The 247,864-nt window shown below is 40.7% G+C and overlaps 7 protein-coding genes and 1 pseudogene across 12 annotated transcripts; 1 reads left to right on the top strand and 7 right to left on the bottom strand.

Moving 5' to 3' along the window:
• Nucleotides 1-13,530: 13,530 nt before the first annotated feature.
• On the bottom strand, nt 13,531-25,624 carry LOC127648438 (ADP-ribosylation factor-like protein 6-interacting protein 1). Its single transcript, XM_052133113.1, has 6 exons — nt 25,457-25,624; nt 22,114-22,247; nt 21,642-21,761; nt 17,108-17,225; nt 15,883-15,967; nt 13,531-14,390 (listed from the first exon to the last, which is right to left on the bottom strand). Exons 1-6 carry the CDS (start codon nt 25,490-25,492, stop codon nt 14,272-14,274), a joined length of 612 nt encoding a protein of 203 aa, XP_051989073.1. The 5' UTR covers nt 25,493-25,624; the 3' UTR covers nt 13,531-14,271.
• Nucleotides 25,625-31,060: 5,436 nt separating this feature from the next.
• Nucleotides 31,061-98,813, bottom strand: smg1 (SMG1 nonsense mediated mRNA decay associated PI3K related kinase). Of its 3 annotated transcripts, none has more exons than XM_052131556.1 (62): nt 98,632-98,813; nt 93,518-93,675; nt 92,931-93,083; nt 92,226-92,362; nt 92,064-92,122; nt 91,586-91,799; nt 91,366-91,491; nt 91,021-91,093; nt 90,844-90,941; nt 90,591-90,761; nt 89,937-90,158; nt 88,039-88,140; nt 87,682-87,951; nt 86,997-87,127; nt 86,461-86,622; nt 86,095-86,213; nt 83,611-83,698; nt 83,377-83,478; nt 83,110-83,253; nt 82,428-82,627; nt 82,049-82,245; nt 81,702-81,863; nt 75,158-75,312; nt 70,108-70,244; nt 69,325-69,526; nt 69,120-69,229; nt 68,874-69,018; nt 68,614-68,773; nt 68,156-68,276; nt 67,818-68,060; nt 64,415-64,684; nt 64,015-64,159; nt 63,694-63,832; nt 57,426-57,647; nt 57,126-57,306; nt 56,578-56,739; nt 56,190-56,410; nt 53,870-54,024; nt 53,512-53,734; nt 51,689-51,935; nt 50,647-50,876; nt 49,882-50,130; nt 49,659-49,797; nt 49,466-49,575; nt 49,132-49,350; nt 48,750-48,943; nt 46,505-46,677; nt 46,139-46,418; nt 45,381-45,653; nt 43,651-43,885; nt 43,336-43,562; nt 43,083-43,239; nt 42,090-42,279; nt 41,430-41,902; nt 41,154-41,291; nt 36,284-36,616; nt 35,886-36,113; nt 35,553-35,764; nt 35,229-35,329; nt 33,411-33,587; nt 32,482-32,588; nt 31,061-32,383 (listed from the first exon to the last, which is right to left on the bottom strand). In XM_052131556.1, the coding sequence occupies exons 1-62, from the start codon at nt 98,706-98,708 to the stop codon at nt 32,306-32,308; spliced, it is 10,926 nt and encodes a 3,641-aa protein (XP_051987516.1). In that variant the 5' UTR covers nt 98,709-98,813; the 3' UTR covers nt 31,061-32,305. The 3 variants fall into 3 exon arrangements, with proteins under 3 accessions (XP_051987516.1, XP_051987517.1, XP_051987518.1); XM_052131557.1 differs by having other exon boundaries at nt 83,110-83,250; XM_052131558.1 differs by lacking the exons at nt 93,518-93,675; nt 98,632-98,813 and having other exon boundaries at nt 92,226-92,358; nt 92,931-93,003.
• A 16,570-nt stretch (nt 98,814-115,383) lies between these two features.
• clec19a (C-type lectin domain containing 19A) lies at nt 115,384-122,446 on the top strand. The gene is made up of 5 exons (XM_052131562.1): nt 115,384-115,535; nt 118,265-118,442; nt 118,574-118,667; nt 119,398-119,530; nt 120,413-122,446. Exons 1-5 carry the CDS (start codon nt 115,451-115,453, stop codon nt 120,487-120,489), a joined length of 567 nt encoding a protein of 188 aa, XP_051987522.1. The 5' UTR covers nt 115,384-115,450; the 3' UTR covers nt 120,490-122,446.
• Nucleotides 122,447-123,187: 741 nt separating this feature from the next.
• Nucleotides 123,188-154,156, bottom strand: syt17 (synaptotagmin XVII). Of its 2 annotated transcripts, none has more exons than XM_052131560.1 (8): nt 153,761-154,156; nt 138,056-138,078; nt 137,147-137,295; nt 132,957-133,108; nt 131,686-132,302; nt 130,929-131,049; nt 130,638-130,793; nt 123,188-125,456 (listed from the first exon to the last, which is right to left on the bottom strand). In XM_052131560.1, exons 4-8 carry the CDS (start codon nt 133,063-133,065, stop codon nt 125,260-125,262), a joined length of 1,200 nt encoding a protein of 399 aa, XP_051987520.1. In that variant the 5' UTR covers nt 133,066-133,108; nt 137,147-137,295; nt 138,056-138,078; nt 153,761-154,156; the 3' UTR covers nt 123,188-125,259. The 2 variants fall into 2 exon arrangements, with proteins under 2 accessions (XP_051987520.1, XP_051987519.1); XM_052131559.1 differs by having other exon boundaries at nt 138,056-138,073.
• A 6,834-nt stretch (nt 154,157-160,990) lies between these two features.
• On the bottom strand, nt 160,991-171,742 carry LOC127648129 (inositol 1,4,5-trisphosphate receptor-interacting protein-like 2; annotated as a pseudogene).
• An 8,371-nt stretch (nt 171,743-180,113) lies between these two features.
• Nucleotides 180,114-199,967, bottom strand: LOC127647368 (5-demethoxyubiquinone hydroxylase, mitochondrial-like). Its single transcript, XM_052131561.1, has 6 exons — nt 199,805-199,967; nt 192,727-192,902; nt 184,631-184,745; nt 183,551-183,690; nt 182,439-182,507; nt 180,114-180,320 (listed from the first exon to the last, which is right to left on the bottom strand). The coding sequence occupies exons 1-6, from the start codon at nt 199,935-199,937 to the stop codon at nt 180,243-180,245; spliced, it is 711 nt and encodes a 236-aa protein (XP_051987521.1). The 5' UTR covers nt 199,938-199,967; the 3' UTR covers nt 180,114-180,242.
• Nucleotides 199,968-206,739: 6,772 nt separating this feature from the next.
• Nucleotides 206,740-210,469, bottom strand: apnl (actinoporin-like protein). Its single transcript, XM_052131563.1, is given in 3 exon segments — nt 206,740-209,014; nt 209,497-209,617; nt 210,377-210,469. Coding segments are annotated over 2 exon segments (555 nt in total). The 5' UTR covers nt 209,601-209,617; nt 210,377-210,469; the 3' UTR covers nt 206,740-208,563.
• Nucleotides 210,470-219,237: 8,768 nt separating this feature from the next.
• Nucleotides 219,238-222,326, bottom strand: LOC127647883 (uncharacterized). 3 transcript variants are annotated; one of them, XM_052132400.1, is made up of 3 exons: nt 222,180-222,326; nt 221,019-221,126; nt 219,238-220,543 (listed from the first exon to the last, which is right to left on the bottom strand). In XM_052132400.1, exons 2-3 carry the CDS (start codon nt 221,117-221,119, stop codon nt 220,114-220,116), a joined length of 531 nt encoding a protein of 176 aa, XP_051988360.1. In that variant the 5' UTR covers nt 221,120-221,126; nt 222,180-222,326; the 3' UTR covers nt 219,238-220,113. The 3 variants fall into 3 exon arrangements, with proteins under 3 accessions (XP_051988360.1, XP_051988361.1, XP_051988359.1); XM_052132401.1 differs by having other exon boundaries at nt 221,019-221,129; nt 222,180-222,313; XM_052132399.1 differs by lacking the exon at nt 222,180-222,326 and having other exon boundaries at nt 221,019-222,147.
• Between the last annotated feature and the right edge of the window lie 25,538 nt (nt 222,327-247,864).

Here is a 247,864-nt window from a genome sequence, read left to right as displayed (position 1 = left end):
TTTTTGAATCTAACTGTCTCTGTTGAATTTGATTGCCAAAGGTTCAAATGTTGAGTGTGTTGTGTGCTGATTGCACGTCAAGAAATGTCCTGAAATGCAAAGAAACAAAAATCTTGTCTGTATTCATTAAATGGCTCAGTAAAAGTTTTGTTTCAAAATTGTACTCAAACATGAATCTCAATTCTGATAATAAACGGTTCTTTCAAGAATTGCACCAGATCTTTTTTAATTTATTTTTAAATGTCATCTCATAATCTTGACTTTGTGACTGACAAATGGTTTTTTTTTCCAAGTCATATCTGCATCCTGCCTCTAACAGTAGAGTACCAAATCATTTCCAAAATAAAACAAAGCTTCAAAGCCTTTTGCAGAAGATAATTTTCTAGGTTATCTAACGTGTATATGTTTACAAGAGCCAGTCTAGATGGTACTGCCCTTTACTGTACATGTGGAAAAACTGGCCACATTCCAAAGCGTTATCCAAGATCTCGTCCAAGATCTCTTTGTGTGTGTCATGCATGGGGAAACTAAGGACACATAGCAAGACCATGTTTGGAGAATAGAATGGCAACTCAGTTGTTTTCTATGCATGTGTAAAGAGCAAGACAGTATATCTCAACTCACAAAAGAAAGATGGGCTATCAGGATTTGCTTTAGAAAGTGAGCAGTGTAGAAGAACAATTGTCACCGTTGAAGGAAAAGAAAGCCATTAACATTTTACCTGCCCCTCGGTGACGCCAATATGATTGAATATTGTCAATGCTTGATTATTCGCACATTATAAATCTAACACACCCCTTATCAATTTTATTAGTTGTAGCTGTGTTGCTTACAACATACCAATGTCTGCCTGGCATGATTTTACCCTTCTTTGGTTTTAATTGTAACAGTAGCACACCTATATTTACCCAATCTTGTTGTCCCTCTGTTACCACTTTTGTGGACTTCCTAGAGAATAATTTGCAGCAGAAGCTGTAGACTGCATCATTTCTTTTTGAATAAGTGAGCCAGCTCCACTTAAATATTTTCCCCATTCATTAATTTTCTGTTGGTGTAGTGGAAGCTTCGGCCATCAGGTTTTTCAGGGAATGTGAAGTTTTCCTTTATAGGCAGTGGCCCTCTGCTTACCAGATCAGTCCTTTCTGAGTCGGACAGGATAGATAACCGGTCAACTGGAGAAGCTGCCGATCGATGGTGTAGGCTGGAAGTTGCTAAGGGGGTAGATGTGACATCGATCCCAATGACCACAGAAGTAGAAGGACCTATAAGGAAATTACATTAATAATTATAATTATAAATATAAATATTAATCTCAGGATATTCTACAGTAAACTGAGCAAATATAAATAAGGCTGCTGTGCTATTAACTTGCCACATCCGCTGAGGTTGAAACAGACATGGAAGGAACAGCAGGATCAGTGGATGCATGTGCTGGGAAGTCTCCTCGCCTGCAGAGGATGGACCTGATGAAAGATGAAAATAATAATAATAAAAGCTAGCCATGTTAGATGTCATATTAGAAGGTAATGCAACTGTCTGTCAAAAACAAAAAAGGTCTCACAAAAGGCATGGTTTATCCATATAAATATATTGATCTGGGATTGTTGAAAAATCATCATCAGCTGTGGCACTGGCACTTGGGTCAGGTGGCGTTGGTTGTGCCCCACCTCCAAAATATTTCAACAGTGCTCCTAGGGAAGTTTCATAAGAGTACATATTTGACAGAACAGAATGTTATTTTCTCAACACAAATTATTATACACAGCAGCAAGCCATCTGTAGTCCTAAAACAACAACTCTTAATCTATAACTTGCTAATTGAGGCATAATGATATTGGAATATAATAGCAAAGACCCCAAAATTGTAGACTAATGTAAATAATGTTAAGTTGTTATCACTACCAAGTTTATGGAACAGAAGCTTATTTTTATTACAAAAAATATATACCCAGGAAAGTAATTTTTACACAGAAGACAAAAACTTTAATCTAAATCTAGCTGAGTAATATGGTGTACTATAATATATTAAGATGCAAGGCTATTTACAGATGTTTAATCAGACTTTCCTAAAAAAGAAGATATGCTACATAGGCATGTTAACGAACTAGCCAGCTAATGTTAGCTCGTAACATAGCCTAGCTACTTAACATACCTTTATCGTGCTGTTTTTTCTCTTCCTCTGTTTTCTTCTTTTTCCTTCTCTCTGCACCAGAGGATTATGGAGGCCCAAACCTGCATAGATAATAAATGAATAAATGTAATAATAAAAAAATAAATAAAGGAATAAATGTCTTGATAAAACAAAGAAAATTAGTTTTTAATTAAATTAATTCCTGAATTTATTATTGTATGACTTTTTTCCTTTATTATTTTCTATATTTATTTTTAACTTTATTTTTATTATTTTTAGCTTTTAATTATTTATTCATTTATTTGGCATATTTTTTAATTTGTGTTAATTTATTTTTTATATTTATTTATTCCCACATATATTTATTTCCATATTTATATATTCCCATATATATTTATTTATTTATACATGTGTTTATTTTTACTTTTCTGTGTGCAACATGGAATGTATTGCAGATGTATACATACATAAACGATCAGGGAAATGAAGCATGGTTGTATCTTTTACAATGAACAATCATAACAACAGAAAACAATATTATGGATTTGCAGACATCAAAATATGACGTTATATACACAGAAAAAAAAGAAAAGGACAAGGTTAAATCATATAATTTATGAAACTTGCTCATTTTGTGGTTTTGTTGAAGAAACAGCTCCCCATTTATTTTGTGATTAGTATAACCAATAAATCTTGGATTAATTTAAGCTCTTGTGTTTATAGCCCCACAAATAGCTTTAGTTTACACGCGATATGGCTACGACCTAACGTCACATCAAAACAAGTCAAGAGTAATCGAGCACACGCTTCAATCTACAATAAACCAATGGTAAGCAGGACCAGCCCACATCATTATCATACAAGAGACAGAAATGTAAGAATAAATACAAATATAAATAAATGTGGGAATATTTAAATATATAAATAAATACATGTGGTAATAAATGCATATAAAAATAAATGAATGCATAAATAAATAATAAAAAAAACAAAAACAAATGAAAGAATAAAAAAAGTTTTAAAGAATAAAAATAAAAAGAGACAATTAAAAATAAAGGAAAAAAAAAAGTCATTCAAAAATAAATTCAGGAATAACTTTCATTAAAAACTAATTATATAAGACATTTATTCCTTTATTTATTTTCTTATTATTACATTTATTTATTTATGTATTATTTTAGCATGTTTTGTCCTCCATAGAGGATATGCACTTTTTTGTAACATTGCCTTTTTGCTATCTGAATGTGCTTGCATCTTGCAGCCCGTTAACATAATATTGCGTTTAATATTGCGTTTTTGTATAATTACCATTGTCCATTGACATAATATATCACAAAAAATATAAAAATAAATCAAGCTGTCATTTCGTGTGCTCTTGGGGGCCCCCTGGTGGCCACAGGTTCGCTTATGCCTCTGAGTAAACATGAAATAAATTGTTAATTGATGAAATGACCAAACATAAATACATATTTGAAGCACAGGTGGAAGCGTGGACAAAGCCTTGTGATATAATTACGTGGGCTCTTCTTGAATTTTACACTGCAGTCAACAGTGTACAGTCAACACCCTCTCTATAACTGATTCTTTCAGAGAAGTCCTATTTGTTTACATGTTGCCATGAGCACCAATAACCAAAAACACATAAGGTCTGAAATAGGAAGTTTCCACTGACCTCAGTTATCAGAATGGAAAGCCAAGAGGAATACAAGTCATAGCGGATATTGCAGGTTCATTTTTATAGTGTCAACTCAGTCTGAGGTGGAGAACTGCAGGGATTTGCAATAACCACAGATGACTTCCATCGAAGAGCATTCTACATTCACACCTAATACAGTAAGGTGTTAACGGCCAATGCATCAACGCACATTGATTCTTGGCGATCAAACCTAACTCATTTACACGACAAGAATGACAACACACTCACTAAAGGTGCAGACATTCGAATTTAGTGTGTTGTGATATTTTGACGTTTTCTAATAATATAGAAAGGGTTTAAATTATGTTATTTCTTCATAGTTTTAAGAAATGTAATTTATTTTATTTATTTTTTTTTTTTATAATGGGGGAAACCATTCGGTAATAGAGTTGCACACAAAATGTTATACACAGATAAATATTAAGTTTACATTTTGTTTTCATCATTAAAGATCCTTAAGTTTTCTTAATGAGATGTTACATTTTAATTGTTTGTCACAGTCAAAAAGGTTAAAACCTCTGAGGTGGGAAATGCCAAATCACAATTTTTTAAGTTTTATAGAAATTGCACCGTTGAATTGGCACATCTGATGCTTAGCAACATAAATGGGGCAATAACGTTTGTGTGCCAGCTACAGTTTCAAACCTGTTTTATTCAATCGACCTGGATTGGTCAATCGCTGATCTTTCTGTCCCATGATTCACATTGTCCCTGTCAGAATAATGGACTGCTGGACCATAATAACATCCATAGAACACCAGCACAGACACACTCAAGAGATGCACATGGACCGAAGGAAATCATACCGGTAAGGCTAGAGTTCTTATTTGTTGACTGTATTTACTGTAAGTGTATTTATTTATTTATTTATTTACCACCACCATGCTTCACCGTTGGAATGTATTGCGCAGGTGATGAGTGGTGCCTGGTTTCCTCCAGACATGATGCTTGGAATTGAGGCCAAACAGTTCAATCTTCATTTCATCAGACCAGAGAATCTTGTTTCTCACATTCTGAGTCCTTTAGGTGCTTTTTTTACTAATTCCAAGCAGGCTGTCATGTGTCTTGCACTGAGGAGAGGCTTCTGTCAAGCCACTCTGCCATTCTGCCACTCTGCCCCAGATCGGTGGAGTGATGTTTGTCCTTCTGCACACATAATCTCTGGAGCTCTAGGAAGAGTCCTGGTTGATCCAAACGTCTTTCATTTAAGAATTATAGAGGCCACTGTGCTCTTGGGAACCTTCAATGCAGCCAAAATTATGTTGTAGCCTTACCCAGATCTGTGCCTCAACACAATCCTGTCTCTGAGCTCTGCAGACAGTCCCTTAACCTCATGGCTTGGTTTTTTTCTCTGATATGCATTTTCAGCTGTGAGACCTTATATAGACAGGTGTGTGCCTTTCCAAATTATGTCCAATCAATTGAATTTGCCACAGTTGGACTCCAATCAAAGTGTAGAAACATCTCAAAGATGATCCAGAAAAATGGGATGCACTTGAGCTAAATTTCAAGTGTCATAGCAAAGGGTCTGAATACTTATGTCAATGTGATATTTCAGTTTTTTCTTTTTAATACATTTGCAAAGTTATCAAACATCTGTTTTTTGCTTTGTCATTATGGCTCATGGAGTGTAGATTGATGTGTAAAAAATATTTAAAGTATTATAGCATAAGGCTGTAACATAACAAAATGTGAAAAAATGAAGGGGTCTGAATGCACTGTATGTCAACTGAACAGATTTTGTTTTTCTGATTATTGGAGGCATCTTATTATGTGCACAGTATTTTATCCTGCATAGTGTGGGGGTACAGAACAGGACACAGAACCGTGAGGGTCTTGTTATGAAAGAGGTCACCAACCCTCCTGAGGCCACATGGTACCAGACCACATATCACACAGAGCACTGCAGCACATCCAGCAGATATCAAGCCAAAGAATCAAGCGGACAACCAGTCCCCTGGCACAGGCATGATATTCTCACAGGTACTTCAGGCTACTGCATATAAAGGTACTCATTTATTTAGCATAGACCAAACCACAGGGCTCTCAGCAAAACTCATTGATCCAGAGTAATGTTTGTGTTGCAGTTTAGAATTTATCCTCATAAATGGCCTTGTAAACAGCCATATTGCTTTGTATTTTATTTTTATTTTTTTTACTATAGGAGAGCATAAAAATCCATCTGGGCCAGGACGACCCAGCAGACAGTCTAGAGAGCGGGTTCTGTGGGCAGCTCGTCATTGGGAGACACACTGTGACTCTTTCCGTCTTTATTGAACCACTCGATTGAGAAACATCAAAGAACGGCTAATAAAATATTCTCAAAAAAGACTGTAACGCTTAATTTTGTTGATTACAATAAAATGTTGAGGAGTCGTTGCTCCACGATCCACTCTTTGTTTAATAGAAATGTCAAAATATGCAACAGGGTGCACCCCTGTTTCTGCCATCCACTGATATGTAGATGTATTTATGCTTGGTAAGAAGGCAGTGGAGGATTGCTGGGAGTATGAGTAAACTGAATTAGTTAGGTTTGGATGGACTTCAAATAAAGAGGCTGAACACATATGAATATTTAACATTGATATTAGCCCAACTCTGGACATGCCAGTTTCACCCCCATGAGACATTTCCCAATGTCATCAGTTGATCTCCAGCTGCAGAAGAATATTAAAGATAAACAAATGTGTGTTCCAAAGGAAATGGTCATGCGACAGTATTTGAACAAGAAATATTTTTTCTTCTGCAAGTAGACCTATAGCCTACACTTGTAAGCCCGTTTATCGGTCCAATGGCGGTCTCCAATAATACGGGTGAAGGTCTCTGCGCGTTACTGTCTTTCTTGTTACGCCACACAACAAGATTACATGAAATACATTTTCTCGTATGTATTACCTCGTTATTTCATCTGACTCCATAAATGAAAAAGGTTTTAATGATATCTGAGCATCATTAAAAGTGAGCGAATGTTTGATTATTCCTTTAACTCTTTAATTATATTTTACCCGTTCAGATTAGGAAATGTCGCTTTGAGGTCCTCGCGTGTTTTCTCTACACCGCGGGTCTCATGATCACAAGGGGCCAGTATTGGATCATCAGACAAACAGAGGTAATTGCTATACCTGAGATCGGTCACGTTCACGTTCACACAATCAAAGATACTTGCATACACTTGAATGTAACTTGACGTGTTCTTCAGTAGAGGTCACGGCCACTATTACAGATGTAAGTTCACCAACATAACTTCTCTTGTAATAGCTTTGGATTGGCCATGCGTGGTTTCCCACGTACACTTATCTGGAGAAACATCAAATTAAAACAGAGGTAAGACACACCCGAATTTAGATTGGTCAAGCAGCATTTGCTGTTCTAAACGGAAATTCCCTTTTTGTCTTTGCAAACCAAGTACACTTGAATTGATGCCAAATATTAGTCGTCACTAATCTGACGCAGACTTGCGGTAACATACGAATCGTTTAATCTGTTTGGGAAAAACAATGTCTGAGTCAGTCAGAATAAAATCAAATGTTTACAATTTATTGACCAGGTAACATAATTAATTCATCAATTCCAATTAGACAGTGATAAGTCAAATTTAGACATTTTATCAAAACATAAGAAATTCGAATTGCAATCACCTGATATAAATTACACACAGTAAACTGTTTGGGATGGTCTGATTACAGAGAGCCATGAGTAATGTGTCACATCTCCTTAAATACCCAGTGTGGCAGCGGGGGCGTGGTCAAGCGCCCGTCCGGGAGAGGAAAGCGGTAAGGGCGCCTACACCTGAGCTAAATTATGCCTAACACCTGTCTCTAATTCCAGTGAGCACGAGGAGAGCCTCCAGTGAGGGAGAGCCCCGACAAGCCAACTCAGTGCGCTTGTATTGTATTGTATTGTATTGTATTGTATTGTATTGTATTGTATTGTATTGTATTGTATTGTATTGTATTGTATTGTTATAAGAAAGACGGCTTTGGTTGAAGACTCGTTTCATGTCCTCCTTCCCGTAAGGGTCGTTACACCCAGATAATTCAATATGCTTACCAAATGGTGGTGTCTGTCATTATAATTAGATTTTGGTCCCCTATTGAGGGGGTTCCTGTAGATTTACATACAGGAGGTATGGAGGATCTGGGGGAGGGCACACCTTTAAGGGGCACACCACAGTTCTCATATTTTTTAGTGAGCTTTAAGTGAGGAGGAGGAGTAAGATGAAGATACTTTAGAAGGGAGGTGTTAGCTGCACAGTTTGTTGCATCTCGGATGTTGCTGTTACATATGCAAGAGAGAGTTCAGATGTTAATTCTCATGAGAGCCTTTTGTTTTCTCGAGGAGTAGCCCAGACTCACTGGCACCCTCCTTACACGCTGATGGTTCAAAAGATCCTGATTCAGGGCATACAGCTGCAGCAGTGTTCATTCCTCATTTTAAATATAAAATTGCCCAAAGGACATTACATAATTAATCAGTTTACACAACAGAGATGATAGCTATTTAGTTCTGAATCCTATTCAGCACTTACAAGTTAAATCTAAGAGGTAAATCTTCCTCTAGGTAGGAGATTCCATAGGAAATCATTCAGAGTTTATTCAGAATACATCAGCTAAAAATAATAATATGTTTTTTATGGGTACCTGCTCATGTAAGGGCTGTCTGGTAACGAGGCGCTAGATAATATGGCTAAGCAGGCTTTGAAACATTAAAAAATTGACATCAATACACCATTGAGTAAATCAGAAGTTAAAGGATTCATTAAAGGGGCTGTTAAAGGGGATGTGGAAGAGAGGAGGGAATGCGGTTTGGTTATTGAATGCGGTTGTATTAAGCACTCAAAACAGAACTGACAACCGTATACTGCTGCTGTGTGAACGTGGCCCAAGTTTTCCCTTGGCACACCCAGAGCCTTCTTTTTGACTATGCCACTGTATGACAGAAAAAGCTCACAGAAAAATTACATTTAATTTTCAGAATTAAAGAAATATTCTGGGTTTAATACATGTTAAACTCAATCTACATCATTTGTAGCATATTACTGATTACCACAAAAAAAAAGGCTGTCTCAGATTACATACGCACACTCACATGAGAAAGTGTGCTCTTTAAATTAAGAATACCCTTGAAACCTTGATTTTTGCTTCTTTTTTTTAAAGAAAAGGAGGGACAAGTCAAAATTAATTTTTGTGATAATCAATATTATGCCACAAATGCTGTCGATTGATCTTAACTTGTATTGAAACCGGAATAATCCTTTAACTGTCTGTCCTAACAGAACATTAAAAAAATTATTCAAAGGTATTTAATTTTTAAATAACTAAAGGTAACAGATCTTTATAAAATAATTTTCTTTTTTCCCTTCTACATCAACCATTCACACTCCATCCCAGTAGGTGGAAATGTACTAAAAACTGGTTAGCCATCTGCCATATATTCAAAGAGAAAGCAGCTTTTTTTTGTTGATGTTTTTTTGTACTTTTTATGCTGCAAATTCCAAATTCAGTTTTACACATGGCGTTAATGTTCTCATCACCCTAAACATTATGAAGACACAAGGTTTGATCATTACACAATCTTTGGCTGCATCTGGAATGGTCTCTCTATACTTTATTGATGATGTGATGAAAATGGCAGCAGCAGAATGATTTCAAAAGTGTACAGAAACATCTTGGCTGCCAATGTACAAGGAAATACCACCAGAATAATTTGGTGACATTTCACATTGCAACAGGACAATGACCAAAAACTGTTAACACAACTAAGGAGTTCATCTGAGAAAATGTGGAGCATTTTAGAACTGGCCAAGTCAATCACTTGATTTCAATCCAATTGAATGTGCATTTCACATGCTAAAGAGGAGACTGAAGGCAGAAACTCCCCAAAGCAGACAACATCTAAAAATGGCTGCTGTAAAGGCTTGGCAAGGCATCTTAAAGGAGATTGGAGGTGTCAGTTGGTCACAGACTTAATGGTGTTATTGCATGCAAGGGATTTGTGACTAATGATTATTAGCTTTTATATATTTTATTTAGGAGGAATTGTCACAATACTTACATAAAATGGGGAATGGAACTCTGAAGTGCTGTTATGTGTTGAAATAAAAGGTGACATTCTGTAGATTTGCCAAATATGAATCTTTTCATCAAATTTTCAGGTGCTTTGAGAGCACAAAGCAATTCTGTCTTTACTGTCCCAATACTTATGAATGGTACAATCTATTGTAGTACAAGAGCACTGTATAATTATTGCAGAGCAAAAGGTGTTGGGAAGTGGCTAGAGGTTTAGAATATTATTACCAAAGTTCAGCCATGCAACTCTTTGTGGCGCAAGCTGAAACCTTATCCGTTAGCCATTTGGCTCGCACATGACATATTAAGCCAATCGGCTCGCATGGTCTGTAAACTGATTGGTCCTTTGATATGTAATCATGTAGTCAATCAACTTGCATGTCACTCTTTGTTTAACATTTAAATTGTTCAGTTTTGCAGATATGCTGGTTTTACTGCAGCAGGCTGCACAATGTTTCTCTCTGAAACCCATCTTCTCCCCAGCCCCACATGTCTAGATCTGTTACATGGGGATTGTTTGTAATGTCTATTTATGCAGCAGCTTATCCAACATGATCGATGCAGAATGCCTCGCATTTGGTCTTATTATGCTGCAGCCTGTCCACATGCTAACTCAGTATATGTGTATTTTCTAGCAGTAGCAAGTCTTCGTATTTGCTTTGCTGCTGTGTAGCAGATCTAGTCCACCAAGACACATTTCTTATCAATCACATTAACATGCTAAATCTTTCCGAGAGTTGTCATGAATGAAATTAGGTCCACACAGCACTAGTAGGGGTTGGCAACCTATGGCATGTAAAGGGTAATCACTGGCATGCACAAGAGTAGAGTATGTTTACTAAACGTCAATCTACATTTTGAAGTCCCTCGCACCTGCATGCCAGTATACCTCTTGAGACCATCCTTCCTTTTAGCCATTCAGTCCATTTTATTTAGTTATGAAATGTGACGAAAATGTGCAAGTCAACAGAATTGCGTCATGCACGCAAACCATGATGAAACATTGCTCACAGAATGAAGACAATGCCAAAAAGGATTTAATCTATCAAACTAACTTTACCACACTTACAAACACAAATACAAATATGTGATTTGGATTTGAGGCTTGAAGTTACTGCCAATGATCAAACTGTCAATATATATATATATATATATATAAACATGACAGCAACAGTAAGAAACATGCACCGAGCGAGCACAAACGAACAAATCAGAAAATTAGTGCATTGGATAAGATGGGGTAAATGCATGACTGATGTCACAGAACCGGGGGATAATTTTGTTATTTCTTTGTAATGGAATTAGTTAGATTGTTACTTTCAACATCACAAACCAGCACAAATCGAGCCCAAACGAATGCCACCGGTTTGGATCAATATGGACGACATGGTGTGGAAAGTGATGTCACAGCCCTGAATCATATTTGTTATTTCTAAGGAATGGAAATAGATAAAGTGTTCATTTTAACGGCACAAATCGAGCACAAACGAATGACAACAGTTTGGGGTGACAACAGACAACATGGGGTGGAGTGTGACATCACTGTTTTTAAGTTTTTTGTTATATTTAAAAAGTGATCACAGTTAAAGGTTTTTTTTTTCAACAGCACAAACAATGACACCGGTTTGGAGTGATTTGGATGACATGGGGTGGAAAGTGGGGGCTGACATAAGATCACACGACCAGCCGAGTACTACTCACTGTTTCTTTGTAATTACACTTTTGGTTGCACAATAAATTCATAATTTATAATATTTCTCTACAATGGCATCAGTAACCAAAAAAGAATGCTTTGGCATGATGCTGCATTTACGCTAATACTCTATTAAGACCACTGTTGTATCACCCAGGACAAAATACAAATAAAGCCATGTACACCTCTGCAGATCATACAAGTTTTACATGATGCAGAAATTATGTATTAAAGTGTGTGGTCAATGAACTATCACTATATAATGTAACCACAACTACCTTAAACATCTTTTGACTATAGATAATTATAGAAAAATATAGAAAAGATACTATAGAAAAAGACTACATATTGTAGAATATCTGCCATCGGTGTTACAGAACAATCACAAGAAGACATTAACCTATGTATCCACTACAAATCATCAGTGATGGTCGATGTCCAGGACTGTCTGTTGAGCAGCAGATTAAACTTTTAAATAAACAATCCTCCTAAGATTTCAATGTGAATCTGACAATATCTCATGCAATAATACATTTGTATAATAACAAGGAAAGTTGACAAAATGGCCAACAGCAATTATGTCTGTAAACAGTTAATAAATAGGCCTACTTCTGCAATATTAGCAACACGCACGGACACACACACACACACACACACGCTGTAGTAAGTGAATACCAATTTGCGAATTAAAGATAGAAAATAGGGTATTGGTTAGCAAATATCCAGCTTAGTTAGACAAAAGTCGGCTGCAGTCATTTAATGTGTGTTTACATTGTGAAACAAAGGTTCTTGTTGCCGAATCCACCGACTTGCCGTAGATCCCTCAAACGCGATAGAGTTATGTACAAGAGCAAATGAATGGGCTAATTAAGTTATGTGAGGCGGTAAAATAACATGTGTTAACTTAACGCATGACGACATTTACTTAACACCTATCGGCATTTCAAAGCTTAATACTGCACTACAAAACAAGTGAATTTGGACACTTATGGCGTTCCGTACATATGGCTTTCCATAGTGAAGAAGATTTCAGCTGCATGTGTGCAGAAAATAACGTGTGTTCAGATCTGCGTGACTTGCGGTTTTGTTATTTCTGCTCGCGACTTGTTAATTTGTCTGCACAATCATATCCATACAGATAGAATACACAAGCCATAGAATGCCTTGTGTAATGTTTGTGGAAAGAGTATTTTATGGCATTCACATTTTCAAGTTCACCAGAAAAGACATCCGGGTGTTAAAACAAGTGCATTAAGAGTGGGAATGCCTACAGCTCTTTGAAACAGGAGATTGGATGATTATTCACACAAAATAATCCATATAAGAGAAAACCTTACAAGTGCTCACTTTGTGAAAAACATTTCACCCAGTCAGGAAATCTGAAAGATCCTGAAAGAGTGCATACTGGAGGAAAGCCTTTCATCTGCCCAGCATGTGGAATGAGTTACAGCTCACCAAAAGGTCTACAGCATCATAAAATATTTGTATTTGTCTAAGCACATTCATGTGCAGTTGGAAAGTAAATTTTAATAAAAGGTTTTAAAAAGTTTATTTCAATGGCCATTTCTCTCATAATCTTGACTGTGACTGACAAATACATTACATTGATTGGAGTCTGGCTCATGTCATTTCCCGATAGTATTATATTGGAAGCACTGGTTGAACCATATATCATGGATTCAAAGCAGTGCAAATTTGACATGCTCTCTTTGATTTTTACATTTTAAAATGGATACTGTACGTTCACATCTGTAATTGCCAACAATATTTTTTGTTTTAAAATGAAGGCCTCTAAAAGAGAAACCCGAAGTGATGTCAAACTTTAGAGTACAAAGCCGTAACATTACATAATTTTCACCTTAATTTTTATGGTGTCATCTGTTGAGGCAGTGATGACTGGTCAGCAGGATCAAAAATTTTAAATAAACACCAACAACCGAAATTTGGCTTGAATAATAGTTTATTGTTGTGAACACAAACATAAAATGACAGTTAAAAGCATGAAAAAAGACATACACAAGCTACTAGAAACAGAGAAATACAAAGAGTGAAAATGAAAATGTATATTTACAGCCCAGCACCAGATGTTGGATTGGGAAATGGCTAGAGCTATGAGGTCTACACTAGTACAGCAGTATGGGTCTAAATTGCCCCACACAAACAAGCTTTCACTCCAGTTACTTCGGTTTTTCCAGTGCAATTTTCAGAACAGTGTGCAAATACATGTTTCCAAGTCATCCCAAGGAAAAACAGGCTACATTTGAAGATTTTATGATAATGTGTTCTATGCCTGATTGAATTAAATGTTGTTCAGTGGTTGCCTTGCTGGCATGCAAATGGACTGCACGCAATAAAGCAGTCTTCATACGCACAGACTTAACACATTTACTATGACATGCAAATACATGGATGAAAGATCTGAAATTAATGCATCAGTGTTTTATTTATTTAAAGAGATGGAAAAATTCTCATTTAAACTGAATTTTTTTGGGGGAAAAACCCCCAAACAAAATGGTTTGAAGTGATATATGCATATATTTTTATGGATATTTTCACTTTATCAGCTATCAGTTTCTGCAACAGCTTGAAGTTGGTCTTCAGGTCGGTTGCTGATAAGCAGGGGAGATGTTTAAAAGGTCTAATTCTTTCAACTTTTCACTCTAATATTTCAAAGCATTTTCTTTTAATCATTCTTCTTCTCCTTCTGTTTGAGTAGCTTGTTGATCTCCCTCTTTGCCATGCCAGCATATTTGGTGATGATACCATGCTGGTTGAGTCCAGGGAGAAGCAGAAGGAAGCTCACTGTGAAATACAAAACAGGAAAAATGTACAGACAATTAATCCATTTCTTAAGAAATGCCTCAAAGAGATTACATTACTCTGCTAATACTGGGGTGGCAACTTGTCACAGTGGAGAAATACAGCCATCTGATAATCTAACAGTAGGCTCAATATCAGTGACTTTGGATCTTTGTGCCATTTAGACAATGTGAATGTGACCTAAACAACCTTTGAGCTAAGTGTTTGTTGCAAGCAGACAAGATCACAGTGAATTGCTATAAACACATTTAAAAGGATAATTTTCACATTTGTTGAACTATCTCGTTTACTCACCCTCGTGCCATCTCACATGTGCATGACTTTCTGAACTGCAGAACACAAGTGAAGATTTTTAGAAGAATATCTCAGCTCTGTAGGTCCATACAATGCAAGTGAATGGTGATCAGACCTTTGTAGCTCCAAAAATCAAATAAAAGAAACATGGTAAGTAATCCATAGACTTCAGTGGTTAAATCCATATCTTCAGATGCGATCTGATTGGTGTGGGTGAGAACCAATCAAAATTTAAGTCCTTTTTACTCTAAATCTCTACTTTCACTTTTACACCTGAAAGTCACATGTGGTTCCAGTTTAGTTTCACTTTCACATCTGTGGAGATTTAGAGTAAAAAAGGACTTTTACTGTTCGGTTTCTCACCCACACATATTATATTGCTTCTGAAGATATGGATTTAGCACTGGAGTCTTATGGATTACTCCTAAGTTTCCTCTTTGGGATTTTTGAAACTATAAATGGTGTGGTCACCATTCACTTGCATTGTATGGACCTACAGATCTGAAATGTGTTTCTAAAAGTTAGTTTGTGTTCTACAGAAAACAAAAGTCACATCTGGGATGGCATGAGGGTGAGTAAATGATGAGAATTTTCATTTTTGGCTGAACCATCTCTAACAATCTTGTGCACATGGAGTAAGTGGTAGCATATTTAATGACCTAAATACAATGTCCTCTTTTTTTGTGCCCTTCCATCTGCACATTTAAAATGTATGTTATTTACAAAAGTAAATGTATAGCATGTAATGGATTTCAAGAATTAAATCTGCACTCTGCAAACAACAACAAAAATCAGCAAGTAATCTATGCTGACGCTGTGAATCATGGCCATGTTTGCCTGAAACAGCAAACTGTTCAGTGATAGGGACTGCTACAGCAATTCAGTTGAGCACACGAATTAACAATATCTATGATAACCTGGTTACATGAAGCCTTCGTAGAAAACACTTCACACCTAGTTTCAAAATGAAATATGCAGTAGTCACTTCCATGAAAGGCAAATTTCAGGTACCAGACTTTTAAAATCAGAGATTTTAAAAATCAACATCGATTTGTGATTTTGTAACAGTGCATTGCATAATGTTATCCCAGGGGCCTTTTCAGCACATGGGATTTCTTCATGATGTTACAAGTTTGCTTAACTCTGTAAACCTCTAGCCCAACATAAACAGTGTACATACCGATCAAGTAAGTGAGGAAGAGGTTATGCACTTGTTGTCCAATCCAGGCCACAGCCACAAGACTGCTGATCACAGAGAGGAAATACTGTAGAGAAGTAAAACAAATGTGTTATATAGAGGCATATTGTGTTTGCAGATTTTTGCAGAAGTTACATGATGTAAATGGAAACGCAAGGGTGAGGCTCACGTTTGTTCCAACTGCTGAGTAACAGTAATAAGAAAGTCTACTCAGTGGTGCGAGTTGTGATTGGTTTGCTAGAAAACATCTCACGTGACACTTGTGAGTTGCTCAGACGTGTAACAATTAGGGGTGGGTAAAAATAGTTTTCCAGATTAATTGCAATCTCCATTTGAACGATCTCAATATTGATTCTTAAATCCCAAGATTGAGATTTCACTCAATGCACAGCCCTCCACTACGATGAGACGAAATCACTCGCATTTGCAACCAAAATTCCCGCTATGCGACTAAACTGAATATATTTTTGGCAAATGTTTACATTTCACTCACCAGTATTTGTGAAGTGTTCAGTAGCGAGATTCTTTCACAGTGTTGAGAGTAAATGTTGTTCCGTGTAATGTGTCAGACAAGATCCACGCAACCCATTTGTCATTGAATACTGTCTCTTTTAATACCCTTTCTGTTTTTAGAGTCAGTTGTTGATCAAAAACTACAAAAAACCATTTAATTATAATCATGCAAAACACAGATGAGGTAAAGCAATTCGAGTCCTCTCTAGTTAACATGCGCTCATTTAAAGGCACCGCTTACAGAAATGCCGTTTTTTTTTAAAGCGACCGTACCGGTATTAGCACGTGTTCAACAAATGTAAATACTTATAAATTGTACAAATTATGCAATTTAACAATAAATATGCAACAAATTAAATATAATCTTATTGACTGAATACATTTGTTTCTTTTTAAAAAGGCAAAATGTGACCAAAATGATGAATAAGTAATAAAATGTAATTAGTAAAACTAATACTTTCCTAATGAACCTAGTTAAATGGTTGCCTGTATAATTAACAGCATTAGCTGGGAGAGAATTTCTTTTATATGCAAGCAATGAGACATAACTGAAATAAACCAATATTAATCGATATTGAATTGAGAATCAAAATCAAATTGAATCTGGAAATACCCAGCCCTATCAATACCCAGCCCTAGTAACAATGAAGATGCTGTTGAAGTCATGAAATATGTGAAATATAATGCCATGTACCATTTTAGGCTTTTCTTCCTTCAGGGCAAACAGACGTTTCCACCAGCTGAGCACCCGGTGCTGGGTCTTCACAAGGTTCCCACAGATCTCATGGAAACGTTGCTGCTGTTCTGTGGTCCTGTGCAGGAACAATATAACACTCCTCAGAAAACATGTTAAACATTGGCTTTCTGACATATGCAGGGTTGGGGAGTAACGGAACACATGTAATGGGATTACGTATTTAACGTAGAAGTAACTGTATTCCACTAGTTACAATTTAAATAATTGGTAATTAGAATACAGTTACATTCAAAACGTATTTTGATTACTGAAGAGATTACTTTGCATTTTATTGTCATTTGTTTCATTTAGTAAATAGTCCTTTCAGATGGAAAACATTTATACATATAAATTATGCGATCCAAAGTGCATTTGAATAGAGGTGAAACACTTTATGATGAGTTACATTCATACGAGCAGACAGAGAAGTACGTTTGAAGTAATTTTGGAGCAGAAGAAGTGGAAATAAACCTTGTGTAAATTGTCAGCTTTATGTTAAGCTAAAATGCTAATTCTAGCCATTTTACATGCACGTTACCAGACACGATCATATTTTTTTTTATCAAGAAAATTCACGTTGGAACAATCTAACGGAATAAGTTACAAATTAAATTTTACAGCATGTATTCTGTAATCTGTATTGGAATAAATTTAAAAGTAACCCTCCCAACCCTGCATATATGCCAGTAATAATGAACAGTCAGCAGGCCATTATCATAAAATCAACACAGACAGGGGGTGTTGCAACACCTTGTCAGGGTTTATTTTGCAATAAGCCGACAGCATGTTATACTGCATATTGTAACCATTTATTAAATAAATGGTCAAGAAATACTGATCTTAAATTATTCTAATATGGGCGAAGAGTGAAACAAGAAAGATGAAAGTAGCACAGCTTTGAAATTATTCAGTTTAGTGGTCATGTCATTATACATAAATATTTGCACAGAATGCCACGATTGACCAATCATAATCAAGAATTTCAGACACATAAATTCAGAATTGTAAAAAGGATAGTAAAAACTCTAAATTCTGATTGAATGCACAACAAAACTGTTATAAAATGACTATAAAACGCACACCTCTGACCACACATTCAATCCACTTTTTTCCTGAATGCTAAAGTGCCCCAAGATTCTTACCAGAAGCCTGTTTTTGTTTTCTGGTCTCCAGTGTTTTCACTTGCATTGGTGCATTTTCTTGGCAGATAATATGCTGTTTACTATTGCTGTTTAAATATGTACAAATTGCCAAAAAAGCATGTGGCTCCATAGTGCTGTATATAGACTTTACAGAATGAATGTCTTTTAACAGCACCTCACCCATTTAAGTTTAAGGAACAGGTAAAGTAAGCGATGGCCTGAGGTGAATTACGTTGATATGATTAACTATTTTGAGTTATGACAGCCAGTGGTTAAGATGGTTCCTGCTCTCCATCTGGATTGCTCACTTTGGTTGTTCTAACATTGCTTCCGGAACCAAAATACAGTCCAGTGGCAATCAGAATCATAATGACACCACCCAATGATTGGTCAGGAAAGCTGAATGATTATCTTGCTGCATAATCCAGTTGCGCTTGAGCTTCAACTCAGACTGATGACCAGACGTTCTCCTTTAGGATTTTCTGGTAGAGTCCATAATTCATGTTTCTTTCAATTATTGCAAGTCGCCCTGGCCCTGAAGCAGCAAAGCATCCAGTCACCATCACACTACCACCACCATGCTTGACCCGTAGATATGATGTTCTTTTTGTGAAATTCTGTGTTTGAATTTCCTCTCATCAGTCCACAGAACATTTTTCCAAAAGGTTCGAGGATCATCAAGGTGTGTTTTGGCATAATTCAGACAAGCCTTAATGCTCATCTGGGTTAGCAGTGGTTTTCTCCTAGCCACACTTCCATGGATGGCATTTTTGATCAGTGTCTTTCTGATAGTAGAGTCATGAATGGTGACCTTTATTGATGCAAGAGAGGCCTGCGGTTCCTTGGATGCAGTCCACTTCTGGGAAGGTTCACTACTGTGCCAAGTTCTCTTCATTTGGATATAATGGCTCTCACTGTGCTTCTTTGGAGTTCCAGAGCCTTTGAAATAGCTTTTTAACCATTCCCAGACTGAAGCATTTCAATCGACTTTTTCCACTCATAATTTCTGGAATTTCTTTCGACCTTGTCATAGTTTGCTACCAGGTGAGACCTTTTAGCCAACTTCATGCTGCTGAAAAAGTTCTATTTAGGTGTTGATTTGATTGAACAGGGGTGGCAGTAATCAGGCCTGGGTGTGTCTAGTCCAGTTGGACCCCATTTTCATAGATTTGGGGATTTAGAAACTAAGGGAGCAAATCATTTTTCATTCAGGCCCAGCTGGTATTGGATAACTTTTTTGCATCAATAAATAACATTACAATTTAAAAACTGTATTTTGGGTTTACTCAGATTGCCTTTGTTTTATGTTAGATTGTGTTTGAATTTTCAAAACAATGTAGTATTAGAGATACATAAAAACAGAATAAATCAGAAATGGGGCAAATACCAATCCACAACCAATGTACAAAATCAAATTAAGGCCCAACCTTTTTTTCTTGTTCGATAAGCCGTTTCATTTGACTTTCGCAAAACTTATGCACAACCATGCAATGCACTGAAAAACAAAATCATTTATTTATCCAGTCCACAGATTCAGAGGCAATATGCATCCATTTGTGCTTAGGCACTGCATTTTATTTCTGGCCATAAAACATGACCATATTCAAAGTTAAGCCCAATGTCCACAGGACACTGCCAGACTCTAAAATAAACACCCAGCTCTGATCTAGACTTGCTCTGCAGAACATGAGGTGCATAGCAAGACCTCTTGGTGTTGCCGTGTCTCTGCAGAGAGTACAGCTTGGATCAGCACAGCGGATATCTGAGTCAAACCAGCACCGTGCTGACACTGAACACCCAGCAGCAACTGCAACCTGTCACTCAAAGACACTCAAGACTCTGGATCGCAAACTAGAGCAACAGAAATTGCCAGGGGAGATGGACTAAAAAGAAACCAGGAAGGGCAAGAATGTACATACTGTGCAAGTACCTATACATGTTCTTAGGGGATCTGAAGTGTTGAAATGTCTTTCAGTATAATACATTTAAATTCTTAAGACAAAAGTGCCACTCGAGGTTAAACTCACAAGCAGACCCTTCTCAAAGGCAACTTAAAGGCAACACAAAAAGGCTTCATTATTTACTCACCCTCATGTTGTTCCAAACATTAATTTATTTCGTGGAACATGCCAAGGCATTAAGCAGAATGAGTCATCATTCACTTTAACTTAACTGAATTAAAAATAATTAAATAAAAATGAATTGTGACTGAATGTAACAGTCTGCCAAACGTCTCTTTTTGTGTTCCATGGAAGAAAGAAATTCATACAAGTTTATAACAATATGAGGGCGTGCACAAACTGTATTTGAGTGAACAATCACTTTAAAGAGCAACATGCAGGTTGGACACCCCTATATAGCATAGTGTATGTTGATGATAAAACAACTAGATTTTCTGAACTGGAGTACTATATATTTAGCCATTAACGATATTTTGAGATAAATTGTGATAAAATAACTTCCGCGTCTATAAAGCACTAACCGGAAGTGACGATGGGCGAGGGAGTCTGGTCAAGTTCAAGCTCAGGTTACAATGAATGCGAATGAAGAAACCGAGTTCTCCGGTGTGGACGAACATGCCTATGATGGCCCACAGGCCTATGATTATGAGCAAATTAAGAGTTAAAATAATTAAAAGTAAGACTTACTCTGCTAAGTCCTCGTTTTCGTTGCACAGAATGTCTGCTAACGTTAGCAATTTGTCCTCCAGTCCAGCCCGCGCCAAAATCCGGTGTAAACTTTGACGGTGGACTTGATTCCATCGAGTGCACCGAGGGAACAGCATCAGTAATCAGCCGCACGTGGTCCTTACTCCGAAATCCCATCCGAGACTCCAACAAATCTCCAGGTCGATAATTCTCCGGAGTGAAATGTGCGCCACAAACGACCGAGTGTGTGGTAACAGACGCGGCAGTGAAGTCTGCTCTCTTCACCTGCACAAAACGCACTCAAGACCGAAAAGCCTTGTTTTTTCTAGAAGGAAAATGATGGACACGATGTCCTGACAGGCTGGAAAACACAATAATTTACCATTATGGCTTCTCTAAAACGTTCTGTACTGCTCTAACTACATCAACACCCACAATGAGAGCTGACCGCGAGCTCTTTTGTTTGCCTCGCCCTACGTCATATGACGCGTTGATAGCGGGAAAGGCGTATTCCAGAGCCTAGCACATTTTCATCAAAATCTCTACATCAAATGAGATTTAATTAGTAATTTCTACATATGTGTTTTTAAAAGACCTCTGCAGACAATATAAAGTATTAATTCAGTTATAAATTCAACCTGCATGTTGCTCTTTAAGCCCAGCTTTAAAACAACAGGATTGTATTCGTTTACTTTTACCCACCATTTGTTGGAACCAAAGACACGGGGGGCAAGAGTGGGTACCAGGTAATCAGCCAGACACAGAATCATTACAGTGCAGGACAGACTGGTAAGCACAGAGGGGTCCAAATAGTAGATCAGCCTGCCAAAAACAGAAGACAAAACACATCCATCTAATAATGTGTAGTCAACAAATAATGTTACAATGGAAACCTGTTTGCAAACAATGAATTTTGCATTTAATTTAATGATGCTAGTGGCACAGAAATGACAGTTCATCTTGTAAGAATTTGTTTAGCACTTTTAGATGAAAGGTTCCCTATAGATTATGTGAGAAACTTGGTGAGAACACACCAAATAGGTTACATTATAGATGTGACTGGAGAATAGGAATTTGTGATGTGTAATTATCTAGAAATTGAAACATTACAGACCCAAGTGAGGAAACAAAGATCATGGTAAAGATCATCTGGGATTATGAACTGTAGACTCACGTGAAGAGGACTGTGGAGACGCCCACTAATGCTCCAGGGTACCATGGCCTCTCCCACCGAAGAAAATGATCTCCAGCCAGAATAATCTCTCCCCATCCTTGCAATTGTTCTTCCAGCTGACTCGTTTCTTGAGCCTACAGGAATGTTTCAGTCAATAACACAATAAGAATAATTAATTTTAATTCAACTGATGCCATAACATTATCTAAAATAGGAGTGTATTGGGATGGGTATTGAACACTTTCTACTGGAATGTCAGCAATGTTAAATCGATGCGGACACAAAATGTAGTTTATGATGTAAACTGGTGGCCAAAAGTTTGGAGGACAGAAATTGGTACTTTTATTCACCAAATTGGCATTCAACTGATCACAATGTATAATCAGGACATTAACATAAACATTTACCATTACAATTTGAAAAAAAAAAAATTCAGATTGAACTTAAAAGTGTTCTCATCAAAACAATCCTCCACTTGCAGCAATGACCGCTTTGCAGATGATTGGCATTCCAGCTGTCACTTCTCATGCACCTTACAGTCTAGCTGATCCCACAAAAGTTCAATGGGGTTAAGATCCATAACACTCTTTCCCAATTATATGTTGTCCAAGTTCTTTCAACTGATGTACTTATCCTCTTGTTTAGTTGTACATCTGGCCTTCCACATCTCTTTCTGTCCTTGTTAGAGCCAGTTGTCCTTTGTCTTTGAAGACTATAGTGTACTGTACACCTTTGCCAAAAAACTGAAGACTTCATACAATTTAAATCTTTGTATAGCCTTCATGCCTCAAATAATAATTGAATAATTTATATACATATATATAATTTATTAGAGGTGTGAATCTTCACTGGCCTCATGATTCGATTATGATTCAAAGGGTAACCTTTCAATTATAAATTGATTCGATGCATCATGATCCATCTTGTCCTTCAGTAGCTTTCTTTTTTAAATTTCTTCAACAACGTTAAAAAAAAAAAATCTGAATGAGTCACATTACATAAACTGGCCATTTACATTCAGTATGAGCTGTGAACAAAACATGGAACATCCACAAGATTAAATAAATGGTTCTATAGTTTAAAAAGAGTATCTCAGTTTTTTCAGTTTCTTTCTTTAGAACCTTATAAAAAAAAAAAACTCTTAAAAAGCACAACAAAATATTGATTCTCCATCAAATCACACTGAATACTATTACTTCAACTGATTATATTATTATTTTTGTTTAAGCATTGTAAATTATTTCATAGTATCTAATTATTAAAAATGTATCTATGCCATGATATTCATTAAAATGAAATAGCATAGTTGTTGCTTCATAAATACATTAAGCGTCCCGTATGCACTGTTCTATCCGTTTACTCGGCGAGTAGAAGATAAAACTTTATCATCAGTTGTGTGCACTGTCCTGACAAACGAGTGACCGTCGATAACAAAAGCCAATGAAATGGATTGTGCAAGTGTAAAAAAAAATATTATTGTGTAGGTCCCCCTCGTGCTGCCAAAACAGTGCCAAACCACATCTCAGAATATAATTCATCTCACATCAGTGGTTATCGGAGTTACCATAGATTGTCAGTTCGAACCAGTCTGAAAAGTTTGGAATAAATGTACAGATTTTGCGGTTTCGAAAATCTGTACTTTAATTCACCAGATCACAAAGTATAGTCAGGCATTACTGATGCAAAAAACTGCACCATCACTATTTGAAAAAAGTCATTTTTGATCATATCTATAGAGGCCCCATTTCCAGCAGCCATCACTCCAACACCTCTTCCTTGAGTAATCATGCTAAATTGCTAATTTGGTACTAGAAAATAACTTGCCATTATATCAAACACAGCTGAAAGCTATTTGATTCATAAAATTAAGTGTAACATTGTCCTTCTGTTTGTTTTTAAGTTGCCACAGTATGCAATAGGCTGGCAGGTCAATACTAGGTCAAAAATGGCAAAAGATGTCTTTGTGAGGATGCATGAATCAAACCACGTAACAAGATTATACTGGAAAACTTGCTTCCTTCTGTTCTGACAATGTTCCCCAACTCTGTGGGTTGTCTCTTCCAGTATGACAATGCTCCATACCACACAGCCAGGTCAATCAAGGTGTGGATTGGAGACCACTGGATAAAGACCCTGTCATGGCAAGCCCAATATCCAGACCTTAACCCCATTAAAAACCTCTGGAATGTGATCAAGAGGAAGATGGATGGGCACAAGCCAAAAAAAAAAAAAAAAGACAATCCGAGCTGCTTGAATTTTTGCACCATGAGTGACAGTCACCCAACAGCAATGTGAAGGACTAGTAGAGAGCATGCCAAGATACATGCAAGCTGTGACTAAAAATCAAGGTTATTCCATCAAATACTGATTTCTGAACTCTTCCTAAATTAAAACATTAGTATTAACTTGTTTTCTTTACATTACCTGAGGTCTGAAAACACTGCATCTTTTTTGTTATTTTGACCAGTTTTCAATTTCTGCAAATAAATGCTCTAAAATGACAATATTTTTATTTGGAAGAAATGTTGCAAGTGGTTTATAGAATAAGACAAATTTGTATTTTACTCAAACACATATCTAGAAATATTAATTACAGAGAAACTGGTAATTTTGCAGTGGTCGTTTAATTTTTTCCAGAGCTCTGCGTGTAATATATATAAACTAAAAAAGAACACATATGACTTTAGTGACATAAAACATCCAACTGCGAAACGAAATCTTGTTCGTGCTAAAAACAGAAGGCCAGCTCAGACACTTCCTTTATCAGCGACTTTATAAGATCACATCCTTCATAAGACAGGCTACAACGTAAACATAGACGTATTATAGATTTTAAAAAGCATGAAACTCGATTCGAGCTCTTGGTAGCTTAACACGTCATTTCTTTGAACTCTTACATCAAAAGACGTTTAAAGGGGAGTTTTATTAAAAAAAATATTTTCCAAGGATGTTTCGTCTCGCTGGCCTCCAGCAAAGCTATTTTACAAGTTCAAGTATTTATCCAAGAATCTTAAAAATCTAAACAAATCGATCCATGGTTTGCGTCGGAAAACCATTTGTAAGGCACGACCACGAGAGCAATCCGTAACGTAGCACAGGGTTAGCTTGCTAACATTTACGTCATATCACGCAGTTCAATTGTCGAATGATCGTCAATTAGTAGCAATCACACCTTTGTCGTTAACAAATAATTGACTTCTCAAGCTATAATTAACGAGTCTTGACTTTTAGAAATGTGGTCATAAGCAGCACAAGTCTGTATTTATTGCTAAAGGAACCAGTTTCATGCACACACCCGGTATGATTAAACGTTTATTTCGACATATGTTAACGGACCACTTACCAACAAATTTGCACTGGTGTTATCGCCTTCAGACATAGTTGGGGTTTTATTTCTTCAGTATTTGTGCTGTTCGGATATCACGGTTAAATGTATGCGTCTCTCCTCAGTTGCGGCGGTGTGGCAACTGACCGTGTGCCGTTATGTTTTTATAGTTAACTCTCAATGCATGGGAAGAATGGCCGTGGGAATCAGACGTGCTGCAGCACCCCCTGGTGTCAAGAACGTTAATTTTTTTTATTTATGACGTATAAACAAACATTAAAACATTTTGGATATGCTTTCCTAAAACCTGTATGCTTGAGGAAGTCTTGACTCTTGAGAAATAAATTTACAACACTAAACAGTGTCATAATTAATTATTATTTATACATCATGAGGACATTCATTTCAACAACCACTGAACGCAAAGCCACGTTTGGCCTATTTTAACTATTAGAGCATCATCTCATGGTAAAGCTTTAGGTTTATTATAAGATGCCATGGTTCTCAAATTTACACGCCCCCCTTTGAAACAACAAGTGCCTAAACACTTTCAAACAACACAAAAACTGAAGGAAAAATAAATAAAGTGACTGCAGTAGGAACCCCTTGACATGAACACATTGCAAACAGAATAATCTTTTCATCTGCATAAACATCAGAATGTTTATAAAAATTGGATAGTTTTTATTTAAGATACCAATTGCAAGTATTCGTACCTGTGAACGTTAATCTCTCTTTTAATAGCATCTATAAAAGCATTAACTCCAGTTAATTTCCCGTAAGAATAAACGACTGTGATTGGCCCATCCTGGCCAGCGATGAGAAAAGTCACAGGTACTACGTGTCAGCGTCAAGACTGAGGGATGAGAGGATGGTGATAGGCTGTTCAAGTTCCAAAAGCACCATAAACGTCGTCCTTAACTATTGTGCCATATATATATATATATATTAAGCTATTCTATAGTGTTGTGTGAAGGGAGCGACCGAAATAGCAATATTAATTAATCGTGTACTCCATTTGTTTACATAAGCGCAGCTGAGCGCACCCAACACGTGACTTCAATTGTAGGGTGAAGCATAGTGCAATTTCATTCAAATTTTCAACTGAAGGGAAGAGTGCATCTTTCTAACCCTTAACAGTGAGAAATCAATAGTACCGCCAGGAAGAGATGACTCAAATCAAACAATTTATCTACCGCGGTAAAGGTTGAAATTCAAACTTCGATTGGCTACAATCCCGCTATGCGCTGAATAATGTTGCATGTGATTCATGATTTGTGAATTCGGATGACATCATCCTCCGCTTCGCAGTCGGACATTTAATTTTACGACTCTTCATTTTCTAATCCAAATAGCTTCAAAAGTTGAACAGCTCAGTCTGAAACCACTCATCCTTACCAGTCTGATTGTGAATATTGTAATTGTTATTTAATTACTTGCAATTGTCAGAACATAGCTATAGGCCTACATATTTAAAAAAAAAAAAAAACACACAACACACAACACACCCCACACACAATTTCAAAAGACGGTTTACTTTATTAAACATAATCAGATTAATAAATCCAGGCTGCAATACAAATACTGGGATGGTAGCAGCAGAAAGTCTGCGATGCACAGCACACGTTATAAGAGCACACCAGTGAACTGTAGTCCCACTCAACTCAATCACGATTTACCCAATTCACCACAACACGATAATCACTGCACACCCATTGGACGCAACCCCCTCTCCCCTGTTCCCTTTCCCAATACAGCCACCGCACTGCAGGGGACAGAGACAGAAAATAGGCCTACATCCATACAGCATTACATACAATACTTTAAAACACTTCCCTTGGCGGCAAGACCCCTCCCTGGGGTAGGCCTATGAAGTGCAGGAGAGGGTGATTCTCAGCGGTCACGAAGTCACACCAGGATAATATTCAGTCCATGTCCTTTGGCTGTGTCTGATACCAAAAAAAGGCCACGGTCATGCACAATAGCCCGATTACAGCAGGTAACGTAATGACATTGGTCTGATGTTTTCTTTTCGGAGATTCCGGTGACACTAAAATAACGACGACCCTAACTCAGCTTCCTCACGCACATCCCACGCCTAACTTTCTATCTTCGTCTCCGGAGGGCTTATTGCCCCCGAGAGCACTCAGGTAACATTCCCCACATAAGTCACCAGCTCCTCTCGCTCTCCTTTTCCCGTGTTCCTTCTTAAACACTTCCTTTCCGCAACAAAACCCAGGTGGAGGCAATCAAGTCTCTCTCATAGCCAATCTTGCATTCGCTCATTTCTTGCAATTAGAGACAACATTCCACATGTCACAATATTTTCAAAGTAATTTGTTTTCCCGTCAACTCTTTATAAGTCCATGAGTCGGGATTGTGAAAATAAGCGCTCTTCACTTTTAATATCAGTAAACACGCAATCTGGGTTCATGCAAATTCACTTGTATTAGATAGAGCCTGATTTGTCAAAACTTTAACAATCACATTTGGTCGTTGCTCCTTACTGCTCTATCCCCATCGCATTGTGTAATATAACAATAAAGGCTGTGTCAATTAATAAAGCCTTCAGAGAAATCAGCTCTAATGGTGAAATAATTTTTTTTTCACTGATCAGGTTTTGGCTCTCAAAACTTTTGAGATCTTGAGTCAACAGTTTACCAGAGAAATCCGTGTTATAATCTTAGTGTTATAACTGCTCTGTGTTTTAGTCTTTCCCATTAATTTTCTATGGCGGGTCAAAATGACCCGCGCAACGAGCGTTACTTTTTGTCACGGGGGCTAAACTCATCAAATCCAGTCCAGTGTTTTTTGTGAGTTCAGATGGCAAATGAAAAAAAGCATTGGCCCACTGAGATGAATGAAACAAAGTCAAAAATGTCCCGAACACTGCACAAGGTTAAAATGACATAGGCCCTATCATCCTTATTAAATTATATGTCAACAACAAACAAAAGCCATCAAACTTATTCCAATCAATCTCTTAAAATTTTTACAAATCCAGTTGTGTAAAACGATTGTTTTTCCATCGTAATTATCATGTCTTTCATGAATGTGACCTCAATGCTTACAACACTGATTATTCTGGTATGTTGACTCAAGAACTCAAAACTGTACTGTGAAATAATTCACAAAATCAAGATGGTCTTATTAAGTCTATAGTGACCCACAGATGGTAATTTTGTAGAATTACAAAAAGTTGATTGGTTTTTTATGGCTTATTTTATTAATATTTCACAATGCCAATATGCATGAAGCAATGACGATCAAATAGATCTGTGAAAGTTTTCACAAATCCAGTTGAGGCAGTTGTGTTTTTCCTACATTATTATCATGTCTTTCAAGAATGTGACCTCTCAATGTTTATAACACTGATTTCTCAGGTGAACTTTTGACTCAAGTCAGGATGGTATATTTAAGCTATAGGCTACTGCGACCCATATAGGTGCACATTTTGTAGAATTATAAGATGCAAAAAAGGGCTAAGAGACAAAAACTGATCTGTGAAAATTCACAAATCATGAAGTTCTTTTTGAGCTTAGCCTACTGTGACACTTCTAGGTTGTCAGTTTTTAGACTTATATTTTGATTTCTCTGGTGAACTGTTGACTCAAGATCTCAAAGTTTTGAGAGCCAAAACCTGATTCACCATTAGAGCTGATTTCTCTGAAGGCTTTATTAATTGACACAGCCTTTATTGTTATATTACACAATGCGATGGGGATAGAGCAGTAAGGAGCAACGACCAAATGTGATTGTTAAAGTTTTGACAAATCAGGCTCTAATAAGTGAATTTGCATGAACCCAGATTGCGTGTTTACTGGAAATTGCCGATAAAAGTGAAGAGCGCTTATTTTCACAATCCCGACTCATGGACTTTTAAAGAGTTGACGGGAAAACAAACTGCTTTGAAAATATTCACAATCAGACTGGTAAGGAAGAGTGGTTTCAGACTGAGCTGTTCAACTTTTAAAGCTATTTGGATTAGTAAATGAAGAGTCGTAAAATGAGGAAACAAAAATAAATCGGCCAAGATCTCAATATTTTTTTATTTTTTTTTTTGGATCTCCACGAGTCTGGTTCAAACTTGGGGGCAATTTCTAATTTACTGAAGGGACCACGTTCATCTTTTCAAACAATATTATGCAAGAATAAACACCATGGGACCAGGCAGCCATCATACCGCTCAGGAAGGTGATGCATTCTGTCTCTAGAGAGGGACATAGTTTGGTGCAAAAAGTGCAAATCAATCCCAGAACAACAACAAAAGGACCTTGTGAAGATGCTGGAGGAAATGGGTAGACAAGAATCTAGATCCACAGTAAAATGAGTCCTATATCGACATAACCTGAAAGGTTGCTCGGCAAGGAAGAAGCCTCTGCTCCAAAATCGCCATAATAAAGCCAGACTAGTTTACAATTGCACATGGGGACAAAGATTGTACTTTTTGGAAAAAGGTTCACTGGTCTAATTAACAAAAATGTAACGATTTGGCCATAATGACCATTGTTACGTTTGGAAGAAAAAGAGTGAGGCTTGCAAGGCGAAGAACACCATCCCAACCATGAAGCATGGTGGTGGCAGTATGTTGTGGGGGTGCTTTGCTGAAGGAGGGGCTGGTGCACTTCACAAAATAGATAGCATCATGAGGAAGGAAAATTATGTGGATCCAGCGTGGAAGGCTACTTGGGTGTTTGATCCAAGTTAAATAATTTAAAAGGTATTGCAACCAAATACTAACAAAGTTTATGTAAACTTCTGACCCACTGGGAATGTGATGAAATAATAGCTGAAATAAATTATTCTCTCTACTATTATTGACTTTTCACGTCACAAGTAGTGATCCTAAGTGACCTAAGACAGGTAATGTTTTCTACGTTTAAGTGTCAGGAATTTTGAAAAACTGAACTTCAATTTAGTTGGATAAGGTGCATGTAAACGGCTGACTTCAACTCTATATGCTCGCGCGTGGACCAATTGCCTATAAATTGGGGTGATTTTAAAAGGGTTTCAGAGACATCACTCCTGGGCAAAGCTTCCCATAGTGTTCCTGCCTTTCAGGGAACCATGGTTACAGTCTTAACCATACAGTTTACAGTAAGGTACTTACAATGGAATTGAATGGGTCCAATTTTTTGGAGAGTTTGTAGGCATAAATGTGAAGCTTGTTTTTATAAAAGCAGATACACTCATTCTTTTGTTAAATCTTAAATTACTTGAGCTGTCAAGTTTAAATCATTGTTTTGACAATGGCTTACCATGTTACATCATCATGGCAACAAAGTTGTAAAATTTGATTTAACTGCATAAAAAAAGGTTAAGCGATTTCACACTAAAATCATGTAAACACATTGTTTACATCTTGTGGCAACTTTTCAAACAGTATTTGGACATTAATGGATTCCCCCATTAAGATCAATTTTAAGTGCCTCCCTTTAACCCAGGTTTTTCAGTTTTTTTTCTTTCTTTAAAACAAGTATAAAGGACATGCTTTATTTTTGTAATAATCAACATGACACAAATGCTATAGTATTTAACCATGGGTTATAAAGGTCCAAGCCTTGCTTCAGTTTGAATTATTGGTTAAGTATGAACAGTGTTAAACAAAGAACATAAGATAACCCAGGAATACTTCAAAATGTAAATGAATCAGGCAATAAATACATGAACAAAAAGACAGAAATCAAAGCAAATGTTCTCCTGAACACCATTAAGTTTTAATTATAGGTTTATTTGACCAACAAAATGGAGTAAAACCATTAAGAGACAATAATTTCCACCATCACCACATCACTAATCCAATACTTATTTCTCCTACTAAAAATGTAAAACTAGGTCAAGATTAGTAAAACGCAAGTTTTAATGGGGACATGTATCACAAACGATACACTTCCACAGGCAAGTAAAAAAAAAAAATCTAGACTTAATCCATAGCAAAGAAGGAAAGGGAGAAATAATCTACAATACACAAACAAGATTAGAGATGCATAGTAAGAGGGAAAAAAAAACATTTAGAAACTGATTTGCACATCTCACCAAATCAAGCCTGGGCCTAATTTCTCCTTTCTCAAGGACCAAATCAAAGAGACCTCAGACGGAGCACTTACCAACTCAAAGCACATCATTCATTGTGCCAAACATTCATAAACATGACAGTGAATATTCCCAAAGCAACTCAGTAATTTGCCTTTTACTTATTAAATGTGTGCAGTACATTAGTGAAGGTGTAAGATAAGTTTCAGCTTTTTCCTATATATAGCTGTGGGGAAAAGGTCTTTTGCCTTCTGACTTTGAATGGAGTCCCGTGAGCCTTCTTTTTGCACAGCCCATCACATCTGCTCCATTAGTATATAGCTCAGCCGCAATTCGGTGCCTGACCTTGAACCATCCAAAAACAGAGGCCAATCATTCCACGATGACCAGATCACCCTTTCCTTCACTCTCTCAAAAGTGTAGTCTAAAAACCTCCTATTTAATGCAGACCTCTGCTCTAAGAGTTGATTAAACTGTCCCCTGCAAATTTCCCTGTGGAAAAATTATTTATTTTTATAGTTCACAGACATTTATTGTTGTTGATACAGGGGTTGATGGGTGGGGGTAGTTCAAGCTGTGTGCCTTGCTCCCCCCACCCCATCTTGGTAAGCTCCCCACACATTTTGAGGAGACAGATGCAGACCCATTTCTTTATGTAAGCTGGATCGCCGGATGCAGCTGTGCTACTGGGATCCGGTGTGGGCCCAAGGGGGGGGGGGGGTCTCTACACCCCCCCATTCCCGCATGGTGCTCTGTGGCTCCATTGCCCCAGACCCAGTGGATTTTGGTGGATTTCTACCCTCGCAGAACCAAAATGATCTCCAAGGATCCCGTTCACACCCATGCTGTCCATCCTTCGTACAACTGCGCCAGGTTATCCACATTTGTAGCCTCCTTGATGACATTATCCACCTAAGAGAGTGAGACAACAAATAAGCATTAAGAAACACACACAACAATAGCCATTAAAGTTATACATCTAAAGAGGGAATTCTTTGTGGATCAAGTACCTGCTCAGTAACACTCATTCTCCTGTTAGGGTCCACATCTCTCCCTTCCAGTTTGGCTTTCACCCTTTTCCACACACTAACAGCATAAGAGTTCCTCTCTTGCACAGCTGAAGGAAAATTGTTGGTAAGTGATCTCCATTGTTACAAACAGCAAAGCTAAATCAAACATCAAGTTAAAGGTGCTGCAATTTTAGCCATTCTGGAACTTCCTTGAGACTGAAAAGTTTAAATAGATAGGTCTCCTCTTCCCTAAACCCAGCCCTCCAAAGATAGTAGTGCATTTTCTTAGGGTTGTCAAACACAACAGTACAAAAAAGTAACCTCACCTGACCAGTTATGAATATGCCATTAAACCGGAATGATCCCTTCAACTGCTACACTATGAGAATGCGCAAAATGTTTGACAGGCAGAAAGCAAACATCTTCTGATTGGATCATCAAAAATAATGTCACATTTTTAAAAACATTTGTTTGCACAGTATAATGCGGTCACATATGCTGGTGAGGTATTTTAGGACACTTAATTCAGTGATAGCTTTCAGGGAGTAGGAATATTTTCTTCATACCATTCCATAAAAAGTAAAGCATTCAATTGCCACAAACTAAGATGTTCTGATAAAGCCACTACTGTTGTAAAGATTAGAAGTTAGTGCTTGTATATTATCCAAACTATCAATTGTCATGAGTACCGATTCTAAATTATTGCAGACTATTAATATTAATCACCAAAAGTTGTTAGTTAATGTTAAAAACTTGAGCACAGTTGACAAATATGAGAAATAACTTTCACTTATGCCCTGTCAGTTGATATGCATGCAAATGAGACATTTTTGGGCAAACACAGCTTATCTAATAATGAAGATCCCACATTTGACAGCTTTCAACTGAAATGTTTGATATGAGATCAGAGCATTTGCATTAAGACTAACCTCTCCCAGTTTTAGGATCTCGCACAGCTCTTTTGGGGCTCGGGGCCAGTCCTTTGCTAGTGATCATGAGGGTGCTGGGGGGCGTGTCCACCGGGGTCCCAAAATTACGAGGAAGAGCTTTGCGTGTGTTCTGAGACATACTATCAGGCTGAGTTTTCACACCACTGCAGCGCACTGCTATAGTAAGAGATGTAATCAGAGTTCAATTAAAGTGCACAGAATGCAACTACAGTTGAAGTCAGAAGTTTACATACACCTTAGCCAAATACATTTAAACTCAGTTTTTCACTATTCCTGATATTTAATTATAGAAAACATTCCCCGTTTTCTGTTCCCTGCACTACTTTATTTTAAGAAGGTGAAATGTCAGAATAACACTAGATAGAATTATTTCAGCTTTTATTTCTTTCATCACATTCCCAGTGGGTCAGAAGTTTACATACACTGTTATTATATGGTAGCATTGCTTTTAAATTGTTTAATTTTGTTTAACATTTTGGGGAGCCTTTCACAAGCTTCTCACAATAAGTTGCTGGAATTTTGGCCCATTCGTCCAGGCAGAACTGGTGTAACTGTGTCAGGTTTGTAGGCCTCCTTGCTCGCACATTCTTTTTCAGTTCTGCCCACAAATGTTCTATTAGATTGAGGTCAGGGCTTTGTGATAGCCACTCCAATACCTTGACTTTGTTGTACTCAAAAAACCTTAAACCATTTTACCACAAATTTGGAGGAATGCTTGTGGTCATTGTCCATCTGGAAGACCCATTTGCGACCAAGCTTTCACTTCCTGTCTGATGTCTTAATATGACACTTGAATATATCCACATAATTTTCCTTCCTTATGATGCCATCTATTTTGTGAAGTGCACCAGTCCCTCCTGCAGCAAAGCGCCGCCACCACCACCACCACCATGCACCATTCACGGTTGGGATGGTGTTCTTCGGCTTGGAAGCCTCACCCTTTTTCCTCCAAATATAATGATGGTCATTTTGACCAAACAGTTACATTTTTGTTTCATCAGAAGATACATAAAAAAAAAAAATTAAAAAAAAAAAGGAAGCTCTTCGCATCCATGCGTACTTGCAAACTGTAGTCTGGCTTTTTTAATGGTGGTTTTGGAACAATGGCTTCTTCCTTGCAGAGCAGACTTTTAGATTATCTTGATATAGGACTCGTTTTACTGTGGACATTGATAATGGTCAACCGGTTTCCTCCAGCATCTTCACAAGGTGCTTTGCAGTTGATCTGGGATTGATTTGAACTTTTTGCACCAAACTACATTCATCTCTAGGAGACATAATCTCTTTAGAAGTTGCTCCCAAGGATGAACCAGACTTGTGGAGGTCCACAAATGTTTTTATTCGGAGGTATTGGCTGATTTTTGATTTTCCCCTAATGTCAAGCAAAGATGCACTGAGTTTGAAGGTAGGCCTTATATTATATCCAGAGGTACACCTCCAATTCAGTACACCTCCTATCAGAAGCAAATTGCCAAAAGGCTTGATATAATTTTCTGGAATTTTCTAAGCTGCTTAAAGCCACAGTTAACTTAGTGTATGTATGTAAACTTCTGACCCATTGAATTGCGATGTAGTCAATTAAAAGTGAAACAAATCTGTCTGTAAACAATTGTTGGTTGTTTTTACTCAATACACATGCACAAAGTAGTTGTTCTAAATTACTTGCCAAAACTATAGTTTGCCAATATTAAATCTATGAAGTGGCTACAAATTTTTTTTTTAATGACATCAACCTAAGTGTAAGTAAACTTCTGACTTAAACTGTACAGGAAAAAAAACAAAACATCTCAAACTCACCAGCAGCAAAGCTGTTCTGGACTGTAGAAGTGGGACTCGCACAGTCACTTCCTCTCTCAGTAACAAGCGGAGAGGCGAAGCCCACCAACCCATTGTAGACACTAGAGAAAAATGAAAAGACATTATTCAAATTGTCCAAACCGGTTATAGTACCAAAATATTAATATAATAAAAAGCAGCATTTGTCAAGTCATATTGGTTTGTTATTGAAATATAGAAAGTGTACTGGAGATATCCACTAAAAAATTTTTTCCCAGGTAACCATATATTTTGAAAGTTAACAATATAATTATTTATTCTAGAGAGCTGTGGGAAAACGCTTACCTCTGGCTCTGGACCATAAGTTCCTTCAATGTGGCAGGGACTTCCTGTAGCAACTCAACCTGCTCTTGGCTGCGGGGTTGACCTGTGGCTTGCACAACAGTGAATAACACTATCTGCACATTGTCCTGCCAAGCCTTGTATTCTAAGAGGAACTGACGCACACTGCCATCATAAGTCACTTCCTCTCCCTCCACAAGGGCACTTTCTTCATCCTGCCAAATTTAAAAACAGATAAAATTGGAGCCTTCACAAAAAAGCCATTTTAAGAAATGTTTTATTTCTTCAGGAGCCCTGAGGCAATTCCTAGATATTGAGCATATGAACCATAAATACCTTTGCCATTGCACGCAGTAGGTGCTTAACATCGGCAAGCAGGCGATTGTGATTGGACAGGATGCCTTTTATACTGTCGACCAGAAGCTGTAGCGTCTCCGTCACACTCTCCTGCTGTTGCTCCCTCTCCTCTTGCATGGCTTTCTGATTGGACATCTCCTGGGTGAGGTGATTCTGGGCATACACCAGCCACTCAGGACCACCAATGGACATATCCATGGCAGAACTCTGCAAAGACAATGTTTATGAATTAAAGAGGTAGATTGACAGTTCTAGTAATTGAATCATGTGCTCTAAATATGCACAAAGAGAGGAATATTGAAAGTTGAACTGTCAATATCACTGGCAATAAGTTTTAGACATCAAAACTTGTGAGTAAAAATGGAAGCAACACCAACCAGCCTGTGCAGCAGCTGAAGCTCCAAAGGGGAAACGGTGGTGCTGAACTGGGCAGCGTAGGAGCAGGTGGATTGGCATAGTTTAGCAAGCTCAAAAAGTGTGGCATCCATGTTCAAGGCTTCTGGGGTCCGGGTACGCAGGCCTTCAAAGTTGAGGATGGTGTTGCAGAGAAAAGTGACCTGGTTGGCACGCTGACTCTCCTTCATCACCAAGGCACGGCGCTCTGCTATAGTGGCCTCAAAATCCTGTAGCACTGGAGCCAGGGCTGGGTTTGCACCACCGGCCCACTTAAGCCTCTGCTCTATGCTGCCCTCTAAAGCTGCCAGTTTGTCCTACAAAATTACAAGGAATATTCTAGGTTTATACTTTAGCTCTGTTGATGGCATCAGTGTTATTCCAAATACCACAAAAATTAATTTAAAAGTTATAAATATTTTAAGTTCTCCTTCAGTTTGAAAAATAAAAATTAAAAAGTGAGTCTGGTTTCTCCCAAGGTCATTTTTCTCCATTAATCAACATCTTATGTTCCTTGCCACAGTCGCTTTCAGCTTGCAAACTGGGGTTATTAATACAATTATTATTTAATAATTTATTTTTAAACACTATTAACAATCGTATTTTATCTAATTACACACGTTACTGTTTTATCGTCTGTTAATGCCTGATCTTCTGTAAAGCTGCTTTGAAACTATGTGTGTTGTGAAAGTCGCTATACAAAAAGAAGAAATATATATAAAATCTAATGTTAATTATTGATTGAATACATTTATGTGTTAATTTAAAAAAAAAAAAAAAAAAAAGTTACCAAAATTATGAAAAAGTAATAATATAATTAGTAAAACTAATATTTTCCTAAAGTACCTATAAAAGTAACCCATAAAGTACCTATATAAAATAAATTCTCTCCCAGCTAATACTTTTAATTATACAGGGGACCTTTTAACAAGCAAAAGTGACATTATAACTGAAAAAAATCCATATGAATCAATACTGAATCTAAAGCTTCGGAATCGGGAAATCTGCATCAATACCCTACCCTAATAAAATGTTTATTTGGCCAGTAAATTTAAAAAGGGTGGGGATCAGCTTCTCTAGGTTAATGCACTTCTGTTTATGCATTTCTATTGTAATTCCTCTGGGTGTTGCCTCCAGTTTTTTTTAATGGATTCTTACTAGGGCTGTCGATTTAACTCTAAGTGTTATTGATTGACGCAAAAAATTTTAACGCAATGAAATCGCAATGCCCCCGGATTGTAATGAGGCTGATTCCTTGTAGTGCAAGCTTGTAGTACCACCTGTTTACTCCAGAGGGCAGTAATTGAAATTTCAGCTGTGTGGCAACGCACTGTTTATACATTGAAGAAAACAACCACCCAGCAGACACACAACACAAACATTCGTCACATTCTTGTGTTCAAAACATTTGATGGAGCGCAAATTCGAACTAAGGGATCTCAAGATGTGTTCTAAGTATTAAACTATATTTAACCCTCTGGGGTCTGAGGGTGTTTTGGGCCCTGGAGTTTGTAGCCAAACTGGGCTACAATAAAATGTGAGCAACATGTGTACATGTTTGTATTTTTGAGATTTTACTAATTTAACCTGAACACATATTTGCCCACATCGGTCAAACCTTTTATTAAGGAGTCAAAATGAACTACATTTGCTGGGAATAAAATACCTAAATATTTAATGCCGTGGCTGAAAAGCCGTTACTGGGCAGTACGCAGTTAGAGCAATCCTTTGGATTTAGACCAATATTTTTAAAAGATCCCCAATAGACTTCCTAGATATTGAATAGCGGCTGTGGCTCAGGTGGTTCGATTCCCAGCCTTGGGCAAGACACTGAACCCCAAGTTTCTCCCAATGGCAGGCTAGCGCCTTGCATGGCAGCTCTGCCGCCATTGGTGTATGAGTTTGTGTGAATGGGTGATTGGGACACAGTGTAAAGCGCTTTGGTAACCTCCAAGGTTAAAAAAAGGACACACACACACACACACACACATATACATACACATATATATATATATATATATACATACACACACACACATATACACACACTCACCTAAAGGATTATTAGGAACACCATACTAATACTGTGTTTGACCCCCTTTCGCCTTCAGAACTGCCTTAATTCTACGTGGCATTGATTCAACAAGGTGCTGAAAGCATTCTTTAGAAATGTTGGCCCATATTGATAGGATAGCATCTTGCAGTTGATGGAGATTTGTGGGATGCACATCCAGAGCAAGAAGCTCCCGTTCCACCACATCCCAAAGATGCTCTATTGGGTTGAGATCTGGTGACTGTGGGGGCCATTTTAGTACAGTGAACTCATTGTCATGTTCAAGAAACCAATTTGAAATGATTCGAGCTTTGTGACATGGTGCATTATCCTGCTGGAAGTAGCCATCAGAGGATGGGTACATGGTGGCCATAAAGGGTCAGAAACAATGCTCAGGTAGGCCGTGGCATTTAAACGATGCCCAATTGGCACTAAGGGGCCTAAAGTGTGCCAAGAAAACATCCCCCACACCATTACACCACCACCACCAGCCTGCACAGTGGTAACAAGGCATGATGGATCCATGTTCTCATTCTGTTTACGCCAAATTCTGACTCTACCATCTGAATGTCTCAACAGAAATCAAGACTCATCAGACCAGGCAACATTTTTCCAGTCTTCAACTGTCCAATTTTGGTGAGCTCTTGCAAATTGTAGCCTCTTTTTCCTATTTGTAGTGGAGATGAGTGGTACCCAGTGGGGTCTTCTGCTGTTGTAGCCCATCCGCCTCAAGGTTGTGCATGTTGTGGCTTCACAAATGCTTTGCTGCATACCTCGGTTGTAACGAGTGGTTATTTCAGTCAAAGTTGCTCTTCTATCAACTTGAATCAGTCAGCCCATTCTCCTCTGACCTCTAGCATCAACAAGGCATTTTTGCCCACAGGACTGCCGCATACTGGATGTTTTTCCCTTTTCACACCATTCTTTGTAAACCCTAGAAATGGTTGTGTGTGAAAATCCCAGTAACTGAGCAGATTGTGAAATACTCAGACCGCCCGCCTGGCACCAACAACCATGCCACGCTCAAAATTGCTTAAATCACCTTTCTTTCCCATTCTGACATTCAGTTTGGAGTTCAGCAGATTGTCTTGACCAGGACCACACCCCTAAATGCATTGAAGCAACTGCCATGTGATTGGTTGATTAGATAATTGCATTAATGAGAAATTGAACAGGTGTTCCTAATAATCCTTTAGGTGAGTGTGTAATATATATATATATATATATATATATATATATATATATATATATATATATATATATATATATATATATATATATATATATATAAAAGTGTAGGCCAATTAAAGGCTTCTTTCAAATTGAGATATTTTTAAATGGTTAGTTATCCCAAAAATGAAAATTCTCTCATAATTTACTCACTCGTGGCATCTAAAATTTGGATGACTGTCTTCTGCAGAACACAGATTTTAAGAAGAATATCTAAGCTTGGTAGGTCCATCCAATGCAAGTGGCCAGGCCTTTGAAGCTCCAAAAAGCAGACCAAGTCAGCATAAACATCCTTTAAACTGCAGCGGTTTAATCAATATCTTCTGAAGAGATCCAGTTGGTTGGGTGAGGAGAGACCAAAATGTAACTCCTTTTTCCACTGTACATCTTGACAGCAATCTCTCCTTGGTGATCATGATTTCAAGCTTGATTACACTTCCAATAGCACCAGAGGGATGCGTTCAAATTAAAATTTTTTGCCCTTCCCTCACCAACTTCCCTCTGTCTCACAGACTCAGATGTACGTCACTGCTTATTTTGCGTGAGTGCCCACTACTGGTGAACCTGTGATGTGTGTTTAACTGGGACACCCTGAAACCTTGATCACATGGAGCTCTTTGAGGGCAATTTTTCAGTTATTTTGCACCTGAGAAAAGGTGTTTGGAGATGGATGCAAACACAGATTTCAAAGTTTAGTTGTAATTTCAGAGGCTTATGCATAAATATTATACATTTAAAAAAAATACTTTTTATTAGAATTAATTGTTAGAAAGCTTTACAAAAGCTTTTACAAAAACAAGCTTTACAAAAACAAATGACAACATGATGAACATGGGCTACAACTGTGTGAACAACAGCTGGTTTAAGGTAGCTACAAGTATCTCAATACAATGTTTAACACTGCTTAATTGACCTAACTTCACTTTCATCATACTGTACATTAGAGGTTTGTGGGGATGGGGTAGATGAAGCACGATCTGCTGTCACATCACAATCGAGAGGCATTGTGGGATATGGAGCTTTCTGAAGCGTACATCTCAGTAGTATCGCTCCGTCTGACAAAATCGAGGGGTTGAGGGTCTGTCAACAGACACTTCCTTGCTCACATAACGAAGTGGAACGGACTTCCAAAATGGGGCTGGGAAGTGCTTAGGGAAGTTAGGAAGTGGATGTGTAAAGTGAAGTGAAATGCAGCTTAAGTCTTTGTGAATGCATCAAGCACTGAAGTGTAATCAAGCTGGAAATCACGTTCATGCTGAGAGACTGTAATGACAAGATGTACTGTAAAAAAGTAGTTATATTTTGGTCGGTTCTCACCCAAAACCAACTGGATCACTTGAGAAGACATTGATTAAACCGCTGGGGTCTTATGGATTATGCTGGTTTACTTTATCTCCAATTTTGAAGCTTTAAAGTTCTGGCTATCATTCGCTTGCCTTTAATGGGTATTCAGAGCAGATTTAATCTTCTAAAAATCTTCATCTGAGTTCTGGAGAAGAAAGTCATTCACATCTGTGATGGTATGAGGGGTGAGTAAATTACGATCCCTTTAAAACAAGTGAAGGCTTTACCTGGACACCAGCAACAGAAGCTTCATCCTGACTGAGTTTGTAGAGCTGCTTCTTCATGTTGGCGAGGATAATGGAGCGAGGCGGGGGGCTTACCGTCATAGGTTGTGCTCTTGCACCAAGAATGTCCTCATGTTGCCACTAATGAGACAAATCAAGGGGTTACTGGGTTACAAAAGATGTAAAAATGCTATGGACTAGCCTGAGTGAAAAAAAATATTAATCTTCTGTCAAAATCTCCAAACAATATTTTCAAAAGTCATACACACAGGCTCTTACCTGGAACATAGCAATGTGCAGCTGAGTTCTCTGCAGGCTGACCTTACAGGCTTCGATGTTGACCTCCAGTCGCCGTACATGGTCCAGTTTTTTCCAGGCCGTGTCATAGGAGCTGGCCAACACTGTAGCTCTGTTGAGCAGCAGTTGGGACAAGCGCCCTGCCTGCACCCCCTGCTCTACAGCTTTCTTACAGAGGTCATCCAGAGAGACTTTTCCCTCAGCACCAAAGTCCTTGGCCTCTACCTGGGCAATGAGATCCATGCCAAGGGCACTGAGAGTGCTGCAGATGGCCAGGCCCAGAGCCTGGGTAGGCAGGCCCATCAGCATCTGCCTCACAAAGTCTGCTGTGAAGGCTTTGATTGGTCGTGTCATCTGGTCCTCGGTGACCACGGTGGAGCCTCGGTACAAAGGCTTCACTATGGGGACTGGACCGTTAGAGGATGGAGGCTTGTCAGTGGGTGTAGGGCAAGTTCCTGTTAGACAATGTGTGAAGGGTCAATATCCAATCAAGAGCATCATATTAAACTAAACATGCTAGTTGTCAATGCGATAAATGTTAAAACAATGTTATGTTATCCATATGTGCTGATGCATTTTTAATTGTGGTAATTTCAAGTTACTTAAATATCTTATTAAAAAGGAAGTCCATTAGTAATTTACCAGAGAGTGTCTGTGCAAATGAGCCGCAGAGACAAAAGAAGTCTCTGATGGTTTGGAGTCTCTTCAGGAAGAAAATCTCCTCCAAGACCTGTCTGGTCTGCACATTATCAAAGAAATGGACCTGTGTAGCTCTGGCCTCCCGGATCACATCCACCTTTCTCCAGGCAGCGGGGACATCCATAGAGTTAAGCTACAGGACAGAACAGGAATCATTATATACACTTCAATAATATTTGGATTTTTTATAAAAAAGTGCCGGTTTACAGGATATCTGAACTGCACAAGCAGGCTTAGCTAGAAAGATATTAGAGATCATATTAAACCTCCATCCTCCCCAAAAAATGAATTTAAAGGGATAGTTCACCCCCAAATAAAAATGATCATCATTTACTCACCATCATGCCATCCCAGATGTGTATGAGTTTCTTTCTTCTGCAGAACACAGATTTTTCGATGAATATTTCAGCTCTGTAGGTCCATACAATATAGGTGAATGGTGATCAGACCTTAGCACCTCCAGAAATCACAAAGGAAACAGAAGTAATCCATAAGCCTCAAGTGGTAAAATCCATATGTTCAGAAGCAATATAATAGGTGTGGGTGAGAAACAGATCAAAATATAAGTTCTTTTTACTCTAAATCTCTACTTTCACATCTGAAAGTTAAAAATAGTAAAAAAAAAAATCATAAGTATTGTTCTGTTTCTCACCCACACCTATTATATTGCTTCTGAACATATGGATTTAAACACTGGAGTCTCATGGATTACTTTTTATGTTTCCTCAAATGGTCTGATCACCATTGATTTGCATTTTATGGCCCAACACAGTGGAGATATTTTTCAAAAAACTTTTGTTTGTGTTCTGCTGAATAAGTCATTCACATCTGCAATGGCATGAGGGTGAGTAAATGGTGAGAGAATTTACATTTTTGGGTGAACCCTCCCATTAATTGATCTTATTAGCTGGTAGATTCGGAAAGACAGCTTTTTACCTTGTCTATCAGAAGTCCAAAGGCAGTCTCCAGCTGTGCAAACATGCCATCAAAAGCCACCAACAACATCTGACCGGCACTCATCTTAGGCGTTTCCTGAACTGAGGTTTCCATGCTGCAAGGCTGGATCAGTTCTGAGTACTGGGACCGCAGTACCCTGACCAACACATATAATCACACAGTTAAGACAATAGGAAAGCAATGCAGCTTAAACCTGGACAGTACAGCAAATAAAGTCTATTGTTCATGTTACCTGGTGACATCCAGGCAGTGGCCATCTGCATCCTCCTCCAGACCCATGGCCGAGTTACGAAGGTGGGCCTGCAAAACCTCACCTAATCCCTGCAGTGAAACCCCATCTGCACACTGATCAATGAGTGCATCCAGCTCCGCTAACATGGTCTCTAGAGTGCTCTCTCCCTTGAGCATGCAGCGCAGAGCCTCTGGGAAGATAATCTGACGAAAGTTTGTGTTGAGCTCCTGCAAATGGGGGGGGAGGGGGATAAGAAAGTGAAAAAGATGAACACACAATAATCACTGACAAAAATAATGCTATTAAATGATTTACCTGAAGGCAGGTATAGACTCCGTTTGCCAGGTAGACAACTTGTGAGGTTTCAGCTGGACTGAGGATGTCCAGGTCATGTGATAGGAGCTGGCATTGCTGCAAGAGTTGCACGAGACATGTGATGTTCCCACTCATACTGCAGAGCTCCTCCAGGAACCAGGCACCATCACGGGATGTCAGCTCCACCAGTTGCTCTCCTGCACTCGCTGCAGCTCCCTCCATCACCAGGTTACGCCTGTGAAAGCACAGAAACAATGGAGGATCGAGAAAATGTTAAGAACCTTTCTAATGACAAATTCAGGGTTTCCAAATCCTGTGACATCCTTAATTTCCATTACTTTTCCAGGCCTGAAAATGAATATCATCATTTTGATATGTTCACGAACAAAATCTGCCAAGAGACTTTAGTATTTAAGCATTATAAGAAGAAAGCAGATCTATAATTTCCATTAATTTTGTGAACAGGTGAGCATGACTTCTGATTCAAGAAGACAACAATAACAGTCTAAAAATAATAATGCGTTTCAATAACGTCCTTACAGTCTCTTTTATTTCAATTTGCAGGTCAAATCTAATGAATTCAGTAGAATGTTTAAGCATTATAAGAACACAGCAGATCTACTTTTTTCCTACAGCATTTAAACTGCCAAGCATGACTTATCAGAAAAGACAACAATAATAGCCTAATAACAATAATAATTTCGAGTTTCAATAAAGTACTTTGGTCACTGTAAAGCACATTTCACATGAGTTGATTCCAGGCATCAACGCTGCGTTCAACGCCAGCATGAAGCGGCACTTCACACTCCACATGACAAGCATTGCAGTAGGCATCACAGAGAGGCGAATTTACGACCTTGCCATGCAAGAAAGCGGGAGATGTGCACAATAAACATTGGAAACATTTATTTGGAAGAGATGTTATGTTAACGTCTTAGATTTAAATTTTAACAGTTTTAAATATTTTTTTGAAGTTTTGTACTCTCAAAGATGTCATGTGTGAGGCAAAAACGTGTGTGAAAAACACTTTGGTGAGAAGTTGGAGCTGAGGTTGCACTGACGCATCACTTCATTGACTGCAATGTATTCAGCAGTGCTGACACAAGTCATGTGAAAGACTCTCAAAGTGTATAAACATCAGTCACTTTTACACATTAATAGCTCTTCTGCACTTTACTCTGTGATGAACAAGATAGACACATGCAGATGCTAAAGTAAACAAACAACATGCCCCTCTCGTCGGTTGGTCGGTACATGTACCAGGTCATTCATTCCGTTTATGAATGAGAAGTTTCAAGAATGCTGCTTCTCACTGTGCATGTGCTGCTGTAGTCAAGCACACGACTGGCTGTAGCTGTATCAAATCAAGCGATCTGCCTCGGTTGAAACGTGATGGCTAAGGACACGGTTGGTTGCTGCTGTAATCAAATCAAAAGGATCCAAGCGCCCTTAAGTGTTAATGTTGTTTCACAATCTGCAGCCGCCTGCAGTTTGTGTATATGACTCCTATTCCGAGTCCTGATTGTTACCATGTTTTTGTACATGTAATGAAAACCTTGCTAGCAACAGTCAACCCATTTTATTATACTAAAATATTTTCCAGGACAAATAATTACTTTCCAGGATATTTAGGTATTTTTCTAACTTTCCATGACTGGAAAACTGCATTGCAAAACACCAGGTTTTCCAGGATGCGTAGAAACCCTGATTTTAAAGCCACAGATACAGACCTTGTGAGAGCACATAGGGCAGAGACGATGATGCCAGCCAAACTGAAGGAGCCAAGCTCAGCATCCTCGTGCAGGAAGACTTTGATGCAGCGTTCAATCTCCTGCAGCTGCTCCTCACACACAGGCACACTGGTGCCCTCTGCCTTAAGACGCTCCACCTGTCGCAAGAGACGAGTGTTGGTCTCTGCTGCATGGTGTTGCAGCGCCATCTCAATGCTGGACAGAAACTGACACGTGGCAGGAAGGGGCTGAGGGGCAAACTGCATTTCATACCTGAAGGGTAAAAGAGCCTTTTCTATAACTTAAATCCATTTCTCCCACATTATAATTTTTTTACTGGCACTTTCACAAAAGGTTTCCTCAGTTTCCTCAACTGCAAACTTAGGAGGTTAGGAGAGGACAACCATTTTCTGTAATCAATTATAAACAGGCAAAGGTTTGTACACACTTGACTGAATTTGATTAAAATTAACTTAAAAACCTTAGCTAAAAATGGCTTATGCTTGAAGGATTAAATGTTTTATTGATTTTAGATATAATCAGACTGGAGAGAAGGAAAAGCAGATAGATTTTTTTTTTTTTAAACATTTCCCATGTATGTATTATTTAGTATTTTTGATGACTTAACTATTATTCTAACATGTGGAGAATATTTTATTTATTATTTTAGTAATAATAAAAGGACAATTAAGGTTGTCAAAGCTTTTGACTGGTAGTATACTTCTCTAACTAGAAGTGCAAGCAGTAGTTGCACTCACTGGTGATAGATCGTCTGGCAATGCTCCACGGTCATGTCACACATCAGCTCCTCCATCCACTGTTTCCACGCATTGACTCTGTGTCTGTGTAACACTGCACGGGGGTACAGCAAGGCCACGGTGGCATAGCTGTGTAGATGCTCGAGACAACCGCACAGTTGCGAACGTCGTTGCTGTAAAAGAACGCTCACCTCCGCATCCATAGCCTCACACTGGCAGATCAGGTGTGACTGGCCTGCGTTCTGCAGGAAGGACGTAGCTGGCACATAGCTGGGAGGACCTGCAGTTTAAAAGGAACACAACAACATATTAGGTCACAATACAATTGTTAGAATTATGATGCATAATCCATTCATAATTAAGTACCTAGATCAATAGGGCTACTGATCTCCTGCAGTAAGCTGGCGAGTTGGGTGGCCTCTAGACTTGCAAAGGCAGCCTGGTACTGAGAGATCCACTGATCAAGATCAGACAACTTCCCCTGAATGGCATCATGTACCGTCCTCTGCCTGGACTGCAACTGAGTGTGCTCTGAGTACCTGTGAAGGGAAAGAATAAAAACCCTGTAATGCATTGCATATACAGTGCATCCAGAAAGTATTCACAGCACTTCACTTTTTCAACATTTTGTTATGTTGCAGCCTTATTCCAAAATGGATTATATTCATTATTCTCCTCAATAATCTACAAACAATACCCCATAATGACAATGTGAAATAAGTTTGTTTGAAATCTTTGCAAATTTACAAACAAATAATAAAAAATACCAACAACAAAAAAACATGTACATAAGTATTCACAGCCTTTGCCATGACACTCAAAATTGAGCTCAGGTGCATCCTGTTTCCACTGATAATCCTTGAGATGTTTCTACAAATTGATTGGAGTCCCCCTGTGGTAAATTCAGTTGATTGGACATGATTTGGAAAGGCACACACCTGTCTATATAAGCTCCCACAGTTAACAGTGCATGTCAGAGCACAAACCAAGCCATGAAGTCCAAGGAATTGTCTGAAGACCTCAGAGACAGGATTGTATTGAGGCACAGAAACAGTTCTGCTGCACTGAAGGTCCCAATGAGCACAGTGACCTCCATCATCCGTAAATGGAATTTTGGAACCACCAGGACTCTTCCTAGAGCTGGCCGCCCGTATAAACAAATTTCTCTGGTCTGATGAAACAAAGATCGATCTCTTTGGCCTGAATGGCAAGCGTCATGTCTGGAGGAAACCTCATCACCTGGCCAATACCATCCCTAAAGTGAAGCATGGTGGTGGCAGCATCATGCTGTGGGGATGTTTTTCAGCGGCAGGTATTGGGAGACTAGTCAGGATCGAGGGAAAGATGAATGCAGCAATGTACAGAGACATCCTTGATGAAAACCTGCTCCAGAGCGCTCTGGACCTCAGACTGGGGTGAAGGTTCATCTTCAAACAGGACAACGACCCCAAGCACACAGCCAAGATAACAAAGGAATGTCTATGGGACAACTCTGTGAATGTCCTTGAGTGGCCCAGCCAGAGCCCAGACTTGAACCCGATTGAACATCTCTTGAGAGATCTGAAAATGGCTGTGCACCGACGCTCCCCATCCAACCTGATGGAGCTTGAGAGGTCCTGAAAAGAAGAATGGGAGAAACTGCCCAAAAATAGGTGTGCCAAGCTTGTAGCATCATACACAAAAAGGCTGTAATTGGTGCCAAAGGTGCTTCAACAAAGTATTGAGCAAAGGCTGTGAATACTTCTGTACATGTGATTTTTTTGGTTTATTTTTTATGAATTTGCAAAGATTTCTTCTTTCACGTTGTCATTATGGGGTAATGTTTGTAGATTTGAGGAAAATAATGAATTTAATCCATTTTTGAATAAGGCTGTAACATAACAAAATGTAGAAAAGGTAAAGCACTGTGCATACTACCAGGATGCATTGTATGTACATAATACAGGGACCTAAATGGGATCTAATCGAATCTGGTCAAAAACGCATTTGACCGCATAGCGTGAGGTGTAAACGGTAATTGTTCCTGTATGCATCCCGGCAGCAGTGAAGTGCCAGCCGCCGCCTGTCAATCAAAATAAAACAAGATTAAACATTGCTGTTACGAGCGGCTTTAAAAAACAACAACAACAAAAAAACGTCAGATCGGACAAATTGGAAAAAGCAGAAACAACCACAAGCATGAGAAATTTGAGGTTTCTTCAGTGTGTCTGATATCAACATGTAGGGACACTTATGAGAAGCACGACATCTGAAGCTCAGGTTATTACAGTTAATTCACTAAAGGATAATTATGCTTGAAATGTTGGTTTTGTGCTTTGATTAAACTTCAGCTGCATCTGGGAAAAACAGCAAGCAGTTTTCTTTGCGCTGTCTTGGTCTTTTATGATTTTGTTACACTTTAATGTCATGCAGTAACACTGACATAGTGATTGATGTGTGTCATCATGAGTCCCTCCCCTCCAAATCTGATCACAAGTAATCACAAAATATGCATTTATGTGACCAGCAGTAAACAGCGATGTGTCACCTGACCACATGTGATCGGATCACCCGAGACACATCTTAACACCAGGTGTAAATGGGGTCTAACAAGTCTCAATATTTTGCCAACCTGTGCTCCAGGGTGTGGATCGAATGATCTGCTCTGGTGTCAGCTCCCTCTAGGAACAACATCTCCTCCAGCAGCTTGCCCTGTACTTTCTCAACTTGTGTGAGCTGCTCCTGCAGGTTCAGATACACATCCACCGCCTCCTCTACCTGTGGCAGTACACCAGTCACCTCATCACAGTTTTTAAACCAGTTCACCTGGAAAACATGAAAACAATTTGGTTTTCCAAACTTGTATACAAAAATGTAGTTACAAATTTTCTGATGATGCTATCGTATGACATTTTGTACATTAAAGGCAATACTATGTTTCATGCAGTCATCATTAAGTTAATAGACATTTTTTAAGTTAAAATATCTGCACTATATGCACAAGTATTTCTCACCTTAATCTCAGCTACACGGGAGGAGAAGAGGCTACGGGTGATATCTCTCTCCATCTCCCTCTTGCTTTGCTTGTTCTCTGCCTGCTGTCCTCCTCCTCCATACACAGCCCCTGCAAAACCCACCTCCCCACCTGCTGTCCAGTCCACCAAGGGGTCATACACAAATGCCTCTAATAGAGTCAAGAGCGTCTCTCTACCACGACGCATTATCTGGATCACCTGAAATACACATGAAGAGAAAGAAGGACACCCATTTAATTTGCATGTATTTTCTAAACTGACTGATTGGTAGAGCACTGAATCAATAGGACAAGACTTAAATGGCAATCGTCACCTGTTCACATGACAGTCTAAAAATGCCCTCCACTCCTGTGACCCCCAAAGCGGTCTCAATATTCTGAGTCATACGGAAAGGAACCTTCTCTGGTACTCTCAAGCTTTTTCCTGTGAAAATAATGTAGTATTTAAATGCCTATGCAAATGAATCAAAGTGCTTAAAACATATTTTGAACAAGCTCCCAACTGACCCTTCTCAAAACAAACATTGTAGTCAATGTGCACCACTTCGCCTGTTGTCATATCAATCAGCACGTTGTCAAGATGACGATCGCCCAATCCAATGATGTATCCCACCATTGACATCACAGCAGTGGATCTGGCATAAGACTAAACAGACACAACCAAGTTTTGGTTAATTACAGTACAATGCTTAAATGACACTGAATTTTGTCTAACAATCTTTTCTCTCACCTGCGTGACACTCCACCACTCACTAGGAGTGGTACATGAGCACCAGAGCTCTTTTGCTAGCAGATTAGGGGGCGTGGCTTCCATCAGCTCCTGCAGCACATCTCTCATGACGCTGAGTGGCCAATCACGGCGTGACGCATCCAAACTGAGACCAACAGCCTTTAAAGCAGGGCCGATCTTACTGTAGTACAGTTCACTGGGACGGGGGACCATGGGAAGGTTCTGGGGCTGCTGGAAGGAGTCCTGTGCCTAAAGTCAAAAAAGAAAATAATTTTTTTTTTTTATGTTTATTCCAATCTTCTTTGAAAATTCTTTATTTTCAGAAAACACCAATAATGTGCCTAAACGATTACTGAGCTAGTTCACCCGAAAATTGTTTTTCATATACTCTAGTGTTCCAAACCTATATGATTATCTTCAGTGGAACACAAATTGAAAACATTAGGTAGAATTACAGCCTCAGTCGCCATTCACTTGATTGTACGGAAAAGAGATACTATAAAAGTCAATGGTGACTGAGCCTAATCTATTTTTATGTTCCAATAGCAAAGTCATGCAAGTTTAGAATAACGCAATGATGAATTTTTATTTATGGGTAAACCATCCTTTTTACAAAACTTTTGTTCACATTTTACAAAGTTGACCATAACCTAATAGATAGTGAATAGGACAAGGTGACCATATAACAACCTTGTATCTTTCAAGACACCAATTATTTTTTTTATGAGCATGATCCCTTATAACATTTTTAATTTTCTCCCTCACCTTCTGAGATTGAAGCACAGCCTCACGCTGCTGCCAGCGTTTGTACAGTCCAAACAGAGGAGTGGCACCATCTACCCACTGGATGAGTCCTGATCTGGTACCTAGTGGTGTGACGGAGTAGTGACGGGCATGGAACCGTGGGCTTTCCTGCTGATTTACCTTTGTAAACATGGTGTTGACTATGGACAAGAACTGCATGATCCTCTCATCCAAATGCAAGTCCTCCAGTCCTTAAAAAAAAAGTAATAAAAAAAAAAAAAAAAAGTAATTTTCACTGCTTTGCAAAGGCCAAAACACAGTAACTACATGCAGCCACTTGTTTGCAAGGGTTTGCATGCACAAAGTGATGTTATCGTGCTATCGCCTAGTCTTCGCATGGCTCCATTTTATGCAGTTGTGCACGTGCACATTTTTGAGGAAAGGTGCAGGTCAGATGTACCTGTGCTTGAGGTGGAGTAAAACTACTCCAAATAGCATGAAAAAGACAATATTTTCCCTGTACAATTATGTTGCAGCTCCTGTTCTTGTTCAGAAAGTATGGTAGGCCAATTTGTCCACTGCCTTTTGAATAAAAAGGTCTAAACAATACACTTAAGTTTGTTTTATAGTTTATACTGTATAAAATAAAAACATTTAATTAACAAGACGCTCTGCGATGCCAGATGAATGTATAAACAAGGCTTCAGACTACTTGTCCTGTGACAGATAGGTTTGGCTTAACTATGCTCAGATCCAGAAAAAAAAAACTAGATGTGAAAATTCCAGTGACTACAAAATACACAGTAAAATAACAGCAATCCAAAGTTACAGTGAACAAAGTATCTGCATTTTTTTTTGGTAATGTGTCAAATCATTATTCATGGCTTTTTAAAGCACAATATTTTTGCATGTACATATCAAATTGGTGCAATATCTAACATAAGGCTGGACGTTCAAAACACTTTAAAGCTAATTTTCTCAGATTCAGTGCTGTGCCTTTGTAGGGCTGCACAGTCCTCAGGTATGTAATGTCTTGGAAACATGACCTTAAACTATGTCCTACCTTTGAAAAGGTAAGGATAGTTTCTGCCATCAGAGCCTAAGAAGTGGAGTTTTTTGGGTTTGGTTTTAGTGGGCAGAATGGTGATGGTGTTGCCCACACTCTGAATGTTGACTGCATCAGTAGCAGAAACCTCCCCTGGCAGCGCCATCTCAGTGTTGGTCATGGAAGTGAGGCGGGGGCTGATCTCATCCAGCTGCAGAAGGTAACTGGCACGTTTCTGGGCCCTCTGCTGCAAGCTCAGCATGATCTGTAAACGGACCGGCTACAATTACAAAATGCACAGAGTATGTGAGCTGTCCTCAATAAGGATGGGTCACCAAGGTCAACTACATGGCCAACAACCGTCTAGGTAATTAGCAAGGTCAACGATTTGATCTAGTTCTTATGATATTTTCAGAGGTGGTGTTGTAATCATCGTGTTTTAGCTGTTATACAGTTTGCATGGTAAAACACTCTATAAAAGTTGTCTTTAAATGTATTCCCTTTAAATCATCGCTGCTGCAGACAGATGTGAAAAGGATGGTTCATGAAAATTATCTAAATTTACTCACCCTCATGCCATCAAAGATATGTATGACTTTTTTCTTTCTTCAAACAAAGATATTTAGAAGAATATTTCAGCATTGTAGGTCCTCACAATGCAAGTGAATAGGTACCAACATTTTTAATCTCAAGAAAGCAAATAACAGCAGCATAAAAGTGTCCAAGACTCCAGTGGTCAAATCGATGTCTTCAGAAGTGATATGATAGGTGTGGGTGAGAACAGATCAATATTTAAGTCCTTTTTTTCTATAAATTCTCCTCCCTGTTCAGTAGGTGGCGATTTGCACAAATAAAATGAATAGTCAAAAACACAAGAATGTGAAAGTGTAGATTTATTGTAAAAAAAGGACTTAATATAGTTGTAGGTGAGAAACAGATCAATATTTATCACTTCTGAAGACATGGATTTAACCACTGGAGTTGTACAAATGACTTTTATACTGCCTTGGTGGATTTTGAAGCTTCAAAGTTTTGATACCCATTCACTTGCATCAAATAGGCCAACAGAGCTGAATTTGTTTTTTTTATATACCCTTTCCTCCCCAATTTGGAATGCCCAATTCCCACTACTTCATAGGTCCTTGTGGTGGCACGGTTACTCACCTCAATCTGGGTGGTGGAGGACAAGTCTCAGTTGCCTCCGCTTCTGTCAATCCGCATATCTTATCACATGGCTCGTTGTGAATGACACCGCAGAGACTCCCAGCATGTGGAGGCTCATGCTCGTCTCCACGATAAATTACCATGTGCCCCATTTAAAGCGAGAACCACTAATCGCAACCATGAGGAGGTTACCCCATTTGACTCTACCCTCCCTAGCAACCAGGCCAATTTGGTTGCTTAGGAGACCTGGCTGGAGCCACTCCGCACACACTGGATTCAAACTCACGACTCCAGGGTTGGTAGTCAGAGTCAATACTCGCTGAGCTACCTAGAGGCCCCCGAGCTGAAATGCTCCTATACATTTTTTTTTAAATTTGTGTTCAGCAGAAGACATACCCATCTGAGATGGCATGAGAGTGAGAAAATTATTATAACATCCCGCCACAAGCATTTTAAGATGCCATGCCATCTAATACTCAAACATTGTTGTGCTTCATCCAGCTGTTTTTGAACACAACAACATGTCTTGGAAACACCCCAAAATTTATCTGATCAGGGTTGGATCAACCCAAAACCAACCCAACTATAAAGAGCTTCATTTAGTCGACTACTTGTTCTGGCAACCCACGACTAGTCGATTCTGAGAATTTGAAGATTTGCTCATCCCTAGTCCTGACCTGTTTGAAGGGTACCCAACTGCTGGCAGGATTGGCTGGATTGTGAGGGTTTCTCAGCCTTTCTAGTGCATTGTGGATGGCATCTCCATAAGTCTCCTGAAACCATGCTTCATTAGGCGTCTCTGCCGGAGCAGCTGTTATGCTGCGAACGTGATCCAGTGCAAAAACCACAGGCTTCATCAGAGCAGAGTGCTTCTCTCTCATGATAGCCAACTTCTCATCTCTAATTAACAACAAATGAGAGAACAAGGCAAAGAGAATATAAATGATTGTTGAGAAGCATAATGAGTCAGCTCTCCAATGATGTTTGTATCTGCCTTGTCATAGCATTGGTTCGCCTGGCAGGCTTGTGACTCACTTGCGCAGAGTGTTGTTGTTCTGGACTCTCTTCACCTCGTCCTCCAGCTGTTGAATTCTGCGCAAGACGTGCATGTGCTGCTGTTGCAAGACTCCCAGCCAGAGCTCATCCCAGAGCAGAGTGACCCTCCTCAGCTCACCCACCAACATCTGCACCTGCATAAACACAAGAATCAACATACCAATTAATTCAATTCTTTGTTTAGGCTTTTTTAAAACAAGCATCAAAAACCAGATTTTTGGTGATTTGAACAAAAATGTGTTAAGTTGTTTATAGTCTTAACAGCTAAAAAAAATCATGTAAACTAATTTTTACAAACCCGAATCACACCACATTATTATGTGGTTGAGAATGCACTAATATAATCTTTGCACTTATATAACTATTTTGACACTTCCTATGTAGTGAATTATTAAACAGCATTTGGATTAAAGTCTAAATACAGTAACACTACAGTAATGGCAAGATGCTAGGGTTGGAGAGGGGAAAAAAACAAACAAAAAAACAATTAGATTCTGTTAAAAATTGCGATTCTTGAGCCAAACAATTTAAAAATAGTCTCCTTGATGGAAAAAAACATTTTTATTTAATAAAATGTATTAGGTTCATCTTAATGCTACAATGATTAATAGATAATCATTGTACACTGCTGATACAGCAATCAAAGCACCGTTTGTTCACTGTTGGACTCAAAACCTCTGCAGTGATCAATGTTCCTGTTATCATGCATAATTCAAATGTTTATTTGAGGTGTTGTGGATTTGACCGAAGTTATTATACAGATTCTGCTTGACACTACTTTAATAGTTTAGTTGTAAAAAGGCTTATCAAACTGGTGGATGGTGTAAACTACATGTCGCATCCCCACTATATTTATAATCTAACAGCCAGGTTATTCATGCACAGTGGCGGGTAATTTTGCACATTTCCCCGACAAAGTCAACAAGAAATGCACTAGACACATAGATGCGTGCTTGAGGAAACACACCAGATTAAATTTTGAAGAACAGAAGAAATGCTGGTGATTCGCATAATTTGCTTTTTGTTCAGAAGTTTTAGCCCAAGTGCACTGTTATCGTGTCTTACGGAACATGTGCAAATGGTTCTCACTTTTATTTCCTCTGTCAGTCATTTGGGAGCAGTTTGTAAGAATATTGTTGTCAATGAGAATGCTGCATAGGAGCTCAGACTATTCTCAGGATGCATATGCAAATAACAACGACATTGACACTACAGGTGAATCATCATGTGTGTTACAATTTAGTACAGCCCCAGAAATGGTTCTTGAACAAGTTAACTCTTTAGCCTCCATTTGCCCAAACATACTCTACATAAGCACATAAACGAAGAGGAATCTTGCTACACAACCTCGATTTCACACGTTGTGAAACGTGTCAGAGCAAAATTCATAACCTAAAGCAGGTACACACTGTATTCTCAGAGTTGCCGCAAGGGGTGCTACAGCAGATTTTCTTTTTCAATCAACAACTGTCATGGCGGAGCAGCAGTTTGAGGAGAGTCTTGCCGAACAAGTTAGATTAAATGGTTGTCGTCCTTTTCGCAAATGCAAAAGCACACTCCTCTACTGTCAACGTGTTGACTCTACCACAAACTCTTTCGCCCCCTTGTGGTCCACGGTTTGTAACCGGCAGAGCAATGCATGTGCACATTTAATGTATGTAAAACAGAAACACTCATGTATGTGTACTTGCATGAAGTATGTTTGGGCCCTTAGCCTATGGTAATGCATTTTATATTCATAAATAACTAAATTAGTTTGACATGTTAAAATTTTATATTGTATTTATTTATTTGTTGAATACAAAGGGACATAATGCAGCCTTATATACATTGGTTTCTTTGCACTAACTAGTCGCCTAGCTCAGACAACGCACTGACTGATCAATTGGTAGTTTTAAATTGGTAGGTTTGCACATCCGTATGATTAACCTGCAAATGATATATTATGGAATAAAACAATTGTAATTTTTGCAATTCCTAGCCCTATAAGATTCCATGATAGACATGAGCAGAGGCAAAGTTTCCAGTTTTCCATCCACTTTTTCCTATGCTGACATTTAATTTCAGCTGTCATATGAGAATTCTATTGCCATCTTTCTGACGATTATATCATTACTATGCCAGTCGATATACAGTAGATAAAACGGATACACTACTATCTGAACAAACATAATCACTTAAATTACAGTACGAACAGTCAGTCCTAATGAGCGTATTAGAAAAACGGATGCGTAGTGTAAACAATCTTAAACAATAGGATTCATAAAGTGCCAGAACAGTAGAGCCCATTCTGCAATACCTGAAGCACCATGGTGGGGTTTGCGGAAGAGAGCTTGTCTACAATCTTGGTGTAGCAGTCCTGCATCATTGCTTGGTCCTCACTAGAATACATCACCATCTCCTCCACACGGCTGATCTCCTGAGAAGTTTGACCACTACCCATCTCGCTCTCATCTCCACAAAGAACCTCTCCCTGCATGTTGCCCAGCAGGGTGGGTAGGGCTGATGGCAGCTTATTACCTGACACGGGTGAATAGGCTATTAAGTAAGGGTTTCCAGTACTTTATACAGAAAGCCTACTGTGTCAGATCATTAAAACACAATGTGCTCAATCTATAACACAAACTACCACTCAAGTATCATTTAGGGCTTGTGTATTTAGGATGCTGTCAAAGCACTGCAAGTACCTGCAGCCTGAGCCTCTCCTCCGAGAGAGATGGAGCCCACAATGGCTGGGTAGAGGATGAGGTGGGGTGAGTCTTGGGCCACCCTGCACAGCAGGCTGCAGATGCTCTGGCGAATGTAGGCCTCGGGATGATTCAACCTGGAGAATAACTGAGGGATGATACCTAGAGAGAAAACCGATAGATCAAGCCACCTGACACACAACACTCACTTCAATCATGTGATACATACAGGGCTGCAATTACCACAGACACTTAGGGGGACATGTCCTGGATCCTAAGAATAGTGGTCAATCAATATGTATTGTTCAATGACCAATTCTTCAAATTTGACATTTTACAATTTAACAAGAGTGAGAAAACTAAAATACACAGTAAAACAAGGTGAAACACAGGATTTTCAAGTAATTTTTTCTCAGTTTCAGTGTTGGCATAGTTACCGCTTTGCCTTTGTAGAGTACAATATACATCTGTGCTAATACAAGCCATTTTCACTTATAAGACGTGAAGAGATTGGGGTTCGTCATGGTTTCAGATGTTCCTGTTATTACCTCTCCAGGGTGCAGTGGGGGTGGATGCCAGACCATGCTCCAGACTCTCTCTCAACTCCCCAGCATGCTTCACCAGCAAACGCAGCAGGCGAAGGGTTGCCATGACGATTACATCATCGCTGCTTTGTTTGCTGCTCTGGTTGTTCAGTAGAAGCTTGGGATCATCTTCATCAATGGGCACCTGATGATCAGAATACCATGTCACTAAGTCACAAAAATGACTTAAAATTAGCAATTTTAGCAACAGTTATCAATTCTGGACTATGAATGGACAAATTTCTCTAGGAAGGATTCTCTGACCTGTCCAGCATTGAGCTTAAGGAAGGTGAAGTATGCCCTGCAGGAGACCCGGTACAGGCTGAAGAGCCGATTAACCACTCGCCTCCACACCCTAATCAGCCCGTCATTTACACGGTCCTCTACTTCAGACAGCCATGGACAGGCATTTAGCAGCTGTCTGCCAATAACATCCACCATATCGTCCTCCTCATTATCTTCATTCTGTAAGGCCATGTCTTCATCCTGCAGGAAGACAAATATGACATAAATTAATATCCATACACAGAAAGACAACACAAACAAGCCAGCAAGCATACACATCAATAGATAATCTGTTAATACGGAAATGCAGGAATAATCAATTAGACCAAAGGTTTTCAATTAGGGCTGTCGATTTAAAAAGCTAATTTGCAATTATTCAAGTCCCCGGACCTCAATAGGATGAATTACTACCATCAGAGAAATTCAAGCTTGAAGTACCACCTGTTTTCAGCAGAGGGCTGCAAGCAAACCTCCAGCAGTATAGGCAGCACACAGCTTTACAGAGAATAAACCACATTCAGGCTTGTTTGACACAGCAAAATCACGAGAACGTGAAGATAATCTCAAAATGAAAACATGTACTATTGTTCAAACACAGCTGGACAAAGCACAATTCAGAATGCAGGAATCTCGAGACGAGGTTTGAAACATTTAACTTAACACAGAAACCTAAAAACACTGTGTTTGATGCGACACAACCAAAATGCTTTACAAGCGTTCGTCTGCAGCCACAGCCATGGCCAAAAGTATTGGCAGTGACAAATTTAATGTTTCCGCAAAGTTTTCTGCTTCAGTTGTTGTGGTGTTGATTCAAATTGTTTCTAGATTATTGTGCAGAGTGATCAGATGCATTTTAAATAATTGCAAAAATCTTCATTGTCCCAAAAAAATTAACCATCACAAAAACCCAAATTTCACAGATTTTTGGCCCTGGCACAAAATGACGAGCCAACATCATTTCTCTAATCATATCAGCATCACCTGTTAAATTGTGAATGAGTACTAGTCAGGTGAAATCACTCTATCATTCTGATTGGATTATAAGAGCAGACTGATTGCTATAAAAGGAGGGAAGAAGTGCTTACAATCATAGTGTTCTTGTTTAGCAATGGTTGCCTCTAAAGAAAGACGTGCAGCCATCATTGCTTTGCACCAAAATGGACTCACATGCAAGAAAATTGCTGCAAAGAATATTGCACCTGAAAGAACCATTTACCAGATCATCAAGAGCTTCAAATGCAGTGAAGGCTTCAGGACATCCCAGGGTGTCTAGCAAGCACCAGGATAGTCTCCTCCTAAGGAGTCAGCTACGGAATTGTGTCACCACCTATGCAAAGCTTGCTAAATATTGGCAGCAGGTTGGTGTGAGTGCATCTGCATGGACAGTGAGGTGAAGACTTTGACAATAGCCTTGTGTCAAGAAGGGCAGCAAAGGAGCCACTTCTCTCCAAGAAAAACATCAAGGACAGACTGAAATTCTGCAGGAAGTACAAGGATTGGACAGCAGAAGACTGGTGCAAAGTTATTTTTTCTGATGAAGCCCCCTTCCGACTGTTTGGGACATCTGGAAAATCGATAGTCCGGAGAAGAAAAGGTGAACGCTATCATGAGTCCTGTGTCATGCCAACAGTGAAGCATCCTAAGATCATCCATGTGTGGGGTTGTTTTTCATCCAAAGGAGTGGCTCTCTCACAATTCTGCCCAAAATCACTGCCATGAATAAAGAATGGTATCAAAACGTCCTGCAAGAGCAACTTCTCCCAATGATCCAGGAGCAATTTGGCGATAATCCGTGCATTTTCCAGCATGATGGAGCACCGTGTCACAAGGCAAGAGAGATAATGAAGTGGCTCAGTGATCATTACATTTAAATTTTGGATCGGTGGCCAGGCAACTCCCCAGACCTTAATCCCATAGAGAACCTGTGGTCAATCCTCAAAAGGCAAGTGGACAAGCAGAAGCCCACAAATTGTGATCAACTACAAGCACCAATAAGGCAAGAATGGATCACCATCAGTCACATACACCTATTCAATTTCTCATTAATGCAATTATCTAATCAACCAATCACATGGCAGTTGCTTCAATGCATTTAGGGGTGTGGTCCTGGTCAAGACAATCTCCTGAACTCCAAACTGAATGTCAGAATGGGAAAGAAAGGTGATTTAAGCAATTTTGAACGTGGCATGGTTGTTGGTGCCAGACGGGCCGGTCTGAGCATTTCACAATCTGCTCAGTTACTGGGATTTTCACGCACAACCATTTTTAGGGTTTACAAAGAATGGTGTGAAAAGGGAAAAACATCCAGTATGCGGCAGTCCTGTGGGCGAAAATGCCTTGTTGATGCTAGAGGTCAGAGGAGAATGGGCCGACTGATTCAAGCTGATAGAAGTGCAACTTTGCCTGAAATAACCACTCGTTACAACCGAGGTATGCAGCAAAGCATTTGTGAAGCCACAACACGCACAACCTTGAGGCGGATGGGCTACAACAGCAGAAGACCCCACCGGGTACCACTCATCTCCACTACAAATAGGAAAAAGAGGCTACAATTTGCAAGAGCTCACCAAAATTGGACAGTTGAAGACTGGAAAAATGTTGCCTGGTCTGATGAGTCTCGATTTCTGTTGAGACATTCAGATGGTAGAGTCAGAATTTGGCGTAAACAGAATGAGAACATGGATCCACCATGCCTTGTTACCACTGTGCAGGCTGGTGGTGTAATGGTGTGGGGGATGATTTCTTGGCACACTTTAGGCCCCATAGTGCCAATTGGGCATCGTTTAAATGCCACGGCCTACCTGAGCATTGTTTCTGACCATGTCCATCCCTTTATGGCCACCATGTACCCATCCTCTGATGGCTACTTCCAGCAGGATAATGCAGCATGTCACAAAGCTCGAATCATTTCAAATTGGTTTCTTGAACATGACAATGAGTTCACTGTACTAAAAAGGATGTGGTGGTGGCGTAGTGGCTAAAGCACAGGGCTGTTAATCAGAAGGTTGCAGGTTCTAACCCCACGACCACCACCATTGTGTCCTTGAGCAAGGCACTTAACTCCAGGTTGCTCCGGGGGGGATTGTCCCTGTAATAAGTGCACTGTAAGTCGCTTTGGATAAAAGCGTTTGCCAAATGCATAAATGTAAAAATGGCCCCCACAGTCACCAGATCTCAACCCAATAGAGCATCTTTGGGATGTGGTGGAACGGGGGCTCCGTGCCCTGGATGTCCCACAAATCTCCATCAACTGCAAGATGCTATCCTATCAATATGGGCCAACATTTCTAAAGAATGCTTTCAGCACCTTGTTGAATCAATGCCACGTAGAATTAAGGCAGTTCTGAAGGCGAAAAGGGGTCAAACACAGTATTAGTATGGTGTTCCTAATAATCTTTTAGGTGAGTGTGTATCTGACACATTGATAAATTCAATAGCAAAATTAATTGCTGTGGACTGCAGACAAATGACAGGCTTATTTTCAATAATATGGAAACAAAAATATTGCCATCTAAAGCTACTTGTCTTATCAATAATTTACTCATCTGCAACAATAATGTAATGCATTTTAGTTTTAGTCTGAATTATTTTTAAAATATATATCATTTATAATTATTTAAATATAACTACTTATAATTATTTGATTATTATATTTTACATTTACTATTTGAGGGGCTTTCTCAGCAAATATTTATAAAATGCGATTCAGTATTTGCCAGAAGTAATTAATTTTATAAAAAAAAAAACATTATAGATTGACAGCCCTATTTTCAACCCATGAACACCTGGGCATTCATGATCAGTGGAGAAGATATAAAATAACTTGAATTTCCTAACATTTTCATGACATTTCTTTTTGAATGAATATCAAACATTTGAATAACATTACAGTTGAAGTCAGAAGTTTACATACACCTTAGCCATATACATTTAAACAAAGTTTTTTTTACAATTCCTGACATTTACGTAGAAAACATTCCCTGTCTTAGGTCAGTTAGGATGCCTACTTTATTTTAAGAATGTGAAATGTCAGAATAACACTAGACAGAATAAATTATTTCAGCTTTTATTTCATGCATCACATTCCCAGTGGGTCAGAAGTTTACATACACTGTTATTATTTGATAGCATTGCCTTTAAATTGTTTAACGTTTTGGTTAGCCTTTCACAAGCTTCTCACAATAAGTTGCTGGAATTTTGGCCCATTTATCTAGACTGAACTGGTGTAACTGAGACTGGTTTGTAGGCCTGCTTGCTCGTACATACTTTTTCAGTTCTGCCCACAAATCATATTGAGGTCAGGGCATTGTGATGGCCACTCCAATACCTTGAATTTTTTGTCTTAAGCCATTTTGCCACAACTTTGGAGATGAGGTCATTGTCCATTTGGAAGACCCATTTGCAACCAAGCTTTAACTTCCTGTCTGATGTCTTAAGATGAAGGTGTCGCATGAATATATCCACATAATGTTCCTTCCTTATGATGCCATCTATTTTGTGAAGTGCACCAGTCCCTCCTGCAGCAAAGCACCCCCACAACATAACTGTTAATCAGAAGGTCACTGGTTCGATCCCCACAGCCACCACCATTGTGTCCTTGAGCAAAACGTTGAACTCCGGGGGGATTGTCCCTGTAATAAGTGCACTGTAAGTCGCTTTGGATAAAAGCGTCTGCCAAATGCATAAATGTAAATGTAAATTCAGTTGATTGGACATGATTTGGGAAGGCACACACCTGTTTATATAAAGGTCCCACAGTTAACAGTGCATGAAATCATGCCATGAAGTCCAAGGAATGTCTGTAGAAGGTCTGGGGAAGGGTTCAGAAAAATGTCTGCAGCATTGAAGGTCCCAATGAGCACAGTGGCCGTAAATGGAAGTTTGGAACCACCAGGACTCTTCCTTGAGAGTCCGGAGCGATCGGGGGAGATGAGCCTTAGTCAGGGAGGTGACCAAGAACCCGATGGGTGGCCAGACGGAAACCACTCCTCAGTAAAAAGGCACATGACAGCCCGCCTGGAGTTTGCATGAGAAACAAAAGATTGAACGTTTTGGCCTGAATAGCAAGCTTCATGTCTGGAAGAAACCAGGCACCGCTCATCACCTGGCCAATACCATCCCTACAGTGAACCATGGTGGTTGCAGCATCATGCCGTGGGGATGTTTTTCAGCGGCAGGAACTGGGAGACTAGTCAGGATCGAGGGAAAGATGAATGCAGCAATGTAAAGAGACATCCTTGATTAAAACCTGCTGCAGTGCGCTCTGGACCTCAGACTGGGGCGAAGTTTCATCTTCCAACAGGACAACGACCCTATGCACACAGCAAAGATAACAAAGGAGTGGCTACGGGACAACTCTGTGAATGTCCTTGAGTGGCCCACCCAGAGCCCAGACTTGAACCCGATTGAACATCTCTTGAGAGATCTGAAAATTGCTGTGCACTGATGCTCCCCATCCAACCTGATGGAGCTTGAGAGGTCCTGCAAAGAAGAATTGGAGATACCGCCCAAAACTAGGTGTGCCAAACTTGTAGCATCATACACAAAAAGGCTTGAGGCTGTAATTGGTGCCAAAGGTGCTTTAAAGTATTGAGCAAAGGCTGTGAATACTTATGTACATGTGATTCTTTTTTTTATTTCTAATACATTTGCAAAGATTTCAAACAAACATCTTTCATGTTGTCATTATGGGGTATTGTTTGTAGAATTTTGAGAAAAATAATGAATTAAATCCATTTTGGAATAAGGCTGAAACATAACAAAATGTGGAAAAAGTGAAGCACTGTGAATACTTCCCGGATGCACTGTATGTGAACTTCTGACCCATTGGAATTGTGATAGTCAATTAAATGTGAAACAATTGTAGGAAAAATGTCTCATGTCATGCACAAAGTAGATGTACTAAAAGACGTGCCAAAACTATAGTTTGCTAATATGATATCTGTGGAGTGGTTACAAAATGAGGTTTAATGACTTCAACCTAAGTGTATGTAAACTTTTGACTTCAACTGTATATATGCAATATTGATCAAAAGTAAATCACTAAATGTTAACAACAATCCAGCATTTTATATTGTGGGTCTCTGGGTTGTTTGAGTGTTAGGATGGAGGGGCCCTGGGTCTGTAAAGGTTGAAAACCTCTGCTCTAGATCCATTTAGAAGAATGAAAAAGACCCCCCCCCCCACACTGATATTATGTAGCAAACTTAAAATGAGAGACCCTCCATCAAACTGCAAACTCTCTGACCTGGATTCCTGCTGGGTGACACATAGCTTGACCCAAAATTCTGAAAATGGTTTCCTTGTCCTCATCACTGGTGCCTGCTGGGAGTAACTCCTCTATTTCTTTCTTCTCTCCGAGGAGCAGAGGGACCCCCTCTCCTTGACTATTAACACACAGAAAAAACACAGCAGAGTGTAAGAGCACACAATGCTAGATTGAATAATTTTAGTTTCAAATGTAGTGCTTACGCAGACAAAACAATTGTACCTTTTCTATTCAACTTTAATTTTACATTTAAACAATTAATTTGTTTTTACTGACTAAAGTAATTTGAGGAATAAATACCTTGCATTGTCCACGACCTTCCTGCCCCATCTGTATGCCCAGCTGGCCAGAGCAGCCCACGATTTTGCCACTTCAGGTGCCTGAGTAGTTGAAAGCTGGTACAGCTGCCCCAGGACAAAGTCTGGCTCCCCAACACCTACACTGACTGCAGACAAAAACAAACAATAAATACTCTTCAGATCATGACAAACACAACACTAAAAGAAACCTTGTGGTACTTAAAAGGAATTATTTATCTTATTTATTTTCAACAGTAAAAAAACACCTGATATGGACTTTGCAGTATTTGCTTAAAACAGTGCAAGTTATTCAAAGGGTGCAAGCAAAATGCAATCAACTAAATAAAATAAAGAACAAAGACATGCTGGTCATTAAAGGGACTAAGCCAGGCCTCTTTTACCTGTGGTCTCTGTAGTAACGTGTGGCATTCCCTGATCCTCCAGCAGCATCTCCAAAAGACCAGAGATGTTCTTGGAGAGGGTGGAGAGGCTGGGAGACCCAGAATTTCTCTTCACCACCATTTTGAGTTGTGGTGTTAAATCCTTCCAGTCAGCCAAAAGCCACTTGCACAGAGTCAGCACTGAGCGACAAGCTGCATACTCGCACTTCCCAGAGTGACAGAACGATAGTGCACAGGAGCTGAGCATTTCCATAGCTGTTATGGACTGACCTAAAGACAGCATGTGGAATTGTTTACACATGGCCATAAATTATATTATGTAAACATTCCAATAAGCTTTACACTCTGACTTGTTTCTTTTTAATCAGATCAAAGCTAAAAAAAAAAAAAAAAAAAAAAAGATTTGGTTGAGACCAACTCTAGATAAGAAAACAAGAAAAGTAAATTGTTTATTCAATGAATAAACAATTCAGAAAAGCAGACACTTCGACACCTTAAAAAGCACACTCAGTATTTTTTGTTTATTTCTTGGATATGTATCCAAGCTGCATGCCACTATGCAAAAACAGCAAGTTTTCAGTTAGGGGTGGGTAAAAATAAGATTTTCTGATGCTTTGCGATCTTCATTTGAATGATCTCAATATTGATTCTTAAATCCCAGATCGATGATCTATGAGCAAACCGCCACAAAATGCGAGGAAATCACTTGCATTTGCAAACAAATATCGCACTATGCAACAAATATATATATACAGTGGGTACGGAAAGTATTCAGACCCCCTTACATTTTTCACTCTTTGTTATATTGCAGCCAGTTGCTAAAATCATTTAAGTTCATTTTTTTCCCTCATTATTGTACACACAGCACCCCATATTGACAGAAAAACACAGAATTGTTGACATTTTTGCACATTTATTAAAAAAGAAAAACTGAAATATCACATGGTCCTAAGTATTCAGACCCTTTGCTGTGACACTCATATATTTAACTCAGGTGCTGTCCATTTCTTCTGATCATCCTTGAGATGATTCTACACCTTCAATTGAGTCCAGCTGTGTTTGATTATACTGATTGGACTTGATTAGGAAAGTCACACACCTGTCTATATAAGACCTTACAGCTCACAGTGCATGTCAAAGCAAATGAGAATCATGAGGTCAAAGGAACTGCCTGAAGAGCTCAGAGACAGAGTTGTGGTAAGGCACAGATCTGGCCAAGGTTACAAAAAAAATTTCTGCTGCCCTTAAGGTTCATAAGAGCACAGTGGCCTCCATAATCCTTAAATGGAAGACGTTTGGGATGACCAGAACCCTTCCTAGAGCTGGCCGTCCGGCCAAACTGAGCTATCGGGGGAGAAGAGCCTTGGTGAGAGAGGTAAAGAAGAACCCAAAGATCACTGTGGCTGAGCTCCAGAGATGCAGTCGGGAGATGGGAGAAAGTTGTAGTAAGTCAACCATCACTGCAGCCATCCACCAGTCGGGGCTTTATGGCAGAGTGGCCCGACGGAAGCCTCTCCTCAGTGCAAGACACATGAAAGCCTGCATGGAGTTTGCTAAAAACACCTGAAGGACTCCAAGATGGTGATAAATAAGATTCTCTGGTCTGATGAGACCAAGATAGAACTTTTGGCCTTAATTCTAAGCGGTATGTGTGGAGAAAACCAGGCACTGCTCATCACCTGTCCAATACAGTCTCAACAGTGAAGCATGGTGGTGGCAGCATCATGCTGTGGGGGTGTTTTTCAGCTGCAGGGACAGGACTGACCGGTTGCAATCGAGGGAAAGATGAATGCGGCCAAGTACAGGGATATCCTGGATCTAAAACCTTCTCCAGAGTGCTCTGGACCTCAGACTGGGCCGAAGGTTCACCTTCCAACAAGACAATGACCCTAAGCACACCGCTAAAATAACGGAGTGGCTTCACAACAACTCCGTGACTGTTCTTGAATGGCCCAGCCAGAGCCCTGACTTAAACCCAATTGAGCATCTCTGGAGAAACCTGAAAATGGCTGTCCACCAACGTTTACCATCCAACCTGACAGAACTGGAGAGGATCTGCAAGGAGGAATGGCAGAGGATACCCAAATCCAGATGTGAAAAACTTGTTGCATCTTTCCCAAAAAGACTCATGGCTGTATTAGTTCAAAAGGGTGCTTCCACTAAATACTGACAAAGGGTCTGAATACTTAGGACCATGTGATATTTCAGTTTTTCTTTTTTAATAAATGTGCAAAAATGTGAACAATTCTGTGTTTTTCTGTCAATATGGGGTGCTGTGTGTACAATAATGAGGGAAAAAAATGAACTTAAATGATTTTAGCAAATGGCTGCAATATAACAAAGAGTGAAAAATTTAAGGGGGTCTGAATACTTTCCGTACCCACTGTATATATCATCTGATTAGTAAATGTTTATATTTAACTCACCAGTCATTGTATAATATATTCTTAAAGTATTCAGCAGAGATCCTTTCACTGCGTTTTGAGATTAAAATTTGTTTCGTGTGAATCCAAAGACAAGATCCGCATAAAAAACAAGATTTGTCATAAAAAAAAAAGTCTCTTAATTCCTTTTCTGTTCTTTACAGACAGTTGTTGATCAAAAACAACAAAAAATAAACCTTTAATTCTTAATCATGCATAGAACAGTTGAGATAAAGCAGTTTGAATCCTCTCTCATTAATATGTGCTCATTTATAGATGCACTTTACAGAAATGCCAGTTTTGTTAAAGAGACAGTACCGGTTTTAGCAAGTGTTAAAAAAAAAATCAATTTAAATACACGTCTTCATAAAAAAAATGAAATTTAGAAACAATAAATTAAATTGAATATGTTATTTATTGATTGAATACATGGATTTGTTAATTTTTAAAAAGCCAAAATGTGACCAAAAATATGATCTGTAAACTAATAAAGTATTAACAGCAAAATTGATATTTTCGTAATGTACAGAGTTAGAAAGACCCCTGTATAATTAACAGCATTAACTGGAAAATAATTTCTTTCATATGCAAGTAAAAGGAACATTATAACTGAAATAAACCCATATGAATCAATATCGATTGAAATCAGAATAGAATCTGGAAATCTGTATCAATACCCAGCCCTATTTTCAGTGCTTGACCCATTTGTAGTAACAAAAAAATCAATCATAGCTGACTGTTAATTGTCTAAGTGTCCAATAATAACAGGGTTACCACGATAAATTAGTTGTATTCAGCAGGTCATGTGATCTCAAAATGGCTGCTCAGCTCCATGTAAAATAAATCAGATTTAATTTGGATATGTTGCTGGATTCTTCGCCTCTAGTGAATGCACATGACTTAAAACATATTTCTTTAAGAGTAAAATTTAGGAAAAAAAAATTACCAAATGCACCTTTAAGACTGATATTTTCACTCACCAGCAGCAAACAGAACTTTAGCCTTCTCAATCTCCAGCTCTGGTCCCCACTTCTCCCCCACATTGCCCTCTAGAGACAGCTGCTTGAAGCTTTGCACCAGGTCCTGACCTTCAGAGTTGTATGATGGCTTGCTGCACTGGCCCAGCAGACGTGTGGCCAGGGCGATATTACCTTGCTTGCGGGCAAACTTCACTGCAGTCAGACAAAGCTCCATCAGATGAGAGTCCACTGGAGCAAAGCAACCTGTTGGAATCATAAGAGGTCATGCAGACTTTCTAGAACACCTTCGCACTATGTAAGGCACACTATATACAGTACATAGAGGAAGGAGAGCTTACCTTTGAGTTTTTGGAAGAGCTGGCGCTGGAAAGTGGTGTATCGGAGAGCATGTAGCCATGGCTGAACATCCTGCTGCTTGCAAGTACTCAAGGTTACACTGAAGAGTGGAATAAGACAGTCCTACAGATTGCAAGAAATGAGTAAGACCAAGTGAAAATGTCTTGAACATAATTTATTTGTATATAATATTTATAAGGATGAATGAACTGTGGAGCGACTGGTTATATATCACAGTGTGTTGTTAATCTATGATACAAGTGTGCGAGTGTTCATGGGATTAATGAGGCAAATGTTACTCATTTTGGTAGAGCATGGCACTAATAATGCCATCGGTCAAGTGCTCGATTCTCAGGGAGCACACATACTTATAAAATGTACAGCTTGAATGTACTGTAGTCACTTTGGATAAATGTCTATCAAAAGGATAAATGCAAGTGCAAAATGTGGCGACTCAGACCTCAGAGCGGTGCTGGCAGCAAAGGGAGTTCTCCAGAGAGTTGGCACAGTGCATCTGCAAGGTGCTGAGACTAGGGAGGGAGTCAGACAGGTTGAGAGTGGAGAGACGCAGTGGACCCAAAGAGATGCGACCCGTCTGCTTCAGGTACTTCACCAGCATGCTGAAAGTCAAGGCAATAAGGACAACCACCAATAGCTCACAATAGCTACAAACATTACTGACTTCACATATGAAAGACAATGCAGGCAGTATTTACTTACTCAGACGAGGTGAGAACCTTCTGCTCTTGTTCGTGATTGGTTAAGGTGATAGCTCCCACAGCGCTTCTGAGCAGCTGCACCTCAATGGCCTTCTGCATCTCTGAGGGCTCTGGACTCAACACAGCAGGCAGGAGCCTCTTCAGATCTGTCAACAAAAGAGACCAAATTTACTCAGCATAGAATCACCACTGATCAGAAAAGTATGTTCACATATTTTGATTTTGTTAACATGGCCTGTGATAATACCAATCTTGTCTTTGGTTGTAGAGTTGAGAAGGCCGTAATCCTCCCCAGGCAACAGCTCCAGCTGAGCACGACACTCTGCAAAATCCCCTTCCTCAAACCTGCTCAGAGCTCTGGAGCACAGAGATCAAAACAAACAATCATTCAAAAGAACAATTTACCAATCTAGAATCAAGCGAAGTTCAGACACGGACTGTTAGCTGCACACCTCACGTAGTTGAAGTCTGTCTTGAGGTTGACAATGGAGCTGTTGCTGTTCTTTTTAAGGTTCATCATGCTGGCCTGCCAGTCCTGCACAGACTCCCAATCACTCAAAGCCATGTAACACTCACTTGCCTTATTAGCCAGGAAGTTCAGCACCTCTGAAGAACAATCACTGGACTTTAACAGGACAGTCTTTCTTCCATCTCCTATCAAAACAAGCATGAAAATCAGCAACACATTTAATGGTACATAGTAATGTAGAGAGAATAACCTCATGGGAGGAATTAAAAGTACCGTTCACCTAAAAATGAAATAAACAATCATCTGCTCACCCTATTTAAGTCACTATTCACCGTATAATCACATAATTATTAAGCATTAATAAAGTGCTTAAAAAACATAGCAGCTTCATCAACAACATCAAAGTGTAGCACATTTGATCACAAGACGTGATGAGAACCATTGAGGTTTGATGTTTTCGACGTAGCCGCCATATCTGATTAAAGCAATTTATAAATTATTTGATTTCAGAGTGCCCAACTTAAATTTAATTTCGTTCAACACACAAAGAGATTATATTATCTTAGATCATCTGAAATAGTGTTTGAGTTGGGGTTAATTTTACGTTTGTTGCTTTTTTGGTTTTTGAAGTCAATATTTACTTACAATGTGGCAAAAAAACCTGTAAAGACTTTGTTTTAATTCAAGGAATTACAAGGAAGACATTAGGTTAAGTAATTTTGGGTATTCCTATTCCTTCAAAGTGTGGTACTTGTAGACTCCTCACCGCTCACAGTGTGTTTTGGGCTGGAGGTGTTGATGCCAGCGAGTTTCAGTAGGGAGTGATCAAAGCCTCTGATGGAGCAGTCAATACCTGTGATGGCACACAACTGATCTTGGTACTCCAAAGCTGCCCTCTCAAACCTGGTTTTGAACACACAAACATTCTCTTCTTCAGGATAAAGATTATATACACATGTCTGACATGCATTATGTCTCCAGGTGTTTGCACTCTCAGCCTCTAATATTCTCTCTTTTGGTCAGCATGAGAAATTCTACAAAGATGACACAAAGAGATCAAGAGAGTTTTGGAGAAGTGTTAACATCAACCTTTCACAGAAGAGTCCTCAGTAAGAGCAGAATGCAAATAAATCTGAATTAAGTTAATAACAGATTAGGAAAAAGAGGTGGATTATTGTAGACTTGACCTGTTGTTTTTGGTTTGCATTAACAAAATATTTAGAGCTTTACATATGATTACGTGCAATAATCAATATCATTAGATAACTTCAGGTGTTTTCAGCATATGAGCGGCTTCACACGTTCATTTTGAAGGGTGCGTCACTTGCAGATTTTATATTTATTCAATTAAATCACAGACATTTGCAGTTTAACCATCACACATGGACATAACACAATTTTAATCGTGATTAAATAATTGTGCATTCATTTTGTCCAAATATGCAATATTTCACGATATTCCGGGTTTCATAGCTTATGCCAATTTTATGACAAGATTCCACGATTCTATCCATATTTTCTGCATACTACATGTGGCAACCACTGTATAAGCAGACTCCGATTGTAGAATTATAGAAAATTATTTCAAATCCCAAAGTGTGAATGTGAAGTGTTAACATGATCTGCACATTAAATATTCACCACGGACAAGACGTCAGTCAGCAGGTGAGTCAAGTTATTTTTGGAGGTGCTTTATAATACCCTTTGCTACTGGGCAGTCACTCGCAGCTTCCTCCTCCAACACCACCACCAGAGAAACCCAGTATGCCCTTAACCGCCCTATCCAATGACAGCCAGTGTGTAGCCAATGGTTGGTTTAGACTCCACATATCATGTTCTTCCATTTCGTTTTGGAGTTCATTTAATATGAGTGTTCGAATGGGGGAATACTTGTAGTATGTTTATATGTTATTAATAGTGGTGACGTATGCACTTAATTCACGCACCGCTTTGGAGGAATCACGGGCAGCCAGTGCCTTTGTGTGTGCACCACAGTGAATGTTTATGAGGTAGGGACAGTCATTCTGATGCAGCTGTTGTGTAACTCCGGCCTTTCGACACACCATCACACTCCAGTCCAACTACCTGAGCCATAGCTACACCACAGCCCATCAACACATCTTTTATTTTTGCTGTGATGCTTTCGGCAGTGCCAGAGGGTATTACATGAATTCAAATGAACACAGTTTCTGGCTCCCCTCTCAGCTGAAGTGTCAGGTATGTGATCAGCATTTTCTCAACTGTGATATTAGTAGTTTCATCTATTATCCTGACGTATCTGCTGTAGGTGAGGCGGTCATCCACAGCGCTCGTTATGGTCAATGCTATAGCCTCCTCTATCTGACTGACAGTGTCATGGTGGGTGCAAGTGGGTGCACTGTTCAGGGTTGGACACCCAGCAGACTCTATGAAGTGTATTAGGTTAGGATATAGGTGGCTCGGGGTGTTTGTATTTGCCATACGCAACAACCTTAAACTGTGATTTTAATGTCTCGTTACAGGCAGCCTGTGATTTCTCTACATGCTTGACTATTGCCACACTCTGGTTGACCACCCGTGAAGATTCAATGTGGCTATGACTACGTTTGTGATCATTTAAAGCTGATTTCTGCATCGTCGTGCACCCTCTGACAAATCCGTTACACATGTTAGCTTTTATGCAGAGGTCACAGAACATTTTGCCACCTTCACTCCTCAGCCACGTGAACACCAGTTTCCACGGAACCCAGTACTTCCTCCTGACCTCCTTGCTGCCAATTGCTTGCCTCGTAACATTAACTGCCAGTGACTGATAAATGTTGTCTGTTGTTTGTCCTTCATCCTCCACCACATCTGCCCCTCTTTTTCACCTCTTATCAACATCACAACTATTTGTCAATTAAAAAAAAAAAAAGGTCAGCTGCTGTGCTATTTTTACAATTGTATGTAGCGGTGACTAAAGCTACACAGGACAAAGACGTCATGCACAGAGATCAAAGACGAGACAATACTAGATAACAGCTAATTAATGAAAAAGACTCTTTCTGCTTTATACATCTAGCCAAAAGTTTCCCTGTTTGGTCCCGTGACTCAAAATTGCCCTGAATAGCCAAAACTCCACCTTCCGCAACAAATTTCAATCGGGCCAATTATCGAGGCTATCAGACAACATTTGGCTATTCCGCTCTGCCTCTGCACTTTTAATATTCCCTTCCAACTCAGAGTTCTTGTGGGTTGGATTTTTTGATGCATGAGGCACACTATATGATCCAGCCCCTAACAACCGCCTTAAGTGCCTACCAAGCCATACCCACAGAGGATACTGAAGACCAGTTAGTCTCCATATAAACATTGATTTCAGTCTTTAACATTTGTTGGAATTCAGGATTTTGCAAAAAGGCCAACTAAAGGATTTATTTTTCTCCGTACATGGCAACACCTCTAACATAGCTAACATCAGGGCGTGATCTGTGACTGAGATGTTTCCAATTGAGCAAATCAACAACAGATGAAATGAGGGACTAGGTGTGTGTGTGTGTGTGTGTGTGTGTGTGTGTGTGTGTATATATATATATATATATATATATATATATATATATATATATATATATATATATAATCTATTCTAGAATAAATCTTATGGACTGATGAAAAAAATGTATAGTCCCTACCAGATGGGTTCAGAAGTCTTCAAATATCTGTAAGACCAAGATTTTTTTACACATCCTATGAAGCGTCACTGTTGCTATAGGGGGCTGAGTCCATTAAAAGATTAAAGTTTCCACCCAATATTATACCATGAGAGGAGCCAGTGGCTTGCAACATCCCTTCAAGATCTATAAAAAAAAAAAGCCCTGCTCATCAACGTTAGTTGCATAAATATTAGCCAAAATCAACCTTTGCTCCTGAATTTCAGCTAAAACAATGATGACTCTTCCTAATTTATCATTAATCTGTTTGAGACATTTGAATTGTAGATGTTTACTTATCAATGTAATGGCTCCCCTGCTCTTACTTGAGCCAGTACTAAAGAAAACATGTCAACCCCATATCTTCCCAAATGTTTCAGCTTCCGGCAGGGAAAGATGCGTGTCTTGAAGAAACACTATAATATTTGTTATGTTTAAGAAAATAAATAACCTTCCATTTTATGGGGTGACCCAACCCATTCACATTCCACGTGGAGAGAGACAATCCGCTCATATTAACATTTGACATCAACATGTTTGAAAATAATAATTGTCAAAAATTTAATTATAGACCACATTCCAACATTAGAGCAACAATCAAACCTCAAACTCCCCCAGAAAAAAAAAAAAAAAACGTGCTCATTAACGCGCGAAAGCGTCCATCCCTTTAAACTCAAACAGTCCATGTATGCCTACGAGAGCCCCCGCGACAACTTTGCGGTCAGATTACTCAAGTCCAGTACTTCTATACAAATTCTGTGAGACGGAATTGCGAAACAGAAAATAATCTGTAAAACAATCTCCAGCCAAAAGGTGGGATAACACAAAAGACATGTAGATTCCTCCTGTTCTGAAGGAGTGTTATTCCACAAAACAAACTCCAGCCGCTAGCCACACAAAAGAAACAAAGGCAGCGCTCAGTTACTCGGACAAATAAGTGAATGTTCAGTGAGTCAGGTCCACTTGGCTGCATCCCACAATAACTTAGTCCATTGACATTATGAAGGACAATGCTTGCAGTGGTCATGTAAATATTTTGCGGCCATCCTTAGTTTCTATTCTCAATTTGTCCAGGAACATCAGTGAAAAAATAAATACATAAAAAAAAACACCTTTCGTTGATGTAAGAGTTTCTTGCATTTTTGTGAATCGATCATGATTCTCGCTCGTCGAATTTTCAAAGTCTGGGAACAAGAAAATGTTGTGGTTCTTCCAAGAAAGCCTTCCTTTACTCCTCGCAAAAGAGAAATTTGACTAGAATTGATCGGGGCCTGTCTCCCTCAGTGGATATCCGAGCCAGGACTCTGTGAGCTCACTCGATTTGCAGCTTCTGGTCTGTTATGTAGAGCAGACTCGGAAAGAGCTCATCTAGCAATTTCACCATATCTCAACCTTCTTCCTTCTCGGTCCAACCCTCGCATGGTGCCACGTGACTCTCCCGAATTTGATAGCCTTAAAAAAAAAAACAGTAGTAACGAAATCGCCTCCAAGTAAGGATGACAAGGCGTATTGCGCTTCTTTGTAAAAAGCAGCAAGCGCAGGTGTCCCACTGATTAAATACACAATGTCATGGCTAGTGAGACCAGGTTTTTAAAGCAACTCTTCCTTTTCCTCTTTCAATTGACTTGTTTTACATGTAAAATACACAGCATACTTTATTACAACCTACTTTAAGTTCTCCTGTTCAAAGTAGGCTATATTGTTAAGAAACATTTTGATCATTTGTTTATATAATAAGGACGTGTCCCACACCTGTCCATTTAGGGCCCAAGTTCCAAAAAGGTTGAGAACGACTGATCTATATATATATTTCTCTTATTTAATCATTTTAATTTGATACATTGCTTCATCTAGGCCGAAACCTATTGAGAGTGTAAGGAATGACTGGCTCTACAAATCACAAAAGATTTATAGTAAAAAATAAAAAGGAATTGCAGTGGCAAATCATGTGGCATTGTTTTTTTTATCAAGGTCTAAATAAACAAATAGAATCTACCTCAAATTACTGCATTTTCTCATCCTACCTGCCCACTCACACGCTCCGCCCCAGGGCACAAACAAAGAAAAAAATTATAAAATACTTTTGACAAACTAGACAAATTTGCTGTGAAAACTGAGTTTCTTTTTTTTGGGAAACAAATAACTTACTTTCCCTCGGCCTGCAATGCCACTGAACTCAGCCAGCCCAGGCTCTTTCCAGTGTTGGCAAGACTCCAGACTGCCAGACCTTGTATGGCCTCAGGACATCGCAGCTCACACAATGCCTCACCCAGCATGGTGACTGGCACCTCCATTTCTGGACCCTACAGGGCAAAGGACAGATTAACTTTACTTGTGATAAAGCAATATGTTAGGTTATTCCAAATGGTTTAGTGGTAGACAGATGCAGGGCTCCAGACTAGGGATGCACTGATACCACTTTTTTCCCTTCCAATCCTATATCTGAAATCTCAGTATTGGCCGATCCCATACCAGTGTTATTGTTTTTTTGCATAATCAGTTTAGAATATCTTTACTTTATTGTGTGGAACTAATTGGGGGTACTCTGTAGTATGTAAAGAAACAACCCTCTAACTACACATTATTTCAATATAAATGTATAGCTTATTAAGAAAAACTATAACTAGTCTACTGGATAGTGTTGCAGCAAAATTAATACATTCCATTGTAAATGTTCAGTAGAAAAGGCAGTTTTTTTTTTTTTTGCAAAATGTTTTCAATTTTGTATCTGGATTTTAAAGGATTCAGATCTATTTTTTGTTCATTTTATTTGTAAGATATCGGTTCACTTTTTATTCAGTTATTTTTTGGAACCCATTCAACTTAGTTATAATTTGTAAACAAATAATAATAAATTATTATCATCATCATCATCATCATTAATTACTATAATAATTTACTTTTAGAATTTTAAATACATCAGTAATATCTCTCAATCGTGCACCTTTAACTTTAAAACCCTCTGGTTTTTATTTTGACATTCTGAAATCTCCAGGAATTCCTGTATGTGTCAGTTTGTAGGCAAGTTCACAGAAGTTGAATTCGCTTATTCAAATTCTGGAAAAATGCACCTCCAGTAATGTTCATGCACTCACACAGTACTCTGTTGTCTCCATGTGACAGGGAAGTGGAGAGAAAGTCAAAATGAGCCAGTGCGTGTGAGTGCATGCGTGTCTGTGTGTGTCTATGACAGAGCTTCGGTTGAAGAGAACAAGATCTCAAACACAACATTCAGTAGCTTTGTGATATCCTTGGCGAAAATTACGTTGTTTTGAACTGACTAGTGTCACTCCGGCTTTAATATACTGTTGTGAGAAGGATTTTAGACCCATTTTTGACTGGGCTGCCTGGCGCAACGTTGCAGAAAATAGAAACCATTCCAAAAATAGAATGCCCCGTCACGGCTGGTTAGAACTAGAGCCCGACCAATATGAGATTATTGAGACAGATACAGATTTTGGTGGGGGCAAATTCACCGATTATAGATATGGTGACTGATATAATACATTTTTGAGCTGGAATGAAAACAGACCTTTTCTATGTGGATTGTGCACTGATATGACTATGCAAAGGCACTCAGAACGCTGCCATTTTTATCAAAGAATATTTTACATTATTATTATACATTATTATTATTATACATTAACAAATTCAAAAAATTATCAGAGAAAATAAAGAATAAATATACAATAAATAGCTAAATAAACATCAGCACTGTTTAGTATCATTCAATTGCTGATCATTTAAATAATACAAATAAATAAATAAATAAATAGCTAAATAAACATCAGTAGCACAGTTTAGTATCAGTAAAATACCATTTAATTTTTTATATTTTAATACTGCCAGGTAATTATGGGCAGGTTGTAAAACAAGAAGCATTTACACCTGCCGAATCAATAGATAAATAGCAGCAGCTGTGTTACACAATATTCTGCAATACAAGTTCAGACTTTCACAAACATTCAACAGTGGAAAACCAGACTTTAAAATATTACATTTTGTAAATGCAATTACTGGAATTGTTTGGTTGAAGGGGGTACTAAACTGTGAATCCTGAACAAAACAGTTGGTGAATACATGTTTACAAATTTGCTTCCACTTAGCTGACAAGTAATGAAAGTAGCTATGTAGTTAGCTATAAGATCGTTGTCACGGAGTATAAAAAATGGATCTTGTATATTTACTTTCCAACATTACGTCTCACCAACTAGGTAACAAAGTAGCATGAAATCAACACTCAGACGCAATCCACCACCACACCGTTGTTTGCTGAGCAGCAAAAAGATACTCTGATGTTTACGTTTTAAACTGCTACGCACTGACATACTATAGCTGGCTAACAAGGCAAACAGATGTGATAAACATGAGTGACATGGTTGTCAGGGACAGGGTAAACGTTATATTAGTTATACAGAAAAGGGAAAATGATGGGGTCAATGTTTATTAACTTTCCAGTATGTACTTCACAAATTAGTTAGCAACTTGACGTGAATCCACTGCTTAACTCCGCACAGTCAGCAGAACCACAGTCCGCTCAGCTCTGTAAACAATGGAGTTGGAGCACGGTCTGCTGGACAAACTATGCATATCGGAAAACATATATGCGGATACCAATATACAGGTGAAACTCGAAAAATTAGAATATCGTGCAAAAGTTCATTAATTTCAGTAATTCAACTTAAAAGGTGAAACTAATATATTATATAGACTCATTACAAGCAAAGTAAGATATTTCAAGCCTTTATTTGATATAATTTTGATGATTATGGCTTACAGCTTATGAAAACCCCAAATTCAGAATCTCAGAAAATTAGAATATTGTGAAAAGGTTCAGTATTGTAGGCTCAAAGTGTCACACTCTAATCAGCTAAACACCTGCAAAGGGTTCCTGAGCCTTTAAATGGTCTCTCAGTCTGGTTCAGTTGAATTCACAATCATGGGGAAGACTGCTGACCTGACAGTTGTGCAGAAAACCATCATTGACACCCTCCACAAGGAGGGAAAGCCTCAAAAGGTAATTGCAAAAGAAGTTGGATGTTCTCAAAGTGCTGTATCAAAGCACATTAATAGAAAGTTAAGTGGAAGGGAAAAGTGTGGAAGAAAAAGGTGCACAAGCAGCAGGGATGACCGTAGCCTGGAGAGGATTGTCAGGAAAAGGCCATTCAAATGTGTGGGGAGCTTCACAAGGAGTGGACTGAGGCTGGAGTTACTGCATCAAGAGCCACCACACACAGACGGGTCCTGGACATGGGCTTCAAATGTCAAATGTCTTACCTGGGCTAAAGAAAAAAAGAACTGGTCTGTTGCTCAGTGGTCCAAAGTCCTCTTTTCTGATGAGAGAAAATTTTGCATCTCATTTGGAAACCAAGGTCCCAGAGTCTGGAGGAAGAATGGAGAGGAACACAATCCAAGATGCTTGAAGTCCAGTGTGAAGTTTCCACAGTCTGTGTTGGTTTGGAGAGCCATGTCATTGGCTGGTGTTGGTCCACCGTGCTTTATTAAGTCCAGAGTCAACGCAGCCGTCTACCGGGACATTTTAGAGCACTTAATGCTTCCTTCAGCAGACAAGCTTTATGGAGATGCTGACTTCATTTTCCAGCAGGACTTGGCACCTGCCCACACTGCCAAAAGTACCAAAACCTGGTTCAATGACCATAGTATTACTGTGCTTGATTGGCCAGCAAACTCGCCTGACCTGAACCCCATAGAGAATCTATGGGGCATTGCCAAGAGAAAGATGAGAGACATGAGACCAAACAATGCAGAAGAGCTGAAGGCCGCTATTGAAGCATCTTGGTCTTCCATAACACCTCAGCAGTGCCACAGGCTGATAGCATCCATGCCACGCCGCATTGAGGCAGTAATTAATGCAAAAGGGGCCCAAACCAAGTACTGAGTACATATGCATGATTATACTTTTCAGAGGGCCGACATTTCTGTATTTAAAATCCTTTTTTTTTTTTATTGATTTCACGTAATATTCTAATTTTCTGAGATTCTGAATTTGGGGTTTTCATAAGCTGTAAGCCATAATCATCAAAATTATATCAAATAAAGGCTTGAAATAGCTTTCTTTGCTTGTAATGAGTCTATATAATATAATAGTTTCACCTTTTAAGTTGAATTACTGAAATTAATGAACTTTTGCATGATATTCTAATTTTCCGAGTTTCACCTGTATCTGTGAAAGGCTAAAATCGCTCGGGCACTAGTTAGGACAAAAACTCTGATTAACATGGAAAAGATACTAGGGATGCACCGAAATTCCGTTTTTTTGTTTTGGCCGAAAGAGAAAAGGCCGAAAATATATGCCACCCCAACCCTCAGTGCTCAGGTTTCACTCTCCATCGATCTAGCCATTATCACAGCGCTACCAAGCAAAGGCTGATGTCAGCTGTGTGGAAATATTTCAAAGCAGTACCGCCACTCCCTACACGCATACTACACAGTCTGCGTAGGACACCAACTCCATTGGAGGGCACCAGAAAAACCACCGGGTGCCCTTCGTCGCATGTTATTCAAGGATCCGAAAGCAGTTGCGGAACACAGACGATGAACATGACAATCCTCTTGACTACTGGTACATGAACAAAGATCTTTCTATTGCTTGAGCGGACTGCACGCAGGTATTTATCTGCCCCAAGCACCAGCACAGACAGACAGACAAAGACTATTCAGTGCAGCATCTAATGTTCTTGATGAGAAGAGGAAACATCTCTCCTGCCAGAAAGCAATTTCATTAAAATGAACAAAATTCACTCATTAAAATAAAAAAATAAAAACTTTGTTCTTCACTTGAGGCTACAGCTTTCATTTTACAGTTTGAGGTTGGTTTTAGTTCTATTACTATTGTTTTGCACAGTAATTTTACTAAATACATTCACATAAACAAAATATAGGCACTCTGCTGTTCTGCGTTTTGCCTGTTGTTTTCATTAAAATGACTGTGTAGCATATTTAAACTTTTTGTATTTGCAAGATGCTAGCCAAGAGCTGCTAAGTTCAATACAATAATATATATAAACCATTTTAAAATGTGTAAAAAAACCAAGTAATTTTCAGTTTTCGGCCTGAATTTTTGGTTTTGGCCCAGAATTTTCATTTCGGTGCATCACTAAAAGATACCTTTTATCACGTGTCGCATCATTGTGTCTGGTTAGGACACGGTAAATACATTTTCTTTTATAGTTTATTTTTATCAGGATCTTGCAGATTAAAATTGTCATCTGAATACAAATCAAGTCTTTTCTACAATCAGAGAGCATTAGTTCCATTGTATCCATAGTTTTAACTGTGGTACTTGCAATAAGATAATAACCAAAGGTAAAAGGAAAATCATGATCCATGACCCAGCCCACGCTTCTTGAAGCGCTATTTATGGTTATCTGCAAGTTAGGGCTGGCCAATATGTCTTAAATTATAACTCAATATTTTTCTCAATATTATGATATTCGATATATCTTGATAGTGAATTTGCTCTGAAATGGCTCAAATGCGTTTTGTTTGTTTGTTTTTAATCAGAGGAACCATCCTTTCATCCAAACCACTGCCATTGTAGCCAAGTAGATTCAATATTTTAAAGACATTAAATAAAAAAATAATTAATTTTTCATAATTTTCATTGATATGCACTTTATATTTATATTTCATATACAATGACACATAGTATCTTAATAAAAAACATGATTTACATTTTTGTGAATTAACAAGGTGTGCAAAGCTCCTTCACTTATTTATAAAACCCCAGTTTAACATTGCAGAACACAAAATTATTACTGGGACACATCAGGTTTATTATTACAATATAATGCTGAATTATCATTATTATTCTGATTATTAAATTTGCGGTATATAAAAGTAATATATTTCTGTCCTGTTTACCTTACCTCCACCTGGGGCTTTTATTTCGACACCGAAAGTGCTGTCGTATTTTCTTCAACTTCACAAGGAGCTTTAATTGTGACACAGAAAAAGCAATGTGTATTTGACAGTTTGCAATGTCCCGCATTTCCTGAAATGCTGTAATTTCCTCCTTTTCTGTTATTCTGTGCCGCATTTGTAGATTTGTATAATAACTTGTAGTGGTTACTAATGTTTGGAATTGTGTGACAGATCAGCGCATCACAGGTTTGTTCTGAATCACACACAGAACTTTAAATTTCAGCTTTTTGTGAATTAATAATCACAACTTGCCATTTTTATGTTATTTTGATTAGTTGTGCAGCCCTGAAGGATCGTGAAAATATTCTACTGATGCGCTCTTTACGAAACTTAATGGCCAAATGAAAACACATTAAAATCGTCGCGATATTGGTACATTTTACGTCGTCAGCAAAAAAACAACAACTCTCAATTCATTAATATTAGATATATCGGCCAGCTCTACAGTGCATCTCAAGACTGGTCCACGTGTAAATTCATGCCTCTGCGGATCTGTCCATTCAGACTTGAGCCACGTTGACTGAACCAGGTAGAACAGTTTCTATTCGCTATTTTAAAGTTTACCATTTCTCACGCACAACAAAAAGTGACAGCACACAGAGTTGGCCAACTTTGTAATCGCACCAGTAACTCTTGCAGAGAGTTAAAGGGCACTGTTAGGAATAATACTAAAAGCCATTTAGTCAGTCTGGAGCCCTGTGATGTAATGTTGGTATAAGAGATACACAGGTGAATCATTAGATATTACCTGTGTATTGCTGTTCTTAATCTCAGTGAGCAAGTCAAAGCCATGACGGACTGTGACGGCCGGTTGGCCAGAGAGAAGGCCTACCCTCATCAGAGCCAAACGAATTCTGGTGAGCCAGTCCTGGCACGTCTGTCGGTTTGTGTGGAAAAACGTTCTAATGCCCTACATAAGGAAAGTTAAAAGTTAAACAAAGCCTTGTGATGAAAGACACTCAGACAATGACTCTTTTAGTCATTGAAAATAAACAAAAATGTTGATGGCAATCACCTAAAAAGCCATGAAAAGGATCAAGTTGGCACTCCACAGTTTTAACGTCAATGCTAGCTGTGTATATACAGAGGACAGACCTTTGGCGGAGCAGTGAGAGCGCTAGCGCAGCCTTCATAAGCATTGTACATGAGTTTCTCCAGGTTCTCCAGGAACTGCAGTAGCAGAACTAGGCGGATCTGATTGGTGTGGTGACCCTCATCACTTTCTCCTCCACTCCACTGACTCAACTCCTGCTCGGTGTTCAGACTGTGAGCCGCCAGGCTGCGGATGATACCTACCCCAGCACAGGATACAGTTACTACATTTTTGCAAACACTATACTGACGATGTACAATTTTTCACGAACCAAAAAATGAAATCAAGCTTAAGATCACTAACTAATTAGCTCTTCTACTAAAAACAGTACCCCAAATTAATACAACAAAATTCCTACACTGAAAACAACAGATAACAAACCCTCTATGGTCTGGAAAGTGTCCTGGGCTCGCCCCAAAGGGGTGCGAAGCTTGGAGAGTACAGTAAACTGAGCAGCCTCCCACACTGCCCAGTGCCACAGCACTGCTTCAGTTTTCAGCAGGTCACGAGGCACCATTGCAGAGTCTTTCTTCTCCAGCCGCTGACAGCTGTGGTACAGCCTCTCCAACCACGGCTCCTTACTGCAGAACCCATAAATCAAACAATACAATTACAATTCAGGACAATACAACTCACAAAATTGATAAATAATTTTGCATGCAGATTACAGTTTGACATATTGTGAATTATGTAAATGTAATCATAATCAAGGTACACAAGCAGCCCAATTTTTCTAACTATTCGTACTTTGTAAGCATAGTCAGAAAACACATCTTTATGGGTCTAAACTCCTGAAAAGAAACAATCCAGTATCGCACAGCAGACATAGCGTGCATGCGACGACCGCCTGTGTATGCATTGATGGGCTAGAGTTCCATTGTACGAATAGACTAGTGAATGCGTAAAAACTAAAGTATACTGCACCTTGGGCTTAATGAGATCATATTCTAAAACAAGTGAAAGGCAAAACAACACACATTTGTTTTTAACCAAGACGAGAATAAAGGAATGGAATGGTGCCAATCAGATTGACTGTACCCCGATGTCCCGGCTGCCTACTCACCCCCCACGGTGGACAGTTCCATACAGAATAAACCCAATGAGGTCAGAGAAGTCCTGTGGGTGAAAGGTGTTGCTAGGCACTTTGCTCATGTGTCGCCGGATGGCCAGAGAAATCTCCTTAATCTCTGAGTGACTATGAGCGCTGCTGGGAGACAAGCTTACAATTACAATCAAATCAACTTCAGCTGGAGGTATAACTAGGATATAGGTTTTCCCCCATGGTTTCTATTGTGTGGATTCTAGGCAGATGGAGAGAATCCTGGCTAACCTAAGTGCGACATGCATGGGAACGGATCTCAGCAATTTCCCAAAGGCCTGCCGCACTCTGACTCCTGAGTGGACTAGCTGAACTCGGCACAAGTCCACACATCTGCAGAGAGAGGGGACAGAACCAGTGCTGATTAGATAAGATGTTCCTCCCCAAAAGCAAGAGGAAGTTAATTTGCAACTCTAATGTTCCTGCAGGAAGAAGTGTCGAAGAGGAGAAAATGTGTGTGATAACCTCTTGAGAAGATCTGTGGATAAGGAGGAAGACAGAACCTGGAGACTGTTGCAGGCCTGCAGACATATTGTTGGGTCCTCATTCAAAGCTTAAAAACATGAACAGCACATGTTAATGTCTATTCACCGAATCCATCAGTTTATTCTCATGACGCTACAAATACATAGCATTTTTCAACCTCTACTTATGTTGACAATACTTTTATAATCCTTATAAAAATTATAATCCTATCATCATTTACTCACCCGTATGTCTTCTTAAATTTGTATGACTTTCTTCCACAGAACACATTATTACTAACAGACAAAAATATTTTAATGGAGATATGATGTCTGTTGGTCCTCACAATGCAAGTGAATGGTGACTAATTTTTTAAGCTCCAAAAAGCTCAAAGGAAGCATTAAATAATCCAAAAGACTTCTGTGGTTTAATCCATATCTTCAGAAGCAATCAAATCGATTTTGGGTGAGGACAGACCAAAATATTACTCCTTTTTCACAACAGGGCTCAATGCAAGTATTTTTTCTACCGGCCCTGTCGGACAAGTGCTCCAGATTTTTAGTTGCCATGACAATTGTCACTGGCCCCAAAACAAAAATTAAAAACAGCTGTTTTTACCATCATAGCTTTTTTTTTTTTATTTGTCCGAAGCTAACATTTTTATAAATGGCTAAATATAAAGTAAAAAAAAGTAAAATGTCTGAAACTTCAGCAGGATTGCCCTAAAAAGCTTGCTATTTGTCATGGATTTACCTTAATTGTCAGTGAAGTACAGCACAATAGCCTGACTAACAACAACTACTTAGTCCAGAATCACAGCAAAACCACAGCAAACAAACAAACTGCAGTGGTTGTTACCCTCTGACAAACCAAATGCAAATGCTTTTACACCAATTTGTATAAAAACAATGTGGGAATTTTGCACACTGCGAACAAGGAAAGTGCGGGGAATGGGGATAATTAAAATGTGGCACAAATTGTTTAGAAGACATTATTACCTCCATGTAATTTTTGTGCTCCATCTCTCTCGCTTGTAGTGGTGCACTGTTCAGGAAGTTTGAGGTCGATAACAATCTCAGATTTTTTTAACATTAAGATTGGCCAATACATTTTTTTTTTTTTAAGTGCCCTTTGCCACACTTTTTAAAGTTATATTGTGCAGATATATGTAAATTACAGTAAGACTTTATAAAAAGGTTCCATTTGTTAACATTAACAACATTACTGTAGTTAAACTAATTAACTTAATGTTAGTTACAACATATACTACTACATTTTGTAATCAATTTAAATCAAATGATGTATGTTAACAATAATGCACTGTGAACTAACAAACAATGAACTATTGTAAATTGATTAAATAACATTATAAAAAAAGGCTTTAAATATAAATTAAGATTGGTGCACCCCTAGCTTTTTGTCTGCTTGCACTATAGTTATGCAGCACTGACCCAATCAGGCAAGTGACAGTTTTAGCAACTGACCCGAATCTCTCTCACACTGGACCAGGGTAATTGGGCAGTCCTTATTGTCGAGCCCTGCACTACAAGGCTTGACATCAGCAGTCTCCTTGGCAATCATGATTTAAAGCATGATAACTGTTCCTAGCACCTTCTAGCACTCAGCACATGCATCAAGTGCTAGAAAAGTTAATCAAGCTTGAAATTATGGTTGTGCCTAAAGGCTGCAATGTCAAAGTGTACAGTGAAAAAGGAGAAAAATTTGTTCTGTTCACACCCAAAATTTTAATCACATTAGAAGACATGGATTAAACCACTGGAGTCTTATTGATTACTTTTATGCTGCCTTTGTCTTTTTTTGAAGTTTGAAAGTTTGGACATCATTCACTTGCATTGTATGGACAAACAGACTTCATATCTTCATTAAAATTCCTTTGTATTCCGTGGAAAAAAGTCATACAAGTTTGAGACAACATATGGGTGAGTAAATGAGAGAATTACTATTTTAGGGTGAATTATTCCTTTAAAGACATAGTTCAAAACATTTCAAAATGAATCATGTTCTTTCTTCAATGGAGCACAAAAGAGGTTATTTAAAGCAGAATTCCAAGCTGCTCTTTCCATAAAATGAAAAGGTAATGGTGACCACAGCTGTCAAGCAAGAAGTTGAAGGCAAATGGCTTTAGATGACTTGGTATATCAGGCACAAGCGGTATGACTATTAAACTTTAAGGTGATCTTTAATGCTTTTTGTAACTTGACAGCCCCTGGTCCCCATTCACTTCCACTGTTCGGAAGAGAGCTGCTCCGACATTCTGCTAAACTTCTCCTTTGGTGTTCGTTGAAATAAAGAAAGTCACATGGGTTTAAAACAAAATGAAGTAGAGAAATGCTGACAGAATTTTCAATTTAGGAGGGGGTGGGGTGACTATCCCTTTACTATTTTCATCTCCAAATCAACATAGTTTTGCCTTCATACACTCAATTGGACCAAAAATATTTTAAAACAGGGATATTCACTCACAATTGGCAAGTAACCCTTTGCAGAATTTGTGGAAGGATGGGAGTGAGAACAGGGGGGAGTACGTTTCAGATTTTTTCATCATGAGAGACACCTCTAAGGACCAAGTTAATAACAGCCTCCTAAAAAGGGGTGGAAAAAGATAGAAAAAAAAAATACATTTTAAAGCCTTACTGTATGCTAATTGCATATTTTGCCTTACTTGCTTAAAACCTGTTACCATATGCAAACAAGACAATTAAGGAATCTAACAGAAATATGTAATTACACTCAACATTGTATAAATTATTATAGCAACTGAAAGGGCCACTGTACAGATAAATCAATCACATTAGGCCTCATTATAAAGAGGCAGTGAGAGCTCTGTACCTCGCTTCAGGGTTGAGATGATCCTTGCTCAGCAGCATACCCAGCAAATTAAGGAGTGTGCTGAAATGCCTTTTGGTTGCCGTGGTAACAGTGCTGATGACAGCACAGTCAAAAAGCGACGGGGACGAGGAGCTCAGGCTGCTTGAGATAAAGTGATCGTGTCTTTGGTGACAGAGAAAGAAGTATATTAGTTATCACACTTGGAGTGAGTGAAACTAAATTCAAGCTTGTCATGTGCGAAGTGAATGACCAAGTGTTGTTTGACAGTTTTATGTATGGTGGGCAACAAAACAAAATGACACTTACAATCTATGATATAATTGTACAGCACTGCATAATTCAATTAAATATACTGTGAATCTGTAAAAGGCATTGCAGTTTAGGAGTGATGCAATTATATAATGCATCAGCAGTTATTAAAATGTTGTAAAACTGGTCAATCTTTTTTATTATATTTACAGACCATTATTGGATCTTGCTTCATGTAAAATATTTCACAGAGCATTTTATCATGATGTCAATTGATGTGATGTTACCTGGTGCAATGAGAGTAAAGAGTGTAGAGAACAGCATACTGGACAGCAGGGTAATGGACTGCCAAATCAGAGTGAACAACAACCAGATTCTGACTGAGCAGGGCAAACACAGTAGGAGACAATGCCCACATCTGCAACACGCATCCAAAAAACATTTCCCATGGTTATGCTTTGCTTAGACCACTTTTACAGCTTCGAAAGAGCTGCACGACTGAAAAACTGCTTTCACAGAAATGATAGAAAATGGGTAAACATTTCCAACTGTGAAAGCAAAAAACAATCCTTTCAGAATTACTTTTCAAAAACAACTTAACAAGCCACTTGCTTACCAAATATATCTAAAAGAAAAAGTTTGGCATTTAGTCACTTCATGTTTGTAAAACCTGTATGAACTTCTTCCAAGGAACACTAAATGAGATGTTCGGCAGAATGTTGGGAACTAACAGCCTTAGTCCCCACCCACTTATATTGTATTGGGGAGAAAAAAATAAAAAATCAGCAATGAAAATGATTACTGAGCAAGACTGTCAGTTCCAAACATTCTGCCTAACAGCTCCTTTTGTGTTCATGGAAGAAAGTCATATGGTATAGAACAACATGAGGGTGAGTAAATTATTTTCTATTTAATTTAAATTTTTGGTTGAACTATCACTTTTAATGCATTAGAGTATAGGTTAGTGCTGACCCCGATGAGGGAGTTCTTGGTGTTTCCGATGGTGGTGAGAGCACTGAGGTTGAAGATGAGAATAAACTCTGCTCTCTCTGGGCTGAACTGAAGCTGGCTGAAGGCAGGGTGTTGTATATGTGGACAGGCATCAGGCAGACCAAGAGGACTCAGCAAACTGTTCAACGCACAACCCATTTCACCCAACACCAGTTTATAAGCTGCCTCCAGTATGGGGATGTTCTTCAGGCTCAGCACAGCATGATACACTCCATGTGTGGCTGCCATAACCTGTTACACAAACCAATTCAAAAAGAGTTAACTTAAAAAAAAATGATTTGTCACTCTGTGAGTTGAACTTGCGGTTAGTGATCATACTTCTCTCTCTCTGTGGAACCGCAGCTCCAACAGTTGGGAATTTGGAGCCAATAACTTTTCCACAAATGCAGCTGGGAGTTTGGTGCTTATTTGGTCAACAGTCTACAAACAAAGCAACATTAATAAATGTGAAAAGGAACATAAACAGCACATGATTCAAGGATCCAACACCATTTAAAAGATACATTTCTATGACATTTTGAAGACTTTTCCAGTAGTTTATTATTGCTATCTCTGCATGAGTATTTCTAAAAATTGCATTTAAAAAATAGCAAAGAGCTTGAAAATACATAAAACATTTTCAGGCCTGGAAGTCATAATTTTAAATATCCCTGATATTTCCAAGTATTCCATGATGGTGGGAGCCATTACAGCTTACGGGATTTCTGCAGGTTTTATGAAGCTAAATTTAAGACTTAAAGAACTTTTTAAGACCAACTAAAGAAAATGTAAGGAATCCATGTGTGTGTTCTTAACTTCTTGTTAAGAAGTTTACATTCCCATGGTTTCTAATATGGTGTGTTGCTTTCTCGATTATCAATGACGGTTTGTGTAATAATAGTTCATGAATCCCTGCTTTGTCCTGAGCAGTGAAATTGTCCAATTTTTTTAAGATTTTTTTTTTTTGGGGTTTCTCTGCATTTTCTGCACATTTGAGTTCTTCCCAACAATGGCTATATATGAGGTACAGATTTTAACAATTGAGGGACTACTACACAACTTTTTACAAAAGGTGCAGACAATTATTGATGCTCAAGAAGGCAACATAAGAACCAAGAGTTGCAAACTTTTGAACCGCATGTGTAAATAAGAGTAAATGTTGTCTTATGTAGCTTTTGAAGGGCAGTACTACATAAAAAAATATAAATTTCTAATAGGAATTTTGTATACATTCTGAAAGGTGTGTGGAAACTTATTAAAACAAAAGGGTTATACAAACTTCTGCACTTAACAGTATAGGCTATATAGTTTATTTTATTTTTCGTTTTTCCACAATTTAACCACATTTTAGCTTTTTTTTTTTTTTTTTTTTTTTTTAAACGTACAATTTCCATGTAGCCTATCCTATCCATATGATGTCATATTGAATGTGTAATTATGAAATGACTGCACGAAAATTCACAACATTGTGACCAAAAATTCAAAATACAACTCCCACATCTGAACATAAGTGCCTGTACTATGTAAAAAGTGCAGTGCATCTGTCTAAATGTGACATTGTCTGATTTACCTCCGTGCTCGTGGGGTAATGAACATTACAGAAAAATACTTGCTTACATATTCTGCTGCACGAAGAAATAGATCGGCTTCTTTCAGCTCGTTGAATACAAATGTTTTATTGGTGCATTTCAACTTGTGCTGATTGACAGGATGACAAAGAGTGCACACCAAGCATATGACGTAATTGCCATGGTATAGATACATTTCAGCAGATTTGCAGAAAGACTAATGAAAGTATCGTCAAATCAACGTGCAACGCTTCGAAATTGCTTCTCTGCATATGGTAACCAAAGACAATAGCAAGAAGGAAAATTAGTACATCAAATGCAAGTAGAAAAAAAATCAGTGAGCCTACCAGCTGAAACCAGGACATAATTACAATGTTTAGAGAATTGTCGGGACACCCCTCTTCAAAACGGGACGTCCGTCACCCTACTTAAACGCAACAAGAAAACAATCCCTCATACATCATTTAATGCCATGACCTTATGAATTAAAGACTTGTTGCCAAAAACCTTTTTAAGGCCTTATTTTGCGGAAGGCCGAATTAAGACCTTTTTAAGACCCGCTGAAACCCTGCCTTTAAAGAGGCTGTCTACTCTTGCGTGTATGCAAGACAAATATCACACATTCTGGACTGGTCTGTCAATTAGTGGTTTAATATAGTCCAGTCTTACCAGTGTTAGCAGGGTGAGGACAGACATGCTGTATTCTGGTCCACAGCATTGGCAACTGTCCAGCTGGTCTAGGCCATAGGAGATTACAGCATCAATCAGTTGGCTGCCTAAATCCATGCTCACCAGCAGAACGCACACACACTCGTTTCCAGCTGTCAGTACTGCCTCTGAGAAGAACACCTGCTTTGCTGTGGTGACGCAAGCCAAGACACGGTTCAAAACCTGCCGCAAACGGAGCAAGAAAATACAAAAAAAAGCTTTACATTAGTTTCCTAAAGGATTGCATGTGTGTATTCTCAAAATGCAGGACCAACTTTTTTTTTGAACCGCTGACATCTCTACAGGATTCCCACTTATTTTGACCAAAGAACTTCAATGACTTCCAGTTGTTTGTGATTACAGGATGATGCCTTTTCCAAATCATTTTATACAGATTTCCCTGACAAAGAGTAATTTATAGTTAAATATTTTAGAGCAGAGCATATCTAAAAATATAGAAATGTCCATGCCACACAATTTAAACCACCCTGATATTTCCTGGTTTTCCATGACTGTGGAAACCCTGTAGCTATAATGACACTGGTTTAACAGACTATTTGTAATCAGTTCCACAGGTAATTGAAATTGCTGCAGCAATGCATGGAGGATACTAACATCAGTGACGTATGACTCAGTGATTGGGGGTCCTCGGACAGGGTTGAATCGTTCTCCGATGCTGTGCACAACAGTGCTAAAGACTCTTAACAGGGCTGCCAGCTTTGGCAGGGATACTGTGGGAGGGGGAATGTCCTCATCGCCTGATTCTCCAGATACATGACTCAAATCCTATGAACAAAGAGTAGTAGAACCTAAGTAACTCAAAATTTCTCAAAATTATGGGAAAACATTCTATAGCAACACATTTTACCTCAGCATATGCTTCCATATCTTCCAAAAACTGACCCAATAATGTGGTTGAGAAGGCCAAATCCGCCACCCAAAACTGCTCCAGACTCTGCAACCAACCTAAAACAGATAGACAGTTTAGCCTCATCAAATTAGTCCAAGACAACAAAACTCAAACTAAAAATCAAACAAATCTTACCAGACACCTGTTGAGTAAGATTCTGTCTCTGTGTATGATCTATATGCCAACCCACTAAAATATCCACTGTATCCTAGAAAACAGAGGCATCATTTATATTTGTTATTTCTAGAAATATTACACTGGTTGAATTAACAGCAGATAGCATAAGAAAATTGTCAAGTATTAGGCTTCAGGTCCTAAAAAGAATATTGCTTCTGGGCAGTGCACACAAATTCAAATACGGTGCAAATACTTTTTTCATATAGTGCCAATTAAGCAGCAGCGCTAGATGCACATCATATAGATCAGTTTGATTTCAGGACTGAAATTAATACTGCTCTTTAGTAGAGCTGTTCCGCTTACTCTGAAGTTGGTGCTGAAGATGTGTGGATAACAACGGGACACCAACAAAATACACTTCACACTTTGGCACAACAGTTCTGGCGTGTCCAAGTTCTCCAAGATAGACTGAAGGTTGCTCATCACCAACTGAATGACAAAAGTCAAACATCTCAGCACGAAGGCCACAGAAATAGATTATAAGTAAGCTTTAATTATTTAAACCAAGCAGCTGAATTAATACCTGCATTACAGTAGAAAAAGCTGCCTTCTCCCCTGCAGTTTCAAGTGCTTTGTGCACTGCCACAAGGTAGAGAAGCTTCACCTCATCCTTTGTGGACACACTGAACTTGAGGAACATCCACTTGAAGATCCTCTCCGCTTCATAACTGAGGGAGGCACAGAGTAGTCCCAGACAGCATGCAGCCTCCTGCCTTAGCTCATTTAGGAGCTGACTACTGCAATGCCAAAAAGACAATGTATGCCATTTTTTTTTAATGGGCATACATTTGATCAGGCTTTTACATTTGAGCACAAGCTGACATTTGCTCTTCATCGTTAGCCTCAAGAACACAGTTGCCAGATAATGGCCAGTTAAATGGTATATGACTAGGATCCAGCAGGGTGTTCGTAAGGCTTCATGACAATAATATGCTAAATATACTCTTAAGAGAGTGAGCTCCAATAACACCCATTGTGTTAAAAATAGTGCACAGTCATACCTCTCATTCAATATGTCATTCAGGGTGCTCAAAATGGAATCCAACTGTTTCACTAGGACCTGTAATTTATGCATACAAACAATACAGATTAAATCTATTTATTTCAAGAGCCCTTTAGCTTCTAGGTAATGAAATAAATCCTTTTTTGATAGCAGATCGTACCACTTTATTTTCAGAGTTCACAATGAACTCCCTCATTTGTTTAATGGTGCCCAGCCTGCGTTCCCGGTCATCTTCCCGTGACGCTCTCCGCAGAAGATTGGCCAAACGAGACTCCTCAGAGTGAGCCAACGGTCTGTCTATTAGATAAAAGACAATTGACACTGTATTAATAAATGAATGCCAGAACCAAGCAACACAGCTTCTCTCTTTTCTACCATTGTGTCCTAGAATTTTAATTATGTTGGCTTGACAACCAAGACCAAAAAGATCAATTGTCACTTTCAAGCTACATCCACCAAACTCGGCAAAGACCTTCAGACTGTTCTGACTCACATTGCTATATCTTTTCTAATGGATTCAAATAAATGTTTTTATTTTTATTTGAGTATCGACTTGTACAGAAGTACCCGTAATTTTATCAAACACGTAAACATTTAGAAGTTGCCATCTCGGGATTATTGTAATTCTGAATAACTTCATGACATGAACGCACCATAAGGTTACAGTACAAAATCTATCCATATATTTATCTTTCTGAAGGTTTTATCTAAAGGTCTCCTATTCTATCATTCTATCTGTCAGTCTGTCTAACTTTTAGGCTAAGGCTTCGTCAAGCAAACATAAAAGGTTACTTAGGAAACTTTACCTATCTAGTTCAAAACATACAATACATAATTGACTTTCTTGCAATTTCTCAATACCTACCCTGTGATTTCCTCATGTCCTTTGTAGCTAAAGCACAGTTTCCATGCTGAAAAGTGGTTATATCAGTGGTCACATCATTGATTCTCAACTCTTGCCCCATCGACTTCCAACCATAAGTATTTTCAGAGAGGCCTCCATCAGCGTCATATACACCTGCAAAACAAGTATACAGTCAAGTTTCCTCTGAAATACTAGCCTTTTTTTTTTTTTTTTTTTACATTTATAAACAGTAAATAAAAAAAGAAAAAAAGAAACTTAAAACTATAAAACTTTTAATGTTAGAAAAATTTGGTTTACGCTTCCTAGCAGGCCACTGGAAAGTTTACATGACACAATTTGCAAAAAGTAACAAGCTTACAAATGCTTAGGTTTGCACAGCCCAGTTTATACAAGGAAACATTGAGATTTTCAAAACAAGCATTCCCCAAGTTTATTTTCTCTTTCTATTTCTTATAAACAAACCTGAATCAGAGAGACATTCAAAAGATAAATCAAACCCTCAGGTACTGGTCCAACAGACTGACACATGACATGGCAGTTGACGTTGATAATCACAATAATTCAGGTGACAGACAGGCAGCACACACCTCCTTTTTTGAGTATGACTGCGGCAGTGAAGGCATCATTGTGCAGTGGTGGGGTGCCAGGCCGATCAGAGGGCAGATTTTTGAAAAGAACTTCTGACCCGTTGTCTCTAGAGACACGGCACTTCACACCGTCCTGGCTGGCTGATACACTGTCGCCTCTGAAAACCATTCGATACATCAGTGACACAGAGAATCACAGAATAACCTAATGTTAATGTTAGCATGATAAAACTTCACTTTGAGAAGAAACCGGCACAACAAGAGCAGACTTTTTATTTGTTCTGGAATTTGACTGAAATGGGTTGGAGGATAGTCAAAATGTATGACATCACATGTATTCAACACCATCAAGGAACTGGTTTACATATCCATTGTTTTTTTGCATGAGCAATTTATGTAGGTAAGAATAACAAACTATGGCTGAGCAAATTAAAATATTTAGTTGGCTTGTTTGGATGCCAGTCCACTAAAGGGATAGTTCACGCAAAAATTAAAATTCTCCCATTTCACCCTCAAGCCATACCCGATGTGTATGACTTTCTTCTGCAGAGCACAAAGAGTTTTAGAAGAATATCTCAGCTCGTTAGGTTAATTCAATGCAAGTGAATACTCTGAACTTTGAAGGACCAAAAGCACAAAGGCATTATTAAAATATCCATACATTTCCAGTGGTTTAATCAATGTCTTTAGATTTCTTCAGAATATTAAAATCATTTTTTACTATAAATCTCCACATTCACATTCTTCATGCATATCGCCACCTACTGGGCAGGGAGAAGAATTTATAGTAAAAAAGGACTTAAGTTTCTCACCCACAATTATCAGATTACTTCAGAAGATATGGATTTAACAACTGGAGTCATACGGAATACTTTTATGCTGCCTCGATGTCCCTTCTGGAGCTTCAAGGATCTGGCCACCATTCTTCATTTGTGTTCTGCAGAAGAGAGACAACATGCACACCTTGGATGGCATGAGGGTAGAGGTCGACCGATTAATCGGCTGATTTTTGTGCAATTTTTAACATAATCGGTATCGGCCAATATCCAAGTATATCAAGCCGATTATTAGGCAGGCGCATCTGTGTGGGCAGCCTAGTGTTGTTGTGGAACACGTGTTCGAAGCACCCTGCTCCTAGAGCCATTTTCCCCTAGAGTGAGCAGACCTCATCCAGTGCCTAAGGAAGGAGCTAAGTTCCTTGGAGAAAATGGTAAGGATTAAATTTGAATAACTTCTTTATACTTAATTAAAAACTTTTGATATGTTACAGCCAACTTCAAGAAAAAACGCGACAAACACGATAGGCGACATGACATTCGGCTACTTTGGATATTGATAGCGTAGTTGAAGTTGCATTATCACAGCAGAAGGGTTGCTATCATGTCACAATAAGCAAGCAAGAATTTTGCAATTACAGACAGTAAATCTGAGACTTTTATTTGTTCTGTTTGTGTGTCTTATATTTGAGAGGGTTGTCACTCAATGCAGAGAAATAAGTAATAAAAAAAAGATACCAACGCACTATACGCTATTGAAGGACTGGCTTTGGTAAGCTCAGACGTTATTGGTTCTGCTGTCGGTACTGGAGAAATTAAGAAAATACATTTATTATTGCTATAAAGAGAAAGTTATTTTATCTCGCCAGCCATTTCTATGTATAATAACATGAAACCATTTGTCTGTGATGCAATTTAGCTAGTCGCAGTCAGAGAGAGAGAGAGAGAGAGAGAGAGAGAGAGATCTCGCTCAAGCAGTGCCACAGCGAGCACAAAACGAGCCCTGCTTAATGAGTGACGACAGAACTAAACATTCAAACATAGCCTGGTTTAGATCTGTGATATTAGTCTGATTTTATTTTAATTTCACCTTCCAAAGATTATAAAAATAATATTTATACATAAGCCGCATTCTGTCTAGCACAACTTCCTTCCCTTCACAGCGGTGCACTGACATTTCTCCCTAAAACTCAAACTTAACATCAGAATCAGCACGAACAGTGATTGTTGTAAAATGCAGTCTAGCTACTGTTGCTAAATTGCGGGACACAAAAATATGTCAAAACGACTGGCTTGGAGATTCACTTAAACACAATTTATGTCTTAAATGGACGTAGTTATGGAAATAGTTGGGAGAAAATATGCTGCATCAGGAGCCTATTAGACTCGGTCTTAAAGGGGAAGCAGTCTAATAAACATGCTGACGATTGAGCCATTACTGCGAATCAAACAACAAAAGGCAAAGAGAAAATCACTTACAGCTCTTGAATGAATAACTTCTGCATTAATAAGCATTCATCTATCTATGATAAACTATGCAGTGTTATTTTACAATTGATTATTTTATTAGATTTCTTTTTAGACCACACCTGAACAGTAATGTTAGTAGACCTTCCTGAAATTAAATCACTGTGCCTATATAACGTTTATCTTTGTGTAATTGTTTAATAATATATATATATATATATAAAAAACAAAAAGAACCGTTAAAGTACCGGATCGATAAGCACTATCGGTAAGAGTATTAATACCATTAACACCTTAACGATACCCATCCCTAGTTATGCCTGTGCTTCTCTTGGATGCTCTGAATATTGGATTACGTGTCTGGATTGCCCCTTAATTAAAGCTGCATTTGGATCTCAACCTTTGTGTCTCGGAGCAGTTCGTAACACCTGCTTTGGTTATTTAATATATTTGTAATAAATTAAAAATGTATAATGTAAAAACATAATGTAAGTGTACAAGTGCAGATTGGTCAAGTGTTCAATAAATGTATTTGTTGAGAAATTTTGTCTATCTTAAGTAATTATTTGTGTTACATTTTATCTTTCAAATAAAAGGTTCAAATAAGAGGTTAAAAACAAGCACATATCGGCCCACTGTTGCCAACTTAGGGACTTTGTCGCTATTTTTAGCGACTTTTCAGACCCCTTTAGCGACATTTTTTCAAAAAAGCGACTAGCGACAAATCTAGCGACTTTTTGGACAAACCTTAGCAACTTTCCAAATTCCAAATATCGCCAGTACTGCAAGCGTGAAGTCTTACTTCCCCGCTGCGTCTGCTCTGTTCAGTGAGCGGCTGAGAGGAGCAGCACATTCCGTTGACTGCACGCCAGCGGACATAGACATGAATGAGCTGCGCATGTGCACGCTGTGTTAGCAGGAACCAATCAGTGATCACATAGCAGCTGCCTTCTCCTTTGTTTTAATTCAAAACATTTAATTTGACCGCTTTTTCTTGGCATGCGCTTATATTCACTACTAATCAGAGTTTTAGTTCATTCCGTTCGGTTTCTGAACTCTCCGACTTCAGATCGTATATTTACAGACTCTATACATTTTACTTATCCAAACACAACAATAAACCTTCTTCAAACTCATAAACATGTAACGTTAGCTAAGTTCCGTTCCGTTGTCTAACAGAAAATATGTAATTGAGAACCGTTTTACTGGACATTCGGCTATATACTTATATAAAAACAGTATGAGCACGGTTTAGGGGAGACAACCGTTATTATAAACTGAAGTAGGCTACAGTACCGACAAATTAGGCAGAATGCAAATACGACGCGATGACGTCATCTGGCGACATTTAGCTACTTTTCGAGCAGGCTTTAGCTACTTTCCATTGAAAATAGTTGGCAACACTGTATCGGCCAAAATAAATCGGCAGCATTAATCGGCCGACCCGGATTTCAAAAGATCGGCATCGGTCGACCTCTACATGAGGGTGCATAAATTTACACATTTGGATGAACTATCCCTTTAAACATTGATTCAACGGGTCTCACTAAAACCTAAATGACCAAAGTTATCTTTCAAAATTTTCTAAATATTTGAGGCTTTTAGTAGTAGATACAATTTTGAACCAAGAACAAAAGAAAGAAGTTTAATATTGATGAGTAACCTCATAAACATTTAATTGTAAAACCTTTCAAATATGAAAGTATTGGCAACATTATTCACAAAACCAAAATTCATGAATCTTCACAGGCTATTAACAACTTCATCTGCATCCGGGACATGTGGATACGACGTCATTTTACAAAACAGCTGATTCTTCCTTTCCCACATGTTACATATAATTATGCCACTCAAAAAAAAACTACAAGCCTACAATAGAGATGTTGATATTCTTGACTGCGAATGACAACACAAAATAAATTAGTCAGTGTTCCTTCACATAATTATAACATGGCTTACATTTGGCAATCAAAATCTAAAGGAGGCTTCGAGTTCGTAGTTCATATTGTCTTGACATAAGCGCTGTTTGATTGGCATACAAACTTTGCACGCTTTAAGTCATCTCTGATATTTTTCCATTATAGACAACGTGCAGACAAGCGCGAAAAAAAACCGACTTTGACATGGTCAACTATGTTCCTAACTTGACGTAATAAAACTTTATAGAAACATGTCAATTAACAGCGTTAAGAAATCAGTAAACAGGTGCACAGCCAGGCAGTACAAATAATGTAGCTGATTAGCAAACTGACACGAGCGTCGGAATTGGTGTGGCAATAACTCTAAGCGAGCTAAAGTGAAAGGAGCTAAATAGGCATTATATCAGTATGAGATTATTTCTGTCTCGAAGGTTTGACTCCATGCGAGAACAACACACTCACCTTTATCACAAACTTGAAATAACATTATGTAGCTGTGTCAATCCACACGAGTTACCTCACACACAAAACCACAACACTCAATACACATCATCTCCGCCAAAGTCCCAAATATCCCTGCATTTACTGGCACATTTATGCTCATTTTTTACAAACACAGCAGCCGAACACACACCCACATGGTGAATACCGTGAGTGTTTGTTAGTAGGCTAACCTGTGCTAGCATTTGCTTGCTAACCAGTCTTAAAAATGAACTTTAGCGGTTGACATTTGTCAGTTTAACCATGCGTCTTTACAAATATGTCCACAGATTCTAGTACGACAACAGTGCTGTAAGGTATGCTGTGAAGTGACGGGCTTGAAACGGCTCTTTTAAACTCTCCTCACGTGGAAAGAGCGCCCGGCTGTTTGATAAAGAGGCGCGAGAGAGCAAGGCCTTGCTGAAGCCTTGGCCTGTCGTGTGAGCACTCGCCCGTGTAATGTGCTACTGACCTGGGCTGCCAGTCATTCCAGTTTTGATGCAGTTTGTGGGCGCTGCTCAGCCGAGACCCAAGGGCTTTGCGGCTCATTACCTTTGCGAAGACAGCATGACCCGTCTAACACGGGAAGAGTCCGCAAACAACCCCTACTTTCGGCGTTCACTTTATATCCATGCACGGCTTGGAAATGCACTGTATGTGTTTCAAACTGAGAGACAGCGGCCTGACCCTCCCATATAGTTCGCTCTCTTTTAGCACGGCTAGTGAGTTCACACAACGGCAGCGGCATCTATCGGTGCATAAAATTAACGACAGCTCCATTGTTATTAGGACCGATGCCGAGACGAATGTATTTCCCGTTTGGTGTGCAATCTTGGTAGCAAACGCATGCTCGTTGATGGCAGAAACAGGCTTGTTGAGTGAAATGCTACTTAACTTGAAGCTGTTTGAATCAAAAATAAAATGGAAAATGTAGGCTTAAGTGAGGAAAATGCATTATTTACATATGCGATTTCATCCTATACTTACTTGAACCAGAAAATAGAAACATCTGTTGCTATTGCCTGATTCTCTGACTGTGTGGTTGCCTAGTGACAGCAGGATGTGAAGGAAAATAATTAGAGCTCCAGGTGGAACGACAGGAAACATGACAACAACGCAAAGCAGATAAATTCAACCAGCGTTTCATTGCAAATATTAATTTAAACTAATCTTGTAAACAGTCTCCAAATTACCATAAAGGTTGAAGGGATGAATATTATGTATCAGTACATTTTCAGGTGCATCTTAACCCCTCAGAGAGACAGGACATTTATTTCAAATGTCTTCAGGTGGTGGAATTTAAAACTATTAAACAGGAGGGTGTTGGGTTTTCCTGCCTCTCTGCTGTCTAGAGGAATTATTGCTCTGATCGCCCTCTTAAAAAAATAAAAAAATAAAAAAATAAATATATATATATATATTTACATCTGGCTTTATATTGGGTATTTGTTCTTAGTATAGTCATGCACTGGACATTTCTTAGTATAGTCGTGCACTGGAAAATGCATCAATATGAACTTCTGCAGTTAATCCAGGATGGACTTCAAATATATTAGACATTAATCTTAATATAAATCTTAATCTTATATATATATATATATATATATATATATATATATATATATATATATATATATATATATATATATATATAATTATTATTTTTTTAAACAATGGACCTTAATGCTTACTTAATTTACCAATTTAAAACCACGACTTGCACGACACACCCATAGCTAATATTGGCATTATATTCATGTTGTTTAGCCAGAGGCGAACTGGCTCCCACAGCGAGTCTGGTTTCTGGTTATTTTTCTCCTTTAACCAACATCTTATGGAGTTTGCCTAAGTCGCCTCCAGATTGCTCACAGGGGATTTAAATACAATTATTATTTAATTATTCAATTTCGAATACACAATTTCGAATCATATTTCATCAAACTACACAATGATCACTCTAAGACTTTATAGACATTACAGTTTAATTTTCATTTAATGCATGACTTCCTGTAAAGCTGTTTTGAAACAATGTGTGTTGTGAAAGTGCAATACAAATAAAAATGACTTGACCAGTGCAATTGCAACATACAATATTTGTGATGCTTCGTTATCTCTGCATGAATCTGAAGATTTTCAAAGAAATCTGCTTTTGTGAATGTTTCAGTCTTGAAGTTGGTGTGACCAAGAGAATATCTTTGACCACCTGACTTTAATCTTGCAGAATTAAAAGCATATAATTGTAAAATGAAATTATACATATCAATTAATCTAATTTAAAACTCAGTGGATTTGTTTGTTTTGTATCTAAAAAGGCTTCTTAATTTATGGTTTCATTCCAAGGTCAGTGAAATTTACATTTCCATACACTACTTATACATAGCACAAGTGTACCACAAGATGGTAGCAATGAGCTTAGACCGACTGCAGGGCATCAGCCTGATACAAATAAACAAAACATTTCCCCCCACTCTTTTCCCACACTTGTCACACTTAAATGGATAGTTCACCCAAATATGAAAATTCTCTCATTGTTTTCTCACCCTCATGCCATTCCAAATGTGTATGACTGTCTTTCTTCAGCTCAACATGAACAAAGATTTTAGAAGAATATTTCAGCTCTGTTGGTACATTCAATGCAAGTGAATGGTGGCCAGAACTTTGAAGCTCCAAAAAGAACATAAAATCTACATAAAAGTAATCCATACAACTCCAGTGGTTTAATGTCTTCTGAAGGGTGACAATAGGTGTGGGGGAGAAACTGACACTACAGTTGTTACAGTTATAGACATTACAGTTTCTTATAGACATTACAGTTTTATTTTCTGTTAACACCTGATCTTCTGTAAAGCTGCTTTGAAACTATGTGTGTTGTGAAATACAAATAAAATTGAATTGAATTGAAATGAAACAGATACAAATGTAAGTCTTTTTTTACTCTAAATACTCATCCCTTCTTATTAGGTGGCAGTATGCATGAAGAATATGACTCATCAAAAACAAAAGAAGAACTCTAAGCAGAGAAGAGCACTTAGGAGGGCTGTTTGAAACTGGAGATTTATCTTAAATATTGATCTGTTTCTCAACCACACATATCATATCACTTCTGAAGACATTAATTAAATCACTGAAATTGTATGGATTACTTTTATGCTGAGCTTTAAAATTTTGGTCACCATTTACATGCATTGTATGGACCTACAGAGCTAAGAGATTTTTCTAAAAATCTTTGTTTGTGTTCTGCTGACGAAAGAAAGTCATACACATCTGGGATGCCATGAGGATGAGTAAATGATGAGAGAATTGTAATTTTTGAGTGAACTATCCCTTTAAGCAATCACATCGGAAGGTCAAGTAACGCCATCTAAGAGCAGGCCACAAGCCTGGGAGTTGACTTAGTCGGGGAGGTGCGGGAAATGCGGTGAGAGGTGCTGAACATCTCAGCAGTGCAGACGAAGGTTGTTGCTGACATGGAGGATCTTACTGTGATGCGTTGATCGATCACTGCCATGGAGGCGAAGTTCACTGATGTGGTTACATGTGGGGGATGTCGAGAAATGGATCGATTACCTGGAGTCATCGGAGAGGTAATTATCTGCTAATACGCTAGTGACCAAGGTGGATTTGGAGCGTGTCTGGGAGAAGTTGGAGGACATGGAGAACCATCAGTGGTGGAATAATGTCCGTATCATTGGAGTTCCAGAGGGCGAAAGGGGACAGGATATGGTAAAATTCCTTGAAGGGCTCCTTCCGAATCTGTCGACATATCAGGCCACAAATTGGAAATCGAGCAAGCTCACAGGGTTCCTGCTCGGCGATCCACGGAACAGGCCCCGATCAATTCTGGCCAAAGAATGAAGAACTTCTTGGAAGAACCACAGCATTTTCTTGTTCCCAGACTTTGCGAACTCGAAAAGAGAGAAACGTGATCTATTCAAGGAATGCAAGAAAGTTTTACATCAACAGAAGGTCGCTTATGCACTGACATTCCCGGCCAAATTGAGAATAGATGCTAAGGAAGGCCGTAAATCGATGTCCTTCATAAAGTCAATGGAGTGATTAAGTTATCATGTTGACACGTTGCATCCATCTCACTAAACATTTGCTTGACTGTATGATGAATCTGCACACTTTTTTTGCGCTGGTTCTGCCTAGCGGCTGGAGTTTATTTTGTAGAGTGTCACACCTTCAGGACAGTTTATGGATGAATCTACACGCTCTTTGTGATTATTACTCCTATTGGTTGGAGTTTGTTTTGTGGAGTATTTCTTGCAAAGACATTTGAGTGATTAAATCATTTGTTTGCACTCACGTTGCACCCGAGTGGACTGGCTCACTGAATATTCACTTAACTGTTTGTGGAATCTGCATGCTATTTTTGTGCTGGTTCCCCCTAGCGGCTGGAGTTTATTTTGTAGAGTTTGTTTTATAGATAATATTTTGTTGCGCAATTCAGTCTCGCAAAATTTGTATAGAAACACCGGACTTGAGCAATCCGACGGCAATGTTGTCGTGGGGGTTCTTTTAGGCGTGCATGGACTGTTTGAGTTTGGAGGGATGGAGGACCTCCAGTTGACGCAGTCGTGCACAGGGTTAATGTACACGTTTTTCTTTTTTCTGTTTGTTTGGTTCTGGGAGATGTTCGGGATTTGATTGTTGAACTAATGTTGTAATTTGGTCTTTATTTATTAATAATTTATTATTATTATGTCAAAATGTCAAATGCTAATATGAGTGGATTGTCTCTCTCCATGTGGAATGTGAATGGGTTGGGGCACCCCATAAAAAGAAGGAAGGTTATTTCTCTTCATAAGCATAAGAAATGTGATATAGTGTTTCTTCAAGAAATGCATCTTTTTCCGCAGGAAAACAACAGTGGCTCGGCTCAGCGACGTGGCAGGGGAGACACAACGTCTCGTTCCCTCCATCAGGGAACGGAGGTTACATACGTAACCTAGACGTTCCCCTTCTGTCGCTCTCTCCACATTGTGTCAGAGAAGCGACACTAGGGGTCCACTTATAAAAGTGCCATGCACTGAGCAGTGTACGTGAACTGCTGATACAGGAGCGAGCAGGTATCCTTACGTGCAGGACGACCAACTGTATCAGGCTGCACGTACCCTTCCCCAATGCCCCATTTAAGCCATCAGGATTCCTTATCGTTACCCTGGAGGGGAACAAGGTGCTGGCCGCCAACCTGGGAATGGGCCAAGCCTGGCCGGGCCTCTTTCTCTCTATGTTTCTCGTGATAGAGCAACTAAGGCCGGGGCCCTTACACGCATTGAGGGAAGGGGGTCTTAGCCCTTATTCAGGGCGGAGAAGACCCTGCGGAGGCCATGCCTACCCGAGAGGGGAGGCAAGTTTAAGTGGCAAGACCATCAGAGGCCTGCTTAGGGCCTATGTGGAAAAGTCGGTGCGGTGGTGGATCCAGCCTCATAGAGGGGGGAACATACAGCACGGCAGCCGAGGCAGCCATGACTGCCTAAGGGAAACACGGGAGTCAGCTCGCCAGAGGGGACAGAACCGTGGTGTTACACACAGGGGGAGTCCGAAGGAGGCCTTACCTGTGGAGCACCTATACCGGTAAAGGGTAGCTTGCAGTACCCGCAGTGGTTTGGGTCAGCGAGTTCCTCCGCTGAACTGCGACCCACGAGGGCTAGGGAGGAATTGACCAGTGTCCCAAACCTGAGATCTCCTGGGAATGATGGTTAGGGGGAAGGGCTCTAGGTGCAAGCGATTCACCCGGTCAGATCGTAGGCGCACACCGAAGTTCTCACGGGCTCGGTACCTGAGAAAACACGGGACAATACTGACTCAACTCGGAGATTGTAGAATCTCGCAAAAGTGTTAGGTGTTGCCCAGCCCGCTGCTCTACAAATGTCAGTGCCCCTAGCCAGTGCCCATGAGGACGCAACACTCCTGGTGGAGTGAGCTCGGACCCGCAAGGGGGGGGGGCACGGCCTGGGTGTGATAAGCCAGGGAAATGGCGTCGACAACCCAGTGGGCGAGTCTCTGCTTGGAGACAGCATTCCCTTTCTGCTGTCCCCCAAAGCAGACGAAGAGCTGCTCAGAGCGTCTGGTGCTCTGTGTGCGGTCCAGATAAATACGTAAAGCACGTACTGGACACAGCAGTGAAAGGGCTCCAGAGGTCTGGGTGCGGGTGCCAGAGCGTGCCCCGTCCCTGAGAAAGAAGGTCCTTCCTCAGGGGAATTCAGCCAGGAGGGGCTGTCGTGAGGAGCGTGTGGTCCAAAAACCAAGTCCGGGTAGGCCAGTAAGGGGCTACCAGAATGACTTGCTCCTCGTCCTCCCTGACCTTGCATAGCACCTTTGCAAGAAGGCTCACTGGGGTGAATGCGTACTTGCGCAGCCCCGCAGGCCAGCTGTGTGCCAATGCATCTGCCCCGAGGGGAGCCTCTGTCCGGGCATACCAGAGCGGGCAGTGGGAGGTTTCTTGGGAGGCAAACAGGTCTACCTGAGCCTTGCCGAACCGGTCCCAAATCAGCTGGATTGACTGTGGGTGGAGCCTCCACTCTCCACCAGGCAAGCTTCGTCTTGACAGCGCGTCCGCTATCACATTGAGGTTGCCGGGGATGTGAGTGGCGCGCAGTGACTCCAGTCGCTGCTGACTCCAAAGGAGGAGACGACGGGCGAGCTGTGACATGTGGGAGGGAGCGTACTCCGCCTTGGCGGTTTATGTAGGCTACGACCGTGGTGCTGTCTGTCCTGACTAGGACATGTTTGTTCCAAATTAAAGGAAGAAACTTGCTCTAGCCAGTTGATGTGCCAGCGCAGCGGGCCCGTTGCATACGGCGCCCCAACCCAATTTGGAGGCGTCGGTTGTGACCAGAACGCATCGGGACACCTGCTGCAAGGGTACTCCTGCCCTTAGGAAGCAGAGGTCTGTCCAGGGTTTGAAGGTTTGGCGGCAGGCAGAGGTAACTTTTATGTTGTGCGTGCCGCAGCGCCATGCTCGTCTCGGGACTCGAGTCCGGAGTCAGTCTCTGAAGTGGCCGCTGCGGAGGATGCCATATGCCCCAGGAGCTGTTGGAAACGTTTTAGCGGGACCATGGCGCCTGGCTTGAAGGAAGTGAGGCATTTCAGCACTGACTGAGCACGCTCGTTGGAGAGACGTGCTGTCATTGGGACTGAGTCTAACTCCAGACCGAGAAAAGAGATACTCTGGACCGGGGAGAGCTTGCTCTTTTCCCAGTTGACCTGAAACCCCAAACGGCTGAGGTGGCTGAGCACCTGGTCTCTGTGTGCAAATAGTAACTCTCGGGAGTGGGCCAGTATGAGCCAGTCGTCGAGGTAATTGAGTATGCGTATGCAGGCTTCTCAGAGCGGGGCAAGAGCTGCCTCTGCGACTTTCGTGAAGCCACGAGGGGACAGAGACAGGCCGAAGGGGAGGACTTTGTACTGATACGCCTGACCGTGGAACGCGAACCTTAGGAAGGGGCGGTGTCGAGGGCGAATTGAGACGTGGAAGTACGCGTCCTTCAGGTCTACCGCTGCGAACCAATCGAGATGCCAGACGCCAGATAGAATTTGTTTCTGGGTGAGCATTTTTAACGGGAGTTTGGATAAGGTCCGATTGAGAACTCGCAGGTCCAAGATTGGTCGTAAGCCGCCGCCTTTCTTGGGTACAACGAAGTAAGGGCTGTAGAAACCCTTCTTCGTTTTGGTTGGAGGGACAGGCTCTATCGCGCCCTTAATAGAAGGGAGGTGATTTCTTCAAGCAGGGAGAGGGCATGTTGGCCATGTACTGCGGAAAAATGCACGCCCACGAAGGGGGCGGAGACCTGGCAAACTGAATTGCGTGAACCGAAGTCGAATGGTCCGTGCAGCCAGCGTGACGGGTTGGGCAGTGAAAGCCACGCTTCTAAATTCGGTGCTAGGGGCACCAAGGGGACGGATTTTTGGACATACCCAGCGGGCTTCGAGCGGTGCGGAACAGGTAACGCAGGCGCCGGGAGGCAACGTGGCGCCCCGAGGCTCTGGTGCTGAGAATAAACTCAAAGCACTTACCTTGCTCACGCGACCCGGGCGGGGGCGGTTCATGACTGAGGAGGAGGTCTGGTGTTGGCGCCCTCTGGACTCATCTGAACCGGCCGGCCGGGAACAGTCGTGGCACTGAAGGCGGGACACCACGCCCATGGAGCCGGGACTGTTGAGGCCTGAAAGCAGAGTGCCGTGGAGAATGCCATTTGCGGGCCATGTGCCCCAGAGACAAAGGAAATAGCTCTTTCATTGAGAATTTAGGTACCGCAGCCCATGTTAGGGGTGCGGCAAATGAAAAAACAAAGGATTCTCCTCCCGCCCTCCACCGGGGACGGAGCGCTCTTACCACCTCCGAGCTAACGCCTTGGGCTCTGGGTGCGTTGTCTCAGGAGCTTCTGGGAGCCTTCCGGTCCTCGAGGGGGTCCGTGAGACAGGGGGCGTGCGCTTCCCGCGGTTTGTTCGACGCTGGGGCTGAGAGCTGGGCCCGGGTGGAGGTGGAGCAGGGGCTTGCCTTCTGGCCGCGGGAGGACGCCCTCGGTGAGCAGACGGGGCAAGGGCCGTGGCGGCAGGCTTGCGGCGAGGCATGATGTGAGAGATGGCCTCCTTCTGCTTCTTCACCATGGAGAACTGCTGGGCAAATTCCTCGACGGTGTCGCCGAAGAGGCCGAACTGGGAGACAGGGGCGTTGAGGAAGCGAGTGTTGTCGGCTTCACGCATCTCGACCATGTTCAGCCACAGTTGACGTTCCTGGACCACTAGCATGGCCATCGCCTGCCCGAGCGCTTGCGCTGTGACCTTCGTCGCTCTCAGGGTGAGGTCGGTCGCTGAGCGCAGTTCCTGCAGCGTGTCGGGATCAGAGCCACCCCCGTGCATGTCGCGTAGTGCCTTGGCTTGGTGGACCTGCAGGAGAGCCATGGCATGCAGGGCGGAAGCAGCGCGTCCGGTGGCGCTGTAGGCCTTCGCTGTCAGCGAGGAGGTTGCTCTACAGGTCCGGGAAGGGAGTACAGGCGACCTCGCCAGGTGGTAGGGGTACCGGGGCATAGATGGATCGCAACTGCCCTATCCACCTGGGGAATCGCCTCGTACCCATGGCGCGCTCCGCCATCGAGGGTGGCGAGGGTGGACGAGCCTGTGGCGATGTGGACGAGTGGAGAGGGGTGCTCTCCACGAAGACGCCAGCTCGCCATGCACTTCCGGAAAAACGGACGGGGGCGAGGCTGTGAGCGCGCCCAGACCCCAGGAACCAGTCGCCGAGCCGTGATGGTTGTGGGGAGGATGGAGGGTTCCAATCCAAGCCCACGCTGTCGGCTGCCCGGAAAGCATGTCCGTCATCTGTGCGTCAGCCTCAGCCTGGGCGCAGGCCCGAAAGCAGCAGCCCAGGGGAGTCCTCAGCATCAGATAACCCGCCCCCGATGCCGCGGCGAGCTCATCGGCTTCCATCGCAAGAGGGTCGGCCGACTGGCTGTTAGGCGAGTCACCGCTACCTCGAAAGCACGGACGGAATCAACGAGCGTGTCGGGCGCTGGTGGTCCGAGGGGCGTATCCGGTGGAGCTGCACCCGCTGCCATCCCCAAATCGCCTCCATCGCCAGCCGCATCGTCCTCAATCCCGTGGGAAGAAGGAGCGACACGGGGGGCGGCTGGAGTGGCTTGCTCACGGTTGTAAGCAAGCCGCGACCGCAACGTTGTCATGGTCATGTTCTCGCAGTGAGATCCTGAACCATCCACAAACGCAGCCTTGGTGTGATCGCTACCCAGACACACGAGACAGTGCCTGTGGCCGTCGGAAGCGGAGAGCACACCGCATCCAGGAACAACACAGGGGCGGAAGGGCATCTTTATAAAGACGCATCCTTAAAAGGACGTTCAACGCCGCTGTGTTTTGCTCTTTTAGAGGAAATTACTCTTTTAAATAAAATCACTCTTTTAGGAAAAAACTCGTAAGAGTTTTTAAATCTGCACTGTCGATGCGCCCAGGGGCAGGAATGCACAGCCGTGCAAACAGGAGAAAGCCGCTGTTGTGCGCCGTAGAATCCAACAGCATGCAGCAGAGGGATAACAGGAACTCGGTGTGTACACGCAGCTGTTGCAGACACGACCATCGGCTCCGAAGAAATTTTCTGAATGAATTCCCGTATTTGCGCCGCTTAAATACCCGTATGTCCGGGGGTGGGACATGCAAATACTGGTTGCCAACTCTCATTGGCCTTTTTTCATAGTCCAGAGGTGAATATCGGCGCTCAAGAGAGACCCCTAGTGTCGCTTCTCTGACACAACGTGGCTAGATATATAAAACAGAGAGTGTCTTTTTCTACCATTCCCTCAGTGAAATCTACTAGTGGTGAAATATTTACCCTGGCCACTGATATTAATAATGGTTTTAAAGAATTCTATCTTGATCTCTATAGTTCCATGTCTTTGTCTACTGATGAGGATATTAGAAATTTTAGAACTTACTCAGAACCATTAGAACTTACTAAATTGATAGCTGAGCAAAAAAATTCTCTTGATTCTGAGATAACCTTGGAGGAGCTTGGCCTTGTCTACAGGCCAGATGGCTTTGCCACTGAATTTTTTAGATCGTATACCACAGAACTGGCTCTACTTTTACTAGAAGTTTATAAAAGAACTATTAAAGAATGGAAAGCTTCCGCCAACCATGACACAAGCCCGGATCAGTCTGATTCATAACAAGGACAAAGTTCCAAGGGAGTGTAAGAGTAACCATCTAATTTCCCTGATCCAACTAGACGTTAAAATATTGTCAAATTTTTTTACATTTTATTTAACTGATTAAGTCATGACATCGCTTATACATATAGATCAGGTAGGGTTTATTCAAAGTCTACTATTACTATAAAGAACTATTAGCGGCTGCGATAAGGAAGGAGGATGATTTTCCAGGGGTGGTGGCAGGAGGTGTGATGCATAAGATTTTGCTTTACGCAGATGATATTTTATTATTCGTCTCCAACCCAACAAGGTCTATACCTTGCCTCCACAAAATAATTCATTCATTTTCTAAGTTCTCGCGATACAGAGTCAATTGGTCTAAATCCGAAGCTTTGTCTCTGACAGCATGCTGCAATGGCATTTCAGCCGGGCGCCTTCCAGTGGCCCAAACAGGGCATTAAGTATATCTCCCTATAGATGTCCCCCTCTCTTATTTCAAGCAATTTGATAGTATAGCAAAGTCCTTCATTTGGAATGGTAAACATCCCAAATTACACTTCAGTAAGTTACATATGCCGATTGACAAAGGCCTACCCAAGATTTTGTTTTACTATCATGCATTCGGTCATAGACATTTGGCTCATTTGTCACTTCCACCTGAGAGAGCCCCTCCCTGGTTTTGCATTGAACAGGAAGTTCTTCTTGCTCCTGTTTCGCCATTGCAAAGCCTTTCTATCAAACTAAACGGAGAAGTTAAGTTACACCCCGTTATCTCGCATTTGTACTCGGTATAGACAAAAGTGTCCAGAGTGTTTAATTCGGATGTTTATTTAAATGATGCCTCGAGCATATGGCTGAACCCAAAAATATGTATTAATAAGTCCCCTTTCTGCTGGACAGAGTGGATTGTGAGGGACCTAAATGACCTAAATGAGAGTGGAGTGTTGAGATCCTTTGAAAATATGGTTCAACATTTTGGGATTCCCAGATCTCAATTCTTCAGGGGCCAGTTGCACCAACTATACGTACGTTACAACTTAGCCTAATTGTGGCGTAAATGGGCACTAAGTCGCAATTTACGCTCGACTAAATATTTGAGCATTGCACCATTAATATTAGGTAGGACGTAACCCTACAAATAAACTAAATATTTACGGAAGCCTCAAACCAGGAGTGAGTAACGGATTAAATAAAAAAGCAGATTAATTTAATGATATCAATGAGCTCATGTTTTAGTTGACAGTCTTCAGTCCTTTCAACGTATATAATGATGTTGGCAATGACACTCGTTTACATTTACGTGAGAAAACATTATGTAAAAAATGTACTTCTTCAGCATGAAACCGATCTAACAGTGCACTTTCCTGTGTACTCTGCCCGGTGTCAAGTTTCAACATACGAAATAGATATTAGAATTAATAAATTTCTATTTTCCCAGCCTGTAGAATTAGTACTTTTTTATTTATTGCAGTTTAAATACAGTTATTAAATATTGTTATTTACATATTTAAATATACCATCAATGAAATCTTGTTTTATTACATATTGTATTTCATTGGGGATATAATGTATTACAGCTGACAGTTATGAGCAAACAAGGTTTGAATAAGATCTAACTGAAATTCAATTCAAGTCAAGTCAAGTCATTTTTTTTTGTATAGCGCCTTTCACAACACACATTGTTTCAAAGCAGCTTTACAGAAGATCAGGCATTAACAGAAGATAAAACTGTAATATCTATAATTTCTTGTCAATATTGTGTAAATACGTGATAAAATACGATTGTGAATTGTGTTTAAAAATAAATAATTAAATAATAATTGTATTTATAACCCCAGTGAGCAAGCCGAAGGCGACTGTGGCAAGGAACATAAGATGTTGATTAATGGAGAAAAATAACCTTGGGAGAAACCAGACTCACTGTGGGGGCCAGTTCCCCTCTGGCTAAATTCACAGCTTTTTAAGACTTCTGTGTACAAATTTGAAAGTTGCTTATTAGATCAATACAAGTAAACGTCATATTATGCGGCTACACATCACTTTACGGAGAGCTTACGACCTACTAGTTAAGTCTTGCCTTAAGAACAGGTGGTGCAACTGAATTAAGCACTGACTTAGTTACAAACTAACTAGTAGTTACTAAGCCCTTAGTGTGAACTTTACATCCCAACTTATGTAAGACCTTACGCACAGCTGGTGCAACCCTGCCCAGGTACTTACAGTTGTGCCCTCTACTCTGTACCACTTTTGGGAGTAGTACACAGCCCCCTAAAGTGGCAGATACCCTTGAGGTGGTGCTTGCTGCTTTTAGAAAAGGTCATGAAGCTGCAGCGCATTATTCCTTATTGATCCAGAGTCTTCGGGATGGGGCGTTAACATCTCTTAAAGAGGTTATGGAAAAACCATTTGAATTTGATATTGGAAGATGGGGTGTGTGGAAGGATTTTGAAAAATTTTAAGATCATGTACAGAGATGCAATTTAAGATATTACACTATTTCTACTGGACCCCCTCCAGGCTTGTCTAAAAGATACACCCACCTGCTTGTGATGCCAGTTGGAGGATGGAGATATAACCCATGCTTTCTGGTCTTGTCTTAGGATTCAGGAGTTTTGGTAGAGAGTCCAGAATTTTGTTTGCAAGGTCCTGGGCACTCAAATTCTGTTCTGTCCCAGACTTAGTATGTTGAGTGATGGGGAGGTTATTGATATAACCAATACATATGTAAAAAAGTGGGTCCTCACCAGCATGATGATCGGGAGTCTTTTTATGAATGGTGCACCAAATTGGGCAAGGTAGCATTTTTTAAATGCATGTTGTATAGATGGCTTGGCAGTTTGGATGCATATGACAAGAAATGTGGCAGGTATTTGGCCTTTTTAGAGGGTGCTCAGTAATGGGTAGTGGAGAGAGACATTTTGTTTGGGTATATATTTGTTGAATTTAATTTTTTATATATATTCTTATGGTTTCCTCTTGTCGTTTTTATTTATTGATTTTTTTTGGTATGCGTTTACTTTCATTTTGTGTCGGACAAATGGATGTTTGTAGTGTGTGTGTGTGTGTGTGTGTGTGTGTGTGTGTGTGTGTGTATGTTCTGTTTGTGTAATCTTGTTTTCGAATCAATAAAATGTAAAAAAAGCTGCTCACTGAGCAGTGCTTTGATATCATGCTATGTTTTCTGGCCCAACCCCTGCCCACCCCAATGCATTAATTTGCTAAGCAACATTAAACACTGTAGCAATAAAGGGAATTTCAGACAATGAAGGCAGCAGGGTTGACAGCTGCTTACTTAAAGAGGATCTGTCTGTTTAAACTGCTCACGGTGCGTTGCACCCTTTGAGTTCAATTTGAGATTTCTTACACTCATGCTATCCCAGATGTGTATGACTTTCTTTCTTCAGCAGAACACATTGAGATTTTTAGATACCTTTGCTCTGTAGGTCCAAACAATGCAAGTGAATGGTGATCAGACCTTTGTAGCATCAAAAATCACAAAAAGGAAACATAGAAGAAATCCTTAAGACTCCAGTGCTAAAACATATCTTCAGAAGCAACATAATATGTGTGGGTAAGAAACTAATCAATATTTTTTTTTTTTACTCTAAAACTTCACTTTCACCTTTACACCAGAATGTCACATGTGGTGTCTGTTTAGTTTCAATTTTGCATCTGAAAGTGAAATTTAAAGGTGCACTGAGAAATGTTTATCCCTTAAAAAGTTTTACTACTAAAGTAATTAATTGTAATTTTGAAGCATATGTATAAAATCATGACCGCTCACATGAGATGAGGACTTTAGTCACACCTTATAAAAGCTGCACTGCTGGCCTAGAAGTGGTTGGTAAAAGTGAAATTTCATGGGATTTATTTGCAGGTCAGTTAAAGCATTAACAAAATTTGCAGCTGTTCAATTGGCCTGCAACAGGAAGTGCTGAATGTCACAGCTGTTGCTCAGCTGATATGCAATACTTTCTGCAATACACCTGAGGACTACAACCAGTGTAGGGTAATAAATTGACAGGCAATTTTAATTGTACATCATTTATTTATTTATTTAGTGAGCTCTACATACAAAACAGAGGGTGATATGTTTTATCTTATGTCTGCACATCAGCTTATTTGACATTCTTTGAATTGACTCAAAATCAATACCAGACTCAATAAGGATATTTTTTTTTTTAGCAAACTCATCTCCTTTTCAGGGTTCATGGGTACACCCAATGAATCACTGGAAATGCCCGAACCACTTTCTAGGTCTAAAGCTCAGTGAGCTGGACTGGATTTAAAAGTGTGGCTCCATAAATATGGTTGAAGAACCACTCTCGATAATTTAATGACAGTTTTATACAGGACTGTAGATTTACATAGTGATCCCACATGTTTATTATACTGAAATCGAATTGCAGTGACTGAAAGGTGGAATTATTTCTTCTCTATATTACATGATTTATGAATTATTTATGTACCTATACTTCTTTTCTTATTTTATCAGGTTTATTCTGCCAACAACTGACAGAACATAGCAACAGGATAAACTAAAGAGCTAATTTAGAGACCATATTTAGCAACAATACCATCTTAAAATCTTAAATGGAAGCCTTCTTCAGTACGAGAATGAAACATATCTCTGCACCCCTGCCCTTACAGGTGGCAGCCTAACAGAGATAAGAATAATTCTGGGGCTTTAATAGCATAGGCTTTGTAGGCCTTGAGATAAAGCAGACACTGTCAACTGCAAGACAGGGCCAGGGGAGCCTAAAGGAACTAAGAATGTGTGTGAAGTGGGTGTTCAATAACTGCAGACAAGCTGGAAATCATGATCTTTTCAAATCATTTTTAGAGAGTGAAATATTTATGCATGAGATCACTGATAATTTTTCACATTTGAAGTTAGTGATGGATTAATGCGAGTATTTATGTTGGTAAACATTTTGGAAGGTGTTTCTACCTTCTAAATGTAATTGTTAGCCATTTTTTTCTTGCATTATTCTTTAGTGGCAAACATGATGGATTATTTTTTTCAGTAACAATTACCTTTATTTTTTTTAGGTTACTGTCACTCCATTCATGCCAGACTGTGGTCAATGATGAATGGGATTTGGGGGTTGAATTTCAAAGGTTAAAGGTCAACAAGCAACATCTGTACAAATTAGATGTAGGTCAACTGACGATGTCAGAAAAAAAGGTTGACTATAACTTTAAAAGTGAATTTAATAAAACATTTTACAGAAGATACAAGTGCCATGCTTTGGATGGAAGGAGAGATGAAGATGGGAGTTTGAGTGAACCCAAGTGCAGTGAGTTTAATGACAAACAATATACTTAACTACAAAGAAAACTCTAAGCACTATTAAAGGTAACACAAAGAAGAATAACACAACATAGCTAAACGAAGAAGAATAACAACTACTAACATAGATGTATAAGGGGTATTAGCAGTGTGTTAAGGGATAGTGATCGAGACAAGATAAACACTGAGTGAATGAGGTGAGTTTATATAGAGTCCTTGATGAGATATAAACAAATATATAAAAGTTATATATTAGGTATATATTCATATCTAGGGAAAAAAATTGTGGAACCTTCATGATCACGCCAACCTTGACCTTATCTATCAACACACACACACACACACACACACACACACACACACACACACACACACACACACACACACACACACACACACACACACACACACACACACACACACACACACACACACACACATGTTGGTCTACCTATCATTATGAGGACTTTCCATAGACATAATGACTTTTATACTGTACAAACTATAGATTCTATCCTCTAAACCTAACCCTACCCCTAAACCTAACCCTCACAGAAAACTTTCTGCATTTTTACATTTTCAATAAAACATTGTTTAGTATGATTTTTAAGCGATTTGAATTATGGGGACACTAGAAATGTCCTCATAAATCACATTTATAGCATAATACCCTTGTAATTACTAATTTGTAACTTACAAAATTGTCCTCGTAAATCACAAAAACACGCACACACACACACACACACACACACACACACACACACTGTATAATATGCTGTATATATACTGTATATTGGCATGCTCATGAATGTTCCACTATTTTCTATTTTCCCCTAGATTCGTTCCATATATAATTTTGTCATGTATGGGTTTTATTTTATTATGTATAAGTCACAAATAGTTTGAAATCACTCTGCAAAATATATCATAAATATATCAACAAAATGACAACAAAAAAAAAATATATAATAATAATAATATATTAATTATATAGTAAATTGTCCACCCAGAAGCACAAAAATCTACAGCCTAATTGTTTTAATAATATCATTGCTATAGACATACAATTTTTAGATGCATTTATAGTATTTATCAAGCATTACATAGGATTTATTGCAATTTTAGGTTCTTTGCTCTTTCTCTCCTACACACACACATTCTGATGTCAGTTTTCTGGACTTGACCAAGTAGGAAGAGTCAAGCAAAAAAAAAAAAAAGGCTGAGAGAGGCTCACACACCCTCTAAACTCACCAACACTCTTCACCGTCCTGCAGCACACATGCTCATATGCACACACACCAGATCACAATCTCATCTCTTGTGCACTAAAAATGCTCTGGGAATTGTGCTTAGCTCTACTGTTCACTGGCTTCCCAGTGTCGGCTCTGCCTTCAACTAACATCAAGATCACACAAGGTGAGTTCCACCACAAACAAAAGCTGTTACACAGAAACTGTTATTTTGCTTTAATGCACTTTATTGAATGAGAATGGACAGCCTCAAACCAAACTAGAGCTGGTTTGCTAAGTTATGATCATCATAGAATTTTAACTGTTATCGTAGAGCAGTGCCACTGTTTCTTCTATGTGGTAATGTACAATTTCAACCTCTCCATATTGCAAGGAGCCAGTTTTCCCAATAGAAGAGGATTTGTTATATATATATGCTATGCTTGAAATATTTTATTGATTCACAAGTGATCAGACTAACATGCAAAGTATGTTTAAAGGCTGTATGAATTGGTAGGGCAAGAAAATCAAACTTTTCTTGTAAATTAGATTACGCTGGAAAGAAAGTGATGCCAAGTTCTATTTAATTCAATTGTACAGATACAAATGTCTTAATATAAACTCATTTATCAATTCAGCTATCAAGAAAACTCTTTCCAGACATTTAGCACTCCTAAAATATTGTTACACAATATCCAAAAAGTGTTACTATTTATTATACTAGTATTATTTTCTAAAATTATTGTAATGTAATATCAAAATTCAACACTTTCAGAGGACAGGGTATACTGTAATACTAATTGTTGTATAACAGAACCCTAAAAAGTTGTGTAGTTAGGCACAAACTAAATTGAATACAGGTCACATCCCTTCATGTTCACAGACTCTTAGTTTAACTCTTTTATGGACTTTTATGTTGTAGTTTTTCTCCACACTACATTTCACTGCAAGCACCGTCATCATTACATTCAGCTGTTTCCCATCAGTGTTCTCATCTTTTCCTTGTGTTGTGATTGTGGAGTTTTGTGTTCCATGCGCAGTCGCCTTCAGCATTTTCATATTATTTTTTATTATTTAATTTCTGTACACAATTTACAATCATATTTAATCAAACTACACAACGATCACTGTGACACATTATAGATATTATGGTTAAATTTTTTTGTTTTTGTTAATACATGATTTCCTGTAAAGCTGTTTGAAACAATGTGTGTTGTGAAAAGCGCTATACAAATTTAAATGAATTGGCTTAACTTGACTCACGGCCATCCATATGAGGAGGAGAAGAAAGGCTCCTACTCCCCAGTAACTGCCAGAGTTCACGGCCACGGGTGTCGTCCACCTGTCACTGCCAGTGCCAATGGCCACGAAGATAGTTCCCCTATCACTGCCTGTGCTCATGACCATGGAGGAAATTCCCTAGTCACTGCCAGTGCTAATGACCATTGAGGTCATGCCCCTCTCACTGCCAGCATTCATGGCCATGGAGGTCATCCCCTTGTCACTGCCAGTGCCAACGGCCACGAAGACCGTTCCCCTGTCACTGCCTGTGCTCATGACCATGGAGGAAATTCCCTAGTCACTGCCAGTGCTAACAACCATTGAGGTCATGCCCCTCTCACTGCCAGCATTCATGGCCATGGAGGTCATCCCCTTGTCACTGCCAGTCCCCATGGCCTCGAAGGCCGTTCCCCTTTCACTGCCTGTGCTCACAACCACGGAGGTTATTCCCCTGTCACTGCCTGTGTCTATGACCACAGAGGTAATTTCCCTGTTACTGTCAGTGCCTATGGCCATGGAGGCCGTTTCCCTGTCTCTGCCCATGTTCACGACCACAGAGGTCGTTTCCCTGTCACTGTCAGTGCCCACGGCAATGGAGGATGTTTCCCAGTCGCTGCCAGTGCTCCTGACCATGGTGGCTCCACCCTCAGTCTTCCATGGCTCTGCCCTCAGAGTCTTCCACGGCTCAGCCTAATCCATTTGAGACTCTTCCTCCAGTGGCTCCGCCCTCTCCTTCTAATACTCCTCCTCCAATGTCTTCTAAGCTGCTTACTACTCCAACCCCTGCAGCTCCACCTCCAGTGACTCAATTCCCTGAGCCTGTTGTGGCTCCGCCCACTCCGCCTCCTGCTGTGCTTTCTCCTGAGCCACCTACTGCTCCACCCCCTCCGGTTCCTCCTCCTGAGACTCAAATCCACCAGCTCCACCTCCGGCTCTTCCACCTCCCAAACCGCCGGACCCCGTTCCCTTCCTGGATCTGTCTCCCAAACCTCTGTACCCTACTCCCTTACAGGAGAGACCTTCCTGGCCTCCGGACCATCCTGCCCAGTCCTATAATTGTCTGCCAGCTCTGCCTTGGCCTTACAAATATCTGTCTTTGGTCTGTCACACCCTTTCTTGTCACCATCCCTTCATGTTCACGGACTCTTAGTTTAACAATTTCATGGACTTATGTTGTAGTTTTTCCTCACACTAAATTTCCCTGCAAGCACCGTCATTACATACACCTGTTTCCCATCAGTGTTCCCAGCTGTTTCTTGTGTTGTGATTTCCCATGTCTGTATATATTCCCTCGTGTTTCATCACTCATCGTCTAGTCTCATCTATAGTGCAATTGATCTAAATTGTTCCTATGTTTATTAAGCCTTGTACTATTTCTATTTGTACATGGTCTTCTTCATCTTTAAAAACTGCAACTGGGTTCACTAAAATCTCTCTCCTTGTTCATGCTGTGGAAAGGAAAATATAACAAAACAGTTTGTAATCAGTTAGATATTTGAAATATCATCTGGAAAGTAATGTAATAATAGGGTCTGTGGTCTTTTTGTCTATTAGGGCTATTATGTCCTCATATTCTACTGAACTGCTAAATTAAAACAGAACAAAAGTATTTCATATTATTACTGTCTTCTCTAGCACTGCCCATGCAACTATCAGACTCAAACCAGCCTGTGACATGTCCACTCTTTTGGACTGAATTTGAGGGTTACTGCTACCGTTTCTTCCCATTGAACCGTACCTGGGCTGAAGCAGATCTGTACTGTGCAGAGTTCTCCAATGGACACAAATCAGCCAAGCTCACCTCCATACACAGGTATGATTCCTGTTGAAGTTTACAGGCAGTGTTGGCATAACATAAGTCTTAACAGTATGGAGGATTTTACTGGAATATCTTTTAAGAACTGCAGTTTCCAACAAGTTTTTTTTCCTTGTATTTTTTAATAGCTGGGAAGAAAATGTCTTTGTCTATGATCTTGTCAATAGCCGTGTACCCGGAATTCCAACAGATATTTGGATTGGCCTTCATGATAGAAGACAGGTAACCATTCTGTTTACAATCTAAAATTGATTTATTAAAATGGACAGTGGATTTATTAAAAGTGTATAAACTACTAGCGCATTACATGGCAGCATTGCTTCATCAATCCTTTATGAAGTTTTGTTAAAGGAATAATGCACCCAAAATTGAAATTTCTGTCATTATTTATGCACCCCCATTTTGTTTCAAACCTGCCTGACTTTCTTTCTTCTGTGGAACACAAAAGAAGGGATGGAGATAAGTAAATATGAATTGTAATGTTTGGGTAAACTATCCCTTTAACCACGATGTCATGTGATGTCACACATTTTATTATTAGCTAATATATAGTATACTCATTTACAGCTTATAACAGACATAATTGTAATACATAGCTTGGGTGCATTCCCAGGTCAATCCCAGCCTGTCAAACCTTTCATTAATTTTATGAAATAAAAATATGGTTTCCATGAGTGAGATTTAATCAGCTGCAGATTTGGCTGATCCAACAGACTTGGCCTGCCACCAAGATGTGCTAATGTAGGATGAACATGATTTATGGATGACAAACACTCTGATCTGTGAAAAGACTGTCTGTGTTAAGACTGCTGTTAGGAATTCTATAGAGATTCTTGATAAAATGAAATGTCACTTCGACATGTGCATGGCAGGATGGATTTAATAACTATTTCAGGGTCAAAAGAAAGAGCTAGAAAATGTGATAGCATTGTTAATCAATTTTTGTCTACAGGAGGGCACTATGGAGTGGACAGATGGGTCACCCTATGAATACAGTTATTGGGATGGAAACCAGCCAGATGATGGCATCCATCGCATCCCTGTGGAGGAGGACTGTGTGGAAATCTGGTACAGGCAAAACAGTGGTAAGTATGTGGTGGACTGTATTACTTTGTGTGTTTCTTCAACTCTAGACACCTTTGACCCTGTGGGCTTTTAGAAAATAAACTCTCTTGAAACACACTTTTTTCTCTCTGTGTTAACATTTTAAAAATTGATTAGCTAACAGTGAACTACCACAGTTATCAGATCATTATTACTTAACGTGAAGTTAATTGTTTCTTCATTAGTTAATAGTACTGAAGTGTTAATATAGTACTACTCATTTGTCCAGCAATAATATCTGCATAGTTACCTATTAAGTATGAATCAGTATTATAAAGCATTACTGGATTTAAAAGTGTGGTGCCATAAGGAAGGTTGGAGATGTCTAATTTGTCCAGAGACAAAGATCAACAGTGCACACTGCATCAATTGAGAATTATGCAAATTATGTCCTTTTTCTGAAACGCCACCGCATATTTACCACAATGTAATTTCCACTATACAGTCTGACTATACAATCTCAAATTATGTATTGAGTTTGAACTTTCTGTAGTGGAAATGGCAGTGATTAAAAGGGCATTTTTGACTCGTTTCTAAACTTTATTAGTGGCCTTTTAAATTTTTTGGCATAATGGGAATTACACCACAACTGAGGTACTGTTGTATCCTGTGTACAAATGTATACAAATCATTTCACACAATACATTTTGAAATGGTTTATGATTATTTTACGCTACGTCAATTATCATAGTTTTGAAAATGTAATATTTTCATAATGAAATTTCATATTTTAAGATTGGGTCAAGGATAAATTAACTAAAATTGAAATTCACAGTGCCCATTGTTGATAAAGCAACCAATTATGTTGTGATATCGGTAATTCAATGCATTCCAAAATTGTCTTTTGTTTTCATCTTTTGCAGCGCTGAGGTCTTGGAATGACAACAGTTGTGATAAGGCTTTTCCATTCATCTGTAAGATTCCTACACTGGAAAACTAACCTCTCGCTAAATCAAAGATTTGTTAAGCAGTTTTTATGATCAACAACGACACCCCAACATCTATCTATCAATCACATTGCAGCAACAAGGTGTCTTTTTCTCTCCATCCTTGCAGTGACAATGGGCTCTCTCCAATCTGTTATAACTGCACTCTGCACTTCTCCCCCATCCACTTCAATTTCCTGTTCCCAGCCCCTCAACATCCACCCACCCCTTTTGTGTCATTGTGCCAAGTTTTCTCATTCCTCTGGAGCTTGTTCAGAACACTCGAGAATAATATATATTTTTCCCCCACTGGAGATGCTATTGATTATTCATGTTGATATTCGATATTGGTGTTAATGCTGTTGTTGTAAATTACATATCAGTCCATTCCCTTTTTTAGCCAGACACCTGCACTTGGCTATTTCCACACCAAGAGTGAGTTGCACAAAGGGAGTTCTAGAGACTTCAGACTGAACTATAAGCATGCAAATATTTTTTTAAGGAAATCTAAGCTCCATGCTGTTTACCAAATGCCTGTTCATGCTGTGAGAACATTATTTACTTGTATTAAATTTGGGTATATTTGCCAGAGTCACCAGGATTTGAAAAAGATGATAATGCCCAACGGCCTGACTTAATATTCAGTATGTTAAATTTAGTGCAATTAATTTTTTTAATTTGAGAATATTTCAAAGAGCATCCTGTGTGCTTCATTGGTAGCAAAGAAAACGGACTTTCTGACTGAATTCATATGGGCAATGTCACCAATCTGAAGGATCATAAACATTGCTCATTCATTTTACACCATAACTGTTCTGTTCTAAGTTTTAAGGTTTTATATGATGGTCATAAGTCTCACTCACAGACATTGAGATACTGTTTGTAATGAGTCCTGAGTTTAGCTTTAGCCCATTATCCAGAGTGCTTTCAATGTTCATCTGTGCACATCGATCTACTGACCCAAGAGGTGAGATTCTGAAAGAGTAGGGATTTAAATCTTTGTTGATTGCAAAGCTTCAAAAGACAGAGAGAGCTTAACCTCAGCCTGGCAAATGACCTTTTATGCTTCTGTCTCCAGTTCATGGACCGTGCCAATTAGTGACTGAGAAATCTCTGTTCCTTTGTACACAGCTCTATCGGTAAACAACCTTGTGGACCACTTAAAATGTTAGAACATCAATCCAAACTCTCTATACTTACAGCATGTCATACATGTGTATCATTTGTCTTGGACCAAATTTAGTTCAGCAGAGAGAGATTTTAAAATGGATAATAACCTCAGCTGGGGGCCCAAGTGTCTCTCCAGGAAGGAATTTTGTAAGAAATGGCTGTTTGCACATGACACAGTGCCTTGGTATTCCTGTCATATAGCATCTGTTTTGAAATAAAGAGAAAGAATCTATTTTGTAGATATGGTCTTATATTCAAGTAAACATGGTAGTTTTGATTATTATGTGCCTGACACAGACCCAGGACTCATGAGGAACGCAGGGTTAAGCTGCTCCCCTATTGCTGAAGAAAGCAATTAAGTGACTAATCTCTTGGTTTTATAGTCCTCAAGAGCGAACATTTATACACAAACAAGCCCTGAATCATTTTAGTGATTTAATTAATGCAATGCCAGGGTAATTACTATGGTTGTAAAATGTTCAGGTTTAAACAGATATTTTCAAATAATACAATGAAATGACGATAACCTCAGTATTTTGTTGCCAGTTAAACTCTGTATTTCATTTCTTAACGTCATCATTTTCCAACATAAGTGGTTCTAGAGAGCAAGTTTCCATTCCAAGTGGAGAAAAACTAATGCGTTTCACTCTGGAACATATTCATTAATTCAAGCTCAATAAACAAGAAACGTTAACATCTCTGAAATATCAACAGCGCTTTCACTGCTAGAAGATGTAAAATGTTTCAATATACCTCTGTTTATATCAATCTTGCACTGTCTGTCTAAGAAATCATATTAAAAGTCAAGCTAAGATTAAGGAGTCAGGGTTACATTTTTGTAAATTGCTTTTGTGGTGCTTACGTGCGTGTGATCAGAGTTTGAATCTGGCTTGGGTTAAGGATAAGTAAGAGGTTGAAGTTTGGGGTAGGGTAAAGTTTTTGGTTCATAAATTTAGTATTAAACCATACAGTTTAAACTTACAGGTACAGTTAATCCAAAAAAACAATAATTATCTTTTCATTTAAAGGAAAAAGGAAAGTTGGTCTGCTCTCACACAAGAACGATCGTATCACTTCAGAAGACATGGAATAAACCACTTTATTCGTATGGATTACCTCTTTGCTGTCCTTTTTGGAGCTTGGAAGTGTTGGTCCCCATTGACGTGCATTGTAGATTTATTCACATCATATTTGCATTATATCTTCATTTGTGTTACGCAGAGGAAAGAAAGTCAAGTTTGAGATGGCATAAAGGTGAGTAAATTATAAAAAAATTATAATTTTTGGGCTAAATGTTCCTTTAAGCATAAGAAAGCTGTGAACTCATACAGTACATTTGACAGGATTGTGCCAAAACAGTGATTGGCATTATGTTCATACAATTTGCATAGCCTGCTATCAGTTAAAATAATCATATGGTAATTAAATTCTCTTGTATACTTCAAAAAATGACATAAAAATTACAAATCCATTGCTACAGAATAAATAAATTCACAGGAATGGCAAAGCATACTGAGGACAAAGGGAGAAGCTTAGTAACAAACATCACTTTAATGCAACAGCTTTCCAAAAAACGTTTTCATCACTGATACAATCTCTGTAAAATAGACCTTTAAAGGGATTCTGCTGATCAGTTTCAGAGGTCTGCTTTGTTTCTTCTCACACTCTACCAAACCGTACACTTTAAGACTCATCGCAATAAACCATCTCACAAAGAGCAGCATCGGTACATACTCTCAGAGGATTCAGAGCAGACAAGGAGACGGTGGACTAAATGTTTTGGTTAAGAATAAAATGAAGACACAGTTCAAAACAGCCACCTTTGAAACAGGTCATTTTAACAGCGTTTTAATTTTTTACATTATTTTCATGATTTTGTCCATTTCTTTCAGTTTTTTCTTCTATATTGCAACATGCATTTGTTCAATACACAGTTTAAGTTATAAATATATACCGATATGTTTGCAGAGATACATATATATCTATTACAGTATATGCATTTATAATCTAAATAAATACATATTTTTCCTGGTACAGCATCATTATTATTAAGATTTTTACCACTCTTATAATTTTGACTGTCATCTACATTAACATTGACATTGGTGGAATCATACAATTGACTCTTGACCTTAAACAACAACTTAGCACACACAGGTCACACAAGAAAGGAGACAGATACTGAAATGTTTCTGATTTTACTTAGATTCTATGCTAAATATATATATTTTTATGCTAAATATGTATATTTCCAATCATATCATCCTATTTATGCCTATATACTTTAATGTTAAAAACAATTGACTGAAAAGAAGTAGACAAATTACATTTACAGCATGTCGCTCAAACAACATATGAACTGAACTTGGCAAGAGCATTTGACTAGGAGATTGACGGTAACAGAGCAAAGAGAAATACATGTATCTGCACCTTGTCGGAATGGCACTATATTGCCCAAAATATGTTCACTGTTGTAGACAATAACACAAATGCATTTTTACATGGTGATACAGACCTCAGCTGCAACGAGTGCAAACATTTACCAAATGCACACAATCTCACAAACACTTAAAAGTATAGTTCACCCAAAAATTAAACTTCTACCATCATTTACTCAGCCTCATGTTGTTCCAACCCATATGACTTCCTTTCTTTCATAAAACATAAAAGGAGATGTTAGGCAGAATGTTCGCTTCATATGGGTTTGGAACAACATGAGGGTTAGTAAACGATAGCAGAATTTTCATTTTGGGGTGAACTCTTTTAACAAAATCTAAGGTCAAAATGTGTATGAAAAACAGTGATACATATCACTAAACAGAAGCTTTGGTGTAAAATGCTGACTTTAAATAATCAAACCTGAAGGAAATAAAAATACTGTGCCACCACAGGATTTGGACTGATTTCCAACTACTTCAAAAACTGATTATCAGTAATCATATTAAAATCTATAAAAAAAAGAAACAATATTATAATTAAAACACTGCAGCCCAGCCCAGTGGTTAGTTGTGGTCTTGGCTGCTTCAGCCTACACTCAAGCTGCCTGAGCAGGCTGAATGCAGCTGAGGGTCAGATGATGATGACATTATTGACTTCTTGTGTAAGATAGTATCAATGTGATAAAAAGAAAACATTCTGTAGAATCTGTGGTTTAAGATATTTGTTTGTCTTTTAAAACAAAAGGGATAATTGACCCAAAAATTTGCGTTTTTGTGATAATTTACTGACCTTCATGTTATTCCAAACCTATATGACTTTCTTTCTTTAGTGGAACACAAACAGAGATATTAGGCAGAATGTTAAGGACTTACATTCTCATCCTCAATTCACTTTCATTGCATTGTGTTTTTTCATACACTGAAAGTGAATGGTGACTAAGGCTAACATCTCCTTTTGTATTCCATGGAAGAGGGAAAGTTAAAAATGCATTTGAAACAACATGACGGTGAATAAATGATGATACAATTTACATTTTTAGGTGAACTGTCACTTTTACACAATGCAGAATCCTCAAGAAACTCCCAGATGTTTGTTTTGTGGGGTTCAGTAAATTCACAAAGTTCGGTACTGCAGATGTTTATCCCACCTCTGCTGCTGACTGTCATGTGTTAGTACTATGTGACCTCAAGAGAAGCCGGGGAAACGCGGTCACACTCAGCACGAGAGCGCAGGCTGTGCCACTGTTCCACCGGGTTGCGCTGGGAGCGCAGAAGCCTGCGCCAGTGTGTTGTTTCCTGCGCACCAGTGGAGAACTGGCCGATCACAATGCGGCCGACAAAATCGTTGCTACTCTTCATGTTGTGCCCATAAACTAAAACGGAAATGACATTGAAATAAATATTACATTTAAACAATATCACTGAGTAAGAGTGTTGTTGTACTGAAACTCTTATTGGCATATAATCTTTATGATATATATTGAGATTTTGCTTTTTTACAGAATTTACAGTACACAAACAAGTTAATATTGATTAACTTACAATTTATACACAATATGGCCAGTTATTTTATCTGTTTTTGCACCACTAACAAATTTTTTTTAAATGAAAGCCATGCACAAATTGACAGCCTGTGTGGAACACTGTAAACACATACAAGCAGAGTGACACAAACAGTAAAAAGTCACTGTGCTGTTATACTAGATATCAGCACTCTTGGAATGACTTTTGTCCAATCAGATAAGAGAACCAAAAATGACCTACCTGACAAAAGATAATAAGGGTAACATCTTATTATTTGTAATGGCTGCATGGGGTATCCATATTTTTAATTCATTAAATTGAAAATGTAATCCACTCTATCCACTGTTTTAAGACATAGTCACACACAAATGTGTCTTCTCATTTCTTCACCTTATTATTAATCTTTTCTGCCAATCTGTTCTCTTTGCCTCAATCCAATTTAGTTAATGGAGTCAGGTCAGAGTATGAGGCACTGTTAATTTCATCAGGTTGCTCATAAACAAGATTCAGGACTCCAGATCTCACAGTGCATCACGACTGCAGCTGCCGAGGCTGCACCCATCAGACCAGAGCTTGTGATACGTGTCTCCAAGCAACATCAGCTCTTGAGCAGAACATATCAATGCATGTCAAGGACTCCTTCACCTGGGTCTAGCTTAAGTAAGCATCTAAATATCTGGATCTGTTTACAGTCTACAGTAGCGAACACAATATTTATGGTGGCTTACGAAGCCAACATATTGTTATTTTACAAATGTATTGTTATTCTACAAACTAGGTTTTTTTTTCCCCAAATCCCTAAACCGAGACCAAAATTTGTTATACTAACTCCACATAGAGCTTTCAAGCTACAACCACCAAACTTGGCACAGATAGTGAGGTTTTGTTTGTGAATGAAAAAATATTTTTGAACTAATCTTTTAAGTGAACGAATCATTCACCTTCAAACATGAACTCATATTTCTTATTTACTGAGGTCTCTCCCTATAGAAGCCAATGGGCTCTAGTTTGAGGCGAGAGACTGCTTTGGTGGCTTTTCATGCCTGTAAAGACTGACTATAACATGAGCCAATGGCATTCGAGTGCAGGGTTTGAAAAGAGCATATCATCAGCTTGAACCACTAAACAAACACACTGAGCCAGTTGAGTCAGTCTTTTGAGTCTGATTGAGATGAGAAGTCTCATTCATGAACGAACTGAATTAAACAATCATTCATCTCATTTGTGAACACGGATCTGCTGACTGACTGAACGAGAGGAGGCATGTTGTTCGTTCAGTTTGGCATGTGAGTCAAGCACATGCAACAAGGACAGAAAGGGGTGTAATTCATTGTAAGAAAAGTTTATAGGGATGCACAAAACATAATCCCCAATTTATGAATGAGTAAAAATGACTGAAGATGGACAGGTAAATGACATGAATTATGAATAGAAACATTATACTTTGGTGCACAGTGTAAGAGATTTATATTCTTTAACTTTTTCTAAGTCTTGGCAAAAGAGAAGCCCAACATTTGTCAAAATACAGGACCTGGTTTCTTTTCATTTGTGGTGAAAACGGTCATGGTGTTTAAACTCTATTGTCTTTGTATATTTGTAGAAATGCAAACTCTATTTTTGTCGCTTTGTCCAGACTGATGCGAGCCAGTAGCATTCGAGAGTAGTCGATGAAGGAGCATATCATTGGTTTGGCATACTGAAGTAATACACCCCTTCACTGAACTAGTATCGTATTCGTTATCGTATTCGTGAACGAACGAAATGTACTGGTACACTCAGTGGTGTGACTACAGGGAGGACAGGGTAGGCAGCCGACCAATGTATGACATAGTAATATATTGACAATATATGACATATTAACAACCGTTAAAATAATTTACTTGTTTTGTTAAACAAACACAGTTTAAACAAGGCAGGAACACTTTCTTGGTCTTTATCTCATTTTGATGATGAAAAAAGCTGACCAGCTTATGGTTCTCCATAGTTTCTTTTTAAATTCAGGGTTCTGACTCAGAAATTTTGTCCGCTTCCATAGATTATGGTATAATGAAGTGTCCAGTAGGTCATCCAGGTATTTCTCGCAAACCATTTTATGACTACTGAGGATTCAGACATACTAGTCAATTGAAATACTGTTTGTAGCATAAAGTACTACAGTACGTAGCAGGGAAGTATACAGTACATATTTGGAGGCGGTATCTGGATCTAAAACCTTCAGATGACACACAGCTCACAATAAAGACTGACAACATAAATCTGCTGTTGTGCGAACATAGCCTTTTTGTATTCAAGGTGTGAGTTACACCACATAAAATGGATGGGACATTTTTGTTCATAGCAGATCTACAGATGCTTATTTGCAGCGAATCTTCCCTTTTCCCTCACTTAAAATGATGAACAGTAATACATTTAATTTTCCATCACATCAGTACTAATTTCTTTCTATGTAGAACCATCTGGAATGTAATAAAATGCTTGGCTAAACCACATTCATCTGTCTTCATGCTCTATGTAATAAATGTCAGTTCAGAGACAGACAAACAGTGAGCTGTTTGAATGGATGACATCATGAGTTTAAAGCCAGGGAACAGGCGTGGTCCAAGTTAGTGCAATTGCATGCGCTGGACTTGGTTTGTTGAGGTTGTGACATCATCAGCCCATGTCACACTCAACAGTCCTCGGAGAGCTCTCTCACTCTACATGTTGTGATGAGGTACAGATGTGTCTCTGGCTAAGCATATAAAATACCTTGGTTGAAGAGACTCCAGCATTACAGGTCATCTTATAATGCAAGAATAGCTCCTGCTCTAAAAGGGTAAAAGTACATAACTGGAATTCAGTTCCCCTAAAGTTTATACAGATGTCTGAGCAGAGTAAACGACAGGTTCAGTTTGACCACCAAGTGTCTAAATACTATTGTCTGATATTTAACCAATGAATAATTATTTTTTTTTTAATTTGAAATAAACTTCTTATGTGACAGCACACTGTAAAAATGAAAAGACACTAGAGGCAACATTTGGGTGCCACACCGGCTGAAATGTCTGGAGAAACTCTAGACATACTTTCAGCTCTCTGAGGAACTCTAGACAATGTTAACAGTTTAACACAATCATAAGAGAAAAGATTCAAGGCAATTAAAATGTAGTTTGAAGTTCCTTTAGGACATAAATAGGATATTTGAGGCTCCATTAAAGGGTGTCTGAAGGATCTCCAGCGGGTTCTTCCAGTGTGACATCTGAGGAACCCCAAATGGTGCCTTGAGTATCTTTTTATTTTTATAGTGATATACCACATCTTGTTTGGCTTTTGTGCCTAACTATGATGATGGTTACCGGGCACAATTTGGACCCCTTCTGTGCATAGCTGTTTGATGGGAGTCATGTTTACCAGAGCCATGAGATCTGTTTCCTCTCACTGCTTCAGACAGCATATGGACATAACACCATCATTAAACCCCCATTACCTGCTCTGCCAGAGGGAAGCTTCAGTTAAAGAGAATGATACGCAAATAAATAAAAGTGAAAGAATGAGAAGAGTAAAGAAGAGGATAGAATCAGGGATACAAAAAGAGAGACTCTTCAATCAGGCATTGAGGGAGAGACAGAGGCCCGGAAGGAGAGAGACTGCAGGCAGTGTTTGACTGCAGGTCTTTGTAGTTTAAAACATCAGAGAGTAGCACAGGGCAGATAGCCCTGGCTGGTATGACTGGGAGAGATACATGCTGACCAGTCTAGCTGGGGCACAGGCCAGAGCCTTAAAGAGGAGCACTCAGAGTGGGATATACAGTGACCCCAAAAAGTACTTAGACACCTAAGCCTAATAAATAAAATCTGAATGTCTTTAGGCATTAGACAACAAAATATCAAACCATTGGCATTTATTTTAAAGAACTTTAGAACACCTTTTCAGCAAAACATTTCACCAACACAAACGTTTAGCCTTTAAATGATGTACATTTACATTTAGTCATTAAGCAGATGCTTTTATCCAAAGTGACTTACATTTACACATAAATGTAAATGCAAATGATAAAACAATAGATTAGAAAATAGATTTTGTTCATAATTAAGACAAATTGTGTAGTGACACTTGTCAAATGTTATAGTGGAACAGGTACATAGTTGATTTGATGAACTACACTTATGGTTACTCTGCTAGTGTATTTGTGTGAACTTGAGAGGAACTGAATTCACACATCCACTAAAAATCACCTATAGACCAGTTTGTTAAAAGTCAATACAAAACTGTTTCTTTGTGTAAATCCCATTATTCACTATGCACTGATTAATCTTGAGGAAACCAAAAACGTTACAGTGAAAGCTATAATGTTGGGCTGTGCAGTTAAATTTGTAGCTTGCTGTGCTCGAGTAGAGTAGGTCAATCTCGGCACTGTGCATTCACAGTACATGGCTGCAACTGGGAGACAAGTGCAAATATTAAATGTCAGTGTGTGCCCATGCATGGAATCTCAGCATGAGCATCTGTCCAGGTCAGCTTCTGACTGGCAGCACTGGTAATTGCATAAATTCTATTGAATTTAAATGAACCGCAATGAGGTGCCCCAGAGCAGCCCTATGTGACTACCTAGATTTCTCCAATTGTGAGGAATCTCAACATCACCTGGTTATGACTGGCAATGTCCTAGCCTGTTGATGTATTTTTTCACTTAATTAGGTGTCAAGAAAGACTGAATATTTATGAAAATACCATTATTAATGATGGGCTCTTCTAAACAAATTCTGAGTTGCAGCAATTTCTGCACCACTAGCATCACAAAACACACTAAAAAACGGACTGTTATGCAAAACCAGGGACTAAAACACTTCAAGGAACGAAAATTGAAAACAAACAAATGTTTTAGTAGTTCTACCAGAACAAAGGGTTTCTTAATTGTTCTGAAGTGAAAGTGTTATATTTACATGCTTAAAAGTTTATTTTTAAACAAAACAAAACAAACAAAACAAGTTCTATATTTATTTTTGTTAGTGCATATTCCAGTGTATGCATATTTATGTTCAAAACAATACCTGTAAAAACAAGGCTGACTTCACTCAGGTCCTCTTGAGATACACGAAAGCTGAAGGACTCGTTGTAGTTTGGGTCGATGGTGCCCCTCATACAGGATGTTTTCTTGGTCTTCATTAGCTTTAGCCCTGTCACTAACTGCACCTTCACAAAAGGATCTGGGTATAGAAAACAAAAAACCTATCAACCTCAAACTATGGTGATGCAAAGGCAGCAGACAGTCAGCTTTGAAAATATTAATGATGTCTGAAATGTTAGACTAGAATGAAGAAAACAAATTGAACAACATTTACCTGAACCTTGGCTCATATCTGTCTGAAGCAGCTGCTTTGCTCGGATAATGTCCACATTCAGCCTCCCAGCACTGGGCAGATAGTTTAGGGACAGAAGAAGTTCACCGAGCTCAACCTCATTCTGAGAAAACAAACTTTGGATCAGTAACTAATTGTTTTTGCTCATTCTGTCTTTTTAAAGGTCAGATAACAGAAAATAAAAGCTGAAGTGTCACAGTAATGGTACTATGGGAAACATTTGTTAAGCCAATCAGCTCACATGATGTAAGCTGATAAGCCCTTTAACATGTAATAAGGTAGCCAGTCAACTTTTGTAATCTCTTTTTGACATTTATATTGCTCAGTTTTGCAGACAAGCCAGTTTCACTGCTGCACATTGCTAGAGTTCTTCTTCTTCCTCCCCAGCTCCACAGGACTAGATCTGCTACATGGGGATTGTATGTATGTCTTATACTTGCGGCTGCATTTCCTACATGCTTGATGCAGCATCATGTCTTGTATTTTATCTAATTGAGCAGCAGCATGTCCACATGCTTAACTCAGCATGTCTGTGAATGTTCTCACAGTAGCAAGTCTTCATACTTGCTCTGCAGCAGCAGCTGCAGCAAGACCAAAATCCTATCAATTGGCTATGTCATACCCACATAAAGATGTAAAAAAAATATACTTCAGCTTGAAGCAAAACAGTTTTAGTAACACACATAAAATGAAAAACAAAAAAAGAAAAGTGCAATGTGATGCAGACGAATGGTATTACCTGGGAGCTGGGCACCAGGGCCTTCCACCAATGTCCTCCTTTTACTAAATCAACCTCACTAAGAGGGAGAGCAACTTTCCCAATGACACAGTGCCGTGAAAACTTGTCAAAGTCCACAAGAGAGAGCAGCAGTGTGCGTCTTTGTGCCTCTAGAAAAGGGACCTCAAAAGTGAATCGTTCTTCAAAAACTGGGTTTTGGGTCTTGCGTTTGACCCCAGTCTGTCTGGAGTTCTTGTGGTCAGGAAGTAGGCTCATCTTCACATAGGGGTTTGAGTGAGCTATGTCCTGACGAGCACCATCACATGTTAAGGGTGGGGGAATGTCCCGGGCCTCGATGACTCGCACAGTGAGGTGGCTGTTGATGAGATCATACTGTGTGCTGAAGTGCAGCATGCCCAGTTGGTAACGTACCTGAATCTCCTCATCGGTCAGACAGTCAACATCATCACTACACGAGTCCAAGGAGTACAGGCGAGGCTCCAGTTTGCGGAAGTAGTCATCTGGTGGTGTTGGGGGTTTACGCAATGGCTGCACCACTTCTTTCTTGGGCCCCATGGCCCAAAATTCTACAGGCTTTACATCCACTATGGGGGAGCTAGGTCGTCGGGCATTCAGACCTGAGAGATGTAAAAGTCAGACTGGGCATCCAACAATGAAAGTTTGACCACTACATGAAAAGACTTAAAATCATTATTTGCTCTGTTGTTTACATTGTTATGTTGTAATTGGAGCACTTTCTTGAGCCATTATGAGTAAATAAGTGAAATTATATTATATATATAAAATAGTTCACCACAAAATTTAATTTCTATCGTTATATTTACTCACCCTCAAGTTGTTCAAACTTTAATGCTTGAATCTTCATGCAACCCTTTTCCATACCACAAGATTTCATATAGTAACCACATTGTTCAAGCACCAAAAAGGACTAAAAGACACAGTTGAAGGACCACAAAAAGAGTCCACATGACTTGTAAATTATAATACAAGTTTTCTAAAGGCATACAAATATATTTTTGTGAAAAATAAATAAAAATTTGGTCATCATTAACTCAAAATCTGTTGTTTTTTGGTCTTTTCTGGAGCTTGACAAACGTGGTCACAATGCATTGCTGTGTTTTCCATGAACAATACAACAGCATACATGTTCGACATAGCATGATATTGAGTTTTTACAGAATTTACAGAATTTTTCACTTTTGGGTGAACTATTAATTTCTGGTTCAGCATACGAGACATCATACTTTTGCAAGTCTGTATAAATCACTCACTGGCGAGCTGGCCTGCCAGGCTGAAGGTGGAACGCAAGGTCTCTGAAGTGGATGGCCTGCAGTTTGTGGCGGTGTCAGATAAAGCAGGTGAAGCAGGTTCATAGGCCATGATGTGAGAATTTGAGCCTTTCACATCATTACATTCATTGAGACTGAAAAAGATGACTTTGTTAAGCCTATGTACTGAGATAAACTGATACTTTATTTAAGTATAACTGACGTTTTGTGAAGCATTCTGCATGAGTTAATAATACACTTAGTTAGTTTGAATGAAAAATTGGATCACTCCAGATGCATCTGTCCCATTATACTACTTTTACCTGATGATCACAAAAATGTATGCCAAACAATTAATTAAAATCAGCATTCTTACAACATATGCCAACTGCTTCAAAGATAACTCACATTTTAGAGAGGAAACAAGCTGTTGCCTAGTAATACTATGCAGATATAAATTCATGCAATAACTTTATCCAGCACTGGGGTGGCTGTGGCTCAGGTGGTACAGCGGGTTGTCCACTAAATGTAGGGTTGGTGGTTCGATTCCACACGACTCCATGTGCCAAAGTGTCCTTGGCCAAGACACTGAACCCCAAGATGCTCCCAATGGCAGGCTAGTGCCTTGCATGGCAGCTCTGCCATCATTGATGTGTGAATGGGTGTGTGAATTGGTGAATAAGACTCAGTGTAAAGTGCTTTGAATACTGCTAAGGTTAAAAAGGCGCTATATAAGTGCAGACCATTTACCATCACTGCTGAAAAATATGATGAAATGGAGGGTTTGCTAATGCAAATTAATTTTTTTCATTTGGGCTGGCACAAGCCCTCCAATGGACAATCAAGTCATAATTGAATAAGCTAAGAAACAGAAACATATAACATGAATTGGCATATAACAGTGGAAAACATCTTACAATTCCTGAACCTGTGGCTGATCCCATTTCTGTTGCAATGAGGATACTAATGAATACGCATTAATACTAATGTCAAGTGTTGTGTAATATCTATTGCAACATCCTCTTCTAATTTGGTTGTCTTTCAACTATTGAGCCAAATAATCTGTATGGGATTTATTTGTGGAGGCCTGATTCCGAATCATTCCTTGGGGATCATCAAGGACCCTTTGTGTCCAGAACTACAGCTCAGAGGGAGATAGTTGGCATAGCAACAGAGGATTCTAAAACAAATGGCCATAGGATCTGGTAGGAGCAATGAGAGTGGCTGGACTAAAAAGGGTGAAGTATGTCATGATGTATGCAGTTGAAAACAAAGCGCATCCCTTGCATTTTCATTGTGACAGATTGAGGATCATTCCATGGTTATTATTGTCTGTGGAAATTAGATAGAAAGGGAAGTGGGTGCCACACTCAAATATACCTCAGTTCATACTTCAAGATGAAGGATGAACCTCAGTTCAAGAACCCCCCGTCTAAGAAAACACAAAAGCATTGGAACTCAACTAGCCATTTGGTCCATGTTTTGGTTTTACAGAAACATCCAATTTCCACATAGCAAGAGCTCAGTCTGACCAGCATGAACCTACAGTCACCACATCATTGCAGAGCTCCATCCCACTCCAAGTGTGGTAGACATTTCACAACAGGTACTGCAGATTGGTGATTGTGGCAGGGCATAGGGCGGGGCCGGGTCGTGAATCTACACACACTCTTATCAGGTGTGGAGTGGAGGGGGGCGGGGCCGGGGCGGAATATCGCGCTCCCGGTCCCAATCGGCCTGATGAGGCACGCGAGGGATAAAGGCGGCCGGTGACGATGGTTTGAGAGCGAGAGAATTACGGGCATGTCCGTCATTTGTGTGTTTGTTTATGCTTTTGGTTTTGAGTTTCATTAAATATTATGATTTATGTTGACAAGCCAGTTCTCGCCTCCTCCTTGTCCATCTTTAACTGTGTTACATTGGTGCCGAAGCCCGGGAAGGAGGAGGGATGCCCGTCGCAGAGTCCTCGACACTGCCGTCCACCCTGGGGAGCGCCGCTGCCATCTGCCGGGTGACGGAGTAGCCCGACCGCCTGGCAAGTGGGGACTGGATACCCCGACCGGCTGGAGTGAGGGAGCCGCTGCCGGAGGAGTGCCCTGCTGTCCCCAGAGACGCGGAGGGGTCGAGGGAAACCGCCGTCCGCGAGGGGAGGAGGGAAGAAACGCCCCGACTGCCCAGAGCGGTAGGGCCGCTGCCAGGGGCGGAGGAGTGTCCCCATTTGCTGCCAGAAAAGCGGAAGGGCGTTCTGCCCGCTGGGGGTCGAAGGTTTGACTCCGGTTTGCCTGAGTGTGGAGGAGTGTTTGAGACCACGCGACGGTACATCAGAGAACCGGTGAGTGAGCTTTTTCTCTCTCTCTCCTCTCTCTCTCTCTGTCGCACCATGTTGGCCTTTTACCTTGCCTATTTTGTTTTTGTTTTTTTTTGTCTTCTCCTCCCAGGGCGAGGAAGGCGGGGATGACCACGCGGGACGCAAGATACACCCCGCCCCAGGGATAGGGGGGGGATGTACGTCATGCCGTTGGCACCCCGGCCTGAGATTACACCGGGAGGAGTGTGGAGCGGAGAGGGGCGGGATATCCAGTGACGATGGTTCGAGAGAGAGAGAATTACGGGCATGTCCGTCATGTGTGTGTTTGTTTATGCTTTTGGTTTTGAGTTTCATTAAATATTATGATTTATGTTGACAAGCCGGTTCTCGCCTCCTCCTTGCCCATCCTTAACTGTGTTACATCAGGCTAATCAAGCCTCCGAGAGGGATAAAGGCTGACTGCGGATGGTGGTGCAACAGAGAGAGAGAGAGTGTTTATGGGCAGCTACCCCTGTGTAAGTTTGTATGTGTGTCAGTTTTTTAATTAAATATAATTTATATTGTCAAGACGGTTCTCGCCTCCTCCTTTCCATTAATACATTTACACTTGTGCCGAAACCCGGGAAGGAGGAGTGATATGCCTTAGTGGAGTTCTCGTGGAAGCGGAGGAACGGCCACCGACCGCGAGGGGAGAAGGGGCTCCTAGCCGACCGCCTGGAGAGGTCAGGGCCACTGCCAGGGGTGGGGGGAGACCCATACCAGCCGCTAAACACGGCGGGGTCAAGAGAGGACTGCCGACCGACCGTGAGCGGGGAGGGGCTCCCGGCCGACCGCCTGGAGTGGGAGAACTGCTGCCAGGGGCGTGGGAGACCCCTTCTGTTCCCCGAGAATGCAGGGGGTGTTCCATCCGCCAGGGGCCGGAGGACTGCCTCCGATCCACCCGGGGAGGCGCGGCTGTCGTCCGTTAGAGGGTGGAGGAGTGGCCAAGGACCAAGCTACGGCATATCGGAGAACCGGCGAGTAAGTATCTCTTCCTCCCATTGCTGCTCCACGTTGCCCTTTTCCCTCTCTTTTAAATTTTACAGTGTTTGTTTTGTTGGGGGGTACTACACTGTTACAGGAATTACCCCCTATTTTAATCATTATTGTTTCCCTCCCCCTGTCCCCACCCAGATTCAGGAAGGCGGGGATGACCTGCCAGGAGACGGGGCGTAAGGCACGCTCTCCCCCAGGGAGGGGGGGGGGTGTACGTCATGCTAGGGGCTCCCCAGCCTGAGAGAACGAGGGAGGAATGTGACAGGGCGGAGGGCGGGACCGGGTCGTGATTCTACACACCCAGTCCCTTATCAGGCTAATCAAGCCTCCGAGAGTGATAAAGGCAGACTGTGGACGGTACTGCGACAGAGGGAGAGCGTTTACGGGCAGCTGTCCGTCATATGTGTGTGTTTGTGTCTTTTGGTTCAGTTTTATATTAAAACTGTTATTTATATCGTCAAGCCAGTTCTTGCCTCCTCCTTTCCCTTAATCCCTTTACAGTGATAATACGTTTTGCAAAAGGGAAACTATATGTAATAAAATTAGATCATTATAAATGGCTTAATTGCCTGTGGTGACAACCAAATTGTCCCTGGTAATACATGATTCACTATGATTTGCTCCATAAGCCAGTCACATTATGACCTTGAGTTGTATGTTTTAAAAACAGGTCTCTTACAAGGGCAAAGGAAATATTTCTGTTATGATTAAACGGCATACACACCAAAATTAGAACATTATTACTGAGATTTAACTCAATGTTACAGCTGCAACTGGTATTCCATTCCGATTGTCTCTTTCTTGACTTATTATTTAATCGAACTGCCGAAAGTGAACACATTGCACTCACAGCCATGATGGAGTCTGAGCTGGGAAAGGCCCCAGAATCTCCACCTCCTCATCAGTGGGTTGACAGCAGCTACACTCCCAGCACCACTGCCAACAGGAGTGGCACGACCAGCGACACAACAGGAAGTCAGACAGTCTGGACAGAAGACCCTGAGAAGATGATAGCCAAGGGATACAAAGAGTCTCCAGTCATTCAAAAGAGTATGTCCTATGCATACAAGATGAGTAAAAAATACTTTGGTCCATTTTCCTACAGGAGAATGACATTTAAAATGAGTATGGCTTATTTGCAAAATATTTATTTTGTTAACTTTTAGAAGTCACATATATAGGTGGCTTCAAAGCTAATATATATATATACTGTATGTCTTATGTCCTTATATTCACATTGTTTGGTATTATTACAAGGATGTTAATTTACAGAGAGAGGGATATTTCTGTGAAACACCACATAGAACCAGTAGTGAACCAATGTGACCCTCATAGTGAACCAGAATAGAGGCCAGCCAAGTTTGGATGGAATATCTAGATGACAGAGTGGTTAGGCTATGCCGTTTTAAAAACAGAACATCCTTATATTTGATAAGGTGACTCCAAAGAGACAGAAGAACACAATAAGCTCATGAAAATTCCTTGGTCCAAAAAGACAAGTCACTCGCTACTCCGTTGCGGCTGAATATGTGCCCATGGTTTCTTAAATAATGAGTCACTCAGAGCAGGATATTGAAGGTAAAAAAAAAATAAAACATATAGGTGCATGTGTCAAACATTTCACAATTTGAAAGGTCTGTGTTTTTGTCACATATTTGGGGGTCATGCCTTGACAGGGTTTTCCTACATCACTGTTCACAAACAGATACAAGTTAGAAGTGTGTGAGAATAATTTATTTATCTGTGTGACTGTATGTACCTCATTGATGGGTTCCAACTGTCCTTTTAAAAAGTTGAGTGAGGAGGGTCGAGGATATGTGCAGGAAAGAGAAAAAAGGGAAGAGAATCACAATAGTTTAGCGTGGGGTACAGGTACATGACTTACATAAAGCACCTTAACTGAATTTTACTGTTGATATGACAATTTGCAATAAAATGTTAAAACAAAATTTTAATCTGTGAGAAATCTGTAAATAATAATAATAAAATAAATTAAATTAAAGAAAAGTATATCTGTAAACCTTTTGTTTTATCAACCAGTAGAAAATACTGCCATTCAAAAGCAAAATGTAGTAACTACACATTTTGTCATAACAATCTCCACACACGCACACACACTCAAGCAATTTTTCTCAGTTGTGGTGTAAGCATAGTTACCTCGTTTTGCTAGCTAAAAAGCATCCTCACAACATTACATATGCAGGGTTCGTACAGATGTTTCAAAGTTAATTCAATGGGGTACAACAGCAAATATTTTTGTTAAAATGTGAATTAACTTTTTAGCATGCTGGGAAAAATCCCTATTTGCATATATAAGCAGCTTCTGAACTTAAAATGTACAAATTATTTTCCACTACTTTTTGTATATATGTAAAAAAAAAAATAAATAAAAAAAATAAAAATAAAAAAAAAGGTTTTAACATTGATAACAGCAATGCCATGAAATCAAGGGACAAATATTATTTTTTAATTATTTTTTTCATTTATTTATTTCACACTTGTTCGTCCTTGCACTAATGCTTTTATTAAAAACAAGTACAAAATAAATACAAAAATATCTTTACATGTCACAGAAGTGGTGTACCAGTTGAAGGCAATTAACAATTTCAAATATATTTTCTAAAAATGTGTAAAACAGAGTCAAGCCATTTTATATAATTGAAGGTTAGGTTTTAAAATTATGCAAAAAAAATTCCCCTCACTATTTGAAAGCTTTTTCATGACAAAAAATGTCAAGGGACATGACTTTGTCAACATATTTTGATATTGCCTATTTTGTGAGCCACAAAGCTTTCTTTACACAAGGGGACGCTAGACTGAATCCTCCATTGATCTTCATTCAAATCTTTCAAAATGTTTTACATCTCATATAATTTTTTCACTCTGGAGAGTAATTTTTATTTAAAACTGATAGTTGCAAGAATGAATACTTGTTATGCAAGTTTTTTTTAAATCCTCCAGTAACACTTGATTGTAATTGGCCCACTCCGAACAGCGCTGCCAAAAGTAACAGGTGCCACGTGACAGCCATCTATGCGCTTCAGCAGTGGTTTAGCAGTCTGTCGTCGTGTTTCTCCGAAAATAAATAAATACATTTCATTTATTTAATGATTTAAACAACGTATTTTAAGATTTTCTAGAATTCAAGAACTTTTTAACCACCTCTTTGTAAAATGTGCTGTTTTGAAATGGTTTCCAGGATTTCAATATGAAAAAGCCAAATTCAAGCACCTTGTACGAACGTATGACATACACGTATGACATACACAATACATCTGATTGCTTGTATTTACAATTTCTTTTAATCAAAATAATCTGTTATTTCACTTAGCCTACTTTTTTTTTTTATCCCCTTTTCTCCCAGTTTGGAATGCCCAATTCTCACAATTTAGTAGGTCCTCGTGGTACCGCGGTTACTCACCTCAAAAAGGGAGTCTCATTTGCCTCCGTTTGTCCGCGCATTTTATCGCGTGGCTCGCTGTACATGACGCCGCGGAAACTACCAGCATGTGGAGGCTCGTGCTACTGTGACGTGTGGATCTTGCCGATCCAGGGCAGTGGAAGTGTTTTAATTTATTCTGTGTAATGTGGTATGGATGAATTGTCTGTCTCTGTCCCCAGTGCGGCAGCTGTATTGAGAAAAGGAGCAGGGGGTTGCGTCCAATGGGTGTGCAGTGATTATAGCCTTGTGGAGAATTGGGTAAATCGTGAATGAATTGAGTGGGACTAGAGTTTACTTTGGTGTTTTTATAGAGTGTGCAGTGCATTCCCAGTTGTATTGCAGCCTGGACTTTTTAATGTGATGTTGTTTAATAAAGAAAAAACTGTCTTTGTGAAATAGTCTGGGTGGTTGTGTGATTTATCTTCTGACATTTGCAAGTAGAAAATAACATAAATATTAAACTGGTGGCTGGTGGGATCTAAATGAACTTAAGATAGATTAAGAGTTATTAAAACTTGAAAAATGTCAGAACCACAGCCAGAAACCCAGAGAAGGCCGAATCCTGGGCCCTCATTTATCAATGGTGCGTACGGACAGATTTGTGCGTAGTGAGTGCGTAAGAACAATTTCACGCAAAGTGTGGGATTCACCAAGTTGTACTTATACGTAGAAATGTGTGTAAATATAAGCACACCTCTGAGCATGCTTACGCAGATAATCTAGTGGTAGAATAGCGACACTACACATAAAAAGCATTTAAGAGTGTCACAGTAAGCATTAAGCAATCCACATATGTCCTGTGTTTCCTTTAAAACACTCAATTTATAATTTGTCTAGTTTTAAACACGATGCTTAATTGGTGTCAAACCCTATAAAAGACAGATGTGAAATATATTTGTCTCAGTGCAATGGCTTATCTTGCGTTATTGGAAGACTCGGCAAACAATGCGCTCCGCAGAGAGCGCGTTTTCCAAGATCGCGCTGATCTGCTTGGCGAGAACACAGAGTGGCTTCTAAGTAGGTACCGCTTTCCCAAAAATGTACTGCTGGATTTGTGTCGTGATTTAGGACCAGTGTTGGAGAGAGAAACAAATCGCACGAAAGCCATTCCCGTGCACATCCAACTCCTGTCCACCCTTGGATTTTTAGCTACTGGCACATTTCAGCGTGAGGTTGGAGACATATGTGGTATATCCCAGCCATCAGCGAGTAGGATCATGCCGGCAGTGTTGGATGCAATTATTTCCTTGGCCCCAACCTACATCCAGTTCCCTTATCGAAATCCTCAACAAGCCGCAATAAAACGGGACTTTCATGCCATTGCTAGATTAACAAACATAATTGGAGCTATAGACTGCACCCACATCGCCATAAAAGCACCATCAACCAACGAATTTAATTATGTAAATAGAAAAGGGTTTCATTCTGTTAACGTGCAAATAATTTGTGATGCAAATTTGTTGTTATTAAACGTCGTTGCGCGGTGGCCTGGAGGAACACACGACTCGTTCGTTCTGCAGAATAGCTCTGTGGGTGTGCGTCTCCAAGAAGGCGCTGTTGAGGATGGCTGGCTCATTGGTGAATTTAAGGCTACAACATGTTTAAAATGCTATTGTAGGGCTATGTACAATTACTTAAAACTATTTCATCATTAGGTGATCAAGGTTACCCGCTAAAGCCATGGCTAATGACCCCCCCTAACCAACCCGAGGACCGAGCAGGAACAGGCGTACAACCGTGCCCATGCGCGCTCAAGGAGCACAGTTGAGCGCGCAATAGGCCTGCTGAAAGGACGATGGCTGTGTCTGTCAAGCACGGGAGGGAACACTGCAGTATCAGCCAGAAAAAGCATGCAAAATCATCATGGCTTGCAGTGTGCTACACAACTTGGCCATCAGACAGGGCATCCCTCTGCAGGAACCCCCAAGACCAGACGGCCCTATGCCCGATGCAGTGCCCCTGCCACCTCCTAATGCCGCTGGCATTCAGACAAGACAGAGGATCATACAGACATTTTAGGCACTGACGTGCGGTCTGGGTAGGCAAACTAGGCACTGCCTACCCTGCCAAAATTCAAAAATAAAATGTTTATTAAATAATAAACTTGTATTTGGATTTTTACTTTTTATTCTTGTGATTTATACATGCAATATGTGTGTTATTCCAATTGTTTAGACGTTATGATGACAAATGTAGCAGTTACGCATAATCAACTAAAAACAAATGGTAGAATAAGCAGTGCTTTTACGGTCCATTCATTGCAGACAAGCGGAAAACCCATGTTGCGCATGCGCACTTCGATCCTGTATTCTTTAATATGTACGGCAAAAAGCACAAATCTGCTGTGCCTTTTGACGTAAATATGTTATGCCCGTAATCATCTCCGTTACGTATCAGACATGGACCAATTAAAATCGAGATATTCCTGGACATTTGCGTAGCTAACGTCATTACACCACAGCTAGCGTACATGCCTAATCCCCGCAAAATTCAAAATGACAGCACCAGCCGTAATCACGGAATTAAGAAATTTTTCCAAGCTCGATTTTAATTCCAAATAGGAGTTAATTGCAAGAGGGAGGTCTACGCCAGCCTTAGATGGACTAGTACAGCAAAAGGGCCCAAAAAGTATCCGATCATTTCAAACTGATTGGTATGTAAGAAAAGATTGGCTATGTGGCTGCGCTAACAATCAGCGGCTGTACTGCTATCCCTGCCTGCTTTTTTCAACCAGTCAGACTGTTTGGACTTCAGCGGGATATTGTGATTTGAACAACCTGCCCACAGCTTTAACCAAGCATGAAAAGTCGTCAGCTCACATCCAGTGTCAAATTACACTGAAAACCTTTGGAAAATCTCGGATTGACCTTGCACTTGACGAGCAAAGGAAGCTGAATATACAGGTGAAACTCGAAAAATTTGAATATCGTGGAAAAGTTCATTAATTTCAGTAATTCAACTTAAAAGGTGAAACTAATATATTATATAGACTCATTACAAGCAAAGTAAGATATTTCAAGCCTTTATTTGATATAATTTTGATGATTATGGCTTACAGCTTATGAAAACCCCAAATTCAGAATCTCAGAAAATTTGAATATTACATGAAATCCATAAAAAAAAGGATTTTAAATACAGAAATGTCGGCCCTCTGAAAAGTATAATCATGCATATGTACTCAGTACTTGGTTTGGGCCCCTTTTGCATTAATTACTGCCTCAATGCGGCGTGGCATGGATGCTATCAGCCTGTGGCACTGCTGAGGTGTTATGGAAGACCAAGATGCTTCAATAGCGGCCTTCAGCTCTTCTGCATTGTTTGGTCTCATGTCTCTCATCTTTCTCTTGGCAATGCCCCATAGATTGTCTATGGGGTTCAGGTCAAGCGAGTTTGCTGGCCAATCAAGCACAGTAATACCATGGTCATTGAACCAGGTTTTGGTACTTTTGGCAGTGTGGGCAGGTGCCAAGTCCTGCTGGAAAATGAAGTCAGCATCTCCATAAAGCTTGTCTGCTGAAGGAAGCATGAAGTGCTCTAAAATGACCCGGTAGACGGCTGCGTTGACTCTGGACTTAATAAAGCACAGTGGACCAACACCAGCCGATGACATGGCTCCCCAAACCAACACAGACTGTGGAATCTTCACACTGGACTTCAAGCATCTTGGATTGTGTGCCTCTCCATTCTTCCTCCAGACTCTGGGACCTTGGTTTCCAAATGAGATGCAAAATTTTCTCTCATCAGAAAAGAGGACTTTGGACCACTGAGCAACAGACCAGTTCTTTTTTTCTTTAGCCCAGGTAAGACGTTTGACATTTGAAGCCCATGTCCAGGACCCGTCTGTGTGTGGTGGCTCTTGATGCAGTAACTCCAGCCTCAGTCCACTCCTTGTGAAGCTCCCCACACATTTGAATGGCCTTTTCCTGACAATCCTCTCCAGGCTACGGTCATCCCTGCTGCTTGTGCACCTTTTTCTTCCACACTTTTCCCTTCCACTTAACTTTCTATTAATGTGCTTTGATACAGCACTTTGAGAACATCAAACTTCTTTGCAATTACCTTTTGAGGCTTTCCCTCCTTGTGGAGGGTGTCAATGATGGTTTTCTGCACAACTGTCAGGTCAGCAGTCTTCCCCATGATTGTGAATTCAACTGAACCAGACTGAGAGACCATTTAAAGGATCAGGAACCCTTTGCAGGTGTTTAGCTGATTAGAGTGTGACACTTTGAGCCTACAATACTGAACCTTTTCACAATATTCTAATTTTCTGAGATTCTGAATTTGGGATTTTCATAAGCTGTAAGCCATAATCATCAAAATTATATCAAATAAAGGCTTGAAATATCTTACTTTGCTTGTAATGAGTCTATATAATATATTAGTTTCACCTTTTAAGTTGAATTACTGAAATTAATGAACTTTTGCACGATATTCAAATTTTTCGAGTTTCACCTGTAACCTACCACAATGAAAAGGTAAAGGAAAACCTTTACCTTTTTTGGTTTTGAAGGTTTTGAAGGATCTGATAAATGCATAACATTCACTGTTTACGCACTTGTGTGTGTGTGCGTGAGAGAGAGAGAGAGAGTACACGATATACATCCTGATTTGTACATTTCTTGATATGCTGCGCTTGTGTGTAACGTTCACTGTTATTACGTATTATTAGCTTAAACAATAAATCAGGTAATCTGGCTTTCATAACTCAGTGCCTAGCCTCTTTAAGACATCACCGCACGTCACTGATTTTAGGTAAGTCTGGCCATTGGTCGAGTGTAGAAACATTACAGCGATTTCATTTTGTGTTTTGCAGCTTCGTGGAAACAAATAACTGAAATCACATTAGTCAGCGGTTTATGGTTTATTAGCAATTGTATTTGCGCAAGAGGCAATCTGTTTCAGAGACTCGTTGATTTGAATCAATACATTCGTTATGTTGCTCAGTTGATCCTTTAGGTCATTAATGGATTTTGTTGTTTCCTCTTGATTTTGTAGCACCACCTCACTCAGCACTCTTGGCGACGGCGCATGGAAGGGCAATGGATGGGCCCGGCTCCTCAAGCTCCTCAGGCACAACGGGTGTCGCTATTAAGGAAACACATGTTCACATTAATTTAATTGAGTTTATCCTATGAATGATTTCATTAAAAGTTTACAAATTGAAATAAAATGTATGCAAACACAATATCCTATTCCAGTTGGTTTATTTTACCTTCACTTTGGGTGTTAGATGGCCCGGTTTGTTCTGTCGCAAGAGCATCAGTGTCACCGTCCTTAGTAATCCCGGACAGAGCCGTGTCTCCGATGATGCAGGCTATGCGGTTGTCCAATGGGGAAAGTTACGTTGTTGTCTGTCCTCCTCCAGTTGCGGACATTTCTCTTCTGTGTGCTGTGACACGTTTTTTAGCCAATATAATATCAAACCATTTCTGGGACAGTTCTCTCCTCAGACCCAACGGAATTAACTGCATTGGTGACATTCTCCCATGCAGCATTTTTTCTTTTATTTGTAATTCCTCCTGCAGTGAATGAACTAAACAATATCTGTTCGTTGGATTCAACTTCATTTACAAGTATCTCTAATTCTGTGTTTGTGAAGTTCCTCTTCTTTGCTCTCTTTGCCATTATTGCAGTGAGGAAAAAAAACAATCACGTAATTTTTAAAGGGAAGTGTTGTCACCATATATGGTTAATTGGAGGCGTTTCCGAATGCTAATGACCATGAATGTGAACAAGCATGGTACTTACGCACATGTGGTATTTATCAACAATGATTGCTTACTCATGTGCGTAAGAACTGCGTGCGCACGTTTGATAAATGCGGATTTTCTTGTACTTAGGCACATTCTAAATTTCATTCGTTGGACAAAATATAGAACCTTTTCTACGCACCATTGATAAATGGTATACTATCCAAGATGGCGGCGCGGTAGCACGCAGCGGCCACTTGCGGATCCACAATGGTGCTATTTTTGTTAAAAAAGCCCGACTTTTGCAACACATGGACATCGGAGCAACCGGTGTTCGTGTCTACCATCGCCAGACACTACTGAAATATAAGACTCATGCAAAAACCAAGCTGCATGATGACCTGCAGGAGGCTTCTGGCGTACTTCGGCTTGCTCGCGGAGACCAGGCCTCCAGCCCTCGGCGTCGCCTGATGCCGGTGGCGGGGAGAGGGCGTCGTAAGCGGTGTCGCGAGCGAAGCGGAAAGAGGCGGGGTCCATGCTAGGCTAAAACAAACCCTAGCCGGCCGGCTCTCCGTCTATCCTGCTCTCAAATGTTTGCTTCCTGGACAATAAATTGGACTATATCCGACTCCAGCAGGCTACATGGCGTGAGTTTAGAGACTGCTGCGTCTTTGTTTTCCGCGAGGCGTGGCTCAGCGACAGAGTTCGGATGCGCCATTCAGCTAGGCGGGCTGCGCCTCGTTTCGTGCCGACAGAAATACAGCTCTCTCGCGGTAAGACTTCGCGGTGGTGGCTTGTGTGTTTACATCAACACGGAATGGTGCAAGAACTCTATGCTAGTCTCTAGTTACTGTTCATCGCTGCTGGAGCTTGTGACTGTTAGATGCAGACCTTTTTATCTACCACGGGAATTCACCACTGTTTGCATAACCGGGTTTACATTCCCCCAGCGCTAACGCTAAGGAAGCGCTCTGTGAACTGTATGGGGCTATGAGCGAACTGCAGAGCAGCTCACCCGGCCGGACTGTTTATTGTCGCGGAGATTTCAACCATGCAAATCTCAAGACAGTGCTCCCTAAATTCCATCAGTATGTGGACTTTGCAATGAGAGGCTGAGCAGCTTGATCTTGTTTACACAAACATCCCAGGCGTGCGGGCAGAGCCCCGCCCCACCTCGGCTACTCAGACCACATCTCTGTTATGTTAATTCCAGCATACAGACCGCTAGTCAGGCGCACAAAACCGCTTCAGAAGCAGGTGAAAACCTGGCCAGCAGGAGCCATCTCTGCTCTTCAGGACTGTTTTGAGTGTACTGAATGGCACATGTTCAGGGAGGCTGCAACATATGGCGATTCTACCAACTTGGAGGAATACACAGCATCAGTGACCAGCTACATCAGCAAGTGCATTGATGATGTCACTTTCTCAAGACCATCACCACACGCTCCAACCAGAAGCCGTGGATGACTGCGGAGGTCGCGCGCTGCTGAGGTCCGAGACTCTGCCTTCAGAGCAGGCGATAAGGCAGCCCTAAGAACAGCTAGGGCCAAACTGTCACGGGCAATCAGAGAGGCAAAGCGCTGCGCCCAGAGAATCCACAGTCACTTCCAGGACAGCAGTGACACGCGCGCATGTGGCAGGGCATCCAGGCCATCACCAACTACAGGACAACATCAGTTGCCTGTGACAAAGATGCCTCCCTTCCAGATGCGCTGAGCGACTTCTACGCTTGGTTTGAAGTGCAGAACGGCGTGATGGCGAGGAAGTCCACCCCTCCTCCCAGCGACCAGGTGCTCTGTCTTACCACGGCAGATGTGAGGAAAACTCTACGTAGAGTCAACCCACGGAAGGCTGCTGGACCAGACAACATTCCTGGCAGAGTGCTCAGAGGATGTGCAGACCAGCTAGCAGATGTTCTTACCGACATCTTCAACATCTCTCTGAGCAGCGCCGTCGTTCCAGCGTGCTTCAAGGCCACCACCATCATCCCCATGCCAAAGAAGTCTTCAGTGTCCTGCCTCAGCGACTACCGTCCCGTCGCACTTACACCCATCATCATGAAGTGCTTGAGAGGCTCGTCATGAGGCAGATTAAGACCCAGCTGCCCCCTCACTAGACCCACTGCAGTTTGCGTATCGTTCAAACCGTTCAGCGGACGATGCCATCACCACAACCCTCCATCTGGCCCTCACCCACCTAGACAATAAGGACTCATACGTTCGAATGCTGTTCATAGATTTCAGCTCAGCATTCAACACAATCATTCCCCAGCACCTGATTGGAAAGCTGAACCTGCTGGGCCTGGACACCTCCCTCTGCAACTGGATCCTGGACTTCCTGACTGGGAGACCTCAGTCAGTCCGGATCGGGAACAGCATCTCCACCACCACCACACTGAGCACTGGGGCCCCCAGGGCTGTGTGCTCAGTCCACTGCTGTTCACTCTGCTGACTCACGACTGTGCAGCAATGCACAGCTCGAATCACATCATCAAGTTCAGCTGATGACACGACCGTGGTGGGTCTCATCAGCAAGAACGACGAGTCAGCATACAGAGAGGAGGTGCAGCGGCTGACGAACTGGTGTAGAGCCAACAACCTGTCCCTGAATGTCGACAAAACAAAAGAGATGGTTGTTGACTTTAGGAGAGCACAAGGTGAACACACTCCGCTGAACATCGACGGCTCCTCTGTGGAGATCGTCAAAAGCACCAAATTCCTTGGTGTTCACTTGGCGGAGAACCTCACCTGGTCCCTCAACACCAGCTCTATCACCAAGAAAGCCCAGCAGCGTCTCTACTTTCTTCGAAGGCTGAGGAAAGCACATCTCCCAACCCCCATCCTCACTACATTCTATAAAGGGACTATTGAGAGCATCCTGAGCAGCTGCATCACTGCCTGGTTTGGGACTTGCACCGTTTCGGACCATAAAGCCCTGCAGAGGATAGTGAGGACAGCTGAGAAGATCATTGGGGTCTCTCTTCCCTCCATCAAAGACATTTACAAAAAACACTGTATCCATAAAGCAACCAGCATTGTGGGCGACCCCACACACCTCTCACACAAACTCTTTACCCTCCTCCCGTCTGGCAAGAGGTACCGAAGCATTCGGGCCCTCACGGCCAGACTGTGTAACTAACTTCTTCCCCAAGCCATCAGACTCCTCAATACTCAGAGACTGGTTAGACACACACGTGTCCTGAGTTGCACTTTAATTACTGTCACTTTATAACTGTCTGCTACCTCAATAACTGCTATGTGCATAGAACATTATCTCATAGTATGTTATGTTTACATTTTAGAAACTGTCATCTTTTTGCACTGAGTACTGGTCGAGCTGCACTGTCTATTGTCCTGTTCATTGTCAGAAATTTGTTGTACTGTCCTGTACTTTTTGCACATGTTTGCACGTGCACTTTATATAGGTATATATAGGTTTTTTATATAGGTATTTTATTTCGCTGTGTTGTCTCATGTGGTCCTGTGTTGGTCCTTTGTTGTTTTTATGTAGCACCATGGTCCTGGAGGAACGTTGTCTCGTTTTGCTGTGTACTGTACTAACTGTATATGGTTGAAAACGACAATAAAAACCACTTGACTTGACTTGACTTGATGAGGGCCCTGATATGCGGCATGTATCAGGGTAAACGGCCATTAATGGACACTTAAATGCTGCACCCCATCCAGTATTTATGCCTGAAACATTTACGGGTACTGGCCATGAGTGGTCAGACTGGTCAGAACAGTTTGAAATGACAGCAGAAATAAATGGCTGGGATGAGGGACATGCTGGGGAAGTTCATGTCATTGTTATTTTCTGGTATTTATTGTGTTTTGCCTGATGAAGCTAGACAGAATTTTGGACAATTGAAAATGGCAATGGGTAAATGTCTGGAGCCATGTGAAACCATTGATTGGAATTGTGTCAGCTTCACGTCACGTATTCATCTTTGTAGTGCCAAACCAGCAACGTTGGAACCTTCAACTTTCCAGAGATTTATGGATTTACTTTTGGCCAATCTTCAGTGGACTACTTGTTTAGTTAACTTTGATGATATAATCATATTTGGGAAGACATTTGAAGAACATTTGGTTCGGTTGAAGCAAGTCTTTGGGAAGTTGAATGAGGCAAATTTCAATGTCAAACATTCTAAATACAGTCTGTTTTCTAAGCAGGTATACTATTTAGGGCATGTAATTTCATCCAAGGGGGTTAAAGCTGACCCCTCTAAAGTTGAGTCGGTGAGAGAGTGGCCCGTCCAGGGAAGCCAAACAGAGGTGCGTGGTTTCAACAAACATTTATAACTCTTAAGACATGTCTTATTTCTGCACCTATTTTGGCATACACAGATCCCCATAAGATGTTTATATTAGATATGGATGCATCTGATTTTGGAATTGGTGCTGTGGTTTCTCAGGTGGAAGATGGATTGGAACGTATGGTGGCTTCTGCCAGTCGGGCAGAAAGTTACTAAACAGGAGCAGAAATATGCAGTCACCAAAAAGGAGTTGTTGAGTATGGTTATGTTTACTAAGCTCTTTAAGCGCTATCTTCTTGGGAAAGAATTTGTGCTGAGAACAGACCACAATTCCTTACGGTGGCTGTATAATTTTAAGGGTGTTGAAGGGTAGCTAGCTCGCTGGCTGGAACAGTTAGCCAGGTTTCAGTATAAGATGTGGTGGTGGTGTAGTGGTCTAAACCACATAACTGGTAATCAGAAGGTCACTGGTTCGATCCCCACAGCCACCACCATTGTGTCCTTGAGCAAGGCACTGAACTCCAGGTTGCTCCGGGGGGATTGTCCCTGTAATAAGGGCTCTGTATGTCGCTTTGGAAAAAAGCGTCTGCCAAATGCATAAATGTAAGATCGTCCATAGGCTGGGTAAGTAACATGCAATTGCTGATGCATTATCTAGACTCCCCACCTTGGCTGTATGTTTGGATGATTTGTTTGACCAGACCAGGGACAATCGGAGTGGGGACAATTATTATGTGGGATTATTGCTGGCAAGTAAATCAAGCTCTGTGTTGCAGCCAAAAGAAGATTTTGAGGATGATTTGGTTAGGCTTGATCATGAAGATAGTGAGCTTCAACAACTTATTGAATGATTAAATAATCCCCAAGATAAATCGGAAAAGGTAGAGAGTAATCCTGAACTACGAACATTTTTGGTAGCTTGGGATCAGTTGCAGATACTTGACCATTAATTGGTGAAACTTCCTCCTTCTAATTTGGATGCTGCTGACAAAGTGCAGGTGGTTCTCCAATTAAGGCACTGTTCTTCAGGTTTTGAAGATGTTGCATAATGATGTTACAGGGGGTCATTTGGGAGTGCATAAATTGCAAGGCAAAGTTAAGGATCATTTTTATTGGCCGGGGTGGTTTGCTGATGTAAGGCAGTGGTGTAGAGAATGTGAGGACTGTGCATCATGCAAGATGCCATGTTATAACCCCCGGGCCCCCCTTTGCCCTTCTGTTGTTTCACGCCTTTATGAGCGTGTTGCTTTGGACATGCTTGGTCCACACCCAGAGACCTCTAATAAAAATCTGTATATTTTGGTGGTAGGCAACTACTTCTCTAAATAGACAGAAGCATTTGCTTTGCCAAACCAAGACGCAAAATCAGTTGCCAAAGTCCTGGTTGAGTAATGGGTTTTGCTTTTATGGGGACCCGCGGAGTATCCACTCTGATCAGGGCCATAATTTTGAGTCCATACTTTTTCAAGAGCTTTGTTGTTTATTGGAGATAAACAAAACTAGGACTGCCCTGTATAGCCCTTAATTACTTTCCATGTTGTCACTTTCTGTGGATAAAAACCAACAAAACTGGATTCTTTATTGTCTTATGTGATGATGGCCTATTGTGGTAGTGTTCATGCTTCTACCGGCTTTACCCCTTATAAAGTGTTGTTTGGGAGGAAATGGTACTGCCTGTGGATGTTATGCTGAATGTGAACTTGGTAGAGACATTTTACTCTCCAAGTGAATACGTGGAGTGTATAGCCGAGACCTTTTCTAATGTGGTAGAAGCGGTAAGGCAACATCAGTCACATGCTTCTAATCAACAGAAGAAATATTTCGATTTTCGAGCTTAGGTACAGTGCAATTCAGTGGGTGAACTGGTGTGGCTTCAAAACAAGGTTCGGGAAAAATGAGTTTGTTTCAAGTTGGAGAGAAATTACAAGGGGCCTTATCAAATTTTGGAATGATTATCTAATGTGTTGTATTGATTGGGACCAGTAAGGGGTGTGACCACTATGGTGGTTCATTATAATCGTTTAAAACCATATGTTTCTCGATTTTTTTTTCAGAGAGACTTGATGGAAATGAAGAGCATGGGCAACCACCATTACTGGAACAGTCAGGTCCTCCATCTCAGCCAATGGTCCAGGCTGAACTAAGTGAATCCTGTCAGTTGGAGCAACAACCCACAGAGGAAATGGATCCAAACAGTCTTCGTTGGTCACTGGGAATCACCCTCTCCTGCATTTCATACCCCAGGGAGGGGTCTTGCCGATCCAGGACAAGGGAAGGGTTTTAATTTATTCTGTGTAATGTGGTATGGATGAATTGTCTGTCTCTGTGGGGTGGTAGTCAGTGTCAATACTTTCTAAGCTGCCCAGGCCCCCCTGGAAGAAGGCTTTTTAAGAAAATATTTTCCCCTTAATTATTTCTTGCAGTAAGAGTTAAAGGGTCTTTAAAAACCAATCAATGCTAATTTCCTTTAAAAATAATATTGATACCTTTTCAAGCTCATAGTTTTTTCCATGATGGCTGTATTGGGTAAATGGGGTTCCTTAGATGCTGATTTATCAGTTCATTTATCTAAACACCCTAAAACATGATTTATTTTATTGAAAAGCAAAATTGTATATGATAATTTTAGCAAATATATCAATGAAGCTCAGTAGATTTGGATAGATTCGTGCTTAAAACAAGAAAACTATTTGCCAATGGGGTACAAAAAAACCTTCAAAGTATTCAAAATACATTCTCATAAAAACAAATCTTAATGTTTTCCGGCTTAATATTTTGTAGTAAAATTTATTATCTTTAGCCATTCTCACTGGAAAACAAGACAATTCTTTTTATTTATTTGTATTTTTTTGCAGTGAAAGCACATTCATTTATTTCGATAAGCATCCCAGTAAGGACCACGCTAACTGACAGTATGTGTTACACGTTGTCAGGCTTCTGTATCAAAGATGATGCTGTCACCATGTAATGGTCAGGGACAGAGTCTAAAACACTGCAAATTTGATAAGATCAACATATCTGACTGAGCACACACTCAATACACACACTTAAATGAGGGGTGTTTGTTTACGCCTTCCTCGCAACACTTATGAGTATCTATGTTGATTTCCCCCCTTTCCCCCACCTCCTGTTCCTGCGCTCAACCTTGGTCTGGCTCTCTTGCGCCTCATCAGTGGCCCTATGTTGTCTAAGCAATTAGCTGTGGCTGTAACCATGGTAACAGTGATGTGAGTGCCTGTCGCCCCCAGCCTGCACCTTGCTGCTGCTGGCTCAGGCAGAGATGACGCATTAGGGCCACTAGACGGGGAGCAACTGTCCCTACTCCTTACCAGCCACAGCCAGGGGTGTTAGGTACAATATCATGAATCATAATACAGCACACAGACACACAAATGAACTGTGTCATAGAAATTAAACATCACACATACATTAAAACAAGCTCAAATACAGTTTGGATTCAAGTGAAAGTGATCAGTGTGCCTTTATTTTACCGATCCAACATCGTCACACATGATGGTGTCTGTTTTGATTGTACATTTAAGCATTAATGATGTTTTACTTGTTTGCATTAAATGAGTTCTGTTAAATTTCATTTTATCTGCAGAAGTTTGTATGTCTTGAAAGAGTCAATATTTGATGTATATGTAAAGACAGTCTTTGTAAAGCTGTGCAATTAAAACAAAATCATCCACAGAAGTCAATAGGCAATTAGTTTCTATGTATTGTGCTCTATATCAATCATGGAAAAACACAAACTGTCCACATAAAACATTTTAGTATTGCATGATCAAATTTTATATGATTTAATAGCTAATATGATAATGAAGTGATTACAGAACAGTAACAAAACATACCGAAATGATGTTAAGGCCTTGATCAGAATAAGAGATGCTGCAGAGCAAAAATAATAATGACAGGCAGATGCAAAAAAACAAACTACAACAACAACAACGAAAAATCACAAACAATTTTCAGAAAGAATACATAAAGACAGTACACGGAGTACTGATAAAAAGTGTAATCCAGAAGGCGCCAGATGGCAGAGTGTGTGCTACAATAGCGACTGGGACTCACCTGTGTATACGCCATCCTCCTCTTACTCTTGCCCCACTGTCTTAATTCCCATCCAGAGCAGCATAGCACATTCTGGTTCCAGATATACTCATTATAAAACAGAGAATAGAAAGAGAGAGAGAGAGAGAAGGAGAAAGAAAATAATCTGTAGAAGTGACTTGAGCAGTGAATTCAGGTCTCCATCGACTTGGTTACTTGATCAATCCTTTTAAAATCTGCTTTAGGAATAATGATTTACATCTCCAGATACAAAACTAACAACCCCCTTTCTCTCTCTCTCTCTCTCTCTCTCTCTCTCTCTCTCTATCTATCCGTCTATCTGTCTATCTCCTTTTCCTCCCCATCCTCTTCAACACCACCCACCCAGATGCTCCTAATCTCCCTCTCTTTCCTGCCTCCCTCTCCAGTCGTGCCTACTCCTTAGAAATGACACGCAAGACAACCAGATCTCCTCTCTCTGGAGAGAGCAGTGCCCTCCTCCCCTCCTCCCCCCTTCTGCCCTGTGTTCCTTTCATAGACCAGTGACTCATCCAGGTTTGCAGAAGCACTGATGGGTATCAAATCTGTTATGTACATCCCTCCTCACCTCTCCAGCCTGTTTTCACAGCACTTCACTGGCTGCAATGACTTGTTTCCTTCACCACAAACACAACGAAGAGGCTGAGGAGAGACAGGCAGACGGCAGGTGAAAAGGCTAATTGCTGCAACGGAAACATGTTACACAGGGAGTTTACTAGAGCCAGGGTCTGTGCGGCCACCTGCTGCAGCTCTTGGTCAGAGAGCAAAGAGCATTTGAGAACACACATCTTTAAAATATGATGCACAAGTTGTATGATGGTTTGCATGAGTCTGTAAGCTGTATTGTCAGTATACAATAATTTCTGGTTGAACAATTTAACCTCAGTAGTTGTATTTTGCAAGGAATTTTAAGGTAAGTTGCCTTGGAAATGGCAGGGACACATGGCTTGTTGCGGTGTCAGCTGTTTTGTGAGAGAGGTTATGAGGTGTAGAGTTTGAGCATATAATATTTGAACAATTTTTAAATAGGCTAGTTGAATTCTGTTTCAGTTGCAGGGTCTGCAGACTTTTTTATTTTTATTTTTTCCTTTTTTTTTTCTGACTGATTTTTAGGGAAAATCTGCAGAATTGTGAAGAAGAAATTTAAATATGGCAAAATGTATTAAATGGGCCTGAGAGTACTACACTCTTAATGGTAGCTAAAAGCTTCATGAAATAAGTTAAAATATTTTACAAACAAACATTTAAGGGATGGGGAAAGCATAGAATTTTAATGAATGAATGATGTTGCAATTCTGTGGAAATCTGCAGTTTTCTGTCAGGGCCCACTCTTTAAGATGATTAGGTAGATAAGGAAAAAAAAAAGGGAGAAACCAACACTTAGCTGGGGAAGCCCTCCTCCTGGGGCTGGCACATAACATTTTATTAAATTGAGTATTCCATTGAACCACATCATTTTGAATCAATAAGGCTTTTTCATATGATTGAAACCAGTAGGAAATGTAAAGCACATTGGGAAAAACTCATTGTTCCAATGCAAATACAAGATGGATGGATGAAATAATATTCAATTGGATGCAGAGAAATAGAGTGTGATATAGAGATTGTGTGATTTTAGCCACTTTATTTGTTCTACCTCTTGAGAACCAGTAGAAAAGAATAGCTGATAATTACTGTATCTAACATAGACTTACAGTGACCTCTGCTGTTGTCAGTTTTAGACACCTCACTAGTCTGCTTTAATGGTAAAAGTGACTGGCTTCAAGGAGAATATTTGGGCAAAGCCATGTATTGCAAACCTAACAATAACCAAGACATCTGTCAAATTTGAGATCATTATGAGAGAGATCATTAATAGAGTGTAGATGAACAGTTTACTCAAATACCATTAGACATAAATTGTTATTTTGTAAATAGTCTTTTTTTATTTTATACAATTCTAGAATAGTTTTGGTCTCTACTTCGCACCACACCACTCTTCAACAGATTGTTCTGGACCTTCACAGCACACTGGACTTTCCCAGGGGAACCGGTCAGTAGTGGACCTTGCGATTGCGTTTCGCATGCTGGCTGCCTCCAGTGACTGGAATGACAATGCTATGTGGGATCGCTTTCTGCTGGGATTATCTGACTCTATCCAGGATGAGATTTATTCACTAGATTTGCCCCCTCGATTTGATGACTTAGTAGTTTTAGCCATTTGAGTCAGTCAGCACCTGGCTCAATGCGAGAACTTCAACGATGCCGCTACTCATCCACTCGGACTGTTGAGGCTCACCCTCTAGCCCTTCTCCTGCCTCTTCTGATCCTCATCCTTCTCCTGAGCCCATGCAGATAGGAAGGCTCTCAGTTTCAAGTAGAGAGAGGCAATTTCGGCTCCTCAAGGGCTTGTGTTTCACTTGCGGCTTTCTGGCCACCTCTCAGCTGCAAGTTTGTTAAAAGACCCTGTTCATCGGTGGCAAGGGGGAACTGGCGAGCGCAACACCCCTAGACAAACCCCAGGACTTCCCACTCTCCTTCCTGTACACTTGCATTGTGGTAGTAACGGCAACACTATCTTGGCTCTGGTGGATTCCGACACTGAGGGAAATTTCATTGACACAGACTAAGCCCTAATATGGCGGCTTTCCAGATTTGGACTGGATGAACCTATCACTGCACATGTATGCTTAGTGGAATGCCCCTCTCTGTCATCACCCACTCTACCAAGCCTGTTACCATGGTTTCTGGGAATCACACTGATCATTGCTTCTCATATGATCTCCAGCTACCCCAGTTGTTCTTGGACACCCGTGGTTGGTAACACACAACTCTCACATTGATTGGGCAACCAACTCTGTTTTGTCCTGGAGCTCTTTCTGTTATTCACACTTTTTTAACTCTGCTGTCTCCACTGTCCAGTCTTGTGCTTTGTAGCAGGATGAGCCGGCAGATGTTTCAGGTGTTCCAATGGAGTATCATTACTTGAAGGCGGCATTCAGCCAATCCCACACCTCCACCCTTCCTCCTTATCGTCCATACGACTGTGCTATTGAATTGCATCCTGGCACCTCTCTGCCTTGAGGACGGTTGTATTTGCTCTCGGCCCCTGAGAGGGAGACCATGAACAGGTATATAAACGATTCTTTAGCAGCCGGTCTCATCCACTCTTCCTCATCACCTGCAGGGGAGGGGTTCTTCTTCATGGAGAAAGAAGGTATGCTTAGACCCTGCATATATTATTGAGGGTTGAATGGTGTCATGGTTAAGATGTCTACCGCTGATGTCCTCAGCTTTTGAACTCTTGCAGGGGGAGTCCGTATTTTTTAAATTGGACTTACGGCCCGCTTACAATCTAGTTTGATTAAAGAAGAGGGATGAGTGGAAGACGGCATTTAACACCCATAAGGGCACTTTGAATATATGGTCATGCCTTTTGGATTGGTCAACGCCCCCGCCATCTTCCAGGGGCTCATGAATTATGTGTTTTTGTTTATCTCTACGATATTCTGATCTTCTCAAAAAATATGCAATACCATGTGTGGCACATCAGGAAGGTTCTTCAGCGACTGCTAGAGAATCGGCTGTTTGTCAAGGTGAAGTACGTTTTTCAAGCACAGTCGTTTCTGTTCCTGGGGCTCATCGTTTCATCCGAGGGAGTGCATATGAACATAGCAAAGGTTAAATCCGTCGCTGAACGGCCAACCCCAGATTCTCGCAAGGCTTTGCTGAGGTTTCTGGGGTTCGCTAACTTTATCAAAGAATATTTATCTGAATTCACTGGTTAGAGGGTGAAGGATACCTTTCGTGTTTTGGATTGATCACAAGAACCTAGAGTACATCCATAGCGCTAAACGTCTTAACTCTAGGCAGGCTCACCGGTCGTTATATTTCACTCGTTTTGATTTCACTCTGTTGTATTGTCCGGATTCCAAACACGTCAATCCCGATTCCCTTTCTCATTGTTTCAAAATCAAGACCTCCACCACCCCAGCAAACACCATCCTCCCTGCTTATCGAGTGGTGTGCATGGTGTTTTGGGAGCTGGAGGCTAAAGTCTGAACCAAGCTACGTAACACTTCATCACCCGTCACATGCCCAGCGGGTAAGCTGTTTGCTCCACGATCAGTTCGAACACACGTCCTTCAGTGGGGTCACTGGTCCAATGTCGCTTGCCACCCAGGGGCTGCTCATACTCAAACGCTCATTAGACAGAGTTTTTGGTTGCCATCACTTGCATGAGATGTTCGTAAGTTCGTCACCGCTTGTCCTATTTGTGCGACTTGTAAGACCTCCTGTAGTCCCCTGGCCGGGCTCCTCCAACCGCTGTCACTTTGAGACCCTGGTCATTCATAGCCATGGATTTTGTAACTGGTGTCCCCCCCTTTCATGGCAACACATTCGTTTTGACTGTAGTGGGCTGGTTCTCGAAGGCGGCTCATTTTATTCCCCTACCCAAATTAACCTCAGTGAGTGTATCACGTCTTCCGTATTCATGGCCTCCCAACGGATTTGGTTTCTGACAGAGGCCCCCAGTTTGTCTCATGTTTTTGGGCAGAGTTCTGTCGACAGCTGGGGGCTACAGTTAGTTTGACCACTCGGTTTCATCCCCAGACGAATGGGCAAGTGGTGCGAGCCAACAAAAAAAACGAAAATACCCTGTGTGTATGGCCTCCAGAAACCCTTTTTCTTGGAGCTAGAGTTTAGTTTGGGTCGAGTATGCTCACATCTCATTGCTGTCGTCATCTATGGGGTTGTCACCCTTCTGGTGTAGCCTCGGTTACCAGCCCCCCCTTTCCTGCCCAAGAGCCTGATACTCAGGTTCCATCCGCTCACACATATTTACAGAGGTGCAGAAGCTGTTATGGACTGGCGCTCGTGTGAAGAGGTCAGCCATTTCCCATCGCCAAGGTTATTAGTCTGGTGGCAGTCCGTCTAAAACTACCTCTGTCGCGTTCACCCGTCTTTCACGTATCCAAAATTAAACCCGGTTTTCATTCCAATTTGCACCCCATCACTCCCGTCCTCCCAGCGAGGCATCGATTACGGTAATGGGTTTCTAACACACTCCACTTGTCTTCCTCTGATTGCACGCTCTACTTTTTACTTTGTGTGTTTGCTGTATGTTTGCTGGTTTGTTGTTTGCTGTACCATAACATTGTTCTTCTGGTTAGTGTGAAGTTCCATTCTGTTGGTTGCTTTGTCTCCAGTGGTGTTTGCCCATCAGATTGCCATTGCCTGGTGATCGCGCTCGAGGAGGATTCCTTGGTTTCTGCCTGCATGTTGGGAGACCAGATCTGGGCTCTGTTTCGCACCACACAACTCTTAAAAGTATTGTTCCGGACCTCCACAGCACACACACTGACAAACACACTATCCTATATACATACAGTGCATCCGGAAAGTATTCACAGCACTTCACTTTGTCCACATTTTGTTATGTTACAGCCTTATTTCCTCAAAATTCTACAAACAATCCACCATAATGACAACGTGAAAAAAGTTTGTTTGAAATCTTTGCAAATTTATTAAAAATAAAAAAGTGATAACACATGCTCCATGTCTCTCTCTATATCTCATTGACATCCCTGACAGAATGAGTAGTATGGCTGGTGGCATTTTCAGGCTGGGGGTCATGTCAGGATGAGCCTGCAGGAAGGGTACCACATGAGGGAGGAAGATGTCTTCCCTGTAACGCACAGCATTGAGGTTGCCTGCAATGACAACAAGCTCAGTCCAATGATGCTGTGACACACCACCCCAGACCATGACAGACCCTCCACATCGATCCTGCTCCAGAGTACAGAACTCGGTGTAGAGTTAATTCCTTCGATTCCTTCAGGTCCCTGAGTCGGAACTGGTTTACAAGCCCTGCTCCAAACAAATTTTGATTTTATAATATCTCTCTCTCTCTCTCTCTCTATTAAAATAGACCAACATGCAATGTGACAAATGTGTTTGATGCACAGATAAATATATCAAATAACCTTTTAGGGTTGATCTAAAAATTCATAATTATAAAAATTCATACTTGTTCTGCATTGTATTTGAAGATTTATTTTGTTGTTAATTTTCTATGTCAATTTTTATGGCCTCTAAAGTACAAAGAAACTGAAGGTGGTGTAAGGAGGATACTGTTATGTCCTTTTCAAATATTATATTAAGAAACTAATTAAGATCAGCCAATCTTTAACACTGAACATGCTTTGTTTCAAAATAAAAAAATAAAAAAGAGGAACTGGTTGTTTCAGTCCAGAATTGAGTCACTTTTATTTTGACAATGAACACATATACAACAAAACCTTGTGCAGTCCAATTTATCGATATGTATTTCAATTCATGTATTAAAACTCTTGTATAAATTATATTTACTATATGTACATATTGCCTCTCATTTTCTTTTATGTGTGTATCAATTACAATGTCTTTTACAGTTAAAGAAGAATTCAAATAAAATATACATTACATTACATACATTCAACATTTGTTAATCTGGATTTTAACTTGCTTGTTTAGAACTTTAGCCTTGTTTTCTGAGAATTTCCTATTTTGGTTTTAAGAAAGAGACTCTAAGATTTACCTGTGAAGCTGATGACACTGAACAGAGGAATTAGATCCTGGACCTCTCTTTGCTTTTCACTATATCAGATCTGTCTCACATAAATTACCAAGTTATGTGACCATTTTGTGTAAGAACAAGTCTGTGTTGATGGATGAGGTAGAAAAGAGAATAACAAACTATGCTATTGGCACAAAATAAGATATCTAAAAGAACCTCTGGTGCTACAGCCTGAATTAGTGACCTTGGACTGAGGAAGCGTGTCTCCAAGGCAACAGACTGTGGAGGCATGTCTGAAAGGAAAAAGATCATATGCATATACTGAATGGTGTCCATATAACAGGTAACATGAAGTGAAACTGAAGGGATGCCATCAGTACCTGATCCACAAGATGGGCAATTATAATTAACTAAGGCAGACTTAACCACTAATTCTGAGTTGACTCATCCATTGAACAAAATGTATTAATTAAGCAATACTGTAATTTTTACAGTTGCAAAACAAAATGATTCATTCACTCAAAATAAAGGAAATTTGGCAATTAGCTCTACTTGGCTAGAACAACACATCATAGCAGAACAACATTTAATTTAATTTGATTTATGTATGCAATGTACAAGTTTTTTTTACAAACAAGTGGTCTCACTTCACTTATTCCCTCTTAAACAGGATGTTAGGCGAGGCAGATGGTTCCATGTGTAGGCCAGTCGGCGTAGACCATATCAAGGGTGTCATCACTGAATTCAGCCCAGAGGTTGGAGGGTACTTTCTCCTTCACGATCTTAGGCAGAGCCACTGAGTCTGGCAGAAGCCCATTATCACCGCCAAGGAGTAGATGGCAGAGAACCCGAGACTGCAGGCACTCCATTAGACGGCGAAGAAGCTCATTTACATTTACGCATTTGGCAGACGCTTTTATCCAAAGCGACTTACAGTGCAATTATTACAGGGCAATCCCCCCAGAGCAACCTGGAGTTAAGTGCCTTGCTCAAGGACACAATGGTGGTGGCCATGGGGTTAGAACCTGTGACCTTCTGATTAACAGCCCTGTGCTTTAGCCACTACACCACCACCACTCCACACCAGCTCATCCAGTCTGTCCACAAGGCTGCACTCTTCCCAGGCCTCAGGGGATGTATGGAGTAGCAAACGAAGCCAAGCAGTCTTCAGAGCATAGGAAGAAAGGACTCCTCGCCATTCAGCTTTGGCCTGCTGGTCCAACGTCTCCCCACCAAGGTTCCGTACCACTTTTAGAAGCTGAAGGCACTTTAGATGACAAGAACTGTATGGCAATCTGCCTTCTAGCCATCCCAGCAGTCTCTGCTCCTGTCGGGGAAAATACACTGTCCACAGGTCCTCTCAGCCTGTTGGGATGCCACCAAGAAGGTGCCATCACCAAGAGGCAAGGCTGGGATCAGCCAAATGCCCATGGAGATGTGGCAGCAGACATAATCAGAGCGGGGCATCAGACGTAGAATTACCTGCTTCTCCTCACTGAGAGCCAAACTGATGGAGCAGCGCTGTTCAATGGGTATCGCAGAGTAGCAAGGGAACGCTGAGTGTCCATGTAAAACCAGCGCAGGACAGAGTCTGGACTCATCCTGTAAGTACTTTGAGCATTGTGTAAGTGCATAAAAATATCAGTGAAACCTTTGTGATGGCGCATCCACTCTGCCTTGAGAGGTGTGTTCAGCGTGCACAGTGGTGGCCCCCCATTTTTATCAGTGCAAATACTAGCCTCCAGTTTTAGCCCCCGAGGGGCCTGCAGTGGTACCAGGATGTCAAAGCAATCTGGCGAGCCCACCTTGTGCACCTCATATGAGCTCCCGACCTGCATGAAGTCACCTCGGAAGGCCAGAGAAGACTCGGGTGGGATGTTGGTGCATCCCACCCTCACAAGTTCACTCACCAGCTTGGCAACATGGGCTTTACTGTGGCCAAGAACATGTGGAGAAAGACGCACGTGCTTCTCATAGTGATCATCCAGTAGATCTCTCTTAGATACTCCTGATTTTGAGTGTGCCTCTTTTTTTAAAACCCTCTTAGCAGGGGCTTCCGGTTCCGGCGACTGAGTGAATGGCAGCATAGTCCATCGTCTCCTCCGACGATTTAATTAAAATTCCACTAAATCTTGAGAAAAATAAAAATATTCTTTTAAAGCAGTATATAATAGTGGGACAACAATGGAAACAAGCGAGAAGAGCAGGAAAACTAGCACAGAGACAGCAAGAAGGCGCCGGTGCGACACGTGCGTTAACACAAAATCAAGATGCTAATCGTCAGCAAAATCACCCGGATAATATGCAAATCAATCTGGAACGAATCTTGGAGGAGATTCAAAACTTTCGCAAAGAGAATAATCATCAGCTGGATGAAATTAAGATCGCATTAAACAAGACAAATCAAAGAATCGGCCACGCAGAAGATCGCATTGAAGAAATTGAAACGCGAATGCAAAACGTGGAAGAGACAATGCAAAAAATGATAAAAATGCAGTCGCATCTGGAAAGTAAGCAGATTGACCAAGAAGGTAGATCAAGAAGAGATAATATAAGGATATACAATGTGCCAGAGGGCGCAGAGAGAAATCCCATGACTGACTACGTTGAACAACTCCTGCGAGACACTTTGGATTTTCCTCCGGAGACAGAACTGCATGTGGAGAGAGCACACCGGGCACTTGCACCCAAACCGGGAGTGAACGCGAGACCCAGGTCGATCGTAGTGAAATTCCTCAGGTACAAAATGAAAGAAGAAGTGATCCGGAAGGCGTGGATGAAAAAGGATATTTTTGTGGGTCAACAAAAAATGTACTTCGATCATGATTATCCTTCTGCGGTTCTTCAGAAAAGGAAGGAATACACTGAGGTGAAAAAAGTCCTGAAAGAAAAGAAGATTCGATTCCAGACCCCTTATCCGGCAAGATTACGTGTGTTCTATGAGGATGGGACCCACATCTACCACACAGCTGAAGAAGCGTATCTGGATATGGAGGAAAGAGGGTTCAACGTGGAGAAAACATCGCTGACTGAATCACTCATTGAACAACTCGAGCGCACGTCTTGGGAGACTGTTTCACAACGAAAGGCAAGAGGTAAAAAGGCTCCGAGACCGACAGACATCAGGGAACTCTACAGGCATATAGAAGATAATGTGAGGCTGCATATGCACTCTACAATAAAAAATTAATGAAGAAAAATACTGGAGGTTATCCATGTTTTTGGACCTTAAATCGGATAGACTTTGATTTAATCTCTCTCTTAGTATTATGGAATAACAGCACGTCGGACACGTGAGTTATGTTCTCGTATATCTCATGTAAAGATGGTGAACTGGAGGGCCCCGATCACCACTGTGGAAGAGAAGGTTCCCCCTCCATGCTGGACGCCACTACCAACCTGTTACAGGGTCGTTTGTTCGAGACCCCTATCTTGGAAGCACATTTTGTTTGTCAGGTTTTTTTTATTTTCTCTTTACTTGTTCGTATATTGGTTCTCCAGGGACTGTGCCTCTACTATCCTTTAGATTTCAGTGTTATATTGAACTGACATGACAAATAACAAAGTAAAAGTAATTTCTTTTAATGTGAATGGTTTGCTTAACCAAATCAAAAGGAAAAAAATCTTAGGCAAAATGAAAAAAGAAAATGCTCATATTGTATATCTACAAGAGACACATCTGGGTAATATTGAGCATGAAAAATTGAAAAGAATGGGATTCACTCAGATCTATTACTCATTGTATCATACAGGGCATAGGAGAGGAGTTATTATTTTGATATCCCATAAGGTTATTTTTGAAAAGAAATACGAGTATGCTGATAAAGAGGGTCGATTTATTTTTGTTCATGGAATGATGAATGGAACATGTGTTACTTTATTTAACATTTATGCCCCACCTGGTAGTAATGTTACCTTTTTTCAAGAAGTATTTCAGATTATGTCCTCTGAAACACAAGGTATATTGATCTGTGGAGGTGATTTAAATGTACATTTACAACCTGAGCTTGACTCCTCAAACAAAAAAACAACATTTTCTAAACCCATTCTTCGGAAAATTAACACATTGATGAATGATATTGGCATAATTGATGTATGGAGAGACCTATATCCAAATACTAAGGACTATACACATTTGTCCCCCCCACATAATGTCTACACCAGGATAGATTATTACCTTATGTTTAATAGAGATAGGATCAGAGTGACAAGCTGCGATATTGGAACGATAGATATCAGTGATCATGCCCCAATCTACTTAACATTAAAACTAGATAACAAACCTAAGGATACCTTGTGGAAATTTAACTTGAATCTTCTTAATGATCCCTCTTTTAAAATATATATAAAAAATGAAATCCATTCTTATTTAGAAATTAATGATAATGAAGAGGTCACAACCCCCATATTGTGGGATGCTGCAAAAGCAGTTTTAAGAGGTAAAGTTATAGCACTAGCCTCACTTAGAAAGAAAATTCGACAACAGGAGTTAAAAAAATTACAACATCAATTACATTTATTAGAAAAAGAACATAAGGACAAGCACACCTCAAAAATACTAGAACAAATGAAAAAAATAAGAAACAAAATTAATATGCTATATACTCAAGAAATAGAGAAAAAAAATTATGTTTTCTAGGCAAAAATATTACGAAAATGGATCTAAATTTATGAAAACATTAGCATGGAAATTAAGTCAAGTCAAGTCAAGTCAAGTGGTTTTTATTGTCGTTTCAACCATATACAGTTAGTACAGTACACAGCAAAACGAGACAACGTTCCTCCAGGACCATGGTGCTACATAAAAACAACAAAGGACCAACATAGGACCACATGAGACTACACAACGAAATAAAATACCTATATAAACTACCTATATAAAGTGCACGTGCAAACATGTGCAAAAAGTACGGGACAGTACAACAAATTACTGACAATGAACAGGACAATAGACAGTGCAGCGCCGACCAGTACTCAGTAGTGCAAAAAGATGACAGTTTCTAAAAATGTAAACATAACATACTATGAGATAATGTTCTATGCACATAGCAGTTATTGAGGTAGCAGACAGTTATAAAGTGACAGTAATTAAAGTGCAACTCAGGACACGTGTGTGTCAAACCAGTCTCTGAGTATTGAGGAGTCTGATGGCTTGGGGAAGAAGCTGTTACACAGTCTGGCCGTGAGGGCCCGAATGCTTCGGTACCTCTTGCCAGACGGGAGGAGGGTAAAGAGTTTGTGTGAGGGGTGTGTGGGGTCAGTCCACAATGCTGGTTGCTTTGTGGATACAGTGTTTTTTGTAAATGTCTTTGATGGAGGGAAGAGAGACCCCAATGATCTTCTCAGCTGTCCTCACTATCCTCTGCAGGGCTTTGTGGTCCGAAGCGGTGCAAGTCCCAAACCAGGCAGTGATGCAGCTGCTCAGGATGCTCTCAATAGTCCCTCTATAGAATGTAGTGAGGATGGGGGTTGGGAGATGTGCTTTCCTCAGCCTTCGAAGAAAGTAGAGACGCTGCTGGGCTTTCTTGGTGATAGAGCTGGTGTTGAGGGACCAGGTGAGGTTCTCCGCCAGGTGAACACCAAGAAATTTGGTGCTCTTGACAATCTCCACAGAGGAGCCGTCGATGTTCAGCGGAGTGTGTTCACCTTGTGCTCTCCTAAAGTCAACAACCATCTCTTTTGTTTTGTCGACATTCAGGGACAGGTTGTTGGCTCTACACCAGTTCGTCAGCAGCTGCACCTCCTCTCTGTATGCTGACTCGTTGTTCTTGCTGATGAGACCCACCACGGTCGTGTCATCGGCGAACTTGATGATGTGATTCGAGCTGTGCATTGCTGCACAGTCGTGAGTCAGCAGAGTGAACAGCAGTGGACTGAGCACACAGCCCTGGGGGCCCCAGTGCTCAGTGTGGTGGTGGTGGAGATGCTGTTCCCGATCCGGACTGACTGAGGTCTCCCAGTCAGGAAGTCCAGGATCCAGTTGCAGAGGGAGGTGTCCAGGCCCAGCAGGTTCAGCTTTCCAATCAGGTGCTGGGGAATGATTGTGTTGAATGCTGAGCTGAAATCTATGAACAGCATTCGAACGTATGAGTCCTTATTGTCTAGGTGGGTGAGGGCCAGATGGAGGGTTGTGGTGATGGCATCGTCCGTTGAACGGTTTGAACGATCACGCAAACTGCAGTGGGTCTAGTGAGGGGGCAGCTGGGTCTTAATCTGCCTCATGACGAGCCTCTCGAAGCACTTCATGATGATGGGTGTAAGTCGCGACGGGACGGTAGTCGTTGAGGCAGGACACTGAAGACTTCTTTGGCATGGGGATGATGGTGGTGGCCTTGAAGCACGTTGGAACAACGGCGCTGCTCAGAGAGATGTTGAAGATGTCGGTAAGAACATCTGCTAGCTGGTCTGCACATCCTCTGAGCACTCTGCCAGGAATGTTGTCTGGTCCAGCAGCCTTCCGTGGGTTGACTCTACGTAGAGTTTTCCTCACATCTGCCGTGGTAAGACAGAGCACCTGGTCGTTGGGAGGAGGGGTGGACTTCCTCGCCATCACGTCGTTCTGCACTTCAAACCGAGCGTAGAAGTCGTTCAGCGCATCTGGAAGGGAGGCATCTTTGTCACAGGCAACTGATGTTGTCCTGTAGTTGGTGATGGCCTGGATGCCCTGCCACATGCGCCGCGTGTCACCGCTGTCCTGGAAGTGACTGTGGATTCTCTGGGCGTGTCGCGCTTTGCCTCTCTGATTGCCCGTGACAGTTTGGCCCTAGCTGTTCTTAGGGCTGCCTTATCGCCTGCTCTGAAGGCGGAGTCTCGGACCTCAGCAGCGTGCGCACCTCCGCAGTCATCCACGGCTTCTGGTTGGAGCGTGTGGTGATGGTCTTGGAGAAAGTGACATCATCAATGCACTTGCTGATGTAGCTGGTCACTGATGCTGTGTATTCCTCCAAGTTGGTAGAATCGCCATATGTTGCAGCCTCCCTGAACATGTGCCAGTCAGTACACTCAAAACAGTCCTGAAGAGCAGAGATGGCTCCTGCTGGCCAGGTTTTCACCTGCTTCTGAAGCGGTTTTGTGCGTCTGACTAGCCGGTCTGTATGCTGGAATTAACATAACAGAGATGTGGTCTGAGTAGCCGAGGTGGGGCGGGGCTCCGCCCGTGCAGCGCCTGGGATGTTTGTGTAAACAAGATCAAGCGCGTTAGCCCTCTCGTTGCAAAGTCCACATACTGATGGAATTTAGGGAGCACTGTCTTGAGATTTGCATGGTTGAAATCTCCGCGACAATAAACAGTCCGTCGGGGTGAGCGTTCTGCAGTTCAGCTCATAGCCCCATACAGTTCACAGAGCTTCCTTAGCGTTACGCTGGGGAATGTAAACTCCGGTTATGCAAACAGTGGTGAATTCCGTGGTAGATAAAAAGGTCTGCATCTAACAGTCACAAGCTCCAACAGCGATGAACAGTAACTAGAGACTAACATAGAGTTCTTGCACCATTCGTGTTGATGTAAACACACAAGCCACCACCGCGAGTCTTACCGCAGAGAGCTGTATTTCTGTCGGCACGAAGCGAGGCGAGCCCGTCTAGCTGAATGGCGGCATCCGAACTCTGTCGCTGAGCCACGTCTCCGTGAAAACAAAGACGCAGCAGTCTCTAAACTCACGCTACGTAGCCTGCTGGAGTCGGATATAGTCCAGTTTATTGTCCAGGGAGCAAACATTTGAGAGCAGGATAGACGGGAGAGCCGGCCGGCTAGGGTTTGTTTTTAGCCTAGCATGGACCCCCGCCCTCTTTCCGCGCTTCGCTCTCGCACACCGCTTACGACGTCCTCTCCCCGCCACCGGCATCAGGCGACGCCGAGGGCTGGAGGCCTGGTCTCCGCAGCAAGCCGAGTACGCGTAGCGCCTCCTGCAGGTCATCATGCAGCTTGGTTTTTGCATGATTTTTATATTTGAGTAGTGTCTGGCGATGGTAGACACGAACACTGGTTGCTCCGATGTCCATGTGTTGCAAAAGTCGGGCTTTTTTAACAAAAATAGCACCGTTGTGGATCCGGAGTGGCCGCTGCGTGCTACCGCGCCGCCATCTAAAATAGAGAGAAAACAACAAGCAGATCAAACAATATACAAAGTCAGGGATACTATTACCAATACAGTACAAACCAAACAAGAGAACATTCAAGATGTTTTTGAAAGGTTTTATAAAAAATTATATTCGAAAATGCCCAAAGATAGACACCAGGAGATTGATAGTTTTTTAGATGCATTAAAGTTACCTACCCTTACTGATGAGCAAAATAAAACACTGATATCAGAAATAACCGCAAATGAAGTAAAAGGGGCTATTACTAAATTAAAATCTAATAAATCCCCAGGACCGGATGGATTTACTGGGGAGTGGTATAGAGCATTCCAAAAGGAACTAATACCTATCTTGGTCTGTACTTTTAATTGGATTTTAAAGAATGCGATAACTCCCCCATCTTGGAAGGATGCAGTTATATCTATTATTCCAAAAGAAGGCAAAGATAAGTTAGAATGTGGATAGTATAGACCTTTATCAATATTAAATGTTGATTATAGACTGTTCACATCAATTATGGCCAGAAGAATGGAAGAATTCCTGCCCAACCTAATAAATCAAGATCAATCAGGTTTTATTCGCCAGCGCCAGACACAGGACAATATTAGGCGTACATTGCAAGTTATGAATCATATCAGGAAAATAAATTAAAATCAATAATTCTAAGTTTAGATGCTGAAAAAGCCTTTGATTCAGTTAGCTGGACCTATCTTTATAAGGTTCTACGCAAATTTGGCTTTCATGAAGTTATAATTAAAAGTATACAGGCACTTTATGATACACCAACTGCAAAGATAAAGATTAATGGGTATTTATCAAAGTCATTTACATTGGAAAGAGGCACTAGGCAAGGATGTCCATGGTCCCTCAATTATTTGCACTATACTTGGAACCCTTAGTACAAAGCATAAGACAGGATAAAACAATCCAAGGCATCAGTATAAAAGGAGTGGAACACAAAATAGCCTGCTATGCAGATGATATACTGATTTATCTTGGAGATCCAACCAAATCTTTACCCCAACTCATGGAAAAATTTCAGAATTCTGGCCCTCTCTCGGATATAAATTAAATATTGATAAAACAGAAATAATTTCATATAATTATAATCCCCCTGTAAATATTAAAAATACATATTTGTTAAAATGGCATACAAAATCATTTAAATATTTAGGTATCCATTTGACGAAAAACATAGAAAAATTACAAAGAAAGAATTTTGATCCACTAAATGTAAAAATCAAAGAAGATTTAGCCAAATGGAATCTAATTCCCTTTTGTAGTTTTAGTTCAAGGATTGAAGCAATTAAAATGAATGTACTGCCAAAATATCTTTACTTATTCCAATGTCTACCTGTAGAAATTACTGGAAAACAATTCACAGAATGGGATAAAATGCTTTCACGTTTTATTTGGCAAGGGAAAAAGCCCAGAGTACGCTTTAAAACATTGCAGCTCCCAAAGGATAAAGGAGGGTGGGCTCTTCCCTCATTAAAAGATTATTATACAGCAGTGCAAATTAGGACAGTGGTATATTGGTGTGACCCACATTATAACGCTCCTTAGAAGGATATGGAAATTTGTACTACAAAGAATATTCCTGTACAAACAATATTAGTAGATAATAATTTGCGACAATAGATAAGCTAGAAGACCCATGGACAAAGCTTACTTTAAATGTTTGGGCAACGGCGATAAAATAATTTAATTTGTTGGAATACTCTTCCATCTTTAAATGGATTGCTTATGATTCAGACTTCACTCCAAATCAATCTGATAACAGGTTTAGATTGTGGACAAATAAGGGAATAACTTCTTTTTGCACAATCATTGAGAAAGGTGAAATTTTAAGCTTTCAAGTATTAAAGGAAAAGTTTTTATTAGAAAATCAAGATTTCTATCGATACCTTCAGGTTCGAAGTTATTATGATAAAAAAATAAAAGGAAGATACAAAGACAATTTGAATCCACTGATAGACTTGCTTAAGAAGGCATACACATCAGGTACTAGATATAAGATAGTTTCTCAGATATACAAGAGTTTAATAATATGAAAAAACACTCGACAAGTTACATCAAAGAGAAATGGTTGAAAGAAAGTGGAATAATTTTCACTGATGAAGAGTGGTCGACTGTATGGAAATTTCAGTGGAAATCAACTAGGTCACTAAATTGGAAGGAGTACTGCTGGAAAAACATTGTTAGATATTTTATAACACCAATACAAACGGCCAAATACAGTAATAACACTCCAAAATGTTGGCGAAACTGTGGATGCAATGAAGCAAACCATTTCCATATATTTTGGGAATGTCTACAAATTCAAGAATATTGGAAAGAAATACAGGATGCTCTTGAACATATTTTTAGAGGAGACATGCCTCTAGAATGCAAATTACTGTATTTTGGTTGTGTATGTTCAGATATAGTAGCAGCAGATAATAAATACCTGATGGGAGTGCTTTTAGCAGCCAGTAAGAAGGCAATCACACGCAAATGGTTAAAACAAGAGAGACCAGCACTAGATGACTGGATAGATGTGACCATTGAAATTTATATGATGGAAAAGATAACTTTTGTTGTTAATTTGAAGAAAGATGTTTTTCTGGAAAAATGGAGGAAATGGGTTGAATATGTATCAGAAAGAAGGTCAGATTTTGCTGCTATACTTAAATAATGAAGATTAATATATAATGTATATGTTAATAATATATGTCTGCATGTGTATGTAATAATAATTCTCATAAGTCACTTGAGATTATAATAATAAGTCATTTGAGGTTGTTAAGGATGGAATCTAACTAGGACACATGTTCTCTCCCTGGATGTATATAGTTACCCCCTTTTATTTATTTATTTGTTTTTTCTTCTTTCTTTTAGTACCCTTCCTATTTGTATTTATTTTCTGTTGTAAAAAAAAAAGTTATACTTTGAAACAATTAAACAAACCTGGAGTACAATATATATTTAAAACGCATTAGGTAAATGTACATACCTGTATTTGTAAAGACACTTTGTGATTGCATTGAGCACTATATTTAACCTGAAATGATTGTATATGATTGTACTCAAATGAATGATCAAAATAAACACAAAATAACAAAAAAAAAAAAAAAACCCTCTTAGCAGAGCCAGGCTGAGTTGAGCAGTACTTAATGAAGAAGTAGCATAACATGAAAGCTAGGATGTACTTAAAACAGTGAGATAGCTCCAGGTCCCTGGTCAGAACAATCGGTATCTTGGTCCTCCGAACCTCTGAAGATTAATTGTTGCAGTAGTAGAAGAATGGTGAGGATACAAGTGACCAGTGGCCAGAACAACTTGAGGTTGAGAGTGTAAATGCTCATCCTCTTCCTCTTTCTCCTCCAGTCCACTTCAGCTGAATGGGAAAAGTTGGAGCTAGCCCATGCTGAACCACTTTTCCAGCCACTGAAAACTAGGCCAAGCTGATGTTCGTTCTGCCCTCTCACACAAAAACGAAACCCAGTTCGCCTTGTCTGTAGTGTGAGGGGAAGTTTACATTGTAAAGTTTCAGATGCTGTGTGCTCTAAGGGCAAGAGCAGTCCTCTCATTCAGGATGTTTGAAAATCCCCCCCTTTTGTCACAAGCGAAGCACTGTGTGAAATTGGAGAGCGTGCTCTTAGTGTGTGAGCTCAGAGGAAATGCCAAACTCTTGTGAGAGGAATTTATATTTAAAAAAGAGGCATTCAGAACAGAATGCTCTCTCCACATTGTGTCGGAGAAGCGACACTAGGGGTCTCTCTTGAGCCACCGAATATACCTCTGATCTATGAAAAAAGGCCAATGAGAAGTTGGCAGCTAGTATTTGCATACCCCGCCCTCGGACATACGGGTACAAAGGCGAGGCAAATACTAGAGTTCATTCAGAAATTTTCTTCGGAGCCGATGGTCTTGTATGCTGTCTGCTACGAGTTACACACACCCGTGTATTCCTCTGACGATCTGCATGCTGCTGGATTTGACGGCGCATAACAGCGGCTTTCTCCTATCCTGTGCACGGCTGTGCATTGTTGCCCCTGGGCGCTTCGACAGCGCAGATAAAAACTCGGAAGAGTTTCTTAAAAGAGTGATTTTATTTAAAAGAGTAATTTCCTCTAAAAGAGCAAACACAGCGAGCATTGAACGTCCTTTTCAGGACGCATATTTATAAAGATGCCGTTCCGCCGCTGTGTAGTTCCTGGATGCGGTAGAGTGCTCTCCGTTTCAGACGGCCACAGGCGTTGTCTCGTGTGTCTGGGTAGCGATCACACCAAGGCTGCATTTGTGGATGGTTCATGTTCTCACTGCGAGAACATGACCATGACAACGTTGCAGTCGCGACTTGTTTTCAACCGAGAACAAGCCACTCCAGCCGCCCCTCGCATTGCTCCTTCCCACGGGATTGAGGACGGTGTGAGTGGCGCTGGAGGCGGCAGCGGGTGTGGCTCCATCGGGTACCAGAGACCCGCGGACCACCCGTTCCCCAGCACGCTCGTTGACTCCCGTCCGTGCTCGAGGCAACAGCGGCTCGCCTCACAGCCAGCCTGCCTATCCTCTAGAGCTCGAAGCGGATGAGCTCGCCGCTGCATTGGAGAGCGCGGCGTCTGACGCGGATGACTCCCCTGGGCTGCCGCCTTCGGGCCAGCACCCCCAGGCTGAGGCTGACGCTCAGATGTCCGACATGCTTTCCCGGTCCGCCACCAGCGTGGGCTTGGACTGGAACCCTCCGTCCTCCCCACAGCCATCGCGGTTGGATGACTGGTTCCTGGGGTCTGGGCGCCGCCCATGGCCACACCCCCCCGGTCCCGTTTTTCCCGGAGGTGCGCCTTTCACCTTTGCAAAGCCACTCGCTCATCCGCTCTCGCTACCCTCGACGGCGGAGCGGTCCACGGATACACGACGATTCCCCCGGTGGATAGGGCTGTTGCGCTTCACCTATGCCCCAGAAACCCTACCACCTGGCGGGGTCGCCCTGTACTCCCCTCCAAGGCCTGTAGGACAACATCCTCGCTGACAGCGAAGGCCTACAGCGCCTCTGGACAGGCCGCTTCCGCCCTGCACGCCATGGAGGACGTTACCCATCAGTTCTCTGCGGTGAAGAAACAGACGGAGGCGATCTCCCAGATCCTGCCCCGCCGTAAGTCTGCCGCCTCGGGCCATGCCCCGTCTGCTCGCCGAGGGCGTCCCCCTGCGAAGAAACAACAGGCTGCTCCGCCTCAACCTGGGCCCAGCTCTCAGCCCACGCCTTTCTTGGGTACAACGACGGCCACAGGTCACAGGTCCACCTTCAGCGGCCACAGGTCTGCCTTCAGCCCCACGACTGACCCCCGGTTGGCCGGTTCTGATGAGTCCAGAGGACACCACCATAAGACCTCCTCCTCAGTCACTAACCCGCCCCCTGCCGGGTGCACGGAGCAAGGTAAGTGCTTCGAGTCTTTTCTCAGCACCAAAGCCTCGGGACGCACCCTCGCCTACTGACGGCACATTACCTGCTCCGCCCCGCTGCGAAGACCCGCCGGGTACGACGAAAAAACTCGTCCCCTTGGTGCCCCTAGCACGGAGATTGGATGCGTGGCTTTCACTTCCCAACCCGTCACGCTGGCTGGCCCGGACCATCCGACTCGGTTACGCAATTCAGTTTGCCAGGCCCCCGCCCCCATCGCGGGCGTCCGCTTCACCGCAGTGCATGGCGAACATGCCCAATCCCTGCGCGTGGAGATCGCTACTCTTCTACTCAAAGACGCGATAGAGCCTGTCCCTCCAACCGAAATAAAGAAGGGTTTCTACAGCCCTTCGTTGTACCCAAGAAAGGCGGCGGCTTATGACCAATCTTGGACCTGCAAGTTTAAACCGAGCACTGCTCAAACTTCCATTCAAAATGCTCAGCTAAAGTGTATCTTAACAGGCGTCCGGCACCTTGATTGGTTCGCAGCGGTAGACCTGAAGGACGCGTACTTCCACGTCTCAATTCTGCCGTGACACCGACCCTTCCTACGGTTCGCGTTCAACGGCCAGGCGTTCCAGTACAAAGTTCTCCCCTTCGGCATGTCTCTGTCCCCTCGCGTCTTCACGAAAGTCGTAGAGGCAGCTCTTGCCCCGCTCCGAGAAGCCGGCATCCGCATACTCAACTACCTCGACGACTGGCTCATACTGGCCCACTCCCGAGAGTTACTATGCACTCACAGAGACCAGGTGCTCAAGCACCTCAGCCGCTTGGGGCTTCAGGTCAACCGAGAAAAGAGCAAGCTCACTCCGGTTCAGAGCATCTCCTTTCTCGGCTCCCGCCACATGTCACGACTCGCCCGTCGTCTCCTCCTTTGGAGCCAGCAGCGACTCAGGTCGGCTGCGCAAGTACGCATTTCCCCCAGTGAGCCTTCTTGCACAGGTGCTGTGCAAGGTCAGGGAGGACGAGGAGCAAGTCACACTAGTGGCTCCATACTGGCCCAACCGGGCCTGGTTCTCGGACCTCGTACTCCTCGCTACAGCCCCTCCCTGGCGAATTCCCCTGAGGAAGGACCTTCCTTCTCAGGGGCAGGGCACGCTCTGGCATCCGCATCCAGACCTCTGGAAACTCCACGTCTGGTCCCTGGACGGGACGCGGAAAATCTAGCTGGCCTACCACCTACTGTCGTAGACACGATCAACCAAGCCAGAGCCCCTTCCACCAGGCAGCTCTACGCCCTGAAGTGGCGCTTGTTCGCAAATTGGTGTTCTTCCCGGGCTGAAGACCCACAGAGGTGCGCAGTTAGGTCAGTGCTCCTATTCCTGCAGGAGAGGTTGGAGGGAAGGCTGTCCCCATCCACCTTGAAGGTGTATGTTGCTGCTATCGCGGCCCACCACGACGCAGTAGATGGCAAGTCCCTTGGTAAGCACGACTTAATCATCAGGTTCCTAAGAGGCGCCCGGAGGTTAAATCCCTCCCGGCCAAGCCTGTTCCCCTCCTGGGACCTCTCGGTAGTCCTCGCGGGCCTCCAGAGACCTCCCTTTGAGCTGCTAGAATCAGTTGGACTCAGGGCCCTTTCTCTTAAGACTGCCCTGCTGATCACGCTCACCTCCATCAAGAGGGTCGGGGACCTGCAAGCGTTCTCTGTCAGCGACACTTGCCTGGAGTTCGGTCCGGCAGACACTTATGTGATCCTAAGACCGCGACCGGGCTACGTGCCCAAGGTTCCTACCACGCCCTTCAGAGACCAGGTAGTGAACCTGCAAGCGCTGCCCCGGGAGGAGGCAGACCCAGCCCCATCGTTGCTGTGTCCGGTACGTGCTTTACGCACCTATCTGGACCGCACGCAGAGCTTTAGACACTCTGAGCAGCTCTTTGTATGCTTTGGGGAACAGCGGAAAGGAAACGCTGTCTCCAAACAGAGGCTTTCCCACTGGGTAGTTGATGCCATTTCACTGGCTTATCACACTCAGGCCGTGCCCCCCCTTTGCGGGTCCGAGCTCACTCGACAAGGAGTGTTGCGTCCTCACGGGCACTGGCCAGGGGTACCTCCCTGGCAGACATTCGTAGAGCAGCGGGTTGGGCGACACCCAACACCTTTACGAGATGCTATAATCTCAGGGTTGGGTCACTTTCATCCCGTGTTTTCTCAGGTCCGAACCAGTAGAACTTGGTAACACGCTGATGGGCTGACCGGGTGAATCACTTGCATATACGCCCTTTCCCTCGCTTGAGGTAAAACTGTGCGTCTTTTTTTCCCAGGAGATTTCACTCAACTCTAATCCCTGGTCGATTCCTCTCTAGCCCTCATGGGTCCGCAGTTCGGCGGAGGAACTTGCCGACCCAATCCACTGCGGGTACTCAAATCTACCCTGTACTGGAATAGGTGCTCCACAGGGTGAGGACTCCTACGCGGACTCCACCTGTGTGTATTGTCCGCGATACGGTCCCCTTACGAGCGGACCCGCGTTTTCCTTGGGTAAGTTCCGGCTGCCCGTCGGTCACCGTGTGTAGCAACTCCCCCCTCACTGAGGCTGGATCTACCACTGCGCCACTTCCACGTGTCGCCTAAAAACACATGTGATGTATTCACCACCTTACCTCCCCAGCTGGGTAGGGGTGGTCTCTGCAGGGTCTTTTCCCCCTGAAAGAATAGGAAATTGGGTAAGACCCCCTTCCCTCAGTGCGTGTAAGGGCCCCGGCTGTCTATTGCTCTATGCGAGAAACATAGAGAGAAAAGAGGCCCAGCCAGGCTTGGCCCATTCCCAGGTTGGCAAGCATCGCCTTGTTCCCCTGTCAGGGTAACCAAAAGGATTCCGATGTCTTTTGTGGGGCATTGGGGAAGGGTACGTGTAGTCTGATACAGCTGGTCGTCTGGCACGTAAAAAATACCTGCCCGCTCCTGTGTCAGACCACGTACACGGCTCAGCGCATGCCGTAATTTAAATTGGACCCCTAGTGTCGCTTCTCCGACACAACGTGGAGAGAGCGACAGAAGGGGACGTCTAGGTTACGAATGTAACCTCCGTTCCCCGATGGAGGGAACGAGACGTTGTGTCCTTCCCAGCCACGTCGCTGAGCCGAGCCGCTGTAGTGGCCGGACCATTTCCGGCTCCTCAGAAAAATCCTGAATGAACTCTAGTATTTGCCTCGCCTTTGTACCCGTATGTCCGGGGGCGGGGTATGCAAATACTACCTGCCAACTTCTCATTGGCCTTATTTCATAGATCAGAGGTATATTCGGTGGCTCAAAAGAGACCCCTAGTGTCGCTTTTCCGACACAACGTCTCGTTCCCTCCATCGGGGAACGGAGGTTACATTCGTAACCTAGACGTTACTGAGGCTGTGCTTAATTTCATTCCACAACTCCCTTTGTAAAATTCTGGAAATTAATTATATAAAAGATGATGTCAGTAGAGGTTTGAACCCTGTAAAACCACAACACCATTGAGAAGGTTTTCAAAAAGATTGCGCACATACATACAATGTATTTCACTTTGGTATCTGTGACAGGTGTGGAGCAGTTAGATATCTGTACCTTTGTTAATCCGTTGCCAACACCTAACCTCTGTGTGAGCCCTCCCCTGATCCCTTATGATCACTATAATACTGAACAAGAAGCCACGGTCAGAGTTTGTAAACAGTATTTCTTGTTGAGTTCACAGAAGCAGAATATCTTTCTATGGCTGTGTGAAAATTAGCCTTTAAATACTATATTGGTTTATTGACACAAGGCTTTGAAATGGCTTATTCAAAGCTTAGTCAAATAAATCTAAGGCTCCTAATCACTCTGTAATCGCATCTATTCCAAATGCATAAAGCCCTGAACAGTGTACAAAATTTGTATTTAAGCAAAGTAGACAGTCATTCTGCTGTAGTTATTATCAGGTACTCATTCAAACAGTGAGGTGGGTACACTTTTAAACTACCCTCAGATTTTTCCAACCTAATACTGCCCATGGCCACAAAACAGTGTGTCAAGTAAAAACAACCACATGGCTAAGTCACACAAACCTGTATGACCCTGTCAAAGGATAAACACAAACATAGCTCACTCAACATGGTTGACTGAACTGTGTTTAGATAATATGAACAGTCTATTGGGCCTTAGGTCACCACAACCAAGCAGCTGCCTGAGTAAGGAAGTGATAAACATTCTAAGGGAAAGATAAAGAAGGCAACGGACAGGATGCAATTACTGTTCTGTTTCTGTCCAGTCCCATCTTATCAAACTCCTCTTGCTATTTTGATGTGGCCCACTCTAAAAATACCAAGGTCTCTCAAGGGGTCAGCAACCACACAACAATAGATAAATGGAATGATGATTTGCATTTACTATTGAATTCAGCCCTCCCCTAGATGAAGATTGTCTTGCATTTGGTGCCTTGGGGGAAACTAGCATTGAGAAACAGTCCCAAAATTATATGATTTATAATACCAGCCCTGGGACTTGCATTTTAATTTCTGTAGAAATTCAGACTCACGCACTGCTTTGTGCATGTGATTTGTGAAACAGTTGTCACGCTTTGCTTGTAAGCATCAATGAATACATTCTTACTGTATAAACTTATCGTTTTCCACGATTTGTTTGTAGATTAAATAAGAGTGGAAAGTGTTTAAAATACATAGGCAAAAAGGTGATTTGGTTGATGCCAAAAGATCTCAGGCCCAGCAAAGATGTCTTTGCTGGCCCTGAGAATTCGGCAGTGCAATATACTGAGTCACAATGAGCAACTCAAGCATAGTTTCCAGATGGATCAACTTCCTCTGATACAGGATTACAGAAAAATGTTTGTGTGACAGCTTCTTCATTAAATGTAGCAACTTGTACATTGAAATGCAGTCTTAAAGGAGTGGGTGGTTGAAACAGTCTGCTGTAAACCTCAAACTTCAGAAACTTTGCAAACTTTTGACGAGTCTGTTATGGGTTACATGTGGTCACAATGGGAGACTTCATGTTACACAAGGATTGCATCAGCTTCTCTCTCTCACTGGATACATACAGTAGCTCTGCCTCCTCACATAAACTGCCAAACTAAACAGACCTCTCATGAGTGCATAACCAGCACAGTCAGTGTAAAGGACTCCTGACAAAGAGGAGGGGCCAAAAGCGTAATTTGTGAACTACTCATAGCCCGTCATCTTAAGTCTTCATTCAAACCTCCTAAACTGCCAACATGAACTGAATTTGCAACCTACATTCTAAAACAGTGGGGTACAAGCCCACTATTGAAAATGTTTTGATTTTGCACTCTTTTATAATTTTATGCAAATATTTTCATTACAAATATTATCAGTATAACAATTTGAGTAAAAGGTTGAGAAATGAACATGTATTTCTGTGTCACTTTTGCTTTGATGACAGCATACAATAAGACTAGCATAGATTTTTTAAGTTTTTTAAAAGAACCTGATGATCCATGTTATCCCAGCATGATCTGTCAATGTTACAAGGAGCATCTTCAATGGAAGCAAGGAAATCTGGCATTTTGTACAAAGTACTTTATATGGTCAATGCCATTAATTTGCTTAATGAACTTTTTTTGAAAAACTTGTGGAGTTCATTACATCTCAAGTGTATTAAAGCAAATGGAGTACTAATTACATATTAATTCTTAATGATTATGCCAATAATATTAAAGAATGTCCATTAAATAAAATAAAAAAAAGAGAGCACAAAATAAAATCATTTGGGCTCAGATTTGTGCACCCCTTATTGTAAGGAACTTAACTGCAGGCTTTTTCAGTCTCAATGGACTCTATAGGCTGACAGCATGCTCTGGGCTGGCACACAGATTAAGTCATGGGAAACATGGAAAGAAAGAGACAGTCTTCCGGGACATCCCAGCCAGCTGTTCTCTGTGTCTCTGCTCCGCAGATTACGTTACTTGCTTTCATATCCACCTGTGTGATAGTTCCCTTAATACTATCTGTAAATATCTCTGGCATGACTGGCATCACAACTTGAAATAACAATTTGGCATTTATAGCAATTCACCTAAATTAGACTAAATGAACAATATTTACCTCTTCAACATTTGTGTGAAGTAGGGTAGGGCCAAAAAATATATAGGTATAATAACAGCAGTATAAAAAATACATTTATTACACTTTAATAGTCAAAGCTCTGCTTCCTCACATGTGGATAGACCTCACTTACAACTTTTAGGGCTACCAACAGGGCTCAGGCTTAACAGCTTTTTATGAGCTTGAAAAGACTGCCCTCTTGTGTCCTAAAACGCAAATGTCCCATAAAGAAATACATGACCTCCATGTCAACAAACATTTATTGTACATTATAGTAACTACATTATTCTTAAATACAGTTAAAAGTCAGACCATGTATAAAATTACAATAAAATATTTTTTTAAATACTTAAAAACAAAAAAGAAAGAAAATCTATTTAGACACGTTCTGAGACAAAAATTGCAGCTTTACAGCCAGCCTGTATGATTACTTTCATCAGCTGATGTCCAGGCACCTGCAATAAAAATATAAAATGTGTCAGTTATACACACCCTAACAGAATTCAAACAAAAACAATTTAAAAAAAAAATAAATGGAACAATTACTGAGGCTGTGATCATTATGTTTAAATTTATAAATTAATGCGAGATGATCTGTCACAAATCATACACATGCCAATATTTTGGGGTGTTTCATCACGAAACAAACTTATATCAATTCTCTTAGCCAGCGATCCGATGTTTGCAGATACCTCAAAGTCTGCCATGATGCAATTTAAATTAAATTCGATTCGATTCAGGGGCCTGCGATAAATATTACAATTTTTCGTTCCTATTTTACACAATCAATTACATTAATTATATCACAAATGCAACCAAAATATAATGTGAATATTTTATTGAGCTCTCTGAAAAGTGCAAATCTAGTATCCACACCTAGACATCCACAAAAAAAAAAAAGAATACAGCAATGGCCAAAAGTATTTTGTGTTTTGCAAAGTTTGCTGCTTCAGTATTTTTAGATTATTTTTTCACATGTTTCTATGTTATACTGGAAAACAATTATAAGTATTTCATACGTTTTAAAGACTTTTATCAGCAAAACATTTTTTATGGCCTGCACTGTGGCTGTAGAGGAGAGTATCTCAGAGCATTACAACAACAGGGAGTTGCCTGGCCACGGATCCAAAATTTCAATGTAACGATCACCGAGCCACTTCATTATCACTCTTGCCTTGTGACATGGTGCTCCATCATGCTGGAAAATGCACGGATCATCACTAAATTGCTCCTAGATCATTGGGAAAAGTTGTTCTTGCAGGACGTTTTGATACCATTCTTCATTCATGGCAGTGATTTTGGGCAGAATTGTGAGAGCCACTCCTTGGATGGTCTCATGGATGACCTCAGGATGCTTCACTGTTGGCATGACACAGGACTCATGGTAGTGTTCACCTTTCACCTCCGGACTATCGATATTCCAGATGCCCCAAACCATCGGAAGGGGGGTTCATCAGAGAAAATAACTTTGCACTAGTCTTCTGCTGTCCAATCCTTGTACTTCCTGCAGAATTTCAGTCTGTCCTTGATGTTTTTCTTGGAGAGAAGTGGCTTCTTTGCTGCCCTTCTTGACACCAGGTCATTGTCCAAAAGTCTTCGCCTCACTGTGCGTGCAGATGCACTCACACCAACCTGCTGTCAATATTGAGCAAGCTCTGCACTGGTGGGGACACTATTGAGTAGCTGACTCCTCAGGAGGAGATGGTCCTGGCACTTGCTGGACACTCTGGGACGTCATGAAGCCTTCTTCACTGCAGTTGAACCTCTCTCCTTGAAGTTCTTGATGATCCGGTAAATGGTTCTTTCAGGTGCAATATTCTTTGCATTAATTTCCTTGCATGAGAGGCCATTTTGATGCAAAGCGATGATGGCTGCATGTCTTTCTTTAGAGCTAACCATTGCGAACAAGAAGACAATGATTGTAAGCACTTCTTCCCTCCTTTTATAGCAATCAGTCTGCTCTTATAATCCAATCAGATTGATAGAGTGATTTCACCAGACTAGTACTCGTTCACACTTTCCCAGGTGCTGCTGATATGATTCATGAAATGATGGTCGCTGGTCATTTTGTGCCAGGGCCAAAAAGAAAATAATTCATCATTTTGCAATTATATAAATGCATCTGATCACTCTGCACAATAATCTAGAAACAATGTGAATCAACACCACAACAACTGAAGCAGAAAATTTATGTCACTGCCAATACTTTTGGCCACAGCTGTACAAAAAAAGAGGTACAAAATAAAGTCACATAAAAGTGATCATGTCATTTGATGACAGTTCAGAGCACAACTTAAGGCTTTAATCACTCCGTGTACATCCGAATCCCACATGAGAAGCATATTTAGCGCTTATAAAGAGAGACGAATATCATAAGGTGGCTGTATCGCATGAAGGAAATGCGTACGGTTATGGCTAGCATGAGAAAGTAAAATTAAAGGTGCATCTTAAAAATAATTTAGAATGTTTATGTGTTGTATCGATGACATCGGATCGTTGGTGATTAGTTTGATGCATCGATCCAGATCATTGGATTGTTACACCCCTGCCAATATTTCAGACTGAAAATTTACCGATTCAGCATCATGCTCCAGTCCAGTGTCATGGTGTTCAATTTCATCATCCCGAAATTTCTTGATCAACTGACAAAAAAAAAAAAAAAAACTCACCATCAATAAGCAACATTTCATTTATCCACATCATCATTCATATATTTCTCAAACATCCATGTTTCAAGGAGTCACATTTGGGGGTGATTCCAAAGTTGTTTAAGGGCTAATAAGACAAAGGCTGTTTCTCAATGACTCATTTGACATCATCAACCACAGCTAATGTTCAATTCCAATAATCAAGAACTCGAGTACCGAGAATGTATACAATTACTGGCATGTGTTCTTGATCAGGATGAATATCGAGGATGATTCGGATGGATTCTTGTGGGTAAGAACCCGGCACTACAATGGCAGACAAAAGGACATTTATAGTTGTGTTTTCCCTCAAGAATTTCCCACTGTAAGCTTGCAAAAGTCTGAAGGCTCTTGAGATTCATTATACTCCGTCAACATTTGTTGTTCTGTTGGACATCATTTTAAAAATGTAATAAACACATGGAGGAAACAAGAGTTAACAGACTTTATTCTTTTAATGTGTCACTAGTCTTGCAAAATCTCACTGGTGTAATAATAATGCTGTTACTGGTGTTGATAATACCAGTAGTTCTCTCACTGGCAACAATTGTGCTGGAACGGGCAATTGCACAAAGGAAGATCGCAGAACATGCATTCTACATCCTACCGTCCTTTCGAATTTGATCTTCCAAGGTAGCTTGGCAAGACTGGTCTTTCATAAGAACGCAAGTCCACTCTCTGCGTTCTTAGCATTGAAAAACACTCAAAATTGTTGAACATTATTATTTTAGTTTTTTTTTGCATTTTAATATATCCTCTGGATATTGGCAGCAAATCTCAGGAATATGTAGATTGGGGAGATGACAGTGTTCATCCATTTATCCACTCACCTACTCGTTAAGTTAAACCACTATGCTAAAAAAATGTTTTATGCATTTTATATTAAGAAGCTAATCTATTTAAAATCCTTCACCACGGATTTTAAGCATCATCATGATTCTGCGGGTTCTTTGTCAGAAAAGTATGAAGCCTGGTCTATTTTAAAGGCTTTTACCCACCTGCAGCAGCTCTGTGTACTTCTCAGGATCTTTCTCCATTAGAGCTCTGATCTGACTGTTGTAATGCTCCGAGATACTCTCCTCTACAGCCACAGTGCAGGCCATCGCACCTTCCTTTCCCAAAAGAGCACAGCCAGCCCCTGTCCACAAAAACAGCCATGTTACTTGCATCGCACTGAATGGTATGTGCACACATGCACACATGATGTACTCTTACATGACGCTAGTCATGTCAGTCTTATAGACAAAGCTGCTGAATTGCACGTATGGTGCTGGGTGCACATTAATGAGCACCACCATGTTGAAATAACATGATCAGCTGAATATGAATTGCTTTAATTAAAAAATCCCTTATAATGGGACACTTTCACTCGCAGAATAAACTAATCATGGCTGACTGCGAAAAGAGCTTTTTTTACAATTACATTGATAACTAAGGCTATGTTCAGACTGCAGGCAAATCAGATTTATGCAGGCAGACTGTCCGCACTATTAATTGCAAGTGATCAAATCAGATTTGTGCTATCAGACATAAACAACCTATCTGCATGGGTTGTTTGGTAACGACGTAGGCATACCCACGTGATGATGTTTTCAAAACGGATGCGGGAAAAACGGAGGTGCATCATCTCGCTCTCCAAATGAGCGCCCTGTCCAGTCACAGTGCAGAACTCCTCCATCGCACAAGCAAAAGGAGACTGGTAAATATTGTGCTGTTCCGTGCTGCAGTCACCGATTTTTAACATCATCATCATTGTGTCGTGTTAAGAGTGATGCAAAAGACCGAATTGAGCAGCTAGAGTGTCCGGACTGAGACGCATCTGTAAAAAATCAGGTTTCATTTGAATTTGAAACCACCTCCCGATGTGGTTTGAATCAGATTCGGAAAAATCAGGTTTCATGTGTTTTTTTTGTTGTCCAGACTATCAAAAACTCATCTGGATACAATCTGTATATGCAAAGAATCAGATTTTTAGTGGCAGGCTGAACAAGGCCTAAATGAAAAATTCTGTTCTACATTACTAGGTGTTAGCACTACGTCGCTTATGCTTTTATTGTTACAAATGTTTACAGACTCACCAAGAGCAAATCCTGCTACATTCCACAAAGGAAGCAGGAGGGTTGGACGCACTCTGTTCTCAGCCAGAATCTCATTAAATTTACTCAAGTGCTTTTTCTCTTGATCCCACATTTCCTGTAACAGTAGTTAAAATGTCACTACAAGCAGTTCATGTTCAACATGTTTGTCAAAACGTATGTTTCTGTCACCAAGCAGACATTGTTGAATGGAGAGCCTTGTCTGAGGTACTTGACATACAGAAGGACCTTTGTAGATTCTAAACAAAATTATATAACATATAACTACTACATCTTCCCACACACAAAAAAGGAGTGTTAATTAGAGATGCACCGATCGACCAGGCCAGGGACCGGAACTAGCCGATTTTCCGCATGCTAGGCCGGATCAATGACCGGCCGGTCAGCCTCACGTCTTTCCGATTCCAAGCCGGTCCGTTTTGTTGCCAGCGGCACCGGCAATAACGTCACAGCCGCATGTAAACATGTCATTGGCGTGGAAGATCATCACTGAGAAGAATATATAAACTTCGAAATGTGTAATAATTGTAAGGCCAAAGTAAACCGTGGGGGAACCACCACAATAACTTTCAGATCAACAAACCTAATTAGACATTTAAAACAACATCACCCAGTTGAAAATGGCCATTTCAAAAAAGAAGCTAAAAAGGGAAGGGCGGCTAAAGCTAGCCAGAGCTCAGAGCCAGCCACAAGCCAGCAGCCTCTCCTATCATCCCTTAGAATGAGCAGCGAAAAGTCCAAAGCAATTACGAGGAAGATTATGGAATTCATGGCCCTGGATGACCAGCTGTTCTCCATAGTTGAGGACAGAGGCTTCAGAACGACTCGGTTACTAACGTAACCTCGGTTCCCTGAGAGAGGGAACGACTATTGCGTAAGTAGCTTACGCTATGGGAAAACTCAGTTTCTCGAGAAATATTGAAGTCTTTATGTAAAACGCATTGTAGCTGCACAGCAGACAGTGATGAGCGAGGCAGCTCGGTCATTGGCTGTGCTGCGGCAACTGCTCGAACCAATGACAGGGCGATTTAGAACGCGCCACCAATGGGGGCGCGCCCCGCTTTCGCGCGCTCATAGCCTGCTGAAATTAGCATATGAGGGCTATATAATGAGCATCCCGTCATTCCGGTTCTTTAGGTTCAATCGACTGAAGCGACTGACCAAGCACAGGCACGGCAGCTTACGCAATAGTCGTTCCCTCTCTCAGGGAACCGAGGTTACGTTAGTAACCGAGTCGTTCCCTTATCGAGAGGTCTCTCCTATTGCGTAAGTAGCTTACGCTATGGGAACCCCATGTAAAACGCCGTGCGTGCTGACTTCGCTGTATAAAGCCAGAGGCAGGTGCCTGAGCCTTAAAGCAAAGTGATTATTCCACGAGCCGGCCAGAGGCGAGCTATTTAGTGGGGTATGACAGGGCCCTTACCTACAAGGCGGGCGCTCCTTGTACAAACACAAGTACACATCTTATGTACTGAGTTTTTTTGTGTACTGGTACGCATAATAAACCCTCTAAGTCGGTCAGAGACGGACCTTATAAGGGAGGAGATAATGCCCAGCATGTACATACTCCAGCTCATTCCACAGTCAGACTGATAGAATGTTGGAATGTAGTGAGGGGACATGTAGGTTATAAAACCTGATAAATGTCGAAGGCGAGGCCCAGCCTGCCACTGCACAAATATCTTCAATGGGTATCCCACTCGACCATGCCCACGAGGAGGCCATGTTCCTCGTAGAGTGAGCTCTGACGCCTAAGGGGCATTGAAGGCCCTTGGCTTCATAAGCTAGCACTATAGCATCCACTATCCAGCGCAATATTCGTTGCTTTGAAACAGCGAGACCCTTAGTTCGGCCGCCAAAGCATACGAATAATTGTTCCGTCTGTCTGAACAGTGCAGAACGTTCCAAATATACTCTGAGCGCCCTGACCGGGCAGAGTAAATTTGCGTCGCCTTCGTCTGCTGAGGACGATAGCGCTGCCAGAGATATCACCTGTGCTCTGAAGGGTGTGGAGAGCACCTTAGGAATATACCCGTGCTTTGGCCTAAGGACAACTCTGCAGTCGTTATGTCCAAATTCCAGGCAAGCAGCGCTTGATGACAGCGCGTGCAGGTCGCCCACTCTTTTAACTGAAGCGAGTGCCAGCAAGAGCATGGTTTTGAGCGAGAGCTGCTTGAGGTGCACGGTTCGGAGAGGTTCGAACGGGGCACCTTTGAGTGCGTCCAGGACCGTGGCCAGGTCCCAGATCGGCACCGAAGGTGGGCGAGGAGGGTTCATCCTCCTAAGCCTCTTAGGAAACGAACGATCAGATCGTTTTTTCCTAATGAATGTCCTTTATCAGGACTGTGTGACGCCGCTATGGCAGCCACATAGACTTTGAGCGTGGAGGGTGTGCGGCCCGCCTCCAGCAGCTCCTGCAAAAAAGGTGAGTACGCTCGGTATCTCGCACGTTTTGGGGTTCAAGCTCTTGGTATCACACCAGTCACTGAACACTTTCCACTTTTGGGCATACAAGCGCCTCGTAGAGGGGGCTCGTGCTTCAGCAATGGTTTTCAGAACTCCACTGGGGAGGTTCTCGGGAACCCGTTGAGGGGCCATGCATGGAGGGCCCACAGATCGGGGCGGGGATGAAGAATCATCCCGCTGGCCTGTCCGAGGAGGTCTTGCCTCAGCGGAATCGGCCATGGGGCAGATTGCATCATCTGTACCAGCTCTGGAAAACACGTCTGGTTTTTCCAGAGTGGGGCTACCAGGAGCACTGCACATTTCACCTCCCTGATCCGACTGATGACCTGAGGCAGCATCGCGATCGGGGGAAAAGCATACAAGGGGCGGCTCGGCCAGATTTGGGCGAGCGCGTCCGTGCTTTTTGAGAAGAAGAGAGGGCAGTGCGCGTTTTCCTTGGAGGCGAAGAGGTCGACCTCTGCCTCGCCAAATGTTCGCCATAACCACTGAACCGTCAGAGGGTGGAGAGACCATTCTCCTGGGAGAACTTTGTCTCTGGATAGCATGTCCGCTCCTTGGTTCAGGACGCCTGGCACGTGCGCTGCTCTTAGCGAGCGCAGGTGGTGTTGTGACCATAGAATGAGCTCCCTGGCCATAGAGTGCAGGGAGCTCGACCTGAGTCCACCTTGGCGATTTATATACGAAACTACCGTCATGTTGTCCGTTCGGACCAGGAAGTGTTCGTTTTGCAGGTACAGAAGCAGGGCTCTGAGAGCCAAGGCGACCGCTTTCATTTCCAGACAGTTTATGTGTAGGCGCTTTTCCCGGGTTTGACCAAAAACCGGAAACAGGCCTGCCCTCGTAAAGGGCCCCCCATCCTAATTTGGAGGCATCTGTCGTGATCATTTTTCTCCGCGTATTCACGCCCAGACTCACGCCGGTTTGATACCATTATATGGCTTTCCAGGGCATCAGGGCTTTTATACAGCCGTGATTCGCTCTGATCAAAAAGTGGCCTGAGCGCCACGCGTGAGTGGGGACGCGCTCTTGAGCCAGCGCTGGAGAGGACGCATGTGCAACAATCCTAGCTGGAGTACAGCTGATGCCGAGGCCATGAGGCCGAGCATTCTCTGAAAATCGTTTGACGGGGGCTTGCGCGCCCGTTCTGAACGATGTTGCAAGGCGTCGAATAGAAAGCGCGCGCTCTGATGAGAGGCGCGCTGTCATCTGCACTGAGTCTAGCACTATTCCCAGAAAAGAAATATTCTGGCTGGGGGATAGCACGCTCTTTGCAAAATTTATTCTCAGACCCAGGCAATGTAAATGGCTGATAGTCCAAGATCTGTGTGTCATTAACTGAACCTCTGATTGTGCTATGATTAGCCAATCGTCGAGGTAATTCAGTATCCGCACTCCCCGCTGTCTCAGGGGGGAAAGTGCTGCATCCATACATTTCGTGAATGTACGGGAGGCCAATGATAGGCCGAATGGTAGTACTGTGTACTGGTATGACTGTCCCTCGAAAGTGAATCTCAGAAAGGGCCTGTGATGAGGCGCTATCGGGATGTGAAAGTAAGCGTCTTTCAAATCCACTGATAGAAACCAATCCCCGGGGCGAACTTGTGCGAGGATGTGTTTGGTTGTTAACATTCTGAACGAGCGAATCATTAACGCTTTGTTCAGATGTCTGAGATCCAGGATGGGGCGAAGGCCACCGTCCTTTTTCGGGACGAGAAAAATAGCGGCTGTAAAACCCGCCTCGCTCAAAGAGGGAGGAACAGTTTCTATAGCACCCTTCTCTATCAGTTTGAGCACCTCGGTGCGTAGAACATGTGACACATCTTTCCTCACTTTCGTCTCGACCACCGCTGAAAAGCGGGGTGGTCTGCGAGCGAATTGAAGTGAGTATCCGTGTTTTATTATGTTCAAAAACCCATTTCGGCATGTCGGGGATTTTTTGCCCAGGCTTCTGCTCACACAGATATGGGCTGAATGCCGGCTGGGGGTGTGTCGCAGTGACGTATGGGCCCCGCCGGCAAATCGCTTTGTGCTAACACAGAATCTACGGCTCTCAGAGGCGCAGGTGCGCGCTGAGCAGCTGTATTGAGTGCCGAGTGCAGAGGTGCGTGTGAGAGTACAGGCACATGCGCTATTTCCGAAATGCTGACAGCATGAGTGCTTGAAACTGTATGAACAGTGTTTTGAAGTGGGGGTGCATTCATCATTATGGGCATGCGCGCCACGTTCATAAAGCTTTCCGCATTTAGCGGGGAGTTTCTTAGCTCGCGCATTACATCTGTGATGTTTGCGGCATAGCTGTTTGAAACTGTGTGGGTAGCTGTGTGTAGGGGTGCGTGCAATACAGCAGGCACACGCGCTACACTTATAGCACTTCCCGTTTTTACTGGGGAAGCGTTTATAACTGTGGGAACAGCGCTTGTGTGTAGTGGTGCATACATGACAATAGGCACACGATCTACATATCTGAGACAGCCAGCCTGAGCTGGGGAGGTGTTTGGCACTGTTTGGACAGTACTGATATGTGGGAATGCGCACTTTAGCGTGGACACGTGAACCCTTAGTGACACAGGCAGAACATGACTCTTTTGGTGATTTCTGTGTCGCTGTGAAAACGGCGTTTGATTGCAGGTGAGCGAGTTTTATGACTGGCCCACTGACTGCTGTATAGACATTTCCAACCGCCTGTAAGGGGACTGGGTAATGTTCTAATGTTCTACACTGAGCTTACAGCTCTCAGAGGCGCGTGCGCGCGCTGAGCAGCTTTGTTGAGTGCGTGTGAGATTACAGGCACGTGCGTTATCTCCGTAATGCTCTGCAGAAAGAGCCGGAGAAATGTTAGAAACTACAGTGTTTACGGGTGGGGGTGCATACATAGGCACGCGTGCCACTTCCATAAAGCTTCCCGCTCTTAGCGGGTAGTTTCTTGGCCCGCGCGTCGCATCTGTGATGCTCGCGGCTCTGTTTGGAACTGTATGGGCAGCGCTTATGGGTGGGGGTGCATACTGTGGTAGGCACGCGCGCCACATAAAGCTTTCCGCATTTAGCGGGGAGTTTCTTAGCTCGCGCATTGCATCTGTGATGCTTGCGGCATTTAGAGAGCTGTGTGAAACTGTATGGGTATGTGTGTGTAGGGGTGCGTGCATGACAGCAGGCACGCGCGCTATACTTATAGTACTTCCCGCTTTTACTGGGGAAGCATTTATAACTGTGGGAACAGTGCTTGTGTGTAGTGGTGCATACATGACAGTAGGCACGCGATCTACATTTATGGGTCGTCCAGCTGGAGCTGGGGAAGTATTTGGCACTGTTTGGACAGTATTGATAAGTGGGAGTGCGCACTTTAGCGTGGACACGTGACCCCTTAGTGACACAGGCAGAAAATGATTTTTTGTGTTTTCTGTGTGTTGCCGTTAACACGGCGTTTGAGTGCAGGTGAGCGAGTTCTGTGACTGGCCCATCGACTGCTGTACAGACATTTCCAGCCGCCTGTAAGGGGACTGGGTAATGTTTTACACGTTTTGCTTGCTGCTGCTGAGGCGGTCTCTTCCATGCTGGTGCCCGCGCTTGTGTCCGCAGATGTCGATGGCGCGGGGTCGAACGAGCCCGGCCAGTCGTTGGATGCAGCGTCAATAGAAAGAATGTCATCCTTTCCATCGTTGTCCCCTGGCGCGCCGAACGAGACGAGACCCACCGATCTGTTGGAGGGGTGCTGGTCCGCTCTCGTGGGCGGCGGGGAGATCTCTGGTAGCGGTGAAGTACGCGGGGACTGGGCCGGCGTGACGTCACCGAAGTCTACGTGCTCTGGCAGCCTCTGTGAGCGGCACTTTTTCTTGCGCGGCTCGAACAGAGGTGGCAGCACGGTGGCAGCCGGCTCGCTTGCGGTGAAAACGGCAAAGCGAGCGCGCAGCTCGGCGAGGCCCAGTGAGTCGCATTCGGGGCATCCGCCCTGAATGAGTGCAGCTTCTGCGTGGTCTGGTCCCAGCGAGTGCAAATGATGTGACGAACCCCGTCAGGAAGAGGGCCTCTGCACGAGGCGCAGGCTGAAGGCATCTGAAACAACACCTTAGAAACATCACTCTTTTACTTAAAAAAGCGTTGCGGGGCGAGCGCTTGCAGTAAAAGGATATGCTTAGTAAAAGGATATGCGATGCGCGCCGGATGGCGTAGCAGAAGGCTTCGAAGGCGGCTGAAGGTGCCGGCGTCCTCTCAGCAGTCCCGCTGTAAGCGTGTCAACGGCGGCGAAAGACTCCAACAATCCGGAGGATCCAGCGAAGAGAAGGTCTTCGCTGAAGGAGATTAAATCTAAAGAACCGGAATGACGGGATGCTCATTATATAGCCCTCATATGCTAATTTCAGCAGGCTATGAGCGCTGAAGCGGGCGCGCCCCACTGGTGGCGCGTTCTAAATCGCCCCGTCATTGGTTCGAGCAGTTGCCGCAGCACAGCCAATGACCGAGCTGCCTCGCTCATCACTGTCTGCTGTGCAGCTGCAATGCGTTTTACATAAAGACTTCAATATTTCTCGAGAAACTGAGTTTTCCCATAGCGTAAGCTACTTGCGCAATAGGAGAGACCTCTCGATAAGGGAAATCTGATTTCCTCGATACAGAGTAGCTGGTTATTTTCCGACGTTACGTTGCCCGAGTTGTTTAATCTCGTGTCATGTCACACACGCAGCCTGTTATCTGTCAACATTTGGGTACACAAATCCGGGAGAGGGGAAGTGGGGTGCTGGATGGCAGAGGCAGGCTAAATACTATACAAATTGTGCCGTTGTGATTTAATGTGCTGAGTAACGGAATTTTTCCCACCGTGTCCGATATTAAAATCAGTGTGACAGATATCAGATATCAACAGCGCAAATGGGTTTTGGTTGCCAGGTTGAGGTCACAAATTATTTATAATTTGAATGATGTGTCGATTGTGTGAGCAGGATGCTTTTCATACAAGATCTGGCAACTGGACAACCTTGGAATAATATATTGATGTGATTATTCTTATAACGTGGTTTGGGCCATACAAATTACGGGAGTTTTTTTTTGGGAGACATAACAAAATGGGAGACTCCCGGGAAAACCGGGAGTGTTGACAGGTATGGAAGCCGTTTCCGAAGCAGCAATCAGTTTTACAACTGATATTTGGACATCTAACGTAAGTTGAGCGTACTGGACACTTCAGTTTTTCCGATCTTTGGAATTGTTTTGTTAGACGAGTAATAAAGAGAAAAAGGTCCATTTATAAAAATAGTGGAAAATGACATCTGTTATATAAAGCAACTTATTTGCAGTTAATTGTTATTTCTACCTCTTTCCAGTCACAGAGCACTTTATTTGCAGAATTGTTTAAGTGAGAGAAGATCCTGAAACTTAGTGCAGTTTGGGGGAAATTGTAATGTTTAATAATTTATTTTATTATGAAAATAAAATGTTGCATTAAAGAAAGGTAGATTTTGTTTGTATATGCGGTCAATAATAGTTCTTAGAAAGAAAATCGGTATCGGCAGGTCACACTTACAAAAAAATCAGAAAACCGGAATCGGCCAAGAAAATTGCAATCGGTGCATCTCTAGCGTTAATATTCAAGATTTTAGTTTTGGATTATGGACTGACACCTGAATGAGTGGGCGAATCTGTGTACTGCCGAGAACAGCCATCTGACCAGCATAGATTCGGTTGGCACCATATTCTCCTGCATGGTTCACTCTCATCATCCTGTGAAGCATGGCTTTTTCCTTCTTATCATCAGTTGAAGGCAGCACACCAAATCTCCTCACACTTAATACATCAACTGAAAGGTACACAAAAAAGGGTAATAGTGTAGTGCCACGTTAAATGTGGCATAGTTAAGAAGCTCTCTTTATAAGTCTCTGTATAAAGACGGCGCTAAGATTTTCTTTCTCAAAACCAACTCTCAGACCACAGCATTTGAAAAAGGTGAACTAAATGCAGGTAGTCAGTCTACATCTGTGGATGTAATTTCTTTGGTTACACATTGTCATGTACTGTAATTTTAGTGACAATGTATAGTGAGTAGTGGTGCAGTCTGGGTCATACACTGTATGCTTACATTTTTCCCAAGGCTGTTTGCGTATAACAACTTCTAAGGATCAATATTTGCTTATACCCACTTGTTTTGTTGCTTCAGAAGTCCATAATCTACTTTATTGGATGCTGTTTTGTGAAACTTTTGTTTTAATTGGTGTATTATCACTTGAATTCTACCATTCCCTACCCCTGACAACTATTGTCATCATTGACTGAGAGAGAGAGAGAGACAGACACCCTCACGCTGAAGCAGCATAAGGTAAAAATAATTAAATACACCAAACGTCCTGTAAAATAAGGAATCATCTCGTAATTAAAGGAGAAAACCGCGCTCTGTATGGAACCTATATGAGATGCCGTTTGTCCCGTATTTTATCGTCTCACACACCCAAACTGCTGAGAATGTTTCACAAATCGATAGAGATGGACCTGAAAGACACTTATCTTATCTACAGTATTGAGAAAAAAATGCAACCGGACGGAGAATCTCACATACGCGTGCGCATCTCCTTTCCTCCTTGTCTGCCTGTCAGACTCGTCAAGTTGCATCACACACACACACACACAAATGCAGCGGAGAAAATGTCAGAGAGAAGTGAGGCAAGGGGGTCTGACATGAGTGTGTGTGTTGTGTGAGTTAAAGCAGTGTTTCTCAACTGGCCTAGTTGGACTGGGTCGCGGACAGCAGGGAAAGAGCAATGCCATGGTTCTCCCATTGAAGATATTTCGGCGACCACCCAAGTGATAGACTATCGAGGACTGCCGAGGCAAGTGTTTACCATACTCATGGTTGCCAGATAAGAGACGCAACACCCCCAGTTTGAGATTTATACTTGGAAATTGGAAATATTCCGCCTATTGTAATACTTTGTGCAATCTGGCAACCATGCACGCGAGTGCACTTTTTCTATCTCGCTTTCCCCTTTGAACAAACTTAGCGATCTGTAGTGCAATATTCTGCTCAAGGAAAAGTGTTATATGGCTACTCTGTGTCCATTCTTGAGGCTGCTTGTGATGTTTGGTGCTACTTTGCAGGTAAACCTTCTAAGTGATTAAATATAACAGTAGATCTCGGCATCATTGATGTGCGAGCAAAAGCAAGCCAGAGATAAATATGTATATGTATTTATTATTTGTGCAATTGAGAAATGTTGAAGTCCCTTCGCACCTGTATGTTAATCCAACTCTTGCAGTAATCATTCATCATAGTCATGCAGTCTGTGTTATTCAGTTGAATGCTGAAAGTCAAACATTGACAACAACAAAAATAATGTCACTTAATGCATGTCCTAGTACTGGAAATCCATGAACAAAACTATGCAACATAAAAGGAAATGCAACCCAGGATACATTAAATACAGGTTATGTTTAATCTATGGCAGGTCGACACTTGATTTCAAATCTAAAATCTGTCCTGAAGCAAAACCAGTTGAGAAGCGCTGAGATAAGGGGCAGACAGGAGCAGTCTGGTCTCACTGTCGTGCACCTACAGTATATGTTAACTGTTAATAATCATAGGACATTACTTCAAAAGCTCACACAACTGATGTTATTTTTCTTTTAGTATTTAATTTAACATATAAACTAGCATGCTTTAGTTATATAACATGTTATAGTTACATGCTATTTTTTTATCATGTTTATAATTCGATTTATTATTATAATTCTGTTAGCTTATTTTTCTATTTATTTTATTTTCAAAAGGGAGACTTTTTAACACATACTTCAATAAAATAAATGGTTTCAAGTTTCAATTATAATAACGTGTTTGCTCAAAAATAAATAACCCTTCTGTTTTCACTGATAATAGTAATTGTGTAATACCGTATACCATGAAACCGTGATATTTTCTGAGACGTTATCATACCGTTGCAACCCTAGTCCAGGCCTTTCAAAACCACTGTCAAACCCAGAAAAGGCTATATTCCTAAGGTTATAACCACACCCTTCAGAGCGCAGGTGGTTCACTATCAAGACTTCTTTCCTCCTCCATTTAATTCAGATGAGAAACAGTCTTTGCATTTGTTATGCCCTTTGCGAGCGCTACACACATAGGATGAGCGGACACGCTAAGTCAGACCTCTTTGTGTGCTATGGAAGATTTACGATCCATCTCAAAGCAAAGTCTTTCTAACTGGATCATTGATACGGTCACACTGGCTTACGAGTCGCAGGGTGCGAATTGCCCAATTAGTGTTAAAATACACTAAACTAGAGGCGTGGCCTCTTCATGGGCATGGACGACCAGTGCGTCCTTACAAGACATATGTTTTGCAACAGGATGGTCTTCTCAAAACACATTTGCAAGGTTTTACAACCTAGACATAACGTCTCTCTCAAGACAAGTCCTCTCTGTCTAGAGGGCTTGCTATTTTATTGGCCAAATATATACTTACACCTCTCTTTTTAAGTACGGGCTCCCTGTAACTTTACACAACCACCTGAATTCAGACCGTTGTGTTCCCAATGTTAATGGCACTTCATTATAAATAAACTTAATTTCTGACTGGGTTCGTGAAAGGGTTGATCCATACTATATCAAATCAAATCACTTTATTGTCACAATACTGTGTACACAAGTGCAACAGTAGATGAAAGTCTTGTGTGCAGTTCCGAATAACATAGTAGTACCAATTACAATAAACAACATATTTACACAACACAATTTACATAACAAATGTATACAACACAATATACAATGTACAGTAAACAAGACACACAATATAGAATACACATACAATAAAAATAAGGGTAAGGGTATATCAAATATATATACAGTAGTTGAATTGGGGAGAATATATTTGACAGTCCAGTGTGTGATACAATATGATAATTAATAAAGTGCAGTGCTGATTGTTGATCGTGAGAGATCAAGTGTTCAAAAGCCTGATTGCTTGGGGGAAGAAGCTGTCATGTAGTCGGCTGGTGCGGGTCCTGATGCTGCGATACCGCCTGCCTGATGGTAGCAGTGAGATCAGCCCATGACTCGGGTGGCTGGAGTCTCTGATGATCCTCCCAGCTTTTTTCACACACCGCCTGTTATAGATGTCCTGGAGGGAGGGAAGCTCACCTCCGATGATGTTACTGGCAGTTTGCACCACGTTTTGCTGGTCTTTGCAGTTGTGGGCGGTGATATTGCCGTACCAGGTGGTGATGCAGCCAGTCAGGATGCTCTCTACAGTGCTGGTGTAGAACCGTGTGAGGATGTGGTGGTTCATTCCAATCTTCATTCCAAACTATATGACCATAGTTCATATAGATACAGTGCATCTGGAAAGTATTCACAGTGCTTCACTTTTTCCACATTTTGTTATGTTACAGCCTTATTCCAAAATGTATTAAATTTATTATTTTCCTCAAAAATCTACAAACAATACCCCATAATGACAGCGTGAAAGAAGTTTGTTTGAAATCTTTGCAAAATTATTAAAAATAAAAAAAGGAAAAAACTCACATGTACAGAAGTATTCACAGCCTTTGCTCAATACTTTGTCGAAGCACCTTTGGCACCAATTACAGCCTCAAGTCTTATTGAGTATGATGCTACAAGCATGGCATGTCTATTTTTGGGCAGTTTCTCCCATTGTTCTTTGCAGGACCTCTCAAGCTCCATCAGGTTGGATGGGGAGCGTCGGTGCACAGCCATTTTCAGATCTCACCAGAGATGTTCAATCAGGTTCAAGTCTGGGCTCTGGCTGGGCCACTCAAGGACATTCACAGAGTTGTCCCGTAGCCACTCCTTTGTTATCTTGGCTGTGTGCATAGGGTCGTTGTCCTGTTGGAAGATGAACCTTCAACCCAGTCTGAGGTCCAGAGTGCTCTGGAGCAGGTTTTAATCAAGGATGTCTCTGTACATTGCTGCATTCATCATGATGCTGCCACCACCACGCTTCACTGTAGGGATGGTATTGGCCAGGTGATGAGCGGTGCCTGGTTTCCTCCAGACATGACACTTGCCATTCAGGCCAAAGCGTTCAATCTCTGTTTCATCAGACCAGAGAATTTTGTTTCTCATGGTCTGAGAGTCCTTTAGGCAAACTCCAGGTGGGCTGTCATGTGACTTTTACTGAGGAGTTGCTTCTGTCTGGCCACCCTCCCATACAGCCCTGATTGGTGGAGTGCTGCAGAGATGGTTGATCTCCTGGAAGTTTCTCCTCTCTCCACAGAGAAACACTGGAGCTCTGTCAGAGTGACCATCGGGTTCTTGGTCACCTCCCTGACTAAGGCCCTTCTCCCCCGATCGCTCAGTTTGGCCAGGCGGCCAGCTCTAGGAAGAGTCCTGGTGGTTCCAAACTTCTTCCATTTATGGATGATGGAGGCCACTTTGCTCATTGGGACCTCCAATGCTGCAGAAATGTTTCTGTACTCTTTCCCAGATCTGTGCTGTCTCGGAGGTCTACAGACAATTCCTTGGACTTCATGGCTTGGTTTGTGCTCTGACATTCACTGTTAACTGTGGGACCTTATAGAGATAGGTGTGTGCCTTCCCAAATCATGTCCAATCAATTTACCACAGGTGGATGCCAATCAAGTTGTAGAAACATCTCAAGGATTATCAGTGGAAACAGGATGCACCTGAGCTCAATTTTGAGTGTCATGGCAAAGGCTGTGAATACTTAAGTACATGTGATTTTTTTCATATTTTATTTTTAATAAATGTGCAAAGATTTCAAACAAACTTTCACGTTGTCATTATGGGGTATTGTTTGTAGAATTTTGAGGAAAATAATAAATGTAATCAATTTTGGAATAAGGCTTTAACATAACAAAATGTGGAAAAAGTGAAGCGCTGTGAATACTTTCCGGATGCACTGTATATTCTGAGTGTTCCCCTCCTGGATGACCATGAGGGTCATTCACTTGTGGCATACTCATGTCGGTTGCTGTCCGGCAAGACTGCGGCATCATGTTTCTTCTTTGAGAAGGTTATGTCGTGTAGTGCAGCATGATGGGATTCTGTTCCCCATATGCATTAGCACGCATGATCAAGTGTACTGAATTGCAAGGGAACATCTCGGTTACGTTAGTAACCTCTGTTCTCTGAGATAAAGGTAATGAGACATTGTGAATGCTGGCCACACTACAAGACTCAGAGCTCTCCTCAGTCAGAAAATTCTGAGGAATGTGTTTGCCGCCTGCTTTTATAGCGCACAGCTTCGCACCTAAATGGGCGAACACCATAGCCAATATTAGAATATTGGTGTTATTGTAGAGAGGTTTCAACTAGGTCGTGTGGAAGGACACTCCCATTTGCTTAGCAGAACGCAATGTATCGTTCCCTTCATCTTAGTGAACCATGCTATGTAATGGCGAGTTTACACTACACGATTTTAAGTCGATTTTCGCTCGCCGACACTTTTGTAGAGATTAGCAACAAAAGCCCGAAATCATAGACAAATCGGAGCTTGCTCCCATGAGCGACGATCACAATTTATGACTTTTCAAAGATGTGATTTGAGAGAAGCACAGACGCGTCGCCGAAGTCAGCAAGATATCTAGAATGTTAAATATCTGGACCTGTCTGAGATTCCAAATCACCCAATGTGAAATATGTTTTGACTGAATACAACTGCAGTCAATGAGAGAGCAAGAAACGGGGCACGGGAAGTTTCAGTGGGAGGAGTCCCAATATATCTGCAACAGAACATCAACTAACATGGTTGCGGCATCAAGAAAGTCTCATTGGACCGAAGAAATGGAGGAAAAATTTTTGGAACATTGGCAGGAGCACCAATGCCTATTTTATGTTTCATCTGAACTGTAGCACACTAGGTGGAGAAAGAGAAGAGTTGGAGAGAAATAGCTAATTCTCTTGGACAGTCAGGTTAGCAAATAGGTAGATTTTTCAGTAGGAGGTACTTTTTCATAATGTAACCAATAAAATATATAATAAAAACATACACATCATATTCTGAAATGCATAACGTATGATCATCATTTGTTTTTCGTATCTCGTATCACTTCTCGCGTGTTCTCTGTTGTGAAACTGAATTTCTAGCAGAGCTGTCGGGGATTCGTCAATAGTGAGATGTTTGGTAATGTGTTCACCCATGTCGCCGATTCGTCGTGTAATTTGAAAACGCTACGACTTCCATGACAAGACAGACAGTTGTGTAATATGAACGGTACCATGATCGGACGTCTTTGAAAGTAGTGTAATGTGTAGGAGGCATAACCGAGACGTTTCCCACCATTGGGATTTTAAAACACCAGTAAACGTTCATATGCCATTACATTTGACTGCATGTCATTTAACGTGATTTTCTTACATTTCGCTTATGATAAACACTATTTACCGTCAAAACAACGACACTAATCCAAGTAGAAATACAATATTTTCATGTTACACCTTCTCTCTTTTCCTGGTCGTTGCATTAAAGCGTTTTTTATTTTAATTTAGTAGGGGACAGTCACACTGAACGCGTTTTTGCGTCCGTCCCCGCCACTATTTCAATGTTTAACAGCGTCTTGCGCAGAAACGCCAGTAAATATGGTTCATTTCTACAATTCTTTGACATTTAAGTCCCCATTACAAGTGTGTGACGAACAGGGACTGGGCAATAGTAAACCACTTTTTAGGACTACACCACTGCGTGACATAAAGTCAGTTACGAAACTGTCTAATTTTTTAATTTTCCAACTTACCTTTGTGGTTTGCACAAAGTACAACTTGACTTCCTTGCAAATTCGGTAAAAATGTCTGTAGAGAATCACGAAGAAAAAGGTGAGGTCTGATAAAGTTATGCATGTTTGATAACGGCGCGATTGCAAGTGTCATTGAAGGGAGCAAGGTGGGCGGTGTCGCACGCATGCATTTGGTAAACAGAATGATCGGCGCTTGAAAACTACGTCATTAGCTGGCGTTATGAAAACGTGATTATACGCGCTTAGGTAAATTAAACAAACACATAAATAATAAAAAGACAATGAAAGACAAGAAAAACATGCGTGATCAGATGAGAGAGAGAGAGAAAGAGAGAAGAGAGAGAAATAAATGTCCTTTTAAATGCTTATTTTATATTGTATAGTGCATATTGTTATTATAGTTTTTATTTTATTTGATTCATTACCTGGCACCTTATTTTAATTCTATCTTTATTGTTATTTGTTACTATTTTATTATTATTATTTGTCTTGTCATTATCTGTTTTGTGTATTAATGCTTTGCCAATATTGTATGTAAACACAATCGTGCCAATAAAGTACTTTTAAATTGAAATTGAATTGAGAGAGAGAACGTAATCTAGCAGAATATCTCCACACTGTAAGTGATCCAAAACAGAGACGGAACCTCACCAAATACAGACTCAGTGATCATAGTCTGGCCATAGAAAAAGACAGATACAGACAAACATGACTTAATGGAAGAACGAGTCTGTCCTCACTGTGACACGGGTGAGGTAGAGACAGAGACACACTTTCTCCTTCACTGTGAGAAATGTACAGAGGTGAGAGATACCTCCACAAACTATCAAACCTCATACCACAGTTTTACAGTTCAGCAGAAACCGATCAGATGCTGGTGTTACTGGGGGAGGACCATCATGCATCAGTTGCAGCTAAATTCATTTTTGAGATGCACACCCTCAGAAACCAGTTACTGCCTTAATGTACTTCATTCACAGTACTTTTATTTTCTTATGTTCATAATGTTGTGTTAAAGGCTTAGTTTATTTTATATTGTATTAGTGTATATTTTTATTATAGTTTTTATTTAATTTTATTAATTACCTAGCACCTTATTTTAATTCTACTTTTATTGTTATTTGTTACTATTTTATTATTATTATTTGTCTTGTTATTATCTGTTTTGTGTATTAATGTTTTGTCAATATTGTATGCAAACACAATCATGCCAATAAAGTACTTAAAAATTAAAATTGAGAGTGAGAGCAGAGGCGGCGGCAGCCGATTTTGCCGGGGCTTCAGCCCCGAATGTTTTGAGTGTACCCCCGAATGTATTTTGAAAAGTTGACTTTTGAAAAGTTGACTGACAAATATGAAACCGGACAAAAGCCTATGTAAACCCCTGAAATCATAAATTGCCTTATTTCATTGTGCTTTGGCTTCGCACATACTGCATACAGCCTGTAAAAATAGACATAGGCATAATCTAGCCTATAGAATAAGTTCCTTTGCTGTCGGTAGCCTATGGGCGACTCCGTTTCTTCCTCTCTGTTGAATATGCAGCAGGTAGGGGAGGAGCTTGCACAGTCGTTGACATCAACTAACGTTACTTAGTGGCGAGTTAACAGCAGTTAGCAGGAAAGACAGCAAAAATGAAGCAAATAAGGCTTTGGGGATTTCTCCGAAAGAAGTCAGTGGGTAAGAATTCACATTTGTTTTTGTCCTTAAAGTCTAAAGATCATCATCTAGCTGGCTTTCACCCACAGTAAGCTAAACCTCAAGAGGTCCACTACGACTGTCTTTACATGTTGTAGCTTCTAGCCTTGTGGTTAGCACATCTGCCTCTCACGCTGGAGACCGCGGTTGTAGTCCCGTTCGTAGTATACTTTTCTTGTTTATCAGGTGTTGTTTTCGCTAAGGATAACCAATAAGCATTAGCATAAAATGTATGTGTGACTTGTTTTGTGATATTAGTTTGTAGTAAATATACACTTTGATTTGATTAAATGGTTTTGTAGAGGGTAGCAAAGATGAGCAACAGACTGAGGAGCAGCAGCTGTGCCAGAATCAGGCATGGAAACTGGTAACGATTAATCAGTCACTTTACTTTAGAGAAAGATAAAAGTGAAACATTGTTTATCTCAATGATCCTAATGAAAGGATTTTGACAGATTAATTATTATCATAGAGATGATGAGAATTATATACAGTTCGATGCCACGGTGTATCAATGAACTTAGACTAAAGTCATTCATGTATTGCTTTAACTTAGGATCTTATACATCATTTTGACTATTTATGTAAAAAAAAAAATATATTATTTATATTCAATATTTTTTACCTCACTTTACTCACTATAATATAACTCTTTTGTGATGACTTTATGGTAATGTACATGACAATTAAAGAATCATGATAGATCTTAGGGCAATCCCACTGATCTGCTCTTCCCAATACATTTTCTTCAATGGTATTGGTCTACACTTTGACATATGTAGCACTTGATGAATTAGTTGTTTGAAGCTGATTTGCAATAAGTTATGTGCTGTATCTGTTCTTTTGCATCACAGATGATTCAGGGAGGAGAGAGGATGAGTTAGTCGAGGATATACTAGAGTGGAAGATTTAGGAACTGTAGAAACAGGCCCAGCCAGAGCAAAACTCAAAGAATACCCTCTCACCAGCTTTGGACTACAGAGAAGTGGTTGCTAGTGTGAAAATAAAATTGTCTGGGCTAAGCCCCGGATGTCCTTCAATGCTGGAAACGCCCCTGAGTGAGAGAGAGCATTGTGAAGTTCTGCTGCACAAGAACCACAGAAAAACTGAAGCACAGTAAAAAAAAAACAAAAAAAAAAAACAAGGTAAATAATCTTAGGAACAAACACAGAGACTGCAAATAAATGCACACATGCACATACTTTATTGGGTATAACATGTCACTTTTTATGCTTTATTAAGTTTTTTAGCTCTTCCTGACCCATATAAGCAAAGGACTGAAGTTGCTCGTTGTGAATACTGTGAGACACTGTCTTCTGAAATACTGTGGGAGACGGTTGTATTACTGTAATTTTGTTTTGATGGTTTAAATTTTATCAGCCAAGAAATTACTACTACTATGCCTACTACTGTGCAGGGATCTAATATCTGGTTTGGTCGAAGCTTTGTTTTTTGTTTGATGCGTTCAAAGTGCATTTGAACAGTGGTGAAAAACTTTCTTATGATGTGTTACGTTAAAGACAGAGAAGTAAGTTTAAAGTAAGTTTGGAGCAGAAGAAATAGAAATAAACCTTGTGTAAATTGTTAGCTTTATGTTAAGCTAACATAATAGGTACATGCACATGTTACCAGACACAATCATATTTTTCAAACACGAAAAGTCACGTTGGATCACAATTTCTTTTTTTCTAGTTAGACCTTTGATATTAGGGAAAAATCATATTCTTGATAATAATGTTTTTATTGCTTTCCTGTTAAAATATCTAAAAATCCTTAAAACTCGATCAATTAGATTAATCTTGTTTTAGAAACAACACTGCATAAGATATTTAGGTTTTTCAGTGAATGTATTTTTAACATGTTTATTTTGTCTTACTGTACTGGCAGATTTTTTATAATCAAAACAAGTGAAAAATCTACCAGTGCTGAAGAAGTAATCCAAAGTATTTAGAATATGTTACTGACCTTGAGTAATCTAACAGAATACATTACAAATTACATTTTACAGCATGTAATTTGTAATCTGAATAATTTTCAAAAGTAACCCTCCCAACCCTGGATGCCGTTTGACCCGTATTTTAGAGTCACACACGCAAACTGCTGAGAATGTTTCACAAATTGAGAGAAATGGACCTGAAAGACACACACCTTTCATGTGAGTTGTGTGTGATATCAGATGTTGCTTTACACGGACGCTCCACTTGACAGAAAGGGCTGAGGGAAAGATCAGTGACTGTTGTGTTTTCTGTCTGAAGCAAGATCATTTTTTTCAAAATCATATAGCATTCGAGTGCATGTTAATTGAAAATGTAATATAATTTAAGTTAATAATTTTATCAAAATTAAAAGAGGTATCGGTATCGATTTCGGCGATACTGGCTTAAAAGTACTTGGGAGGCGGATACTGAGCTAGAATACCACGACATGGCCTCCGAATCAGAGGTCCACGTCATGGTTGACGAGCCAGCCAGTGTGGCCAACTATTTTCAATGGAAAGTAGCTAAAGCCTGCTCGAAAAGTAGTTAAATGTCGCCAGATGACGTCATGCGTCATTAGCATATTAATGACGTCATCGCGTCGTATTTGCATTCTGCCTAATTTGTCGGTACTGTAGCCTACTTCAGTTTATAATAACGGTTGTCTCCCCTAAACCGTGCTCATACTGTTTTTATATAAGTATATAGCCGAATGTCCAGTAAAACGGTTCTCAATTACATATTTTCTGTTAGACAACGGAACGGAACTTAGCTAACGTTACATGTTTATGAGTTTGAAGAAGGTTTATTGTTGTGTTTGGATAAGTAAAATGTATAGAGTCTGTAAATATACGATCTGAAGTCGGAGAGTTCAGAAACCGAACCGGAATGAACTAAAACTCTGATTAGTAGTGAATATAAGCGCATGCCAAGAAAAAACGGTCAAATTAAATGTTTTGAATTAAAACAAAGGAGAAGGCAGCTGCTATGTGATCACTGATTGGTTCCTGCTAACACAGCGTGCACATGCGCAGCTCATTCATGTCTATGTCCGCTGGCGTGCAGTCAACGGAATGTGCTGCTCCTCTCAGCCGCTCACTGAACAGAGCAGACGCAGCGGGGAAGTAAGACCTCACGCTTGCAGTACTGGCGATATTTGGAATTTGGAAAGTTGCTAAGGTTTGTCCAAAAAGTCGCTAGATTTGTCGCTAGTCGCTTTTTTTAAAAAATGTCGCTAAAGGGGTCTGAAAAGTCGCTAAAAATAGCGACAAAGTCGCTAAGTTGGCAACAATGGAGCCAGCGTCCCACATCATAGTCGACGAGCCAGTGTCTCACGTCATGGTCGACGAGCCAGCACCTCCCACATCATGGGAGTCAACGCCTCCCGGAAGAGGGGGAGGAGGAGGAAGAGGAGGAGAAAGGCTTTTGTAATTGAGTAATTGTGCTAAATTGCTAATTTGGTACTAGAAAATCACTTGCCATTGCATCAAACACAGTTGAAAGCTATGTGGTTCGTTAAATGAAGCTTAACATTGTGTTTGTGTTTGTTTTTGTGTTGCCACCGTATGCAATAGACTGGCATGTCTTAAGGTAAATATTAGGTAAAAAATGGCAAAAAAGAAACTGCTGTCTCAAGAGATTTGTCAGTTAATCATTGTTTTGAGGAATGAAGGCTGTACAATGCTTGAAATTGCCAAAAAACAAAACAAAACAAAAAACGAAGATTTCATACAAAGGTGAAGACTGCAACCTTCAAAGACACAGGACTAACAAGGTTCTAACAATGACAGAAAGAGATGTGGAAGGGCAGATGTACAACTAAACAAGATTTTAGAAAAACTTTTAAGTGCTGTAACGAGAGTAGTTCTAATTCGTTATTTTCCACCTCTGGCCAAATGTATGTTTCTCATGATCTTAAATAGTAAGTTAACATATCTTACACAAGACTATTAATGGCTCATATAGCACACTAACGCTTATCATAGCAACAGAAACCCCTTGATGTTTTTATGTTTATATTGCATGTAGGCATGTCGTTTGAGTCACTGTACCCTTATTCATCCACACAGTGGCACTGTTACACTGCAGCTGCTGTAAACCCCTAGGTAAATGCACAGGGAAAATTAATTGTGATTTACACATAGATCTATTTTCAGACATGCAAGATATGGATTTTTAATTACATTGAAACATCTAGTTAGTGATGTCACTGACATCGTCTCTTTAAACAAATAAAAAAAAAAAAATGGCAGATTTCACTGTATATGCAAAGATAATAGTGCACTTTTAATCCCTGGCAATGTGTAGCAATAACCATCATCATTCTGGGTTGTATTTAAAAAGAAGAAGACTAGACCCTCTTTTCTTAAGGAAAATGTGTAAATCAGTTCTTGAGATTCCTGTAAATTAAGATCCACCAGACAGACTATTTAATCCTAACAGCCCCTGCAGTGTTCAGCCTTGTGTTCCATTCCAATAAGGTTAGTTAACTTGCCACTGACATTGGGTAAGTTGACATCTTGCTGTTTCAACTTTGACCCTGTCACTGTGATCTTAAATTCACATCAGTGCACCTCCTCCAAGTAAACTTTGACACTCCCAATCTTATGCAGATCTTGTGCACTGATCTGAAAACTCAAATTAGCTCATGGAGAAGCCATATTGTAGTGTAACCTATAACCTTGGCCCAATGCCCTCCTCCCTGAGGTTTCCCTCTACAGACAAATTAACACTTCTGCATTGGATGGCTCTGGTGCATAAACAGGGTTTCCCCTTACTTACTCCTCTTTGTTGTCTCTGCACATTATAATTGAAAGTATTTTGAACTTTGAAAAAATTAATTACGCACATCACCTTTAAGTTTATTTTCTAAATTATAATATTACAGAGTCAAACCTCATTAATGTTAGTATGTGTTAATGTTAATTGTGATTATCCGGTGTTTTGCCATGTGTGTTTAAAATCTGGCATGCACACACACCTGCTTATAATCACATGCACAAATGCATAAGCAAAATGCAAGATATTTCTGTCATAGTGCAAAATGAATACACTGAGATTGAAAGAAAAGAATTGTGCTTCCAGCTCTAAAGTGGGGGAAATCCACACACTTGACTCAATATACCACAGTAGCATCAGAAATGCACTTGCCATCTGTTTGCAGCAGTTCTCCACCACCTCAATACTTCATGCAACAATGCTTCAGAGATATCTGCTAAAGAGCTAAGAGTTAGCCTGTTGTATTTTGTATGGTTTTCCATGCAAATGCCATAGCAGATAGAGAAAGGAATCTTTGATCAGAGCTCCAAAGGAGGGTAATGGGTTTGTAGTAAAATGAAGTTGTGGTGAAACAGAAAGAGCACATCTCTCTGGCTCTTAAGCATTGAATTAAGATCTTAGTTTAAACTTGTCTTTATAGGATGATAGTAAATGTGCTGCAGTTTCTTGAGTTGTGCCCACTACAAATGGTGCTCTTTGACCATGATGACTGGATTGCTGGGGCATTAAATGAGATGTCAGTCCCTCCGGATTTGGGAAAATAGTGATGGTTGCTTATTAGATTACACCTGTACTTTGCCAATTATAGTTACATGTGTCACTGATAAATGGGCGTTGACGTTTTATTGATTGTAAACTGTGTGGTAACTGTTTGTGCACAACATTACATTTCCAGTATGGGGTAAGCTGGAGAGAAATTATTCAGTGCCTTCTGAATAGGCTTGGGAATCGAAAACCTACTATGCTGTATAAAAAAACAACAAAAAATGTCACAGTGGTGTCAAGATACGTTACTGGTTCTTGAACATTTACTTTCACATACTATGCAGCCATACTAAAATACTCTGAAAATATTTCCTGTATACGCTATTCAGTACTGAATCGTTAGGCCACAAAAAAATATGTCATGCTTTAAGTGAGCTGTGAGCTTGTAATCTGAATTTAATGTCTTGGTACTGCAAAATAATATAGATAATAATTACAGTATATAACACATCAGTCTATTGCAATGGTTGCATGCAACAGCAAACATACACAGTGACTAGTGTAGTTTGAGTTGCAAACAAATGAGCTTGTTCTTTTTAATGAACAAATAAAAACGATGGACAAATCTCGAACCATTCAAATGTATCAAAAATAATATTGATTTTGTTTAGTATGTTTACTTAACAACCCAAATGTTTTGCAAGTATTGAAAATGGATTTTTTTAAGGAATTGAAATTGTAAAGTGTAATAGGATCCAGAATCATTAAAATCCTTACCATTCCCATCCCTAATAATGAATGAGTTCATCAGGACAAGAAGAATCAAAACATGTATTCAAAACTTGCCCCACCACTTGTGTTATACTGTCCTTTTTTCTTTCTGTCATTCATTCTTTATATCTTCCTCTGTCTGTGCCTGTTTCCCATGGTTCAAAAGCCCACTTCAGGCATTTGGAATTTCCAAATACATATTGCAAAATATTTACACAGGATTGTTTCTGGCTTATAGCTGACAGCCTCAGCACTCATTTGAGATTTTAAATACAAAAATACATACAGCTCCGAGCCTTCAGGCTCAGAAAAAGGCAAAGGTATTAAGATGAAATTGCAGAATAAATATTTATTTGAAAAAAAGCTCTTCAGTGGCTTCAATGTGCATTGTTCAGTGGGATCTCTATCCTGATGAGGGTGGAAAAAAATCACCCGGAAGTTAGTGCCACAGAATAACAACCCAACAATGGCTGGCTAATGTGAGAGCGAATTTAGCCACCAGAAATCAAATGAAAAGTGTAAACACACATCTAAAGCATGCTACTGACAAAGAGAGCAAACAGTTTAAAGTGTGGGGCATTACAGAGCTGGAAAATATATACTGTATATGCTACTCTAGTTTAAACAATCTCTTTCTACATAGTTCAGAATGAACATGCACATTGGCAGTCTGTAAAGCGAGTAGCTAGAAAGTTATGGGAGAAGATTTTTTATAGAATGATAAGAGTAACTGTTAATATTGATGATAACTGACATATAAGAAGCACAATATGTGATAAAGGACTGCATGATCTTATTCAGTTACTGCATATGAAAGACTGGTTTATCTTCTCAGCAAGCCTGCTGAGCCAAGGGAGAAAACAACTTGTCCCACACCTCCAGCTTTATCATGGCCTTGCCCAAAGGACACATGGTGGCCCTGATGTTCAGGTAGTTGCCCTCATAGTTAATGCCTGACCCATTAGCCTCCTCCCTCACAAAGCCATGCTGGTTCTTCTGATAGTACATTTCTTTATAAAGAGCCTGATCACACTCCTTCCCTTTAGGGTAGATGCCCACTGCAAACCAATTTTTGAACAAGTTGAAGTCCCAGGGTACCGAGAACATGATGGACAAGGTCTCAATGAAGTCATTTTTGCTTCGCTCAAAGAGGTCATAGGTCATGACCCCCACACTACCAGTGGCCTGGGCACTGGTCTTTGTGAAGGTTCAGACTTCAGTCTTAAGTGGGCGTATAGTGGGCTGAGGTGGGTTTAAGGTTTCACCACTATCCAGATAAACTCTGTGGGATTAGATGGAAGGGTTATGCATGAATCATACACTAAGAGAGATACACCAATCCACATAGATACATTATTCATACCAACACACATTTCCTCATTGCCATGTACACATACACATTTAAACACATTTGATAACCCTGAACCCATTTCTCTTAATGTGGAGATATAAAGTGAGGTCCAACAGTCTGAGAACACATTGAATTTGAAGTTTTAGAATTTAGAAACATTTTCAACAAAGAATTTTATGATGTAAAATGGATAAGAAATATTTTAGTTCTGCATTAAAAAAATATTGAATAAGCAAATGATACTATACTATGTTACTGAAAAAGCAAACGAACCCCCCGGCAAATTAGATAAACGCAAAATAGAAGCATTTTCTCTAGTTGTCTCAGACATTTGGACACCCTACTTTATTAGGAAAGTATTTTTTGATTGGCTGGTTTAACATAGGAAGCTTTGCTTCTGGTTCCAGTCTCACTTTGGGTTGAAGAGGCAGTAGTTGCTTGTCAGGTTGGTGATCTCTATGGTGGCATTTCTCCTGCTGCTCGCATTGGCAGCCACAGCCTCAGCAGACTCAGTCATGATGATATGTGATAGCTCTGACTGACAGATGAAGCGGACAGAAGTCGGAAGGGAGGGAATGATAGGAGTAATAGTAAAATTAAAAAAAGGAGTCTGAAGTAAAATAATAATAAAAAAATAAAAAAATGGAAATGCCATTTTGATCATACTCAGGCCCACAGAGAAAAAAAACAAACTTTCTTATGTTTTTCTGTGATATTTTGCTATCAAAAGTTAGGCTATACATCAAGAAAGAGGGTAGTGTTGTCTGATTTTTTTTTTTTTTTTTTGCCATTTGAACTATTTAATGCTGTTATGAATTGTTGTTAAATTTCATATTTGCAAACGAAAAACATTTACATGCTTGTTTGTGTTGTGAGAAATGTGAGGTGCGTGTGTATGTGCATATTTACAAACTTGTGATGTAAAATCAGACATAGATTAATGTTATAAAGTGTTCTCTGTTTAAACAATCTGATTATAAGATGGCCCTTTACAACATGAATACTTCTGGCCTTCCTTCATTGCAACTCTCAACACTAACAAGTAAATAAACAAGTTCACAATAATAACATGTGCAGATACCACTACGTCAAAAACCATTGTGCCTTTAGCAATCTTCAACATTTATCATGCCGTGCTCTAATAAAAGAAGCGGGGAGTGTGAAATAGAATTTTTCAAATGTCTGTAACTGAATAAACTATTTGTGTTATAATTTTTTTGTGCAAATAAAAGCAAATGCATTTAGTTTTAATTTAATTAGAACATTTTTTAAATAAGGTTAATAAAGGCTTACCTCTGTAGGATTCCGGAGTTGTGTGTGTGTGTGTTTGTGTGTGCGACGTGTTGCTTGGTAAGAATCACTGTGTTTTTACTCTTTCACTTTCCGTGTCTCATCAAAAAGAACAGTGCATACCCACCTGCAAGCAAGCATGATTCCTGAGATTTAGTACACACCCTCTTTAGGGTAAGATCCACAAACATACTAACACACACATACATAGCACTGTTATACACATAATTAGCTAATGTTAAATAGGCACATTGCACACTATGCTGACATGTCTCAACCCGTTATATCTGTTGGAACAGAAAAGTGGAGTTGCTCCTCAAGGAGAGGCTATATCAGGCAAGCTCAGAGTTGTATTAGAAATGACTCAGTCTTGATGTTTTTTAGAGCACTGCAGCAATGCAGGCTCATTCAAGTTGGTGTAGCAACAGTAGGTTTTATAGGTGGGGCTCTTTGTGGATCAGTGTTTTTATAGGGCATTTTCACACCTAGTTCATTTGAGGTCTCCAAGCGCTCTCGGAGCGGTATAACGTGTAATTGTGAACAGCCCAAATGATCTCAGACCACCTCAGGTTTGCCATACAAAGTTGCATTGCATACGGTCTGTGATTTATTTGATCTAACCGTGTTTATTGTGTACTTCATATTCCAATCCATATTCATATTGCAAAATTCATATTTAAATTTGACTGTCCAAATAAGGGAATTTTAAGCAAATATAGAAATACTATGATTACCATGACCACATTGTTGTGTCTCATTTTCCATTCTTGTCGTATAATGTATGCACTCCAAATGAACCACAGACCGGCTGCAGTCATGGCAGAGCAACGTTTGAAGCACACTGAGGTGCGTACTCTTTGCGGAGGTTTGAGCCAAACTCCCACGAATATACATGCAAGGATTTTGATAGTTTCACGCTAATTTAACATTTGAATAATGTTCTTGGTTAAAACATGGAGACGCTTGCTCCATTTCTGTGGATATGATAGATGACGAAACCTTTTCTAATTCACACAGAATCTAAATTGTTTTCCTTCATGCATAATAAGGGCTTGTGGGTTTTATCGGAGAGCCTTAACATAATGTGTGTGTAACAAAGACTCAGGTAGGCTAGGATCCATAAGCAGTGTTTTATTGAAACTCACAGAATATATGCAGGCAATGGTCAGGCAATGGGGAATCAGGGCAAACGTAGGCAGAGTAGGAGCGTTGTGAGGGAAGCAGGATGTCAGGGCAGGCAGCAATGGGCAATCACGAAGAGACAGGCAAGGTTCAGGTAGGCAGGCAGTAATCAATCGTAGTCAACAGGGAAAGCAAGGTCAGTAGGCAGATAATCAAACAGGAATGGTAGTAGAACGCTCAGTAGTGTAGCCGGAACAAACAAGACTTCGCCCTGAGTGTGTGACTGCGCGTAGCTTAAATAGAGGGAGATGAAATGGGGATCAGCTGTGGATTGATAAAGCCCGGTATGTGGGTAATTAGAACTCAGGTGAGTCGGATCTCCGGTGGCCGACCTCGGAGGTGCTCTCGAAAGCGTTTGTGACAGTGTGAAAGTGAAGAATGTTCGATAGAAATATTATTGAATCATTTAATATAATTGGCTGGGTTTCATAAATTACAGTATAAATATAAAGTTTTTTACATGCTTTAAGTATTTGGAAATGTTTTAACATTTAAATTAATAATTTTCATGTCATTCTATCTATGTGCAATATTTTTATATAATAAACAATTTAATCATATTTTTTAAAGCCTTAAATAATATAGCCCTATTTTATTAAATGATTCCAAGTTAAATATGAATAAAGTACTTCTTAAGTGTATGTTTATTAAGCATGCATACACTTTAAGATGTATGACAATTTATCATCACAATCACAATTATAGGTTTACAAGTTATTAAGGAGTTGTGGTGTGAATAACAAGGGTTTTGAGACCACATAAATGCTAAAAGGACCCAAAAATATACGGGGTCCTCTTTTAAGTCCATTTACAATGTGAACACCAAAAGCACTGAGTTCATTTGCAGCTAGTTCCCTTTCTGGTTCACTTTAATTGAACTGGGTTTGGTTCATTTAAAATAATTATATGTGAAACCACCCATAGATATTAATTAGTAAAGTAATGATTATATAATTATATTCTAATAATTATGTAATTATATATATACACTCACCTAAAGGATTATTAGGAACACCTGTTCAATTTCTCATTAATGCAATTATCTAATCAGCCAATCACATGGCAGTTGCTTCAATGCATTTAGGGGTGTGGTCCTGGTCAAGACAATCTCCTGAACTCCAAACTGAATGTCAGAATGGGAAAGAAAGGTGATTTAAGCAATTTTGAGCGTAGCATGGTTGTTGGTGCCAGACGGGCCGGTCTGAGTATTTCACAATCTGCTCAGTTACTGGGATTTTCACGCACAACCATTTCTAGGGTTTACAAAGAATGGTGTGAAAAGGGAAAAACATCCAGTATGCGGCAGTCCTGTGGGCTGAAAATGCCTTGTTGATGCAAGAGGTCAGAGGAGAATGGGCCGACTGATTCAAGCTGATAGAAGAGCAACTTTGCCTGAAATAACCACTCGTTACAACCGAGGTATGCAGCAAAGCATTTGTGAAGCCACAACACGCACAACCTTGAGGCGGATGGGCTACAACAGCAGAAGACCCCACCGGGTACCACTCATCTCCACTACAAATAGGAAAAAGAGGCTACAATTTGCAAGAGCTCAACAAAATTGGACAGTTGAAGACTGGAAAAATGTTGCCTGGTCTGATGAGTCTCGATTTCTGTTGAGACATTCAGATGGTAGAGTCAGAATTTGGCGTAAACAGAATGAGAACATGGATCCATCATGCCTTGTTACCACTGTGCAGGCTGGTGGTGGTGGTGTAATGGTGTGGGGGATGTTTTCTTGGCACACTTTAGGCCCCTTAGTGCCAATTGGGCATTGTTTAAATGCCACGGCCTACCTGAGCATTGTTTCTGACCCTTTATGGCCACCATGTACCCATCCTCTGATGGCTACTTCCAGCAGGATAATGCACCATGTCACAAAGCTCGAATCATTTCAAATTGGTTTCTTGAACATGACAATGAGTTCACTGTACTAAAATGGCCCCCACAGTCACCAGATCTCAACCCAATAGAGCATCTTTGGCATGTGGTGGAACGGGAGCTTCGTGCCCTGGATGTGCATCCCACAAATCTCCATCAACTGCAAGATGCTATCCTATCAATATGGGCCAACATTTCTAAAGAATGCTTTCAGCACCTTGTTGAATCAATGCCACGTAGGATTAAGGCAGTTCTGAAGGCGAAAGGGGGTCAAACAGAGTATTAGTATGGTGTTCCTAATAATCCTTTAGGTGAGTGTGTATATATATATATATATATATATATATATATAAGGGCTGTCAATCGATTAAAATTTTTAATCGAATTAATTACATGGTGTCCCAATTAATTAATCGCGATTAATCGCATACAAATATTTGCTGAGAAAGCACATCATATAACAATAATTCAATATATAATGATGAAAAAATGATACATAGTTATCTTTATATACAGTGAGGAAAATAAGTATTTGAACACCCTGCTATTTTGCAAGTTCTCTCACTTCGAAATCATGGAGGGGTCTGAAATTGTCATCGTAGGTGCATGTCCACTGTGAGAGACATAATCTAAAAAAAAAAATCCAGAAATCACAATGTATGATTTTTTAACTATTTATTTGTACGATACAGCTGCAAATAAGTATTTGAACACCTGAGAAAATCAATGTTAATATTTGGTACAGTAGCCTTTGTTTGCAATTACAGAGGTCAAACGTTTCCTGTAGTTTTTCACCAGGTTTGCACACACTGCAGGAGGGATTTTGGCCCACTCCTCCACACAGATCTTCTCTAGATCAATAAGGTTTCTGGGCTGTCGCTGAGAAACACGGAGTTTGAGCTCCCTCCAAAGATTCTCTATTGGGTTTAGGTCTGGAGACTGGCTAGGCCACGCCAGAACCTTGATATGCTTCTTACAGAGCCACTCCTTGGTTATCCTGGCTGTGCGCTCGGGTCATTGTCATGTTGGAAGACCCAGCCTCGACCCATCTTCAATGCTCTAACTGAGGGAAGGAGGTTGTTCCCCAAAATCTCGCAATACATGGCCCCGGTCATCCTCTCCTTAATACAGTGCAGTCAGCCCTGTCCCATGTGCAGAAAAACACCCCCAAAGCATGATGCTACCACCCCCAAGCTTCACAGTAGGGATGGTGTTCTTGGGATGGTACTCATCATTCTTCTTCCTCCAAACACGGTTAGTGGAATTATGACCAAAAATTTCTATTTTGGTCTCATCTGACCACATGACTTTCTCCCATGACTCCTCTGGATCATCCAAATGGTCATTGGCAAACTTAAGACGGCCTTGACATGTGCTGGTTTAAGCAGGGGAACCTTCCGTGCCATGCATGATTTCAAACCATGACGTCTTAGTGTATTACCAACAGTAACCTTGGAAACGGTGGTCCAAGCTCTTTTCAGGTCATTGACCAGCTCCTCCCGTGTAGTTCTGGGCTGATTTCTCACCTTTCTTAGGATCATTGAGACCCCACGAGGTGAGATCTTGCATGGAGCCCCAGTCCGAGGGAGATTGATAGTCATGTTTAGCTTCTTCCATTTTCTAATGATTGCTCCAACAGTGGACCTTTTTTCACCAAGCTGCTTGGCAATTTCCCGTAGCCCTTTCCAGCCTTGTGGAGGTGTACAATTTTGTCTCTAGTGTCTTTGGACAGCTCTTTGGTCTTGGCCATGTTAGTAGTTGGATTCTTACTGATTGTATGGGGTGGACAGGTGTCTTTATGCAGCTAACGACCTCAAACAAGTGCATCTAATTTAGGATAATAAATGGAGTGGAGGTGGACATTTTAAAGGCAGACTAACAGGTCTTTGAGGGTCAGAATTCTAGCTGATAGACAGGTGTTCAAATACTTATTTGCAGCTGTATCATACAAATAAATAGTTAAAAAAAATCATACATTGTGATTTCTGGATTTTTTTTTTTAGATTATGTCTCTCACAGTGGACATGCACCTACGATGACAATTTCAGACCCCTCCATGATTTCCAAGTGGGAGAACTTGCAAAATAGCAGGGTGTTCAAATACTTATTTTCCTCACTGTATATAAAAATAAAATAAAAACATATTCAGATAATTAAAGTGCATTACATTCCTGTAGCAGAAGAGTTAATCATTGATAAAACAAAACAAAAAGCGGTTTTAGAATACAATGTATTGTTTACTACCATATTATTGATCATAAGTAAATCATTGGCATACAGTTCACAGAAATCCACTTCACAAGTGAATTTGTCAATCAGTTTGAGATTTATTATGAGTGCTTGTTTAAGGTCCCGTCAATTTCAACAAGCGTCAGACATGCTTGTGTAGCGTCTTGGATGTGTTGCGTCATAAACAGAAAATGTTTAGGTCACTGTGTCAAGTTAAATATAGTTTAATATTTAGAACACATCTTGAGATCTCTTAGTTCGGATTTGCCCTTTATTAAGTGTTTCTGCTGCTCAAGGGTGTTTTTCTTCACTATATAAACTGCGCATTGCCACACAGCTGAAGTTTCACTTACTGCCGTCTGGAGTATACAGGTGGTACTACAAGCTTGCATTTCTCAGGAATCTTCCATATCACATTCCAGGGGCATGCGATTAATGGCGTTAATTTGTTTTACGCGTTATTTTTAGTCAAATTAATCACACTGAATTAACATGTCAACAGCCCTAATATATATATATATATATATATATATATATATATATATATATATATATATATATATATATATATATATAACTAACAACACTGGGGACATTCTGGAATTTTTGTTTTTACATTATGATCCCTATTTTAAAATATCTAGCATTAAGCGCAGCGCTATGCCATAATTCATAAGCGCAAAGTCAGTGGGCATACTGGGATTTTACTGGGACCACTACTGTTGGGTTGGCCATGAAATTTTGGTATTTTCATGCAAGCATGATCTAAGTCTACACGCAAGTAGGTTTGGCAAAATCGCATGTGCAACGCACAAATGGGCTGGATTAAGTGTAATTTAGTCCTAAGGTTTTCTCCGGTTATTATTCCACCGTCTGCGTCCTAGTTAGGGTGGACAGATGTTCAGTTTTTCCCGGCATAGTACTGCATTCAAACACTTTTTTTAGTGTCCTGACTTATTCTGAAAGAAATTGTGTTTTGTCACCTATGCAGCTTCTCAGTCACGTGAGTATTCTAATCAAAGGTAGCCAAGGATACAGCTTGTAAAACCAATAATATCACATCTTGTTATTTGAAGTACATGACTGGATTAAACTATCCAATCACAATCCCCTATCAATAGACACCCAGTTAGTGAACTGATTGAAGAGTCAGTTTCACAGATACAATTTTGGTTGGGAAAATATCAAGGAAGCGTACGTACAGGTGCATTTAATGAGGATCTTCAAAAAGAGTTTACATTTCTAAAAAACGAGGCAGAAAGCCTAGTAAAGTGAGGTGTGAGATTTAAAGAGATCTCACTTTTCCATCGCCCATGGAGGCCGCACCGAAATCGCACAGCCTGTTCATACAAAAAAACATGTCGATGCTGCTAAAAGTAAGTGTGCCATACCAAGAGTTAGCAATTTTTTGAAAGTTTAGATTCTGACAAGGTGCACACAACTGAAGGACTTTTGATTATCATTCTGTTATGCATGGCCATAGCTTTTGGTCAGCTGACCACACTGTGAATTTGATCAAGAAATTGTATGATCCAACATTTTCTTCTGCCCTCACCAAATCTGAAGCTGTCATATGCAACGTACTTGCTTTTGTGCAGTTGGACTATCAGAAAATACTGCAGAATGCAACACACATTTCCTCTGTTTTGGTCCAGCTCTTGAAAGAATATTACCTATTTTCAATGGTCTGCGTGCATACTTTCTTTCTCAAGAAAAATGCCCAATGTTTCGAAGAGACGATCCTTGCACTAAACTTTGGGTAGGCTTCGCACTTAAGCACTTTTAACCGTGCACTGGAGATAGAAAACAAAGACCACATATCTGCCACAGAAATGGCTTTGCACATTCATGACCTGAGAAAAGTCTTGCAGGCCAGGCTGGAGGAATCATTCATACACTCTGACATTAAAAAAGCAGTTGGATGCCCAGGTTGAAGCTGGTGACATGTGAGCGGTGCGGTAAGAAACTTTTATTCAGCATTGGTGGATTACCTCCAAAACTGGAACCGCTCACTGGACAACACAGAAACATTTGAGTGGGCCCTACTGAGAGACATCCCAAAGTGGAAAGACATTCAGAGCAGCCTCGAACATGTCTTCTCCAGAATCCCCGCTCTCTGTTTGATTGAAGAAACCATGCTCTTTGAAGAGTGGGCTTGCACGAAAAACATTGTCACTCGCCGCATCACTGAATGGAACATGAACAAGACGGCCGTGTCTGAGAGATGGACAGATGTTTTTCGTGAGCTGGAGAGCAAGACCATCAACTTCGGAGTCTTAGCCAAGATCGTGGAGTTTATTTTATGCCTGCCTGGGACATCTGCATCTGTGGAGTGTGTGTTCTCATTAATGAACGCAGCATGGACACTGGTTAAATCTCAGGCAATGCTTTTAGTATGTCTTAATTTTGCTCTGCTCTGCATTTTACTATTAACTCTTGAAAGACAAGCCAACACTGAGAAAAACTGCTGCCAGCGAAAAGTACAAGGTGACAACAGTCACAGATGCGGATGCACCCTCTAATTCGCATTGATCTGCGCCTAGGATACGTCAATTTCGTTTTTGCTGGGAGGGGGCCGTCCCGTTTTCCACAAGCAGGAATCTGGTCACCCTAGTCCTAGTTCATTCCCTCATGCACCAGTGATTATAGACAGCACATTCATAAGAATGTTGGTAGTGTAAATGTACTGTATGCAAATGTGGCAGGGCGGAGGACAGGGCCGGGTCGTGATCTTACACACCCGGTCCCGTATTAGGCTAATTAAGCCTCAGTGAGGGATAAAGCTTGACTGCAGAGGATCACGCAGGAGAGAGAGAGATCGTTTACGGACATGTCCATAAATGAAATGAATCTTATGTTCTTGATGATTGTCAGGCATACGCAGTGACACGCTCCATTTATACGCATGGAAAACGTGATTCCCGTCGGAGTTTGGATGAAAGCTCCATTAAATTATAGGGAATTAAAGTATTATTCATAATTTTCATCTACTGACACACAAATCATGGCTAGTATTAACAGTGATTGTATTAGATCTACACTTTACTCTCTCCAACTCCTTCCACCCGCCTGTTTTGCAGTGGCTTAAAAATCTCTCTACGTCAACAGGCGGAAAAATACCTTTAGACTTACAAATAAGACAATAAATACAATTGTAAATTTAAACATAACAATTATAATTGAAAAAGAAACCATGACCTATATATAGTTTAACACAAATCTCAATTGTATTTTTATTTTTTGCTTGTAAGACTCATATAAACCAAAATAGCAAATTTTTCGTGCCACTTTATTAACATACAGTACACCCACATTTTGCGCGCATACACTCACAGTAGAGCATGTACTCCCCTCAAATGCCCACTTGGGCTTTGAGCTGGCACTCTCTCAAAAATTGGATATGACATTGCGCATGGTCATTACCCGTAGCGCTACGCTTTGCACGTTCACGAAAATAGAGCCCAATAGATTCAGAAATATTCTCGCAGTGTACCATTTTCTGCTTGGAGCAGAGCGTACAATGCAACTCTTAAAAAATATCAGTATACAAAACAGGATTCAGTAAATGCCATTTTTCACGTTTTTATTAAGAAGCTTGTTTTGGAGATAATATACACTTCAGAAATGTGTAAATCAATGTAGGTAGAAACACAGACATCAACAATCACGTCACTTTATCTACAATTTTGCTCAATTATTTTTATGTAGCTTATTGTACATATGTTGGCAGTTTGAACACTAGAGGACCAAAAAATACAATTCCCTTTATTCTTATTCACACAAATCACGAGTAAAACGGCAGATTTTTTGTTAATAGACACTTATAATGCTATCTTATGACAATTAACAATTGTACTATAACAAGTGAATTGTAAAACGATACATTTTAATGTTTGCATTATATAACCTGCTACAATTACAAGCACTTGCAATGCAAAAGTCTGGGGTATGAATCCAGAAGAGCATGCAAGTTGACACTTGATCCAGAAGTGTCATAGAAGCACCATAAAATGACATAGTTGCTTCAGCAATTGTGTTTTTTCATATCACATTTCTTTGTATGCACTATCAGTTTGCGTTAGCTTTAAGGTTAAGATATAGGGTAGGGTTGTAGGGTTTGTGGATTAAAAACTCAATAGAGCATTAACATAAACAATCTGTTGGGAGAACATTTAACTCTTTTTTTTCTTTCTTTTTTTTGTGTGAACATTTAACCTCAGAACTGCTGTAATACATGCAATAAATCATTTAATATTCTTTTACAAAATTGTCACCACAGTCACATAATTTTCATAAGACCAGATTTAAAAACACAATGTCATAACAAAATCCATTATGCATTTTTGCATATCATTTTGGATAAGTGAGTAATCAAAAGTATTTAAAACTATTTTGAAATATTTCAATAAATGAATTATCAAAAGGGAACACGTTTCCTAAAGCCATTTCTAGTGACCCATCTTATCATAGAGCTCCAGTTTAATTATAGCCTTGCCAACATTGGACATGGTCGCCCTTAAGTCTATGTTTTGTCCCTTGAGGACGATTCCAGATCCTGCTGCATCTACACGGGTAAACTGACTGAGGTCCTTGCCCTCATACATGTGCTTGTACAGGGCCTTGTCACATCCACGGCTGCTCTCAAATATCCCGATGCCCAACACATTCTTATTGTGATTGTAGTCAAAGGGCACAGAGAACAGAACAGCCACACGCTCAGTGCACATAGATTTCTTCATTTGGAAGAGGTCATAGGTCAAGAGGCCCACTGCCCCGGTGGCTGTGTTGTCATCCTTAGTGAATGAGCATACCTCGGTCCTGGTGGTGCGGATGGTGGGCTGGGGAGGATGGCAACTAAACCCACTGAACATGTACACCCTGACAGAAGTAAAAAAACAATGATACAGTAAATAAAGGAATTTGCCTTGCAATTGAAAAAATAAAGTAAATTCCCTTCACTTTTTTGCATTTTTTTTTAGATATTTTCCAGTGTAATTTGTCTCACAGAACAGATTTAACCATGTTAAAGGTAATTTTAAGAGATAGCTCCCCACAAAACTCATTTACTGACATGCTGTTCCAAACTCACACGTCTTTTATTGCACATGACTTTCAGCTTCTGTGGAGCACATAAGAAAATTTTAGGCAGTAGTCTTAGTCACCATTCACTTTCATTGCATCTTTTTTCCAGTCAATGGTGATTGATGCTGTCATTCTACCTAACATCTTCTTTTGTGTTCCACAGAAAAAAATACTTCTGATTTCAGAATGGACAGTTACTGTACATTAATGTGAATGTAAAAGATTGAATTACAGGTTATCCACAAATGCACAGGCACAATTTTCTCTTTACTTTGGGTTGATTAGGCAATAAGCAGTGGTGACATTGGTGATCTCCACTGTACAGTTCCTATTGGTGGTTATAGTTGCTGACACGGCCTCTGCGTTCTGCATGTTTGCTCTACTTAAGAACAGAAGAATCATTAAAGAGGAGAAAAAAAGAAGAACGTTTATAAGACAGGATAAATTCCTTTGAGAAAACTTGCTTCCAGATAAGCCATTAAATAGATTATCTAGATCATGGGTCTTCAACATTTTCAGGCCAAGGACCCATTGGAGAGACGGAGCAGGGACCTGCTGTTTCATTTGATATAAAATTGAGTGTTTCATTTTAAGCCCAGCTTATAATAACATATGTATAGTACTGTATTGATGTACAGTATTTGTGTTATGTTGCTTTTATTGCAAAGCTACAAATAATCACTCTTAATGCACAGTCATATTCTTACATTGCATTTTAATTTGACTTAATGCATATAAATGCAGGATGGAGAATTAACTGTTTAACTGAAACTCAAGTTAAATTACATTTTCTTAACTTAGCGGGATAGTTCACCCAAATATGATAATTCAGTCATTGTTTACTCACCCCTGTGTTGTTATAAACCCAAATGTCTCTCTTTTTGTTAAGAAAAATAATTTTCATTTTTTCAGTGAACTATCCCTTAAATTGTGTATTTATGTATAATGCATATTTTCATTTTTTATTATTATTTCAAACAATACTTAATCAGACCCTGTCAAATTCTATTCTAAGCAAATTAAGTTGACATTTGCACACCAATCCAGGCAAAACCTAATCTGTCTTTATGTCCCAAACCACCTCTTAAATGTGTGACAGCAGGTAGACAGATGAGTGTTTTCTACAGTTTTAGCTCAGACGTTGAAAGATCTGTAATAACAGCAAGATACTTGGAAGCACCATATGGCTCCCAGATCTAAACTGTTAGCAGAGACAAACAGTGATGCAGTGAGCTGAGAATCTGCAAAGCATGCACCAGCATCCATGCAATGCGACTTTTCACTGCCACTAAAGTGCAGAATTAGGTTTATGCACAGTAAATGCATTGGTTGTCTTTTTCAAATATAAGATAAACACTACAATGACTGACCAGTTATTACAGTACACACATAAATTGTAACACAAACTGGTTAAGAAATACCTGACAGTCACCTGTTATTATCAGAAGCTGCCGCTGAAAGTATTGAGTTTGCTGCTCCTCTGTTTCACCGTAGATGAATAAAGTGGTGGGTGAATGACAGAAACAATCTCTCACACCATGCTCCCATATAACACAAATCTACCTGACAAACACAGGCATGTCCCCTTCTTTCCCCTCAAGCACCGACATGCAGAATTGAAGGAAATATTTGTGGGAGAGTTTGATGGGAGTTGACACACTTAGATTTACTAACCGTTTTCATAAATCTTCACTTGCAAAGCTTTTTCTGAGAAATCATGGGACACAGCCAGTAAAAAAAGTAGAAAAACATAATAATTTGGTTATGAAATGTCCTCTCATTGATGATGAAAGGTACCAATTGTATCAATGCCCAAAACCTTTGTGAAAGGTAATGATTGGACTTATAGAGGACTTTCTTCAATACATATAACAAGGGCAAGAAAGTGTAAGGTCATGGGAGCGTTTGATCCTTGTAGGTGTGTACATGTGTAAGTATGAGTGTGGATTGGACTGTGCTACATATTATCAAAACATGTTAGAGCATCTCCGGTGCTCCCTCCTTAGAGTGGCAGTGTGTGATTGAACATTTCATGGTCTGATGAAGCGAATGAGAGAATGCACACAGTCACACCCTCAGTTCTTACAGAGTGGTGTGTCAAACTGCCAGTATATTTTTACCCAGTTTCACACCTAGAGACTGGGAAAAACAATGAAAAATATGCACACACAAAACATCCAGGATGTACTCACAAACTGGGCCCTAAATTATTATCCAACAGGGGGCAGCAAATATACACATTCACCCCATAAATCCTCTTCTAATAAAACTCTTAAACTAAGAAGTAGATTTTCTCATTCCTGAAGAGGTGATTTTTTTCATTTGCTGTTGATCATAGTAAAAAGAATTATGAGTATGTACAAATAAGCTAGTAATGCTTAGGGGTACATTACATGGTTATTACACATTTATTACATATTCATAAAGTGGACAGTGACATGCAGTTGTGACTAACCCTCTTCACTCTTCTTCGATCAATCATTGCCATTTACACTTACCTTATTAACAGGTATTGACAATTTTTACATACTAAAACAGTTTAGATTTTTTAAATATCTGAAAATACAAAAGGAGTATTTATAACCCTCATGCTGTCTTCTGGTCATTTTGACCTGAAGAGGATTTTATTTTGCTTGAAAATGCTAGTTAAAGCTACCCTATGTAACTTTTTCTTGTTAAAAAAATAACAAAATGTAATTAATGAGAGAGTGCAACAAAAATCCATCTTCCAAACCATGTTTATACTTTACCCAAATACACTTTGATAAACCTATAATAATGATATAATATTATAAATATTTTAGAGCTGTCGGGATGGATTTCGCAGGAAATTGCATACATTCGTCCAGGGTTGGGAGGGTTACTTTTGAAATGTATTCCATTACAGATTAGAGAATACATGCTGTAAAATGTCATTTGTAACGTATTCCATTAGATTAAGTCAGTAATGTATTCTAAATACTTTGGATTACTTCTTCATCACTGGTAGATTTATTCAGTTGTTTTGACTATAAAAATTCTGCAAGTACAATAAGACAAAATACACGTTAAAAATACATTCTCTGAAAAACCTAAATATCGTATGCAGTGTTGTTTCTAAAACAAGATCAATCAAATTGATCTTGTTTTAATGAATTTTAGATATTTTTACAGGAAAACAATAAAAAAATTATTATCAAGAATATGATTTTTCCCCTAATATCAAAGGTCTTACTAGAAAAGAGAAATTATAATCCAACTTGAATTTTCTTGATAAAAAATATGATCGTGTCTGGTAACATGTGTATGTAAAATGGCTAGAAATAGCATTTAAGCTTAGCGTAAAGCTAACAATTTACACAAGGTTTATTTCTATTTATTTATTTCAGACCCACATAGTGCCCCTCTTCTTCAAAACACTATTTAAGATTTTGTTATTATTTATGGTGTGTGTTTGTCTACTTAATGCAATTCAATGAAGCCCAAAACTTTCAAGCTTTAAAAAGGACATAAAGGCAACTTAAAGGTTTAATCCAGTCTTCTGAAGTGATACGATCATGCTTGAGACAGCATAAGGGTGAGTAAATGACGAGAGATTAGAATTTTCATTTTTGGGTGAACTATTCCTGTGGTATATTGGTGCATCTGTGTTACATGTATTATGGTATTTTCATTGCGCACATGTGCTGTGTGTTGTATCAGCGTCAGGCTGAGTAAGTAGAAGAAAAAGAAACACAGTAAAGATGGCATAGCAAAGTGAAAGTGCAAGTGAATTTGCAAGACTACAGAAATAAACGCAAATGAAAATGACAGCAAAATGGCAATTATTGGCAGAGTTCCTTAATTTGAAAGTAAAAAATACGATTTTGAAACTTTGAAAATTTCATATAAAAATAACTTTGAAAGATGGCTTGCAGCAAATGACATTGCATCAGAAAAGATTGCTGACGTGTTTCTGAGTGTCTTGGGTCCCACAGAGTAAGGACTTCTATAGAATTTGAGTCAACCAAGGAGCCAAAACCAATATTGATTGCTGAATGCTTCAGATTTCACAGACGACATCAGAAAGAAGGTGAAACATTAACAGACTATATTGTTGAATTAAAAAGGCTTGGTAGCTCACGCGAGTTTGGCCATTTCCTCAATGATGCACTGAGGGATCAGTTTGTCTGTGGTATGTCAGGTGAAGCTTATTGCAAACTTCTCTTATCCGAGAAGGATTTGACTTTTAAACAAGCCTGTGAAATTTCTCTTGGCCTTGAACTGGCATAAAAGGATACAAAGGAGTTGACAGAGCATACTGACCATTCTAGTGCTAGTGCTTCAATGTTGCCATTTTTTCACGGGTGAAGACAGAAGGGCAAACCACAGAAAGGGTCTTCTCATTCAGGTTTCTCTGCATTGAGTAGATTGGTACAGAGCTCTTCAGCCAGATGAAAAATGACATGCCATTATTGTGGTAGAGAGGGTCATCAGCCATTTCTGCACTGCAGTATGTCATGCATGTGGTAAAACAGGTTATTTGAAAAGGTCTGCAAAAGCAGTAAACAAGCAGGTAAAGCCCAGATGGTGACAGCTATGACTGACGAATTAAGTGCTTCTGATGATGCTTTTGAACTTTTTAATTTTACACTGCTCAAGGACAGAAAGATTAACTATTTCTGCAACTGGAACTCTCAGGGAAGACAGTAACCATGTAGATCGACACTGGTGCATCTGTATCTCTAATTCCAGATGATACAATACCAGTGCTTGGAGAAATTCAGATGCCAGTCAAGTATAATGGAAATTAATGGAGACTCCCATTGATGGTAGTCAAGGGTGACAAAACACCATTACTGGGAAGCAATTGGCTGCAGAAGATCAAGCTTGACAGGGGTAAAATGTTCTGCCTAAATCAGGAGACAGCAACTCAGCTAAAGTAGAAGCAATCATAAATGCACCAGCTCCACGGAATGTCTCAGAATTAAGGTCATTCTTAGGATTACTCAATTATTATGGAAAGTTTGTGGCAAATATTTCAACATTATTGCATCCTCTGCACCAGCTTTTGCAAGCAGACACAAAATGGAATTGGTCACCAAATTGTGAAGAGGGATTCAAAGCCTGCAAACAATGGCTACTGAACAGTAAGTGCTTTGCACATTATGATCCAGGAAAACCTCTCCGACTTGCCTGTGATGCCTCTCCATATGGCGTGGGTACAGCCATTTCACCTATCCTACCGTCAGGAGAAGACCAACTGATTGCATTCGCACCACGGGCTTTGACACCTAGTGAGCGTAATTATGCTCAAATAGAAAAGGAATCTTTGAGCATAATTTTCAGTGTAAAGAAATTCCATAAGTATCTATATGGACGGAAGCTTGTGTTACTGACAGATCACAAAACACTTTTGGCCATATTTGGACCAACGTCTGCAGTTCCAACTCTGGCTGCATTACGAATGCAACAATGGGCGTTGCATCTCTTGGGCTATGATTATGAGATACAGTACCGCCGTTCCTATGACCATGCAAATGCAGACGCATTATCCCATCTTCCATGCAGGTGTAACCCTATTCTGTCAAAGGTCTTGGATCTCACATTGACTGGATAGCCTAAATTTGTACCCAATCCAATCATCAGACCTTTTTATGAAAGGAAAGATCAGTTGTCCACAGACAAAGGATGTGTTCTTTAAGGGATCATGGGTGGTCATACTGCCTAAGTACAGAAGAAGATTGCTCTCAGACTTACATGAGGAACATTAAGGAGTCACTCGAATGAAAGCTTTGGCAAGAAGCTTCCTTTGGTGGCCTGGTATATATCATGAGATTGAGGCATTTATGGGTCAGTGTGCACCCTGTGAAACTACACTGAATAGACCCCCAGCAGCCCCTCTCCACCCATTGTTATGGGCCACAGCACCATGGGAGAGAATACTGTACATGTAGATTATGTGGAGGTCAACAAGCAGCATTTCATGGTGGTGATAGACATCCATTCAAAATGGATTGAAGTCCTACCTACAAAGCTGACGACCGCTGAAAAGACTGCTAACCTTCTCAGGAATCTGTTTGCCTCATATGGCCTTCCGAAAGTTCTGGTTTCTGACAATGGCCCTCAATTTACAGCGCCTGAATTTGAGCAGTTCCTTAAGGGGAATGGAGTACATCGTGTCCTATCATCGCCATACCATCCGGCTTCGAATGGTGCAGCTGAAAGTGCTGTCCAAACCTTTAAGAAGGCATGGATTCAACTGCAGTCTCTGTCAGTGTCTCCCACTCAGCAGCTAGTCCTTTTCCTGTTCACATACAGGAATACACCACATAGTGTCACGGAACGCACACCAGCAGATTTGCTCCTGAAAGCAGGCTATCACTTGTCTTTCATTGATTAAGCCTGATGTATCGGATGTTGTATTCAAGCACCAGATTCAACAGCAGAAAGTGCATGACAAGAAATCAAAGTCACTCCGGACATTCAGTTTGGGGGAGAGGGTGTTGTGACGAGACTTCAGACATCCCAATAATCTTTGGATACCAGGCAATGTTCTGCAATGTACAGGACCTATGACTTACACAGTAAGTAGCAAGTAGGCCATCGACAAGTTAAAGTGCATGTCGACCATACTGTATACCATCAAGGTCTTCAGGACAGCAGCGTGAAGTGATCAATGATGACATCTTTGATTGGTTGCCAGTTGGTGGAATGCAGAACGTCTGACCCTGAAGGTAAACCTGATCAAATTAAAAAAGCTCAAACAGAACATCGCTATCCACAAAGGCAACGTAAAGCACCACAAAGACTTTATCTTTAGGTCTAAGTAGTAGATAAATATTGTTCAAGAAAACATAATAGTTAAATTTGTTGTTTACTTTAAATGAATGCATGTGTTTTAGGCTAGACCATATTAAGTTTGGTTTATGTTAGGTTCCAGTCTATGGAGGGAGGAGTGTGGTATATTGGTGCATCTGTGTTACATGTATTATGGTATGTTCATTGCGCGCATGTGCTGTGTGTTGTATCAGCATTAGGCTGAGTAAGTTCAAGAAAAAGAAACACAGTAAAGATGGCGTACGTTATACCTCCTTGTCTCTCTCTCTTTTCTTTTCCATAAAAACACTTCCATTAAGATTCAAACAGCCTTAGCATTCAGTAAGCATATTTATATATATATGTACATTTGAGGCATTATATTGAACAAGTCTACTTATAAACGGCCCTTCAATTCTGTGCCCACATGCCATTGATGAATTTTTCGAAAAGACAAGCTCAGAACTTGAGTGACTTTTTGAACTAGCAAAACTATAGCTGTCCAACAAAACACCTGATTCACATTCTCTCTGCCAGTCAAGGCAAGTAATTCAGTATTGGTTGAATCCTTTCAAAGCAGATCAAAAGCAAACCTTATAATTAGATGTATTTCAGTGTAAATCCACATTCCATTACCTGAGCCAATGGAGGCTCTCTAAATGCATAGAGCTGCCGTGCGTTTCAAGGGCTAAAGATTAATCCCTGGAGCCTTTGGCACTATTCACAGGTAGCGCCTTTCAGATGATGGACTAATAGGTATCGTTCTGGGGTTTGTGTGTGTGTGTGGTGGTGGGGGGTTATGCAAATACAACTGATTACACACAGTCAGGCTGTATCTGCTGCAATGGCAATGGCTCACCAAGTGTGGTGTGTGTGTGTGTGTGTGTGTGTGTGTGTGTGTGTGTGTGTGTGTGTGTGTTGGAGGGTTGGAGTTGTCGGTTGATTGATTGTTAAGGGGTGCGAGAGGTTCTGCAAGCTCACTTTGTGATGAATAGGCTGTCAGATGCCCTCCAACTACCTAAACAAGGCTGTGGTAAAACAGGCATTTAAGTGATTACACCAAACGTGTAAATATTAAACATCCATTACAGGGGGATTATATATGCTGCCAGTCTGCAGATGAGAGGTGGAAAAAAAAACGGTGATTCGAGGATGAGAGAGAATTTAATAGAGAAAAGGACAGGAACTCAAGCTACGCATTTGTTGTTTCACGCCTGGCTAATGTTTTTCTGGTTATTCTCCACAAGGAACAAATCTCATGCATTAATCACATTTTGAGTGTACCTGAGGTGCGTTTTGTGCATGAGGGTGTGCATGGATCTCTGACACTGGAAAAGGGAGCGCTTAAATTTGACTGGACATGTCACCGCATCCCCAGATTCAAATTAGCTGAGATAAAGAGTATTTGCAGAGATGCAGTGGTGTTGAGGACTGAGAATGTGTGAATATTTATCTCCTTGTTTTATGATGATTTTTGTGGTGTGCCCTTTAATTCCTCTGCAGTCCAGTAATCGATAGGGTGGCATGAGACATGAATACATTTGTGTCCTCTCCAGGTATTGGGAGCGATACTGTAACCTCCAGGAGTGATTTAAACTGACTTATAAAACAGGCAGAAGACTGAGAAAACAGTGCTGTCCTTATATTGGATGTTCAAAAACTGAATTATGGGTCTAACTACTGTTTACGTTAGAAAAATTCTACTGAGAGCAAGAAAATTATGACAGTTTTGATGTTCCGTGTAAAACTGGTCATCAGATGAATTTCAAATGTCTAAAAATATATAGATACAAATAAATGCCATTGATGTAATGGAACCTAACAGAGGTAAAGCTGTGCAACATTTATCTGAATAAACTGAATAAAAAAGTTACTCTAAACAAGGTTCAAATGTGGCACTTCAATATATTTCAATATATCTTAATTTTATATCAATCTTATAATATTTTTTTTTAAATTTAGTTTAATTGTCATATTTGGGACAAACAGTCTTTCTTCCTTATTATTTTCCCTGTCTGTAATATTTTTCCTATGGAGCCACAAGTCCCAGTCTCCCTTACTCCAGTTATCTTTAAAAAATGTCTTTTACAGGCCCTGCTTGTCCCCCTCTTTCTCTCTTTTTTGAGGTTCTGTCACATTTTGGCACAGCTACCTCTGATTCCCCCAAAATACTGGCTCAAGCTTCCCCATTCTTTAAAGCCATGGCAGTTATCATACCATTGTTTCCATCCTATTCATCTCTTCCTTTTGTTCTTCTGTCAGTGTTTCTCCTCCTGGTTTGTCAGAAGGACAGTTCCTTTGTGTTACCGTGGCTATTATGCTGTCTGCTAAAGCAACAAAGAAGAAAACATTAGAACTTTACTCACATACAGAAAAGTGTCTCTAATGTGCCACACCGGGTATGGAAGGAATTTAGTTGTGTGAATTAGTGTAATCTGGGACACTGGGCAATGAGCGACCCCTAAACTCTCATAAGCATGCCTTTTTTGAATATTACCATATTCTATTTGGCTTGTAATGTGAGCTCAATCAATACATTTTAAATGTTGAAAGTGCAAAAGTGTCCCACTTAAGAACTATTGCCAACATCATCTCACGAGTATTCATAGATATTCTTGTGTAAAGTGTGGTGCATTTTGTAACCAATTGCGAAATGCTGAATTTTGAATGAGGTTTGACTGCCTTCACAGAGGGGATCAGGAAAGATTTTTTTGCAGTGAACAACTTAAATTCCACTCTCTACCTCAGAAAGCACTTCACCAACTACACCAGGCCATCACCAACTACACGACAACATCAGTTGCCTGTGACAAAGATGCCTCCCTTCCAGAAGCTCTGAATGACTTCTACGCTCGATTTGAGGTGCAGAACGACGTGGTGGCGAGGAAGACCACCTCTCCTCCCAACGACCCGGTGCTCTGTCTTACCACGAAAATTATGTGCCACCACAGGCTGATCGCTTGCCCTTGCCACCCCTTTGACAAACTCCTGGCTCCGCCCCTGACAAGATAGCGTTGTAACGTATGCAATGGAAAGGAGGAGGCGAGAACCGGCTTGACGATATAAATAATATTTTAATGAGAAACTTAAAAGACACAAACACACATATGACGGACATGTCCGTAAATGATCTCTCTCTCGTCGTACCACCGTCTGCCATCGGCCTTTATCCCTCTCCAAGGCTTAATTAGCCTGAAAAGGGACCGGGTGTGTATGTATGATCACGAGCCAGCCCCGCCCTCCGCCCTGCCACAAGCTGTTAACGTGAACATTACTATGCTCAAATTAGCAACAATGCTTAACAGTTTATTGCGTATTATGAATTAGTTAGAGCAATAATAAAGTAATACCAATTTTCATAGTAGCCTAATAAAAGGAACATTAATGGCACCTTTAATTTAAATACAAATTTAACATCAAGTTTACCAACATGGTTCTTAGTAGTGTACTCTACACCATGCTAGCAAGAAACTTACCCTGATATACATTTAGTAGGTTTATGTGGGAATGGGTGCATGTGTTTTTTTAAAAATCTAAAAATCCGTAATTTTAATAAAATGAGAATGTAAAAATGCTACAGTAAAAAAACATCAACTGGTTAACTGGTAGTTACCTTAAAGGGTAACTAAACCCCTGCTCAGAGTCTGACTCCACCCACTAGCAATATTTGAAAAATGCTGGAAAAGTGGGCAGACACCAGCGGGGATAGAGGGGACGAAATGAGGGCGGGGCTGAGCGGGGGGGGGCGTGCACCTGAGACCCGTAGTGACAGATTAATTGACAGCTGCTGTCAGACTCTAAAATGGAGAGTGACTGGAGTGGTAATTTTCTCCAGGAGTATTACTATTATGTTATTATTATTCCTCACACGGTCGCAAGCATGTACATGAATCTGATGAGTTTTATCGAGTTGATGTCAATAGCGCGCGCTCTGTAGGCATATTCATATTTTGCCGCTATGTGAAAAAATCCAGCAAATCCAGTAAATTGTGATTCAAATATATATGATCACTCACCTCAAGACGCTGCTGCGGTGGTGGAGTCCATGCAGGAGGAGCAGCGTTTGGCACTGCGTCGCTTTTCAGCGCGAGCTCACATTTCCACCTCCATTGTGTTGGAGAAGGAATCCCATGTAAAATGCAGTTTGCACACTCCTACAGCTCTAGGCGGAACTTCATGGTCTTCCAGGCCAAGGACATGCAACCACTGAGCCTAATTTCCAAGTCTGCTGGAAAGCTATACAGTCCAGCAGTGCTGTTGCAACCAGCAACACTACACCTGCGTACCATCCTGACCACTGTACTAAATACAGATAATCTACGCTAACTTGAAGCTATCCTAACTGGCCTAATACTATGCTACTAACTAACTATGCTTCTAACAATACTACACTAACAAATATGCTAATTAACTACCTAGACTACACTAAATAATCTAAATAACTATATAAATGCTATGCTAAATAGATGCTAAAATACTCTATCCTGATCGTTTTCAATACTCGCAATTCCAACTCCTGACTACGCTACAGTGGTTTTGACCGAAACGAGATGGTTTTTATACTGCCATGGGCGTGGTAGCTCGTACCAAGGGCGTGGTGAGCTGGAACCTGCTTACGTCAGCTGTCACCGGTTACGTCACGAAGTACCGCAAACAGCCAATAGGAAAATTCAACTGCAGTAGCCACCGTTCAACCTGAAGAGGGCAGCACTCAGACGTTTTTACACCATATATTGTAGAATTAAAACACTTTATACAAAAATGTCCAAAAAATTACTTGAATCAATGACCAGTACTAATAAAGCCCCATTCTTACAGATCATTAACTAAAAAAAGTTGGTTTAGGGTTTAGTTACCCTTTAACATATACAGAAAAGATATATAATACATTTAACAAGACATCATTTTATTGGAAAATATTGTAAAAAAATGTAGACGCAAAATGTATGATTTTACTGTATAATTGATACAAATTAATATTATGTTTAACAAGAGAATACGTTTTACGGTATTTAACTTTTGTAAAAAAATATTGTGTGAAAAACAATAACTGGCCTTTTTACAGAAGACTCACCACATTTCAATATATTTTATGGGAAAAGTTATGTTATAGTAGGATCAGTTAAGTACACAGGGATGTTCTTTGTTATATTTTATGAAGATCAGTTGATGTTTATTGCATTATTTTAGTGTCACATGTGTTTAGTGACCTGATGCTGTTTTGTTTTTGTGTGAATGAACTTTACATCATCATGTGGCCTTTTGTAGTTACTATAGTGTTTAACACAAAGTTTAAAGTAAAATGCAGACTCTTATAGTTCCAGAAGTGTAGTACAGTATATCAAGTTAAAAATGAAAAATAGTGAACATAGTGACAATAGTGGTTATATTATTTTATTTGTTACCCTGTCTCAACCTCGGGACACCTATCCTGAGGTCACCAGAACCGGCTGGATCCAGCTCCATTACTGCTTGGTGTCGGACTCCACTGCTACGTGTCGCTGTATGATGATGACTTAATGCAGCCGGTGCCAGCCAAACATCACTTCAGTCTATCATGATGGACTTCAGAGGATGAACTGATGCCAATTCCAACCATAAGACATGGGATACTTCAAATGCCATTGTCTGAACCTTGGATTTAGGATGGAACCTCACAGAAAATACCGGCCAGGTTGAACTGCGATGCACCTCACTGATCTCTGCCAGCATCCGTCTATTGATGGACTACACTCTTGTAATGGAATACATAGACTATCAATTGCCAACAAAATCCTTCACCAGCCAATTAACAAGGACAATTGCATCTGTGTGAACTTCTGCAGTTAATCCAGAATTTACTACATTGACATTAGTCATTAATCTTACAGTTCATACAAAATCGATGTTTAAACACTGACCCTTAACACTTACTTAATTTAATAATTTTAAACCATGACTTGAACTATACATAAGTAATATTTACATTATATTCATGATGTTAGTCAGAAGGGAACTGGCCCCCACAGTGAGTCTGGTTTCTCCCAAGGTTATTTTTCTCCATTAATCAACATGTTATGGAGTTTTGTGTTCCTTGCCACAGTCGCCTTCGGCTTGCTCACTGGGGTTATTAATACAATTATATTTAATTACATACTTTAAACACAATTAACAATCGTATTTGATCTAATTACACAATGATGATTCATTGGATTTATAGACATTACAGTTTTATCTTCTGTTAAGGCCTGATCTTCTGTAAAGCTGCTTTGAAACGATATGTGTTGTGAAAGGCGCTATACAAAAAAAATTTACTTGACTTGAAACTATACAGTAGAGAACCGTGAAGTACACAGGCATCAAAATGACATCCAGTGAAGCCTAAAATATGGTCATAATATTTTCCACTGTAAATTTGCCGGTATTTTGCCGTAAATTTTACATTGCGAAGAAATTTATCTGTCAACAAATGATAGGAAAGGAGAGGTAATGAAAAAGAAAACATAATGAGAAAAGAAAAAATTGTTGAGAGAAAGGATGCAGGAAGCAAAGAGAGAGAGAGTGAAAGAGAGAAATAGAGAGAGAGAGAGAGAGAGAGAGAGAGAGAGAGAGATAATATTTTCTTGTCTTCCACTTCAGTCAACCTGCATGCATTGGATATTTCCTCACCTTATATGTTCTCTCATGCCTCTCTTGAAATAAATATAAAGGATATTATACAGGATAAAGACGAGCCAGAGGTGCTAGTTCGATAGAAAGAGAGAGAGCATAATGTGGCCACTGTGTGTGTGTGTGTGTCTATGTGTTTAAGTCAATTTGAGTTCATTTATGTTATTAAAACTTATGTTGACTGTTCAAGCAGGTTCCTACCTCCTCCTTGCCCACCTTAACCTGTTACATTGGTGCTGAAACCTGGGAAGGAGGAAGGATGCTCTGTCGTGGACTCCTCGCTGCTGCCATCTGCCAGGGTTTCAGCCACGGCCGTCTGCCTGGCGACAGAGGGGCAGCTGTCGACAGCCGAGAGTTGGAGGAACCGCTGTAATCCGCTGAAAAAGGAGAGGAGTTTTTCCGACCTCCAGGGGTCAGAGGACTCACTGGCGTCCGCCATGGGAGGAGCGAGCTGTCATCTGCCAGAGGTCAGATGAGTGGCTGAGGACCAGGCGACGGTGGCCCGTGGACCGGCGAGCCAGTTTTCTCTCTCTCTCTCTAATCTCTCTCATACGACTTTTGAGTGTGTTTGTGTTTAAATTGATTTGAGATCATTTATATTATTAAAACTTATGTTGACTGTTCAGCCTGTTCCTGCCTCCTTGCCCACATTACCCTGTTACAATAATTTTTTCAGGATCTTTCTCAGATTGTTCTGCAGAAACTGAACAATTTTAAAGAAGTGAAAAAGTATATGCACATGAGTTGGATGTACACTATGGTTAACCCAGCCACTTTAACCATCTGGGGTCGACGGACGCGCCGGCGCGTCCTGCTGGATTTTTTCATCATTACAGCGGAAACAACATAAAATTCTCCGTCATTTTGGGGCATACAGATAAGTTTAAGACATCATTAGAGACTATAAAGTGTCTACTTTTATTTGTGTACACTCACATTAACAACAAAACCTTGTGCTTTTGTAAAATAAAGAAAATAAAAAGGGGGAGTTGTAAGCAGTCTCTGGGTTTGCGAGCATATATCTGAAACACGGCAAAAAAATGAACTGAAACTCTGCGAAGACTTATCACACAAACATGAAACATATGTCTAAAGAAAGCTTAAAATGTCTACTTTTAAATAAAATAATTCAAATTTAAAACAAATATTCTCCTGTAATGTAATCTGTATGAAACAAAGCGATGTACAGTTTTCCTGGATCAGCTAATTTATCTCTAATGTGATCCCACCCACCAACAGAGCTATTCATATGCATATGCCCCATGCTATTCATATGCTAATGTTCTGGATAGTGATGAAGAGTTACAATTTTCCTCAGAGGAAGAGCGGGATATCGATGAACGTATGCATTATTGATCCAGCCGAGGATACAATTTCGGACGAGTAAGTCATTTAGTTTTAATTAGTTGAGAGGCTATTTTATATAAACATGTACATATTTTACTAGTGGTACTGTTTCCAGACTTGCCAGTCAGGATTCAGAGTATTGACATTTGTAATATGTCCTAATAAGCAAGTTTAAGTTACATTTAAATGCTGTTTCGGCTAAAGCAGGTATTTAAATTGTATGCTGTATGATATGAATATGATATGTAATATGATATAAAAATAATATGAATGTTTAGATAATATTTTATCTAGTGTTTATGCTGCCTCATTATCATCAACAAAGCTTGTGCTTGCAAATATGGGTTCATGTGTAAATGAGTAAAATGCACTTTAAATATGCCCATATTAGAAAATCAGCATATTATAATGATTTCTGAAGGATCATGTGACACTGAAGACTGCAAGAATGATGCTGAAAATTCATCTTTGATCACAAATTGCATTTTACAATATATTCAAATAGAAAACTGTTATTTTAAATTATAAAAATAGTTCAAAATATCACTGTATTTACTGTATTTTAGATTAAAATAAATGCAGCCTTGGTGAGCAGAAGATACTTCTTTTAAATGGTAGTGTAGTTCTAAAATTAAGTAAAGTCTTTATGTAAAGAAAATGTGTAGTCAGATTACTTCTTTTAACTTAAAACTTGATTTTGATCATTAAGTCTCCTCACATTCATTCTCTTTCTGTCACATTCCTCATTGATAGGCCCAGGGGAGGGGTCTTTTGTCTCCTCAGGTTTGAATTACAATCAATATACATGATCATTCATGCCTCCTCGCATATGACCTTTCTAACACTAAAAGTGTCTTACAAAAGTTAAATTAGTATATTGTTTTGTATGAATGAGAGATCAGGATGGTTTTCACATCATTTTGCAGCAAAACCTCTAGGCTATAAGATCCAGTTATCAAAAGGCTTGTGGAAAAATGTTGAGTATGTGGCCTTATATGGCCTTATTTCAATTACTTAAAAATTTTGTTTGTTCAAAAACCATGCATAAATGTTACTTTCTCTAAAATACAAACATGTACACACATGTTGCTCACATGTTATTGTAGCCCAGTTTGTGCTGAATACAGTGTTATCAGACTTTAGCCATTAATGTGTTTTTAAGCAACTGAAAAAAGCACAAATGTCAAGGCATGTCAAAACTTCTCCAGGGCCCAAAACACCCTCAGACCCCAGAGGGTTAATAGTTAACCACAAACAGTATAACTTTGCATCTCCAAAGGAGGCTGAGGATTTCATTACCTCATATTGATAAAGTGATTTTCCCACTTTGTTTACTTTTTCCCCTTTCCTTTTGGTTAAAATGACATATAGATAGGATTTAATTCGTCACTGATGCAACCTTGTTACAACCTTTTTAAATGGATGTAGCCTTGGACAGTAGGAGAGGTCTTAAGGTTGCTCCCAACCTTCATAGAGTGTTTCGACCCTTATCCACAACACTCAGGTGGTGGGTCGGCAGTGGTGGCCAAGTCATTGCCCCTCTCCTTCGGGCTTCCAGTTAATATCCTCCCTCTTATACCAGAGCCAACATGAGGCTCTTTCCACAGCTTCTCCCAACCTCCTGACAACTGTTTTTCTCTTGTGGCCCCTAACTACTATGTTTGTCAGCAGATAAAATACAGTTTGAGCTGGGAATCCATGGCATCCCACCTCCACTGTAAACAGCCATGTTGTCCAACCTTTTTCCCAGCAATCCTTGACCAGTTGTTGGTACTTGGTCTTCTTTCTCTCTACAGTTCTTCACAACCCTTCTCCCACTGAACTGTCAGTTCAACCATGATAATTGTCTTTCCTCAAGGAGACCAGACAATGACATCTGGGCTCAGGTTTGTGGACAATACTGCTTCTGGGAACTGGAGTTTTTACCCAGGTCGACCCTCATCTCCCACCTCTGGATTGACTGCAAAAGGTTGTGTTTGTGAAATGGCTCCTGCCCCCACAGCTCAGCCCATGTGATGGATCTCTTAAGAAGCTCCCTTCCTTGTCCAGGCACCTTGAGTTCTGAGCTCTGTGGATTCAGCTCTTCTCCTTTCTTCCTTAAGGCTTTGAACTACATCCTGGATCATAGTTCTCTTCTCCCTAAGGATGGACTTTGACCACTGGTGAAATTGTGATGTTCCTATGCCTTATCTTCGAATGCAAGGGTTTCCAATGATGTCTCTGGTCATAAGAGAGCATTCTGCTTGATTGCAGTGCTGGCAGCCCACTTCCAACTGGATCTTGTTCTTATGCCAGCTTCCCCGACGAGTGGATCTTGGGAGTCTCTGTAAGTCAACGAGATAGACTCTTGACAACTTTGTACTCCTCTACTACAGAGGACAGGGAGAGCTTCCCAGATCTTCTGAATAGCCTGATAGATATAAAACTTGGGGGTATCCCCAACCATTTGTGAAGTTGCTTATTTACCTTCCTTTCCACTCCCTCCACTGTTATCATAGAAACTTTGCACACAGTTAGGGGCCACATAAGTCTTGGAAGCATTTTTTGCTGCTAAATCCAATACTTGAATTTTCCAGGCAAGCCAGACTTGTTGATCTTTTCCAGCCATTCTTCCACTTGCTTCTCTATGTGGGATAAACTGTTTTTGTCTGTTAGAGTGTCTTAGTAACATTTTCCAAGGCATTTGATTGGATTGCCTTGTATTGTTGGAATAACTTCACCTTGAACCAGTAGCTTGAACCTATCTGTTGGTTTGCCCTTTTGGAACTCCAGGTACCTTGAATTTTTGGGCTTAAATTTCATCTTCAAGGATCCATCTTGCACATACGTGGGTTGTTGTAGTCACCTTAAGGTCATCCATGAATACCCTGATTTCCGGCAGTTGACTTCCTGTGATGGGCTTTGGCCCTCAAGACTCTTTGCTGGATGATGTAATAATCAGGCTAATTCACATTACAAACAAGATAGCAGAGAAGATACACCCCATTACAAAATCTTTGTCGTGAAACTGGCAGATTAAAATCATAGCTTGATGTGTGTGATTATAGTTGGGCCAAGATTGGTCTACCCTGAAAAGCAAAAGTACTCTCTCTGTACTATGAACGATGTACAGCACTCTGATGGACATATTTTGTATTTTTTTTTTTTTACGGATTGAGCTTGCAGATGAATTGTATGAGAACAATTAGGTCAGATTATTCTATATTGATAATGAACAGATTAGGTTAATATTGTTTTTGACTATAATTTTACATGTGATTTAATTTATTGATCTTGTGAATAAGACTGGATCTGGGATTAATAATATTCAGTAGATATATTCAGATATTCAGTAGTTCTTGTTAGGCTCCAGGGCAAAGGTATTGATGTTGAATATAAAAAAACAGTTACAAGGGTCATGTGAAGGTGAATAAATGGAGTATACAGTTGAGGTCAGAAGTTTACATACACTTAGGTTGAAGTCATTAAAACTCCACAGATTTCATATGAGCAATCTATAGTTTTGGCAAGTCGTTTAGAACATCTAAGCCTACTTTGTGCATGACACGAGTACTTTTTCCAACAATTGTTTACAGACAGATTGTTTCTCTTTTAATTGAGTATATCACAATTCCAGTGGATCAGAAATTTCAATACAGTAAGTTATTTGTGCCTCTAAGCAACTTGGAAAATTCCAGAAAATGATGTCAAGCCTTTCTGCAATTAGCCAATTAGCTTCTGATAGGCTAATTGGCTTATTGCAGTCAATTTGAGGTGTACCTTCAAACTCAGTGCATCTTTTCTTGACATCATGGGAAAACACCCCCCAAAAAAAATTGTGGACTTTCTGGATCATCCTTGGGAACAATTTCAAAATGCCTGAAGGTACCACGTTCATCTGTACAAACAATAGTACGCAAGTATAAACACAATGGGACTACGCAGCCATGATACTGCTTAGGAAGGAGACATATTCTGTCTCTTAGAAATGAACATAGTTTGGTGCGAAAAGTGCAAATCAATCCCAGAAGATCAGCAAAGGACCTTGTGAATATTCTGGAGGAAACAGGTAACTCATATCTATATCCACAGTAAAATGAGTCATATATCGACATTAACTGAAACGCTGCTCAGCCAGGAAGAAGCCACTGCTCCAAAACTGCCTTAAAAAGGCCAGACTACGGTTTACAAGTGCACATGGGGACAAACATATTACTTCTTGGATAAATGTCCTCTGGTCTGATAAAACAAATATTGAACAGTTTGGCCATAATGCCCATGCATGGGGGTGCTTTGCTGCAGGAGGGACTGGTGCACTTCACAAAATAAATGGCATCATGAGGAAGGAAAATTATGTGGATATATTTACGCAACATCTCAAGACATCAGCCAGGATATTAAAGCTTGGTCGCAAATGGGTATTCCAAATGGACAATGACCTCAAGCATACCTACAAAGCTATGGCTTAAGGACAACAAAGTAAAGGTATTGGAGTGGCCACCACCTTAACCAAGGGGCAGAACTGAAAAAGCATGTGAGAGCAAGGAGGCCTATAAACCTGACTCAGTTACAACAGTTCTGTCTGGAGCAATGGGCCAAAATTCCAGCAATTTATTGTGAGAAGCTTGTGGAAGGCTACCCAAAACATTTGACCCAAGTTTAGGCAATGCTATCAAATACAAACACAGTGTATGTAAACTTCTGACTCACTGGGAATATGATGAAATATAAGCTGAAATGTATAATTCTCTCTACTATTATTCTGACATTTCACATTCTTAAAATAAAGTATTGATCCTAACTGACCTAGGCAGGGAATGTTTTCTATGATTAAATGTCATGAATTGTGAAAAACTGTAGCTACAATAATTTTTTCAAATTTCGTAAATTATTTAAGTGTTATTATAGAATATAAAAGGGGCTAATTCAACATTAAAATAAAAATACTTTTATTTTTTAAGACGTATGTAGAATTATTCTATCGGGAAGACACGCAGGCTTGAGTGAACTTTCAAGATGCCATTTATTTGATAAATGTAAAACAGAAAGTAATGTCTCTCTCTTTGGCATAGGCCCCGTCCGGCGGTCCGAGGGAGTTGTACCCAGAACCGTCATGTCCTGCCGGAGATAGGAGGCAGGGGTGAGGAGCCTACCCCCAAAAGAAGAAAGTAGTATACTACCCCTAAAAGAGATGATCCAGTTTGGAACGAACCAGGTCTTGTGTTAGGCGTTCATTCTGGAGAAGGAGAAAATAAGAGATGTGAGCATCAGAATTGACATGCAATTTGCAATATCTCTGGTATGGTTGTGTGAAGCCTTTGTAATAGGAAAGTTTTATTTTTTTTGGGTGTGATTTTGGGCTCTCCGTCGAGGCCCCTGGTTGTGCAGAATCTGCCTAACGCGAGCAGCGTGATATGCGGCCCTACATTAGGTCGGTGTTGCTGTGCAGTATCTTTGTTGAAAGACGACATTTGAAAACCCTCCGACGAGGGAAGAGTTGTTTGACGTATCTTTGCCGAAGGTGGACATCGTGTGTAAAGACATATGATAATGGCAAGGTTGCGTGCAGTCCCTTCGTTGAAAGACATTTGATATGAAAACCCTCCGACGAGGGAAGAGTTGTTTGAGGTATCTTTGCCGATGGTGGGCAACGTGCGTAAAGCCATACGATAATGGCGACATTGTGTGCAGTCCCTTTGTTGAAAGACATTTGATATGAAAACCCTCCGATGAGGGAAGAATTGTTTGGGTATCTTTGCTGAAAGTTGGGCGACTTGCGTAAAGCCATACGATAATGGCGACGTTGCGTGCAATCCCTTTGCTGAATGACATTTGATATGAAAACCCTCCGATGAGGGAAGAGATGTTTGAAGTATCTTTGCCGAAGGTGGACAATGAGTGTAAAGCCATACGATAATGGCAACATTGCATTCAGTCCCTTCGTTGAAAGATACACCATTTTATTATGAGTACCCTCCGACGAGGGAAGAGTTGTTTGGGCATATTTGCTGAGAGGTGAGCAACGTGCGTAAAGCCATACGATAATGGCGATGTTGTCGTGCAATACCCTGTTTAAGGATATCCCATTATGGTGCCAGCTTTTCAGCGGCTGGCTTGTGCAATACCCATGCAAAGGAACCATGTTGAGATTATGGAAGCCCTGGCAAGGGGGGTAGACATAGTTATGCGCTATCCTTGCGAACAGTGGGCGTGCTTAAGTTGAATCGGATGTGCTGGGAGAGAGCCACCAACCACCACCAGATATGCATGAGAGCTTATGGCTAAAGGAGAGTTGAGCTTGTTTGATGATTTGGGTTAGGTTGACCATTTCGGGTATGATTGGGGAGATCGGCGGCCGAGCATCTTCATTGTGGATTTTAGTATACCATGAAGGGTGCCAGTAGGAGCTGGTCTGTGGAACTCCTGCGAAACGAGGGAGGGAGACAGAGATTACATTGAAAACCCAGGGATGTGTCTGGCTGGGATAATGAAGTTGCAGGAAATGCTCTGCCATGTCAGACGTCTCATAAGGAACATAATGGTTCGAGGGGGACCAGCCTGTATTGATTTATAGTGACGACTGCGGAATAGTCGCATAATTACGATGCGTTTGCATGTCTGAAGGAGACCCATATGACGCTGGCTGTGACGGTGGGTGTGGAATAATAAACTTCTTTTAAACTTCTCTTGTTGATGTAGCTTGCTGTAGCATCACAAAATTCAGCTGCTCTGCGAATGTATATTTACATTTACATTTACATTTATGCATTTGGCAGACACTTTTATACAAAGCGACTTACAGTGCACTTATTACAGGGACAATTCCCCTGGAGCAACCTGGAGTTAAGTGCCTTGCTCAAGGACACAATGGTGGTGGCAGTGGGGATCGAACCAGCGACCTTCTGATTAACAGTTATGTGCTTTAGCCCACTACGCCACCACCACCATCCCATTCCTGTACTCAAACATATATGTTTCCCCATATAGGGTAAAGAACCATTTCATTGGAGGGTATAGTGGAATGTTGTTTTGCTGGACCATATAATGAAGTGCTATACGAATAAACGTGGAAGGATTTGCTTGAGTCTCTGTGTCATATCTTTCTTCCCTCAGCTGAGCCGCATCTAGACAGGGATTGCAGATCATGAAAATGTATTAAATACATAAAATTACGAAATTACCTAACGATGGGATTAATTTCGAAGAGAGCGGATGGAGCATAGGAAGCTATACTGAAAAAGTATAATTCTGTCCGTTTTCCTGTGAACCATGATCCTAGAAAGTAACCCCTGAGTCCTGTGGAGGGAGCCGCGTCCATGAATAGGCACATGTAATTCCAGAGATGTGGCCCCTTTTTTTTTTTCTTCCTCGAGCTGGAGCAAATAGAGTGAGAAGAATCATGTCTCCGCTTCGTAAGAGTTTTGTTGTTGGCTGTAAATGTGAACATGGGAGTCTCATATACTCCCAGCATCAGAGTAACAGTGGACAGTTTTGTTTTTGAAGGAAATGTGCCCCAAAACATACAAAATGTGTGTATGTTTGTGCAAATCATTTTACACCGGACTGCTTTGTGAATGTGTGTCAATATAAATCTGGATCTTCAAAATGTGATTATCAAGCATGGATCAGTACCAACTGTTCGAGTCTCACCTTTACGTCCTGAATATGCAAGTATCGCGCTTTATATTTTGTGAATATTAGCAAATCTCCTTCCTGAATGTGCTTGATAGCTGATTCCACAGCTAATGCATAAGGTTACCATTGTCTCTGACTGCAATCGTGGAGACCAGATATACATATATATTCATACGTATATGGCTGAACTCTGGTATTTACGCTGTCAATCATATTGGTTCTGATTTTTTGCTGCTGTAGTGTCTTAAGCGGGGCTGAAAAGGCACGGCCCTCTTCCGGAAAGGGGGCGGGGAGCGGCAGCTCATTTGCATTTAAAGAGACATGCACAAAATCAGCGTTTTGATTCCACCCTAAAGATACATTTATAACATGGTATAGTAAATGATCCATGGGGTAATTTGAGCTGAGACTTTGCAGACGCATTCTGGAGACGTCTGGCACTTATTAGGTCTCCTTTAACGGTAACAGATTATATTAATGAGCTTGACTCGGCACAGGATTTATCCAGTGATTGACAGTCCTACTTACCTGCTACTAAAATGTAACGTCCCTGACCATGTGCATTAAAAGGGAACGGCTCATATCGAGATGTTTTGATACTTAAAAGTAATGTAGTTGGGCTGACATGACTGTTAGAATCTGGGCTTTGAAATTTGGAACATGGATAAAGCCCTGAGTACTTGAAGATCCCCGTTGTCAGAGGTGCGTTGTCGTGCTTGCAATGAGAATGTGGAAGTACGTATAGAGTAAGAAAACGCTGCGTTTATGGATCGGCATTAATGCGCCCTTGGAGGTGCTCGGTGAACATCACTCGAAATGTTGTGCCAAATGAAATAAGTTGTTTATTTCACCAAGGACCCTTACACAAGGCTTTGGTGAAAGCTATATTAACCTGTTGATACGCATTTGTTCACACTCGGGAGTGACGTCACTCTGCTTACATTTAATATATAATTTACCATCTATATATGTAATTAATGTGAACCAATTATACATCTTTTAAAAGGTCTGAGGGTTCAACGTTGATATCTGATCTCTGTTGCGTGATAGCAATCCTCCAGAAACAGCAATTTGTTTATATAAAAACATGTTCAGCACAAAATATTTCCATAACTACAAATTCATAGTTCTCCAACTTTAAAAAATAACAACATATATTAATTCTGAAACTTGGTAAATAAAGCCTAAAGTGTCTTCTTTCAAATGAAACTACAACTGTGTCCATATTCCAAAGGCTCCAGTAAATACAACCATTTAAGTTCAGGTATGTCATTTTCATGGTGTGTACACATCGACGGGTTAAACTGTGATGCCATGCTCCCTCGGAATGCCCACATCATGGGCTTGGTCTTTCCTAGTAAGTAGGGCATAGGGATGATAAACTGTATTGGAAAGCACCCATTACGTGATTTGGGCGAAGGCGACCAGCAAAACTGGGATATCTTACTGAATGGAGTAATGGGACCCCGTACAATAAACACTGATTGTACATGATGATATGCCTGAATTATTATCTTAATTCCCCGATGGGGAATGCTCGGGCATGCACATGGTGAATGGCATGTGAATGAACCTTGACCGAGTTGCCCTCATGATATTGCGCGATTGCCTGCCATTACTATGAGAGTGAATGCGCGGTTGACATGAAATACTGGCTTTTGATATTGATGCGGATGCGTTATGATGAACAGACAGCACTGCCACTTTATAATGAACAGGCAGCATGGCAACGGAAGGTCTAAACCAATAACTAAATCTGAATGCATTTGATGGATATGAAAATGACTTAGCTCATATCTGATGGAAACCAGCTGCTGCCTGAGCCAATGATTTTGACGGACTTGCGCTCCTTCCGCGCCGGGTCGTGCAATATGATTGAGAGAGATCTCCTATATGAATGAGATATGGGTGAAGATAAGGTTTGCTGGTTGTTTATTCCCCATGGGTTTGTTGTTGGCAGAAGTTGAGATGAAGTGATGATGTCGTTGGAAAGGGAAGGCAGGCTTCCAGAGATGTTCTGTGCACTGGTTCTCCTGTGGCCTGGAGAGGTTGAAACGTGTCTAATTGCTGTGTTAGCACACTGAAACAGCAATGTGATAGATTGTGAGCAGACTTATAAAGCAATGGCTTACATGCGATGGCTAGGAATTACCCAGCTAATGATGTGATGATGTACAGATGCTAGTCTTCCCGCTAGAACTACGCTGCGCTTCCATTTTTGTGTCACTACTGATATAGAGATCCAGGGGGTTAGATACACTTTATTGAAAAAGTATGCACCTAATGCTGATTCTCAGCATTAGGTGCAAACTTTTTCACATCTATTTCTAATATAGTTTTTCACATCTATTTCTAATATAGTTTATAAATTGGGAAACCCATTGGTAATTCTTGGGGGAGACTTTAAACAGGTTAGAAATAAAAAAAATGGATGATTAAAATCTGTAAATCAAAATATACCTAAATCACAAATCGTTGAATATATATTGGAAGAGAAATTGAGTCTAGTATATATTTTGAGGTTTCTCAATCCAGAAGCACTGGAATATACTTTATTTTCTAGTTCTCATTTGTCTTATTCACGCGTTGAATATTTTTTAGTTTCAAGACAGCTTATGTATGTTAGTATGATGATATGAAAAATGTATGTAATAGTATGCAAAATTCTGTAATTACTCTAATACATAAAAAAGGCAAGGACCCACAAGTTTGCGGAAGTTGCGGTCCCAACTCATTAATAAACACAAACCATTAATAAAAATCTCATCTAAGGTATTGGAGATGAGGCTCGAAAAACATAAAGAAGTTTGAAAGTGTTATGTATACCCTGTCTTGTTCCACTGTTGCCCTTTTGTTTACCATTTTTGTCACTTTTGTACTCCTTAGTTTTCACTTTTGTCCCTTTTGTAGCTCCACAGTCTTGTTTTCCCTCGTGTTCACTGTTCATTGTTTTCACCTGCCCTTGTTAATTTGCCTTTGGTTTCTGTTAATTTCCTTGTTATCTTGTTTGAGTCCTGTTTGTTCATTGGCCCCTTTGTCCCACATTTATGTATTTAAACCCTGTCTGTTTGTTCAGTCTCTGTCAGTCGTTGTTTGTTAATGGAGGTATGTTGTTAGCCTGGTATGTGTTCCCTGCCTGAGTTCTCTGTGTTCATCTTGTTTAGTTTTCAGTTTTATGTTTTATTTCCCCATTGAGGGTTGTTCCTTTGTGTTTACTTGTTTGTTTATTTAATAAATTCTTAACTGCATTTGGATCCGCATCTCCTCGTCTGCCTCTCTGCTCAAGCGTTACAGAACGACTGACCCAACAATGGATCCAGCGGTTCTCCGGGCAAGCTGCCGCCTCCTGGACCTGAAGCAAGGAAGCCGCCCGGTGGAGGATCACATTAGGGACTTTCCTGACTCCTCCCTGGTGGTGTTTTTCCAGGCTAGCCTGACCGGTTCGCTCCAAGAGCGGTTGCCCACGACGACGCGTGGCTGGACGCTCGGCGAGTTCATGGAGGAGACACTTCTGGTATGCGGCTCGCTGCTTACTGTGGGTGTGGTTGAGGATCCTGCCTCTACTCCCACGGCGGTGACCCTCCAGTCGTCCTTGGCTCGTCCTCTTCCACCTGCCCCACCGGTCAGCGAGCTTGCCCCCACGCCTGTCGTCGTCCATGAGCCAGCACGGTCAACTTCGTCCGTCCAGAGGAGGAAAAGAAGACGGGTTTCCACCTCCCGGCCTACGCCTGCCCCGGTCAGCGAGCCAGAGCCTACGCCTGTCACCGTGAGCGAGCCAGAGCCTACGCCTGTCACCGTGAGCGAGCCAGAGCCTACGCCTGTCACCGTGAGCAAGCCAGAGCCTACGCCTGTCACGGTGAGCGAGCCTGCGCCCACGCCAGCCACGGCCAGCGAGCCTGAGGCCACGCTGACCAGGAACAGTGTCCCAGCTTCGCCAGTCGCATCAGCCCGGAGGAAGAGGAGAAGGGGAAAGGTCTCTGCTCTCCAGCCTCCGCCTGCCGCAGCCCCGTGCCCTAAACCCCTCTTGGCTCTGCTCTCAGCGCCCAGCGAACCCAAACTGGCGCATACCACGGTAACCCAGCCAGTGCCCGTCGCCTCAGAGGTCAGTGAGCCAGTGCTCGTCGCCTCAGAGGTCAGTGAGCCAGTGCCCGTCGCCTCAGAGGTCAGTGAGCCAGTGCCCGTCGCCTCAGAGGTCAGTGAGCCAGTGCCCGTCGCCTCGACCGTCCCTGAGCCAGCGCCCGTAGCCTCGACCGTCCCTGAGCCAGCGCCTGTAGCCTCGACCGTCCCTGAGCCAGCGCCTGTAGCCTCGACCGTCCCTGAGCCAGCGCCTGTAGCCTCGACCGTCCCTGAGCCAGCGCCTGTAGCCTCGACCGTCCCTGAGCCAGCGCCTGTAGCCTCGACCGTCCCTGAGCCAGCGCCTGTAGCCTCGACCGTCCCTGAGCCAGCGCCTGTAGCCGTGACCGTCCCTGAGCCAGCGCCTGTAGCCGTGACCGTCCCTGAGCCAGCGCCAGTAGCCGTGACTGTCCAAGAGCCAGCGCCAGTGGCCGGGACCGTCCAAGAGCCAGCGCCAGTAGCCAGGACCGTCCTAGAGCCAGCGCCTCTCGAGCCTTCCAGGGCTCCTCCTCCCGAGTCTTCCAGAGCTCCGCCTTCCGAGTTACCCGAGCTTTCCAGAGCTCCACCTTCCGAGTTACCCGAGCTTTCCAGAGCCCCGCCTTCCGAGTTTCCCGAGCT

Source organism: Xyrauchen texanus, chromosome 8 (assembly GCF_025860055.1).
Source record: "Xyrauchen texanus isolate HMW12.3.18 chromosome 8, RBS_HiC_50CHRs, whole genome shotgun sequence".
Classification (NCBI taxonomy): Eukaryota; Metazoa; Chordata; class Actinopteri; order Cypriniformes; family Catostomidae; genus Xyrauchen; species Xyrauchen texanus.
Note: the sequence above shows the minus strand (reverse complement) of the source record. Positions and strands in the feature narration are given on the sequence as shown.

Excerpts from the sequence above, each read along its gene's own strand:
- LOC127648438 (XM_052133113.1), bottom strand. The coding sequence starts at position 25,492 with ATGTCTGAAGGCGATAACACCAGTGCAAATTTGTTG. Across the intron at positions 22,248-25,456 it reads ACACCAGTGCAAATTTGTTG|GCTCAAGAAACGAGTCAGCT; the intron begins GTAAGTGGTCCG and ends ACATTCCTGTAG. Across the intron at positions 15,968-17,107 it reads AGGAAGAAAAGCCTAAAATG|TATTTCCTCTCTGTGATCAG; the intron begins GTACATGGCATT and ends ACTTCTCTACAG.
- smg1 (XM_052131556.1), bottom strand. The coding sequence starts at position 98,708 with ATGAGCCGCAAAGCCCTTGGGTCTCGGCTGAGCAGCGCCCACAAACTG. Across the intron at positions 49,576-49,658 it reads CAATGTTTGTTTTGAGAAGG|GAAAAAGCTTGAGAGTACCA; the intron begins GTCAGTTGGGAG and ends TTATTTTCACAG. Across the intron at positions 35,330-35,552 it reads CTTATGGTCCAGAGCCAGAG|TGTCTACAATGGGTTGGTGG; the intron begins GTAAGCGTTTTC and ends ATTTTTCTCTAG.
- clec19a (XM_052131562.1), top strand. The coding sequence starts at position 115,451 with ATGCTCTGGGAATTGTGCTTAGCTCTACTGTTCACTGGCTTCCCAGTG. Across the intron at positions 118,668-119,397 it reads GCCTTCATGATAGAAGACAG|GAGGGCACTATGGAGTGGAC; the intron begins GTAACCATTCTG and ends TTTTGTCTACAG. Across the intron at positions 119,531-120,412 it reads CTGGTACAGGCAAAACAGTG|CGCTGAGGTCTTGGAATGAC; the intron begins GTAAGTATGTGG and ends CATCTTTTGCAG.
- syt17 (XM_052131559.1), bottom strand. Across the intron at positions 132,303-132,956 it reads CCTGGCAGGCCAGCTCGCCA|GTCTGAATGCCCGACGACCT; the intron begins GTGAGTGATTTA and ends TACATCTCTCAG. Across the intron at positions 125,457-130,637 it reads AGTCAGCCTTGTTTTTACAG|TTTATGGGCACAACATGAAG; the intron begins GTATTGTTTTGA and ends TTTCCGTTTTAG.
- LOC127647368 (XM_052131561.1), bottom strand. The coding sequence starts at position 199,937 with ATGACACTTGCAATCGCGCCGTTATCAAACATGCATAACTTTATCAGA. Across the intron at positions 184,746-192,726 it reads AGATTCGCCCACTCATTCAG|GAAATGTGGGATCAAGAGAA; the intron begins GTGTCAGTCCAT and ends CTACTGTTACAG. Across the intron at positions 182,508-183,550 it reads AGTACACAGAGCTGCTGCAG|TTGATCAAGAAATTTCGGGA; the intron begins GTGGGTAAAAGC and ends TTTTTTTGTCAG.
- LOC127647883 (XM_052132399.1), bottom strand. The coding sequence starts at position 221,335 with ATGAAACACTCAATTTTATATCAAATGAAACAGCAGGTCCCTGCTCCG. Across the intron at positions 220,544-221,018 it reads TATTGCCTAATCAACCCAAA|GGTGTACATGTTCAGTGGGT; the intron begins GTAAAGAGAAAA and ends TACTTCTGTCAG.